The sequence below is a fragment of the Chlorocebus sabaeus genome, chromosome 16 (genome assembly GCF_047675955.1).
Source record: "Chlorocebus sabaeus isolate Y175 chromosome 16, mChlSab1.0.hap1, whole genome shotgun sequence".
Classification (NCBI taxonomy): Eukaryota; Metazoa; Chordata; class Mammalia; order Primates; family Cercopithecidae; genus Chlorocebus; species Chlorocebus sabaeus.
This window is the reverse complement of record NC_132919.1, coordinates 79,634,974-79,903,778: the sequence shown is the minus strand read 5'-3', so window position 1 is coordinate 79,903,778 and position 268,805 is coordinate 79,634,974. Positions and strand designations below refer to the sequence as shown.

The 268,805-nt window shown below is 55.3% G+C and overlaps 6 protein-coding genes, 1 long non-coding RNA gene and 1 other non-coding gene across 29 annotated transcripts in view; 5 read left to right on the top strand and 3 right to left on the bottom strand.

Annotated features, from left to right (window-relative positions):
- The window catches only part of SECTM1 (secreted and transmembrane 1), a 13,152-nt gene extending 10,299 nt beyond the window's left edge, over nt 1–2,853 (top strand). Inside the window, exons 4-6 of one of the 2 annotated variants that reach the window (XM_073005514.1) lie at nt 1,151–1,284; nt 1,560–1,640; nt 1,815–2,853. In XM_073005514.1, coding sequence (XP_072861615.1) covers nt 1,151–1,284; nt 1,560–1,640; nt 1,815–1,868 — 269 coding nt within the window. In that variant the 3' untranslated portion in view covers nt 1,869–2,853. Of the gene's footprint in view, nt 1–1,150; nt 1,285–1,515; nt 1,641–1,814 lie in introns of both variants that reach the window. The other variant, XM_073005515.1, reaches the window with a different exon arrangement.
- A 2,341-nt stretch (nt 2,854–5,194) lies between these two features.
- Nucleotides 5,195–8,319, top strand: CD7 (CD7 molecule). 2 transcript variants are annotated; one of them, XM_008013353.3, is made up of 4 exons: nt 5,449–5,672; nt 6,088–6,402; nt 6,660–6,874; nt 7,750–8,319. In XM_008013353.3, exons 1-4 carry the CDS (start codon nt 5,591–5,593, stop codon nt 7,858–7,860), a joined length of 723 nt encoding a protein of 240 aa, XP_008011544.2. In that variant the 5' UTR covers nt 5,449–5,590; the 3' UTR covers nt 7,861–8,319. The 2 variants fall into 2 exon arrangements, with proteins under 2 accessions (XP_037848891.2, XP_008011544.2); XM_037992963.2 differs by lacking the exon at nt 7,750–8,319 and having other exon boundaries at nt 5,195–5,672; nt 6,660–7,742.
- A 48,952-nt stretch (nt 8,320–57,271) lies between these two features.
- CSNK1D (casein kinase 1 delta) lies at nt 57,272–90,165 on the top strand. 3 transcript variants are annotated; one of them, XM_008013352.3, is made up of 10 exons: nt 57,272–57,678; nt 65,440–65,550; nt 75,187–75,335; nt 75,922–76,150; nt 77,658–77,828; nt 78,393–78,541; nt 80,403–80,574; nt 80,989–81,128; nt 83,933–83,996; nt 85,149–87,332. In XM_008013352.3, exons 1-9 carry the CDS (start codon nt 57,603–57,605, stop codon nt 83,963–83,965), a joined length of 1,230 nt encoding a protein of 409 aa, XP_008011543.1. In that variant the 5' UTR covers nt 57,272–57,602; the 3' UTR covers nt 83,966–83,996; nt 85,149–87,332. The 3 variants fall into 3 exon arrangements, with proteins under 3 accessions (XP_008011543.1, XP_008011540.1, XP_008011541.1); XM_008013349.3 differs by lacking the exons at nt 83,933–83,996; nt 85,149–87,332 and adding an exon at nt 89,910–90,165; XM_008013350.3 differs by lacking the exon at nt 83,933–83,996.
- Nucleotides 90,166–90,489: 324 nt separating this feature from the next.
- SLC16A3 (solute carrier family 16 member 3) lies at nt 90,490–101,303 on the bottom strand. Of its 5 annotated transcripts, none has more exons than XM_008013345.3 (5): nt 101,207–101,303; nt 93,785–94,033; nt 93,140–93,283; nt 92,114–92,869; nt 90,490–91,268 (listed from the first exon to the last, which is right to left on the bottom strand). In XM_008013345.3, the coding sequence occupies exons 2-5, from the start codon at nt 94,005–94,007 to the stop codon at nt 90,994–90,996; spliced, it is 1,398 nt and encodes a 465-aa protein (XP_008011536.2). In that variant the 5' UTR covers nt 94,008–94,033; nt 101,207–101,303; the 3' UTR covers nt 90,490–90,993. The 5 variants fall into 5 exon arrangements, with proteins under 5 accessions (XP_008011536.2, XP_008011533.2, XP_037849359.1 ...); XM_008013342.3 differs by lacking the exon at nt 101,207–101,303 and adding an exon at nt 100,634–100,718; XM_037993431.2 differs by lacking the exon at nt 101,207–101,303 and adding an exon at nt 97,361–97,488.
- Nucleotides 101,304–110,720: 9,417 nt separating this feature from the next.
- LOC140708738 (uncharacterized) lies at nt 110,721–119,692 on the bottom strand. 2 transcript variants are annotated; one of them, XR_012088956.1, is made up of 2 exons: nt 119,598–119,692; nt 110,721–115,904 (listed from the first exon to the last, which is right to left on the bottom strand). It is a non-coding gene; the product is annotated as an uncharacterized lncRNA (long non-coding RNA). The 2 variants fall into 2 exon arrangements; XR_012088957.1 differs by lacking the exon at nt 119,598–119,692 and adding an exon at nt 117,099–119,207.
- Nucleotides 119,323–229,977, top strand: CCDC57 (coiled-coil domain containing 57). 13 transcript variants are annotated; one of them, XM_037993422.2, is made up of 21 exons: nt 119,323–119,840; nt 124,947–125,145; nt 125,645–126,657; nt 130,909–131,323; nt 135,082–135,190; nt 137,898–137,999; nt 139,173–139,330; nt 139,482–139,556; nt 149,413–149,613; nt 155,307–155,465; nt 162,079–162,241; nt 162,677–162,808; nt 167,168–167,390; nt 168,179–168,331; nt 176,833–176,969; nt 182,213–182,413; nt 188,188–188,401; nt 202,213–202,334; nt 206,429–206,533; nt 207,107–207,323; nt 229,584–229,977. In XM_037993422.2, exons 3-21 carry the CDS (start codon nt 126,633–126,635, stop codon nt 229,766–229,768), a joined length of 3,096 nt encoding a protein of 1,031 aa, XP_037849350.2. In that variant the 5' UTR covers nt 119,323–119,840; nt 124,947–125,145; nt 125,645–126,632; the 3' UTR covers nt 229,769–229,977. The 13 variants fall into 13 exon arrangements, with proteins under 13 accessions (XP_037849350.2, XP_072861614.1, XP_072861610.1 ...); XM_073005513.1 differs by lacking the exons at nt 125,645–126,657; nt 229,584–229,977 and adding exons at nt 133,049–133,395; nt 217,951–219,110; XM_073005509.1 differs by lacking the exon at nt 229,584–229,977 and adding an exon at nt 217,951–219,110.
- On the bottom strand, nt 195,941–196,044 carry LOC119622236 (small nucleolar RNA U13). The gene has a single exon (XR_005238906.1). It is a non-coding gene; the product is annotated as a small nucleolar RNA U13 (small nucleolar RNA).
- Nucleotides 229,978–232,866: 2,889 nt separating the features above from the next.
- Nucleotides 232,867–253,544, top strand: FASN (fatty acid synthase). The gene is made up of 43 exons (XM_008013335.3): nt 232,867–233,083; nt 234,711–234,844; nt 235,619–235,771; nt 237,374–237,547; nt 237,712–237,912; nt 238,194–238,316; nt 238,393–238,508; nt 238,611–238,745; nt 239,500–239,962; nt 240,122–240,309; nt 240,628–240,817; nt 241,465–241,559; nt 241,787–241,921; nt 241,998–242,201; nt 242,294–242,409; nt 242,605–242,777; nt 242,851–243,042; nt 243,123–243,203; nt 243,296–243,472; nt 243,653–243,832; nt 243,903–244,106; nt 244,596–244,900; nt 245,272–245,661; nt 245,741–245,905; nt 245,987–246,108; nt 246,189–246,343; nt 246,425–246,628; nt 246,757–246,907; nt 246,988–247,166; nt 247,249–247,368; nt 247,505–247,627; nt 247,719–247,939; nt 248,029–248,230; nt 248,469–248,620; nt 248,710–248,801; nt 248,965–249,116; nt 249,224–249,466; nt 249,722–249,910; nt 250,146–250,376; nt 250,478–250,698; nt 250,829–250,927; nt 252,311–252,562; nt 252,634–253,544. The coding sequence occupies exons 2-43, from the start codon at nt 234,718–234,720 to the stop codon at nt 252,769–252,771; spliced, it is 7,533 nt and encodes a 2,510-aa protein (XP_008011526.2). The 5' UTR covers nt 232,867–233,083; nt 234,711–234,717; the 3' UTR covers nt 252,772–253,544.
- Nucleotides 253,545–268,805: the final 15,261 nt, after the last annotated feature.

Genomic DNA, 268,805 nt, shown 5'->3' with positions numbered 1-268,805 from the left:
GAAGCCCAGGCACCCCCGCCTCCCTGCCACTCCCACCCCGGCCTTGCGGGGAAACTGCACCCCAAACGCCTGTGCTCTGAGAGGCCCTCCAGACCCGCAGCGCCCGGCTTCGAGGCACCTGCCCTCCCTTTACTGGGGTCACCCAGAGGTGCTCAAGATCACCCGCCCACCACCCTCGGTGACCGTGAACAGGGGCCTCCCCGGCCGCCACGGTCCTGCCCCGCATCTCCGGCTCCCCTGCTGTTCACCTCAACAAGCGCCTAGACCACACCTGCCCTCGCCCCTCCTGTCTTCAGGGCTGGGACCAGCCCACCCTTCCCTGTCCCCACCCCTCCCCTCCTGCCCTCAGGGGATGCTGACTGCCCCACTCTCTGCCTCAGCTCCCCCGGCACAGGCATGACCACCCGCCACCCATGTCCCCACTCGCCCAGCCCACTGCTCCCTCTGCCTCTTCTGCCCCGACTCAGGGCCCACAGCTGCCACCGCCAGCTACTTATTTGGTTCAACCAGAAAGCAGTGATGGCCAGCACAGCACCCCCGGCCCTCTGTGCTGCCCTCCAAGCCCCTCCCACCTGCTCCCTAGGCCCTGAGCAGCCATACCACTGCTCGGCCACAGACCCCTCCAGTCCCCAGACCCACTCCCCACCCCTCCCCTTCCTTTCCTGCAAAGTTCAGGAGCCTCCATGGCCCCTCCCAGCCCTCCCACCTTCACCACACCCGGCTCTGACTCGCCGGGTCACCCAAATTGGGTTCCGCTTTGCTCCACACCCCCAGGGCATCTGGTGAGCCCTTCCTGGACTCAGGTGTGGGGCTTCTCAGATACCTGGCCCTGTGGGGGCCACATCAGGGCAGGCCCCTCACCTGCCCTTGCGTCTCTTCCCCAGAGCCCCAAGGCCTGAAGGACAGGGCCAGCGCACGTCCAGGGGTAGATGTTTCCCTCGCTGCCCGAGGCATGCATGCCCTGGGTCTCCTCCCACCTCTGTGGTCGTGCGCCCCCTCTCCTCCTGGCTCCCTCCCACTCCTGTACCTCCTGGGCAAGGGTGGTGCAGTCCTCCGAGGCTCATTCTCACCCCAGGGGGTGTGCAGGAGGAGGAGGTTAGGGGTGGGGGATGCCCAACCCACCTGTCCACCGCTGAACTTCCTCCTTCAGGAGCAGAACCCCAGTCCACCCCCGACGCTGGGTCCTGGCCTGTGCCTGTGGTGGTCACTGCTGTCTTCATCCTCTTGGTTCTTACGGTCATGTTCGCCTGGTACAGGTGCCGCTGTTCCCAGCAACGCCAGGAGGTAGGAGGCCCTGCACCCCAGTGTGTGTGGGTGGGGGGTCTTGGGTGGGGCCACCCCAGGCTGAGCTCAGCCTTACTGTCCTGCACCTGCCAGGGCTCCAGGAGAGGGTTGGGGGAGCACCGGTCCCAGAGAGCCTGTCCCCGCTAGGGGCCCAGCTGGCTGTGGTCAAGAATACACAGCCAGGTTCCCCAGACCTGCCCTGCCCTCCCTGCAAACCCTCACCATCCCCAGGACTCCCTGGAGGGCAGCATGGCAGGGCATGTGGTCTCCATCAGGGACAGAACCTGGAGTTTCCGAGCCAAGGGAACCTCTTGCCGTGGGAAGTGGGTTCGACCTCCAGCAGGCTCAAAACCAAGGTGAGGGCTGGGGGTGTGTGGAAGGGGTGTGTGTTGTGAGGGCACGGGTGTACCTGGGGGTGGGAGTGTGCGTGTACATGCAAGCATGCCCATGAGTGTGAGTGCACGCCTGAGGGCAGAGCTGTGGGCACGGGGGGTGCAGCTCACGCAGGCATCTCCTTCCTCCCCTCGCAGATGAAGGTCTTCCTAGAACCCCAGCCCTCAGAGTGGGAGTACAGCAGGGCCTGAGCAGAGCCTCCCCTGGCCTGTGGACCCCAGACCCCAAGCCTACTCCGAGGCCACCAGCACTGGTGGTCAAACCCTCAGCACTTGGAGCCCTGGAGCTGCTGTCCCCCAACCCTTGTTTCCAGATGCCATAGACCCATAACCACCTATGAGGCAGAGAGGACACCAGCGAGCCGGCCCTGAGTGCCGACCTTGGGTGGCAGGGCCTGGGTCTCTAGTCCCACCCAGAGGGCACAGACACCGGCTTGCTTGGGAGGGTCTGGGAGAGCTGGTGGCAGGCTGGGCTTCTGTGTCACCCACTCCAGGGCGGGTACAGACCCTTCCCCTGCACCCCCCTGGTCTTCCAAGCTCTGCTTCCTCAGTTTCCAAAATGGGAACACCTAGCACGCGACCTACCAGGACCCATGCCCCTCCCTCCGCCCTCATCAAACCCAGAGACCCGGGCTCCCTTTCTGCCACCCCAGCCTGAGTCCAGCCTCCATGCCCAAGTGAGGGAGCCGCTGCAGGAACCTCAGACACACTCCAGTTCAGGGCTGTAGGGGGCCTTGGCCGCATGTGCCTATGATCAATGGCAGGCTTTGGGGGCCCCTCTGCGGGAGCCCCAGGGGCCAAGGTGGGGTGCGGGGGTTAGAGGCTGGGATGGCTCCTGGCCCCACCGCCAGGGGGCAGCGCAGGCCGGGCCGGGAGGAGGCGGTGGCCGCTCGGGCTGGGAGTCAGGTGGACACTGCCCTCCGGGGCTGGACGGGCATCCCTCAGTCTCTTGGCTGCCCGGGAGTCGCTCCCTCGTGCCCACCCCACCTGCCAGGCCTCCTTGGACCCACATCTGTTCCTGCTTTTGTCTTCGTCACTGCGGCGGAGCCCTTTGACGTCTTAATATGTATCCGGTGAAAAAAATAACTTTGGGAATCCCCCTTCAGTTCTTTGAAAAAGTTCCATGACTTGAATCTCTGAAATGAAGAAAATAAACCGACTCACAAACCTGCAAGTAGCTGGGAAATGCAATTTTTAAAATGAAAAAAATCTGAAAGAAACGTCTTCAGTGGCTTTAAGCCCCCAAACATCCCTAAGGTGTCCTCAAGATGAAGACACGGGGAGCCCCCAGCCAGCTGTAACCCCGCAGGGACACAGCGTCACCCAGTGACCGAGACCTCGCAGAACCAGCGCCCGGAGGGTCAGGGCCGTAGCCAGGGTCCAGAAGGGGCACGTTTGTGTCTCAGGTTAAAATAAGGTTCCCGTCCGTATGCTGGGTTCGGGACTCTGCTGGGTCAGATCATGTCCTGTGGGCACAGCGCCCGGGACCCCCGTGCACCCGGGACCCCCGTACAGGATCACACCTGCCTCCACAGGCTGAAGAGCATTGGCGTGTCTTCAGGTCAGTCAAAGTTTTCTTTCTCTTTTTTCTTTTCTTTCTTTTTTTTTTGGAGATAGGGTCTAGATCTGCCGCCTAGGCTAGAGTGCAGGGGCATGATCGCGGCTCAACATCCTGGGCTCAAGCGATTCTCCAACTCTGGCCTCCCAGAGTGTTGGGATTACAGGCGTGAGCCCCTGCGCCTGGCCTCAAGGTCATTTTGAACTCGGTAGTGTGGGTGGGGCACACGGTGGTCGCCATGTCCCCTGCACACCCGGGCAGGAAACCCAGGGGGAGAGCCTGGGGCTGGAGTCCCTGAGGATTTTCATCTTTTCCTGGTGGCTTATCTCTGTTTCTGTTTTCCCTACTGGGATTTACTGCTGGTCCTCACGATGCCTTCCCCCTCGGTGTGTGGGGGGTCTGTGTCTCCCTCTGCTCCCCCAACCCTATCCGGCCCCATGCTATCCTCAGACACACCGGGCACATTCTGGCCTCAGGGATTCTGCCCTGCTGATCCCTCTGCCTGGAATGCTGTTCCCCGGGGCCCCGGTTGGTTTCACCCACAACCCCTTCTTGGATTGGCCTTTGAGGGCCACACTCACACCCCGTGTCCTGCTGGCTGTCCACCTGGCCTCCCTGAGGTCAGCTCCAGGCGGGAGGGCCCCTGGTCCACACTGTCCCCTGCTCCTGGCACAGAGGCTGGCATAAAGACGCTCGGTGAACGTTGGTGACCCAATGCATGCATGGAGCAAAGGCCAGAGGAGGGGCTGCTCTGTAAAGCGCTGTTACCCACTGCCTCACGCCACAGCCTCGCGAGGGTGCTCCAGGGCCTCTGGGCAAGATTCTGCCCCCAAATCCTCTGTCTCTTGTTTATGAAGAGCCTGGGGGTGGGAAACCGGCTCCTGCAGGACCCTCAGCCCAGCAGAAAAGCTGCACCACCCCACAGCCCCCCAGTGTCTCCGCACCGGCTGCTGTGGCTGGGACTCCGGGGAAGCAGCTCAGGGCTGCAAGTCTGTGTGTGAGTCATGGGCACATGTCTCTGCACACGTGTGAGTCACGCATACCCGTCTCTGCACACAGATGTGGAATCACACACACCCATCTCTGTGCACGCGTGTCCACACGCTCCCGTCTCTGCACACGCGTGGAGTCACGTGCACCCGTCTCTGCACACATACGTGTCAACACGCACCCGTCTCTGCACATACGTGGAATCACGCATACCCATCTCTGCGCACGCGTGTCCACACGCTCCCGTCTCTGCACACACACGTCCACACGCACCCATCTCTGCACACGCGTGGAGTCACGTGCACCCGTCTCTGCACACATACGCGTCAACACGCACCCGTCTCTGCACACGCGTGGAGTCACGTGCACCCGTCTCTGCACATACGTGGAATCACACATACCCATCTCTGCACACGCGTGTCCACACGCTCCCGTCTCTGCACACGTGTGGAGTCATGCGCACCTATCTCTGCACGCACGTGTGGAGTCACGCGCACCCGTCTCTGCATGCACGTGTCCACACGCACCCATCTCTGCACACACGCGTGTCCACACGCTCCTGCTCATGTGCTGCACCTGCTGGCTTTGGGCACCAACGTCAATGCTTGTCATTGTGCCATCAGGACAGAGAAGTGCCTGTCCCAGAGGACTCAGTCCCCCTGGGGTTAGAGGTCAGGCACAGGTCTCCCTCAGCCCCTGAAGCTGGGCACTGTGGCCTGATACACTCTTCCCAGGGAGGTGGGGGAACCTCAGGCCTGGACCACGGCTCAGCCCTCTCATCCCCAGAACATAGAACACAGACCCACAGTTGGCTGGTCGGCTGCAGTGCTGGGCACGGGCACAGGCCCAGCCTCCTTCCCCACGGCCAAACCAGGGGGTGCTAATTCTGGCCTGCCCTGTGCTCCTGTGCACTGTGTGGGTGACTCATGGGTGACTCCAAATTTCTGGGCATAAGTTGGGTTCCAGCAGAAAGTACCCCAGAGGACCATGCAGGCTGCAGGGGGGCAGCCCTGCCCCTCACCTCCAGACCCTGTCGCCCGTCCCCTGCCAGGGGCTCCCTTCTCCGTCCTCTCGTCTGCCCAGCCCCAGGCCTTGACCTCCTCCCTGTGGATTTGCAGGGGCGGGGAGGGACAGGGACACCCTGATCTCAGGGCGGCTCTTGGGGAAGCAGTGCTGGGGAGGGGTAGGTGAGGCCGCCCCTCCCACGGGGCCCACATCACTACCCTGGTCTGAGGCACCGCCTCCAGGAAGCCCTCTCTGAGCTCTGAGCGCCTGCGGTCTCCCGTGTGCTGCTCTCTGTGGGGTCCTGCAGACCCAGAGGGGCTCAGCTGCACTCATCAGGCTGGGAGAGCTGGGTGTGGGGAACATGGCTGGGCCCCCGAGGCTCCTGCTGCTGCCCCTCCTCCTGGCGCTGGCTCATGGCCTGCCTGGGGCCCTGGCTGCCCAAGGTAAGAGCTTCCCAGATCCTCCATGGCCACAGCTCCGGAGCTCTCCCTGCCCTGTGAGCTCAGCGCCCCCAACCTGGGCCACAGCACAGCCCCCAGGAAGCGGGTGGGGTGCCGAGTGGCCTCCAGTGTCTGGGGACTCGTTTAAGAGAAGGACGAAGGGTGGACCCCGTTGGGGAGTGGCCGGGACTGTCCAGGCAGGGCCGCTGCTTTGGGAGGAAGAGGCCTCACGGTGCCTCAGCACAACACCCCTGCTGGTGCCCAGATCTGCTCCACACCCCGACAGGCACCGTGTCTGCGGCAACATGTCATCCCTGGGCTGTCCCGGGGCCCCACTGTCCCCAGCACTGTCCCCTGCAGGAAGGACATTCTCTGTCCTTCTGGCCCGACTGGTGGTGACAGCCCAGGTCCTCCCTAGAGGTGCAGCAGTCTCCCCACTGCACGATTGCCCCCGTGGGAGGCTCCGTCAACATCACCTGCTCCACCAGCGGGGACCTGCATGGGATCTACCTGAGGCAGCTCGGGCCACAGCCCCAAAACATCATTTACTACGAGGACGGGGTGGTGCCCACTACGGACAAACGGTTCCAGGGCCGCATTGACTTCTCGGGGTCCCAGGACAACCTGACTATTACCATGCACCACCTGCAGCCGTCGGACACTGGCACCTACACCTGCCAGGCCATCACGGAGATCAATGTCTATGGCTCCGGTACCCTGGTCCTGGTGACAGGTAGGGAATGCGCCGATCCCAGACCACCCCCCCAACCCAGGCTGCTGGCCAGGCTCTGCTCCCCCAGCCCTTGTCGGGGGACCCTCCCTCCTACACGTGCCTGAACTGCTCCAGCTCCCAGCCCACCGCCCCCAGCAGCCTCCTAGATAGCTGCCCCTCCTCCGCTCCACAGCCTTTCCCTGCCCTGAACCCCAAACCCCGGGGGCTCTAACAGGTTCTCCACTGGGAGAATCCCTTCCTTCCTTCTTCCTTTCCAGAGGAACAGTCCCAAGGATTGCACAGATGCTCCGACGCCCCGCCGACAGGCTCTGCCCTCCCTGTCCCGCCGACAACCTCTGCCCTCCCTGCCCTGCCGACAGCCTCTGCCCTCCCTGCCCTGCCGACAGCCTCTGCCCTCCCTGTGGCCCTGGCAGTGGTCTCCTTCCTCCTCGGGCTGGGCCTGGGGGTGGCCTGTGTGCTGGCGAGGACGCAGGTCAGTGTGAGCCCCTGCTGCCACCTGCACCCCCACAGATGCTTCCCTCTCCTGAGAGCCGTGTGGAGGGCGCCAAAGCCCCAGAGGAAAGCCCCAGTACGCGCTGCCTCCTTTGCAGGCCCTGGAGCTCTCAGGGTGGAAGTGGCCTTGGCAAGGAGGGAGGGAAACCAGCACCAAAGCGACCGGAGGGGGAGGGAGCGGCCCAGGTGCTGGTCCCGCGTGTGCACGTGTGCGCATGCGCAGGTGTGAGTGTGGGGGGTCTCTGAGGACTGTGTGTGCATGTTGGAGTGCGCGGGCGGAGGAGGGAGCGCCCAGGCTCTGGGCCCACGTGTGCACGTGTGCGCATGTGCAGGTGTGAGTGTGGGGGGTCTCTGAGGACTGTGTGTGCATGTTGGAGTGCGTGGGCGGAGGAGGGAGCGCCCAGGCTCTGGGCCCACGTGTGCACGTGTGCGCATGTGCAGGTGTGAGTGTGGGGGGGCTCTGAGGACTGTGTGTGCATGTTGGAGTGTGCGGGCGTGTGCTGTGTGGCTGTGGGAAGGGAAGGGAGCCTCAGACAGACACAGAGTCTAGGCCGTGGCCCCTGCCCTCGGTCCCTGCTGTTTGTCTGGGGCTGGAGTGGGGGCCCCGCTTGGCCTGGGCTGCGGGGGGCAGTCCAAGCCGCTTCCACTCTCCTTCTTCAGTGGCGCCCTGGGGTCCGACCCAGCCCTGTCCCGGGAAGGCTCTGCTGGGAAGCCCTGGGGCGCAGGAGACCTGGGGGCCGGCCCAGAGGAGTCCCGTGGGGGTCTCGTGTTAAAATGAGAAAGCTGACCGGAGTGGGGTGGGGTCCAGGACACCACGCTGGCCCCTGGTTGGAAACAGCAGGTTCTGTCTTTCAGATGAAGAAACTGTGCTCGTCGCAGGATAAGAATTCGGCGGCGTGTGTGGTGTACGAGGACATGTCCCGCAGCCGCTGCAACACGCTGTCCTCCCCCAACCAGTACCAGTGACCCAGTGGGCCCGGCCACACCCCACCCGTGGTACCCCCAGCATGCCCCCCACCCGGCCGCGCCCCCCACCCGGCCACACCCCCCACACGGCCGCGCCCCCTACCCCGCTGTCCTCCCACAGCTGCAGCAGAGTTTGAAGGGCCCAGCCCTGCCCAGCTCCGAGCAGACACACAGGCAGTGGCTAGGCCCCACGGTGCTTCTCAGTGGACAATGACACCTCCTCCGGGAAGCCTTCCCTGCCCAGCCCCGCTGTCACGAGGAGGAAGCCTGACTGTCCTTTGGCTGCATCTCCCAACCGTGGCCAAGGAGGGCTTCTCCGTGGGATGGGCCTGGGCACGCAGCCCTCTCCTGTCAGTGCCGGCCCACCCACCAACAGGCCCCCAACCCCCGGCAGCCCGGCAGAGGACCGGAGACCAGTCTGCCACCCAGCCGTACCAGAAATAAAGGTTTCTATGCTTCCTTTTCTGACTTCTGCGTTTATTTCTCATCCAGCAGGAGCCACGGAGGGCCGGTGGCTGAGACAGCAGATACTCCCGAGGCCTCCGCCGGGGGCTCTGCCGCTGCAGCCTTGAAGGTGGGGAAGGGAGCACTTCCCCACTCCAGCCCTGAAAGGAGGCCTGGGGGCCCCTGACCCTTGAGAAGAAGCAGAAGCACATCCACCAGTCCAGGTGGAGGCCGGACCCAGGCGTCCTTCAGGAGCCTCCCTATCCCCCCATGCCCCCATCCCCCCCACCTCCACTCCAGCGACACAGCCTCTGAGGCTGACCCCAGGGCACACTGGGACCAGCAAGCTGAGCACAAGGCCTACCTCACCGGAGCAGCCTGATCGCTTCCCCTCCCTGCCCTGATGTGCAAGGTGCCTCCTCCTCGTTCTCGGAGGCATGGGGGAGACGCAGCCCGACTCTCCAGACCTTCCCTGGCCAGCGCAGCTCCCACGTGGGGACGGGAGCCACCATTCGCCCATTACCGGGGGAGACAGAAGCACTAGCCCTCAGCCACTGCCAGGGGAGCTGCTAGCGCCCCACACACTGCACTTCATTGCCTCCTGCAACACAGGCGGGGAGCAAAGGTGGGGCCTTTGTGCGGGCCCCTCACCCTCCCCTCACACACCCTACACCCACCCCTCACCCTCCCCTCACCCACCCCTCACCCTGCCCCTCACCCTCCCCTCACCCACCCCTCACCCTCCCCTCACCCACCCCCTCACCCTCCCCTCACCCACCCCTCACCCACCCCTCACCCTCCCCTCACCCACCCTACACCCACCCCTCACCCTGCCCCTCACCCTGCCCCTCACCCACCCCTCACCCACCCCTCACCCTCCCCTCACCCACCCCTCACCCTCCCCTCACCCACCCCTCACCCACCCCTCACCCACCCCTCACACCTGCCCCTCACCCACCCCTCACCCACCCCTCACCCTCCCCTCACCCTCCCCTCACACCTGCCCCTCACCCACCCCTCACACCTGCCCCTCACCCACCCCTCACCCACCCCTCACCCTCCCCTCACCCACCCCTCACACCTGCCCCTCACCCACCCCTCACCCTCCCCTCACCCACCCCTCACACCTGCCCCTCACCCACCCCTCACACCTGCTCCTCACCCACCCCTCACACCTGCTCCTCACCCACCCCTCACCCACCCCTCACCCACCCCTCACCCACTCCTCACACCTGCCCCTCACCCACCCCTCACACCTGCCCCTCACCCTCCCCTCACCCACCCCTCACCCACTCCTCACACCTGCTCCTCACCCACCCCTCACACCTGCCCCTCACCCTCCCCTCACACCTGCCCCTCACCCACCCCTCACCCACCCCTCACACCTGCCCCTCACCCTCCCCTCACCCTCCCCTCACCCTCCCCTCACACCTGCTCCTCACCCACCCCTCACACCTGCCCCTCACCCACCCCTCACCCACCCCTCACACCTGCCCCTCACCCACCCCTCACCCACCCCTCACACCTGCCCCTCACCCTCCCCTCACCCTCCCCTCACCCTCCCCTCACACCTGCCCTCACCCACCCCTCACACCTGCTCCTCACCCACCCCTCACCCACCCCTCACCCACCCCTCACACCTGCTCCTCACCCACCCCTCACCCACCCCTACACCCACACCTCACACCTGCCCCTCACCCACCCCTCACACCTGCCCCTCACCCACCCCTCACACCTGCCCCTCACCCTCCCCTCACCCACCCCTCACCCACTCCTCACACCTGCTCCTCACCCACCCCTCACCCACTCCTCACACCTGCCCCTCACCCACCCCTCACACCTGCCCCTCACCCTCCCCTCACCCACCCCTCACCCACTCCTCACACCTGCTCCTCACCCACCCCTCACACCTGCCCCTCACCCTCCCCTCACACCTGCCCCTCACCCACCCCTCACCCACCCCTCACACCTGCCCCTCACCCTCCCCTCACCCTCCCCTCACCCTCCCCTCACACCTGCTCCTCACCCACCCCTCACACCTGCCCCTCACCCACCCCTCACCCACCCCTCACACCTGCCCCTCACCCACCCCTCACCCACCCCTCACACCTGCCCCTCACCCTCCCCTCACCCTCCCCTCACCCTCCCCTCACACCTGCCCTCACCCACCCCTCACACCTGCTCCTCACCCACCCCTCACCCACCCCTCACCCACCCCTCACACCTGCTCCTCACCCACCCCTCACCCACCCCTACACCCACACCTCACACCTGCCCCTCACCCACCCCTCACACCTGCCCGTCACCCACCCCTCACACCTGCCCCTCACCCTCCCCTCACCCACCCCTCACCCACTCCTCACACCTGCTCCTCACCCACCCCTCACCCACCCCTACACCCACACCTCACACCTGCCCCTCACCCACCCCTCACACCTGCCCCTCACCCACCCCTCACCCTCCCCTCACCCTCCCCTCACACCTGCCCCTCACCCACCCCTCACACCTGCCCCTCACCCACCCCTCACCCACCCCTCACCCTCCCCTCACCCACCCCTCACACCTGCCCCTCACCCACCCCTCACCCTCCCCTCACCCACCCCTCACACCTGCCCCTCACCCACCCCTCACACCTGCCCTCACCCACCCCTCACACCTGCTCCTCACCCACCCCTCACACCTGCTCCTCACCCACCCCTCACCCACCCCTCACCCACCCCTCACCCACTCCTCACACCTGCCCCTCACCCACCCCTCACACCTGCCCCTCACCCTCCCCTCACCCACCCCTCACCCACTCCTCACACCTGCTCCTCACCCACCCCTCACACCTGCCCCTCACCCTCCCCTCACACCTGCCCCTCACCCACCCCTCACCCACCCCTCACACCTGCCCCTCACCCTACCCTCACCCTCCCCTCACCCTCCCCTCACACCTGCTCCTCACCCACCCCTCACACCTGCCCCTCACCCACCCCTCACCCACCCCTCACACCTGCCCCTCACCCACCCCTCACCCACCCCTCACACCTGCCCCTCACCCTCCCCTCACCCTCCCCTCACCCTCCCCTCACACCTGCCCTCACCCACCCCTCACACCTGCTCCTCACCCACCCCTCACCCACCCCTCACCCACCCCTCACACCTGCTCCTCACCCACCCCTCACCCACCCCTACACCCACACCTCACACCTGCCCCTCACCCACCCCTCACACCTGCCCCTCACCCACCCCTCACACCTGCCCCTCACCCTCCCCTCACCCACCCCTCACCCACTCCTCACACCTGCTCCTCACCCACCCCTCACCCACTCCTCACACCTGCCCCTCACCCACCCCTCACACCTGCCCCTCACCCACCCCTCACCCACCCCTCACCCTCCCCTCACCCACCCCTCACCCCCCCCTCACCCTCCCCTCACCCACCCCTCACCCTCCCCTCACCCTCCCCTCACCCACCCCTCACCCACCCCTCACACCTGCCCCTCACCCACCCCTCACCCACCCCTCACACCTGCCCCTCACCCTCCCCTCACCCACCCCTCACACCTGCCCCTCACCCTCCCCTCACCCACCCCTCACACCTGCCCCTCACCCACCCCTCACCCACCCCTCACCCTCCCCTCACCCACCCCTCACCCTCCCCTCACCCTCCCCTCACCCACCCCTCACCCTCCCCTCACCCTCCCCTCACCCACCCCTCACCCACCCCTCACACCTGCCCCTCACCCACCCCTCACCCTCCCCTCACCCTCCCCTCACCCACCCCTCACACCTGCTCCTCACCCACCCCTCACACCTGCCCCTCACCCACCCCTCACCCACCCCTCACCCACCCCTCACACCTGCCCCTCACCCACCCCTCACCCACCCCTCACCCTCCCCTCACCCACCCCTCACCCACCCCTCACCCTCCCCTCACCCACCCCTCACCCACCCCTCACCCTCCCCTCACACCTGCCCCTCACCCACCCCTCACACCTGCCCCTCACACACCCCTCACCCACCCCTCACACCTGCCCCTCACCCACCCCTCACCCACCCCTCACACCTGCCCCTCACACCTGCCCCTCACCCACCCCTCACACCTGCCCCTCACCCACCCCTCACACCTGCCCCTCACCCACCCCTCACCCACCCCTCACACCTGCCCCTCACCCACCCCTCACACCTGCCCCTCACCCACCCCTCACCCACCCCTCACACCTGCCCCTCACCCACCCCTCACACCTGCCCCTCACCCACCCCTCACCCACCCCTCACCCTCCCCTCACCCACCCCTCACCCACCCCTCACCCACCCCTCACACCTGCCCCTCACCCACCCCTCACACCTGCCCCTCACCCACCCCTCACCCACCCCTCACACCTGCCCCTCACCCACCCCTCACACCTGCCCCTCACCCACCCCTCACACCTGCCCCTCACCCACCCCTCACCCACCCCTCACACCTGCCCCTCACCCACCCCTCACACCTGCCCCTCACCCACCCCTCACACCTGCCCCTCACCCACCCCTCACACCTGCCCCTCACCCACCCCTCACACCTGCCCCTCACCCACCCCTCACACCTGCCCCTCACCCACCCCTCACACCTGCCCCTCACCCACCCCTCACACCTGCCCCTCACCCACCCCTCACACCTGCCCCTCACCCTCCCCTCACACCTGCCCCTCACCCACCCCTCACCCACCCCTCACCCTCCCCTCACACCTGCCCCTCACCCACCCCTCACACCTGCTCCTCACCCACCCCTCACCCACCCTACACCCACCCCTCACACCTGCCCCTCACCCACCCCTCACACCTGCCCCTCACCCTCCCCTCACCCACCCCTCACCCACTCCTCACACCTGCTCCTCACCCACCCCTCACCCACCCTACACCCACACCTCACACCTGCCCCTCACCTACCCCTCACCCACCCCACACCCACCCCTCACACTTGCCTCTCACCCGCTCCACACCTGCCCCTCACCCACCCCACACCCGCCCCTCACCCACCCCCACACCTGCCCCTCACCCACCCCCACACCTGCCCCTCACCCACCCCACACCCACACCTCAACCCCATCCTCCTGCCACACTGGCACGTTAACCCGGGGTCCTCCTTGTGCAGGACACCCCCACAGCCTTGTCCAGCTGCCTCTGTGCAGGCTCTACGCCACTGTCCTGGTGTCCAGGACTCATGTGCAGGAGCTGGCCTCTGGTCAGCATCCCCAGCCTCACATAGGCAGCCCAGGCCGGCCTCCAACCTTAAATGTGGTCTCTGTGACACCTGGAATACCTTCTGGGCCGAGGCCCAGGTCCTCTCCAGCCCATCCAGGCCCACCATCAGGAGAAATCAGAGTCCCCTCCCTCCCCAGGCTGCCTCATCCCAGGCCTGCAGGGTTGGGGGCTGCTAGCATCCCAGCCACGCTCAACTGGTGGTCCACCTTGGCCGCGGTGGTCTCCTCGGCCCTGCACACAGAGGACCTCCATCAATACGAGAGAGTGCCTGGCTGAGAAGACAGCTGCAGACCCAGACGCTCCTGAGCCTCTGACTGCAGAGTCACCATCAAACCATCCATCGCGGTCACAAAGACAAAAAACGAATACAATCAGCTGCACGGCGGGAAACTATTAAACCCTCTATAGAAACACTGCAAACAAAAATAAACAACAAACGTCTACAAACCAGGGTGAAATACTTGACAAGTAAATTACAGATCAAAGGTTAGTATGTTTAATTCATACAGAGCCGTATCAATCCATGGGAAGAAAACACCAACTAAAAATACACAAATACCAAAAATGAGCAATAAATACAGGCAACCATTCCCATTGCTAGGCATCAATGCAACACCAGTTGAAATGAGGTAACATTTCGCCAGCTGGGTTTGCAAAGATGTAAATGTCATTAAAATATAATGCAGCCAGGTGCGTGACTCACGCCTCTAATCCTAGCACTTTGGGAGGCCGAGGTGGGTGGATTGCCTGAGCTCAGGAGTTGGAGACCAGCCTGGGCAACATGGTGAAACCCGGTCTCTACTAAAATACAAAAAAAAAAAAAAAAAAAGCCAGGTGTGGCAGTGGGCGCCTGTAGTCCCAGCTACTCGGGAAGCTGAGGCGGGAGAATTGCTTGAACTAGGGAGGTGGAGGTTGCAGTGAGCCAAGATGGTGCCACTACACACCAGCCTGGTGACAGAGCGAGACTCCGTCTCAAAAAAACACCAGAAAAACAAAAAACAAAAACAATAAAATATAATGCCCGTTTTACCTGGAAATTCCACTTCTATAAAAGTTTCTTTGGGAAATTATCTTTAGGCACAGAAGCAAGTTTAGAGGTATAGGGACATTCATTGCAATGTGACTTTCAATAAAAAAATCGAACAACTGAAGCCGGGTACCGTGGTGCGCACCTGTGGTCCCAGCTACTTGGGAGGCCGAGGTGGGAGGATCGCTTGAGCCCAGGAGTTTGAGGCTGCAGTGAGCTGTGACTGCACCACTGCACTCCAGCCTGGGTGGCAGAGCGAGACCCCATCTTTATCTTTATCTTTTGTGTGCGTGTTTTTCTTTCTTTCTTTTTTTTTTTTTTTCGGATGGAGTCTTGCTCTGTCACCAGGCTGGAGTGCAGTGGCGTGATCTCAGCTCACTGCAACCTCCGACTCCCTGGTTCAAGCGATTCTCCTGCCTCAGCCTCCTGAGTAGCTGGGACTACAGGCACCCGCCACTATGCCCGGCTGATTTTTTGCATATTTGGTAAAGACAGGGTTTCACCATGTTGACCAGGATGGTCTCGATCTCCTCACCTCGTGAGTATTTTTATGTTTTATTTTTTAATATTTATTTTAATTTTTAAATAAAGACAGGGTTTTGCCATGTTGCTCAGGCTGGTCTCAAACTCCTGGGCTCAAGCAATCTGCCCACTTTGGCCTCCCAAAGTGCTGCTGGGATTACAGATGTGAGCCACCGTACCCAGCTGAGACCCCATCTTAAAAATAGATATGACAACTAAGGAAGGATGTAAGTCTCCAAGCAGGAGACTTTTGCTATAGTGATTATGGCACATGCAGCGTGTGTTAAAAAGGCACCATGGGCCAGGCGCAGTGGCTCACGCCTGTCATCCCAGCACTTTGGGAGGCCAAGGCGGGTGGATCATTTGAGGTCAGGAGTTCGAGACCAGCCTGGCAACAAGGTGAAACCCCATCTCCACTAAAAATACAAAAACTAGCCAGGTGTGGTGGTGTGCACCTGTAATCCCAGTTACTTGGGTGGCTGAGGCAGGAGAATTGCTTGAATCCGGGAGGCAGAGGTTGTAGTGAGCTGAGATCGCACCACTGCACTCTAGCCTGGGCGACAAGGAGAGACTGCATCTCAAAATAATAATAATAATAATAATAATAATAACAACAACAATAATAATAGTAATTTTTTTTTTTTTTTTTTTTTTTTTTTGAGACGGAGTCTCGCTCTGTCGCCCAGGCTGGAGTGCAGTGGCCGGATCTCTGCTCACTGCAAGCTCCGCCTCCTGGGTTCACGCCATTCTCCTGCCTCAGCCTCCCGAGTAGCTGGGACTACAGGCGCCCGCCACCTCGCCCGGCTAATTTTTTGTATTTTTTTTAGTAGAGACGGGGTTTCACCGTGTTAGCCAGCATGGTCTCGATCTCCTGACCTCGTGATCCGCCCATCTCGGCCTCCCAAAGTGCTGGGATTACAGGCTTGAGCCACTGCGCCCAGCCAATAATAGTAATATTAAAAAAGTAAAAGGACACCATGGAAAAATCTGTGACTTCACCCTAGGACCTCACATGACCCAGTGAAGCCACACAGACAGTTGTAGAATAGACGTATGAGGCACATTTATTACAATATGGATGGTGTACATGCTGCTCACAGGGACGCATTCTGAGAAACGCATCACTAGGCAGTGTCATCACTGTGTGGCCGTCAGCGACTGCGCTCACATGACCTAGACCTAGAGCCCAGGCCACGCCCAGGCTTCCTGGCGGAGCTGCTGTCATCGTATGGGACCACCGTGGCACGTGCGGCCTGTCGTTGACCAAAACATCTTTATGCTGAGCATGGCGACGCCTGCATGCATATTTATTTCTGCATGACTAAAATAATGGAATAGTCTTACAAGGTGCTAACAAAGGGTCTCTCTGGGTGATGAGCGGTGGGTTTAGGTTCTTCTTTCTCAGTACTTTCTCAGTACTTGCATTTGACAATGGTGTGTTAGCCGGGGCAGGGGGTCACCAGACATGATGGACTTGGCATTCCAGGATACACTCCCCAAGTTCTCACGGGTTCCCAGGGCTGCAGCCAGTAGTGTCACACTGTCCCAAGGCCCTCATGGTGGCCTCTGTGGTGTCCATGGCCACTGCTGCTCCCTCTGCACCTGACGCTTGGACCCTCAGCGCCAGGAGACCACCAAACTCTTCTGTAAACATGGATAAGTCACTAAGGTACCCGCGTTTGGGGAGCCCCGGGACCCGTTCACCAGCAGCTGTGTGCCTGCCCGGCTCATGCTGGTTCCTGTGCGTCCAGCACTGACGGCTGGGACCCAGACAGTGACCAGGGAAAAGCTAAGGGGATGCAGGGATAAGCGGTTAGGGCTTGAGGTTCCAAGAACCTAGGCACTCCACACAGGGGACCTCTGTCAATTCGAGAGGGAGCCCAATGGCCTTGAACAAGTCACTGTCCCTCTGGGCCTTGATTTGCCATCTGTAAGTGAGGGAGATGGGTTCGCGCTCTCCTCGATGGCAGGACTCTGGTTTCCAGGCCGTGCCGGCCAGCCTGCCCACACCCTCACCCTCAGCTCCCACCAGGGTGCTGTCTCCACGTCCCCGTCCTCTCATCCCAGATAAGCAGAGAGCACCACGAGCCCATCAGCAGAGCTCCTGTCACCTGAGGCATCCCCGCAGCCTGACCTCACCCCGGGGACCAGACGTCATGCAGGGACAGGTCGTGCTCCCCAAGGTCCTCCTCTGCTCCTCATTCTCCCCGTGCTCCCCAAGGTCCTTCTCCTCTCCCTTAATCTCCTCCATGCTCAGAGCCATGCTCCCCAAGGTCGTCCTCCCCTCCTCATGCCCTCCATGCTCAGGGCTGTGCTTTCTGAGATCCTGCTCTTTCTTAATCCCCTCCATGCTCTGAGCCGTGTTCCCCAAGGTCCTCCTCCCCTCCTCATCCCCTCCATGCCTCCACTGCTCATTTCAGTGTGCATAATCATCTCTCCACTTCTCTGTCCACAGCCAGACTGCAAGGACCTGGAGGACAGGGAGGGTCCGTCATGGTGTGTCCCCCACCCCCACCCAGGCTCAGGTGTAGAGGGCCTCTGACAGCGCGCTGTGTCCCGGGCGTGTCGGGTCAATGTGCGCGCCGGTCGAATTGTTCTCAAAACAAAGAGCATGCGCCCTGCCTGAGTCCTGCTTCCCCCACCGTCTGTTTCTGGGACTGAGCCTCTCGGGGCTTGGTTTTCTCGTTTGTAAAATGCGGACAAGACAATGCATGTGAGAGCAAACGCTCCCCAACTGCGCAGGCTTGGCAGGACGCCGCAGGAGACGGGAAGCAAAGCCCTTGACCATGAGGGGAAACCTTTCAGACTTGGAGAAACACAGTGAGCATCAGCCCAAGGTGGCCCATGCTTTGAGGAGTGGTGGGAGCCCCCAGTGTGGAGCACTTATCCCTCACCCCAAAGCCCGAGGGTGGCCATGGAGCCCCCGCTTCAAGGTCTTAAAGCCAAGCTCCCAGCCGGGCACGGTGGCTCACGCCTGTCATCCCAGCACTTCGGGAGGCCAAGGTGAGGTGGGCAGATCACAAGGCTAGGAGATCGAGACCATCCTGGCTAACATGGTGAAACCCCATCTCTACTAAAAATACAAAAAATTAGCTGGGCGTGGTGACTCATGCCTGTAATCCCAGCTACTCAGGAGGCTGAGGCAGAAGGATCACTTGAACCCGGGAGGCGGAGGCTGCAGTGAGCCAAGATCACACCACTGCACTCCAGCCTGGGTGACAGAGCAAGACTCTGTCTCAAAAAAAAAAACTAGGTTCCCAACACAAGGTGCTGGCCAAGGAACCGTGGCTGACAGGGAGGGGGTTGGTAAATGGGCAGAGGGCTCTGAGGGGCAGGGTCTGTGCCACCCAGGGGCTCACCCCTCCCGCTCCAAGCTTGGCCCAGCCCCAAAGCCTGGTTCAGGCCTGGGTGCCCTTGAGGCTCATGGCCTGATAGCTGGCATCCTGAGCCGGGTGCTCTGTCCAGGAAGGAGACGGCCACACGGGCCACACCCACCTCAGGGAGTGAGGGCAGAGCCATACCCGTCACGGCCAGCAAAAAGCACACCCTCAAAGGACAGGAGTAGGAAGAAAAAGCTGTCAACACCCACGCGGCGTGCCAGGGACGAAAGACAGATCCCTGACCCAGTGAGACCGCAGACGGAATGAGCAACAGGAAAGCCGCGTTAGGGAGGGGCAAGATCCAGCTGAGAAAGTCTCCCAGAAGGGAAAAATAGAGAGAGAAAAAAAGAAAAAGCTAAGAGACGCAGATAACAGAAGAGAAAACATATCCGATAAAGGGACGAGAAAGAGAGGGAGAATGACGACACACCTCCTGGAAGCAGAGAAGAGAGAGCACTCACATCCCAGCAGCACATAGAGGGCCACGCAGGAGAGAGAAGGAAAACCCGCTGGGCACAATCAAGGGACTAGAACGTCAAAAGCAGAGAGAATCCTCAAACTCAGATGATCTCAGAATTCTCCGAGACAACTCTGGGTTCAAGGAGACAATGGAAGCAATATTCTTTAGTACTGAAAGAGAAGACGTGTGTACCTGGAATGTCGCCTCTGACTAAATTATCATAAAATTTAAGTATATAATAAAGATATTCTCAGGCATATAAGGGTTTTTGCTTTGTTTTGTTGTTTTGTTTTGTTTTTTGAGACAGAGTCTCACTCTGTCACCCAGGCTGGAGTGCAGGGGTGCAATCTTGGCTCACGGCAACCTCCACCTCCTGGATTCAGGTTATTCTCCTGCCTCAGCCTCCTGGGTAGCTGGGATGACAGGCGTGTGCTAGCGTGCCGGGCTAATTTTTGTATTTTTATTTTTAGTAGAGATGGGGTTTCACCATGTTGGCCAGACTAGCCTCAAACTCCTGACCTCAGGTGATCTGTCTGCCTCCCGCAGTGCTGGGGTTACAGGCCTGAGCCACCGCACCCAGCTGCATATAAGGTCTTAAGACACATCAGAGAAGTTGACTTTGAAACCCCTTTTGGAGGCAGGATCCAAGTAAGAAGAAACCGAAACAAGATCCTTACAAGAGAAATAAGAAGCATCAGATAGAGTTTATTTTGTCCAAAATAGAAAGAGCAATGACAAAAAAAAAAAAAAAAAAAAAAAGCACAGGCTCTACAATGTATGTTCAATCTACGGAATAATCTAGAATCAAAATTCTAGATGGTACCAACGTCATGGAGAGAGGGGGGCGGAGACCAAGGGATGTGGCAACATGTGGAGACATTTCTCCTGTCACAAACAGGATGTAGATGAAGATGAGATTTAGAAATCAAGCTGGGCAGCCGGGTGCCGAGGTTCACACCTGTAATCCCAGCGCTCTGGGAGGCCGAGGTAGGTGGATCACTTGAGGTCAGAAGTTGGAGACCAGCCTAACCAACATGGTGAAACCCTGTCTCTACTAAAAAATACAAACATTAGCCGGGTGTGGTAGAAAGTGCCTGTAATCCCAGCTACTCGAGGGACTGAGGTGGGAGAATCACTTGAATCCGGGAGGCGGAGGTTGCAGTGAACCAAGATTGTGCCATTGCACTCCAGCCTGGGCAACAGAGTGAGAGAGACCCTGTCTCTAAATAAATAAATAAATAAATGTAAAGATTCAACAATTTTTTGTCTACAGAAGACATCTATTTTTTTTCTTTTCTTTCTTTCCTCTTTTTTTTTTTTTTTTTTTTTTGAGACAAGGTCTCACTGTCGCCCAGGCTGGCGTGCCGGGACTCAATCATGGCTCTGTGTAGCCTCAACCTCCCAGGCTTAAGCAATCCTCCTCCCTCAGCCTCCTGAATAGCTGAGACTACAGGTGTGCACCACCACACCCAGCTAATTTTTTTTTGAATTATTTGTAGAGACTGGTCTCACTGTGTTGCCCAGGCTGATCTCAAACTCCTGGCCTCAAGCGATCCTCCCACCTCAGCCTCCCAAAGTGCTGTGATTACAAGCATGAGCCACCACGCCTGTAAACACACCTTAAACTAAAGGACACCAATGGGTTGGAAATAAAAGGATAGGAAACTTATGAGGCAGATGGGATCCAGAAGAAAACAAAAGTTATCAATCTTATGTTCTGACAAAATGGAACAATAGAATAAGATACAACCAACATGAACACAGGTGAAACTAAAGATAAAGACAAACTATGCAAACCGGGAATGATGGAACTACAGAGAAAAACAGATACATCACTCATTTAAGCCCAAGCTTTTAACGTGCTCCTTCAGATCTAAGTCATGAAATTAGTTAACATGGACCTCTACGCTTGTGAAACAGAAAACAGATACTAGCATCAGTGTATGTGAAACCTTGTTTAAATGCTCATTTACTGTCATCAGGAACTAAGCAAGACGATGAGAACGAGGCTGGGCACGGTGGCTCACACCTGTCATCCCAGCACTTTGGGAGGCCAGTTGAGTCCAGGAGTTCCAGACCAGCCTGGGCAACATGGTGAAACCCAGTCTCTACAAAAAATACAAAAATTAACCAGGCGTGGTGACGCATGCCTGTAATCCCAGCTACTCGGGAGGCTGAGGTGGGGGCATCCCTTGAGCCCAGGGTTTGAAGTTGCAGTGAGCTGAGATTGCACCACTGCACTCCAGCCTGGGTGACAGAGCAAGGCCCTGTCTGAAGAAGGAGAAGGAGAAGGAGAAGGAGAAGACGAAGACGAAGACAAAGAAGAAGAAGAGAATAACACTTCTTAATTCCTCCACACCCTAAGATAACCATACTTGACCACACAGACAGGCAGGAAGCTGCCTCTGGGGTCTCGCACACGGTGTGGTAACGGAAACCTGCACGCAGGGCAGTGCAGAGGGTCGGGGGAGCAGCCGCTCAGCAAAGCCAAACTTCAGCTTCTACAAATTGAGGGGGCTGTCTAAGAAAATAAAAAATTAGAAATAAAAAATTATGTACACAAGCGAATGTTTATTTAGAATGAGAAAATCTCAAATTTTTAAAAAGCATCAACAATATCCAGGAAATAACAATATTTTTAAGTTAACGGGCGCCACAGGTTGTATTTTTGCTGCTTCATTTTGCTGCCTGCTCTCTGGCCGCCTCTTCAGATGGCCACGGTGTCGTGACATCATTTGTTCCCCTCCAGAGGCTCTGAGGAAGGACGGGCTCCGGGCCTCTCCCAGCTCCTGGGGCTGCCGGCGGCCCTGGAGTTCCCGGCTTGTGGCTGTGCCACTCCAGTGGCTGCCTCCGTCGTCACGTGGCCTTCTCCCGGGCCTGTGGTTTCTCTCTGCACATCAGGACACCAGCCGTGTGGGATTCAGGGCCATCCAGTAACTCAACTGGATGACAACTGCCAAGACCCTGTTTCCAAATAAGGCCCCATTCGGAGGTTCCAGGTGGACACAAATCTCAGGGGACACTATTCAATCCAGGGCGACATCCCTCCCTCGGACAGCTGGAAAGAATATCCTCAGTTTTGGAGCCACTGCACAGCCATCAGCAGACCCCACTAAGCTAAGCCCAGCTAAACACCCAGCTCAGCGTCCCTCAGCCGGGCCCCAGAAATGCTCTGGGCACCTGATGCCAGAGGAGATGGCAGTCTGGACCAACCGCTGTCAAGACAGCTTGAGCGAATTGTATACAACCCCTTGCCAGGCCCCGTCCAGGGCCTTCAGAGGGCTGAGGTCTGCGGTCAGGTACTTCAGGGTGAAAGGGCCCCAGCCAGGTCCAGCCAGACAGGCTGCCTCGAGGAGCCGGGGGGTGTGCACAGCGTCGAAGGCCCTGAAGGTGGGGTTGTTATTTCTGTGTGCTGTGTTGCAGGAGAGGAGGGCGCCAGCGACAATCCCATGTCAGAGACCCCATCTGCTGCAGCTTCTCCAAGGGTTGACCGGAACTCAGGGGCAGGCCTGAAACCACCCCCAAGCCCCATGGCAGGAATTTCCAGCCCCCAGCCTTCCACATGCCCCGTTTGCCCTGGAGCCAGTGCTGGGCCTCCCCAGACACGAGGATGCCCAGTTGAGTGGTAATGGGAGCTTGGGGCCTGAGTAACATCCTCAAAACCAAATGCCAGGTTAGGAGCAAAGCCGGAGCCAGGAGTAGGTTCTTGTTCCTCGGAATAAGTGACTTTTACACTCATTCAGCCTTTTTTTTTTTTTTTTTTTTTTTTTTTTTTTTTTTTTTTTGAGACAAGGTCTCTCTCTGTCGCCTGGGCTGGAGAGCAATGGCACGATCACAGGTCACTGCAGCCTCCACCTCCTGGGCTCAGGTGATCCTCCTGCCTCAGCCTCCCAAACAGCTAGGGCTACAGGTGCACATCACCACATCAGGCTAATTTTTTTTCTGTGGTGGTGATATGGTCTCTCCACGTTGCCCAGGCTGATCTCAAACTCCTGTGCTCAAGCAATCCACCCACCTCAGCCTCCCAAAGTGCTGTGATTATGGGTGTGAGCGACTGCGCCCAGCCTCATTTCCAAAGTGCTGGGATTACGGGTGTGAGCCACCGCGCCCAGCCTCATTCAACAAATACTAACTCAGTGGCTCCTTTGCCCAGGGTGGTGGTCTAGGTGCTGGGGATACAGCAGAGAATAAACAAACTCGGGGTCTTGTCCCAGGGCCCTGGGGGAGGCAGGGCGATAAGTGACATCCGTAAGGCAGCATCTGAGGTGCTGGGCAGCAAGGGAGCTGATGAGAGGACAACGGGAGAGCTATGAGGGGTTGGGAGGAGGGGAGGGCGCAATGCCAGGGCCCAAGCCAGGGGCCAGCCTGGGAGCACCAGGGCCGTGTCCAGGAGAGGGACAGGAGGGCCGAGGTACTGGGGCGGGAGCTCACAGTGTGTTTGCTGAACTGGCTGGAGGCACAAGTGCAAGAAGGGGAGGTGGGACAGGTGGGTCGGGTGAGTCAGGTGGGTCAGGTGGATCAGGTGGATGAGGTGGGACAGATGGGTGAGGTGGGACAGATGGATGAAGTGGGACAGATGGGTGAGGTGGGACAGGTGGATGAGGTGGGACAGGTGGGTCGGGTGAGTCAGGTGGGTCAGGTGGATCAGGTGGATGAGGTGGGACAGATGGGTGAGGTGGGACAGATGGGTGAGGTGGGACAGATGGGTGAGGTGGGACAGGTGAGTCGGGTGGATGAGGTGGGTCAGGTGGGTTGGGTGAGTCGGGTAGATAAGGTGGGTTGGCTGGTACAGGTGAGACAGGTAGGTGAGGTGGGAAGCTGGGCCACACCTTCTCTCTGGGAGAGGTGAGAGAAAGCTTCAGGTCTGTGCAGATGGCCCTGAGGGCTTGGAGTGCAGCCAGGGCCCTGCTCATCATTTTCTGGGCACTGGGTTCCAGGGTCCTGGGCCCAGAGAATGAGTTCCATCCTGGATGAGGTTAGCAGGGCAAGGTTGGGGAAGCACCTGCTTGGGCCATCGTGCTCCTGAATCAAGTACCTGGGGGTGAGCAAAATGTTCCCTTCCCCGCCAGCGCCACCACCACACAAAGGCAAAGGGACGAACGTCCGGGGCTGCCTGAAGGCCAGGCCCCTGGGGCCGCACCATGCAGGCAGGGGCCTCCCAAGCAGGGGTTACAGGCAGGGGGGTCACAGTGGGGTCACAGGTGGGGGGTCATAAGTGAGGGGGTCACAGGTGGGGGTCACAGGTGGGGGGGTCACAGTGGGGGTCACAGGCAGGGATCACAGGTGGGGGTCACAGGTGGAAGTCACAGGTGGGGGTCACTGATGGGGGTTATAGGTGGGGGTCACAGGTGGGGGGTCACAGTGGGGGTCACAGGCAGGGATCACAGGTGGGGGTCACAGGTGGAAGTCACAGGTGGGGGTCACTGATGGGGGTTACAGGCAGGGGGATCACAAGTGGGGGATCACAGATGGGGTCACAGGTGGGGGTCACAGGTGGGGGGTCTCAGGCGGGGGTCACAGGCAGGGGGTCACAGGTGGGGGTCACAGGTGGGGGTCACAGGTGGGGGGTCACAGCTGGGGGGTCACAGGTGGGGGGTCACAGGTGGGGGATCACAGCTGGGGGTCACAGCTGGGGGTTACAGGCGGGGGAATCACAGGTTGGGGGATCACCCATTCTCTCCGTTTTCCACTTGTCTACTGTCAGCCTCTGCCTGGTGGAAAGGGGTTACCAATGCTGTTGGGAAAATAGCCTCAGAGGACAGGACAGGGAATCACACTGTGGCCGGGGCAGCTGGAGTGGGGACCGGGAGCTGGTGGTGGACGTGGGGAAGACAGGAATGGAGGAGGGAGAAGGAAGGGGATAAGGGGGCAAGGAGCAGAGGGGCGGGGAGCAGGGGGAAGGGAGGGGATGGATGGGGCCGGGCCACCCCTGGGCTCACAGAGTCAGCAGGGAGAACACACATCGGCTCGGCTCCCACTGGCGTGGGTCGGCCAGAACCCGGCAGCCTGGAGGCGGCGAGCCTGGGGCTCTTGGTGCTCAGAGGCCAGGGGGCCTCAGACAGCAGCCGGAAGAAAGGCAGGAGCTACGCAGAGGGGCACTAGCCTCCCTGTGATAGGGCTGGGTCGCATCTGCTCCTCTATCCTCCCTTCCTCCCCTCCCCTCCACTCCCCTCCCCTTCCCTCCCCTGACAAGCCCCCCCTCCCCCAGGGCTCCTTCTCCTTCCCACCCCCAGCCCCAGGGGCTCCTCAGCTCCCCCACTTGCTTGAATGGTGAAGGACGGTGGGGTGGGCTGACGGTTGGACGGCTGCCGGGCCAGGAGCTGCTGTCCGGCTGATACTCTCAATCTGCCCTGCGTCCAGCGGGCAGCCTCCGAGACCCCCAAGCCTCCCGGTCTCCAGGCTGTGGCAGGTGGCTGGCCTGCTCGGAGACACCCCTGGGCCTGGGGCTTCTCATGTGCCCCCGAGCACATCCACCTCTCTCTCAGGTTCAGGCCAGCAGCTTCACCCCATTGTTTAATGCATTTAATCTTCACGGGCCTGCGGGAAGCCAGGGAGACCCTGCCTCTCCTTTAACGAAACCAGGCCTAAGCCAGGAAGAGGTGGCCCAGGCCAGGACAGCGAGGTCTGAGGGGCAACCGCCTGCCCCAGGTAACAATGATGGGGAAGGAGAGTTCCCCTCCGGAGAGACCTCACCTCCCCAACCCTGCAGAAATGGGGAGTTGCCACCAGGGCCTGTGGCCACAGCTGGATGAGCTCTTCAGGAGCTGTGCAGGTTGGAGGAGGGGCGCAGTGCAGTGCAAAGACCCGCAGGACATGGTGCCCCCCGACACAGGGACACGGGCACCAGAGGCCAGGGCCACTGCAAATGGCCAGGGCTGTTCCCACACTCAGCCTGCCTGCCCCAGGTGCCCCACACCTTGAGACCACACAGTGGGTATCCCGCCCCTAGCTGGGGGAACAGCCTGCACCATCCTGTGCATGAACTCTTGGTGCTTCCTGAGTTGAAGATCAAAGTCTGCCCTAGACCACGGAGGAAGATGCCAGAAACCGGGGGAGGGTGAGGATGCTGCGGGCGCTGGCCACACAACTGCCCCTCTCCTTCCTCACCCACAGACTGGGCTGCTGTGGGACGTGGGAAATGGCTCCCAGAGGCCTGAGCAGAAGGCCGGGCTCCAAGGCTGGAGTGCCTGGCCATCCATGGCCACAGAGGGAAAGCCGTGGTGCAGAGGCGTGGAGCCGGCCAGACCCACGCCCCCTGCTCAGCATGGTCAAGCTGAGGCTTGGGCCGGGGCTGACCCCGCCGGGGGCTGAGCTTCCTGTTTTTCACGGTGGGCGCGGAGGCGGCATCCTGCCTCTCTCTCTCTTCTACCACAGCATTCACCCCTGGAGCAGGGCTCCAAACCACCGCCCGCCCCTGGCCTGGGCCTCCAGCAGGCGCCCCCGCTACCTGGGACACCTCCACCCACGGCAGGACCCCCCTCCTAAGACCCCCGCCCGGGTTTCTACCCCAGCAGCCCCTAACAGCCCCTGTCACGAAGGATGGAACTTCCCAGCCCTGCTAAATGCTCAGCACCCAAAAGACCACCTTCAGCTTTGGGCCCAGCCGCTCCCAGTCCCATGGTGCAGGCCGGGAGAGGGCGACCCAGACAGAGGACACCCGGCCTGCCTCAGGCCTCCTGGATCACGACGCCGGTGGGTGACTTGGAAGAGGGAGGGGTCCCAAGCCCCATGGAAGTGGCTTTGCTCGGGTGAGGGTCTGCATCCCCTCACCCTCCCCAGTCTCCCTCCCAGGAGCAGGAGCTGGGAGCCAGGTCCAGGGACGGCACCAGGAGAGGGTCACTGCTGGTGCTGGCTGGCTGACTGAGACCCCAGGCTCTGGGACCAGGCTGCCCCACTCCTGCATCTGCCCTCACCCCAAGCTGCAGAAACCTCAGTACAAGGGAGTGATCTGCAAAGGGACCTGGGCTTTTCCAACTCCCTCTCCCTGTGGCAGGCCCTAATTTCACATTTTCTGGTCTTCAAAGTCCCAGCCTGGGAAGCTGAAGAGCCCCACTTCTCATTAAGGCCTTGGGCCTGGCCACGCGGCCACCGGCCTCCCTGAGCACACCTCACACTCGGAGAAGGGGCTGAGCAGCCTCTGTGGACGGGTAAACCGCGTTCCCACCAGTGCAGACACCACTTCCTACCCTGCGCGGAGGCCCTGTGCCAGCTGCTATTTAGCTTCCCAGAGAGCCAGCCCCACCCAACCCCTCCTTGAAGACAAGAGGGGTCCGAGAAGAGCAGTGGCAGGGGGCCCCAGAAATTGGGGTCCCTGCGGGGGAGACAGGGTGTGTGCGAAGTGGAGTACAGGGCGTGTAGGTAGCCTCCTTCTCACCGAGATGTGAGAAGGTCCAGGCCCTCCCTGGCGCTCTCAGGAGAGACCACCTTGACCCTTAGAGTCCTCTACCATTTCCTCCCACATCCTCAGCGGGGCAGGACCGAGACCTCAGATTCCCCAGGCCCCAGGCGCCTGCCTTTCCCACACCTGGGGGTGGTGGCTGGGGACCGGGCTAGTCTGCACATGCTCCCTACTGCTCTCCCAGCTCCATGGGCCCCAACCTCCCTGCTGAGGGCTGTCACTTGCCAGGCTGGGGGAACATGGGCCAGAGAGCAGGGGTCCACCCCGGAAGCCCCGGCACCCCTGTCATCTCTGGGACCAGCTAGGGGGCCCCAGCACGGACATGCACCCCCTGGTCCTGGTCACCAAGCTCTGTGCGGGGGACCTTGAGACAGCACAGTGGGGGGCCTTGAGACGGTCAAAGTGACCACATTGTTCCCAGAGCTGCCAGGAAGGACACTGTGTGCACCCAGAGCTGGCTCTCAGGCATGCCGGGACCCCTGCCCGGGCCCTCTCTCCACACCAACCCAGGGCTCCAAGGCCCCTGCCCCTTTCCCACCATCACGAGCCACCCCTTCCATTGCCCTCAACACCCTGTTGAGAAAGCCTGTGTCACTTTCTCCCCCCTCCCCGGGAAAGCCCTGAGCTCAGTCTGCGCTGATGTGACCCCCGGCCCTGCTCCCTGGTGTCTGGGCTGAACCCGACTGCCCACCCAGCCATCCAGTGCCCTGTAGCCGGAGGTCCCCAGGGATGCACTTCAGCAGTCCCCTTCCTGCCCAGCCCACCCCTCCTGGCCCTTTCCCCGCCTTGGTCCATCAGCCAGGTCACCTCAGTGCCCCCGATCTCCTTGCTGGGCACATCTGGATTTGTGGGACCTGAGGCTTCTCCACGTCTGGGGCTAAGGGAGAGGCCCAGGAGGCAGCTTCCATCACACACGCCCTGCACACCTCCCCCCGCCTGCCTGGAACCCCTTCCTCTCTACTGAAATCTTCTGGGCCAGCCCCAGCCTGCCCTGACCCAGGATGGGCCTGCCTCTGAGGCCTCTACTGCCGGAAGACAGCCCCGGCAGGTGGCCTCCTAGTACTGTGGGCCGAGCACCCTGCAGGAGCAACGCCAGCTGCGCCCGGCCGGCCTCGGGCCGAGAAGGGCTGCTTGCCCTCTGGTGGCGGGACAGGGCATGGGCGGGAGACTGCCTGCCAGAGCTTCCTGGCCTGCAAGGGAGTTGGGCTAACAGGTGGGGAAACTGAGACCCAGAGGTAGCAGAGACTTTTGACAAGAGATGGAGCCCTCCCCCCCGCCCTCAAGGTGAACTCCCAGTGGGCTGGGCGGTCAGGGACCAACAGGAAGGTCCCCCCAGGGCTGTTGCCCTCTCACAGGGAAACCTGCATCCCACACATTCTGCACGATTTGGGGAGAGTCCAGGATTAGGAAGTCCAGAGTATGGGAAATTTTTTTTTTTTTTGAGACGGAGTCTCGCACTCTCGCCCAGGCTGGAGTGCAGTGGCACCATCTCGGCTCACTGCAACCTTTGACTCCCTGGTTCAAGCGATTCTCCTGCCTCAGCCTCCCAAGTAGCTGGGATTACAGGCACGTGCCACCACACCCAGCTAAATTTTGTATTTTTAGTAGAGACGGGGTTTCACCATGTTGGCCACAATGGTCTCAATCTCCTGACCTCGTGATTCACCTGCCTCGGCCTCCAAAAGTGCTGGGATTACAGGTGTGAGTCACTGCGCCCAGCCCAGAGTATGGGACTTTAAGAGCCAGCCTGAGAGCTGGGTTTTGTTGGGAGCAGCAAGGCTTACACCCCAAAGTCAGCGGTGTGTGGAACTTCATGGGACAGCAGGCAAGCAGCTCATCTTCTCAGCACATGGAGAGCTCCCAAAGCCACTAAGGAAGAGAAGAAGGCACGGTCCAGTCTCATACAAGATAACAGCTTAGATACATGTGAAAATGCCCGACTGCACTCATCGTCACAGAAATGCAAAGTGCAATTTTCACCCATGAAATTGTAAGCTTCAAAAATCCGTAGTCCAGTATTGATGACAGCGTGGGAACGTGGACAGTCTCCTATATCAGGTTCTGGTCACAGAATAGAAGAGGAATGCACACAACACAAGAAGAGAATAGCAACCCGGCCAACGCAGGACTCAGCCTGTAACCCCAGCACTGTGGGGGGCCGAGGCAGGAGGATCCCTTGAGCCCGGGAGTTCCAGTCCAGCCTGGCCAACATGGCGAAACCCCGTCTCTACTAAAAGCACAAAAATTCACTGGGCATGGTGGCAGGTGCCTATAGTCCCAGCTACTCACTGGGGGCTGAGGCAGGAGGATCACTTGGGCTCCAGGAAGTTGAGGCTGCAATGAGCTATGATTCTGCCACTGCACTCCAGCCTGGGTGACAGAGTGAGACCCTGCCTTAAAAAAATAAAGACAAGAAGGCTGGGCGTGGCGGCTCACACCTGTAATCCCAGCCCTTTGGGAGGCCGAGGCGGGAGGATCACTTGAGGTCAGGAGTTCAAGACCAGCCTGGCCAACGTGGTGAAACCCTATTTCTACCAAAAATACAAAAATTAGTTGGGCATGGTGGCAGGTGCCTGTAATCCCAGCTACTCAGGAGGCTGAGGCAAGAGAATTGCTTGAACCCAGGAGGCAGAGGTTGCAGCGAGCTGAGATCCGGCCACTGCACTCCAGCCTGTGCAGCAGAGTGAGACTCTGTCTCAAAAAAAAAAAAAAAAAAAAAAAAAAGAAAGGAAAGGAAAATAGCTAACCACCAGAAAAGTGGCAGGCGCCTGAGGAGACGCAGAGGCCTGGACGTACCCCTCACCGTGTCGCGGTCCTCGAAGCCTCAGAGCCCGGCCACCCATTGGTCCAGTGAGGGAGAAAGACCCGACTGTGGCAGATGCTGTCCAGGTTTGGGGGCACCGAGTTCTGCTGCCCGGTGGAGGGGACAGGGGTCACTTTTCTGGCTTTAGAGAGGAAGACCCACGAGGTCATCGACCTGCATCCTGCCGTCCGTGTCTCAGAGGGGGCCGGAGAAAGCGCTGAGAAGGAGTCTGTGCGCTGTGGGAGACCCGTCATCCCAGACACTTGAAGGTGGCTGCAGACGTGTCTGAGGAAATGGCCCATCGAACTCCATGGTCAGTCCCTCAGCAGAGGGGCCGGGGCAGGCCCCAAGACGCTGTCAGTGCTGAATTTGTAAGGAACAAACACCATAAAAAAGAACGAGGCTTGGTGAGTGCGTGGCCAGCAGCCTCCAATGTGTGCAGGGTATTAACGTGTCAGGGCTGAGTGTTCTGGGATTGCTCCAGAGACTGGCAAGGGCTCCTGAACCAGTGGTTTCTGTCCTGCCGGTCTGTCAGGGTTGGAAAGTCCAAGCCATAGGACCCAGTTTCCTTTCTTCGCTGATGTTTTCCTGCTGGAACACCGTGGGCCATTACTTGTCTTGAGCTGGAAGCGGTTTGTATTTACACCTGTAAATGCATCCATCCTTTTAATTTATGTAAGCGGTTTTTTGTTTGTTTTGTTTTGTTTTTTGAGACAGAGTCTTGCTCTGTTGTCCAGGCTGGAGTCCAGTGGCGAAATCTCAGTTCACTGCAACCTCTGCTTCCCAAGTTCAAGTGATTCTCCTGCCTCAGCCTCCCGAGTATCTGGGATTACAGGCGCCTGCCATCACACCCAGCTAATTTTTGTATTTGTAGTAGAGACAGGGTTTCACCATGTTGGCCAGGCTGGTCTCAAACTCCTGATCTCAAGCGATCCGCCTGCCTCGGCCCCCCAAAGTGCTGGGATTCCAGGCGTGAGCCGCTGCGCTCGGCCAAATTTTGGTTTTCTAATGCTAGGTGAGAACATTAGGCCCCAGTAACATGTCATTGTGTAAGGAAAAATAGAAGTGCTGCCGTAACCAAAAATAAATAAAACATTAAAACAAGAACAAGCCGGCCTGAGTGTTGACGCTGTGAGTTCTTGGTGATAGCTGCGTATGTGAGGATTATTTTCCTCTCCACTCTCCCCTGCGCGTCTCAACCTTCCTGAAGTTAAGAACAGAGGGTAGGGGTGAGGGGTCTCCGTGGTGACCACGAGAACAAGATGGAGCCCCAGGCGGGACAGGGACTGGCTCCGAGTGAAGAAGCAGGGGGAGTCACGTCGCCCATTTGGGCGAAAAGGATACAGATGGTTCCAAGGAGGGGCACGCACCTGTGCTGGCCTCCAAGGTCGCAGCAGGAGCCGGAGCCAGGGCTGCTTCTGGGCAGGAAGCGGAGCTGGAATTCCCATCATCCAGCCCCTTCCACCTCTTGAATTTTTACCATGGACCTAGGGCCTTTTCTGGTTTGTTGGTTGGTTGGTTTTGTTTTACCGAGTTACTCCTGGAAGCCTGGCAGGAACTTAGGCATTCACTTGGTTCTTTCCACGGCAATTGTGGGGATTTTATCTGCCTGGCCCAGGCTCAGTGTTGGAGATGGGACCCAAATCCCTGCCCCGCTGCCCTCCCACCAGCCTGCCCTGTGACCTCCAGCTCCCGCGTGGCTTCTCAGAGACTCCTCAGCCAGCTCCACAGTCGCAGGAGGCCAAGGCCCCTTAACAAATCCCCCATTTTATAGAAACCTGCAGGTGCCCCCTAGAGCTTCTGCTGCTCTGAACCGACCCTGGTGCATGGCATCTCCCTGCACCACATGTGCCCACCTGCTCCTCAGACAGACTTCTGCGATCTTCATGGCCCCACATTCAATCCCCTGCAGGGCCCGAGGGCACTGTCCGGTGAGGGGCGTGCCCTGGGTCCCGTCCTCGGGGACTTTACCAACATTCGGTCACTGTGGACGCCTGGGGTTCTGGGGTTTTTGCCGACAGAGTGGAGAGCTCCTCTTTTTGAACCCGGTTTCCAGTCCCATCTCCCAGACCTCCGGCTTGTCACCCCAGGCCCTTCAGGAGTGAAAATCACGACCCCGCCCACTGGGTCCATCTGCAAGGCCGGAGCCAGCGTTCTGCAGGTGGACAGTGGCTGTCCCGTTTCCCAGAGCTCCCTGGGCCCGCCTGCCACCCCCTGGAGCCCTACTCTACCTGCTGGCAGCCTCCCCCTCTCCTCCACTGCCTGGAAGGTGTGGGAGCCTCTGTGGGGTCCCCCCTCTCCCTCATGCCACACTCTCCCCTCTGTGCCGTTGCTCAGCCCCAGTCCCCTGGTCACATCGCAGGCGGCAGGCACTCACATGGCCTCTGCCAGCCCCAGAGCCCGGCCCTGGGCACCTTCACCACCTACGGGGTCCTCAACTGTAGCTCTGCCCCTTGAGGGCTATGGAAGGCCGCTCTGGCTGGAGTGAGCCGCCAGGTCCAGGGATGCCCTGTGGGGGCAGGGAGGAGCTTGGAGCTGGGCGAGAGGCATCCTCAGGAAGGTTGCCCAGCCGCTCGCTGCAGCTCTGGGGTTTGGCAAAATTTCCACTCTGCCGGGCTGGTGTTTGTGTGATCATTTCCTTGCAATGACGTGGTTTCCACTGCTCGCGGTCCCCGGGGCATGTCATCCCTCCCAGCTCATGACTTCCGGGTAGATGGTGCCAGGAACTTACTGAAGGAGACAATCGGGGTGTTTGATGGAAACCTGTCCCTCAGGGCAAGCATCTGGGGTGGGGACACAGTACACGCAGCCTCCAACAAACACGCGGGGCCCGGAAGGGGCTCAGGCCCAAGTGAACCCTCCCCAGACCCGCTCTTCACATGCGCACACACACAAGCTTCCTACGCACACACGCTCCCGCACCGCACGCCCGCCCCAGCCCTGCATGACTGTTCCCCAGCCTCGCCCCTCCTGGCTGGCCGCTCCTGCTCCAGCACCTCCTCCTCCTCCCCAGCCTCGCTGGTTCAGCCTTGCTGAGCAATCAGCTCTTCTGGCCTCTGTCCAGGAGGAACCTGGGGCCGGGCGCTTCCTGCACCCGGCACAGCACCTCTCACCTCATTGTACCGGGAACCGGAGATGAGTCTCTGTTTTTATATTTCGTCAACGTATGAATAATTTACAAATGTAAACACAAGGACAATAAGAAAAACCTTTATTAAAATGTTTAATGTGAATGTAAGCAGAGAAAACCTTCTTGTACCTGTAGCCAGTAAGCACAGACGTCTTAGGCAAAGAAGAAAGCCCTTCTGCTCACGTGAGTTGTGGTCCAGGGGCTGGTCACGAAATGGTGTGTGATGACGTCCTTCCTGCCACCAACTGCAGGAGAAATCCACCATCTGCTTGCTCACCGATCACCTCCAGGAGAAATCCACCGTCCGCTCACTCACCGATCACTGCCTAGGACGTTGTGTGTCCCCCACCGCTGCCATCACCGGCCACGAGCTCCTGGCTCCGTCTGACTCGTCTTCTCCCACCAGGTTTCTTCGCTTTGCCACTGTGGGCAGCAGTCGGAAGATCCTGAGCTCTCGGCTGTGTCCTCATTCCACCTCGAAGAGGATGCAGGACCCAGGGCAGCTTGTGGCAAAGCTGCAGGGTGGCACGGTGTTGGGTCATCCTTCCAGAATACTCTCATTTCGTAGGATTCCAGTCATTGTGGCATAGCTGGGAGCCACAGATGCGTGATAATTCCCAGGATAATGGACTATAGCAGACATCTCATGATAGGAAAGCTAAGACCACTGGGATGCCTGAGTCATATGTTTTACAGGTTTATGAGATGTTTTTCTGCCTGACAAGATTCGTGTTCTTGGGTCAGGATAGGATGAATTTTACTCTATTAGAAAAGCAAAAGTAACTTTGTGTTCTCTTTGCACTTTGGAAGACCCGTAAGAATATTAAACTCGTAAGGTTATCAATCCGTACAAAAGAACTGCTCCAAAAAGCCATTCCAGAACTAGCTTCATGGGGCGCTGGGGGAAGGGGGAAGGGAAGGAAGGATGAGAGGATGAAGGGGACGCTGAGACAGGTGGAGAGGAGGGAGGCAGGGGTGGCCAGCAGCTGGCAGGCGGTTGGGAGCTCAGGGTCAGGGGCTTCCAGGCATCGTGCAAGCTAATGTTTACATCCCCAGGCAGAAATCGGAATATAGGCTCTTTTCATATGTAACATTTCATTTGGCCTACTTGACAGATGGTTAAATAAAATGTCCATTAAACCTCATCACTACTGAGTTGCTAATACTCTCCTTGCAACATGGCTAAAACCAGCAGTGGAGGGAGCTGCCCAGAACCAGGAGACCGGAAAGCCATCCTTAGCAATGTCATCTGCAACACAATTTAAGTGGTGCCTTTTAGGCCAACTGCACTGTTGGTATTTTACCCAAGGTTTTGGGGCAGAGAGGCATTGGAAGATTCCTTTTCCAGATCATAAGCCACTTCAAACACCCTCCTGTAATAGTTCATTTCCAATAAAATGCCACTAGGGCAGCATGAGTCACTGCAGTCAAGGTATGGAACCTGCCTAAGTGTCCGTCAATGAATGAATGGATAACGAAAAATGCCAGGTCTGTCCCGCAGACCCTGGCTGATGGGTGAAATGAGTACTCAGACACAGGTATGCAGTGTAAGAGCAGCTAGGGGGCTGCCTGGCTGTAGTGGCCAGAGAGCAGCTCAGAGAAGCTGGAACTGCTTGCTTTGTTTTTTTGAGACGGTGTCTTGCTCTGTCGCCCAGGCTGGAGTGCAGTGGCGTGATCTTGGCTCACCGCAAGCTCTGCCTCCCAGGTTCATGCCACTCTCCTGCCTCAGCCTACCGAGTAGCTGGGACTACAGGTGCCTGCCACCACGTCCAGCTAATTTTTTTATATTTTAGGTAGAGATGGGGTTTAGCCAGGATGGTCTCGAACTCCTGACCTTGTGATCCATCTGCCTTGGACTCTCAAAGTGCTTGGATTACAGGCATGAGTCACTGTGCCCGGCCACTGTCTGCTTTTATTCAGTGCAGGCGCAATGCCAAAAACCTAGAGGGCATACAACCTGTAGGTAATTAACATTTATTATTCCCCTTTCAGGGAACATTGCACACATGATCAAAGGTTAACATAAGTAACCTGGTTAACATCAGTAAACAAGCCTGTTTAAGATAAATTCCCCTACACTCCTTTGTGCCAACTACTTGCCCTCTGCCTCAGAGTTCTAGGACAGCTGCCTTCAGCTATTCTCCGCCCAGGCTCTGCAGAACTTTCCACCCTTTCAGAAGGTTTGTGTCCTTTTCCTACAGTTATTCCCACAACTCTGACCCATCCGCCACAGAAAAAGCACATTTACACCTTAGAATACCATTTAAAAAGAAGGAAATCTTGTCATTGTTGACAACATGGATGAACCCGAAGGACATCACTAAGTGAGCCAGGCACAGAAAGACAAATCTGCATGATCCACTGAAATACATGTGGAGTGCAAAAAAGCGGAATTTGTAGGAGACAGTAGAATGGTGGTTACCAGGCTGGGCACGGGGGTTGACGTCTGTAATTCCAGCACTTTGGGAGGCTGAGGCAGGTGGATCACCTGAGGTCAGGAGCTTGAGATCAGTCTGGCTAACATGATGAAACCCCATCTCTACTAAAAATACAAAAATTGGCCTGGCATAGTGGCTCACACTTGTAGTCCCAGCACTTTGGGAGGCCAAGGCAGGTGGATCACTTGAGGTCAGGAGTTTGAGACCAGCCTGACCAACATGGTGAAACCCCATCTCTACTAAAAATACAAAAATTAGCCAGGCGTGCTAGTGCACGCCTGTAATCCCAGCTACATAGGAAGCTGAGGCAGGAGAATCACTGGAACCCAGGAGATGGAGGTTGCAGTGAGCTGAGATTGCGCCATTGCGCTCCAGCCTGGGCGACGGAGCGAGACTCCATTTCAAAAAAATAAATAAAATAAAATGGCTACCACACACACACACTGGCATTACCAAGTGCTGTGAGGATGTGGAGGAAATGGAAGGCTCAGACTCCACTAGTAACATGGAAACAGCCATGTGGGAAAATCTGGCAACTTCTTATGAAACTTAACATACCCCTTTCCTTTGACCCACGCCTCAGTATCTGCCCAGAGAAATAAAAACATGTCCACACAAAGACTTCAAAAAGAAAGTCAACAGCAACTTTATTCATGATTGCCAATAGCTAGAGACAGCCACAAATGTCCATGAATTCAGCAGGTAAACACATGGTGTGTTCACACCGGACTCCTCGGTCATCAGAACAAACTCCTGAGTCGTGAAACAACACAGATGAATCTCCAGAAACATGACGCTAAGGGAAAGACGCCTTACACAAGGACATGTACCCGAAAGGACACGATTCATTGGTAGGAACTCTTAGAACGGGGAACCGTAGTGGAAAATCAGAATAGGTGGCATGGTAGCAATGGATATAGAATGGAAACGGGCATAAGAAAATTTTCTGGGGTGAGGGAAGTGTTCTATTTGTCTTGATAGCATCTTCGGTTACACAACTGTATTTGTTAAAACTCAGCAAATGGAGGCTGGGCATGGCGGCTCGCCTGTAATTCCAGTCCTTTCAGGAGGGTGAGACAGGAGGATCGCTTGAAGCCAGGAATTTGAGGTTACTGTGAGCCATGATCACGCACTGCACTCCAGGCTGGGCCATAGAGCAAGACTGTCTTTAAAACAAAGAACCTCAGCGAATGTACAATTAAGTTTGTGCACTTGTTACAAACTTAACATTAAAAAACTACAAAAATTATATGCTAGTGGTATGCACGCTGTTCAGGCGGTGAAGGATGCTGACATTTGCAATTTAATACTGTAACTAACATCGTTTAACTACAACAGCATAACAACGAGCGTAATAACGAGCACCTGTAAACCCACCTCCAGCAGCAAACCAGGTATTTCCAGTGACTTAGATCTACTCGTGTGCTTCTCCGGTCCCCGTCCCCGGAATGTGCAGCACGTTCTTGCTTTCCGAGGATTCCCCCCATGTGTGCGTACCTAAGTCATATGTTCTATTTATCCATTTATTTATTCAGAGACGGAGTCTCGCTCTGTCACCCAGGTGGGATGCAGTGGCACAATCGCGGCTCTCTGCACCCTCTGCCTCCCAGGTTCAAGCGATTTTCCTGCCTCAGCCTCCCGCGTCGCTGGGATTACAGGTGCCCACCACCACGCCCGGCCTAAGTCACCCGTTTTACAGGGTGATGTGGATCTGCCTGACAAGCTGGGCGGATGCACGGGGCAGGTGAGGCCGCGAAATCATTTCGTCCTTGCCAGATGTTTGACGTTCTTCATTAAACAAAACCCCCTGATGGGAACGCCCGTGGCCAGCGCGAAGGCGGGTCAGGGGAGCTGTCTGGGTTTTTTTATTTTCCACCCTGGGTGACCAGCAGTCTGGTCCGCAGTGGCCCAGTTCTCCGCAGTCGGCCCCAGGCCTGACCCAGGCGCTGCCCCGGGCGGGGTCCGCAGCCCTGAACCCGCCCCTCCCTCCCCGCAGCCCCGAAGCCCGCGCCCTCCCCGCCCCGCCCTCCCCTCCCCTCGCCCTCGCCCTCGCCCTCGCCCTCGCCCTCGCCCTCCTCTTCCCTCCCCTCCCTCCCCTCCCCGCTTTCCCCTCCCCTCGCCCTCCCCACCCTCCCCTCTCCTGCTTGCCCTCCCCTCCCCGCCCTCCCCTCTCCTCCTTGCCCTCCCCTCCCCTCCCCTCGCCCTCCTCTTCCCTCCTCGCAGCCCCAAAACCTGCGCCCCCCGCCCCGTCGCTGGACCCCTCCCGGCGCCCTCCCCTCCCCTCCCCGCACCAGCGCACCCTCCCCTCTCCCACCCTTCTCCAACACCCGCCTCCGCAGGGTTGCGGCCCTAAGACTGGCAGGGAGCGCGGGTTCGACCCCTGCGCCCTAGCAACCCCTGCCCTCGCAGCTCTAGAGCGCAAGTCTCCCGGCCGGGCCCTCCCGGGTCTCCGTAGCCGGGATCGCCAGACCCTGCGAGCCGAAGCGCCCAGCCCCGCCCACTCCAGGCACATGACCCGGACCTGGCCATTCACAGCGCAGCATCATCCAGCCTTAGTGATTGGGCCATCGGCGAGCACGTGACGCCAGCTAGGCCAATTAGAGCCCGGCCGGCTCTATTTATGGTGGAGCCGACGCTCGGCGCGCGGCTGGATGTGGTGGGTCGCGCTGGGTGTGCAGGTTTATGTGGGTCTCCGAGGCACCTGCCTGCCTCTGTCCTGCGCCTCCGCAACCTCTTCTGCGAATGAGTCTCCCGAAGGACGTCCGGGAGGATCGGAAGCCTCAGTCCCGGCGCGGGCAGTGCCCTGCGCTCCTACCCGCGGTCTGGCTGGGGTGGGCCCGAGGCCCCCGGGCTCCCGGTTACCGCCGCGGGCGCGTCTGCGTCCTGACCCGGAGGGACCCACGGTCCGGGCCGTACCAGGTGGCGCTGGGGTTGGGGTTGCCGCCACGGAAGCCCAGCTTTGTGGACTGCGGGGCACCCGCATCGCCCAGGACGGGGGACCCAGCCCAGCCGCAGGGGAAGGACTGGGGCTCGCGGGGCGGAGGGCTGTTAGGATTGCTGGATACAACACGGAACGCCCAGTTAACGTTTTTGTTTAACGTGTTTTTTGTAGAGATGGGGGTCTCGCTATATTGCCCAGGCTGGTCTTGAACTCCTGGCCTCAAGCAATCCTCCCACCTCAGTCTCCTGAGTAGCTGGGACTAGAGGCCTGAGACAGCAAGCCCTTAAGATTTTAAAACAGATTTGTTGAAATGTAATGCACTTACTATGAAATTCACTTCTTGAAAGCTTACAGTTTTGCCGCATATTCGGAGATGTGCAGCCATCCTCACTATCTCATATGACACCGTTTGTGTTGCCCCAGAAAGAAACCCCGTGCCCATGAGTGGTCACTCCCCACCCTGCCCACAGCCCTGCAGATCTGCTTCAGCCCATATAGATTTACCTCTGCCGCGTTGGGCATGTACTAAAAAGTATTTGTAGTTTATCTGAAGTGCAGAATTATCGGCATCCCATATTTTTATTTGCTAATTCTGGCCAAAATTATTTGCTAATCTTGGCATTGCTGGCTCTGACCAAGGAAGCCTCAAGGAAGCAGGAAGGCACCAGAGCCCATCCCTGGCCCCTCAGAGCCCATCCCTAGCCCTGCCTGGCCCCTCAGAGCCCATCCCTGGCCCTGCCTGGCCCCTCAGAGCTATCCCTGGCCCTGCCTGGCTCCTCAGAGCCCATCCCTGGCCCTGCCTGGCCCCTCAGAGCCCATCCCTGGCCCTGCCTGGCTCCTCAGAGCTATCCCTGGCAGACTCCAGGCTCAGGTGCACTGCCTGAGGGGGACAGTGAGGGCTGTTTTAGGTATAACAGTCCTGGATATTTCCTGAGTATATTGTCCGAATGGTTCCTCTTTCCGTATTTTCTAGCTTCCTCTGTATATTTAAAAATAGTCTTATTAGTGTGTTTCTTCACGACATTTCAATTTGTTGTTGTTCATCATTTCCCACAATTTCAGTGATGCAAGATGGTCCTTTCTGAGCAGAGCTGCCCTCGCTAGTGCTCTTTTGTTTCGCGTAGATCTTCTTGAGGGGACTATGTGGCCAGTGCAGGGCCGCGCAGGCCTCCCCACCCTGCACCATTCAGCAGAAGAACAGCTGGTGCCTTGGGCCCTCAACACGCTCACCCAAAAGTCAGCGAGATGTGCACCGGTCCACTAGCCTTCCAATTGTAAACTGAAAATAAAATCTTGGCCAGGCATGGTGGCTCATGCCTGTAAACCCTGCACTTTGGGAGGTGGAGGCAGGTGGATCACCTGAGGTCAGGAGTTTGAGAGCAGCCCGGCCAACATGGCAAAACCCCGTCTCCACTAAAAATACATAAAAATTAGCCGGGGGTGGTCACACACACCTGTAATTCCAGCTTCTTGGGAGGCTGAGGCAGGAGAATTGCTTGAACCTGGGAGGCGGAGGTTGCAGTGAGCTGAGATCGTGCCACTGCACTGCAGCCTGGGTGATAGTGAGACTCTATTTAAAAAAAAAAAAAATCCTACCCCCCCCCCCCAAACTACTGAAAAGACCCCTCTCAGCCAAGGGATCCCGGAGACACCTTAGAAATTTGAGTTTCCAGTCGGGCATGGTGGCTCATGCCTGTAATCCCAGCACTTTGGGAGGCCAAGGCGAGTGGATCACCTGAGGTCAGGAGTTTGACACCAGCCTGGCCAACATGGCAAAACCCCATCTCTACTAAAAATACAAAAAAATTAGCCGGGCATGGTGGTGGACGCCTGTAATTTCAGCTACTCGGGAGGCTGAGGCAGGAGAATTGCTTGAATCCGTTTCAGTGAGCCAAGATCACACCACTGCACTCCAGCCTGGGCAACAGAGTGAGACTCTGTCTCAAAAAATAAAACCAAAAAACTGAGTTTCCAGCCATGCTGGGATGGTAGGTCAGAGGCACCTCATTCTACCCGCTGCCATGTGCGGTTTAGACAGAATTGACCAGCGTTCATGTTAAAATAGAGATCATAAGACTAAGAATAGGCTCTGTGGCAATAAAATACCAAATTATAAACAGGACCTAAGGCCAGGCCTGGCGAAAGTAAGTCGTGCGTCCCTGCACGTGAAGAACCAACTCTATTCTAAAGGCCGCAGGTTTCTCTTTTTCTCTAGCAGCTAAACAAGCACTAGCCTCACAATAAGCAGCGTTGAGACCGGGCACGGTGGCTCATGCCTGTAATCCCAGCACTTTGGGAGGCTGAGGCGGGCAGATCACGAGGTCAGGAGATCAAGACCATCCTGGCAAACACTGTGACACCCCGTCTCTACTACAAAAAAAAAAAAAAAAAAAGCCGGGCACGGTGGCTCACGCCTGTAATCCCAGCACTTTGGAAGGCCGAAGCGGGTGGATCACAAGGTCAGGAGATGGAGACCATCTTGGCTAACACGGTGAAACCCCGTCTCTACTAAAAATAGAAAAATTAGCCGGGCGTGATGGCCGGCGCCTGTAGTCCCAGCTACTCAGGAGGCTGAGGCAGGAGAATGGTGTGAACCCGGGGGACGGAGCTTGCAGTAAGCGGAGATAGCGCCATTTCACTCCAGCCTGGGCAACAGAGCGAGACTCCGTCTCAAAAAAAAAAAAAAATCATCATTGAAACAACTGCAGCTCCTCCACCAGCCGACCCTGACTCCACACCCCTGCTCCACCAGCCATAGCTAGAGCTTTCCTTGGACAAGAGAGTCATTTCAGTAACTTTTCCCTGATAAGAGACCCCGACCATAGACGGGTTCTGGCTGGTTTACAGAGATTCTGCCCTCATACGCCTTCATGTCCTGAAAAGACCTTTCGAGGTATACGACCTAATTGTAATACGTTTACATGTTGCCTCCACCCCAAGGCGAACATGGGTCGTATGTAACATGCATGTTTATCCAGCACACGTGTCCAGATAAACATGCATGCATAGTCACAGCGCCTCCTGTAACCTGTTGAGTATGTATACCTGACCAACCCATTCGGCTTACATTCCTGTCTCACCCCACTCTCCCTCCAAGTGTCTCTGGCCTTACGCTGGAGGCCACACTTCCCAGCCTGTCAGAATGGCCACCTTACAGGCTATAAACCTTTATAAGAAGTAAAGTCTCCTTTCTGAATGTATAGATCTTGTGATTTTTAACTTAACACAATCCACAGCCAGTTTCCTTCTTTTTTTTTTTTTTAATAATTTATTTTTTTGAGATGGAGTCTTGCTGTCCCCCAGGCTGGAGTGCAGTGGTATGATCTCTGCTCACCACAACCTTCACTTCCCAAGTTCAGGCAATTCTCCTGCCTCAATTTCCCAAGCAGCTGGGATTACAGCCAGTTAATTTTTGTATTTTTAGTAGAGATGGAGTTTCACCACGTTGGCCAGGCTGGTCTTGAACTCCTGACCTCAGGTGATCCACCTGCCTTGGCCTCCCGGAGTGCTGGGATTATGGGCGTGAGCCACTGCACCTGGCCTTTCTTTCTTGCTTTGGCTGGGCCTCCCGAAGGGGTCCCAGGTGCAGAATATGATCAGAACAGACAAGGCCCCTCTGATTTCATCTGTTTCTTTGTTATTCAGCCATCCTTGCTCTCATTCCTCTGACTTGTAGGCAGCCCTTCCACTGCGTTTTGTGTACATGTGTTTTTTCCATCTCGAGACGATAGATTTAAATGCCCATTCTTGTTACCACTATTAGCAAGCTAGGAACGACGGGGAAGAGCCTTAACCTGCTATGGGAGCAATCAGGAACCTACAGCAACTTTTTCCTTTTTTAAATAAACGTTTTATTTTAGAATAAATCTGGATTTCCAGATAAGATGTGAAGATAGATAGGAGGGCACTCTTGTTAACATCTGACATTAGTTTGGTGTTTGTGTGTAATTAATGGGCCAATACTGACACATCGTTATTGACTAAGGCTCGCACTTGATTCCTATTGCCTCAGTTGCACTTGCTGTCCTTTTCCTGTCCCAGGAGCCCATCCCGGACCCCACAGCACACTCAGTCCTCAGGTCTCAGGCTCCTCTCTGCTTCCCTCGTGTTTGATGACCGTGGCAGTTTTGAGGAGTGCTGGCCGGTGTTTTGGAGTGTGTCCCTCTGTTGGGATTGGTCTGATATCTTTTTTTTTTTTTTTTTTTTTGAGACGGAGTCTCGCTCTGTCGCCCAGGCTGGAGTGCAGTGGCGCGATCTCAGCTCATTGCAAGCTCCACCTCCCGGATTCACGCCATTCTCCTGCCTCAGCCTCCCGAACAGCTGGGACTACAGGCGTCTGCCACCAAGCCCGGCTAATTTTTTGTATTTTTAGTAGAGATGGGGTTTCCCCATGTTGGCCAGGATGGTCTCGATCTCCTGACCTCGTGATCCACCCGCCTTGGCCTCTCAAAGTGCTGAGATTACAGGCGTGAGCCACCGCGCCCGGCCGGTCTGATATCTTTCTCTTGGTTAGACAGGGGATATGGGTTTTGGGAGGAAGAACGCAGGGTTGAAGTCCCCTCCTCATTCTGGGCTGTCAAGGACGTATGCTCTCCACCTGCCAGGTCACGGGTGGGGCTGGCCTGGGCCACCTGGCCGATGCAGAGCCTGTCAGGTTTCTCCGCCACGACGCCCCCTTTCCACACGGTGCTCTTGGCGGGGAAATCACTATTTGCAGCACCCAAGGAAGGCGTGGGGGGTTAGGCTCCCCCTCGTTAGGGGCAGAGTGTCTACATGAATTACTTGGAATTCCTTTGTGATTCATCTCTCCTCCCCACTTATTTATTTACTCAGTCATTTCCTTATATCGGTATGGATTTGTGGGGATTTATGCTGCAAGTTATGAGCCAACACAGTGCTGGTTTTGTTTTTTTGATCACTTCTTCACCTTCTCACTATATTACCAGGGCTGCCACAGCTAAATGCCACAACCTGGGTGGCTTAAACAACAGGTGTTTTTCTTCTCACAGTTACGGAGTCTGGACGTCTAAGATCAGGCTGCCGGCAGGGTGGGTTCCTACTGAGGCCTCTACTGTGATGGCACCCCTTCGTGCTCACGTGGCCTCTCCCTGCATCCTCACGTGGCCTGTCTGCATGCTCACATGGCCTCTCCCTGAGTCCTCACGTGGCCTCTCCTCTGCATGCTAACGTGGCCTCTCCTCTGCATGCTAACGTGGCCTCTCCCTGCGTCCTCATGTGGCCTCCCCTGCGTCCTCACGTGGCCTCTCCTGCATCCTCACATGGCCTGTCCGCATGCTCACATGGCCTCTGCCTGAGTCCTCACGTGGCCTCTCCTCGAGTCCTCACGTGGCCTCTCCTCTGCGTCCTCACGTGGCCTCTCCCTGCGTCCTCACGTGGCCTCTGCCTGAGTCCTCACGTGGCCTCTCCCCTGCATGCTCACTCCTGGTGTTTCTTCCTCTTCTCATAAGGACAACAGTCTTGGCTGGGCACGGTGGCTCACACCCGTAATCCCAGCACTTTGGGAGGCCAAAGTGGGAGGATCACTTGAGTCCAGGAGTTCAAGACCAGCCTGGGCAATATAGTGAGACCCTACCTCTACCAAAAAAAAAGAGACACCAATCTAATCATGACCCTCATGACCTAATTGAACCTTAATCATTTCTTCAAAGGCTCCATCTCCAAATGCAGTCACATCAGGGGTTAGGGTTTCAACTTGTGATTTGGGGGCAAAGACATTCAGTCCGTAACACTAGCACCACAAGGCACTCCAGGATCATCTTGTTTTTTGCTATTCCAGTCCTAGAATCAGTCACTTAGTCAAAGACCTGTGGTTGTTTTCACTGGAGAAGGATCTTAGAGACCAAGATCTGAAGGCTAAGTGTGCTCATTGCTTCTCAGCTGACAGAACAAAGAGAGAGATGTGTGTAGACGAAGCTGTGTATATACACATCTATTTGTACACATATCCACAAGCGGTTACATTAAGCATAAGATTATACCAATGTCTCTAATTCTGTTACCATATGGTTCATTCTAGCCTTTCCCCTTGTTTATCTGTAAGCTCCCATTCCCATAGTGAGAAACCTGAGCCCTACCACCTGCCACCATGTACTCAATTGTTCACTTCCAGAATGTTGTACAGTGGTTTCCGAATTATTAGCTGGTATCCCCGTGGGAAATGCCTTTATCAACTAGAGGACAGTGTTGACATCCTCTGTCTTTAGTCCTACAGACTCCACCCGTGTCCAAAGTTATTTAGGCCAGCACCCTTCCGTGAGGCTGTCCCATGCATCTGTAATGCAGTGAGAGTCTCTTGTCACAGTCTGAATTCCATCCCAGGATCCTCCATCTCCCAGGTGATTAAATTTGCATACATTAAGGCCAACTCTGTCTCCTGTATAGTCTATGGATTTTGACACGTGTAGTTTTGTGTATTTCGCATTATAGTAGCATACTATGCTAGCACGTAGAATCGTTTCACGGTCCTAAAATCCTCTGTGTTCCATTCTGTTCACCCCTCCCTCTCTCCTCTTTTTTTTTTTTTGAGACAGTGTCCCACTCTGTCACTGAGGCTGGAGTGCAATGGTGCGATCTCAGCTCACTGCAACCTCTGCCTCCCGGGTTCAAGCGATTCTTTTCCCTCAGCCTCCTGAGTAACTGGGATTACAGGTGCCCAGCATCACGCCCGGCTAATTTTTTTTTTTTATTTTTAGTAGAAACAGGGTTTCATCATGTTGGCCAGGCTGGTCTCGAACTCCTGACCTCAGGTGATCCGCCCGCCTCGGCCTCCCAAACTGTTGGGATCACAGACGCAAGCGGCCGCGCCCGGCCTCCCACTGGTTTCTTTCACCCTCATTCACAATTCACGCATGGCTTGGTGTGACGCGCTGGCACCTTCTATCTTACGTCACTGGATGGAAGTACTGATACCAGAGAAAAGATATCTTGGTTGCTTCCAGTTTGGACAGTTTTGGACGATTATGAATAAAGATGCTATAAACATTCCCATGAAGATTTTTGTATAGGCACTGATAAGTTTTCAACCCAGGTAACACCAAACAGCACGGCTGCCGGATTGTGCGTCTCTGAGGCCACGGGAACCAGGAGTACATCATTGGGCATTTTGTCCTGGTCATGGGCTCAGCCACTGGAGTTTCTCCACCACATACATGGTTGCTGTGCACACGAATGTCTAACCTGTACCATTGAAAAGTATGTCTATTTGCTAAGAGCTTTTAAATCATCAACACAGTAGGTGAAATCAATGATATTCCATCTAATGCTTTTCTATGCCTGAGTTAGTCAGAGTTTTTCTTCTGTAGCATATTGATGGAACAAATTGCACTGATATTGTCTGATATTAAACTAGAGAAACCCAGACCATGAGGTCCAGCTAGCCAATATTTTATTTCAATTTTTTTCTTTTTTCTTTCTTTCTTTCTTTTTTTTTAGAGAGAGGAGCTCACTCTGTCACCCAGGCTGGAGTACAGTGGCACGATCACCGCTCAGTGCAGCCTCGAACTCCTGGGCTCCAGTGATGCTCCTGAAATCAGCAGCTCAAGCAGCTGGGACTGCAGGTGCACGCAAACACGTCAGCGAATTTTTTTATTTTTTCATGGCAACAAAGTCTCACTATGTTTTGCCCAGGCTTAATTTTTAATTTTTTTTTTTTTTTAGTAGAGACAGGATCTCATCATGTGGCCCAGGCTAGTCTTGAACTCCTGGGCTCAAGTGATCCCCCGCGTTCAGCCTGCCAGAGGGCTGGGATTACAGGCATGAGCCACTTCACCTGGCCCCTAATATTTTATTTCGTATTTTTTGCACCTAAAATCTGGAGTGAAACAGGCCTCTCGTGTTCTGTTTTTGTCTGCTCTTGTTGGTTTGGAGTTGCTATCGCCCTAGCCTCATAAAGTGGGCTGGACACATCCCACTCTTTTGACTTTCTGGAACATTTTGTCCAAGACAGGAATTAACTGGCCCCAGAAGCTGAGTGGAACTCACTCATCCAGCAGCCTAGGCCCCGTGCTGGAGGAGGGCGGGCCCCCACAAACACTTTTAATCTATTCGGTTTTTTGCCTTTTTTTGTTTTGTTTTTCTCATTTTATAGTTTTCTAGGAATTTAGTGACTTCATGCCGGTTTTCAGTGTTACTGGTTTGTAAGTGATTCTAATTGTATTATTTACAACTCTGCAGTCACTTCCTTGCCTGTGTTTTGTTTGTTGTCTTGAGTTTTCTTTTCTTCATTCCTGCAGGGTGCTTTCACGGGGTCATTCCTCCCATGCCCCTGCCTTTGGGGGTTTTGTTGTTTTCTGAGACAGAGTCTCGCTCTGTCGCCCAGGCTGGAGTGCAGTGGCACGATCTCGGCTCACTGCAACCTCTGCCTCCTGGGTTCAAGCAATTCTCCTGCCTCATCCTCCCGAGTAGCTGGGACTACAGGTCCAGCTAATTTTGTATTTATTTATTTATTCGAGACAGAGTTTCGCTCCTGTTGCCCAGGCTGGAGTGCAGTGGCACAATCTTGGCTCACCACGATCTCCGCCCCCACCCCCCACCCCCAGTCAAGTGATTCTCCTGCCTTAGCCTCCCCAGTAGCTGGGATTACAGGCATGTATCACCATGGCCGGCTAATTTTATATTTTTGGTAGAGACGGGGTTTCTCTGTGTTGGCCATGCTAGTCTTGAACTCCTGACCTCAGGTGATCCACCTGCGTCGGTCTCACAGAGTGCTAGGATTACAGGCGTGAGCCACCGAGCCCGGACTAATTTTTGTAATTTTAGTAGAGATGGGGTTTCTCCACGTTGGCCAGGCTGGTCTCGAACTCCTGACCTCAGGTGATCTGCCTGCCTCAGCCTCCCAAAATGCTGGGATTACAGGCGTGAGCCACCACGGCCCAGCTTTTTGGTTTTTTAATCCTCGTTCTTCCCTCTCTCTCTCTTCCCTTCCTGCCCCACTGCTTTCTGCCTTTTTAATTTTTCTCTCTTTGTTCCTTTGGGTCTGCTCTGACTTGAGTTGCCTGCCTCGAGTGGATGCCTCAGTGCTGCGTTGGAGCAGACAGAGCTGGTCTGGAGTCAGCTGCCTTCAATGCCTCCCCATTCCTCGACGTCATCGCAACTCCCAGTTGTGCAGCTGTCCCTCCTTGAGCATCCCGCATCCTGCATCCCGCGCTGTGCTGGGCCCTCCCAGCAGCTCTTCTACCTGCCCCCACCTTCCCAGCATGTGCTCAGAGCTCTGCTTCAGAGGTCCCAAATCTTGCGTTAATTTGATCCAGAATGCCCTCAGCCTGCTCCAGCCCCAGGGACATACCTCCCAGTGGCCTCCCCAGGGGACATGCTTGGGACTGGCCAGGGCTACCCCATGTTACCTGGTCACTTAGCCTGACCTCTAGAGCTCTGCCAGCTAAGTTGGGTGGGATGTCCTGCCTGGAGGAGACGGCAGAGAAAGGAGGTGGCCTGGGTGGACGCCCGAGGGAGGAGGTGCTAGGGAAGTTCCCATGGCTGCCGATTCACTGGGTGGCCCCTACAGAGGCTGTGCTCACCTGGGGCAGGTGGGAGGCCCCAGTGGCTGATGACTCATGCCCAGTCACCCCACACAGCTGTGAGATGCAGAGAAGAGGGATGTCGAGGGCATCTGGGCACAGACACTCCCCAGCTGGCCGGGATGGTGCCTGGGGTGCTGAAGAGCACGCAGGCTGGGCCTCTCTGCTGGTTCTGTGCCAGCCACGAGAGAGGAACGAGACCTCTGGGAGCTGGGGACAGGCATGACCCTTCCAGTTTTGTCCTGACCAGCCAGCAGCAGGACTTATTGGTGGGAGGGGGATGGGGCAGCAGCCCCAGGCCTGGTGGGGACCCCTCCAACTTCCTGCAGGCTGGGCCAGGGCTGCATCCCCTGCACTGCTGTGGGCATCATCCCATCACCTGCCCACACCTCCAGTGGCAGAGGCGGCCGAGGAACAGCTCTCTGCGACCTGGGTGAGGCAGGTGCCACCCGGATGCCAGGCCTCACTCCTCCCCTGGCTCTGGAGGAAAGACTCCATCCTGCTGGGAGCGGCTGTCCAAGTCACAAATGAGGGCAGTGGCGAGGACACATCGTTCCTCCTGCATGGAGCGCTGGCTTCTTGGCCATTGCAGACGGTGCACTGATGGCGCCCTGTGTGCCCAGCCCTGCACAGCGAGGGTGGAACAGGGAACAGGGACTTCAGTCACTGCCGGTCACCCTGGAGAAGCTGACTAGAGGGTACACGGTTTGCCCAGGGCTGCCAGGCTAAGGACGGGCCCCAGGGCCGAGGGAGGGTGCTCCTGAGCCAGGCATGCAGGGCTGGGCCTGGGAACCCTGGAAGACCTCTGAACACAAAAACTGGAGCAGCACCCAGCCCAGGTGGCCCATCACCTCGTGGGGGAAGGTGTGACGGTCCAGGTGTGGGGCAGGTTCCACCCCCAATAGGTTCCCAGCTCAGGACTCAAAATGTCTGATGGGAACCAACTCCATCGGGGCATGCAGCCCCCACCGTGCGATGACCACAGACGTGGGTCACCCTTAGCCCTACCAAGGGCCAGTACAACCGAACCCCTCCTCCCACCTGGCTTCTTCAAGGCTCACACCCTCACCTGACCAGGTAAACCAGCCGTGGAAGGAGCCACGTGCATGGAAAGCCCTCCCTCGTAGCCAGCCGTTACCGTGGATTCTGCCAGGGGCATGAATCAGGGCTGGGTCTGGGGCAGGGGGTAGGGGGTCTCTGCCTTAGCCCTACTAACTCAGGGCCAGGCCATTCTCTGTGGCAGCAGCCACATCCCCCCTAGAGAATGAAATCACCTCTGGTCCAGACCACTGGTCTCCAGCAGCCCTGACCACTCTGAGTATCACCGAGCACTTGAAATGTGGCTTCGGAGCCTGAAGAACTGCTTTTTACTTTTATTTAATTAATTTAAATAACCACATGTGGTTGACGGCTGCCGCATTGCACAGGGCATCTCTAGGGCAACCTCATCACAGTCCCAGCCTTCGTGGTGGCCTCGTCGGTGCCTGGGCTAAGTCGTGGGAGGTGGAACATGAACTCACTTCCATTCCTGCCTGGCGTGGGCTGGGCATTGCTCGCCTCTGCCCAATTAGTCACCAGGGCTGGCTAGAAGCCTCGGGAACATGAAGGGCTGCTTTCCTCAGCTCTACCCGTGCCTCCGTCTAACCTGAGCCCTGGGTGATCCCAGCACTTCCTGGAGTTACCCTTGGCCAGCAGGTGGGTGATAGATAGGTTTGCCCAACACTCACGCACACACACACCTGTGCACACACACATGCATGCACACACGTGAACACACACATGCAAACACGGACACTCGTGCACACATGCACACACACATATGCACATGCGTGCACAGGTACACACAGGCACACATGCACACACACGGACACATGCACACACACGGGCACACATGCACACGTGCACACACACGTACACTTGTATGCGCACACGCAGGAACACATACTGCCTGTAGCTCCTGGATATACCACCCCCAGGTCCCATCTGGGAACCTCCACGCCGGCATCCTTTATCGGGCTGAAGTCCCCTCCCCCTGAAAGCTGCTGGACGCCGCAAACCACAGCCCTCCTTGTGCAGCTGTCAGTGGCCTTCATCTGTGCAGGGCTGGCTTGTCCATCCTCATCACCCCCAGGCTCAGGGGCGGGGCGACATTGATGTCTTCAGGAAACTGCAAGTGGGATGGGAGGTGAGGACGTCTAACCCAGCAAGGGAGTTGGCTCTGGACTCAGGACTGCTTCATGGGTTTTGGTGGTTTTTGTTTCTAGGTTTTGTTTTGGTTTATTATTATTTTTTGAGACAGAGTCTCGCTCTGCACTCTGTCGCCCAGGCTGGAGTGCAGTGGCGTGAACTCAGTTCAATGCAGCCTCCGCCTCTCAGGTTCAAGGAATTATCCTGCCTCTGCCCCCCAAAGAGCTGGGATTGCAGGCATGAGCCACTGTGCCCAGCCTCTTGTTTTGTTGTTGTTGAGACAGAGTCTTGCTGTGGCCTAGGCTGGAGTGCAGTGACGCAATCTCAGCTCACTGAAGCCTCAAACTCCAGGGCTCAAGCAATCCTCCCACTTCAGCCTCCAGAGTAGCTGGGATCACAAGTGCGCACCACCACGCTGGGCTAAGTTTTATATTCTCTGTAGAGATGGGGTTTCGCCATGTTGCCCAGGCTGGTCTGAAACTACTGTAGTCAAGCCATCCTCTTGCCTCAGCCTCCTGGGTAGCTTGAACTATAGGTGTGAGCCACCACACCTGGCTAATTTTTTATTTTTTTGTAGAGACAAGGTCTCACTAGTTGCCTAGGTTGGGTTTTTTAAAAATTTAATTTAATTAATTTTTTTTTTTTTTGAGATGGAGTCTCACTCTGTCGCCCAGGCTGGAGTGCAGCGGCACGATCTTGGCTCACTGCAACCTCTGCCTCCCAGGTTCCAGCGATTCTCCTGCCTCAGCCTCCCAAGTAGCTGGGACTACAGGTGCGCACCACCACACTGGGCTAATTTTTATATTTTTTAGCAAAGACGGGGTTTCACCTTTTTGCCCAGGCTGGTCTCGAACTCCTGACCTTGTGATCCACCCACCTCGGCCTCCCAAAGTGCTGGGATTACAGGCGTGAGCCACTACGCCTGGACTTTTTTTTTTTTTTTAATGTAGGCAAAATTTACATAACAAAATTCATCATTTTAACTATTTGGAAGTGTACAATTCAGTTAATTTTAGTACATTTGCAATATTATGTAACCCTCACCTCTGTCTAGTTCTGAAACATTTTCACCGTCCCGAAAGGGAAGGAAACCCCCTCCCAATTAGCAGTCACTCCCCACATCCCACCCAGCCCCTGACGACCACCGATCCACAGTCTGTGTAGATGAATCTGCCTATTTTGGACATTCCATGTAAATGGACTCATACAGTATAGAGTCTTTCGAGACTTGCTTCTGCTGCTGAGCATCGTGTGTTTTCAAGGTTTGTCTGTGTTGTAGCACGTTACTGCCTCCTTCTTTTTTCGGTTAGTGCCTCCTTTTTTTTTTTTTGAGACAGAGTCTCACTCTGTCACCCAGGCTGGAGTGCAGTGGTGCAATCTCAGCTCACTGCAACCTCCACTCCCAGGTTCAAGTGATTCTCCCACCTCAGTCTTCCGAGTGGCTGGGATTACAGGCGCCCGCCACCACACCCAGCTATTTTCATATTTTTAGTAGAGGCAGGTTTTCACCTTGTTGGCCAGGCTGTTCTCGAACTTCTGACCTCAAGTGATCCACCTGCTTTGGCCTCCTAAAGTGCTGGAATTACAGTGTGAGCCACCGTGCCTGGCCATCATTCATTTTTTTTTTTTTTTTTTGAAACAGGGTCTCACTCTGTCTTCCAGGCTGGAGTACAGTGGTGCGATCACGGCCACTGAAACCTAGACCTCCGGGGCTCAAGCAATCCTCCTGCCTCAGCCTCCCAAGTAGCTGGGACTGCAGGTGTGCACCACAATGCTTGGCTAATTGTATTTTTACAGAAATGGGGATTCGTCATGTTGCCCGGACTGGTCTCAAACTCCTGGGCTCAAGTGATCCTCCTGCCTTTGCCTCTCAAAGCGTGGGATTACTGGCATGAGACACCGTATCCAGCCTTCCTCACTTCTGATGAGAGCTCTGGGAAGATTTTCACTCCCCACTGCTCCCTGCCCCCAGCTTCCAGGTTTTAGTGCTAGCCTACAGAGGAATTCCTTGCAGCAGCATTTCCTGTAGAAAATCTGTTTAGCACTTACTTTACCCAGTTCCAGAGAGGTGATCATTATTTATTCTCTGCCATATGTTAGCATGCATGCAAGTATACACACACATGCATGCTGTGTGCATGCACACACAAACACATGCACATACACACATGTGCACATATGCGAACATGTATGTACATGGTGTGCATGCACCTGTGTACTGTGTGTGCATAAATGCACACACACGCAGACATATGCACACATCCATTTCTAACATGTGGTCCATACACACACAACACACATGTGTGCATGCAGGTGTGCGCAGGTGCCAACTTACACAGACAGTGCTGCTTGACGTGGTGCCCCCTCCCCTTCCCTGCCCTGTCTGAGATCTGGGTTCCGTTTCATTCGTCGTTCACAGGGAGGCCTTCCTGGCCCCTTCCTGGCTGGGCTCAGGGTGTTAGACTCGGCATCCTCCCACACCCACAGACGCCTTTCTTCGCCCTGCCAGGCAGATGGCGTCTGTGCCAGGCATGAGTCCTGAGAGCCGTCTTGGCTGCCTGAAGACGTTTTCTGCAGCTTCCAGTTATGTGTAAGCCACTATCTCAGTCTGTTCGTGCTGCTGTAACAAAACACCATGGACTGGGTATTTATAAAGAACAGAAATTTATTTCTCTCAGTTCTGGGGGCTGGGAAGTCCAAGATGAGGATGCTGGCAGGTTCAGCGTCTGGTCAGGGCCTGGTGTCTCCTCCCAAGATGACAGCTTGTTACTGTGTCCTGCAGAGGGGAGGAACGTGGTGTCCTCACACAGCAGAGAGACAAAAGGGGAAAAGGGACCAAACTCCCTCCATCAAGCCCTTTCACCAGGCACTAAGCCATTCATGAGGGCGGGGCCTCACGATCCAAGCCCCCCTCCAAAGCACCCACTCCACTGATGCACTAGGCAGGTCAGTTTCTGATACACGCTTTGGGGAGGTCATGGGCAGGTGACAGCAGAGCCCCAAGCCAGTCTGATTCTTTCACTTTGTTGTTGTTGTTGTTTGTTTGTTTTTGAGATACAGTCTCGCTCTTGTTGCCTGGGCGGAGTGCAGTGGCAGGATCTCAGCTAACTGCAACCTCCGCCTCACGGATTCGAGGGATTCTCTTGCCTCGGCCTCCTGGGTGGCTGGGACTACAGGTACATGCCACCACACCTGGCTAATGTTTGCATGTTTAGTAGAGACAGAGTTTCACATGTTGGCCAGGCTGGTCTCAAACTCCTGACCTCAGGTGATCTACCTGCCTTGGTCTCCCAAAGTGCTGGGATTCCAGGTGTGAGCACCTCGCCCGGCCTGATTCTTTCCCTTTCTTAGCAGATTCTTTCTAAATGGGTATCCATAAACTTTCCTTTCCCTGTTGCTATAGTTTGGGTGTTGGTCCCTTCAAACCTCAGTTGAAATCTGATCCCCAGTGTTGGAGGTGTCTGGGTCATGGGGGTGGATTCCTCACGAATGGCTTGGTGCTGTCCTCTTGGTAATGAGTGAGTTTTCACTCTTACTAGTTCCAGAAAGAGGTGCTTTTAAAAAGGCCTGCACAGCCAGATGTGGTGCCTCACGCCTGTAATCCCAGCACTTTGGGAGGCCGAGGCGAGCGGATCACGAGGTCAGGAGTTTGAGACCAGCCTGACCAACATGGTGAAACCCTGTCTCTACTAAAAATACAAAAATTACCTGGGCATGGTGGCGGGTGCCTGTAATCCCAGCTACTCAGGAGGTTGAGGCAGAAGAATCGCTTGAACCTCGGAGGCGGAGTTTGCAACCTCCATCTTTAAAAAAAAAAAAAAGGTCTATACTTCCCCACTCCTCCAGCTCCCTCTCACACGCGGTCTCCACACACCCCGGCTCCCTCCCGCACGTGGTCTCCATGCGCCCCGGCTCCCTCTTGCACACGGTCTCCACGTGCCCCGGCTGCCTCTCGCACGCGGTCTCCACACACTCCAGCTCCCCTTCACCTGCCATGAGTGGAGGCAGCAAGACCCTCACCAGGGGCAGACGCCCAATCTTGAACTTTCGAGACCTCAGCATCATGAGCTATGTTAGGCTGTGGTTGCCTTGCTATAAAGAAATACTTAGGACTGGGCAATTTTAAAAGAAAAGAGCGCCAGGCATGGTGGCTCATGCCTGTGATCCCAGCACTTTGGGAGGCTGAGGTGGATGGATCACTTGAGCTTAGGAGTTTGAGACCAGTCTGGGCAACATAGTAAGACCCCATGTCTACAAAAAATATGAAAAATTAGCCAGGCATGGTGGCGTGTGCCTGTAGTCCCAGCTACTCAGGAAGCTGAGACAGGAGAATCGCTTGAACCCCAGAGGTGCAAGTTGCAGTGAGCCGAGACTGCGCCACTGCACTCTGGCCTGGGTGACAGAGCGAGACGCTGTGTCAAAATAAATAAATAAATAAATAACGAGAAGAGGTTTACTTGGCTCATGGTTCTGCAGGCTTGACAGGAAGCATGGTGCTGGCACCTGCTTGGCTTCTGGGGAGGCCTCTGGAAGCTTCAGATCATGGTGAAAGGCAATGGGGGAGCAGGCAGGTCACCTAGCCAGAGCAGGAGCGAGCGAGCGAGAGAGGTGCCCCACACTTTTAAATAACCAGATCTCAGGAGAACTCACTATCTCAAGGACAGCACCAAGGGGATGGTGCTAAACATTTCTGAGAAATCCACCCCCATCGTCCAGCCACCTCTCAGCCACCACTCAGTGTAAACCCCACCTCCAACCTTGGGGTTTACAATCCAACATGAGGTTTAGTAGGGACAAATATACAAATTACATCATGATTCTTCATAAATTGCCCAGCCTCAGGTATTTCTTGATAGCCACAGTAAAGGAGACACTTCGGTGTTCAGGAGTTTATCAGGGCGGGCCCGGGTGTGTGGGCTTGCCCTCATACGTCCTGCTGGGAGCTCAGGGGGCTTTCCAGCCTGCAGGGCAGTACGTCCTTCTAGTCTGAAAGATGTCCTAGTATCATCAAACCACCCCACAGACCATGCCTGGAGACTCTGCCTCACACGCCTGTTCCCAGCAGTCACCAACCCCTCATCCCTCCCTTATCACCGCATCTGTGCAAGCGTCTCCCCTGTGACGGAGGCTGTTCCTTGGCAATGACTATCCTCAGCTTCAGCCCCCTGCTGACAGTTTTCTAGCTCAGAACCTGGGGCTCTGGCTGCAGGATGTCCTGTTCATGCCATGTCTGCATCCTGTCTTTTCGGAAGGGGTGGTGTCATGCTCTGGGCTCCACATCTGTTTTGTCCTCCTCTCTCTGACCCCGGGGCTCCAGGGCACCACTGTCCTCTTCCTTTGTCAGTTTGTTGTGGCTGGGGCTGGTGGTGGGGGAGCCACAACAATCAGCCTCCCTCACCTTGCCCAGCCTGCACGTTCCCAGGGCTCTGGCCATCCCCACTACACCACAGTCCTCTGTGTGTGCACAGGTTATAGAGTCAAGACACAAACACACAAAAGCCAGGCAGACGGGCACAGTACCTGCTGCAGCTGCATGAAGCTGGGGCACTGTGGGTGAGAAGAGCTAGAAATGTTGGGGCCATCAGAGCCCAGGAGGACCAGTTGAGGGAGGAGCAGCCGACAGGTGGGCAGGTGCCCCTGGTCAGGGAGAGCAGGACTCCCCAGGAAGAAGGATCACAGTCACCGCGGGAGAGCTGGGCTCTGTTCATCAACAGAAAAGCCATGAGCGATCCTGCCAATAAGGTCAGTTTTACTAGTCTGGCAGCCCCCACCTCAGGCTCCTGTAACTCAGAAACTGGGCAGTTCCGACTGCCTGTGCCTCATTAGTGACTGACGGTGGTCTGGCTGGCGGCATCTCCTGTCTCCAGGCCCTGCTGTGTAACTTCAGGAATGGACGCCTGCCTCCCAGACCCAACCTCCAGCTGTTTGGAGCTGAGGGGTGGAGAGGAAGGACTTGGGGGTGGAGAAAGGCGGGCACCACTGTGGGGCCTGCGGGGACTGCTTTCCTCTTCTGCAGTGACCTGGATGGGCTGAGGCTGTTGTCTCACTCACGCTGTGGTGCCCACACCAGAGCCCTGGTATGCTACTGCCTCAAAACACACATTCACCTGCTTCACGTTCTTGAGTTTCAGCGAGGATGTGACAGGTCTCGACATACATGGACGTGGGACCATGGGTACGGGTTCTTCAAGGTCCCCATGCACCGCAGCCCAGGAGGCTTGTCTGAAGGGCTTTCTTCCCAGCGATGGGAATCAAAGGCCCCAATCTTTGAAGCTGGCCATCAACCTGAACATCCACTCCTTGTTTTCTTTTGCAAGGAGGAACATTCAGAACCCACACAGATAAGAATGTTGACTTGGTCTCCAGGCTGCAGGGACTGGCGGGAGGCAGGTGGTCTGGCCTCGTATTGTGAAAGGTGGTGGCTTTGCCCTTGACCTCCAAGCTGGACATCAGGACCTCCGAGAGCACGGGCCCGCTCTGTCTCTTGCCTTAGGTGTCACGAGGTAAGGCCGCAGATGCTGACGTCCTGGGATGCCCCAAGTCCGGGAACTGGTAGCCCAGTGAAGGGGTCTCCCCTGTGTCCCCTGAGCCTGGCCTGTCACTCTGTCCAGGCCTCAGCTACCTGTCCCCTCCTGCAAAAGGCACCCCCTGTCGCGAGGAACTCATCTGGCTTCCTCGACATCTCGGGGGACACACGAAAAGCCCCCGCGAGAGCAGCGGGAGACTGCAGGTGGAAGGGGCTGGGGGCCCGAGGTCCGGGGGTAACGGGACGGTGCGGGGCAGAACGGCTTGGCTCTGCGCAGAGTTGGGAGGAGGCCTGGAGCGCTCGCCCCGCCCGGCCCCGCCCCCGAGGGCCAGGCCCCGCCCCCGGAGCGCCGCGGCCCCGCCCCGCCGGGTTGCTAGGGGAAGTGACGTCACAGCGCGATGGCGGCGGCTCCTTTAGGCAGCTGAAGGGGGATTTAGGCCCGGAAGATCCGAGTCCATCCGCGGCGGGGAGAGGGCAAGCGGGGTCGGCAGGGGCCGGAGCAGCGGCGGCGGCGCTCGGACTGTCCCATCCGCCCCGTATTGAGGCGCTGGGAGCGGCAGGGTGACAGGAAAGCGATGGTGAAAGCGGGGCCGTGAGGGGGGCGGAGCCGGCAGCCGGACCCGCAGTAGCGGCAGCAGCGGCGCCGCCTCCCGGAGTTCAGACCCAGGAAGCGGCCGGGAGGGCAGGAGCGAATCGGGCCGCCGCCGCCGCCGCCGCCGCCATGGAGCTGAGAGTCGGGAACAGGTACCGGCTGGGCCGGAAGATCGGCAGCGGCTCCTTCGGAGACATCTATCTCGGTGAGGCCCCGCCGCCCCCGCCCGCCGTTCGAGGACCCGGGCCCGGCGGCTGCCAAGACCAATCGCGACCGCGGAAGGAAGTGGCGGCCCCCGCGGGGTCTGCGTGCAAGTCGGGGCGCCGCCGGGTCTTGGCCAGAACCCAACGGCCACTAGGCGAGCGCGGCCGGGGGTGGGGAGGGCAGTGGGGAGCGGACGTGGGGGAGGGGCAGGGCCAGGTCGGGGGAGCAGGGTCTGGAGGGAGGAGGGGACAGGGGAGCTGACCCGGGGTGGGGCATGGGCTCGGGGGCGCTGACCCGGGTAGGGGCAGGGTCGTGGGGAGCGGACCCGGGAAGGGCTGGGTGGGGCGTGGGGAGGCGGGCCTGGGGGAGGGGCAGGGCGGGGGTGGGGGCAGCGGGCCGTGGGCGGGGAGGGGGCAAGGCCGGGGCCGCGGAGCGGGCGTCGGCTTCCTCCACGCCTAAGGTCACCGCAGTAAACAAAGGCCACGGTCTTTCTTCCGCAGCCCGGTCCGGGGCTGTCTGGCTCCCCCCACAGAGGCTGCCCCTGCGTCTTGCACGCGTGGGGGAAAATGTCAGAAAGACCCAAATGCCTTGTGGGAGTGGGGGAGTGGCCCGGCTAGGAGCGGAGCTTGCCCTCCGCCTCGCAGCCGCCCTGATGACTGACCGCTGGCGGTTCTCTCTCACCTGTGCCCCTTGGCCTTGGAGCGTGACTGAGTGCAGATGAGCAAGGGTTAAGTTCAGGTGACTGTAGAGAAAGTCACCCAGGGTTAAGATGCTGGCGAAGTGAGAGGCAGATGAAGTAGTTGTACTCATGAGCTGTCCTTTAGACTGTAACAGTCTCACGGTAGATTTCAGAAAAAATGGGCTTAGAACGTTCTGGGGTGTGTCATATTTACAATGGAAAAATATGCACGTGAACACAAGTGTAATGAAAGGTTGGCTTAAATCTTCAAGTTTGTAATTTTTTTTTTTTCCTTTTTTGAAACGGAGTTTCGCTCTTGTTGCCCAGGTTGGAGGGCAATGGCGCGATCTCGGCCTCCCAGGTTCAAGCGATTCTCCTACCTCAGCCTCCCTAGTAGCTGAGATTACAGGCATGCGCTACCACGCCGGGCTAATTTTGTATATTTAGTAGAGACGGGGTTTCTTCATGTTGGTCAGGCTGGTCTCCAACGCCCGATCTCAAGTGATCCGCCCACTTCGGCCTCCCAAAGTGCTGGGAAGCCACTGCGCCTGGCGGAAGTTTGTAATTTTAAAGTAACAATTTTCTGCGCTTGTCAGTGGGATTGTGCAGTGCACGAGTTGTTCCAAGACCTCTTGCATTTGAGGATATGCAGCCTGAGGTGGTGTGCCTGCAGAGGGGCTGCTGCAGACCTTTGAGGAGAGCTGTTTTCTGTTCCAGCAGCCCTAGCTTCGGGGGCATCTGTCAGCCAGGGTCAGGAATCCCATGAGATGTCAGTAATGCCTCTGGTCATACCTTTTAGATGAACCCACATGTGGACAGTACCCAGTTCTCACTCCCTTCCCACTTTTCACCAGAGAGAGAACTCAGGACCCGGTGGGCTGACAGTGTTAGGCTGAATCCATACATATGGGTGGCTCATACTTTGGGTGCCTGGTTAATCTGCCGGGTAACCCCGTCATATGCCATGTTGTTGCTTTTGAACCTGTACATATGCCTTAGACATTTGGGTTTGACTGTTTAAACATTTATACCAGGTGGTCAGCTGGATGTGTCTTGGCAGTGTTTTGGAAGTCAGGGTGCTTGGTAAATGGAAGGCGTTTGGCTTATGTATAGAACAGTAGATTTTGGCGAAAGTTTTAATCCCAGGATCTGAGTTACACTGCAAAGCCAGTCCATTACCCACCTTTAGGCAGGCATCAAAAAGAAGTATTGTGGGCCGGGTGCAGTGGCTCACGCCTGTAATCCCAGCACTTTGGGAGGCCAAGGCGAGCGGATCACTCGAGGTCAGGAGTTTGAGACCAGCCTGGCCAACGTGGCGAAATTCTGTCTCTACTAAAAATACAAAAATTAGCCAGGCATGGTGGTGGCCACCTGTAATTCCAGCTACTTGGGAGGCTGAGGCACGAGAATCACTTGAACCTGGGAGGCGGAGGTTACAGTGAGCCAAGATCATACCACTGCACTCCAGCCTGGGTGATGGAGTGAGACTCTGTCTAAAAAAAAAAAAGAAAGAAGTACTTTGAAACTTTCTGTTCTCTTCTCTGAGACCTTGTCAAACAACTTTTGTGCTTTCCAAAGATAGAGTCAGACAAATTTTGGTGTGGTTGTCACCAAGTGATTCCAGAGGTGGAGGGTGGAAGGCTCTCTCCTCACTCAGTGTTCCACCCTCCGGGCCTCACCTCTCGCTGGGCATACAGTCATGCTGGATACGGGACTGCAGGCGGCTGTGGCTCTGACTCCCTGGGGTTGGGCCCCCCCAGACAGCCATCCATCAGGGTACACGTCCAGTTACTTGAGTAGGGTTGGGCACAGCTGATTTTTTTTTTTTTTTTCCGTCAGCATTGGCTCCTGGCCACACTGTGGTCCTTTCAGATGACCCCTCTGAGGAAATGAAAGGCGAGGTGGTCACGTTAGCCGGAGTAAGGCAGTTTGGAAGAAGCGTGGGTCTGAGCAGAATGGCAGTTAGAGTCAAAGATGGCTGATCTGAAGACCTTGAGATGGGTTGGTCATCCCCGCCATAGTTTTGTTTGGGCAGCCAGTTAGACATAAATTGAGGAACTAGGTCTTCATCTTGACCTCTGCGTGTCGTGTGTATTCTAGTATGAGTATCATTAAGACCATTCCTACTGTTGTCACTGTGGTGTCCTCCAGGTGGGGTTCACCTTGCTTTGAGCCTGGCTTTTGGGTTTTTGTTTTTCCACTGGGGACTTGCTGTGCTTTCCGGTGTTTGAGCCCGGGAAGGTGGGGGGAAGGCTGTGCTTCAGTGGAGTGCCCGTGGGCTAGAAGTGTGGTGTGGGCCTGCCTGCCCCGACCCTGCTGTGAGAGTTGGAGGGCAGGGCTGCACTGCAGGACCCCGCTGAGTTGTTGTGTTCCAAAATTGCCCCTTCAAAGGGGGCAGTATTTTGGGGCTATTTCTTGAATGCCCAGGCTTTGGAAAGTGGGACCCCAAAAAGAACAATCTCAGTCTTCAGTCCGAGATTGCCAGATCTGGAAGGCCCTTCAGGAGGGCAGGCTGGGAGGCGGCACAGCCCACACACAACCTGTGGAGCGCACACCTTGGCAGCCTGTCGTGTGACCTGGCCTCAGCCCTGTGCTGCCCTCCACATTCATGTCCGTGTGGTGTGGCCATAAACCAGAAGTCCTTTCATTTTTGCTGGCAGAGTACCACTGAAAATAAACTTGATAACATTTGAAAACAGACAGTGTCCTTAATGTGGACCACGAGTTCCCAGCCCTAGTACCACAGGGGTGTCTGGGGGAAGGAGAGTGTTCAGCTGGGCCACGTTAGAGGGAGAGGCGCTGTGTTTTTCCCGCAGGGGGCCCATGCAGAGAGGCAGTGAGAGCCCAACTGGCCTCTGTTCTCACCCGTAGTGTGTTCTGCAGGTGAGTGGCAGGACTGGATTACCTGGCTGGTGGGCTGGACAGGTGCATCTGTTGGCATTTGTACTTGATCCCATCGCACCATCAGCTTGTCAGGGCCTCCGTTTGTCCACCTGTTACATGGATGGACTGACCTCGTAATGTGCACGAGTATGTTTTGGGAGCTAACTGCTTCTTCATCTCTGAAGCACACGTTTTTCCCCTCACTGACTGATTTCTCAAGAGGCAGCCTGCAGGGTGCCTGGCATGCAGTAGGACCCCAAGACGCTGACCAGCCGTGAGAGGAGAGCGGGCACCTGTTCTCACTGTAGCTTCCGGGGTCTCCTCACTGCAGTGTTGAGGGCTGTAGCCTCTGTTGACCGTGGACTCTGCTTAACTCAAGCGTCTGTAATGAGAAGTCGTGGTACTGCTGACCGCTGCCCTGTGAGGTGACCTTTGTCCTGCTGCTCAAGGCGTCTCCCTGTTTCTTTGTTGACAAGACAATCCTTAATGGGAGTTGCCAGCGTCCAGGCTGGTAATTCAGAATTACCCTCCTGTGCCAGGACAGGGCCACACTCTGGTTAGGTTCACTTAATTCACCATCTGCTTTTTTTTTTTTTTTTTTTTTTTTTTTTTTTTTTGAGACGGAATCTCACTCTGTCACCCAGGCTGGAGTGCAGTGTTGCAGTGGCCGGATCTCAGCTCATTGCAAGCTCTGCCTCCCGGGTTTACACCATTCTCCTGCCTCAGCCTCCTGAGTAGCTGGGACTACAGGCGCCCGCCGCCTCGCCCAGCTAGCTTTTTGTATTTTTTATTACAGAAAGGGTTTCACCGTGTTAGCCAGGATGGTCTCGTTCTCCTGACCTCGTGATCCGCCCATCTCGGCCTCCCAAAGTGCTGGGATTACAGGCTTGAGCCACCGCGCCTGGCCTTTTTTTTTTTTTTTTTTTTTTTTTTAAGACAAAGTATCTTTCTGTCTCCCAGGCTGGGGTGCAGTGGCACAATCTCAGCTCACTGCAACCCCTGCCTTCTGGGTTCAAGCAGTTCTTCCGCCTCAACCTCCTGAGTAGCTGGGGTTACAGGCGCACACCACCACGCTTGGCTAATTTTTTCTGTATTTATAGTAGAGACGGGGTTTCACCATGTGGACCAGGCTGGTCTCGAATGCCTGACCTCAAGTGATCCATCAGCCTTAGCCTACCAAAGTGCTGAGATTACAGGCGTGAACCACCACACCGGGCCACCATCTGCTTTTGTCTGCTGAACTTGAGGGACATCTTTTTGTTTTTGTAGGATTAACATTAACTGACACCCAAACATGGACTGAGGAAAGCCCTGTCTCAGAGCAGACCAGGATTGTTGAGCTGCAGGGAAGAGTTGAGGTTGTTTTGCTGATAGAATGTCCTTTGTATAAACAGACAACCCAGACAACCTGGTGATCTGCGTGTCGCCAGGTTTTGGTTTGTTTTGATTCTGACACCCAGGGCTCAGGGTCTTTCAAATTCTCATTCCCCTTTTAGTCGTGCTTCTCAGATTTAACCTGTGGTGAAGGACCAGGCTTGTAATTTTCAATCTGTTGCACACCAAAACTTGTGTATAATAAGGTCAAAATGCTGCAGCGATGCCAGATTGCCACCACAGTTACTCAGCGCCTCCGTGCTGCCTTGTGGACTGGTGGCAGCTGGAGGACCTGACTGAGCAGCACGGCTGGTAGAGTGTGGGGTGCCCCCGGTGGGTGAGGTGGGACAGGGCTGCAGGCCAGGGGGTCTGAGCAGTGCTCAGCGACCTTGAGGCAGGTGGTGCCCAAGGAATGCACAGACCATGATGCTCTGCTGCTTGATGCTTCTGCATAGCAGGTGATGAGGTGCCTGCTGGAGGCCCCAGAGAGTTGCCGTCCTCACATCTGGGTGCAGGGCCTGCATCCTCTGCTCCCCTGTAGGGACTCGGGGCAACCTTGGTGTCTGGTTCCACAGCAGGGCTGGCTCTGTGTGCTTGCACAGCAAGAGGTCCCAGCCCCATGATAGGGTGTGATTGGTGGTGTGTGCCAGAGCGGCTGGTGATGACTTTGTCCCACGACAGTCAGTGTTGCAGGTGTGACTGGCAGACATTAGATGTATCATCTACAGAGAGGTGGAGCGAGAGATGCTAGTCAGCAGGCTGTGTGGCCCCAGGCCGTGGAGTCACTGGGCTGCCAGCTGGCGAGGGTGGCGGTGCTGTCTGAGGCTGCACTGCGCCTGCTTGGGGGTTCAGGGAGCTGCTGACATAACTAGTGGGATGAGTCACCCTCCCTCCCGGCTGGCGAGTTGAGTTCAGAGTCCAGGTCCTTAAAGGAACTCAAAGTTCGATTTTCATTTGCACAGTACATTTTTCGATGAAGTCATTTCTCTTGTAATTGGATAGACTGTCCCAACTGTAGGCAGGAAAAACAAAATTTATTACCTTGAGTGCTCTGAAGAGTCTCTGTTGATAGTAAGTGACGTTCGTAAATCTAGAATGGTCATTGGCGATGACCTGATGATGGCGATTCCAATGGAACGCAGCAGTGGCGATGGGTTTGAGGCCCAGGCCGGGAGTGGCACATCTCATGCCACCATCTGGGCAGATGAGGGGGTTCTTGGGTGTTCAGTGGACGTGTGTGGATGTCAGCAGACGGCTCTAGTGCTCACTTGACCTTACTCTGCCTTTCATCAGGGAATCTTAAAGAGCTGTATGAGAAACTGTTAACCCGTTCATCTCCACGACTCTCATGAAACAGATGTCAGACCTCACCACTGATCTCCATTGACAAGAGAAACTGAGTCACTAAGAACTAGCCAGGTCGCTTTGCCCAGCACTAGTCTCCCAGGGAAAGAAGTCTTCCAGGGCTCTGTCTGGGCTGCTGAAGCTAGTGTGAATTCCTTTGCACATAGCCACACTGTTGGGAAGGATTCCAGTGTCTTTTTTTTTTTTTTTTTTTTTTTTGAGACGGAGCCTTGCTCTGTCGCCCAGGCTGGAGTGCGGTGACATGATCTTGGCTCACTGCAAGCTCCGCCTCCCGGGTTTACGCCATTCTCCTGCCTCAGCCTCCCGAGTAGCTGGGACTACAGGTGCCGCCACCAGGCCCGGCTAATTTTTTGTATTTTTAGTAGAGACGGGATTTCACCGTGTTAGCGAGGATGGTCTCGATCTCCTGATCTCGTGATCTGCCCCCTTTGGCCTCCCAAAGTGCTGGGATTACAGGCGTGAGCCACCGCGCCCGGCCAATTCCAGTGTCTTATACTCCGAAGGGATCCGTGATGGAAGAGGAGAGAGCTGAATATGTGCTGTGTGCAGCTTTTTCTCTCCTCTTTGGTTAGAGCTCCTGGGGTGCCTCACGCAGTGGATTTGGGGAAGGCTTTGGGCCAGAGTCAAACTCGGGAGTATTTGTGGGTGAACCCGAGAGGGATGGTGGTTGTCACGTTTGTCATTGATCAGAGTAAAGCAGAGATGGAACATTTCTAGATAAAAAGTGTAATTTTGCCTCCAAACTCATAGTCCAGTCGTCAGGGTATTAGATGTGTCATTGGTTTTAGCCATTGACTGACGAAAGATGTGCGACCGTTGTGTGTTGGTAGGTGGTGCATTTCGGGCTTTGAAAACAGGCGATTCTTCTGGCTTTGTGGCCCCAGGAACGGAGAAGGGCCTCCCTCTGCCTGGCAGAGGGTGTTTGCGTGCAGTAGGTTGGCTGGAGATGACTTCCGCTGCCTGCGATGCTGGGCCTGGGTGGACTAGGGCTGTGATTGTTGGGTAAAAACACAGCCCTTCCTCAGGGGGAATCTCAAACCACCCCCTCCCAGAGGCCTGTCAAGGCAGCGTGGAGAAAAGGGAATGGCACCCTGGAGCTCCACCATGGGCTGTCTGGGGCAGGCGGATGCAGGGGCCCTGGGCAGGGCTGATGGGAGGACGCAGACCAAAAGGGCTACTGTGGAGAGGGAGCTGCAGCACCTGGAGACTGGTAGGCGGGTGATGGAAACCGCATAGACTTTCTGTGCAGTTCAAATTTGTCCTGTTGTGAAAATGGGACTAAGGATAACTTCCCCCAGAGATGTGTTAGCCAATGAGCCCGCCTTACTATGCTAGAAAGGAGAACACGTCCATTACTTGGTCCTTCCTGGAAAACTCACATAGTGCTTGTCGTTTCTCCAGCATGTTGGGTATTTGGTGGACACCAGGTAATTCCTGTTGTGGTTTTCTTTCTTTGCCAAGGTACGGACATTGCTGCAGGAGAAGAAGTTGCCATCAAGCTTGAATGTGTCAAAACCAAACACCCTCAGCTCCACATTGAGAGCAAAATCTACAAGATGATGCAGGGAGGAGGTAGGTCTTTTACCAGTCACAGAGGAACACTAGGGTTCTGTTTGCTAGGGGAGAACAGCAACTCAGCATTGCTGGTTAAAATAAACCCAAAACTGGCTCTGGGCAAAAGGGAGGGGGGAAGTGTTCCCCACACCCTGACGAAGAGGTCACAGCTTCCTTCAGAGAGTCTCGGATCCAGAGACCCTCCCTCAACACAAAGATACATCTTATGGGCTGGGTGCGGTGGCTCACGCCTGGAATCCCAGCACTTTGGGAGGCCGAGACGGGTGGATCATTTGAGGTCAGCAGTTCGAGACTAGCCTGGCCAACATAGTGAAACCCCGTCTCTACTAAAAATACAAAAATTAGCTGAGTGTGGTGGCATGTACCTGTAATCCCAGCTATGCAGGAGGCTGAGGCAGGAGAATCGCCTGAGCTTGGGAGGCAGAGGTTGCAGTGAGCTAAGATCACACCACTGCACTCTAGCCTGGGCGATAGAGTGAGACCCTGTCCCAAAAAAAAAAGAAAAGAAACATCTTATGCCATCTTGTCCCTTTGTTTAAATTTTGCTTCATGTCGGGTCATGGTGTCTGAAATCAAAAGTTTGTGTGAATTTTAATGCATGCTCACTTTGGTGTCTGTGCCCCTCAGTGGTCGCTGGGGCTGTTGCTGGTGGGACTTCCTGCTGTGTGATCCCTGGGTGAGGCCTCTGCTCCTTCGCATGCTTTGCTTACAGCTTGGGGGATGTCCCTTCACACTCTCTGGGCTCGTTTTCTCCTGAGCAAAACAAGGGTTTTGAGCTTGGTGACCATCATGACCTGTTGCAGCTCAGTTACTGTCCCCGTTCAGCGAGCCCTCAGCCCAGGGCCTTAGGTACCTGGTGTTCCACGGTGGGCCGAGTATGGAGCAGAGTGCTCCCGTCCTGACCTCAGAGTCCAGCTCTTGCGAGTTCCCTGGACTTTGAAATGGTTCAGCTGATGGAGCAGGAGGGCATTCTCTGCAGGGATTTCAGAGCCATGAAGCACGCGTCTCAGCAGCAGAGCTTCGGTCTGGCAGGTGCGCTCTTTGGGAACAGGGCTTTCTGTCTGAAGAGTGGCTGTGCCATGTCCGTGGAGCCCTCCCAGTTAGAAGCCTCCGGGGCACATTTGTAGGCGGATGGTTGGATGAGTCTCCTTGGGCAACCGGCCAAAGGAAAACTTGTTCAGGGCCTCTGTTAGCCCTTTCATCACGGGAAAGGGAAGACTGTTGATGGGCTTTTTTGACATCTTTTCTCAGCACAAGCAACATAATCTGTGCTACTACAAGAAACCGACATGTCTAAGTTTATGTGACACAAAATGTCTTTGGCAGCACCTGTGGTCCTGGGGAGCCCGTTACAGAGAGGGTCATCCAGTGTGTCCTACACAAGCCTCACATGACCAGAGGAGGCCACAGGAATGAAAAATCCCATCACCAACCCAAGGAAAGCTCAGCAGAGACCCCACCCTGGGAGCCTGTCTGGCGGCCCTTGGTGGTGGATGGGCTTCTCAAGGGCCTGGAGCCTGCATTGAAGGTGTGACGAGCCAAGGAGAGCAGGGTGGTGCACGGTGTGACCTTGGCCTGCGGGAGCCTGGTGCGGGGGTTGAGTAAAACCTGCACACTTAAAAACACCTTAAGTTTTTACGAGAGACATCTGCAGGTGAACTTGCAAGCCAGGGGTACACAAGGGCAAAGGGAAGAAAGCCAGTCCTTAAAAGCACAGGGTAGGCCAGGCGCGGTGACTCAAGCCTGTAATCCCAGCACTTTGGGAGGCCGAGGCGGGCAAATCATGAGGTCAGGAGATCGAGACCATCCTGGCTAACATGGTGAAACCCCGTCTCTACTAAAAAAATACAGAAAATTAGCCGGGCTTGGTGACAGGCTCCTGTAGTCCCAGCTACTCTGGAGGCTGAGGCAGGAGAATGGCGTGAACCTGGGAGGCGGAGCTTGCAGTGAGTGGAGATGCGCCACTGCACTCAGGTCTGGGTAACAGAGCGAGACTCTGTCTCAAAAAAAAAAAAAAGAAAAGAAAAAAGCCCAGGATGGTCACTGGGGAAGCCAACCCTGAACCAAAAGGTAACTACGTGGTTCCTGAACAGGACTTCTCCCCCCGGCACTAGTGCCATTCGTAGTGGTGTGTTCTCTGCGTGGTAGATGTTGGCAGCACCCCAGCCCCCAGTTGTGATACTCAAAACTTCCTTCAGACAGTGCTGAAGGCCCCTGGCAGGCAAAGTTCCTTCCCCTGTGGCCACTGGCTTAAGAGAGTAAAGAAGCTTGCTCCTTCCTGTTCCTGCCCATGCACCTTCCCTAGGATCCTGGAAACCAAACAGGATTTCAGAAATGGATTTTCTCCCATTTGGGCTTCAAGCGCATTGCCATGTCCCTGACCATTCCAAAATGTAGCTCAGGTCTTCTGTGTTAAATGCACACTTACCTGGTGGATACTGGCAAAGTTTTGTTGTTTTGTTTGTTTGTTTGTATTTTGAGACGCAGTCTCACTCTGTTGCCCAGGCTGGAGTGCAATGGCGGGATCTTGGCCCACTGCAACCTCTGCCTCCTGGGTTCAGGCCATTCTCCTGCCTCAGCCTCTGCAGTAGCTGGGATTACAGGCGTGAGCCACCCCGCCTGGCTAATTTTTGTATTTTTAGTAGAGACAGGGCTTCACCACGTTGGCTAGACTGGTTGTGAACTCCTGATCTCAGGTGATCTGCCCACCTCAGCCTCCCAAAGTGCTGGGATTATAGGCGTGAGCTACCGTGCCTGTCCATATACTGTAAAGATTTAAAGATCTGCGTTTTAGAAAACAAATGATGTCCGGGAAGGCAAAAGGCCTCATTCTGGTGGTGGTTCTTGAATTCACTTTGAGACAAAACCACGGAGTTGACAAATAATGGGAAGAAATTGCTTCATCCAGAAACCACCAGATCTTGCCGCCGCCCGTTCTTGTGCAGTGTCTGCTGTGGGTGATGCAGATTGTCCTGTTGTGGGTGGTGCAGATTGTCCCCTTGTGTAGTGTCTGCTGTGGATGGTGCAGATTGTCCTGCTGTCTCTGAAAAAACGGGCAGCAAGCACCTCTCATTGCGGTTTTCCTTCCTTTCACGTGAGCGTCAAGCAGTGGTGCCAGGTTCTGATCTTGCTTACGTCTGCTTGATGGAGGCTGCCTTCCAGGAGAAAGCTCCACACCGAGTGCTTTCTGTTATCTGCAGCTTGGGAAGAGTGAGCATTAAAAACACACCGGTCACTGCCCACAGCAGCCCTGGGCAGTGGGTACTGAGCTCTTCAGCCTCATGTTGCAGATGAGGAAACTGGGTTTAGAAGGCTGTGTAACTTTACGGAGGACAGACGAACTTGGGTGTTCTAGCCCGCCAGGCTACTGCTCAAGCAGCTGTCTGCTCCCAGAGAAGGAAATGGCAGCCACCCTGTGTGGCCTTCAGCCGTCAGGAATGTGCCCCAGATGCTCCCACCTGTCCCAACTCTGGTTGGGACAGTAGATTCAATACCTGAAATAGTAGAAAGAAACTAAAATTAGCTATGTTGATGGAAGACTTGGATAGACACCTAGTTTTTATCAAAACCGACTGGACTGGTGGGCAAAACCCAGGGACTGTTGTAAGTGCTCTTTCCGATCCTAACATCTCCCAAAAGCGGCTTTAGGTCACTCCCTCCTTGGGGAACCCCTCAGCAAACGACATTTACTTAGTTCTCAGCTGCTTTTGGTCAAGGCTAAGATGGCAGGCGTGGTTTCTGGGAGGGAGGAGGGAAGTCCTTGTGTAGAACTGGGCCAGTGGGTGAAGGTTCTGTGGTTGGGGGTGGGCGACTGCCTACCATCATCTTTTTATTGTGAAATATTGTACAACTCCAAAGAACGTATGTAACATGTATGGTATTGAGGACATTAAAATCAACAACCAGGACCCTGTCCTGCCCGTCTGAGAGGAACACTCCTCCCTGTGGAGCCCATTTGCCTGCCATGCCCCATGCCTGTGCCAGGCCCTCGCTCACCTGTTTGTAAGTGTTTGTTTCTTTGTCATCCTATAAGAAACTTTCAAAATCCAAATAATGAAATTATCTAGAAACATTTTACAGTTATAGAAATCATTTTAGGGTTGAATTGCTGAAAACTTCATGAAAATTTCTATTTGCATTAATGCTGAGTCCCCACATTTATTTTGAAACTTTTCACAGATCAGGGTGGAGCACGCCTTCATGTATCTGGCCTTGTCCCCCCATTTTTTTATCCCCACGCATATATTTAGCTACCTTTGGGCACCATGAGGGAAAAGTGTTGAGGTGACAAATAGCAGCACGAGTGGCTGCTTCCCACGGTGACAGCACCTGGACAGGGCAGCAGGGTGGCCCTGGGTGACTGGCACAGTTAGGCAGCCATGGGTCTCTGTTTTCAAACCCATTGGCTTCACTTGTTCCTGCAAAAACACCAGTCGCAGTAAGTCCATTGAGCACAAGTGCATTGGGAGCCGAGAGCGTGGATAAAATGTATTTTATCCATTCTCTAATGCCATGAATGATGGGGTGCATTGTGACAGCTAACAAAAAAGGGGTGATTCTGCTGAGACTTTTGGGGGGCAGGGAGGAAAAAGAAACAGGCCAGGTGCAGTGGCTTACACCTGTAGTCTCAGCTACCTGGGAGGCTGAGGCAGGAGGATGGCTTGAGCTCGGGAGGTTAAGGCTGCAGTGAGCTGTGATGGTGCCACTGCCCTCCAGCCTGGATGACAGCAGGACCCCTGTTTAAAAAAAGAGAGAAAGAAAGATGGTGTCAGTAAATACACCATCAGTAACACCAGTCAGTACACCATCAGTTAGAACGCCGTCACTCACATCAGTCAGTAAACCATCAGTCATGTCATTCAGTACACCATCAGTCAGTACACCATCAGTCAGTACAACATCAGTCAGTACACCAGTCAGTTCACCATCAGTCACGTCAGTACACCATCAGTCAGTACACCATCAGTCACATCAGTACACCATCAGTCACATCAGTCAGTACACCGTCAGTACACCATCAGTCACATTAGTCAGTACACCAGTCATGTCAGTACGCCATCAGTCCACCATCAGTCCACCATCAGTCAGTACACCATCAGTCACATCAGTACACCATCAGTCATGTCAGTCAGTACACCATCAGTCAGTACACCGTCAGTCACACCAGTCAGTACACCGTCAGTCACATCAGTCAGTACACCATCAGTTCAGATGGATCATGAGTCCATGCCACATATGTCTTTTGAATACGTGAAAGTTTTAGTGTTATGCGATGCGGTCTGTATTTTGTAACTTTCTTTGACCCAGAGTATTCCAGAGTATTCCTGAGATTTTTCCCTATCGATTGCAGCTCTAGGTAATTGATTTTCATTGTTTGATCATCTACGTTGTTGTATAAAGTAGCTTCCTCTTACTCATTCTGTGTTGAGCCCTGGGGAGCTTCTAGCATTTGCTCTTAGGAACAGTGCTTTTGTGCACATCTTGTCCATGTGTCTGGGGCACACGTGCCAGCACCTACGTCTGAAGGTGCAGTGGCTGTTGCTTGGCACGTGCAAATGTCCAGTTCTGCAAGATAACGCAGGCATCCGCATATTGATGTGTATCGATTTTTCCAAAGTGGTTATGCAGATTTCCACTCCCCCCTGCAGAGCAGCAGAGGTTTGTGTAGCTCACATCATCCTCAGCCTCACAACACTGTTTTCAGCAGGGCAGGGGGTGAAAAAGGCAGGAAAAAAACTGCTGTTACTGGCATATTGATGTGATGTCATTTCCTACATAGGGATCTCAACAGATTAGAGTGTTTAGCAAATTTAAGATCAAAATATAAAATCTATTTATTTTGTTAAACCAACAATAATTAATTAGTTACACAATGTAATTTAAAAAGTACTGCTTACAGTAGCAAAAAGGTATCTAGGGATAAATTGTAAGACAGATAAGTTCTGTATGCAGAAAATATATAAACTTTATTGAAGGACATTTAAGAAAGATTTGCCTAATTCTCCTCTATGTTCAGAGAAAGGAAGATGCCAGGTGTCAGGTCTCCCAAAGTTGCTCTTAACATTCAATGACGTTCCTGTCAACATCCAGCCACTTCTCCTACATGATGAGGTGATTAGAATTCACCGAGAAGAGTGCAAGGCCAGGGTTAATTAAAACACCTGTGAAGAAGAGGGCCATTTGCCCTGCAAACACCAGCACTTACTATAAAGCTGTCACGATGAAACTTTGTGTAGTTTTGGCCACGAGAAGGGCTTAGAAGGAGTGACAGCCTAGAACACTGAGCACACCGGGCCTCCGTGGGTTGTAAGTATTTATCGCTCTGTTAAGAGGAGTCCTGAGTGCTTGGAGAAGCAGCTGATTCCAAGGCTGGGGCAGAAAGAAGGAAGGTGAATCTGGAACACGTGGCAGAAAGAAAAGTTCAAAACCGATAGGCATTTGTTGTGAGGGTACAGGAAAAAGCTTGAAAGGTTATCTGTTGCCTAAATTTAGGACAGTGAAAACTTCAAAATGAGTATTAAGAAGAAGGAACTGTGATGCATTGGAGTGGAGAAAGAGAATTTGGGAATCCATAATGCTGCATATATAGAGAGAGAGAATTCACAAATCCGTAGTAAGGTTGAGTATCTGAAACACCCAACATCAGAAACTTTATGAAAAGTGCTGACATGATGCTCAAAGGAAATGCAAATGGGGGCAGTTTGGATTTTCAGATTAGGGATGGTCAGCTGTGGCGCAGAATGCAACTATTCCAAAATCCAAAAGTACGTATGTATTTGCATGTGTATATCATATATTTTCAGGTTTATGTATACGTTTATATGCAACTGTTCCAGAATCTGAAAGTAGATATGTATTTGCATATATATATGTCATATGTATTCAGGTTTATATATACATCTTTTAAAAATATATATACATATATACAAAAGACCAAAGTCCAACATAAACACACGTATATATGTATATGCCTCATGCCTTTAACTTTTTTTTTTTTTTTGGTGAGACGGTCTCATTCTGTCACCCAGGCTGGAGTGCAGTGGTGCAGTCACGGCTCGCTGCAGTCCTGACTTCTGGGCCTAAGCCATCCTCCCACCTCAGCCTCCCGAGTAGCTGGGACTGTAGGCACACAGCACCAAGCCTAGCTAATTTTTAAAATTTTTTTGTAGAGACGAGGGTCTCACTATGTTTCTTTCTGGTCTCAAACTTGGGCTTAAGTGATCCTCCCGCTTCCACCTCCATCGTGCTGGGATTATGGGCCTGAGCCTGGCCAGTTAAACTTTTTGTTGTGGAATGCAGTTGAAATCTGTAGTAACGTTTCATGACTTTCTCTGCTGATTTGAACATCCGGGTCCATTTCAGTTGACCTCTGACTCCAGGTTTGTTTTCCACTGTGGATGCCGGACATCGAGAATGTCACTCGTGCTGTGCTCTTCCACGTTCTGCAGGCTCCTCCTCAGCTCTCTTCTGGGATGAGGTTGGGTTCCTGGATCTGCTGGGTCTGGCCTTTGTGCTTATGCTCCCAGCAGTGCAGGGGGCAGCCCAGGGCGCCCTCTCGGGGCTCCTTCCCGCCCTCAAGCACGGCTGTTATTGGCTGGTATGGCTGTCAGTCATTGGCCGGGCTGGCGTTGTTGAAACCACCCTGTCGTGTGAGGCTGTGTGTTTTGTTTTTCCCTTAGTTAAGGTGTGAGGGCGAATCAGGCCCCATTACTGTTTTTGCTAGAAGTAGAAGTAACTTTTATACTTTTAAAAGAAAACGATAGCATCTCTTTTTGACGCTGAGGGCAGAAATTATTTTTTAATGTAAGATACTGAAAGCACTCATAAAGCAAAAAGATAGAGGCATTCATATTCATGAAAATTAAGTCTTTTCATCAAGAAACTCCAGAAGAAAATAAAAAACGTGCCATTAACTGAGAGATACTTGCCTCACAAAAAGCCTACAATGGTTTAGTATCCGGAATTTATAAAGAACTACTATAAATAGGAAAAAGATACCACGATAGAAAAACTTAGCCAAAAAAAATGCACACCTTCAGAGGAGAGGAGATACATATGGCCAGTAAAACGAGCTGGGCGTGGTGGCGCCTGCCTGTAGTCCCACCTACTCAGGAGGCTGAGGCAGGAGAATTGCTTGAACCTGGGAGGCGGAGGTTGCCGTGAACCGAGATGGCGCCCCTGCCCTCCAGCCTGGGTGACAGCGAGACCTCGCCTCAAAAACAATAAAATTATGAAATAACTTTTTTAATGAAGTAAATTTCCCTAATGGTACCAAAACTTGCTGTAAGACTAAACTAAAAATCTGTCTTGCCATGGAAGGACATAAAAGGTTTGTCCAGGCCGTTCATAAGCTGTATGTGTGTAGAGCCATGTGTATCGTTAAGGACCCAGTGCTGTGAAAACATACCAAAAAAACATGTTCTTGTGGATATAAGAAAAAAAATAGGACTGAAGGGCATATTTTGGGGGTGGTATTTTGAGAAACCCGTCTGTTGCTGCAGCGTTCGAATTTGACTCTGGCGTGAGGCTGCAGTGCGCGCTCCTGCGTGTCTGCACGCGTCTTTACTAGCACGTGTTTCCATCTCTCAGCAGCATCTTGTGGTCGTTGACTTTTCATACATAAAGTCTTGGGTGAAGTGTCCAGGTCTTTCACCCATTTTTTTCTAAAGTAGATTTTTTTTGTTTTGTTTTCAGACAGGGTTTTGCTCTGTGGCACAGGCTGGAGTGCAGTGTTGCCATCACAGCTCACTGCAGCCTTCATTTCCTGGGCTCAAGTGATCCTCCTGCCTCAGCCTCCCAAGTAGATGGGACCACAGAAGCGTGCCACCACACCCAGCTAATTTCCAAAGTTTTTTTGTAGCGACATAAGGGTCTCCCTATGTTATTCAGGCTGTTCTCGAACTGGAGCTCAAGCAGTCCTCTCGCTCCAGCCTCCCAAAGTGCTAGGATTACAGGCATGAGCCACTGCACCTGGCCCGTGTGTCTTTTTAGTGTTGATTATGCCTTCAGCACTGATACTGTGCAGCCATCTGTAAATTCTTCCTGTTAGATTTATTGTGTCTGTATTCTCACTTCCCTGATTTGTATATTTCAAGCTTGGTTTACTGTGTAAATCCCCAAAAAGTTTTCATTGCTTTTATTTTTCTCTTATCCAGTCAAATACTTCTACCAACATTGTAGTAATTGAACATACTTTCTTCTCTCACCTAACCCATGGTAGCTGCTTTCTCTCCTGAAGCTCCTCCCCTCTCCGGTGTGATGTCTCTGGCAGGCTCTGCTGGTCCTTTCTGCCTGAGCTCTTTCTCTCCCGCATCATGACTGTTTCCTGTGTCTCCCGCCCCCCTGCCCTAGAAGGCGAGAGTCAGGGAGGTGGGGCTTCTATCCCCTCCTTGTCCCCTTTGCAGCTCCTGCCCGCTTGGCCCTCGTCCAACCTCTGCCTCAGGCCACTTGCTAACAGATGGGGCCTAATCTCGAAGATGGGTCCCTGAGGACTGGCGTTGCCAGGGTCTTCTGCCTCCATCACCCCTTCCCCGTTCAGGGTTGTCACCAGGACCCCATGGTGTGCACAGCGCAGACGTAGTGTGGAGCTGAGGCAGGGCCTGGACTGAAACGCTGTCTGATTTCCTCGCCTAGTGGGCATCCCCACCATCAGATGGTGCGGGGCCGAGGGGGACTACAACGTCATGGTGATGGAGCTGCTGGGGCCGAGCCTGGAGGACCTCTTCAACTTCTGCTCCAGGAAATTCAGCCTCAAAACCGTCCTGCTGCTTGCCGACCAAATGGTAAGGACTGTTTCCTGACACTTGGCACACACTTGCCGTCTGATGGAATCAGCCGCTCACTTGTGCTGTTCTCGCCATTATTACGACTGTTAATTCACAGAGGAAATGGAAATGTGCTAAGCCTTAGCCTTGAGGCTCTGGTGGCTCAGCTGAGTGGCTTGGAGGTCACCCTCGGTACCAGCATAGCACGTTTCCATTCAGTGGCCCCTCCGTCTCTCAGGAACATGCATGTGATTCCTAAGCACCTCTGTGCAGTTTCTCTGCTAATCCTGGTGTGTAGCCTGTGCGGAGAACAGTGCTGGGAGAGACCGATGTCTAGTGGCGGGTTGTCCCCTCTCTGTCGCCCCACCTCTCTGTTTTGTGGGAGCTGAAGGCAAGGCGCCTAGGCCCGTGGAGGGTGGAGGGTTGCTGAAGGCACCTGGGGGAACAATTTGGTCAGTTCGGCGTCCCCCTCACTAATTGTTAAACTAACCTGCCGTGGCTGAGGGGCAGGAACAACGCAACCACTGGCACAGTGTCCTGCAGTTGAGCTGTCCCTCCCTGAGACTGCCCTGGGCTGCCATCTCGCGCCTTGCTCTGCTCGCAGATCAGTCGCATTGAATACATTCATTCAAAGAACTTCATCCACCGGGATGTGAAGCCAGACAACTTCCTTATGGGCCTGGGGAAGAAGGGCAACTTGGTGTACATCATCGACTTCGGGCTGGCCAAGAAGTACCGGGACGCACGCACCCACCAGCACATCCCCTATCGCGAGAACAAGAACCTCACAGGGACGGCGCGGTACGCCTCCATCAACACGCACCTTGGAATTGGTGAGCCCCTGGGCATGGGTCACTGACCTAGGGTGCCTTTGGGCATGTCCATGCCTCAGCCCAGGGAGAGGCCAGCCTGTCGGGGAGCTGGGGGTGCGAGTGTGTCCTCAGGGGAGCTGGGGGTGCGAGTGTGTCCTCAGGGGAGCTGGGGGTGCGAGTGTGTCCTCAGGGGAGCTGGGGGTGCAAGTGTGTCATCGGGAGCTGGGGGTGCGAGTGTGTCCTCAGGGGAGCTGGGGGTGCAAGTGTGTCATCGGGAGCTGGGGGTGTGAGTGTGTCCTCAGGGGAGCTGGGGGTGCGAGTGTGTCCTCAGGGGAGCTGGGGGTGTGAGTGTGTCCTCGGGAGCTGGGGGTGCGAGTGTGTCCTCAGGGGAGCTGGGGGTGCGAGTGTGTCCTCAGGGGAGCTGGGGGTGCGAGTGTGTCCTCAGGGGAGCTGGGGGTGCGAGTGTGTCCTCAGGGGAGCTGGGGGTGCAAGTGTGTCATCGGGAGCTGGGGGTGTGAGTGTGTCCTCAGGGGAGCTGGGGGTGCGAGTGTGTCCTCAGGGGAGCTGGGGGTGCGAATGTGTCCTCAGGGGAGCTGGGGGTGTGAGTGTGTCCTCAGGGGAGCTGGGGGTGCAAGTGTGTCATCGGGAGCTGGGGGTGTGAGTGTGTCCTCAGGGGAGCTGGGGGTGCGAGTGTGTCCTCAGGGGAGCTGGGGGTGTGAGTGTGTCCTCAGGGGAGCTGGGGGTGCGAGTGTGTCCTCAGGGGAGCTGGGGGTGCGAGTGTGTCCTCAGGGGAGCTGGGGGTGCAAGTGTGTCCTCAGGGGAGCTGGGGGTGCAAGTGTGTCATCGGGAGCTGGGGGTGCGAGTGTGTCCTCAGGGGAGCTGGGGGTGCGAATGTGTCCTCAGGGGAGCTGGGGGTGCGAGTGTGTCCTCAGGGGAGCTGGGGGTGCGAGTGTGTCCTCAGGGGAGCTGGGGGTGCAAGTGTGTCCTCAGGGGAGCTGGGGGTGCAAGTGTGTCATCGGGAGCTGGGGGTGCGAGTGTGTCCTCAGGGGAGCTGGGGGTGCGAATGTGTCCTCAGGGGAGCTGGGGGTGCGAGTGTGTCCTCAGGGGAGCTGGGGGTGCAAGTGTGTCATCGGGGGTGCGAGTGTGTCATCGGGGGTGCGAGTGTGTCAGGGGAGCTGGGGGTGCGAGTGTGTCCTCAGGGGAGCTGGGGGTGCGAGTGTGTCATCGGGAGCTGGGGGTGCGAGTGTGTCATCGGGAGCTGGGGGTGCGAGTGTGTCCTCAGACCTCTGCAGCAGACAGTCTGGCTCATGACTGCCAGGTGTATGGGGGCAGGCGGGTGCTGGGATGTTTCTGAGTCACCTGTGATGTGTTCGGGAATTTCCTTAGTATGCATAAGGGGCAGCTCTGGGTGAGAGCGATCCAGGCGTGCGTGTCTGAGGCTCGTCTCCACTGGAAGTGCCAGCCAGGTCTTCTGCTTTGACGTGAGCACGCCAGTGCCGTTCTTCACGCCTTTCCCTTTTCTTTTCAGAACAATCCCGAAGAGATGACTTGGAGTCTCTGGGCTACGTGCTAATGTACTTCAACCTGGGCTCTCTCCCCTGGCAGGGGCTGAAGGCCGCCACCAAGAGACAGAAATATGAAAGGATTAGCGAGAAGAAAATGTCCACCCCCATTGAAGTGTTGTGTAAAGGCTACCCTTGTAAGTCTTCGGAGGCCTCTTCTCAGTGGAGCTGCTCATGGGGGTTGCACGTGTGTCGGGCCCGCCTCGGGTGTGCTGAGACGGCTCAGCCTGGGTTTTGTCAGAAGAGTTGCTCCCCTTCCAAAGGGGTGGTGGCAGGAACGAGGGGTGCTTTTGTGTATGGTGGTAATAGCCTGCCCTCCTGTTCATCTTGACTTACTTGCCAAGTGCCCGTCAGTGTGGAGAGCACTTGGAGGCCCTGGAGAGCTGGCAGGTGAGGCAGGCCTGAGCCTTGGGGTCCTAAGTGGCTGCAGAGGGATGGATGGGCAGTGGTGGGGCCTCTCTCTCTTCACATTTGTAGGACTGCTCCAGGATACATACCTCAGATGAAACGAAATTGTGCTTTATGATTTGAGTTTTTTTAAAAGCTTTCTTAAGGCCTAGAGTCTTAGAAATCTGCCAGGTGTTTTCCATCTGTCCTTCTCCCCTTGAGTATGCAGCAGCAGGACGTAGACAGCGACGCTGGCAGACACCTCGAGTCGCAGCTGGGTTTCACGAGTTAGCTTTGAGTTTCTTGTTTTGCAGCCGAATTTGCCACGTACCTGAATTTCTGCCGTTCCTTGCGTTTTGACGACAAGCCTGACTACTCGTACCTGAGGCAGCTTTTCCGGAATCTGTTCCATCGCCAGGGCTTCTCCTACGACTACGTGTTCGACTGGAACATGCTGAAATTTGTAAGTTGCGCTGCCAGCATGTTCGCTCAGCGTGGTGTGCAGGGGATGCCTTGTCAGCGAGAGGCCGGTGACTGTCTTGTTGAGGGGCTGTACGGTATAGGGAGTGTCTCTGGTGGTGAAGGGCGAGTGTGTAGTGGGCAGGACTTGGACTGAGTGGGTGTCTGCCTGCCAGAAGGGGTGCCAAGAAGTAAGACACCATTAGGGAACGTAGAAGGGTCCGTGGACTTCCTGGGTGTGGACAGCAGGAGGCCCCATCCCTCCGTGTCACCAAGTGGAGCTAGGGCCCAGAGCATGCCCTGGGGGCAGAGGGTGGGGGCTGGGGGTGTGCGTTCCCATTCACTGTGCCAGATGGTCGTGGTGCCCACGAGATGAGTGGGGTTGGGGCCTGGTGAGGTGCTGCCCGTCCAGCCTGACTGACCCTGTTGTGAGCTGGTTTTGCCTGTGGCTTTCTTGATTCGGGTGTGAGCATGCCCTGGAGCCTCTAAAACGCAGCCTAGCCCTGGGTCCATGTCTGAGCCGAATTACTATTCAGACACCGCTGCCAGAATTGAAGCTCCTGTGGAACTGCTGTGTTCTTTCATTAAAAACTTGCTGTTAAGTTGTCAGTTTTAAATAGAAGTTGGAGTCTTTCCAGGCAACAGTCTGATGGAGGAGCAGAACTGCCTCTTGGGAGGGTACAAAAACGGCAGCCTTGTCCGATAGTCGTGCAGGGGCCAGGGAGGGGCAGGGGTGCCCTGGACCTGGCCTCGGTGCCTCCAGGTGCTGGGAGGGGTGCACTCTGCAGAGCGGATGGGTCCCTCTGCCGAGGCTCTGCTGCCTCGGGAGGTGGCAGAGCGACCCTCCTTCGGTGTTTCGGGAGGCGGCAGAGGACCCTCCTGCGGTGTTTCGGGAGGCGGCAGAGGACCCTCCTGCGGTGTTTCGGGAGGCGGCAGAGGACCCTCCTGCGGTGTTTCGGGAGGCGGCAGAGGACCCTCCTGCAGTGTTTTGGGAGGCGGCAGAGGACCCTCCTGCGGGAGGCTGCGGAGCGACCCTCCTTCGTGGTGGAGCCGCCTGGCCCTCAGAACAGGCTGGGCCAGTGTTTTCCGTAACCGGCAGCCTGAGGAGTCTGGGCGGTGCTGGCTGAATGGTGCTGCAGCCGCAGGCGTGTGTCCCGCTGTGTGTGGCCTGGTGGACGTGGCTGTGTGCAGTGAGCTGTACTTGCAGGAAGAGGTGGCACCTGGGTTTGGCCCCGGGGCTGTAGTTTTCAGGCCCCTGCCACACAGCGTTGGCAGTTAGAATCTGCTCTTTCATAGGCTGCTGTCTTGGCTTAGAATCTGACCTCCCCACCCCTGTGCATTTGGACAGTGCAGCACAGACCCGGCTGCCGGCCGCGCCGCCACACCTGCACAGGCTGTCACAGGCCGCGGGATCTGGACCCTGAGTGAACTCCTCGTTCGAGCAAACGCTCTCATCCCCACCGTGCTTTCGTCCCCAGCTGTCACCATTTGGGGCCTGTCTCTGGCCTCCGATGGTTCCTGTCTCTCTCCTCTCCCTGTGCGTGTCAGTGAGCATGTTCACAGAGAAGCAGGGGGCCAGCTGTTGCCCATTTTGAAGTTTAAGGAAGTTTTGAGCCCACAGGGAAATGACATACAAGTGGAGTTTTTTCGATTGTTGGGGGAGCTGAGAGGCCTGACTCTGACCCCTATGAGGATCACGCTGGCGTCCCGTGGGGAGAAACGCATGGCCTTTGGGCAGCTTCGCAGGCAGTCTTGTCCCAGTGCCGTTTGGTAGGGATTTTCTCACGTGGCCGAGGCAGCCTAGGACCTAGGGTTGCTTTCTGTCAAACCTGGTTCCACTCCAGCCTCATCTCCTGCCTCCTCAGGGTGCCAGCCGGGCCGCCGACGACGCCGAGCGGGAGCGCAGGGACCGAGAGGAGCGGCTGAGACACTCACGGAACCCGGCTACCCGCGGCCTCCCTTCCACAGCCTCCGGCCGCCTGCGGGGGACGCAGGAAGTGGCTCCCCCCACACCCCTCACCCCTACCTCACACACAGGTGAGTGCCCCCCCCCCAGCGCTCTGGAGCAGCTCTGGGGTGACTTCCTGTGTCCCGGGGTTGGTGGGGAGAGTACACTTGGTGGTGGATGCTATAAGTGCCCCGTGTCAGGTGATGCTCGCTCCTGCGGGTGGATGAGCCAGGCTGCCCGGGTGCCTTTAGAAATGAGGGTACCTGCTGGTGTGCGTGATTCCTCCCACATCTCACGTTCCTCCCCTATGAGCCCCTTGACCTCGCTCCCATGTCCCTTTGTGTCCCTCCGGCCGGATCTGAATGTTGATGGCCATCGGTTGCTGCCAGCTCCTGACTGTCCAGGCAGCCCGGGGTCCTCTCTGGCCACAGCCTCTCAGAGGAAGCCCCAAGCAAGAGGTAGCAGACAGGGGCGACCCACTCCGTTTCTCTCCCTGTCCTCAGCTAACACCTCCCCCCGGCCCGTCTCCGGCATGGAGAGAGAGCGGAAAGTGAGTATGCGATTGCACCGCGGGGCCCCCGTCAACATCTCCTCGTCCGACCTCACGGGCCGACAAGATACCTCTCGCATGTCCACCTCACAGGTAGGTGCAGAGCTCCTGGGTGGGCGCTGGGCCTCGGGCTACCCCGTCTGAGTCAAGAGCGGGCTGTGGTTTTTCCAGGGCTTCTTTCCTTCTTTCCTTTCTTCCCCCCATTTTTGAGAGTTTTTAATCTTGCCAGGGTGTGGTGTCCTGGTTGCAGATGAGGCTTCTCGGGAGGGCCTGGGAGACAAGCTGGGCCGTCACGGGGCTTGTCTCCTGGTCGCAGGTGGCCAGTCTCAGGTTCAGGTGCCTGAGGCCAGCAAACCGTGGGGCTTTCTTTTGCTGTTTGAGTGCCCCACTGCCTGCAGCTGTCCCCAGACAGCCACCACCACGCGCCCACTTGCATCCCGTTATGGGTGCCCCTGGCCCAAGGGAACCTTCCTCATTCTTCCTCATTCTTGCTGCTGGCCAGGGATGGAGGCCCGTAGGGACCTCCACGGGCTCCCCGCGCGACCCTCCCTGGTGGCGTGCCCTGCGACAAGGCTTTCCTTCTTTTGACGGCCTTGCCTGTCTTCCCTCGGACGAGAAGTACCCTGTTGCACAGCCGGGGGCCTGGCCACGCCCGCCTCCTCTTCAGCATCCTGCAGCAGCCTCTCCTCTCCTTGCTCTGGCTTCTGTTGTCTTTTGCGTTTGCTAACGTGCTCTTTGAACCAGAACAGCTTTCTCCATATGGATCCATTGTATTTCTTCAAATAGTTTTCTGGGTTGTTCGCCAACAGGGACAGGGTTAGTGGGGCAGGGCCGTGTTTCACCAGCAGGCATCCTGGGGGCTGCCCAGATCCCCCACAGGTCTTCCGGATGAGCAGGAACTCGGTTCAGAAACGCCCTGGAGCCTGGCTCTGGGCTTGTGGGGAGGTGTCTTTTGGGGTCACAGGATGAAGCCAGGCCTGCTGCCGCGAGCGGGGCTGGGTGTAACTGGCTAGCCAGGAACATGCCGGAGTGGGGAGCACTCTTGACCACTTGCCGTCTTTTAATAAAGTGATGGGGGTTACTGCATATTTCTAACTCACTAATGATATCACTAGAAGTGGATTTCTTGTATGATAACTTCCTCCCAAAGAGACCAGAGATGCAGGATTTTGACTTCGTGGTTATTTGAATTGGGTTCAGGGGGTCTGGGCTGCATCACGAGAGTGGGTCCCTTACCTGCGCACAGCCCTGCTCTCACCTCCAGACACAGAGAGGGTTTAACTGGCTTCTTTCCAGGAGCCTGGCACTTGTGCATCAGTTACCGTGAGCAGGTCCCAGGAGGGTCTGCCCGTGCCCTCGTGTCTTCTTGACGCACGGCTGGCTCTGTAGCCCTGACCATGGCGCAGGAGCCGAGAGTGCTCCACTTGCTGGGTGCTGGCTGGACCTGTGCCGCCTTGCCGCAGCGCTTGGCCAGCAAAGACTAGGGAAGGGGCCTGAGTGCTTTCTGTTTGTTTTAAAGAAAGTGAAGTGTTTAGTGGTTTGGGATCTTTGAGGGCAGTGAACCGTCCTGAGCGGGCTGAGCAGCCACGGCCTGAGTCCAGCTGCCTCTTCTCGGAACACAGCCCTGGTGGCACCTGGGTGTGGCCATCATAGCCACGAGCCCCCGAGGTGGCCGTGAGCAGTGCCTCCTTCCATGGTGAGCTATGGCAGGAACCCACGGCTGGCTCTTAGGCCCTTGTTTTCCATGTGAGGAAATACGATGTGGACTCTTAGCAGGGAGGAGTCTCCAGAGAGAGCTGGTTTGGGGGTGTGTTCTTTCCGAAAGCAGCATCTTGGCCTCTGCTCTTGGACACCCTGGGGGGCCTTCTTGAGAGGCATGTTGAGGGCTCCCCACCTCCAGGGCCGGCCCCTCCGTCACCATCTCACGGGAAGGCTTTGGCTGTGTTCCCTTCCTGCCAGAGACTCCGTCAGCACCGGCACGCGTGGTGGCTGTGACCGGTGGCCCCCTGTTTTGAATCCCAAGGCGGGTACAGGAGGCTTGAGTGCTCTGAGCGCCTCACCTGCTTGCTCAGGTGAGCTAGAGAGACAGTCACCACGGGCAGTGACTCATCCCCGGCCAGTCTTCCTCCTCGGGCCGTCGCTCTTCCTGGTTCTTTCTGCTTCTCTCAGGAGTCCTTGTGCCCCATGGAGATGGGCGGAGGCAGCAGGAAGGTCTCCCAGGGCTTGCTGGCCATGGCTGGGTGTGGATGGGTGGAGGACACATGGCAGCCCTGCTGCAGGTCACAGAGACCCCCATAGTTGTAGGACCCCGCCCCAGCCTGGGTCTGTTCCGTCTTCACCCCCTCTCTTCTCGGGCTGTTGGTGTTCGGCCAGGGCTCTTTGGCCACGGTAGCCTGGGCCCTAAAGGCCATCTAGTTGCTGAGTCTGTTTGGGGTTACTTTGTGAGAAGGAGGCCTCGTCACTTCAACAGTTGATGACTCGCTTTGACCAACCCCTGTCCAGGACTAGGCCTGAGCCCTGTTGTCATAGCGGCGAGGACGTGCGTCTCCGCTGCCTGCAGGCTGCGCCCTGCGGCCCCATTGTGGGGCTGCCCAGTACCTGCCATCCCACTGGGAGCCAGGTTTCCTTAGTGCTTGAGAAGACTCAGGAGGGCCTGTCCCGTGCCCTCATTGGCCTTAAGAGCAAGTGATTCCAGAAGAGGAGTGGGCGCCACTCCTACCCAGAGGCCTGTCCCGAGAGGCAAGTGAGGCTGTGCGCCGTGCCTGGGCTCACCCAGGCGGCATCCGTCGGTCTGTGGACCTGGTTGAGGCAAGGACGCCCATCTGGACCTGGGGCCGACACAGGTAGTCAGGGGGCCGGCGGGACGCTTACCAACAGCTGTCTTTTCCCCACCTCAGAATAGCATTCCTTTCGAACACCACGGCAAGTAGCTGCTCGTCTCCCATCGGAAGGCAGCACTGGGTGAGTGTGCGCGCGGCGGGCGCCAGGCAGCAGTGCCAAGTGGGTGGGAGCCACCATGCCCCGCCCGTGGGAGCTTGCAGGTGGGCTGGGCTTGCATGCCAGGTGCTGGAGATAGAGTGAGGCTTCTTCTGCTCTGTTCTTCTTGTGGGGTGCAGAGCGGCGGCAGTCCGCTGCCCAGTCTTGGGGGGAGGCTGTCCACAGAGAGCCTTGGAACAGAGTGAGCCCAGGAAACCATCCTGTTGGCCTGTGGCCTCCCCGTGACTGCGTTCTGTGTGCCGTTGCTCCCCTCCTGTCCTGGGCGCCCACCCGTGGGGCAGGAGCGGCAAGGTGGGTGCCCTGAGCACTTGAGTTGCCTTGTCTAGGGTGGGCCGTGCCTGGAGGGCGTCTGTGTCCTGCTCAGCTGAGTGGCTCCACGCTTGTGTTGGGGGCTCCTAAGCTCTTGCCGCGCCACACTCCTGGCGGTCTCTGCCATGCCGGCTTTTCTAGTCGCCTCTCTCTTCCTGTCTCATTTATCTCTGTCCTTGTTTTGTGTTTCTTTTCACACTTGGTCTCTGCCCAGCCGTCTTGTCCACGCAGCTTCGTCTGTATTAACTCCTCCAGCTGCAGCCCACTCACTCCTCGCCGTCGGTGCATGGCCGGCGTCCACGCTGTGCTCCCTCCTTGGCGGCCACACGCGCTCGGCAGCTCCTTCCAGCAGGGGCTTGCGCTTCTGTCGGGTCCGTGCCGCTGGGAGACCTGCTGCAGTTTTCACACTGTGCACACTCTGGAAATGTGTTGACAGGAACTGCTTTTCACGTCTTCCCCGAGAGGGGTACTCGTTTTCAAACACCAGGTTCCTTTCCAGGAAGGGAGGCAGGAGCACCCATCTCCGCTCCACTCTGATCCTCCGACCGTGCCGCGCTCGGCTCTGTGGGCACCTTGCTTGCATGCCTCTTCCTCCTTCCCATCTTCCTGTCACTCGTTCTGCTGAGCACGTGTCCTGGCCACAGAGGCCCCTGTGCGTGGCGAGGGACGCAGGCGTCTAGACTGGGGCTAGGCAGCGGCAGTGCGTCCCCTCCCTGCCCAGCACCGTCACCGTGGTATCTGTGCCCAGGTGCCTGACCAGCTCCCCTGGCCCCATGCTGACCTTCTCCTGTGCTTTGGCTCCGACAGATTCCTGGTCGGGTGGCTTCCAGTGGTCTTCAGTCTGTCGTGCACCGATGAGAAAACTCCTTATTGCTGTGAAGGGCAGACAATGCATGGCTGATCTACTCTGTTACCAATGGCTTTACTAGTGACGCGTCCCCCGGTCTAGGATCGAAATGTTAACACCGGGAGCTCTCCAGGCCACTCACCCAGCGACGCTCATGGGGGAACAGACTAAACGGACAGACTCCAAGAGCTGCCACTGCTGGGGCTGCACTGCGGCCCTCCACGTGAACTCGGTTGTAATGGGGCTGGGAAGAAAAGCAGGGAGAGAATTGCAGAGAGTCAGACTCCCTTTCCAGGGCCTCAGCTCCCTCCAGTGGTGGCCGCCCTGTACTCCCTGACGATTCCACTGTAACTACCAATCTTCTACTTGGTTAAGACAGTTTTGTATCATTTTGCTAAAAATTACTGGCTTAAATCTGTGTAAAGAAAATCTGTCTTTTTATTGTTTCTTTCTTGTCTGTTTTTGCGGTCTTACAAAAAAATGTTGACTCTTAAGGAATTCTGAGACAGAGGCTGGATTGGAGTTTGTGTATGAGGTGGAGTCGGGCAGGGAGAGGGTGCAGGCAGATCTCAAGGGTGTGTGCTGTGTTTGTTTTGCAGTGTTTTGTTGTCCACTTTGGAGAGGAGATTTCTCAGCAGAAGTCTGTGGTGTGTGTGCGTGCCCGTGTGTGGTGGGACCTCGTCAACCTGATTTTGGCGTCTCACCCTCCCTCCTCCTGTAATTGAAATGCCTGCTGTCGGGAACTCTTGAGGCCCTTGGAGAGCAGTTAGGGACCCGCAGGCTGCCGCGGAGCAGGGGTGCGCGGTGGGTGTTACCAGGCAAAGCGCTGTGCTCTTCTTCCCCAGGAGGTGGGCAGGCAGCTGAGAACCTGGAAGCAGAGGCTTTGAGACCCTAGCAGGACAATTGGGAGTCCCAGGATTAAAGGTGGAAGATGCGTTTCTGGTCCCTTGGGAGAGGATTGTGAACCGAGAGGTGTGTGGTTACTGCAGTGTTTGTTGCCTTTGCTGCCTTTGCACTCGGTACGTTTTCTCAACACTCAGTGCTCCTGGGCAGATTGGCAGTCGATCTGTGTGAATGCCCGTGCTCAAAACCAGGAGCGGGGCTGTCCTTGCCAGGTGCCAAGACTAGCTCAGAAAAGCCGGCAGGCCAGAAGGACCCACCCTGAGGTGCCAGGGAGCAGGTGACTCTCCCAACCTGACCCAGAACCTTCACGCCCAGGAAGTAGGGTCTGCGCTCTGTGACCTTCTGTTGGGCGCGTGTCTCTTGGTCAGAAGTGAAGCAGCGTGCGTGGCGCCGAGTCCCACCAGAAGGCAGGCGGCCTCCATGAGCTGGTGCTGCCCCAGGCTCCACGCTGCTGTGCCCTGAGGTTTCCAGGATGCCTTCTCGCCTCTCACTCCGCAGCAGTTGGCCAGTAGCCAGTGGCCGTGTGCTCCCACCCCTGATGCGCAGTGCAGTCTGTGTTCATGGGCACTTCTCCTGGACCCCATCACGATGGACAATGTTCCCTTTGGACTCTAGGACCCCAAAGGTGTGCACCTGGGTTCTTCCCTCTCCTCCCCAGAGATGCCCGGACACCGTAACTGGCTGGCGTCCTGGAACACAGTCGTTCACCCTCCCGGCTGGCTGGCTGGCTGGCTGAGCCCATGGGTGCTTTCTGAATCCTAGGCTGGTTACTGTGTAAGCATTTTGGAGTGCGGGGCCTTGAGCGGGTGGGAGCTGTGTGTCGAAGTACAGAGGGAGGTCGGGGTGGGTCAGAGCCAAGTTAGAGATTTTCTTTGTTGCTGGACGCCTTCCTGAAGGTGGACGTCCCCGACCCGGAGAGACGTTGCGGCTGTGGCCTGAAGGGGCGCGAGCTGGCTTTGTAAATACCCGTGGTCCTGATGTAGCGCCAGAACGTTTGTGCGAGGCAGCTCTGCGCCTGGGTTCCAGCCTGAGCCTTGCCGGGTTGCGTCTTCGGAGTGTGCTTGTGACAGTCCTTGCCCAGTATCTAGTCCCCGTCGCCCCGTGCAGGAAACGTAGGTAGGACGTTGTGTCAGCTGTGCACTGGCGGGCAGTCTCCAAGCTGTGCGTTTGTATCGCCACTGTATTTGTGTACTTTAACAATTGTGTAAATAATAAATTCATAATGACTTCTACCTTTCTTCCTTCCCGTTTCCACGTGGTCTTTATTTCATCAGCTTGAGAGTTTTCGATGCATTGAGGTGAACTATGTGAAAATACTTTTTTGAGACTGTTTGTTCTTTCTCAGCCTGTGGGTGTCTGGGAGCTGGCAGAGCAGGAGGAGAGCTGTGCCCTGGGCCTCCTGCCAGGCAGGGAGGGGTGGCGACTGCTCCTCACCTTGCTGCCCCCTTGGGCTCTGGTGTGCACACGGAAGTCCACGCATGTTCTGTGTGATGGTTCTGGAGAGCCCCTGCCCTCTGAGGTGGCACCGGCAGCGGCACTCCAGCCGCCTGGGGTGAGCGCGTGTCCATTCCCACTGCCATAGGGCTGCAGTGCTCAGGGCTTCCCCTGTCACTTGAGCTGTTGAAGCCTAGGAGCTGCCCCGATGGCCCTGCACAGGAACAAGGATGCGGTTCCTCTCTGCCCGCCCCGGAGCACACAGCAGCGGCCCCTATCCAAGGCCTTTCGGGGGCTGTCGGGCTGCCGGAGCAGGGAGGTCCGCACCTACTCCTGACCTGTGCTTGTGTATGGGTGAGCTCAGCCAGGCTAGGCCGCCTCCCCCCCAGCTCCCCTCCCGCCCTCACCTCCACCCCACACTCTCCACTCCAGGCCACTCCTTTGGTCCTTGGCCACAGCCACGCCAGCAGGGTCACACTGCCTAAGATGAGGATATTTTGGTTTGTAGTGAAAGCATAAAGACTTCGGGTGGCTTGCGTGGAGGTTGCTCGAACTAAGAATGGTGTAGTTTTCTGAGCCCCACGTGGGTGTGTGCTGAGGGGGTTCCGGGGCTGTCCCGCCGACTCTGCCTGTGACGCACTCTGCCCTGACCCTGGGGAGGCCTGTGGCCTGGAGCTCTGCTAGCCCTCCTGCCCAGACTTTGCCGTCTCCCAGGGCCTTCCTCGTCTCCAGGCCACCTCACATGGTTCCCTCTTGCTGCCCCAGACTGAGACGGTGTGTGGGGCCTCACTGTGGCCGTGGGTGAGGCTCAGCCCCTGCCCTGTTCACCGGCCCCAACCGGAAAATGGCAAGACCCAAGTTCCAGTTCCTGCCTGACCTTCCCCAGGCCCGCAGCCTCCCTCCTGGGGTTCCCTGCCCTGAGAGGGAGCAGGGGCTGCATGTCCTCAGGGCCTGCTGGGTGGCGGCTCTGCATGTCACCTGTGAGGACCTGAGCGGACAGGGTTAGAGAGCTTGTTCTCTGCACCTGAGTCTGGCTGGGTCTGTGTCCCCAGACGTGGTTTAGAGGGGAAGAGCAGGCCTTCCAGGTACTGGGCAGCGCCTCCCGGGAGCTTCACCACAGACCCCTTGGAAGGCCCAGGGATGGCAGCGTCTGGAGCCACCAGGCCCTTTCTGGGTTCCCTGCACCTCCCCCGCCACCTCCCCCAGCACGGGCCCTGCACACAACTGTTCCAGGGCTATTCTCTGGGAAAACCCAGGCCAGGTGAACACCTCCCTCCTCCCTCTGATCTGGGATCGTGTGAAGAAGTCTGTGTGCCCTCTGCCCCCCCCCACCCCACCCCACCCCACCCCACGTAGCAGTGGGTTCTGGATGGACGTGTCTCTGGTCAGGGGGTCTTCACAACATGGTAGACCTGAACCACTTTTGGCCCCAGAATCTGTCACCGGGGTTGGGGGGTAGCTCTGTGCAGCCCACACACCAGACCTCTGTGCCCAGCTTCCTCCAGTGGGCCCCGGGCTTCCCTTCCCTTCACTCCTGCCTGTTGTGTCAGAGCAGACCCGCTGCCCCATGGCTTCTCGCCTATAAAGACACCAGCTGAAGGAGGGGGTGGTAGAACTCAACACCCGCTCCGCGGCACAGGGACCCCAGCCCCCAGACGTCCCGTGCCCCCAGCCATGCATGGCCGCCTTCCCACATCGGGACCACTCCTGAATCACTGAGCAGGGCCCCTCAGGCGTGTCTGTCTAGGAGCAGCACTGCCTGGCTACTTTGTGTTGGGCCTCTGCTGTGTGCTGTGGGTGTGGGGACCAGAGTGGGGCAGATGAGGGGCGACGGTTGAGCTAGAGGGGCCTGCTTCCTGCCTAGGGGAGGGTGAGGGCCTGAGATATCTGGAAACAGAGGGTTCCAGGAGCGAGCACCCCCCACCCGGCCCATGACCTCCCTGCCAGTACCTCTGTAAGCCCAGGTCACTCCTGAGGGCAGCAGAACCAGGCACAGCCAGGTCCAGAGGTAGCAACCCCTGGGTCTGAGCAGCCCCCACGGGGCCCTGATGTGGGGGTGCCAGCCGGGGAAGGCCATGTGTCTTCTGAGGCCCAGGCTGCCTGCTTCCCCCCACCTTGCCTGCTCCCACCTCCTCGTCCTTCTCCCTTCAGCTGCTGGGTGGACTCTGTCGAGACACATGGGCCTGGCTGTGCAGAGGTGGACCTTGATCCCTGCAGCTGCTGGCATTGCCCACCAGCCTGAGCCCTGCTAGAGGCCTCCACAGCCCTGCGGCTGCAGGCAGGAGCCTGGGCTGAGAGAGCTCCAGCCTAGCTGGGGCAAGGCCAGGGGCAGATGGGGGCACCTGGAGCTGAGATGTGCACTTTTCGCTTGCTTTTCATTGCAGAGGAGCAGGGACATGGCATCTCTCCGGCTGCACGCAGCCCGCCAGGGCACCCGCTGCCATCCCCAGCGCCCACGACGCACCTACTGAGGGCCCCGGCGGCCTCTGACCGGGCTCCCAGCCACGCAGGCCACTGCTGGCCACGAGGGCAGGTGGGTGTTAGGTGCCCAGGACAAGCCCAAGTGCTGGACCGGGCTGGATGGAGGACAGGGCACAAAGACCAGCCCTGGGCACCGGCCACACTGTGCACACTGCCAGCCAGAGGGGCGAAAAAGGGAAGGCAGGAGAGTCCTGTTTCTTAAACATAGCAGTGAATAAAGTGGCCTGTTCCACCTCAGCTCCCATATAACCACCACTTAGGGGCTCCCAGGGAACGTTTCAGAGACCACCCTGGCACAAGCGGGTCCAGGCACCCGCCCCGCACCCCCCTCCACGCAGTGCCTGCCCCTGCTACGAATGCTGTGCTGCTGCAGGGAAAGCTGGTGAGGACAGAGCCACTGTAGGAACAGCCAGGCTACCAGCAGATGTGAGATTTGGGACACAGTGTTAGGCCACATGGCAAAATCATACAGTTCTAGGAAACCATTGTCCTGACGCTCCACCCACATCCAGGTTTATTTCCACCTTCCAGGGGTGGAAGGAGCTGTCCCCAAGACACTAGAGGGGTGGGCACAGGCCCCATGTGAGAGTCCAGGGTAGGACAGGCTGGAGAGGGCCCCACACAGCACCTGCCCTGCCAGCCTGTCCGCGGCCCACCCTCCCATTAAAGTCACGTCATCTTGCAGTGCGGGTTTCTAGGTCCTTGAGCATAGCAGTGGCCGCAGGCTGCTTGGGACCAGCAGGCGGGGCCCCTGGTGAGGATGCCTTATAACCTTGTGGCTTGGTTTCACCACAGATCCACTCTGGAATGACATGATTCCCACCCCGCCACCTTCCCCCGCAAAACACTGATCAGGCGACGATCCGCTGGGCCGGCAGCCGGAGCCCAGCCATGGCCCTGCCTGAGCCAGTCCAGTTTGTAAAATAAATAGCAAGCGTTGCCGGCTTCTGTACCTCCTCCCTGTGCCTGCCGGCCCCGCCCAGCCACTCAGACACTCGTTTCCGGGGTGTGAATCACCTCCCCGTTTTTCTCAGGCTCAGCCTTCAGGAAATGCTCCACCTCCCGCAAGTCCACCCCCGAGTCTGCAGGAGGTTTGTGGAGCTTCTCCTCCTCCGCGGCCACCACCTCGGGCTGTGGCTCCTTGGGCTGCTTCCTAATGCAGAAGAAGTTGCCCAGCAGCAAAATCAGGGAGGAGGTGAGCACCTCGGCCCCCGCCAGGATGAACACGTACTTGTAGACGTGGGTCGCATCCAAGAGCTTGCCTGTAGGAAGACCCCTTTAGTCCCAGCTGCTTCCGCAGGCTGCCCGCAGGGCCCAGAGCTGCCCCCCAAGCCTGTGTCTCTGCGTCTCAGCACACACGGGTTGCCCTGTCTGCCTCTTGAGTTCATGGGGCTGGGAGGTGTTCTCTCCCCTCCATGTGTTCCAGCTGGGGGCATCCTCCCTCCTCAGCCTCTTCTCCCTCCTCCCCAGGGGAACGAAGACTTAAGAGGCTAAAAATAACAGTGGCTTTGCAGAGAGTTTGGGCTTTGGTTGGTGGCAGGAGTCAGGCTGGTCCCCACGGAGTCCCCCTGAGGCTTCCAGTGGGCAGCCCCAGAAGCCCTGCTGTGTTCAGCACCAGCCCTGTGTCCTGGCCACCGCGGACTCCAAGACAGGAGTCTGGGGGTGAGACCTTGGCCCTCCCCAAGCCCAGGACCCCCTCGCCAGGCAGCCAGAGCCTGGGCAAGGCTGCTCCAGTCAAACCTAATTTCCTTCACGTGTTAGCTCAGTCAGCCTTCAAAACGGAGGCCCCAAAATACAAAAACTGGCTGTGGGGTTGCCCGGAGCTGCCACGTGGTGCCCACGTAGAGCCTGGAGGAGCTGCCCACCCCACGGATCCAGCCCCTAGCTGCCTGGTCTATCTGGGGTGCACTGTGCCAGACCGAGCCCCCACTCCTAACGGAGACCCGCTGGCCCCAGCAGAATCAGGGTCGGTTCAGCCAGTGCACCCCCTTCAGCTCTGAGTCCCACAATGCCGACAGCTGCCTAGGGGTGTGCATCCCTGCCTCGCAAAGCAGGCATCTGATGGGAAGGGCAGACGTGGGGAACTGCCTGGGGGCGCAGCGCTCACCTCCTGATGGGGGCCCGATGAGTACGGCCACCGCCTCCATCAGCAGCACCAGGCCGATGGCGCTGGAGAACTTGTGGGTGCCCACAATGGCCATGAGCACCTCGAACTGCAGGGCCCCCACCATGCCGTAGGAGATGCCAAAGAAGATGCAGAAGACCACCAGGCCGCCGTAGTCGCCGGCCGTGGAGCCCGCCAGGTCCGCGAGGCCGTTGAAGAACATGGAGAAGCTGAAGAGGTAGACGGAGTAGGGCCGCACCTTCCCAAGCCCCGCCACAAAGCCCGCGGCCGGCCGCGCGAAGATATCAATGAAGCCCAGCACAGTGAGCAGGAAGGCGGCCTTGGTGTCGGGCACGCCCAGGTCCTTGGCGTAGCTCACCACGAACACGGGCGGGATGAAGAGCCCCAGCACCATGACCGAGGCGGCCACCGCGTACAGCACGAAGCCGCGGTCCCGGAAGACGCTCAGGTCTAGCAGGCGCCGGGAGGATCGTGGCGGCCCCGAGCCCGGCTGGGCCACGGCCACCAGGGGCCTCATGAGTGCGGCGCACACGCAGCAGTTGAGCAGCAGGCCGCCCAGGATGAGGAAGCCGCCCCGCCAGCCGTAGCGGTCCTGCAGCAGCTGCCCCAGCGGGCTCAGGGCACACAGGAAGACGGGGCTGCCTGCTGCCGCCAGCCCGTTGGCCATGGGGCGCCGCTTGCTGAAATAGCGGTTCAGCATGATGAGCGAGGGCTGGAAGTTGAGCGCCAAACCCAACCCTGGAGGAAAGGGAATGTGGTGAGAGCCCCCACAAGGCTGCCCCCAAAGCCCAAGACCCGCGTCTCTACTCCCAGGTTCCCACGGGCTCGGGCTCCCAGTGTGCAGCGCCCCTGCCACCCACACACGCGAGAGGGGGACAACGAGGTGGGGCCGGGACATCCTGCAGCCACCCGCCCTGCTGTCCTCCAGAGGCGGCCTGGACCCAGGAGCAGAAGTGCACGGCCCGCCCCCCTCCCAGCACCTGCGGCCCACCGGCCGGCCCCACTCACCAGTGATGACCCCAGTGGTGAGGTAGACCTGGATGATGCTCCGGCAAAAGGACGCAGCCACCATGCCCAGGGACGCAAAGAGGCCCCCCACAAGCATGACGGGCCGGCAGCCAAAGCGGTTCACGCACACGCTGCAGAGGGGGCCTGAGGAGGGCGGCAGCTGAGAGGCGCTGGGCCTGCAGCCAGCTCTGCCCCCGCCAGCCCACCGAGCTCACCGTCTGCAGCCGGCCTCCCCTTCCCACGCCACCCCTCCCTCCGCGGGGCACCGGGGCACGCTGCGGGCCAGTCCCAGAGCAGGGCAGAGTGACAGGCGAGCGCCACCTGCTGGGCTCCGTGGTCCCTGCAGCGCAGGAACAGCCATCTTTTCAGGAACGGCCCTCGGGAGCCCTGTCCTCTGGGACTGTCTAAAAATACAGCCGACCCGTTTGGACAGGGGCCAGGATGGACTTCGCACCCTGCCTGGGTTGGCCCCGTGGAGAACATGTTGCTGGCCAGCAGGATCCCCGCCCCAAGGGCTTCCCTCCAGGGTTCCTGGGGAGCGGGCAGAAGGCCCTGTTGCTGAGCCTGGCCACACGCGGGCTCCTGCGCCTGGCAGGATCTGCCAGCAGAGCCCCGGACGGGGGCCCGGTGTGAGGCCGCCCTCACCTGTCCCGTAGAGCATGGCCAGCAGGATGGAGGAGATCCAGGCTGTGTCGCTGTAGCCGATCCCAAACTCCCGCATGAGCTCCTTGAAGAAGACGCTGACGGCCTTGGGGAAGGCGTAGGAGAAGCCGGTGATGACGAAGCAGCCGAAGAGCACGGCCCAGCCCCAGCCGCCGTCGGGGGCCTTGACGCCTGTGGGGCCCTCGTCCACCACGGCCCCTCCCATGGCCGAGAGCGTCGGTTCCGCCTCACCTGAGAGAGAACGCAGGTTGACTCAGGCTGCCCGGGTGACCATCCCAGCTGCAGCCCGTCAGGCAGTGACACGAGCTGGGTGGCACACATGCCTAGGCTGGATGACCCCGCAGCTCGGCTGAGGGGCAGCTGCCCAGCGCCCGCACTTGTGGCCCCCTGACCTGGTGCTTGGTGGAGGCAGGAGGATGTGGAGGGAGGCTAGCAGCTGGGGGTCCCACTCCCTCTGCACTGCCTCCTGCACCCACACAGCTGGCTCTAAAGGGCAGTGGCTTTTTTGGGCTCAGCCAGGACTCAGATTACCTCCTGGGAGGAGCAGCCCCCGGCAGGAACATCGGCCTGGCCGTCATTTCTGTCTTGGCTTGCTGTGGCTGACCCGTGCTGGGCAGGGCCACACTCCATGATTCTGGCAACAGCCTGCACCTCGGGTCCCCAGTACTGAGCTCGCCCCGGGGCCTCGGGGGTGGTGTCCGCCAGGTCTCTCCCTGTCTAAATCTAGGTGGAGCATGCCTTGCTCTGGCTCTCCTGCCCCAAGGGCCCACTTTGGCTTCAGTGGAGCCCCCCAGGAGCTTGCACAAGAAGAGGCGGGCAGTCGCTGGCGGTGAGGGACTGAGCACCAGGCTGGAGGGGGCAGTTGGAAGCACAGGGGCTGCAGTATTAAGAGTGGGTGGGGTGGGGAAGGGGGGGCAGAGCTGGCCCCTTATCCCTGGATGCCCCCTTGCTTCCCACTGGCCCTTTTGCTCAGCAACTTCTCCAGTGAGAAGAGACCCCACCTGTGCCTGGAGTGACCCACAGGCTGCAGCCTAAAATCAGGAGGGTCTGGAGCCTCCTGGGGAGGGGAGGGGCTGGGGAGGCTCCCATCCAGCCCACCAGAGCAAACCACGCCAGCCCCCACGATGACTGAAGCTGGTGTCCCTTTTGTAAACTCCAGGAGCTCAGCTCGTTTGAGTCAAGTTGGAACCCGAGGCCAGACTTCCATCTTCATGCCCCACCCCACCCAGAAGTCACCTTGTCCTCTCCTTACCAGGGAGCTGCAACCTGAGACCTTGGGTGGTCTGGTCCAGCCGGCTCAGCTTCTCCAGACTGTGCTGTGAACCAGCGCCCTGAGAGGCAGCAGCAGGCCTGCTGTGCAAGCTCCACGCAATCTGTGGGGCTCCACCCCCGCCCCCTTTCCTTGGGTTCCTCCTGCAAGTGTGTCTGCAGACCCCATCCTGGTGGGTCCCCCGTGACGGCCCAACTTTGCCTCTAAGGCAAACATGTAACTAGAGGCAGGACCTGCACAAGGGCAAGGACCTTTGCTGGGAGAGTCTGAGGGGTTCCGTGTGTGGCTCCTCACTCCTTCCGAACCCTCCCCACATCCAGCCTGCCTGACCATCCCCACCACAGGTGCTGTGCCTCCTGGAGCCCCTGCCTTAGAGGTCCAAGGATGGTTTGTAAGGGCTTCGTAAGTGTTCCACGAAGTCACTGTTACTGGGAAATGCCGCTTGACGAGGGGACCCAGAAGCCAGCTGTGGCTGTCTGGATGATGACAAGGCAGATGCGGTCCACTGGAGCAGAACAGACCCCCGCCACAGGGCCAGAGGTCTACTCCCCAACCTGTGCTGGCTCCCTGGGGCCAAGGCCTCGGGACCATTTCTGGGAAACCCGGGAGCAGCTTTTGCTTCTGCACCTGGACACCGGACGCCCCCACCACAGTGCCTGGGACAGGACAGAGGAGGACTGTCGTACCTCCCCAGGACACACCACTTCAGGACATGCTGTCTGGGGTCACTAAGCAGCAGGGTAGGTCCTGCTCATACTGGTATTAAGTTTAAAAGTTTCCTAAGATGACAGTATACAGCAGGATAACTACAAGATATTAAAAATACATGCACTTGAGGAATGAAACTGGAAAAGGATGCAGACTGCGGGTCCCGGGGGAGACTGGAGGGGTTGACGGCCTCAGGGCCCCAGCTTGTTTGGGGTTGCGGGTTGACGCTTTTTAAAACAGGCCATGCAAAGCCAAGGAAGGAAATATACAAGAGACAGAACAGCCGGATTTCGCGTACCCCCCCCAGGCTCCCCTCCAAAACACAGAGAGGCACCAGGGCCTCTGAGTCTCCTTGGCTGCACCAGCGGGGGCGGGGGACTTCCCGCAGGCAAACCCAGCACCTGAAGCTTGCCAGGGTCCTCAAGAGACAGACGAGGGCTCACGGGGAGGCAGGGGACGGGGCCACCCTCAGGAGACGCGGCGCCCCTGAACTAGGGTCAAGGAGGGCTGGCAGAGGGTTGGGGCGGTGCCAGGACTCACTGGCCAGGAGGGCACAGCATGTTCTGAGACCTGAGGTGCTTGTGGCTTCCACGTGAAGCTCACGTGGGGAGGGCCATTTTCTGTGTCAAGATGAGGCATTTGGACAAGCCCCCAGACCACAGCCTGGCACCATCGTCTGTCCTTACCCAGCCTGGGGTGCCAGCCATGCTGAAATGGCTCCAGGAGTTCCCACTCCAGCCTGGTGTCCAGGGGCTGACTTGGAGCCAGCTGTCTGCCCACATGGCTTGGGGCAGGGGATGCCACAGGAGGCGGAGTACGGGGAAGGGGCACGAAATAACGGCGCAGACGACCCATCTCCCAGGATAACCCAGCACTGCGATGGGCCAAGGTACAGGTGGCCTGGTGTTCCGAGGACCACCCTGGGGCTGTCCTGCCTGGAGCACACGCCACAGTCACCAAGCATTGGCCTCTCCGTGGGCAAACGCCATAGGCTGGCCTTCCCCTGACATTTACTGCCCCCCCCGCCCCCCAGGAAGCATGCCAACCCGCCCAGAAATAACCTGCCCTCTGGGATGAGAAAGCTGATCTCCCAGGTGGGGGCTGCCGGAGAGCGGGTCTCCCAAAGGCTCCACGACCCCAGGCTGCTGGAAGCTGAGCAGGAGGCCTAGGGCAGGGGTGGGTGGGAAGGGCCCTTGCAGGAGACCCCGCATCCCACAGCTGTGTGCCCTCCCAAGCCAGGGGCTGCTGGCAGCAGTTCCCTCAAGGGTGCAGGGCACAGGGGTCTGTAATGACCCCTGGCTTTAGGCCAGGACTCAACCATGAAGCCCTCAGGACCTGGGTGCCTGCCAGTCAGACCCCTGCACTGCCCCGTCACAGGCTTGGAACGCCATGCCAGGTGGCTCGAAATGCCGACCTGCAGAGCCAACGTGGACTCACGCACAGAAGGTCCGGAACCTGACCCCTGCTGCCCAAGCCTGCTCCCCCTGGGCCGCTCTCCAGTAACCTCGCTGACCTCCTTGGGGGGCACGGGGCACCCTGGCATGCTTCCCCTCAGGCGTCTGGACCTGCAGGCCCCTCACCCGCCTAGGTCCTCAGGTTTATGCGCAGTGCCGCTGCCTCGCTGAGGCCTCCACTGGACTGTCAGCCCGTTCCCTGGGTCCGTGCAGTGGCCTGAGCCCCGGCCCCGAGGTCTGTTACCTAACTGACTCCAGCCCTTGAAGGATGGGCCTTGGCCCTGCCTTTGTGGCCCAGGCAGGAGGCGGAGCAGGAAAAGGGCAATTCCTTTCCTTCCTGGATCCAAGGGAGCTGCCTGAGGACCAAGGAAGCGGCCCCTCTGTGGCTAGCGCCTGGCTGCTAAGGGGTGCTGAGGGCGGGAGGGCGCCGCACCCGGGGAGGGGCCTCCCTGAGTTCCCTTCTTCCCCCGCTGTCCCTGTTGTGCAAACAAGGAAGGAGCAGTGAGTAACCCCCGGGCAGCCCCGCCCCAGCCGCCTGCAAAGGTGTCCGGGCCGAGCTGGCGGGGGGGGGTGGACGCTGCGCAAGGGGCTGCCCCAGGCCTGGGCCCTGCACCCCACCTCTGACCCCCGCAGACCCCCGCGCACGCCCGTGCCCTGCCGCTGTGTCCGCTTACATCATGACGGCAGAGGCCGGCGGGGCAGACGCACAGGCCAGACTGGCCACTTACACCCAGGGCCAGGAGCCCCCACTAGTGCCCCAAGAGGGACTGGGCTCAAGTCCCACGTGGGAAAGGGAGGCTGCATGTGCCGCCGCCGCCGGCTTCAGCCCTGAGCTGGCACTGCGGGGTCTCAGAGCTTGAAGACCCCTTCTCCGCAAGGCCGAGGTCACCGCCCTGGGGCCGGGAGGCGGTGGGGGCCGGGGCTAGTCCAGAGCCGCCTTCCCCCACCTCCCAGGCCTCCTGGACCCCGCCAGGCCGCCCCTCCACGAGGCCACCTCTCCCCATTCCTGGATTCCCATGCACCCTCCACCCTAAAGCCAGTGCCCGAAGGCCAAGACTAGAGGGGGACTCGGGTCAGGAGGCGCCCCCACCCCACCGCCGCCCAGCGGGCGTCGTGGGGACCCGGGGGAAGGTAGTGACCGGGAGGAGGCAGGAAGGCGGGAGGTGGGGGGCGGAGGGGGGAACCCAAAACTCCACCCTCGCCAGGAGAGATCCCTCCTCGGCGCACCCCCGCCCGGGCTGGAGGGAGGGCGCCTGCGGGTTCCCGCTTCTCGGCTCTGCCGGCCGGGGGTCGGCGCGGGTGGGCGAGGTTGGGCGGGGCCCACCTGGGGGAGGGGGAGGGAAGGATGCTCCGCCCGGTCCCGCCCCGCCGGCCGCGGGACGTGGGGGACGTGACCGCGCCATGGGAGGAGCCCCCGTATTGCCCGCAGTAGGAGCCCTACCGGACGCTACCGTAATTGCCGGCGCGCGGGTCCACCGGGGTCAGCGGAGCCCGGGAGCCGCGCCAGGCGTCGGGGCCTCGAAGCCACAGGGCGGGGCCGGCTCCACTTGCTGCAGAGGTGGGTCGAGTGGGCGCGGCTCGGGGACGTCCACTCGTGAACCGCGGGTCTCGGGGCAGGGGCCCCCGCGGTTCTGTGCGTGCGGCTGCCCGGCGTGGCCCATTTCACAGATGGGACTGACTCGGGCAGGTGACGCTGGGAGGACTCCAGGAGCCCTATCTGCTCCCGCCCCGCCCCTGCGCCAGGGCCTGGGCACCTCCAATGGCTTTGCGCCACCGCCCAGAAGGCCCCCGCTGGGGCCCAGAGTGTAGCCCACATTTGGCTCCTCACTGGAGGGGGCGGCACTGGCCCTTCTGTCCCACGTGGCCAGGTCACCCCAGGACCCACCGCTGAGCCAGCCAAGCCTGGCATAAGGGTCACTGCAGGCCAGTGGGGGGGACCCGTCCGGCCTGATGGCTGGGCCGGGATCCATAGAGCCCTCTGCTAGCTGCACCTCCAAAGTGAAGTGCCCTGCTTCAGTCAGTGGGGGCTGGCCTGACCCCACACATGGCTTTCTGGGTGACCTGGATGGTGGGCCCTGCCCAAGGTCACATGGGGTCGTTACCAAGTCTGCCTTGAGATCAGTCCTCCAGATGCCCACCCCAGACTCTGTCCACACCACAGAGCCCTGGGGGAAAGACTGCACCTGCCAAGGCAGTGCCCCTGTGCACTCAAAGCCTCTCTGGGGGCAGACACCCGCCATGGCCTCCTAGCACCTCCTCAGTTCCTGCTCGCCATAAGGAGTCCAGCCCAGCCTCCTCCACACCATGCTGGAGAACAGTTCCTCTCCCAGCACGGTCAGGCCAGCCCCTACCTGACTCCCAGGCCTGTGAAGTGAAGCTGGGACCCTGGACTCCCCAGCCCCAATAGACGCAAGACTACCCACCCTTGTGCTCAGCACGGACAAGCCCTTGGGCCTTGGGGTGGGCCAGCTGCCATTTCCCGCCCAACAGGCCTGACTCTGGCCATCACCAGGAGAGGGACCCTTTCAGCCCAGGCCTCCTGGCCACGAAGCTCGGTGCCTCTGGGACAGAGAGGAGGACAGCGGCCCCTCGGCTCCCCCCGTCGTCCCTCACCGACTCCAGCCACCCCTGGTGGCCCCGGCCAGAGCTAAAGACTTCCCTTCCACTCTGCAGCCCCTGTGTCTTGGCTGGCCCAACACCCAGGGAGGCTCCTGATCAACCCACTTTTCGGATGGGGAAACAGGCGTGGGTTAGGAAGTGGGAGGCTACCAAAGTGTGTGCCTGGTTTTCCCACGCCTGGGGGCCGGGGTAGAGGTACGGCGAACCCAGGGAGCCCAGCCTGGCCCTGGAGGGGATCCTCCATTTCCCTGCACGGGCTGTTAGTCATTGCCCAAGGGCGGGTGTGGTCGGGAAGTGTTTAGGGTGGTGTGAACAGCGGAAAGCGCCTCGGCCAGAGCGCACGTGCTCCCCACTCCCCTCGGGGAGGCCACCCATACAGGGAGGGCTGCAGCAGCCCCACCAAATATAGCCCGCGCCCCCCGCCGCCGCGGACCGAGCTATTTATACCCGGACCGGGCTTGGCCGCCAGCGCAGCCACCTCCTGGCCGGAGCCCAGCCCCTGAGGGCAGCCCGACGGGTGGACGCCCGGCCGGACCGGGGGCCACGAGACTGGGCAGCCAGGGATGCGAGGGCGCGGAGGGGCGCGGCTGCTTCTCGGGAGCCCTCGGTGGGGGCCGCGCGGGGGGCGAGAAGGCCAGTCCATGCCCCGGGCGCCCCCAGACCTGATGGACAAAGTGGGCGGGGTGGGGGCGAGAGTGCGGACCCAGAGGCCGCCCCCTTGCCGGGCACGGGGAAGCTCTTGGGCCCCGGCCCGCGCACGAGCGTCGCGGCCGCGCCTACCTGCCGCCGCTGGGCCGCCTCCGCCCGCCTCTCGCCGCCTCTGCCCGCCTCTGCCGCCCGGCGCCGCGCCGGGGGCGACTTTAAGTGCTCGGGTCGCTGGCGCGGCACGTCCCCCGCGCACGTCACCGCCTGGCACCGCCCCTGCGCGCCCCGCCCGGACCCCGCGCCGCCTCCGGACGGGCTCCCGGGCGGCCGCTCCCCGACGGTGCGTCCCGCAACCCCGCCGGGCCCAGGGACCCCCAACCGGAACCGTCCCCGTGGCGCCCCCGGTCCGGAGCTCGCCCGCCCCCTCCGCGCCCCGGGACTGGGGTCACCCTGCCTCGCCTCCCCCGGAGTCCAGGCTCGCTGCTCCCCGCCAACCCCCATTCCCCCGTCCCTCCGTTTCCCCGGCTCGCGGGCAACGCAGCGCGGCAGGTCCCAGCGTCCTCCAGGCAGCGACCCCTTGTCCCCCAACGCCGGGGCCCCTTGGGCGGGGAGGGGCGCGCGGGCCCCGTGGGGTTCCGGCCGCCGGGCTCAGCTCCGGGCCCGCATCCTCCCTCTCTGAGGCCGCATCCGACCTGTCCCCCTTCAGACCTCCGCTTCCTCGTCGGTCCCGGTGCGGACGGCGGCCCCTCCGGGCTCGGGGAGCGGCCCGCGGCCTGCGCTGCCTGGATGTGGGGCCCGGCCTCGCCCTCCCTGAACTTCCGTTTCCCCAGGTGGCTCCGCGCCCTGCGGGGCCCTACAAAGCCACCGACTCCAGCACTGCGCCCCTGCCCCGCCCCTCTCGCGGCTGAGAACCCGGACGTCTCCACCTTCGGGGAGGCCAGGGCTGTCCACCCGCTGGACCTCGCCAGGCGCTTCTCCCGGCCCGTTTGCAACATGGAAATAACGGGGCACTTTGGGTGCCGAGGTTTGAGGCAGCTCCAGGGAGTAAGGCCTTTGTTGGCCTGGACTAAGGAGTCTGGTTGTCAGGGCCACAGGAACGCTTTAACTGGCCCCTCACAGACCCTGGGGCTTCGGAGGCCCCGGCACCAGTAAGCCCGGACCTTCGCACAAAAGAGGCAGTGGGTATCAATGGAGGACCCCTCCAGAGGGCAAGGGGAGGCCCATCCCTGGCAATGAGGCCGTGTGGGCCTTGGTTCTCCACCTGGAGCCCAGCCTTCCGGGATGCCAAGTCCAGTAAGGCCGCCTGTTCTTTCTGTGTAATGTAACGAACCCACCCTCCCACTGGCACTCACAGAGGCTGAGTCTGGGCCTCACCCCTACCTGGGCCCCTACCACCCCCATCCCCAGACATAAAGAGGAGAGCCTGTGAACAGAACCCAGGCCCGTGGCAAATGGTGAGGGGGCCTCGGACTTCGTGGACGAAGACCCCACGTAGTTGGCCGGTGCTGCTGCCCAGGGCAGGTGGTGGAGCCACCTTGGGTGATGCAGGTGGTGCCCCCGTCTTCCTGTACCAGGCGATTCGTCAGTTTCTGGTGAGGGAGAGCAGCAGAGGGGGTGTGGGGTACCGTGGACAGCTGTGGGAATGGGTCCTCCACAAGGTATTGCCTGCTGGGGAGGCAGGGGCACCGTGCTCCCCATCCCAGATTGTTGAGTCACCAGGCCTGCCAGCTGGGCTTGGGGCCCCCACTGAAGCCATCAAGACACCTTCCACGTCTGCCTGCAGCTTGGCCCTGATCCCTGAACCCTGAACCCCCGTAGAGCAGCAACAGGGGGAGGAAGACAGAGCCGGAGAGCCTGGGGTCTCACTGCCCCTCCTGCCTCTTGAAGCACAAAGGGGCGCCCCTTCCAGAGCCAGGTCTTCTCCCAGCTGGGAAGACGCCCACTCATCCCTCCAGGGGTCCCAGGGAGCACCTGGGGTTTGGCTCGGATCCCCAGGTCTGGCCCCCTCTTAGGCATGGCTTCTCATGAGTGTGGACCCCAGGACTGCCCACCCAGAGCTGGGGTGGAGCCTCCCTGCCCTCAGGGGGGAGGGAGCAGGCAGACTGATGAGCACTGACTCCCAGCAGAGAGGTCAAGTCTGTGGGCTTTGACTGGGGGGACTGGAAGACCACCGAGTGGTCACAGTGATGTGATGGCTGCTGGGGGCTGGGGCTGGGGGCCTGCCAGGTTGCGACCCAGAGGAAAGGCTCAGCACGGCTAGCGAGCAGACCACCTGGGACAGCTCAGCCCGGGCCTGGACAGGGCAGGGCGCTGTGGGGTTGGGCCAGAGCCTCCGCGACCCTGGGCCCCTCTCTGAGGATTCTGGCACTCTGGTAGCATGAGGTACCCCTGACCTCCAAGGGCTCAGCTTGTAGAAAGGCCTAGCAGTTGGAGGCGGGGGGCATTCCAGGCCTGGCACCAGGGCCCAGGTGGCCAGGCTCCATCTGACACAGGACTCCATGGGCACCTGGGCACTGAATACCACTCAGGTTTTGGGTAAGGTGCCTTCCAGGGGTCATGCCCCTCCCTCAGCAATCGTGGATGTGTCAGAGACAGTGATGGTGCAGCAGGGGAGAGGCACCTCTGGGTGTGGTGCGGTCCCCTCGCCTGCTAGTGGCCTGGAGGTGCGGGAAGGGGTGGGAAGGGCCACGTGTGTCTGCATCTCTGCAGCCACACTCTGGGTGGTGTTGGGAGCACCCACCCCAGACCTGGCTCCAATGCCTGCTCCCCCACAGTGGCCCTGGGTCAGCCCCCAGGCCCAGGCCGCCCTTTTCTGCAGGAAAGGAGGTGTGGGTGTGGACAGGTGGCACCATCCCTGGCCAGTGAGCAGCTTCACAGGACGCCACCCTGTGACCCCACGGCCTCAGGTGCCCCTACCTGCCCCCACCTGCCTCCAACTTCGTTTTGTTCCCAGTTCCAGCTACAGGGCCCTCCAGGCCCTGGAATGTCCTCCTACGGGTCTGGCCCCCAGGTCCTTCCCACCCTGCTCCCTGGCAGGCTTAAGTTCCCTGGGGAACATGGTCCCACCTTTTCCAAGAGCAACCTTTGTGGGAGGGGGACGGGCATGAAGGGAAGGCTGGGATCTGCTTCCTCCCCCATGGGCTGCCCCAAGGGTCTCATCTTCAGTCAGGTTGGGAGCTAGGCCCTACCTCTGTGTCATGACGTGACCTAGGAAATGCGGACAGGCTTTTTCTGCGGGACATCACAGCCACTGCCCCAGGGAGGGTGGCAGAACAGGCCCCCAGACCTATCGGGGCCAGATCTCGGGTCCCAGGGAACCTTCCAGGGTCTGGGGAGCCACACAGAGCCCACATCCTGCGTCCTAGGGAACCCCGCACACCATTTTCCAGATCCCAGCAGGGCCACCCCGTCCTGCCCCAGTCCTGGCCGTACCACCCAGCACCAGTTGCCGCCCCATGGACAGGACTGCGGCCAGGACTGGCCGGGTCAGGGGAAGAAAGCCGAGTCACGGGGAAGGACATTCCGGCCGAGCCACGGCCCCGCCTCCCTGGGGTCCTGGGTTGTCCAGCGCCTGACCCTGCCTGCCTTACAGCTGCCTGCCCAGAGGATCTGGTGACACAACTGTCACAGCCTGTCACTCCACACCTGTGGCCACACCTTCCCCAGACGCCAGACCCGTGCGGGGCGTGTGGTGGGACGTGCCCAGGCTGGACAGGGGATGCAGCCAGGACGGTGCCAGGGGAGGCTGGCGCCCCCACCACACAGAGCCTAGACCCAGGACCAGGACCATGGCCCAAATCCACGCCTTCCCTTCACTCGCCCCAGAGAACCTGTCCATGCTCCCAGAAACATACATTTTTTTCTTTTTGTTTTTGACAGAGTCTCACTCTGTCACCCAGGCTGGAGTGCAGTGGCGCGATCTCGGGTCACCGCAACCTCCGCCTCCCGGGTTCAAGCGATTCTCCCGCTTCAGCCTCCCAAGTAGTTGGGATTACTGGCACCCGCCACTACGCCCGGCTCATTTTTGTGTTTTTAGTAGAGACAGGGTTTCACCATGTTGGCCAGGCTGGTCTTGAACTCCTGACCTCATGATTCAGCCGCCTGGGCCTCCCAAAGTCAGAAAAATGCATATTAACCTGGCTGCTGCTGGGCCTTCCCTGTGAGCGGCAGCTCAGGCGGGGGCAGAGGTGAAAAGGGCAGGAGAGCCCGCACCGTGGCCCAGTGGGGCCTGACCCACCACACTGCTGCCCATGGTGGGTGTTGGTCACGGGGTTCGGGTGTGATGCCTGGTGTAGGGGTATGAGTGTGCAGGAGTGTGGGGCTAGGGTGCCAGGGCGTGAGGGTGTCTGTGCACAGGTGTTGGGGTATGTCTGTGCGTGGGTGTAGGGGTGCGTCTGCACAGGTGTAGGGGTGCGTCTGCATAGGTGTTGGGGTGTAGGTGTTCATGGTCTGATGAAAGCAGCTGTTGTGGGCTGACCAGGTCTTCTTGATGTCCTCAGTGACCTCTCGCTCCGTCACTGGGAGACAGAACTGAGACGGGGTCAGTGCTGCTGGAACATTCAAAACTAATGCCCATTGGATCCTGGGTCAGTGCTGCTGGAACATTCAAAACTAATGCCCATTGGATCCTGGGCTGTCATTCCAAGAATGTGGTCAAGTGGGGAAAGAAAGAAGTGTGGGGATCTCTCCGGACCTCAGTCTCTTGCTCTGTAAAGTGGGCGCAACAAAGCGCACCTGGTGGCTCTTGGGAGGGTTTCACCTCTAGCCCTTCTCACCTGTTAGGTGCATCCTCCCCTCCTGAGCACCCCTGAAGACCTCCCACAGTCCTTCCAGAACCCCATTGAGAAACCACATTTTCTTCCATGCCCTGCCGCCATCATCCTGTCAGCACTGGCCGGGCTCTCAAGTTAGACTTCAGGTTCATCCTCCCTCTACCCCACGCCCGGCTCTGTCCATGGGTCAGGCGAGGGCTGTGTCCTGGGGCCAGATGGCTTGGCCTCTTGTCTTCCTGACGTCTTCCCTGGTGCCCTCAACTGAGCTCTGCAAGGACAGCCATGTGTGGGTGCCAGCAAGTGCAGGGGCTGTGTGGTGTGGGGACTGAGGTCCCAGCACATGGGGAGCTTCTTAGGGACACAGGCTCTGAGGACAGGCAGCCTCTGCCTAGGGGTCACTGCTCCACCGGGACACGTCCGTGCCCGTCCACCACCACCCTCTAGGACCACCCTCGGGGAACTCTCCTTTGCCTCTTCATAAATGAGAGGATGGAGCCTCAGAGAGGTCAGACTCAGCAGCCAATCATGCTTGGCTCTGGCCTTCCCTGTCGAGGGGAGGGCAAAGGGTGGGGAGGGTAAGGGGCAGGGTGGGCAGGGGGGTAAGGGGCAGGGTGTGCAGGGAGGAGGTGCCGCCCCAGCACTGGTCCCAAGTGTGGACTGCAGAGCCACAGTGGGTGCGAGACCAGGGAGGGCCAGAGAGCAGCCTGGGGGCCCTGGCCTGTCCAGACCACAAGGCTCCCGAGCCTCTCCTCTCCGCTCTCCTTCAGTCTCTGAGCCTTGGCATGGGCTGTACCCTCTCCCTGGGTACTTGGGGGCACAGAGGGCTTCGCCTGTGGGCTGCAGACCCCAGGGGAGGCTGGTGCACCTGTGTGTGGTTCCAGGACTTTCTGTTATCCAGATGTGGTAACCAGGTTGGGGTAGGACCTGGCTGCTAGGGGCAAATCATGCCAGAGGATCCTGGGCAGGTCCTGAGCCACGGCTGTTGCTTACCCACGGACCCTGCCAAGGTCCTGCCACCCCTACCCTGATCGGTAGAGGTGAAGCCTCGGCTCTGGGGGAGACACTGGGCTGCGAGGCCTCTACCGTACCTGGAAGACAAAAGGGCCTGGTGTCAAGGTCCCACCTTCCCCACAGACTTGCAGACTGTATTAATCCTCTACTGCCACCTACAAAATCATCTACTGCCACCTACAAAATCATCCCCAGGCCTGGCACAGTGACTCACGCCAGCAGTCTCAGCAGGTTGGGAGGCCAAGGCAGGAGGATCCCTTTGGGAGGCCAGGAGTTCGAGACCATCCTGGGCAACACACATGTACATAGAGACCAGGACACACCCACCTGGGGTCAGGTAGGGCTGTGTTCCATTTCCTCCTTTACTTTCCTCAATTTCCCATTTTGCCAGCAGGGACTTTGTATTACTTGTTCATTCCTTTTAAAGATCAAGGTGGGACTGGGCGCGGTGGCTCATGTCTGTAATCCCAGCACTTCGGCAGGTGGATCACATGAGCCCAGGAGTTCAAGGCCAGCCTGGGCAACATATTAAAATCCTGTCTCTACAAAAAAAATCACACAAAAATTAGCCAGGCGTGACGATGCACACCTGTAGTCCCAGCTACTTGGGGGGCTGAGGTGGTACGATTGCTTGAGGCCGAGATTTTGAGCCTGCAGTGAGCCAAGATCATGCCACTGCCCTCCAGCCTGGGACAGAGTGAGACCCTGTCTCAAAAAGCAAAAATCAATAAATTGGACTGGGCATGGTGGCTCACACCAGTAATCTCAGCACTTTGGGAGGTTGAGGCAGGCGGATGACTTGAGGCCAGAAGTTTGAGACCAACCTGGCCAACATGGTGAAACCCAGTTTCTACCAGAAAATACAAAAAATTAGCCAGGCATGGTGGTGCGCACCTGTAATTCCACTACTCGGGAAACTGAGGCAGGAGGGCAGGAGAATTGCTTGAACCCAGGAGACGGAGACTGCAGTGAGCCTAGATCATACCACTGCACTACAGCGTAGGTGACAGACCAAGACTCTGTCTCAAAAAGAAAAATAAATAAATAGGGCGGGCACAGTGGCTCACACCTGAAATCCCAGCACTTTGGGAGGCTGAGGCGGGCGGATCACCTGAGGTCAGGAGTTCGAGACCAGCCTGGCCAATATGGTGAAACCCCATCTCTACCAAAAATACAAAAATTAGCCAGGCATGGTTGTGGGCGCCTGTAATCCCAGCTACTCAGGAGGCTGAGACAGGAGAATCACTTGAACCCGGGAGGCGGAGGTTGCAGTGAGCCGAGATCACGACACTGTACTCCAACCTGGGTAACAGAGCAAAACTCTGTCTCAAAAATAATAATAATAATAATAATTAATTCAGGTAGAGCTTTTGTAGCACACAGCTACGGTGGAGGGCAACTCAGAGGCACTGGATGTGCTCACGTTGTTGTCCACCACCAGCTATCTAGTTTCAAAACTCTTTCATCTCCCCTTAAAAACACCTGCACCAGCCAGGCGCGGTGGCTCACGCCTGTAATCCCAGCACTTTGGGAGGCCGGGGTGGGTGGATCACGAGGTCAGGAGATCGATACCATCCTGGCTAACACAGTGAAACCCCGTCTCTACTAAAAATGCAAAAAATTAGCCGGACATGGTGGCGGGCGCCTGTAGTCCCAGCTACATGGGAGGCTGAGGCAGGAGAATGGCGTGAACCCGGGAGGTGGAGCTTGCAGTGAGCGGAGATCACGCCACTGCACTCCAGCCTGGGAGACAGAGCGAGACTCCATCTCAAAAATAAATAAATAAATAAAAACACCCTGCACCCATTAAGTAATCGCTCCCCATCCTCCTTCCCACAGCCCCTCCTCATTCCCTGGTATCCGCCCATCTGCTTTCTGTGTCTGTGGACCGGCCTGTCCGGGACATTTCATGTGAATGGAGCCCTGCAGGGTGTGGCCTTTGTGACCGGCTTCTTTACTGAGCATCACGTCTTCCACGTTCATCCATGGGAGAGGGTCTATCAGTGCTTCATTCCTGTTTGTTTTTGACGGAGTCTCGCTCTTGTCGCCCAGGCTGGAGTGTGGTGGCGTGATCTCAGCTCACTGCAACCTCCGCCTCCCCGGTTCAAGCGATCCTCCTGCTTCAGCCTCCCCAGTAGCTGGGATTGCAGGCGCCCGCCACCACGCCTGGCTAATTTTTATATTTTTAGTAGAGACCGGGTTTCACCATGTTGGTCATGCTGGTCTCGAACTCCTGACCTCAGGTGAGCCACCCGCCTCAACCTCCCAAAGTGCTGGGATGACAGGCGTGAGCCACTGCACCCGGCCTCTTCATTGCTTTTTACGGCTGAGTAATGTTTCCTCATGTGGATGGACCACGTTTCGTTTCTTTACTCATCTGTTGATGGATATTTGAGTCGTCTCCACCTTTTGGCTGTTGTGAACAGTGGTGCCACGGACATTCATGGGCCCGTGTTTGTGTGAACAGATGTCTTCATTTCTCTTTGGTGTGAACGTAGGAGCGGAGTTGCTGGGTCCCAGGGCGACGCTTCTCTCCGTAAAGAGCCACCACCCTGTTTTCCTCGGAGGCTTTGGCTGTTTCCATTCTCAGCAGGGTATTCAACGGTTCCAGTTTCTCCACATCCTCACCAGAGCCTGTTATTTTCTGTGGAGGTTTTCTGGGAGGTGTTTGCTTTTCAGAGACCGGGATCTTCTTTTTTTTAATTTTTATTTATTTATTTATTTATTTATTTATTTATTTATTTATTTATTTTTGAGACAGAGTCTCGCTCTGTGGCCCAGGCTAGAGTGCAGTGGCCGGATCTCAGCACACTGCAAGCTCTGCCTCCCGGGTTTACGCCGTTCTCCTGCCTCAGCCTCCTGAGTCGCTGGGACTACAGGCGCCCGCCGCCTCGCCCGGCTAGTTTTTTGTATTTTTTTAGTAGAGACAGGGTTTCACCGTGTTAGCCAGGATGGTCTCGACCTCCTGACCTCGTGATCCGCCCGTCTCGGCCTCCCAAAGTGCTGGGATTACAGGCTTGAGCCACCGCGCCCGGTCCAGGATCTTCTTATGTTGCCCAGGCAGGAACCCCTGGGCTCAAGTGATCCTCCCGCCTCCGCCTCCACCTCCTGCCTGGCTGAGACTCCAGGCCCGGGCCGCCACACCAGGCCTGTTTTTCGTAAAGCCGTGCTTGTGGTGTGAAGTAGTGTCTCGTTATGGATTGGATTTGCATTTCTCTAATGACTAATGATGTTGAGCAGCTTTTCTTATGCCCACTGGCCATTTTTTTTTTTTTTTTTTTGGAGACAGAGTCTCGCTTTGTGGCCCAGGCTGGAGTGCAGTGGCGCAATCTCCGCTCACTGCAAGCTCCGCCTCCCGGGTTCACGCCATTCTCCTGCCTCAGCCTCCTGAGTAGCCTAGTAGCGCCCGCCACCACGCCCGGCTAATTTTTTGTATTTTTCGTAGAGACGGGGTTTCACTGTTTTAGTCAGGATGCTCTCGATCTCCTGACCTCGTGATCCACCTGCCTCGGTCTCCCAAAGTGCTGGGATTACAGGCCTGAGCCACTGTGCCCGGCCTACCCCACTGGCCATTTTGTATCGTCTTTGGAGAAATGTCCATTTGGATCCTACCTGTTTTTATATTGGGTTGTCTTTGTTGTTGTTGTTTAGTTTTACCCTCTTTCACGTTTGGAACAAGGTCTCACTCTATTGCCCAGGCTGGAGTGCAGTGGTGCATTCTCAGCTTACTGCAGCCTTCACCTCCCGGGCTCACACAAGCTTCCCCCGCCTCAGCCTCCCAAGTAGCTGGGACGACAGGCGAGCATCACCACCACACCCAGCTAATGTTTTTGTGTGGTTTTGTAGAGACCGGGTTTCACCATGTTGCCCAGGCTGTTCTTTGAACTCCTGAGCTGAAGTGATTCGCCTGCCTCAGCCTCCCAAAGTGCTGGGATTACAGGTGTGAGCTGCCATGCCCGGCCCTTTGCTGAGTTTTACAGGTTCTGGGTATTAAACTCTTAACAGATACATGGTCTGCAGTTATGTATTTTCTCCCATTCTATGGGCTGCCTTCACTCTCCTTTGATGCACAAAATTGTATCTTTGTTTCTTATGTTGCTTGTGTTTTTGGTATCGTCTCAAAAAACTGGGCCGGGTGCAGTGGCTCACACCTGTAATCCCAGCACTTTGGGAGGTCGAGGTGGGCAGATCACTTGAGGCCAGGAGTTTGAGACGAGCCTGGCCAGTAGAAACCCGTCTCTGCTAAAAATACAAACATTAGCCCGGTGTGGTGGTGCACGCCAGTAGCCTTCCCAACTACTCGGGAAGCTGAGGCATGAGAACTGCTTAAACCCAGGAGGCAAAGGTTGTTGTGAGCCGGGATCGCACCACTGCACGCCTGCCTGGATGGGTGACAGTGAGACTCTAAAAAAAAATAGTAATAATTAAATAAATTATGCTTTCTTTTGAGAGTTTTATGATATTAGCTCTTATGTTTTGTTTGTTGATCTATTTTCCATTCATACCTATACATGGTGTGAGATAGGGATCCAGCATTATTCTTTTGCATGTGGATATCCAGTTGTCCCAGCACATTTGTGGAAGAGATCTTTACTTTCTTTTCTTATTTACTTAAAAAAAATTTTCTTTTAGATGGAGACAGGGTCTCACTATATTGGCCAGGCTGGTCTTGAACTCCTGAGCTCAGGTGATTCTCCCGCCTCAGCCTCCCAAAGTGCTGGGATTACAGGCGTGAGCCACCGCACCTGGCCGGAATCTATCCTAAGGACAAAAATCTGTTGTCAGCCTGCTTCCGTGTTTAAGCTGGAGTGGGTGTGCCGGGCAGGGGCTGCCTGTGGGGCCAGAGGTTGCCCTGGGTCTCCCCTTCCCACTCCTGGGGTGGAGTGGAGCCCTACCCTAGCCCCTTGGCCCCAACACTCAAGCCTCAGCAGGCCAGGGGGTCATCAGCTGGAGGCCTCAGTGGCGGGCATGGAGCAGGAGGCAGCTCTCCTGGGCACTCGGGGAGGAACATCTTTCCTTGGCAAGAAGGTTTTGGGGTGTCAGAGCCTTGGTGGCCGTCGAGCCCAGCCTGGGGCATCCACGCCAGGCTGGGCCAACAGAGACAACTCTGTCCCAGGATTGGGGTGGCAGGTGGCTGGATGGGTGGGGACACTGCCCTCTCCTCTCGGCTCAGCCTTTTGGAGGCTGGACAGAGCGTGGCCCTAAGAGTTCCCCCCACCTGCTGTGAAAGGCAGCCCCACCGACCCTGAGCGTCCAGCATCCTGGAGTGCGGTTTTCCCCCTTTCTCCTCTCCACCTGCCCTGTGTCCCACCCCTGCCTCCTCTTGAGCTGGGGACTGGGGGGTCAGGGTTTCCTCTGCCCTCCTTGGAGCCCACGTCGGCCCTGGGTCTGCCATGGAGGCAGGACTGGAGCGTGGAAGAGGAGTCAGGGCTGGAACTCAAGACGGTGGGAGCAGCGCAGCCCGTGCTTGCCTGTAGCCCCACTTCTCAGTGCAGCACCCCCGCCCCCTCTTTGCATCCTTTGGCCAAGCAGTGGGGGAGCAGCCCAGGCAGGGGCCTCGGACCCCCCTGCTCAGGGGCGGCCACCGGCACCTGGGAGGCTGGTGGGGAAGGGCCCCATCGGTCCCCCTGCCAGCTGGGGCCTCCAGAGACAGAGCAGGCCCAGGGAGCAAGGCCTCTGGCCTGTGAGACCCTACTAGCAGCCACCGGCTCCTGGGGAGCCCCCACGGCCTGCAAGTGCCTGGGGGTGACCCGACCTTCCCTGCTCTCTGCACAGACTAGCTCCTCCCCCGCCCCTTGGAGACGGGTGGGCACTTTCCCAGGTGGCACCAGCAAAGTGTGCTGCTGCCCCACACGCCCTCCCCAGGCCTCCAGGCCAACCCCCAAGTGCCTCAGCCCAGCAAGGCTCTGTTGCTGCCCCGGTCTCCGGGCCCTGCCTGGTCCTGGGCGTCCTCCTCTTCTGCAGCCCAGGGTCTTCTCCACGTCTCCTGAGCCCCATCCCTGCTCCTCTCCTCCCTGCCCACACCAGCCCGGGGTGGCCCTGTCCACTCTCACAGCCCTCAGGAGCTTCCTCTCACGGTAACCCCAGTCCTGCTGGGCTCATGCCGGGCTGCCTCAGCCTCTCTCTCCCTTATCCTCAACCCCCATGTCCAGTGGCAAGTCCCGTGGTCCCCAGGCCCTAGTGGTGCCCCCGGAGGCTCAGTGAGCCATTGGCATCCTGGTGTCCTGCCCACCCCAGCGCCTGGATGGAACAGATGCAGGTGAGTGACGGGCTTCAGGAACAGCCAGTGCCACCAGCCTGGCCCCAGGCCCTCGTCCCTGCTGTCCATTCTCCACGCACAGCCGGAGGGGACCTTCTGCCCTTCTGCCGTGGTCAGCACCAGTCTGGTTTATGCTCTAGCCCTGGCTGGGCCTCTGTCCTCTCTTCCCTGGCCTGGAACGTCATTTAGGTATCACCCGCTTTGGTGGTCCTGGTGCGGCCTCCCTGACCAAGCTCCACCTGCACACACCCTCGGCACCTCACACACGGCTCCTTCAGGGCTCTGTGCATCCACCGCGCTGTCGAGAGCTGCCTTCTTCCTGCATTTCTCCTCCTCCAGTGACCTCCTGGGCTTGCCGAGGCCGTCCACTCCCCAGTGACCGAGGCTGGGCTCGCCTTGGCCGTCCACTTGCCAGTGACCGAGGCTGGGCTCACCTTGGCCGTCCACTCCCCAGTGACCGAGGCTGGGCTCCCCTTCGCCATCCACTCGCCAGTGACTGCCTGGATTCGTCTTGGCCGTCCACTCATCAGTGACCGAGGGTGAGCTCACCTTGGCCGTCTATTCCCCAGTGACCAAGGCTGGGCTCCCCTTGGCCATCCATTCGCCAGTGACCAAGGCTGGGCTCACCTTGGCCGTCCATTCCTCAGTGACTAAGGCTGGGCTCGCTTTGGCCATCCACTCCCCAGTGACCGAGGCTGGGCTCGCCTTGGCTGTCCACTCGCCAGTGACTGAGGCTGGGCTCCCCTTGACAGTCCACTGCCCAGTGACTGAGGCTGGGTTCCCCTTGGCCGTCCACTCGCCAGGGTTATGCAGAGCTTGTCACTGCTGGGACTGCAGCTACCCCATGTCTCAACCCGGAGCACCCCAGGTCAAGGGGCAGAGGTCGCCACCTGCCAGCCCCTGCTGTGGCCTCGTGCCCAGCCCCAGCCTGACACACGAAGGCACAGGGAGGTTCTGAGGTGCCCTTGGCCTTCACCAGGCCAGAGCCAAGGGCGTGAGGACAGCAGCCAGGCTGTGGCTGGAGGGCTATGGGGTTGGGGGCCTGGGGAGTGGGGCCGGACTGTGTGCCAGGATCTGTGTCTCCTGCCCGAGGGGGAAAGCAAGGCCTTGCTCAACCTTCCTGTCCGGCCAGGACTGCAGGCCCTGCAGCCGGTGACTCAGCACTGAGTGCTCAGTGGAACTTCCTGGGGGGTTGGGGAGGGGCGTGGGACTTCTGACAGCGCCCATACCTTGCCCCTTGCCTCGACACTGGCTCAGGAACCGCCATTTCCACACTGTCAGCGGCCAGGGTGCAGCCCCGTCCCTTCCAGGGGTCACGTGAGCCCCTTAGTTTCCCCAGCCTCAGTTTCTTCACTTTTACCCCAAGACGGGTGGACTTTGTGGCCTCTACAGGACGTGGTTACAGTGTGGAAATGCCGTGCATCCCCCAGGCTCCCCCTCGCTCCCTCAAAGCACCTCCTGCCCACAGGCTGCTGTCCCTGCAGTGGACAGGGCAGTCAAGGAAGGTGGATGCCGGGGCACCTCGGCCCCTCTCTTTCTGGATGAAGCCGGCCTTGGGAGGACAGCCTGACTTGGAGCCCCGTTGGGTGCCCACCCGCTGGGCAGCACGGCCTGTTCCACACCAGCCTCGAGGGAGCATCCCCTAGTCCTGCCCGTGTCCACACCAGGATCCCTGGCAGCACTGGCCCTGCCTCCAGGTCTTTTTTTTTTTTTTTTTTTGAGACAGAGTCTTGCTCTGTCGCCCAGGCTGGAGTGCAGTGGCGCGATCTCGGCTCACTGCAAGCTCCGCCTCCCGGGTTTATGCCATTCTCCTGCCTCAGCCTCCCAAGTAGCTGGGACCATAGGCGCCCGCCACCGCGCCCAGCTAATTTTTTGCATTTTTAGTAGAGACAGGGTTTCACCATGGTCTCGATCTCCTGACTTTGTGATCCGCCCCTCGGCCTCCCAAAGTGCTGGGATTATAGGCGTGAGCCACCGCGCCCGGCCAGCCTCCAGGTCTTGACCTCCGGGAAGTGGCTGTGGTTGTGGCCGCTGTGGGGCGTGTCTGACGCCGCTGTCCGGCTCCTGTCCCATCTGGACAGTGCCGGTCTTGCTGGTCTGTTCCTGGAGGGTCTTCCTGTCCAGAGGAGCCTCCCTGCCCCCAGCCCTCAACCAGGAGTCAGTGCCCACCCCCCTCCTCCTGCAGCAGGCAGACACTGAGGCCCACCCACATCCACCAGGCCCTTTCATTTCTTGGCTCCTCTCCGGCCTCAGGACCTGGGAGCCAGGCAGATGGTGCCCATGGTCACCCTTTCAGCTGAGCCACATGCCCGGGTGCCCCAGGGACAGAGCAGGGCGTGCCACAGGCACTGGCCAAGTCCAGATGGAAACAGGGCCCGTCCACACCCACCGGGCCCTTTCATTTCTTGGCTCCCCTCCTGCCACAGGGCTTGGGAGCCAGGCAGATGGAGAAGTTGCCTCTGCAAGTCTGACGTAGGCATTCCCCAAACCTGAGGGGAAGTGGCTTGCTCTGGCCCATGCAGGCTGGTGCCCAGGCGGGGGCCCCCGCACCTCTTGTTCTGGATCCCTGTGCTTTTAGGGCCCCGCAAGAGGCCTGGAGGCCCCAGGCAAGCAGCTTTTGGGGGCTCCCACGGTGAGGTCTGCCACCAAGGTCAGTCTGTGTTCTGGGAAGCAAGAGCTACAGCCCACACCTACGCCCTCAGCCATGGCCTTCTGACCTTCCTCTCACCCTCCCTTGTTTACCCCACTCAGTGACACGGGGCTGCCTGACACCCAGATGTGTGTTGACATCTGCTCTGGGCTGGGCGGGGCATAGGTGCCAGGAATGCCGCTGGGAGCAGGACAGCCAGTTCCCCACCCACCTTGCTCTGCCACAGAGGCATGGGAGGGTCAGGTCCTGGCCATGCCACTCACCGGGGCACCAGGAAGGGCCCTTGGCCTCCACTGTCGTGGCATCTATGATGAGGGTGGTTGCAGGGTGGCCTGGGGCAGCCAGCACTGGCTATCAGCCCCACACAGGTCCAGGGCTGAATGGTGGTTCCCAAACAGATAGGATCCAGTCGTAGCCGCTGGTCTATTAGAATGTGGCATGGGAATAGGGTCACTGTGGATGTAATTGGCTGGGTGGTGCCACTCCAACGCGATGGTATCCTAAGAAGGGCAGCACACGGAGACAGAGACGCAGGAGAAGCCGCGGGATGGTGGATGTGGGGCGGGAGGGGGCGATGTGGCTGCAGCCAAGGACGCGGAAGCTGGAAGTGTTAGGTGCCTGTGGTCCCAGCTACCTGAGGCAAAGGTGGGACGGATTCTCCCGTAGGGCTTCTGGAGGGGCCGTGGCCTGGCTGACATCCTCAGCTCTCCTGAACTGGGAAAGAAGAAAGGACCAGTTTGAGGTTCTTTGTTTTGGTGGCCCCAGGCCCTGGCACATACCCTGTCTGCCTTCCACCTGTGAGTCCTGCTGGGTGCTGGAGGCCAGGAGTGAGGTGAATGTGGTCTCCCTCAGCCAACTCCCAGCCACCCACACTGAGGGTGTCCAGGTATAGCCCAGCTGGGGAACTGGACAGGGAAAGAAGGGGAGGGGTGCTGCAGTGCTGGGGGGCAGGGAAGGAGGGGGAGGGGTGCTGCAGTGCTGGGGGGCAGGGAAGGAGGGGGAGGGGTGCTGTAGTGCTGGGGGGGCAGGGAAGGGGGGAGGGGTGCTGCAGTGTGGGGGGCAGGGAAGGAGGGGGAGAGTGCTGCAGTGCGGGGGGGGCAGGGAAAGGGGGGAGGGGTACTGCAGTGTTGGGGGGCAGGGAAGGGGGGAGGGGTGCTGCAGTGGGGGGCAGATAAGGAAGGGGAGGGGTGCTGCAGTGCCAGGGAGGCAGGGAAGGAGGGGGAGGGGTGCTGCAGTGGGGGGGCAGATAAGGAAGGGGAGGGGTGCTGCAGTGCCAGGGAGGCAGGGAAGGAGGGGGAGGGGTGCTGCAGTGGGGGGGGCAGGGAAGGAGGGGGAGGGGTGCTGCAGTGCCAGGGGGCAGGGAAGGAGGGGGAGGGGTGCTGCAGTGCTGGGGGGGCCATCTTCTTCAGGCTGGGGGTCCAGGACTCCAAAACATCTTTCTGCCCCAAAGGAAGTGCTGAAGGGCAGGGAAAAGCGTCCCCAGATGCCAAGGGTGTGGCCAGGGGCAGCACCTTCAGTTTGGTTTGAGGGAATCTAGGAGTATGTGGGCACCTGCTGCTGGGGAGATTCAGTGAGGTGTGGCCTCGGGCCTGAGCTGACGGTGGGTGCCCTGGAACTATGGAGCTCAACCCAACTGAACGGCCCTCGAATCAGAGCACAGGCTGTGAGGGCCCTGGGCAGGACCAGACCGGCCTGCCCCAGCTTCAGGACCCAGGCAGTGCCCGTGGCACACCCTGCTCTGTCCCTGGGGCATGCGGGCATGTGGTCAGCCGAAGCAGTGACCAGGGGCACCATGCTGCTGACGTGGCCAGCACATGATTCCAGGCCCGGATCCCCATGACCTGGTGAATGACCTGCCGGAGCCGCGTAACTCAACACCACAGCCTGGGGGTCTTAAACGACATTTACTTTCTCACTTCCGGAGTCTGGGTGTCAGAGATCAGGCTGCCAGCAGGGCGGGTTCCTCCTGAGGCCGCTCCATGGCTTGCAGACGGCACCCTCTCCCTGAGTCCTCATGTGGCCTCTGCTCTGTGTGCTCACTCCTGGTGTCTCTTCCTCTTCTTATAAGGACAACAGTTCAGGGCCTCACCCTTAGGACTCACGTAACCTTAATTACCTTCTTAGAGGCCCTGTCCATAACACATGGGTTTAGGGGGTTTTTTTTGGAGACAGAGTCTTGATCTGTCGCCCAGGCTGAAGTGCAGTGGTGCGATCATAGTTCACTGCAGCCTCAAACTGCTGTGTTCAAGTGATCTTCCCACCTTGGCCTCAGGTAGCTGGGACCACAGGCATGTGCCATCACACCCAGTTAATTAAAAAAAAATTTTTTTGCCGGGCGCAGTGGCTCAAGCCTGTAATCCCAGCACTTTGGGAGGCCGAGACGGGCGGATCACGAGGTCAGGAGATCGAGACCATCCTGGCTAACATGGTGAAACCCCGTCTCTACTAAAAAAATACAAAAAACTAGCTGGGCGAGGTGGCGGGCGCCTGTAGTCCCAGCTACTCGGGAGGCTGAGGCAGGAGAATGGTGTGAACCCGGGAGGCGGAGCTTGCAGTGAGCTGAGATCTGGCCACTGCACTCCAGCCTGGGCAACAGAGCGAGACTCCGTCTCAAAAAAAAAAAAAAAAAAAAAAAAAATTTTTTTTTGGCCAGGCATGAGGGCTCAAACTTGTAATCACAGCACTTTGGGAGGCTGAGGCAGGCAGATCACTTGAGGTCAGGAGTTTGAGACCAGCCTGGCCAACGTGGCAAAACCCCATCTCTACTAAAAATACAAAAATTAGCGAGGCGTGGTGGCAAGCACCTGTAATCCCAGTTACTCAGGAAGCTGAGACAAGAGAATCGCTTGAACCCAGGAGGTGGAGGCTGCAGTGAGCTGAGATCATGCCACTGCACTCCAGCCTGGGCAACAGAGCGAGAGGCTATCTCCTGAGCTCAAAGGATCCTTCCTTTGGCCTCCCAAGGTGCTGGGTTTATAGGTGTGAGCACTGTGCCCGGCCCACACGTGGGTTCCTATAGATCCCTCTTTACAGGCAGGGACACTGACGCACGCGGAGCCGGGATACAGACCCGGCAAGTGCCGGCTCCTCTTCTGGGTGGCCCAGCCCATCTCTGACACCCACACTTACCCAGGCCTGGTGGCTGCATCATGGACATGGGGGCAAGGCAGCTCTCTGGGTGCGCAGAGGCAGGAGCTGAGGCAGGGATATGGGCATCCTTTTGGGTACATCTAGTCCTAGAGCTGATCCAGGGGCCAAATGTGCAGCCAAGGCCAGGTCAACCCCAGCACTGCCCTGTGGGTGGGGGTAGCAGGGAGCCAACAGTCCAGGCCCTACATCCTGTTCTAATAGAGTGACAAGTCTGATGAGGCTGGGGGTGTACAGGCACTGAGAAGGCAGCAGGAGGACAAGGAGCCAAACATACGGGGTGGCAGGGGAACCCAGGGAGCCGGATACACGGTGGGGGGAGTCCTGGGGGTTGGACACATGGGGCAGGTGGGGGGTCCAGGGACCGAGACACAGGGAGTGGGGAGGGGAGTCCAGGGGGCTAGACACACAGGGTGGGGGGTGGATCCAGGGAGCCGGACACACACGTGGGGTGGGGAGGGAGCATCCAGGGAACCAGGTCTAGGCAGAGGCAACTGGCGCAAAGGCCCCTAGGCAGAAGAGGGTTTGGTGTGTGAGACGGGACTGAGGACAGTGGGTGAGGGGCAGCCCCACCGGGACGCGTGGGTCCAGGAGGACGGGCTGTAGGGTGTCTGGGCTGCAGGCACCGCAGGGATTGGAGGGACCCAGGGTAACAATGTGGATGGGGGATGACACCAGACCCCTGGCTTATTGCCCCACCAGGGGAATTCCCAGACACCAGACACCCCCTCCACTCCCACGCAGAAGTGCGGGCTGAGGGTTCGGGTGAACCAGGCTGCTCTGTCCCGGGGCCGGGCTCCGTTCGTTGATCCGCAGATGGATAAGAACAGGTGCCATTTTCGGAGGATGTGAATGGTGGGGAATGGCTGGCTCTGAGGATGTTGTTCCCACAGGATGGTGGGGGCGCCTCCGGGCCCCGTCCTTTCCCCCAGTTCCCAGGATCTGAGCGGCTGCGCGCACGGCCCGGGCCCCGCCAGTCTCCGGTGGCCGCAGCCGACCCTCAGGCAGGACTCGGTGGCGCCCCCGGCCCGTACAGACCCCCACGGGCAGCCTCGGTCGCCGCCGCCCCCGCCCCCGCGCTCCCCTCATCTCAGGGCAAACGCTCAAGACACCCCTTCGGGACCGCGAGCCGGGCGGCCTCAGGGAGCGGGCGCCTGGGGACCCTCGGCCGGAGCGGGGGCGGCGAGGGTGGGGGCGCCTCGCGCGGCGGAGCCCGCCGTCCCCATAGCCCGGAACCCAGTCCGGAGTCGCCCCGCTGACCGGTGAGGAGGCCGGGCTCCCTCCCTCGATCCGCGGCGGCGGTCGGCTCGGCCCGGGGCGTCTCTCGGGCCTGGGCGCAGCGCGGAACCTGGCGCGGCGGGAGCGGCCGGAACCCAGCGCCAGGGACCCCGTTTCCTGCCGGCGGGACCCGAGCGCTGCACCGAGCGCAGCCGGACGCGGCCGACTGACCCGGTCGCTGTGGCAACGCGGCGGGACCCGGCAGCGCTGCTGGCGGGCGTTCGGGTGAGGCGCGGGCGGGCGGCGTGGGCGGCGTGGGAGCCGCTCCGACCACTCTTCCTGTGGAAAACCTCGGGACTTGCCGTCCTGTCGGACGCAGCGCTCCGGTGGGGACCTGGAGCGCGAGGTCGACCCTCAGAGCCCGGCCGGGCCCGGACCGGGGACCCGCTCGCGGAGGCTGCGGCGGGGCGGGGCGGGGCGGGAGTGTTTCCTCGGTCGCCCTTGGATGACCTGGGGCGGTGGGCGCTGCCGACCGGGGCCCCGCAGCCCCGGGAGAGTTCCCCGGGTTCCGCCGCCAAGGACGGCTCCGCGTCCGGGCAGCCTTGCTGTGTCTGAGTTTAAAAAAAAGAAAAAGAAAAGAAAGGCCGGGCGCGGTGGCTCACGCCTGTAATCCCAGCGCTTTGGGAGGCCGAGGCGGGTAGATAGCTTGAGGCCAGGAGTTCGAGACCCGCCTGGTGAAAGCCCGTCTCTACTTAAAATGCAAAAATTACTGGGCGTGGTGGTGGGCGCCGGTAATCCCAGCTACTCGGGAGGCTGAAGCAGGAGAATCGCTTGAACCCGATGTTGTAACCGAGCGAGTTATAGAGAGAACGCCACACTCTGAGACTAATTCAGGCGTTCTTTATTGCCGGCGGCGACCGAGAGACGGCTAGAGCTCGAAATTATCTCCGCCCGAAGAAGGGGCTAGATTTCTTTTTATACCTTGGTCTAAATAGGGGAGGGGGAGTCTAGCTGAAGCAATTTTTTTTTTTTTTTTTTTTTTTTAACAGAAGCAGAACAGGCAAAAAAAAGTTAAAAGAGAAATGGTTACAGAAACAGTTACAGGAAAAAAACAAAAAACAAACAAAAAACAGTTTCAGGTGCAGGGGCTTCAATTATCACAAAGTGATAAACGCAGGGGCTTTGGGTACCATCAACAGAGCACGTTCCCAGGAGCTGCTGGGACAGCTTGCTCCAGTTTCTTATCAGTAAGCGCATTCCTGGATGTGCTTGGAGTCGGCTTGCACCAGGTATGTCCTTAAGGCAGGGGGATAAGAGGCTGCAAGCAAAGAAACCAACATGGAGTCTGTCCAGCTCTCAGCTAAGAGAGAATCAATCAGGTTAAAACAAGGTAGGGTATCACACCGCGAGGCAGAGGTTGCGGTAAGCCGAGATCGCGCCATTGCACTCCAGTCTGGGAGACAAGAGTGAAACTCCGTCTCAAAAAAAAAAAAAAAAAAAAAAAAAAAAAAAAATTATCTGTAACTTAGAAAAAGATACAAAAGCAGCACAAAGATTTCCCGTGTACCCTTTACCCACAGCCCCGAGAATGCTGATCTCTTACAGAACCACAGTTCCTTCAGCAACGTGGAGACACTGGCGTTCATGTTAATATAATCCCATGAGCTGGTCTCTAGTATTTATTCTCGCTTAGCAGCTGCTTCATGGATGACTATACCGTGGTCCAGGATCCAATGATAAGTCCACTGTTTTATAAAATGCCCCCCATTTTGGATTTCTCTGATGTTTTTTCATAATTGATTTCATATTACTCGTTTTTGGCAAGAAAACCTCAACAGGGAAATTGTGTCCTTCCCAGTGCCTTATGAGCCACGGGATGCCCCTGGCTGTTGGTGCTCATCGGGTCCCGGGGGCTGAGGTGGTGTCTGCCAAGTGTATCCACAAAGTTGGGGTCCTTCCCTTTGTAAATACGTATTTTGTGGGGAAATATTTTGCCACTATGTAAAAGATCTTCTTTCTTTTTTCTTTTTCTTTTTTTTTTTTTGAGATGGAGTTTCTCTTCGCTGCCCAGGCTGGAGTTTGGTGGCACAATCTTTGCCCACTGCAACCTCCGCCTCCTGGGTTGAAGTGATTCTCCTGCCTCAGCCTCCCAAGTAGCTGGGATTACAGCCGCCCACCACCACTCCCAGCTAATCTGTGTATTTTTAGTAGAGACGAGGTTTCACCATGTTGGCCAGGCCAGTCTCAAACTTCTGACCTCAGGTGATCCACCACCTTGGCCTCCCAAAGTGCTAGGATTACAGGTGTGAGCCACCGCATCCAGCCTTTTTTTTTTTTTTTTTTTAATTAATTATTTTTTTTGAGACTTGAGTCTCTCTCTCTCACCCAAGCTGGAGTGCAGTGGCTCAATCTTGGCTCACTGCAACCTCTGTCTCTCGGGTTCAAGCGATTCTCCTGCCTCAGCCTCCTGAGCAGCTGGGATTACCAGCGCCTGCCACCATGCCCAGCTAATTTTTTTTTTTTTTTTGTATTTTTAGTAGAGACGGGGTTTCACCATGTTGGTCAGGCTGGTCTTGAACTGCTGACCCCAAGTGATCCGCCTGCCTCAGCCTCCCAAAGTGTTGGGATTACAGGTCTGAGCCACAACGCCCAACAAGATCTTGTTTCTAACCATGTACTTCTGTCACTAATTTTAGCACCCATGAGTGTTTCCCCAAAATAACTATTAATGTGCTATTTGTTAAATGATTTTTCTGTTTCCATTACTCCTACATTTATTAGTTGGGATTCTCCTGTAAGAAAGAACCATCTCTTCTCATCATTTTTCTATTAATTTTCATTAGTATATCTTTTTTTTTTTTTTGAGATGGACTCTCACTCTGCCACCCAGGCTGGCGTGCAGGGGCGTGATCTCGGTGTTATTACGAGTCTCACTCTGTCGCCCAGGCTGGAGTGCAGGGGTGAGGTCTTGGTATTAGTGCATCTTTTTATTCCATGGATTCTAACCCGTTGCTATCATGTACTTTGTTGCTCACATTGTCCAGATTAAGGTGTTAGAAGCCCCTTCAAGTTGGCCTCTCTGTCCTTATAGCACGTCCCAACCTTCTGGAGCATTTTCTTTCTTTCTGGCACCACAGAATTCAGGCTCGTCTTATGCTTGCCTTGACGTATCCCAGAATCAGTCATTTCTCCAAGGAGTCCTGGTTCCTTTTAGTTTAGAAGGTGGTGTTTAGAAACCAAGATCCCAGTACCAGATAGATTGCTTCTGGGATGCCATTTCTTCTTGGTTTTCTTAATGGATAGAACTAGGCAACGTGTGTTTCTATACACTATACACATGTAAATCTATTCAGTGTATCTGTGTCCGTGTATTTAATATATACCTGTGGCTGGGTACAGTGGCTCACGCCTGTAATCCCAGCACTTTGGGAAGCTGAGGGGAAAATCGCTTGAGGTGAGGAGTTGGAAACCAGCCTGGCCAACAAAGTGAGACGCCCATCTCTATAAAAAATTATAAAATAAATTAGTCAGGCATGGTGGCGTGTGCCTGTAGTCCCAGCTACTTGGAGGCTGAAGTGGGAGGACCATCTGAGCCCAGGAGTTTGAGGCTGCAGTGAGCTATAATTATGCCACTGCACTGCAGCTTGGGTGACAGAGTGAGATCCCATCTCAACAAACAACAAACACAAAAATACCTGTGAGTTTATTACAAGTTACCCACTTGTAATCAAGTTAGGTTCACCTGTTTCTACTTCATTTTGAGTCCTTACTGATTTTAAGGGTTTTTGTTTTTTGTTGTGCTTTGTTTTTGGCACATGAAACGTGTACGTGGTTCTAAAAGTCTGCAAAGTCTAAACTCAATGACAAGACTTTGACTTCAACTTCTATTTCTCATTTACTCACTTTTTTTTGGCGAGTGCACATTCAAAGAAAACAGCCCTTCATGTTCCTTCATGGTGGTGGTGCCTTCTTCTCCAGCAAGTGCCACTGACAGAATTAAGACCTACTGCCGATCTCTCTTATTTCAGTTTTAAAAATGGTTGTGGCTACTCTTTGGCAGTCAGTGAGGAAGTGAAAAAAAACAAGGGGTCACAGGTACATAATTTTTGTTCCCTGGACCTATTTAAAGAGTAGATGAGAGGCCGAGTGCAGTGACTCATACCTGTAAGTAGGTGGGAAGATCGCTTGAGTTGTAGTTTTTTTTTTTTTTTTTGGAGACAGAGTCTTGCTCTGTCACCCAGGCTGGAGTGCAGTGACTGGATCTCGGCTCACTGCAAGCTCTGCTTCCCGGGTTCATGCCATTCTCCTGCCTCAGCCTCCTGAGTAGCTGGGACTACAGGCGCCTGCTACCACGCCTGGCTAATTATTTTGTATTTTTAGTAGAGATGGGGTTTCACTGTGTTAGCCAGGATGGTCTCGATCTGCTGACGTTGTGATCTGCCTGCCTCAGCCTCCCAAAGTGCTGGGACTACAGGCATGAGCCAGCGCGCCCGGCCGAGTTGTAGTTTTTAGATGGGCATTCGAGGCTGCAGTGAGCCGTGATTGTGCCACTGCACTCCATCCTGGGTGACAGAGTGAGACTCTGTTTCAAAACAAAAGAGTGGATGTACTGAATTTAGCCTCCCAGAGGGCTGAGCAGCACTCTCTGGAATCCAACAGGGGCCGCAAGAGCTAAATTCAGTACATTTAAAGGTGAGAGGATCATTTGAGGCCAAGAGTTCAAGACCAGCCTGGACAACATAGTGGAACCCCATCTCTACAAGAAATTAAAAAAAAAAAAATTAACTGGGCATGGTGGTGCCTGCCTGTAGTCCCAGCTACTCAGGATGCTGAGATTGAGTCCTCTGTCCTGAGTACAAAGTGAGTGAGCCACCCCGGACCTGCCTTCCAGTCCCAGAAAGTGTCTTGTAAGTTAAGGGTATTAGCTGGGCGCGGTGGCTCACACCTGTAATCCCATCACTCTGGGAGGCTGAGGCGGGTGAATCACAAGGTCAGGAATTCAAGACCAGCCTGGCCAAGATGGTGAAACCCCATCTCTAGTAAAAATACAAAATGCCTGTAATCCCAGCTACTTGGGAGGCTGAGGCAGAGAATTTCTTGAACCCAGGAGATGGAGGTTGCAGTGAGCCAAGATCGCGTCACTGCACTCCAGCCTGAGCAAGAGAGCCAGATTCTGTCTAAAATAATAATAATAATAAGAGTATTAAATATATTTACATATGGAGGTCATAAAAATATATATATTTGGGCCTGGTGCAGTGGCTCACGCCTGTAATCCTAGCCCTTTGGGAGACCGAGGCAGGTGGATCACCTGAGGTTGGGACCAACATGGAGAAACCCCATCTCCGTGTATTTTTAGTAGATTTTATTTTGTGTGTATTTTATTCACAGGTCTGGAAAACTCACACTGTTTTTCCTCTACTCTCACACCACAAGCATCATCAGCACAGAGGAAGACTTCTGTGACCAAATGTGGCGGGAGAGGGACTTTCTCACCGGCATTTGAGCAGTCAGTTCTGCAGCAGACTTGGCTGGGTGTCCTTCAGTTCAGTTCCACCACCGCCTGCCTGGAGAGAGGTCAGACCACAGGGTGAGGGCTCAGTCCCCAAGATGCAGCCACCCAGCGGGTTCACCCCGTCCGCTGCCTAGGCAGAGCCGATTCACCGAGACGGGAATTAGGATCGAGAAAGAGTGAGTCACGCAGAGCCAGCTGTGCGGGAGAACGGAGTTTTATTAAGACTCAAATCAGTCTCCCCGAGCATTTGGGGATCAGTTTTTAAGGATAACTTGGTGTGTAGGGGCCAGTGAATTGGAGACGAAAACCTAGGGAGTCGATGGTGTCCTCTTGCACCGAGTCAGTTCCTGGGTGGGGGCCACAAGATGGGATGAGCCAGTTTATCTCTCTGGGGGGTGCCAGCTGATCCATAGAGTGCAGGGTCTGCAAATACCTCCAACACTGATTGATCTTAGGTTTTACAATGGTGATGTTACCCCAGGAACAATTTGGGGAAGGTCAGAATCTTGTAGCCTATAGCTGCATGACTCCTAAACCATAATTTCTTTTTTTCTTCTTTTTCTTTTTGAGACAGGGTCTCACTCTGTCACCTAGGCTGGAGTGCAGTGCTGCGATCATGGCTCACTGAAGCCTCAACCTCGTAGGCTCAAGCGATCCTTCCACGCCAGCCTCCCTGGTGCACCATCATGCCCAGTTAATTTTTATGTTTTTGGTAGACAGTGTTTTGCCATTTTGCCCAGGCTGGTCTCGAACTCCTGGACTCAAGTGATCGTGCCTCAGCCTCCCAAAGTGCTGGGACAATAGGGGCCAGCCACTGCGCCTGGCCCTAAACCATAATTTCTAATCTTTTGGCTAATTTGTTAGTCCTACAAAGGCAGTCTAGTCCCCAGGCAAAAAGGGGGTTTGTTTCAGGAAAGGGCTGCTACTGTCTTTGTTTCCAACTAAGTTTCTCCCAAACTTAGTTCGGCCTACACCCAGGAATGAACAAGGAGAGCTTGGAGGTTAGAAGCAAGATGGAATTGGTTAGGTCAGATTTCTTTCACTGTCTCAGTTATGATTTTGCAATGGTGGTTCAAAGACTGCCCCGCTTCTGACACCAGTCACGAGTCCTGGCCTCTGGAACTTCTGACTGACTACTGGCTTCAAGTTGGGGTTCCCACAACCTCCTCTTTGGGTTCGATTTGCTGGGGTGACTCACAGAACCCAGGGAAACACATAGGTTTAACAGTTTATTATAAAGAGTATTACAGAGGATACAGATGAGATGCGTAGGGGGAGACATGGGGAAGGGGTTTCCTGGAGGACCCCCCAGCCCCCCCACCACTCCCCAGGAACCTCTCCAAACCCTGTCCTTGTGGGTTTTTAGGGAGGCTTCCTGAAGTCAGCATTCCTTCCCCCAGGGTAGAGGGTGGGAGCTCTGGCGAGAGGCTTATGACCTACAATGGAAAGTCAGGTGAGAGTGGAGACCTGGGAGGATTCGTTTCCTGAGGCCTGACACGCCCAATGTTGTAACAAAAGACTGTGACGAGGGAGAGTTATGAGCCAGAAATTGCAAGAAAACCATGATGCGTCATTATACCACAACAGGTAAACCTACAACATCACCTTAGATCAGCTCGGTATTTTTAAAATGAGAAAGTCTAAGTGATGGGATGCCCCCCAGTGCTGTTCCAGCCCCTGCTGGGAGGTTCTCCTGGAAGAGGGTGCCTGCTTGGCAGTGGGTCCCTCCCCTCCCCAGAGGCTTCTCCTGCCGCTCCCCAACCCGGAAGCTTCATGTGGTCCTTCTTGAAACCAGGTGCTTGCTAGTGACGCCTGCTGGCCGTCAGGCAGATTGCGTCCAGACGCTGAATCCGTGCTTTTGAAAGCCAATTAATCTCAGCCTTGAGGCTTTGGGGATCATCCAGAGATGGGATTTGTACGGAAGCAGGGCAGGCTGTTCTATGATGAGGTCAGAAGGAAAGGCACGCCAAGCCCAGGTGACTTACAAGCCCTTGGTGTGTGGAGCTTCTCGTGGGTCCTGAGTGTGATGGATAAGGTGCTGGAGAAGCTGGGCACTCCCTGGGTGCTGCAGCGAGTCACTTGCTGTGTGGACTTATCAGGCTGCTCTTCTGCGCAGAGCACCCATCTCACATAGAGGGGTGGCGCGTGCCATCTGCCTGTCCTGGCTGCCTGAAGCTTTTGAGAAGAGGGTGACCTGCTGAGTCCTGAGCCCTGGTGGGAAGGAACCTCACCCAATGTGGGGAGAGGGGTCTGGGGGCCTGGAGTAGCACGTGTGCAGAAACTGGCAGATAAAGGCTGCTCTGGGCCTGCAGGGAGCAGCTGAAGCCACGCAGGCTGGGCCCCGTCCTCGGTATGTCTTCATACACTGTGCCAAGGAGATCGAACTTTATTTTGAAAATGGTCAGGAGTCGCGGGCAGATTTGAGGCCAGATAAGATCGCGTGATCAGATTCTCAGAAGAGCAAACCCCATGGGTGGCTGTGATCGATGAGTTAGAGGCAAGCCCAGTGGCAGGGCGCCTGGTACAGGACGGGAGCCACAGGCAGTCCTCAGAGGAGAGGCCCATAGACCTTGCAGACCTCAGGCTCTGCAGAGAACGGTGGTCAGGACTCACGGGCACTGTGTGAAGGGTTCTGAGTCATCAGAGATCACAGTGATGTTCCATCATTTAATGTGTATTTGCTGATATTCCGATTCTTTCCCTGTGTGTGCACAGGTATGTGCATGGCCTCTATGTACAAAATGTTTCAGTCGCCAAGATTGTGCCAGACAGCGGGACTCACTACATCTGACACTGGGGTGATGGCGTTGTGCCAACATGAGATGGCAGTTAGGAGAGCTTCCCTGCAGTGATATTCAGGTTGAGCTCCCAGTGGCAGGAGGAGCCTGCCCTGTGGTTAGGAGGAACTTTGCAGGCAGAGGGCACCTGCCACACATCCCAGGCTCTAGGGGCGCGTGGCAGTGGCAGGAAGGAGTCTGGGGTCCAGGTGTCCTCAGTGTAATGGGAAACCTGGTTAAGCATTTTTGAAAAGATTCCTTTGGCAGCCAAGAAAGTGGGAGTGCACAAGAGGCCAGTCGAGGTCTTTTGCGGTAAGACACTGTGGTGGCCGAGGTGTGGGCACAGGGTGGGAGACAGCAAGAGGTCAAGGATCATTACTCGGGGTGGACAGTAGGGACACTGTAGGAGCTGAGGGAGACGAGGAGCAGGAGTGTGGGAGAGCACTGAGATGGTCGGTAGGGACCCTGTTAGTTCGGGCAATGGGTGGGCACACGCAGCGTGGAGGAGCCAGGCCGAGGTGGTCCAGGTGGCGTGATGGGCCTAGGGTGTTGGGCGGGGCTGGGCAGGGGGCTGCTTTGCGGGAAGCGTGTGGGATGAAGGCCATCTTTGCTCCAGAGCCTCGTCAGAGAAGTGCTGTCTCAGGACCCCCAGGGGGCCCTCGTGCCGCCAGTGGGTGTGCCCTGCTGACCAGCCCTTTCTGGAGGGGCCCACGGGTCTTGCAGCTCCTTACCCACCTCCTCCTTGTGCTTTGTCACAGCTGGTGCTCAGCTTGGCTGTGCCCTTGTACCCGCTTCCTCTGGGAGTTGGGACTTTGTCCAACCTCTGCTGTGCCCCGAGATGCAGGGGTACCTAAGACAGGCTGGGGCTTCTTTCTGCTCTGGCAGCAGCTCCCGGGCCATGTCCCACCAGGCTGGAAGTTTGTGTTTGTCCCCCAGCTGGGTGTGGCCCTTTTAGGCCATGTAGTGCCCCTGTGTGGACACCAGAGAAGAATTATGGGGGATTTCTGTGTCAAAATTGAGCTCATACTTGGACCTCTAGAGGGTTGGGGGCAGCTAGGACCAGCCAGAAGAAACTTTCTTTTTTAATAGACCACTCACTGTGGCGTGGAACTCCTGAGTTCGAGTGACCCGCCCACCTCAGCCTCTGAAAGTGTTGGGATTACAGGCAAGAGCTACTGTGCCCAGCTTGTTGGTTTTTGTGATCTTTGTTTTTAAATTTTATTTTTTCTAGCACTTTATTTTTATGGTTTTACCAAAATATCAGTCCATGATAAACAAAATAAAAGAACAAAGGAGGCCGGGCGCGGTGGCTCAAGCCTGTAATCCCAGCACTTTGGGAGGCCGAGGCGGGCGGATCATGAGGTCAGGAGATTGAGACCATCCTGGCTAACACGGTGAAACCCCGTCTCTACTAAAAAATACAAAAAACTAGCCGGGCGAGGTGGCGGGCGCCTGTAGTCCCAGCTACTCGGGAGGCTGAGGCAGGAGAATGGCGTAAACCCGGGAGGCGGAGCTTGCAGTGAGCTGAGATCTGGCCACTGCACTCCAGCCTGGGGGACAGAGTGAGACTCCGTCTCAAAAAAAAAAAAAGAACAAAGGAATGTACTCTTGGATGGTATATTAAACCGTTCTTACATTGCTAGAAAGAAATACCTGACGCTAGGTAACTTATAAAGAAAGAAGATTTAATTGGCTCATGGTTCTCCCGGCTGTACAGGAAGCATAGTGTTGGCACCAGCTTCTGGGCAGGCCTCAGGAAACTTTCACTCATGGCGGAAGGTAAAGGGGGAGCAGGTAGAAGCAAGAGAGGGAGTGTGAGTGGCGGAGAAATGCCACATCTCACCAGAACTCATTATCACCAGGCACTTTGAAATGACAAGATCTCCCCAGAATTCACCATCACGAAGACGGCACCAAGCCACGAGGGGTCCGCCCGCACGATCCAAACACGCCCACCAGGCTCCAGCTCCCACGTTGGGGATTACAATTCCACACAAGATTTGGGCAGGGATAAATATCCAAACCGTATCAGGTGGTGGATCTTTCAGGAGCAGAGCATTGGGTGGGAAGGGGCGTTGGTTCTGAGGGACTGACCCGGTGTCAGTCCTCGAGTAGCCACTTAGCAGCCTTAGTTTTCTCAGCCGTGAAATGGACAGAGTGCTGCGCTGAAGCTGTTTTCTAGAACCTAGCTCTTGTAGCTGGACAAACCGTGTTTCCCATCTTTCCTTCCTCTACTTCCTGGATTTCTTTTTTTAATTTAATTTTTTAATTTTTGGAGAAAAGAGTCTTACTGTCGCCCAAGCTGGAGTACAGTGGTGTGATCTCTACTCACTGCAGCCTCTGCCTCCCGGGTTCAAGTGATCCTCCTGCCTCAGCCTCCCGAGTAGCTGAGATCACAGACACGTGCCACCACGCCAGGCTAATTTTTATATTTTTAGTAGAGATGGGGTTTCACCATGTTGGCCAGGCTGGTCTCAAACTCCTGACCTCAGGTGATCCGCCCTCTTTGGCCTCCCAAAGGGCTGGGATTACAGGAGTAAGGCACCGCGACTGGCCTTTTTTTTTTTTTTTTGAGAGAGTCTTGCTCTGTCGCCCAGACTGGAGTGCAACCTCCGCCTCCTGGGTTCAAGCGATACTCCTGCCTCAGCCTCCCGAGCAGCTGGGACTACAGGCACGTGCCACCAAACCAGGCTAATTTTTTATATTTTTAGTAGAGACGGGGTTTCACCACGTTAGCCAGGCTGGTCTTGATCTCCTGACCTCAAGTGATCCACCCACCTTGACCTCCCAAAGTGCTGGGATTACAGGCATGAGCCACCATGCTCGGCCTAATTTTTGTATTTTTAGTAGAGACAGGTTTTTGCCATGTTGGCCAAGCTGTTCTTGAACTTCTGACCTCAGGTGATCCGCCTGCCTCGGCCTCCCACAGGGCTGGGATTACAGGTGTGAGCCGCTGTGCCCGGCCATGGTAACTGTTGATAGGGAATGTGAGGTGGGTGCTGTGGAAGGAAAATTAGGGCCCCTCACGGTATACCCCGAACCTGCCTTCTCTTTACTGCAGCGGCCACCATGCTGCCACTGGACTCAGAGCCAGCCCTGAATGAGCTGCTGCTTCGCAAGGAGGAGGAGTGGAGGGCGTTGCAGGCCCACCGCAGCCAGCTGCAGGAGGCGGCCCTGCAGGACACACGGAGGCAGCTGGAGGAGGCGCAGGGGAAACTGCGGTGCCTGCAGGAGGACTTTGTCTACAACCTTCAGGTGCTGGAGGAGCGGGACCTCGAGCTGGAGCGCTATGACGCCGCCTTCGCCCGGGCCAGGGAGTGGGAGGAGGCCAGGCGGGCAGAGGTGAGCGAGCTCAAGATAGAGGCGGCTAAGCTGAGGCAGGCGCTGGCCAGAGAGGCCAGGAAGGTGGAGGAGCTGCAGCAGCAGCAGCAGCTGGTGTGGCAGGAGCATCGCCTGGAGCTGGAGCGCGTCCACAGGTGAGCCACCGACCGACGAGCCCTCCCCGCAGCGCCTGGCGGAGGCCCCCACACGCTCCCTGCTCCGCTGTGCCGCCCAAGCCCTGCCCACTCTCACTGCCCCTCCTCCCGCTGCTGATTCCGGGCCCCGGGAGCTGCTCTGTCTGAGTGGCCGAGTGCCTCGTGGCCTCTGAATGTGTGTTTGTCGAGTGAATGTGTGTGGATCCAGGAATGCCCTGTCTTTTTCTGGGCTCTGATATAACTCTGAAGTTAATGGAGATTGGTTTAAATATTTGGAATTTATTTCATTAATTACAAATCTATATTAACACATATTTGAATTTATAATGATTTTAATATGAAGTCTGTAGTAATTTCAAAACTAAATGAGCTGGGCCGGGCGCGGTGGCTCAAGCCTGTAATCCCAGCACTTTGGGAGGCCGAGACGGGTGGATCACGAGGTCAGGAGATCGAGACCATCCTGGCTAACACAGTGAAACCCCGTCTCTACTAAAAATACAAAAAAAAAAACTAGCCGGGCGAGGTGGCGGGCGCCTGTAGTCCCAGCTACTCAGGAGGCTGAGGCAGGAGAATGGCTTAAACCCGGGAGGCGGAGCTTGCAGTGAGCTGAGATCCGGCCACTGCACTCCAGTCCGGGCTACAGAGCAAGACTCCGTCTCAAAAAAAAAAAAAAAAAACTAAATGAGCTGACAAGGCAAAGTCGACATAAAAACCTACAGCCTTTGTCGTGGGGCCTGTGGTGGGGCCCCTGGAACTTACCCACATGCCTGGTGTCCCCTCAGCTCCACTCAGCCAGCCGCACTGTGGAGAGTTTGGGGAGACAGGAGGGAAGGAAGGAGGACAGGCTTCTCTGACAAGATCTTCCATCCCCCACTTCGGAAGCACCGCAGGTTCATCATAGCACGTTAGCAGTTAGAGGCCCTTCCTGTGTAATGTGTGTGTGCAGATGTCAGGAGAACCGGCTGCACGCTCTGTTTGCACTTAACAGGAGCCTGGATACTTTTTTATGTTTTATGTATCCTTCTAATGTTAGCAGCATTTTTTGTTTGTTTGTTTGTTTTGAGACGGAGTTTCACTCTGTTGCCCAGGCTGGAGTGCAGTGGCGGGATCTTGGCTCACTGCAAGCTCCATCTCCCAGGTTCAAGTGGTTCTCCTGCCTCAGCCTCCGGAGTAGCTGGGACTATAGGTGCCCACCACCACGCCTGGCTATTTTTTTTTTTTTCCTGTATTTTTAGTAGAGATGGGGTTTTGCCATGTTGCCCAGGCTGGTCTTGAACTCCTGACCTCGGGTGATCCACTGGCTTCGGCCTCCTAAAGTGCTGGGATTATAGACATGAGCCACCGCACCTGGCCATAAGCAGCTTTTTAAAGCACTTTTTGATTTCTTTCTTTTTTTTTCGAGACGGGAGTCTCGCTCTGTCGCCCAGGCTGGAGTGCAGTGGATCTCAGCTCACTGCAAGCTCCGCCTCCCGGGTTTACGCCATTCTCCTGCCTCAGCCTCCCGAGTAGCTGGGACTACAGGCGCCCGTCACCTCGCCCGGCTAGTTTTTTGTATTTTTTAGTAGAGACGGGGTTTCACCGTGTTAGCCAGGATGGTCTCGATCTCCTGACCTCGTGATCCGCCTGTCTCGGCCTCCCAAAGTGCTGGGATTACAGGCTTGAGCCACCGCACCCGGCCTTTAAAGCACTTTTTAAAGCCACAGGAGTAAACTGTTCTTATCATAGGAAGTCATTTCTCAGAGAAGACGCCGCGGTGGAATGGCAAAGTGAAAGCCGCCACGGGCCGTCTGTCGTGTCATCTCCAGGCCCTAAAGAGAGCCGCCTGCGCACACCGCTCCGAAATGTGCGTCCAGCACTTCCTGATCGATTTGTGGTGTCTGTTCTTGTGTCAGTGTGCTGGGTTCTGCCGCACCCTTTTAACTGACCGGCTACCCTCTTGTGTGTGCTGGGCCCGTTTGCTCAGAAGGGTCTCAGATGGGTGTGAGCAGGCCGACAGGACCACGCCAGGCGCTCCCGTGCAGCAGAGAGACCTTCTGCGGCAGGTCAGGTGCAAGGAGAAGAGACCCACATTGGTAGGTGCGGTGCCACTCTGGCTCAGCAACCCCAGCCGGTATTCCGCAGCCAGTATCTCCTGTAGCAGCCCACAGGGATCACGTCTGTGGTCCCTGCAACAGATGTACCCCAACGAGAGGCACTGTCTTCTAGGAAGCCTACAGTATTTATGGTTCCTTTATCGCATCTCCCAGTGTGGATAAACAGCGTGGATAGAAAGTGCCAGTCAACAGTCGTTTGACCCAAGCAGCACTGCTTGGTAATGTGGCACACACCCATGTGCCACCTTCCCAGGGTCCAGGGAAAGAGCTAGAGAGTTGAGCTGGAAGTCAGCTTCTCCCTGAGTGGAGGGAGAGTGTCTAGAAGCTCCCGTCCCCAGCATGAAGGCTGGCGCTCAGGCTGCACCTTGTCCAGACGCCGAATCCATGCAGGCGCATGCAGTGCTTGGACGGCTGAGGCCCACTTGCCCTCCCGTGTGGGTGCTGACTTTCTCATAGCTGTTTTCCAGAGTGTTTAGAGCATCCTTTTAAAAGTGCTTTACATTATGTTGTGAGGTGTCTCTTCAAGTCTTTTGCTCATTCTTCTCTCCAAGCATGGGATATTTTTAGCCATGTTCAGGTACTTTTTCAGTCTCACACTCTTTTTTTTTTTTGAGACAGAGTCTTACTGTGTCACCCAGGCTGGAGTGCAGTGGCGTGATCTCCGCTCACTGCAACCTCTGCTTCTGGGGTTCAAAGGATTCTCCTGCCTCAGCCTCCGGAGGAGCTGTGATTACAGGTGTGCGCCACCATGCCCGGCTAATTTTTGTATTTTTAGTAGAGACGGGGTTTCACCATGTTGGCCAGGCTAGTCTCGAACTCCTGACCTCAAGTGATCCACCCACTTCAGCCTCCCAAAGTGCTGGGATTATAGGCACGACCCACCACACCCAGCCTGCTATAGCTTTTTCTTTGCTGAGATTTGTTTTTCTGTTTGCTTTATTCGATTACTTGAAGTGCTTTTATAACGACTGCTATAGCATCCTTGTTGAAGAATTCCAGCATCTGTGTCATCTTCATGTTGGCATCTACCTATTGTCTTTTCTCCTTCAAGCTCAGATCTTTTTTTTTTTCTTTCTTCCTTTTTTTTTTTTTTTTTTTTGAGACGGGGTCTTGCTCTGTCACCCAGGCTGGAGTGCAGTGGCACAATCTTGGCTCACTGCAAGCTCCGCCTCCTGGGTTCATGCCATTCTCCTGCCTCAGCCTCCCGAGTAGCTGGGACTACAGGCACCTGCCATCACACCCGGCTAATTTTTTTGTATTTTAGGTAGAGATAGGGTTTTACCTTGTTAGCCAGGATGGTCTCGATCTCCTTACCTTGTGATCTGCCCACTTCGGACTCCCAAAGTGCTGGGATTACAGGCATGAGCCACCGCACCGGTCAGATCTTTCTGGTTTTTGGTTGTCAGGTTTTTTTTTCATTGTATCCTGGACATTTTGGGTTTTATGTTGTGAGACTTTGGGCCCTATTTAATTTCCTCTTTTATAGATTGGTGTAGCATGCTGGTCCAGGTGGGGCTGGAAGTTCTGCTACCCTGTGGGTCCTGCTGAAACCACCCCTTCGTAAAAGCAAAGCACCAACTTTCACGTGTCAAGTACACCTTGAAAATGTATTACCTTTGCTGAATATTTGGTGTGGCTTTTCTTAATGCTGTTTTATTACCACAGTGACAAGAATGGTGAGATCGACCACCACCGGGAACAATATGAAAATCTAAAATGCAGGCTGGAGAGAAAACTTGAGGAGCTCGATGGTGAGCTTGCTCTGCAGAGACAGGTAGAGCCTCTGGGTCAGCCCCTTCCTGGGTGCTTTCCCCGCCTGCCCACTGGGAAGCTGAAGTCATGTAGGGCTGAGGAAAAGACAACCATTTGGTTCATTGCCTGCATTCTCCTTGGAGTACAATGGTGTCATCGGGGCAGATGCCGCTCTGAGATGGTCTGCAGGGAAACAGGATGGGATGTCTGCATGCAGCCACCTCCACGGTGTTTCCTTGTTTCCTTTCCTCACGGATTAGTCAGGGTTCTCCAGGGAAACAGGCAATAGGAGATGTGTAGATATACAGGAGATAAATTGTAGGAATTCATTCATGCAGTTATGGAGGCCATGAACTCCCACAGTTTGCCATCTGCAAGCTGGAGAACCTGGGAAGCTGGTGGTGTAATTCAGCCCAGGTGCAAAGGCCTGAGCACCAGGGAGCCACTGATGTGAGTCCTGGTCCAGTTCTGAAGGCTCAAGATGCAGGAGCCCAGTGTCCAAGGCAGGAGAAGGCGAATGTTTCAGCTCAAGCAGAGAGAACGAGTTTACCCTTCATTGCATTTCGTTCTATTCAGGCCCTCAGTGGATTGGATGACACCCGTCCACACTAGGAGGGCAGATCGTCTTTACTTCGTCTGTGAATTACAATGCTAGTCTCTTCTGGAAACACCCTTGCAGACACTCCCAGAAATAATTTTTTACCAGCTATCTGGGCAGCCTGTAGCCTACTCGTTTGACACATGGAATTAACCAGCACACCTCAGAAACGATGAAACTTTTTAATTTATTTTTAGAAAAGTATAATTTTAAAAACATGAATTTTTACTGTAGAAAAGAATTTGGAATTCAATTATAGTAAGTTTAAAAACAGATGCTTCAACTGACAAATGGCAGTCACCGAATTTCTCCTCAGGGTTCTTGAAACTCAGCCTACACCCCCAAGAGACTCAGCTGTGCTGGGGTTTTGTTGAAAGACATCCTATAGATTTATATCCAGAGACCACAGTCAGAGATGCTGCTACTGTGTGCATATGTGACAAGGGGCTGTTTCTCTGCAGGTATACATGTGATGAGGGACTGTGCCTGTGCAGGTGCAGGTATATGACATGGGGCTGTGTCTGTGCAGGTGCAGGAGTCACGAGGGGCTGCGTCTGTGCAGGTGTCACAAGGGGCTGCAGCTCTGCAGGTGTCATGAGGGGCTGCGTCTGCAGGAGTCACAAGGGTCTGCGTCTCTGCAGGTGCAGGAGTCACGAGGGTCTGCGTCTCTGCAGGTGCAGGAGTCATGAGGGGCTGCGTCTCTGCAGGTGTCATAGGGGCTTCTTCTATGAAAGTGCAGGTGTGATGAGGGGCTGCATTTATGCAGGTGCAGGTGTAATAAGTGACTGTGTCTATGCAGGTAGGTGCAAGTGTTACTAGAGGCTGTGTCTATGGGGGTGTCATGAGGGGCTGCGTCTGTGCAGGTGCAGCAGTGATGAAGGGCTTTGTGGAGGTATGACAGGGTCCCCTCTCTGGTCCTGTCGGATGTTGGGAGCTTGATCATAGTAGGATAGGCCAGTGTGTTGAGAATTTGCCACAGTCAGGTCAGCAGAGAAGGAGGCCATGCTCACGTCATGATGGGCCCTCGTGTGGACTGTCCACTTGTCCCCGGAAGTGCTGAGCTCACTCCCCTTGTTCACAGGTCCCTGAGGCTGCTTCTGAAATGGCCTGCAGAGGACTTTCTCTTGGAATTCTCAGAGACCAAAGAGCTTTGTCGATTGTAGGTGAGTTTGAGAACACCCGGAGTTCATTAGGCATGAAGCCAGCATCTAAAATCTGTGGTCAAGCAGAGGTGACTTTTCTAAGTAATGAGGCTCCCTCAAGTGGCTCCAAAGTCACTTCCAAAGAAGGAGTTCGAGGAGGATCCAGCTGTGGGTGGTCCTGCCCAGCAGGTGGGGGGCTCTCGGCAGCATTTGGGAACAGTGGCGATTTGAGGCTGGTTGTAGTTGGCGGGGCACAGCCATTCTTGTCAGGGTTTCTGGTTGGGCCGTGACTCTGGCTGACTTCCCAGGCTGTCCACGCCAAATTTCTCAGACTCAGCAGGGCTCATTCAGGGAGAGCCATCTCAGATGCTGGGGACATGGATTTTTTATCATGTCCAGATAGTAGCCTTGTCTCTGGAAGGAAGGAAACGTGATGTTTTAACATAGCTGCTTTGGTTACTAGCGGAAGTTTGGGCGGCACGCATCTAGTGTGTTTCTGGGCAGTCTGATCCTGTGTGAGCTCTGGGATGCTGGCACCGGCTGTTGGGAAGCTCTGTTCTGCTGCTGGCATCTCAGCCTTTTAGTTACTAAACTGGGGTCTTACATGCTTGTCAGTTTCATGGTTTCCCTTATTCTGATTTCTTGTCTCTTGTTTTGGAAGATCTTGGTGTTTGTTATTGTCAGAGGTAGAATCGACTCAATGGAGATAAGGATTTTTCTTTTCTTTTTTTTTTTTCTGTGGTGACAGGGCCTCACTATGTTGCCCCGGCTGGTTTTGAATTCCTGGGCTCAAGCGATCCTCCCGCCTCGGCCTCCCAGAGTGCCGTTACCGGTGTCACTGACCCCAGCTTCTCTCCTCGACAGTGTGTGTGGTCCTTCTCTGTTGACCACCGTGTCCTGCTCACCTCTGGATCCCACCTCCCAGGACACGGGTGGGGGTCTTTGCTGGGTTCCCACTGTTCTTTCACCATGAAACCTATTTGTTCCAGGAACTGCTGCTGGAGTTTGAATTGAAAATGCAGAAGAGGGAGCACGAATTCCGTCTGCAGACTGACAACATGAGCAACACAGCCTTGTCCCAGGAGCTCAAGGTAACTGGGGACACCCTTGGGTCTTGAAGGTTTTTTGGTTTTTCCTTGGTCAGGTGTGGTAGCTCACACCTGTAATCCCAGCACTTTGGGAGGCCAAGGCAAGAGGATCCCTTGGGCCCAGGAGTTCCAGACCGGCAAGCAGGTGGGCCATGTGGATGCCCTGTGCCCCATGGCAGGGTGGGCACTCCCATCAAGGGTGGGCACTGGGTGCCAGTTCACCTCCGCCCCCATCTGCTGTGTAAGTTGGTCACAGCCCTGGACACTTGCCCGTGGTGGGCATCATAATACGCAGATCAGTAGGAAAAACAAAAGCTGAGTCTCAACGCCTGCCAGGCCGGGTGTAGCTCAGGCCGGTGCAGCTCAGGCCGGGCGCAGCCCGGTCCTCATGTCGGCTGACTTGGGTGCAGCAGCCATCGTCACCACCCGTGGCTTACAGGCTGGGAAACAGGCCCGGGAAGGTACCGAAGAGCTCAGTGTGCAGCTGGGACTCCAGTGGCTTGCTCAGCACTGAGCCCCTTCCTAGACCCCTGGCTTTGTGTTTAATTTCCTTGTTTAAATAACATGCAAATTATGTGCTAAGAAATGAAGTGTAGTTAAATTGGTCTGTTGGGCTTGGACCAATTAGGGTATTAGGGCACCCTAATGGACTGATTTTGGTGGGGTACTGAGTGCTGTCAGGGGGTCAGTGAAGGCCAGGCGTGGTGCCTCACACCTGTAATCCCAGCACATTGGGAGGCTGAGGCAGGTGGATCACCTGAGGTCAGGAGTTCGAGACCAGCCTGGCCAACATGGGGAAACCCTGTCTCTACTAAAAATACAAAAATTAGCTGGGTGTGATGGTGGGTGCCTGTAATCCTAGCTACTCATGAGGCTAAGGCAGGAGAATTGCTTGAAACCAGGAAGGGGAGGTTGTAGTGAGCCGAGATCGCGCCATTGCACTCCAGTCTGGGCAACACAGCGAGACTCTGTCTCAAAAAAAAAAAAAAAAAAAAAAAGTCATCGAGTCTCATTTGAGTTGTGTTAGGACATTCTCACTCTTTTACTGCTTCTTTGCTTCTTGAATTTTCATTTTTCTTCTCCCTCCCAATCCTGATAAAACGGTAATATGTACCCCTAATGCCTGAGTGTCTTCTAATTATCGCCTCATTTTGAACTCTTTTTTAACATTCAAAGGTTAAACTACTGCACAAAGAGCTGGAGGCTCTGAAGGAAGCTGGGGCAAAGGCTGCAGAGAGTCTACAGAGGGCAGAGGCCACCAACGCCGAGCTGGAGAGGAAGCTCCAGAGTCGAGCCGCGGAGCTCCGGGACCTGGAGGCCATGAACTGCGCCCGGTGCGCGAGTCCTTCATCTCCTGAGGCCTGCTCTGTGGCAGCCTTGCAGGCCAGGACCAGAGTCTGGGGGATTCTACCTTTTCTGCTCATTCCAGGCTGGCCTTTGCTTTCATCTCACTTGCTCCTTCCACAAATATTTGTTTCTTTTCAGGGTAAAGGACTTAGAGGATAAACTTCACTCTGTGCAGCTAACCAGGAAGAAGGAAGAGGAAACATTTAAGAGGAAGTGAGTGTTTCGCCTCCCAACATCGTGCTGCATGTCAGTGCTCCCAGGAGAGGAGGGAAGTGGAACCATTGTGCTGATGCCCAGGGAGCAGAGGGTCCCACTCCAGAGTTGGGGCCTGGGAGCCCGCTGCTTTGCATTTCTCTGTTTCTCTTTCTTTTCTTTTCTTTTCTTTTCTTTTCTTTTCTTTTCTTTTCTTTTCTTTTCTTTTCTTTTCTTCTCCTCTCTCTCTCTCTCTCTCTTTCTTTCTTTCTTTCCCTCTCTCTTTCTTCTTTCTTTTCCTTTCTTCCTTCCTTCTTTTCTTTTCTTTTCTTTCTTTTTCTTTCTTTCTTTCTTTTTTTTTTTGAGAAGAGTCTTGCTCTGTGCCCAGGCTGGATTGCTGTGGTACGATCTTGGCTCACTGCAGTCTCCCCACCAACTCCCGGGTTCAAACAATTCTCGTGTCTGAGCCTCCCAAGTAACTGGTACTATAGGCGTGCACCACCATGCCTGGCTAATTTTTGCATTTTTAGTAGAGACAGGGTCTCACCATGTTGGCCAGGCTGGGCTTGAACTCTTAGCCTGAAATGACCCACCCACCTCCTTGGCCTCCCAAAATGCTGCGATTATAGGCATGAGCCACCACACTCAGCCTTGTTTTGGATTTCTGTTTATGCCCTGCTTTGGACTTTTTCAGTGGTGTTTAGACTTCTTAGTGCTGTAAAACGTAAAACTTGGACTAGGTGCAGTGGGAAGCTCATCTGAGCCCAGGAGATTGAGGCTGCAGTGAGCCATGATTGTGCCACTGTACTCCAGCCTGGGCCACAGAATGAGACCCTGTCTCAAAAACAAAACAAACAAAACAAAACACACAATTTTTAATACCTGGCCAGGCGCGGTGGCTCAGGCCTGTAATCCCAGCATGTTGGGAGGCCAAGGCGGGTGGATCAGTTGAGGTCAGGAATTCGAGACCAGCCTGACCAACATACGTGGTGAAACCCCGTCTCTACTAAAAATACAAAAATTAGCTGGGCATGGTGGTGCATGCCTGTAATCCCAGCTACTCAGGAGGCTGAGGCAGGGAATCTCTTGAACCCAGGAGGTGGAGGTTGCAGTGAGCCAAGACCACGCCACTGCACTCCAGCGTGGTGACAGAGCGAGACTCCCTATCAAAAAATCAAAAAATAAAAAATAAATTAATTAATTAACACCTAAGTTAGACGTTAACTTTTAAAGCTTCAAGGCTTTACTTACTAATGAGTTAATCAGTTTTAGATTGTAGCCATTCTACTTTGGTGATACAGTAACCTTTATATTTTAAACTATTGTGGGAAAAGAATTTTCTTCCCTTGGATCTATAACCATCAAGTTCTAAAGAGCCCTTTTCCTGTTGGAATGGTTTTTATTGGGCCAGGAGCGGTGACTTACGCCTGTAATCCCTGCACTTTGAGAGGCCGAGGCAGGTGGATCACAAGGTCGGGAGATCGAGACCACCCAGGCTAACACGGTGAAACCCCATCTCTACTAAAAATACAAAAAAAAAAAAATTAGCCGGGCGAGGTGGCGGCGCCTGCAGTCCCAGCTTCTCGGGAGGCTGAGGCAGGAGAATGACGTGAGCCCGGGAGGCGGAGCTTGCAGTGAGCCGAGATCTGCCACTGCACTCCCACCTGGGCAACAGAGTGAGACTCCATCTCAAAAAAAAAAAAAGAAATGGTTTTTGTTACTCAGTGTGGGTCATGTGACCCCAGGCAGAGCAGCAGCAGGTTCTCCGTGTGCCTGGCATTGCCGGGTATCATGGGATACCCAGAAAGTAGCCATCATGGTGGTCCCAGGGCAGTGGCCCTGGCGAAGCAGTTGGAGAATCCACCTTACAAGCTGAAAGGCAGTGAGGTCAAGACGGGACGGAGCCAGGCAGTCTTCGAGAGGGACAGGGCCGGGTGGGGCAGCTTTGCTCAGGAGGGGAGCTCAGGCCATGGGGTCTGGTAGGGGAGGTCAGTGAGTTCAGCTAGGAGGATCCTGGGCCTGGGGGCCTTCAGTGGGACCCCATGAACCCGCACAGGGGCAGCCTCTGTGTCAGCTCCTGCAGGTCATTTCCTTTTTCTTTTCTGAAGAAACGTTGTGACTATAAATAAAAAACACATAGGCTGCTTAGGAAGATACTGTGTAATCACAACAGGTGATGGACAGTGACTCAGGTGAATTTTCTTGCATCTTTTATTGACATGATATTTGTGCAATTTGTATAAATTTTTTGTATAAATTTGTGTAAATCGAGAAGAACTTCAAGGACACTGTCTTTGCTATTTCTAATCAGATCTGCAGTGGGAAGCTGCTTTCCAGCCTGCTGTGCAGACCCTACTGGTGGTGGTGAGAGAGGGTTGTGCCCTCAGCTGGCTCACGTTGTGAGGGCACCCATCAGGGTTCTCATACCTAGATGAGGAAACCAAGGCAGGGTTGAGCCCAAACAGACACAGAGCAGATGGCAGTGGTGCAGGACTGCTTGCTTAGCTGCACTGTGGCCATGACGAAGCTGGACAGACACTGTTTCTCTTCGTGTGTTTTTAAGTCTACACCTAGCGTATTTTAAAATCATAACTTGAAATACAGTTGTTCCTTAAACAATGAGGGGGTTAGGAGCATCTAGCCCCATGCAGTCAAAAATTCACATATAACTTTTCACTCCGCAAAAACTTAACTACTAAGAACCTACTGTTGACCAGAAGCCTTACTGATACAGTTGATTAACACACATTGGGCATGTTATGTGTATTCTATGCTGATTCTTAAAGTAATGTTAGCTAGAGGAAAGAAAATGTCATTAAGAAAATCACACAGCACTTTGAGAGGCTGAGTCAGGGGGATCACTTGAAGTCAGGAGTTCGAGACCAGCCTGACCAACATGGTGAAACCCCGTCTCTACGAAAAATACAAAATTGGCCGGGCATGGTGGTGCACGCCTGTAATCCCAGCTATTTGGGAGACCGAGGCAGGAGAATTGCTTGAACCCAGGAGGTGGAGATTGCAGTGACCCAAAATGGTGCGCCACTGTACTGCAGCCTGGGTGACAGAGTAAGACTCCATCTCAAAAAAAAAAAAAATAAGAAAAGAAAAAACAGAAAATCATACGAGGCCAGGCACAGTGGCTCATGCCTGTAATCCCAACACTTTGGAGGCTGAGGCAGATGGATCGCTTTATGTTGGAAGTTCCAAGACCAGCCTGGTCAACATGGTGAAACCCGTCTCTACTAAAAATATAAAATTAGCTGGGCATGGTGGTACACACCTGTAATCCCAGCTACTTGGCAGGCTGAGGCAGGAGAATCACTTGTACTCGGGAGGTGGAGGTTTCACTGAGCCGAGATTGCGCCACTGCACTCCAGCCTGGGCGACAGAGTGAGACTCCGTCTCAAAAAAAAAAAAGAAGAAAAAAGAAAGTAATAAAAAAGTAGAAGTTGGTTGGGCACTGTGGCTCACACCTTTAATCCTGGTACTTTGGGAGGCCAAGGCAGGTGGATTGCTTCAGCTTGGGAGTTCAAGACCAGCCTAGGCAATATGGCAAAACCCCTTCTCTACAAAAAATACAAAAAATTAGCCAGGTGTGATGGCTTACACCTGTAGTCCAGCTATACTAGGGGGGTTGAGGCAGGAGGATCACTTGAATCTGGGAGGTCGAGCCTGCAGTGAGCCAAGATGGTGCCACAGCACTCTAGCCTGGGTGACAAAGTGAGACCCTGTCTAAAAAGAAATCTTAGAAAATATGTTTACTGTTTGAGGTGGAAGCATATCATCTTTTTTTTTTTTTTTTTGAGACGGAGTCTCGCTCTGTCGCCCAGGCTGGAGTGCAGTGGTGCGATCTCGGCTCACTGCAAGCTCCGCCTCCTGGGTTCACGCCATTCTCCTGCCTCAGCCTCCGGAGTAGCTGGGACTACAGGCGCCCGCCACCTCGCCCGGCTAGTTTTTTGTATTTTTTAGTAGAGACGGGGTTTCACTGTGTTAGCCAGGATGGTCTCGATCTCCTGACCTCGTGATCCGCCCGTCTCGGCCTCCCAAAGTGCTGGGATTACAGGCTTGAGTCACCGCGCCCGGCCAAAGCAGATCATCTTATAGCTCTTCATCCTCATCATCTTCACATTGAGGAGGCTGAGGAGGAGGAGGCAGGGGAGGGGCTGTCTCTGGAGTGACAGGTGGAGGAGGTGGAAGGGAGGGCAGCAGAGGCAGGCACCCTTGGTGTAACTTGACAGAAATACATTGTAATTCCGTCTGACTTTTTAACTTTTTCCTTTCTCTAAAAAGGTTTCTATACAGTGCCAATCCCACTTTCACACTTGAGTCTCAGTGCCCATGTCATAGACAGTTCCACGTGGTAAAAAATCAAGGCAGGCATGAGTGGTGGGAGCCCTTCTGCAGGGGCGTCTGTCTGATGGCAGTTTCTTTTCCGGCACTGCTTCTGCATCTGTTTCCTCATCGTCTGACACCGGTTCGGAAGCACTCGTCCCCATTGAGTTATCTCCCGTTCATTCCTCTGCTGTGGGGTTAGCTCTGGGGTTTCTCCAAGAACCATGCTGTGAAATCCTTCACCCCGCACCCTGACCTTTTTTTTTTTTTTTTTTTTTTTGGGCCATATTGAAATTGATCTCATGATTTGCTTGATCGGCACCATTGGACATCCTGTGAAGTCAGGCACGACATCTAGACACAGCTTTCTTCATCAGGAATTTATTATTTGGGCTTGATGGCTTCCATGGCTTTTTCTATAGCAACGATGGCTTCAGTGGTGGAAACCTGCCAGACTTTCAGGGTGTTCTTCTCTCTGTGGGGTTTTCGGCCGCAGCGTTGACATCCTCTCCAAAGAGCGCTGTGTGTAGTGAGCCTTAAGTTCCATATGGCCTCTGATAAAGGCTAAATTAGAGGCGTTGTGTCTGAGGGCAAGCAGACGATGTCGACGCCTTGCTGTTGAACTCATGGGTTCTGGGTGGCAAGAGGCATTGTCCGTTATCAAAATAACTTTTTTTGGAGACAGCCTCCCTGCTGCCCAGGCAGATGGTGCAGTGATGCAGTCTCAGCTCACTGTAGCCTCTGCCTCCGGAGTTCAAGTGATCCTCATGCCTCATTCTCCCAAGTAGCTGGGAGTACAGATGTGCACCACTACACCTGGCTAATTTTTGTATTTTTAGCAGAGGTGGAGTTCGCCATGCTGGCCAGGCTGGTCTCAAACTCTTGTCCTCAAGTGGTCCAGGCACCTTGGCCTCCCAAAGTGCTGGGATTACAGGGGCGAGCCACCACACACAGACTGGATTAATGTGTTTTAGAACATCCAGCAGCTGTAGACCTGTCTTGTAAATGCATGACTTTCCTCTGCTCACTTCCAGCATCACGGTGGCCCTTTGCATAGATCCCATGGTGTTATTGAAGGTTTACAGTATTACTAAACACAATGAGAAATAGGTAAGAACCTTGAGATGTCACTGTATACTGGGATATGAAGAACCTTGACATGTCACTCTCTACTGGGATATGCAATTTACTGGAGAGACAGACTGCTCACACAGAGATGATTAGTGTCTCATGTTTTGTTTTGTTTTTTTTTTTGAGATAGAGTTTCGCTCTTATCACCCAGGCTGGAATGCAGTGGCACGATCTCAGCTCACTACAACCTTCGCCTCCCGAGTTCAAGTGATTCTCCTGCCTCAGCCTCCCCAGTAGCTGGGATTACAGGTGCGTGCCACCACGCCAGGCTAATTTTTGTATTTTTAGTAGAGACGGGGTTTCTCCATGTTCATCAGGCTGGTCTCGAACTCGCAACCTCAGGTGATCTGCCTGCCTTGGCCTCCCAAAGTGCCACCATGCCGGGCCGTGTCACATGGTGTTTTAAGCAGATACTGGAAACACTTGAGCTCGCCGTAATAGCAGGAAATGCAGTGGCTACGAAATGACCACCGCAGTGTGGTTCAGACTGAGTTAACTGTGTGCAGTTGTTTAATAGTGCATCTTCTGTTTGTTTACATTTCCCTGGACTGCAAATAGCCCAGTGTAAGGTCTGTGAGTGTTTGTGTGCATACATTTTAATACATTTTGATATATTTTAACTTTTAAAAATAGATTTGTGTATATTTTATGGTAGTAAATGATAAAATTAGTATATATATTTTATGGTTTCATGACAATTTAACTTTTTCAATATTTTAGGGTACATAGTCTAAGAACTTTTTCAAATTGTCACAAAACTCCAAAAACATTTTTCCAATATATGTATTGAAAATAATTCTTGTATAAATGGATCCCTGCAGTTCAAACTCCTGTTGTTCAAGGGTTAACTATTGTTGAAAATGAGTGTAATTTCTAGCATTAATAAATAAAACTGTTCAGTCACTCTTTAAAATATTTATTTTTAGGTTGGGCGTAGTGGCTTATGCCTGTAATCCCAGCTCTTTGGGAGGCCAAGGCAGGCATATCACGAGGTCAGGAGATGGAGACCATTCTGGTTAACGTGGTGAAACCCCGTCTCTACTAAAAATACAAAAATTAGCCTGGCGTAGTGGTGTGTGCCTGTAATCCCAGCTACTCGGGAGGATGAGGCATGAGAACTGCTTGAACCCGGGAGGCGGAGGTTGCAGTGAGCTGAAATCATGCCACTGCACTCCAGCCTAGGTGACAGAGCAAGATTCTGTCTCAAAAAATAAATAAAATATTTATTTTTAAAAATTAAAATAATTTTTCTTTTCTTATTTCTCAGCTCCAACTACTCCTACGTTAGAATGTTTCTAATGTAGGCGGGACACAGTGGCTTACACTTGTAATCGCAGCACTTTCGGAGGCCGAGGCAGGAGAATCCCTTGAGCTCGGGAGTTTGAGAACAGCCTGGGCAACATAGGGAGATCCCGTCTCTACAAATAATTTTTTTAAAAATTAGCTGGGTGTGGTGGTACACTTATGTGGTCCCAGCTACTTGGGAGGCTGAGGCAGGAGGATCACCTGAGCATGGGAGGTCAAGGTTGCAGTGAGCCAAGTTCACACCAGTGCATTTCAGCTTAGGTAACAGTGAGACTCAAAAAAAAAAAAAAAAGAAAGAAAATAAATTCTAATCTAAATACCATAGTGATTTAATACCCACTAACAAGGCCGGTGGCTCACTCCTGTAATTCCAGCGCTTTGGGAGGCCAAGGCGAGTGGATCACTTAAGGTCAGGAGTTCGAGACCAGCCTGGCCAACATAGTGAAGTCTCTACTAAAGAGACAGACTGCATCTCAAAAACAAAAACACCACTATCACTGATTTCAGAAAACTACCTGAACCAGCCTTGCTGTAGCCGTCAGAAAATTTACATCATTCCTTTTTCCCCTTGAACTATTTCTATCCCTCTTCCCCACAGAATCTTATACGAATATATTTTTTGTGTTTGAATACATTTGAAGTCAATCATCTGTAACAACAAAATAGTCATAAATTATATGATATAGTATATACTAGATATGGTCATATAAATTAAAAATAAAATTTGCTGGGGTCACAAGGCTCCAAGTGTTCAGAAAGGCTTTTAATTAAGATACTCTTGTAATTATTGGTATACTTGTGCTAAAACAATACAAGATGCCATAAAATTCAGTAATCGTTAAGTAAAATATAAAATGTTCTTGGGAAGGCTCCTTCTACTGAGACCTGTGGGGCTTCCCCCAAGTCAGTTCGCAAGAGCCTGACCCTCACATGCATGATCAGATGGGAGTGGAGCCACTTCTTATGGCAACATCACACGTGCTCTGAACTACTTCCAAGTTATATGCCAACGACCACCTGGTGACTTCCCCTCAAGAATTATTTTATTTTATTTGTATGTTTGTATGTATGTATGTATTTATTTTGAGACGGAGTCTCGCTCTGTCACCCAGGCTGGAGTGCAGTGGCACGATCTCGGCTCACTGCAACCTCCGCCTCCTGAATTTAAGCAATTCTCCTGCCTCAGCCTCCCAAGTAGCTGGGGTTACAGGCATGTGCCACCACGCCTGGCTAATTTCTTTGTATTTTTAGTAGGACGGGGTTTCACCATATTGGCCAGGCTGGTCTTGAACTGCTGATCTCATGATCCACCTGCTTCAGCCTCCCAAAGTGCTGGGATTATAGGCGTGAGCCGCTGTGCCCAGCCTACTTATTTATTTTGAAACAGAGTCTCTTGGCCGGGCGCGGTGGCTCAAGCCTGTAATCCCAGCACTTTGGGAGGCCGAGACGGGTGGATCACGAGGTCAGGAGATCGAGACCATCCTGGCTAACACGGTGAAACCCCGTCTCTACTAAAAAGTACAAAAAACTAGCCGGGCAAGGTGGCGGGCGCCTGTAGTCCCAGCTACTCCGGAGGCTGAGGCAGGAGAATGGCGTAAACCCGGGAGGCGGAGCTTGCGGTGAGCAGAGATCCTGCCACTGCACTCCAGCCTGGGTGACAGAGCCAGACTCCGTCTCAAAAAAAAAGAAACAGAGTCTCTTTTGCCCAGGCTGGAGTGCAGTGGTGCGATCTCGGGTCACTGCAACCCCTGCCTCCTAGGTTTAAGCGATTTTCCTGCCTCAGCCTCCCGAATAGCTGGGATTACAGGGATGCACTACCATGCTTGGCTAATTTTTGAATTTTTTTTAGTGGAGACTGGGTTTCACCATGTTGGCCAGGCTGGTCTCGAACTGCTGACCTCAAGCGATCTGCCCTCCTTGGCCCCCTAAAGTGCTGGGATTATAGGCGTGAGCCACTGTGCCCAGCCAAGAATGATTTTAAATCATCCATCGGCTGATAATTGAGCTTCTCCAACTTGGTGGAAGCAGAGAGCTGGGGTTGGCCTCGCCAAGGGGCCTGAAACCAGTCAGCAGAGCTGTTCACTCTCTCAGTCCCGGTAGGGTTAGATCAAAGACTCACTGAGATGGCTTCCATAACATTACATATACCTGATGATAGCACTCTACTTAGTAGAGCCTAATATGCTCAGAGGGTAGGAAACCAACACGTAAATCTTTTTTAAAATATTTATTTAGTCCTTTTGCTAATGTGGTTTGGTTTGAGACAAGGTCTCACTGTGTCACCCAGGCTGTGTCACTCAGGCTGGAGCGCAGTGGTTTGTTTTGAGACGGGGTCTCACTGTGTCACTCAGGCTGGAGCGCAGTGGCACCATCAAGGCTCACTGCAGCCTCGACCTCCCGTACTCCAGTGGTCCTCCCACCTCAGCCCCCTGAGTAGTGGGACTACGGGTGCCTGCCACCACAAAGGCTAATTTTTGTATTTTTCATAGAGGGTGTTTTGTCATATTGCCCACGCTGATGGTCTTCAACTCCTGGGCTTAAGCTAGCCACCTACCTCGGCCTCCCAAAGTGCTTTGGTTACAGGCATGAGCCACTGTGCCCAGCTGCTAACATACTATTTTTAAAGTAAAATATTTTTGCCAGGCAAAGTGGTGTGGCCTGTAAGCCCAATTACTTGGGAAGCTGAGGTGAGAGGACTGCTTGAGTTCAAGGCCAGGCTGGGCAACACAGCAAGACTTTGCCTCTAATTGGAAAATAAATAGGCTGGGTGCGGTGTGGCTCAGTAGACCTGGCTGGCTGCCAGGATGCAAAGCAATGAGCATCTACCTTTTTTTGCTTTCACAGGTTGGTGGGGTCAAACTGTACTCTATGCACCTCCTTTTGGTGTCCTTCTCCGGGTGGCTGTGGGCTCTGGAGGGCAGGCCAGGGGCCTTGGTCCATGTTAGCCTTCGAGGAATGAGGAACAGGTGGCCAGGTGGTTGCTGCGAAGCCTTGAGGCAGACATATCGCAGCACCTGTGCACGAGGCAGGGTAATGAATGCCTCCAAAGAGGGTCTGGGGCCTGGGTGTTGGGGGATGGATGAGCACCATGGGACGCTCACTGTTTCAGGCATGAGGAGCTCGACCGTCTGGCCAGGGAGAAGGACGAGGTGCTGGTGGCGGTGAAGGGAGCCCATGTGGAGCAGCTGCGGGAGCTGCAGGCCAGCGTTCTGGAGCTGCAGGCCCACTGCGAGACCCTCGAGGCACAGCTCCGCAGGGCAGAGTGGAGGCAGGCCGACACGGCCAAGGAGAAGGATGCTGCCATTGACCGGTGAGTGTGTGCCTGGCTCCACCCAGAGGGTGAGGGCGGCGACGGCCGTGGCTGTACTGACCGGGGCCCACTGGTGCCAGACCACAGGAAAGTGGGCCAGGCAGCAGACAGGGAGTGGCTTCTGTAGCTGTCAGTCACTTTTCTTAACCAGTCTTTTCGGTTTTGTTTTTTTGCCTTTTCTTTATTTTTGAAATTGTGTAGTTTCTATGTATGTATGCATTCATCTGTTTATAGTAAGATATGCATAACATAAAATTTGCCATTGTAGCCATTTCTTAGTGTACAGATCAGTGGGAGTGGCATTAGGCACATTGACATTGTTGTGAAACCATCATCACTGTCATCTCCAGAACTTTCCATCTTCCCAGTACACACCAATGCCTCCCTGACCCCCGCCCGCTCCCCGCGAACCCCCGCCCGCTCCCCGCCGACCCCCGCCCGCTCCCCGCGAGCCCCCGCGGGCCCCCGCCCGCTCCCCGCCGGGCCCCCGCCCGCTCCCCGCCGGGCCCCCGCCCGCTCCCCGCCGGCCCCCGCCCGCTCCCCGCCGACCCCCGCCCGCCCCTGGCCACCTCCATTCTACTTGCTGCCTCTATGGATGCAACCAGGCTGGGGACCTCCTGTAAATGGGAATCATGCAGTATTTGTCCTTCTGGGACTTGCTTATTTCACTTGGCATAACGTCCTCCAAGTTTGCCCACATTTTAACATGTCAGAATCTCATTCCTTTTCTCTGAGTTTTTAAATTGTGGTAAAATACACATACCATAAAATTTGTTGTCGTAACCATTTTCCTCCTTTATTTCTTTTCTTTTTCTTTTCTTTCAGCTTGACTTTTTTTTTTTTTGAGACGGAGTCTGGCTCTGTTACCTAGGCTGGAGCGCAGTGGCGCGATCTCAGCTCACTGCAACCTCTGCCTCCCAGGTTCAAGCAGTTCTCTTACCTCAGCCTCCTGAGTAGCTGGGATTACAGGCGTGCACCACCACATCCAGCTAATTTTTGTATTTTTAGTAGAGACGGGTTTTCTCCATGTTGACCAGGGTGGTCTCGAACTCCTGACCTCAGATGATCCACCTGCCTCCGCCTCCCAAAGTGCTGGGATTACAGACATAAGACTGTGCCCAGCCTTATCTTGACCATTTTAAAGTGTACAGTTTAGTGGCATTAAGTCTGAATTTCCTTCCTTTTTTTTTTTGAAACGGAGTCTCACTCTGTCACCCAGGCTGGAATACAGTGGTGCGATCTCGGCTCACTGCAAGCTCTGCCTCCTGGGTTCACACCATTTTCCTGCCTTAGCCTCCCAAGTAGCTGGATCTACAGGCGCCCACCACCGCGCCTGGCTAATTTTTTTGTATTTTTTTTTAGTGGAGACAGGGTTTCACCATGTTAGCCAGGATGGTTAACCTGGTGATCTCCTGACTTCGTGATCCACCCGCCTCGGCCTCCTACAGTGCTGGGATTACAGGTGTGAGCCACTGCGCCCGGCCGAATTTCCTTCCTTTTTAAGGCTGAGCCATATTCCATTGTCTGGATGGGCCATGTTTTGTTTATTCATCCATCCATTGATAGACGTGTGAGTTGTTTCTATCTTTTGGCTCTTAAGAGTAATACTGCCATGAGCCTCGGTTACAAATTTATCTTTGAGTCTGTGCTTCCAGTTCTTCTGTGCACAGATGCAGAGTGGAATTTCTGGGTCATCTAATTCTGTGTTTAGCTTTTGAGGAGCCACATTTCTGCTTTGCAGTGGCTGCCCCACATTCCCACCAGCAGCCCAATCAGTCACTCATTCATTAGTTCCTTTTTTGTTTCGATTTTGTTTTTCTGAGACGGAATCTCACTCTGTCGCCTAGGCTGGAGTACTGTGGTGTGATCTCAGCTCACTGCAACCTCCGCCTCCTGAGTTCAAGCAATTCTCCTGCCTCTGCCTCCCGAGTAGCTGGGATTATAGGTGCACGCCACCATGCCTGGCCAATCTTTGTATTTTTGGTAGAGACAGGGTTTCACCATGTTGACCAGGTTGGTCCTGAACTCCTGACCTCAGGTCATCCACCTGCCTCGGCCTCCCAAAGTGCTGGGATTACAGGCGTGAGTCACCTCGCCCAGCCACTAGTTTCTTTTGAAATCCCGTTTTCTTTCTAGTGTCTAAGCCAGGCCAGGGCATATGGTCAGCCCTGTTCCACCTGTGCCTGGTGTGCAGGGTGAGGTGCATACAAGCTACACCGCTGCAGCCACGGCGAAGTGCTTAGCACGAAGTTCCAGTCTCCAGACGTGATCCATGGAGAAGCTGTATTTACTGAAGACACTTAAGACGAGTCATTTTCTAGTATTTACCACACTTAGCCACTGGCTTTTTCTCTTTGTTTAGGAAAATTCCCATCACTTTTTTTTTTACAGAGAATTTTCTCTACTTTTTGTTTTTCTTTTTCTTTCTTTTTTTTTTTTTTTTGAGACGGAGTCTTGCTCTGTCACCAGGCTAGAGTGCAGTGGTGTGATCTCAGCTCACGGCAAGCTCCTCCACCTTCCAGGTTCAAGTGATTCTTCTGCCTCAGCCTCCCAAGTAGCTGGGATTACAGGCATGTGCCACCATGCCTGGCTAATTTTTTGTATTTTAGTAGAGATGGGGTTTCACCACGTTGACCAAGATGGTCTCCATCTCCTGACCTTGTGATCTGCCCACCTCAGCCTCCCAAAGTGCTGGGGTTACAGACATGAGCCACCGCGCCTGGCCTCTTTTTCTTTTTTTTGAGACAGGGTCTTACTCTGTTGCCTAGGCTGGAGTGCAGTGGTGTGATCACAGCTCGCTGTAGCCTTGACTTCATGGGCTCAAGTGATCCTCCCGCCTCAGCCTCCCCAGTAGCTGGGACTACAGGTGTGCGCCACCAAGGCCAGCTAATTTTTGTATTTTTTGTAGAAACAGGGTTTCTCCATGTTGCCTAAACTGGTTTTAAACTCCTGGACCCAAGTGATCCTCCCACATTGGCCTCCCAAAGTGCTGGGATTACAGGCGTGAGCCACCACCGACAGAATTCTCTGTCAAATTGTATTCCTGTTTAAGGGGGAAATGGCTCTTAGAACTACACAGTACCAGGAAGTTAAGGGCTTATTCAGGATAGTTTCTCTCAACGCCGCATGCTGTTTTGTTGTTTGATCAGTCAGATTCAAGCAGAGTTGTTGAAGCTGCCACGCATGGGGGGCACCTGAAGCCTCTGCGGTCGGTGTGCGAGGTGAGAGGGGCCAAGGTGACCAGGCCTCACCACTCCTGTGCGCCTAACCTTGGCCTCCCCTTGCAGCCTTAAGCTAAATGTTGTTCTTGATTGTCTTTTCGTTTTCTGTCCATAAATACTCTGTGGTCATTGAGAATTATTGCTACACATACGCAGTATTATTTTGGCAGTAAGAAACAAACTTCTACATTCTAAAGCTTATATCTTTCCTCTTTTACTTCTGGGGAGTTCAGTTGTCATTCTGATCCCATGATCCCAAATATGAGTTAGCATTAAATGATGACCTCGGCTGGGCACAGTGGCTCACACCTCTAATCTCAGCACTTTGGGAGGTCGAGGCAGGAGGATCACTTGAGCCTGGGCAACAAAACAAGACCCTATGTCTATCCCAAAAAAATTAGACAGGTGCGGTGGCGCTTACCTATAGTCCTAGCTACTCAGGAGGCAGAGCAAGACTCTGTCTCTAAAAAAATAATTTTTTAAATTAAAAAAATAGAAATAAGTGACAGTCTTATTTATTTCAGTTCCTTTGTTTCTTTTTAAAAATAAAATAGAGATGGAGTCTCCCCATGTTGCCCAGGACGGTCTCAAACTCCTGGACCTCAGTGATCCTCCCCACTCAGCCTCCCAAAGTGCTGGGATTGTAGGCATGAGCCACCATGCCTGGCTAGCTTTGTAGTTCTTAATGGGTTTTTCAGTAGTTTTGTGCTGGTTTGGAGTTTGGAACTACAGAGAAAGCCTGTAGGATTAACATGAAAGCATTTTTTTCTTCCCTTTTTTTTTTTTTTTTTTTTTTGGTGACAAGGTCTCACTCTGTCTTCCAGGCTGGAGTGCAGTAGCATGATCTTGGTTCACCGCAGCCTACACCTCTTGGGCTCAGTCTCCCAGGTGGCTGGGACTACAAGTGCGTGCCACAACACCCGGCTAATTTTTGTATTTTGAGTAGAGGCAGGGTTTAGCCATGTTGCCCAGGCAGGTCTCGAACTCCTGGACCTCAAGCAATCTGCCTGCATCGGCCTCCCAAAGTGCTGGCATTATAGGCATGAGCCCACCGTGCCCAGCCTTCTTTTTTTATTTTAACCATCCCATTACACAGAAGAAAGAGAAGGCGTTGCATTCTGTCGCCCAGGCTGGAGTCCAGCAGTGCGATCATGGCTCACTGCAGCCTCAACCTCCTGAGCTCAAGTGATGCTCCCACCTTGGCCTCTCCCAAAAAGCATTTTCGCTCTTGTGGTGAGCGGTGCCCTTCCACTCGTGCTCGTGGTGTCCTCTGTCCCTGCAGTGAGGGCTCAGCGGCCGTGCCCATTCATCTACACCTGAGACTGTGCATCACGGGAGGCCCTAGGCAGAGTCACATCACCGTCCTGATGCTGGGAGTGGGGCCGGCCCTCATCATTAGGTGGCTCATGGTCCAGGGATAAAGCTGCTTCCCAGAGCACCAGAGGCCGCTGGTGAGTCTGTTTGTTCAGTCCCATGCACCGCATGGAAGGAGCCCAGACACACACTCTGTGTCAGCCCAAGTTGCCAGAGATGACTGGAAATGTTGATGCCTTTGATGGTGTCTCTTTTCAGCCATGCTAAAATATGTGTCCAAAACTGGTGGCTTTTTTTTCCGTTCTATATAACACCAGGCTTGAATGCACCACTCATGCTGGGTTTAACTGACCCCTTGTGACAAGGGGTGGCCTCTGTGGGGGAAGCCAGCTCACCCTCTGCTTCTCACTGTCAGTCGGAAGTTCGTCAGTGCAGGAGCATCTGAAGTCTGTTGTGTGTCATGTTACAGTTGCTTTTGTGAGCCGTCTACCCCATCTTTTAGGGAAATAGGCCAACGCCCATGCAAGTGGGCAGGTGTCATCTTGCCTAGGTTAGTACCGTGGCTACCTGAGTTAACAGCTCTAGATATTGTCCCGAACATTTTCTTGGGAAATTTATTCAATTTTGGGTAATTCTCCCAGAGGCATCCTGCTGTTAAGGTTGTTTAATGGGTTCTATAGGACCTTATTTTACTGTGCAATTTGAAAATGTGTTGAATGTCTCTGCACATGGGGTGCTGTGCTAGGCATGGCGAGGACACGCGGGTGAGTTGGTCAGAGGTGGTGCTACCTCATGACTGTGGGCTCTGTGGGCATGGGAGGCATGTCATGCCTCACCTTCCCCACACCAAGAACCTGGCACATGGCCTGGTGTGCTGCAGGAGCTCAGCTGGAATCTGGGCTGGTGGGATGCATGCAGGCATGGAGGCAGTTGGGTGGACGGATGCTTTACTTCTTCCTGTGCAGAACCATCTCCACCATCTCCATCATCTAGGCCAGGAAGTTTCAGCTCTGATGTGGATTTCCTCTGAGAGCTGGGGGTGTGTGTGTGTGTGTGTGTGTGTGTGTGTGTGTGTGTGTGTGTGTGTTTGCTGGGAGTGCTGTGTGAGAGACAACTTGAGTGAGAACCACATCTACATAGTTTCCCTTCCGTGTTTAGACTTCGTGAAGATGCGTCAACTGTAAAATCTGCCTGGGATGCTCAGATTGCTCAACTGTCTAAGGAGATGGTCTCCAAAGACCTTCAGATTCAGATGCTGCAGGAAGAAGAGGCGAAGCTCAAGGCACAGGTGGCCCGATCCCAGCAGGACATTGAAAGGTAACTGTCCCCAGGCAGTTATTTCCATTTAGTGTCTCCTATGGGCAGGTGCTGTTGTAGGTACTAAGGATTCAAAACTGAACAGATCAAGTCCCTGGCCTCACATTTTCTTGGGGGAGAAAGACAGTGAACAAGACAGATAGAATGTCTAGTCACGCAGGGCTGGTGTGGGAAGACACGCAGAAGGGCCGCCAGCTGGAGGGAGCGTGGCCAGAGGACGGTGTTTCTCAGTCTGTGATAAGAGCCATAAAGGTGCTTCTGCTGTTTGGTCCTGCACTGAGAATCTTCTGTTGCCAGGCGTGGTGGTTCACACCTGTAATCCTGGCACTTAGGGAGGCAGAAGCAGGAGGATTGCTTGAACCCAGGAGTTGGAGACCAACCTGGTTAACATAGCGAGACCCCATCTCTGCAAAAAGGGAAACAAAAACAAGGAATCTCCTCATCTGTCTTGTCTGATTGTTCATGTCCTCATGTTTTTCCTCCATTGGGATGAACACTTACTTGAACAAAGATAACTTCTATTTCCCATACACGTTCAACTTTATTACAGAATACATTTGCTAAAACGCATCCATTTCAACTCTACACTTGATGAATTTTGGTGAATGTGTATGCTGTATGATATCATTTGGCTCTATGTCCCCCCCAAGTCTCATCTCAAATTGTAATCCCTGTGTGTCAAGGCAGGGCCCTGATAGGAGGTGACTGGATCATGGGGGTGGTTTCCTGCATGCTGTTCTTTTGATACCGAGTGCGTTCTGATGGTTTAAAAGTGTTTGGTGAGCCAGGTGTGATGGCTCACGCCTGTAGTCCTAGCACTTTGGGAGGCTAAAGTGGGCGGATTATGGGGTCAAGAGTTCAAGACCAGCCTGGTCAACATGGTAAAACCCCGTCTCTACTAAAAGTACAAAAATTAGCCAGTCATGGTGGCTCACACCTGTAGTCCCAGATACTCCAGAGGCTGAGGTGGGAGAATCACTTGAACCCAGGAGGCAGAGGTTGTGGTGAGCCCAGATCATGCCACTGCATTCCAGCCTGGGCAGCAGAGTGAGATTCTGTTTCAAAAAAATGAATAAACAAATAAAAAATAAAATATAAATAAATAAATGTTTGGTGGGCCGGGCGTGGTGAGCACTTTGGGAGGCTGAGGCAGGCGGATCACCTGAGGTCAGGAGTTTGAGACCAGCTTGGCCAACATGGTGAAACCCTGTCTCTACTAAAAATACAAAAATTATCCGCGTGTGGTGTCACGTGCCTGTAATCCCAGCTACTCAGGAGGCTGAGGCAGGAGAATCGCTTGAACCTGGGAAGCAGAGATTGCAATGAGCCAAAATCATGCCACTGCACTCCAGCCTGGGCAACAGAGCGAGACTCTGTCTCAAAAATAAATAAATAAATAAATAAATAAATAAGCGTTTAGCAGCTCCCCCCACCACACTCTGTCTTTCTCCTGCCAACATGTAAGATGTGCCTTGTTTCCCCTTTGCCTTCTACCATGGTTGTAAGCTTCCTGAGGCCTCCCCAGCCATGTGGAACTGTGAGTCAATTAAACCTCTTTTGTTTATAAATTACCCAGTCTCAGGTAGTTCTTTATAGCAGGGTGAAAAAGGATGACTACGCTGTCTAATCACCACTTCAGGCAAGCTATGGAATCTTCTGTCAACACACACTTCCCTCCTGCCCTCAGCAGTCAGGCCCCTGTCCCAGTGTGCTTTTTTTTTGAGACAGAGTCCCGCTCTGTTGCCTAGGCTGGAGTGCAGTGGCACGATCTCAGCTCCCTGCAACCTCTCTTCCAGGTTCAAGCAGTTCTCCTGTCTCAGCCTCCCAAGTTGCTGGGACTACAGGCACATACCACCAGGCCCAGCTAATATTTTTTTGTATTTTTAGTAGAGACGGGGTTTCACCGTATTGGTCTGGCTGGTCTCAAACTCCTGACCTCAGGTGATCCACTCACCTCAGCCTTCCAAAGTGCTAGGATCACAGGTGTGAGCGTCTGGCCATTTTTTTTTTTTTTTTTTTTTTTGAGATAGAGTCTTGCTCTGTCGCCCAGGCTGGAGTGCAGTGGTGCGATCTCAGCTTACTGGAACCTCCACCTCCTGGGTTCAAGCAATTCTCCTGCCTCAGCCTCCCAGAGTGCTGGGATTACAGGTGTGAGCCACTACACCTGACCCTCCTGGTAATATTCTTTTGCCCACAGTCTTCTCTGTCTGATATTAACAGGGCTGCTTGAGCTTTTTCCGCTTGTTTCCCACCCTCTGCTTTAACTTGTGCTTCATCTTTTTTTTTTTTCTTGAGATGGGATCTCACTCTGTTACCCAGGCTGGAGTGCAGCAGCACAATCAGGGCTCATGCTCACTGCAGGCTCAACCTCCCAGGCTCAACTCATACTTGCACTTCAGCCTCCCAAGTAGCTGGGACTATAGGCACACACCATCATACCCAACTAATTTTTCTATTTTTGTAGAGACAGGGTTTTACCATGTTACCCAGGCTGGTCTCAAGCTCCTGGACTCAAGCCATCCTCCTGCCTTGGCCTCTCAGAGTGTTGGGATGACAGGCGCAAGCCGCCGTGCCCGGCTTGTGGGCGGCCTGTGTTTGAGTCTTCTTTTTCTAGTGTAACACTCTGCCTGTTCCTCAGGGGGTTTAGGTAATTTAATTTAATGCCATTATTGATATATTTGTATATTAGGGCTTAAATCTCCACTTACTGTTTGCTATTCTCTTTATTTTATTTTATTTATTTATTTTTTTGAGACAAGATCTTGCTCTGTCACCCAGGCTGGAGTGCAGTGGTGCAATCTTAGCTCACTTGCAGCCTTAACCTCCCAGGTGGGTTCAAGCAATCCTCCCACCTCAGCTTCCTAAGTAGCTGGGACTGCAGACGTGTGCTGTGATGCCTGGTTAATTTTTTGGTATTTTTGGTAGAAACGGGGTTTTGCTTTGTTGCCCAGGCTGGTCTCGAACTCTTGGATTCAAGAGATGGGCCCACCTCAGCCTCCCAAAAGTGCTGGGATTGCAGGCATGAGCCACCGTGCCCGGTCTATTTGCGTTCTATTATCCTCATCTGTTCTTTGTTTCTTTTTCTCTGCCTTTAAAAAAATCCATTGAATATATTTTAGAATTTCATTTTATTTTCAGTTTTCTTATTATATAAACCTCTTTGTCTTACGTGTTTAATGGTTGTTCTGAGATTTATAAGATATACAGTCTGTGTTTAATATTTACCACTCTATGTATAATATAAAACTCTTCAATTTCTGCTTGTGTTCAAGGAATGACCTCTGTTTCTGCTACTTCTTCCTTTTTTTTTTGAGAGACGGAGTCTTGCTCTGTTGCCCACGCTGGAGTGCAGTGGCACAATCTCGACTCACTGCAACCTCCGCCTCCTGGGTTCGGGCGATTCTCCTGCCTCAGCCTCCCAAGTAGCTGGGATTACAGGCGCCCACCATCGCACCCAGTTAATTTTTGTATTTTTAGCAGAGACGGGGTTTCACTATCTTGGCTAGGCTGGTTTCGAACTCCTGACCTCATGATCCACCCACCTCGGCCTCCCAAAGTTCTGGGATGACAGGCGTGAGCCACCGCGCCCGGCCTCCTCTTCCTTTTTACTATGGTTTTCTTTTTTTTTTTTTTTCCCTTTTTTTTTTTTTTTTTTTGAGATGGAGTCTCGCTCTGTTGGCCTTTTTTTTTTTTTTTGAGACGGAGTCTCGCGCTGTCACCCAGGCTGGAGTGCAGTGGCACGATCTCGGCTCACCGCAAGTTCCGCCTCCCGGGTTCACGCCATTCTCCTGCTTCAGCCTCCCGAGTAGCTGGGACTACAGGCGCCCGCCACCTCGCCCGGCTAGTTTTTTGTATTTTTTAGTAGAGACGGGGTTTCACCATGTTAGCCAGGATGGTCTCGATCTCCTGACCTCATAATCCACCCGCCTCGGCCTCCCAAAGTGCTGGGATTACAGGCTTGAGCCACCATGCCCGGCCTTACTATGGTTTTCTTATATTTTATGTAAGGGGAATCATTATATTTGCTTTGATCAGACTATCCTTTATAAAAATAAAAACGAGAAAGAAAAAGTTTTATACCTTTTCTAATATTTTTTTCTGATATTCTTCATTTTTTACAAATCAGATGTAAGGTTTCCGTGTGGTATTATTTCCCTTCAGCCTCAGCCCTTCCTTTAATATGCCTTGTGGTGCGGATGTGCTGCTCAGGAATCATCTCAGCTTTTGTTTGTCTGAAACTTTGTCTCCGTATTTTTGAGGAGCATCTTCACTAGATGAGAAATTCTAGGTTGACAGTGTTTCCTTTCATAGGTGAAAGGTATTTGGTTGTGTGACTACACTCCAGCCTGGGCAATAGACCAAGACTCTGTCTAAAAAAAAAAATTACCGGCCGGGCGCGGTGGCTCACACCTGTAATCCCAGCACTTTGGGAGGCCAAGGCAGGTGGATCATTTGAGGTCAGGAATTGGAGACCAGCCTGACCAACACGGTGAAACCCCGTCTCTACTAAAAATACAAAAAATTAGCCGGGCGTGGTGGTGGGTGCCTGTAATCCCAGCTACTCTGGAGGCTGAGGCGGGAGAATCACCTGAACCCAGGAGGTGGAGGCTGCAGTGAGCCGAGATGGTGCTCCTGCACTCCAGCCTGGGTGACAGAGCGAGGCTCGGTCTCAAAAAAAAAAAAAAAAAGGAATAGTACCAATGCTGAAATAAACATGTTGTAATAATGTTCTTAGCTCTTCCTTCCAGCATTCTTTTTTTTGTTGTTAAATACTGCCACTGACTGAAATTAAATAGTATGTAATATTATCTTCAAGAAAGCACACTTAGATTGACGTATTACTGGTGTATGTAGAAAACGCTCATAATACAAACTAACACAGAAGAAAAGAAACATGTGATAAAGTTCTCAACTTTTTTTTTTCTTTTCTTTTTTTTGAGATGGAGTCTCACTCTGTCTGGTGACAGAGCCAGACTCAGTCTCAAAAGAAAAAAAAAGTATGTGTAGCCGGGCATGGTGGCTCACACATGTAATCCCAGAACTTTGGGAGGCCAAGGTGGGCAGGTGGCTTGAGCCCAGGAGTTTGAGATCAGCCAGGGCAACATGGCGAAACCCTGTCTCTATAACAGATACAAAAATTAGCTAGGCGTGGTGGTATGCACCCGTAGTCCCAGCTACTCGAGAGGCTGAGGCAGGAGGACTGCTGGAGCCCAGGAGGTAGAGGCTGTACTGAGCCAAGATCACGCCACTGCACTCCAGCCTGGGTGACAGAGCAAGACTCTGTATCAAAAACAAAAACAAAACACCATAAAAATAATTAAACAAAAACAAGAACACATTGTGTATAAATTACCACAAACTTAGCAGCTTAGCTACTTTAAACACCCATTTATTATCTCAGGTTCTGGGGCGAGGGCCTAGGCAGGGCTCAGCCGTTCCCGGCTCAGGGTCTCTCCTGGCTGGAATCAATGATGGCCGGGCCTGCCTCTCCTTGGAGGCCCAGGGCCCCTTCCAGACTCACCCAGCTGCTGGCAGAATTCAGTCCCTGCAGCTGTGGGGCCGAGGCCTCCATTCCCTCGCTGGCTGACAGCCAGGGCACTCTCCACCCTAAAGGCGTCCTCAGCCCTGGCCACACAGCCCCTCCAGGGACCCTCTCACAACATGGTGGCTCCATTGCTATCATTCAAACTCCCTGAAGTTTACCGGTGCGATGAGGCCAGCAGGAGAGTCTGCCTCCCATGCAGAGCCATGCCACCATCTCTGCGTCACTGCCTCGGACAGGAGGGACCTCTCCCTGTCACAGGATCACCCACAGCCTGGAATTCTGCCCCCAACGTGTGGCCCCATGGCCTTCTGTCCCAGAGTTGCTAGTGTCAAGCCTAGTCCCCGTCCAGTTTTTGTTCTTTTTCCCCTGTAGACTTTTCTTTTGTCCTTCGTACTGTGACTTTTCTTTTGTCCTTCGTACTGTGACGTTTCCCCTTACTGTGTGCGTGTGGGGTCTCTAGAGCTCTCTGAAGGCTGGCGTCTGCTCTGTCCTGGTGGACCTGCCCCATCCTGGTGGACCTGCCCTGTCCTGGCGGACCTGCCCCTTTACATCCTGGGTGGCTTCCTCCCTCCGTTCTGATCTAAGATGCTGGTCTTCTGGAGGAAGCCCCCGGGTTCCTGTGTTCCCACCCCACTGTCCCTTTGCGCTCGCTCCGGGGGCTCTCCCAGCCCTGCCTGCCCTGTGGCTGGGTCCACCCTGCTCTTCGTGCTTTCGTAGCTCCGTTCCTTTGTGCATAACCAGTTTATGATCTTTTCCGGTGGTTGCTTTCCTCCCTCTCTTCCCGCATGCTGGTTCTTCTATTTTTGTGCGCATCCCCCTCATCCATCCCCCTCCTCCGTGCTGTTGGGTTTTCTCCAGCGTCCGGCCATCCTTGGCGCCTGCTCATCTTCCTATTGGGCACCCCTGTGTGCCCATCCACAGGAGCCCAGAGCACGTCAGGCCAGCGCAGGCCGCGCGAGAGCAGGAGGGACAGTGGCAGCCCTGCCTTTCCTGTCGCGCCTCCACTTTTCCTGTGGAATGCTTCCTCCTCGGGAAGCATTAATGCTGGGCGGTTGGACGTGTCCTTAGGTACAAGCAACAGCTGTCCCTGGCAGTGGAAAGGGAGCGGAGCCTGGAGCGTGATCAGGTGCAGCTGGGCCTGGACTGGCAGCGCCGCTGTGACGACATTGAAAGGGACCAGATCCAAAAGTCAGAGGCCCTGATTCAGGGTCTGACCACCGCAAAAAGTCAGGTGTGTGCGGCCACCAGGGCTTGGGGCCTTCTCGGCGCCTCTGCAGAGGTGGGGCTGGGCAGGACGGGTCTAGTTCTCACCAAATGGTTCTTTAAATTTGAACACACTAAACCTCACTGAGCAGTATGCTATGTAGCAACAAAAATTACAGTAATAAAAATGCGCCCCGCCCGTCCACTCCCCTTGACTTTCTTGCATAAGTGGTTTCTGTAGCTGGCCAGCCTCGGGTTTAAGTAGCGTTGCATGATCCCATGATCCCCGCTGGCCTGCAAGGACAGCCAGGGGTGTGGGTGGCAGGAAGGGTTTGGCGGCCTGGCCACAGTGGGGAGCCTGGTGCTCTGAGCATCTCCCACCTATGTGTGCTGTTGGAGCCTCAGCAGGCATGGGAGCTGCCCCGTCATCCACACAGGGACTGAGTCCCAGCATTGTTCCCAGGTTGCTGCCAAGCTGCAGGAGACAGAGCAGGCGCTACGGGAGCAGGAGGTGGTGCTGAAGGCCGTGACCCTGGAACGAGACCAGGCCGTGCAGGCCCTAAGGATGCATGGGCTCCCCGGACCAGGGGCGCAGGTGAGAGTGCCCAGCCTGCTCTTTGAAACTTTGCTCAACAGCAGCAGTGGGAAAATAGGACCGGATCCCCAAATCCTACCAAGACTGGAGTTAAGTCTTTCAGTTGTGTTCTTTTTAAATGACCTGTTGCACAAACAAGGGTAAGTCAGAAGCTTGAGAGAGTTAAGGTGAACTCAGGCTTCTTTGTATCTTTCATGTTCGAAAGCTTTAAAAATCCCAAATCCAAATATTACTAGATAGCAGACGTTCATGTGAGTTTGTTGTTATGGTATTGCCTGAGGACCGTCACAGCAGGTCATTTTATGCTAGGAATCTGTCATCACCGCTCCTGATTTTGTTGGGCAGTGACGTTAGTGGTCAGTAGTTAAGTACTCATCCTATGCCAGGGTTTGCCCTTAGGCCTTGACATCCCTCCACTCATTTCATCTTGGAGGTTGGCACCATGTCCACTGAGACATGGGGACACTGAGGAGCCTGCCTGAGCTGTCACAGCTCATCAGAGCAGAGCTGGGTCCACAGGCAGACGGGAGTGGGGTGCAGGGCTGTAGGAGGCTGGGGGCGAGCGCAGAGGGCCCAGCATGGGAGGACTGCCCTAGGCCTGCACATGGCTTTTCTTTTTCCGTGGGGTGTGCTACATGCAGTAGAATGCGCAGGCCTGGATTGCACAGGTCAGTGCAGTCGACACGTCAGTGTGCCCAAGCACCCTTACCACAACACGACCACCGCAACACGACCACCGCAACACAACCACCCGAGAGTCCCTGCCCCCCACTGGTCCCACCTCCCCGCACAAAGCCGCCGCTGGTGCGCATTCTCTCCTGTTCGATTTGCTTCTCTGCCTGAGGCTTGGCTTGTCATGAAGGGCCTAGATGGGCAGGGCTTCCTCCAAGAGTGCCAAGGCAGCCTAGTGTACTTAGGACTCAGATCCTAACTGGTATGAAGATTGTTCCTAGCTCATCCTTCATTCATGTGGTTTTTACTCATTTGTTTTGAGACAGGATCTCGCTTTGTCACCCAGGCTGAAGTGCAGTGGTGCAATCTCAGCTCACTGCAATCTCCTCCTACCCCTAGGCTCAAGCAATCTTCCCGTCTCAGCTGCCCAAGTAGCTAGGACCACAGATGCGCATCACCATGCCTGGCTAATTTTTGGAGTTTGTTTGTTTGTTTTTAGACAGAGTTTCGCTCTTATCACCCAGGCTGGAGTGCAGTGGCACAATCTCGGCTCACTGCACCACCACCCCCGCCACCTCCCAGGTTCAAGTGATTCTTCTTTCCCAGCCTCCCAAGTAGCTGGGATTACAGGCATGAGCCACCGCACCTGGCCTATTTTTTTTTTTTTTTTTTTTTTGAGACGGAGTTTTGCTCTTGTTGCCCAGGCTGGAGTGCAATGGCGTGATCTCTGCTCGCCGCACCCTCTGCCTCCCGGGTTCAAGTGATTCTCCTGCCTTAGCCTCCTGAGTAGCTGGGACCACAGATGCGTACCACCATGCCCGGCTAATTTTTTGCATTTTTAGTAGAGATGGGGTTTCTGCATGTTGGTCAGGCTGATCTCAAACTCCTGACTCAGGTGATCTGCCTGCCTCAGCCTCCCAAAGTGCTTGGATTACAGGCGTGAGCCACCACGCCTGGCTAATTTTGTATTTTTAGTGGAGATGGGGTTTCTCCATGTTGGTCAGGCTGGTCTCGAACCCCCGACCTCAGGTGATCTGCCTGCCTCAGCCTCCCAAAGTGCTGGGATTACAAGCATGAGCAACTGTGTCCGGCCTGGTTGTTAATCTTAACTTTAGCCAAGACAAATGCCAATTCAGTTACTTACCTAGGGATGAGTCTCAGGCTGAAGACTGCTCTCTAACAGACAAGCAAGCCCTGCCTCAGCTCTTCTGCCAATATCGTACAGCAAAATAAACTTTAAATCTTGACCAAATTTGGGGAGATCGGATTCTCTGGAGGGGGTGCTCCCAGACCTCGGCAAATTGTCCTGTTGGTTTGAGCCATAAAGTTAGCTCATTCCAGTACCAAGTACCGATGGGAGTTTTGTCAAAGGTCAGAGACGTCTCCACTCAGAATCTCCCTGTGGTTACCAAAGTGTGAACCCAGAAAATCTTAGACAGATCTCAGTTAACTTAGAAGGTTTATTTTGTGAAGGTTGAGGACACACACCCCTGACACAGCCTCAGGAGGTCCTGATGACATGTGCCCCAGGTGGTCAGAGCACAGTTTGGTTTTATACATTATAGGGAGACGTGAGTCATCAATCAACATGTGTGAGATGAACAGTGGTTCCGTCTGGAGAGGCGGGACAACTTGAAGTGGGGAGAGGGCTTCAAGGTCATAGGTAGGTAAGAGACAGATGGCTGCATTCTTTCGAGTTTCTGGTGAGCCTCTCCAAAGGAGGCAGTGAGATGTGCATTCACCTCAGTGAGCAGAGGGTGACTGAATAGAATGGGAGGCAGGTTTGCCCTGAGCAGTTCCCAGCCTGACTTTTCCCTTTAGCTTAATGATATTTTCCTTTCACACTGCCGAGCCCTCTGAGCCTTGCTTGCCACTGTGGCGGGAATGCTCAGCCAGTGAGGTCATGCAGCCAGCACCCTCAGCGCATCCTAGGACAGAGCCTGGTAAGCCTGTGGGCACTCGGTATCCCAGTCTGTAGCTGGCCAGGTTGAGCGCGGCCTTCAACGGTCTGCCCCTCATGCGACTGTTTCTCCAGGAGAATTCTTTCTTCATTTTGGTTCTACTGTAAATATTTTCCCATGTCATTACAGTTCTTCATAAACAATCTAAATGTCTGCATATTTTATCAAGTGGCCACACCGTAACGCACCTAGCAATTTTCTCACCAATGGTCCTTCATGTTGTTCACCAGTGTTATCACGGCACTGCGGTGGGCAGTTTACTGTCTCCATTTCTGAACTACCAGTTGAGGTTCACATTCTGTTCGCATTATCTCCACCCTTAAGCATGGCGTGTGAAGCTCTCCTCCTGGGAGCCCCGGCCAGCTGGCCTTGCTGGTGAGCATGGAGAAGCCAATGGGCCAAGGAGTCAGAGCACCCTGGGAAGGGGTCCAGGTCTTGCTTCAGGCTTGTATTCACGGAGTGCAGAGCGGGGAGCAGGCTCTGCATCCCTCAGGGTGGCTCCGCAGAAGAGGAAGCTGTGCCTTTTGCACACATCTTGGCTGGACTCATGGTTGAGCTGGGCCAGAGCCCTGGGACTTTGTTTCCCTCTCCGGTATCCGGGGTCTGTGCTGGTGTCTGGAAGCAGGTGTTTCCTCTAATGTGTCTGCTGTTCTAGTTGTTCACAGCCAGAGGGAAAGACTCATAGCGGCGAGTCCCTCCTGGTTGGAGGCAGAAGTGCCCTCACCTTTGGTTAGAGAAGGACACTCCCTCACCCCAGAACCGGGTGGGTGGGGCCTGTCTCTCCTCCTGCACCAGAGCCACCTCGCCTCGTCCTCCTCCCACCTTGGTGGCTCCTTGTGAGGTCTGTCATCCCTATGCCTGCCCTTTGACCCCAGTGTAACATGTCTCTCTTCTCTGGTTGCTTTTAGAGTTTTCATTTTGTCACTGATTTTTCAGCAATTTGATTATGCAATGCTCTCTGGTATGATTGTCTTTCTGTTTATGCTGCTTAGGCTTCACTGAGCTTCGTCATCTGTGACGTACGGTTTTCATCACATTTGTAACATGTTTGGCCTTGTCGTAGACGCGTCTGCTGCCTTCGTGTTCGTCTGGGCTCCTGGTTCCTTGTGCACCTTATCTCTGGTCTCCAGAGCTCTGCTCATTTTTTCTTCTTTGGCCCCTTTCCTTCTGAGCTTCAGTTGGGGTATTTTCTGGTGCCTGGTGTTTATATTCACTACCTTTTCTTCTGTGTGCTCCGAACCTGCTGTTCATCCTATTCAGTGGATGTTTGACTGTACTGAAGTGTACATAACGCAGAGCTGGCCGCTTTATTTTTTGGTGCACCGTTCAGCAGCGTGAAGCGCATTCACACGGAGATGCAGCCATCACACCACCCTTTCCAGAACGTTCTCATCTTCACAGACTGAAGCTCTGTCCCCGAGAAACACGGGCTCCCCCTCCCCGCCCCCAGCCCCAGCACCCCCATTCCACTTTCTGCCTCTGTGGATTTGACACTCTAGGGATCGCAACAGTATGGAAGGCTTCAGGAATTTGAGTGTCATATTTGCACCTCTGTCAGGCCAGAAAGGAGGGATATCACAACCCCGGGGACGGGGAGGGACCGCAGCCCAAGCTCAAGCAGGAGACTGGCCCCAAGAGGGGCGCAGGGAGGGTGGAGGCGCAGCCTGCCAGGACGAGCTGGGGAACCGTTCATCTTTTTGTAGTCATTTTTCCTTGTATTTGACAGATGCTCTTCGGGCAGCATGAAGAAGAAATAAGTAAAGACTTTCCATCCAGTGAGATCCAGCGGCTCCGAGAGCAGAACACGAGCTTGCGAAGCGCGATCGCCCAGATGAGGAAAGAAATGGAGGCTCTAAGCCATCAGATTCCTCCTCCCGCCCAGACAGCGGCAGAGAGCACAGGTGCAAACCAGCCTGACCCAAAGGCTGGGGGAGACACCGCCACTCCTGGTGAGTAACAGGGGGAAAGGGACAGAGCAGGAGGGGAAGTGGGAGAGGGAGGGAGGAGGACAGACAGGAGCATGGGTCTCGACTGGCTTCAAGGAGGCTTCATTTCAGAGTCCTGTAAGTTAACATCCCCTGTAATAAATTCAAAGCATGAAAACTGCTTTTTCTCCAAGTGAAGGAATCTTCAGTTTTATACCAAAAAGCTTTTATATTTGTAAAGTAGAAGGAAAAAATGAGGGTACCTGCTTGACACACTTAAAAAACCTGTTTTAGACCTGAACCAGGGCTGGCTTGGTGTCGCGCTGTCCCAGAGTGGGTTGGTAGCAGGGGCTGGTGGACCGCAGGCCTTTCCTCCAGAGAAGTGTCTGTGGCAGAGCTGATGAGGGCTGCCCGATGCCCGGAAACCCCACGAGTGGCTGTGGGTGGGCGGATGCCGGGATGGATGCAGAGGTTCCGTTCTCGAGGTGGGACTTGGCCCCTCGCACAGAGGCACGTGGGCTGGTGGCAGGTGAAACATTTGCTCCCGATCGCTGAGCCCTTCCTGGAGAGCATGGAGACTGTGCTGGTCTCTGGCTGGCACACTCTGGCCAGTGAGGGGAAGGAAGGTCTTTCAGTTTGACACACACAGAGAGTGTGGAAACTGCTGTAAAGCTCTCGTGTGGGGAGGACAGGAGGACAGGCACAGTGAGGCAGCGGGCACGAGCTGGCATTGGCTCCCTGAGCTGGTGCTCACAGGAGGGTGGTGCGAAAGGATGTGTGTGTGTTATATTCACTGGGCTTTTTTTTGGCAGATTATGTTCTGGCCCTTGAAGCAGAAATACGAACTCTAAAGCATAAGTTTAAAACTCTGGAAGAGCATCTAGAAGATGTGCTGGATCCTTTAAAGATGTCCTCACCTCGTGCTGAGTCTCAGCCCAGCGTCCGCAGCTCGACAGAGACGACTGGTGAGAGTCCGCATCTCACTGGGCTACTTGCTGTCCCTTTATAAACTGAAATCTGACCCCTGCAGAAAGTCCAGTCACAGCAAATATACAGCTTGAGGCTATTGCAGATGTCCGGGCAGTGTCATCTGGCCTGGCAGCCCCTTGTGCTCCCCCAGAGCCCACGTGCCCTGGCTCCTCACTGCAGTTAGCGTTCCCTGTTTTGGTGTGAATGGAATTCTGTGGCACCTGTGCTCTCTCTGGCGTCTTCAGACCTACACTGTGTTTCACTTGATAATGCCAGATTCTTCTCCAAAGCACCCCTACAATTTACACTCCATCCACAGCATGCGAGGTAGCCGTGGTGCTGCATGCGCGCCAACACTTACATGGTCAGTGGCTCCTTCTGTTCCCTCTAGTGGACACGTAGCACATCCTATTTTGGTTTAATTTGCAAATTTCATGAGATTCGTGGGATTGAACATCTTTCCTGTGTGCATTGGTGTATGATTGGCCAGGGCTGCCATAACTCAACACCACAGCCCGGGTGGCTTAAACAACAGGTATTTATTTTCTCACTTCTGGAGTCTGGATGTCAGAGATCAGGCTGCCGGCAGGGTGGGTTCCTCTTGAGGCCTCTCTGTGGCTTGCAGACAGCACCCTCTCCCCTGCGCGCTCATGTGCCCTCTCCCCTACATGCTCACATGGCTCCTCCCCCACTGTGTGCTCATTCCTGGTGTCTCTTCCTCTTCTTTTTTTTTGGAGGGGGGACAGAGTCTTGCTCTGTCACCCAGGCTGGAGTGCAGTGGTGTGACCTTAGCTCACTGCAGCCTCTGCCTCCCAGGTTCAAGCGATTCTCCTGCCTCAGCCTCCTAAGTAGCTGGGATTACAGGTACACACCACCATGCCCAGCTAATTTTTGTATTTTTAGTAGAGATGGGGTTTCACCATGTTGGTCAGGCTGGTCTCGAACTCTTGACCTCATGATCCACCCACCTCGGCCTCCCAAAGTGCTGGGATGACAGGCATGAGCTGCCGCGCCCGGCTCTTCCTCTTATAAGGACAACAGTCCAGGGCCCCAGCCTTAGGACCTCATGTAACCTTAACTGCCTCCTCAAAGGCCCTGTCTCCAAATACAATCATGTTCGGGGTTAGAGCTTCAACCTATCAATTTTGGGGGACACAGTTCAGTCCATAGGATTGGCCTTTTGATAACCTCTCTTTTGAAGCTCCAGGCCATGTCTTTTGCCCATGTTTTATTAGATGATCTGCCTTTTGTCATAGATTGTTTTTAGGGTATTTGATTCTGAATATGAGCCTTGCGCTGGTTTTATGGGTTGAAAGTATCTCCTCCCAGTCTGTGGCTTTGCCTTTTATTCCTTCACTGGTGTCCTTAAATGGATGGTCTTCATTTCAAGACAGACTCACAGGCTAATCTATTCCATTGTGGTTAGTCCAACATCGAAAGGTTCATTCTAGCATTCTAGCATTCTTTTTCGTTATTCTAACTTCCTTTTCCAACAATGAGAAACCTGGCTCGCCCATTCTCACTAACACAGTTACTTTGATCGAGTCCTCTTGGTGTAACCAATCCCCCATTGCTGCTGTAGCCCCTTCCCCTATTTGGAGGCCCCTCTCCTGCCTAGATGCCTCCCCAGCATCACTGAGCTTGACAGCCCAGCCTGGCCGCCTTCCCCTCAGATGCCCTCACCCTGCTGGAGCCACAGTCCCCCATAGGTAGGGGAGGCAGGCCCCACCTGCAGGCCTAAGGCAGGAAAAGAAAGGGAGGGGCCAGACAGGACACTCCACTGGCACAGATTGTCTCAAATGAGGGAGGTTTTGGCCGGGCGTGGTAGCTCACGCCTGTAATCCCAACACTTTGGGAGGCCGAGGTGGGTGGATCACCTGAGGTCAGGAGTTTGAGACCAGCCTGGCCAACGTGGTAAAACCCCGTCTCTACTAAAAATACAAAAAAATTAGCTGGGTGCGGTGGCGGGCGCCTGTAATCCCCACTACTTGGGAGGCTGAGGTAAGAGAATCGCTTGAACCCAGGAGGCGGAGGTTGCAGTGAGCCGAGATTGCACCACTACACTCCAGCCTGGGTGACAGAGCGAGACTCCATCTCAAAAAAAATAAAATAAAATAAGGGAGGTTTTATTTTTCTTTTCCAATGCGGATATTGTTTACTACTTCTTGCATTATTGCCCCTAGCTAAACTCTCCAGTGTGATATTCATAATCGCTGTCTTTCTCCCTATACCCAGAGAAAGAACTTTCGGCATTTCACTTTTTTAGGGTTAGTTTTTGCTGAAGGTTTTTTGCAGTGGGGGTAGTGGAGGGAGGTTAAGGAAGTTTCTTTCTGTTCCTGTTTTAATATAGATCTTCATTTTTTAAATAATGATTCTTTGTTTTTGTTTCATATATTTTGTATCTTTGTTGTTAGATGTGTATACCTTTAGGATTATTATTTTTTTTAGGATAATTGACCCTTATATTGTTATGTAATCTTCCTCTTTATCGTGGCAACGTTCTTTGTTCTGAGGTCTACCTTGTCTGATATTAGTTAATCCACTCAAGCTTTCTTTTGATTCGCGTTTGCGTGGTATAACTTTTTCATCCCTTTTTCTTTTTACCTACCTCTGTCTTTCATATTTGAAATGAATTTCTTTTTTTTGAGGCGGAGTCTCTGTTGCCTAGGCTGGAGTGCAGTGGCACAATCTTGGCTCACTGCAACCTCTGCTTCCTGGGTTCGAGCGATTCTCGTGCCTCAGCCTCCCAAGTAGCTAGAGTTACAGGCATGTGCCAACATGCCCAGCTGGTAGGGTTTGTATTGTTAGCAGAGACATGGTTTCACCATGTTGACCAGGCTGGTCTCAAACTCCTGGCCTCAAGTGACCACTTGCCTTGGCCTCCCAAAATGCTGGAATGACAGGCGTGAGCCACTGCACCCGGCCTAAAGACAAAGACTGTTGAAAGCATGCAGAGAGAGCGATGCATGGCCTACAGGGGACTGTGACCGGAGCAGCAGTGGGTTCTCAGCAGCAGCTGTCATCAGATTTGTCTTCAGAAGGAAGTGGCATAATATTTTTCAAGTACCGAAAGCAAAAACTGTCAACCCATAATTATACATTCAGTAAAAATATTCTTCAGGAATGAGAGTGAATAAAGATATTCTCAGATGAAGGAAAAGTTTGTCACCAGCAGACTGGATCTAAAAGAACTGATAAAGGAGGTACTTTAGACACAACGGAAGGAAGGAAACTAGGAACGTCAGGAGTGAAGGAAAACTAATGGCAAGGGTGAATATGATAGACACTCTTTCACACTTGACTTTTAAAATTACGTTGACAGGCCGGGCGCCATGGCTCATGCCTCATGCCTCATGCCTGTCATCCCAGCACTTTGGGAGGCCAAGGCAGATGGATCACCTGAGGTCAGTAGTTGAAGGCCAGCCTGGCCAATGTGGTGAAACCCCGTATCTACTAAAAATACAAACATTAGCTGGGCGTGGTGGCGCACGCCTGTAGTCCCAGCACTTTGGAAGGCCGGGTGGGTGGATCACTTAAGGTCAGGAGTTTGAGACCAGCCTGGCCAAAATGGAGAAACCCCGTCTCTACTGAAAATACAAAAATTAGCTGGGTGTGATGGCAGGCGCCTGTAATCCCAGCACTTTGGGAAGCTGAGGCGGGTGGATCGCTTGAGGCCAGGAGTTCAAGACCAGCCTGGCTAAGATGGAGAAATCCCATCTCTACTGAAAATACAAAATTAGCCGGGCATGGTGACAGGCACCTGTAATCCCAGCTATTTGGGAGGCTGAGGCAGGAGAATCGCTTGAACCCAGGAGGCAGAGGTTGCAGTGAGCCGAGATCATGCCACAGCACTCCAGCCGGGGCAACAAGAGCAAAAATCCATCTCAAAAAAAAAGAGTTTTTGCCTTTAGTTTTCGTAAATTTCATTATGTTGTAGGCCGGGCGCAGTGGCTCAAACCTGTAATCCCAGCACTTTGGGAGGCCAAGACGGGCAGATCACGAGGTCAGGAGATCGAGACCATCCTGTCTAACATGGCGAAACCCCGTCTCTACTAAAAAATACAAAAAACTAGCCGGGCGAGGTGGCGGGCGCCTGTAGTCCCAGCTACTTGGGAGGCTGAGGCAGGAGAATGGCGTAAACCTGGGAGGCGGAGCTTGCAGTGAGCTGAGATCCGGCCACTGTACTCCAGCCTGGGCGACAAAGCGAGACTCTGTCTCAACAAAAAAAAAAAAAAAAAAGGAATTTCATTATATTGTATCTGGGCATAGATTTCTTTGGTTTATTCTTTTTGATATTAAACTGAAGGTTTATGTCTTTCACCAAATTTCAGAAGTTTTCATCCATTATTTTTCAAGTTTTTTTTTCAGCTCCATAGTCTTTCCTTCTGGGAGTCTGAGGACACAAACGTTTGGCCTTTTGTTATTGTCCTGCGGGTCCCTGAGGCTGTGTTTTCTCTTTTTTTTCAATTTGTTTTCTCTGTTGTTCAAATTGGATAGTTCCTTTTCCTCTGTTCTTCAAGTTTATCAGTTCTTTCTTTTGTCATTTCCATTTTTCTGTTAAGCCGATTCAGTGAGATTTTTGTTGCTGTTTCTAAAATTTCCATTTTGGTTTTCTTTTTCCTTTTTTTTTTTTTACTTGTGGTTGTTGTTTTTGAGACAGGGCCTTGCTCTGTTGTCCATGCTGGAGTGTGGTGGTATGGTCACAGCTCACTGCAGCCTTGACCCCCTGGGCTCAAGGGACCTTCCCACCTTAGCTTGCCGAGTAACTGGGACTACAGGCTACAGGTGTGCACCACCACACCCCGCTAATTTCTTTTTATATTTGTAGAGATGGAGTGTCACTATGTTGCCCAGGCTGGTCTTGATCTCCTGACCTCAACTGATCCTCCTGCCTCAGCCTCCCAAAGTGTTTGGATTACAGGCGTGAGCCATCACAGTTGGCCTTAGTTTTCTTTATATCTTACTTTACTGGAACTTTCATTTTGCCATATGTTTTTAGAGTGTATTAAATTGCTTGCCAGAGTTTTTTGTTTGTGTATTTGTTCATTTTTTTTAGAGACAGGGTCTTGCTCTGTCACCCAGGCTGGAGTGCAGTGGGCATGATCATGGCTCACTGCAGCCTGGACCTCCTGGGCTCAAGCAACTCTCCGGCCTCAGACTCCTGAAGAGCTGGGGTTATGGGTACGTACCAGCATCCATGCCTAGCTAATTTTTGTGGGGTTTTTTTTGTAGAGATGGGGTTTTACTATGTTGCCCAGGCTGATCTTAAACTCTTGGCTTCAAGCAATTCTCTCACCTCTACCCTCCCCAGTAACTTGCTCGAGTATTGCTATGACAGCTGCTTTAACATCTTCATCCCATAATTCCAATGTCTATGTCATCTTGGTGTTGTCTCTTTCATTCGCATTGAGATTTTCTTGGTTGTTAATATTACAAGTATTTTTTTTAAATTAGAGATGGGGTCTCACTATATTGCCCAGGCTGTTCTGAAACTCCTTGGCTCAAGTGATCCTCCTGCCTCAGCCTCCCAAAGTGCTGGGATTACAGGCAGCCTCCTGTAATTTTTTACTGTATCATGGACATTTTGAGTGTCACATTATGAAATTCTGGTTCTTATTAAACCTGTGTTAATTCTGTCATTTATTTTATCAGATAAGTCAGCCTTTCTGGGTTCACACTGTGTATCCTGGCCCACTCTGGTGGGCTGAGGTTTGAATGTCCATTACTTTCCAGAGCCTTGATGATGCTGTTTTACTCTGCCCACACGTGAGCTACCAAGTGGCCAATTAAATCCTGGGCAGTGTCCCCCTCCAGGCCCAGTTGTCAGAGGTTTTGCTGTGCTGGTTCTGTTGATTCTGGCTGGTTTTACACGGCAGATCCTCAGGAGTCTTCATGTAGACCTTCTTCCTCCTGTGACCCTCCCCACATGCTCTCCCAGAAGCTGAGATGGCCTTTATCTATACCAGGCTGCAGGACTGTGGGCTGGCAGGAGGGCAGGTGTGGTCCCAAGGGCTCCACCTGCATGTCCCCGTCTTCCTGCTCCATTGGTCCCAGGAGCAGCTTCTCTTGGGCCTTTTTTTTTGGTCTGAGCTCTGGGTTGTGGCTGCCTAGCACCAGGCCAGTATGTGCAGGAAGGAGACGAGGGACTCCCTGCCAGCCATCCCTGGGATCCGAGGCCCCTAGACGCTCAGGCTTTGTTTCTCACTGTTCAGAATCTTCCTCTAGTGGGGCTTTTTGTGTTCTGGCTGGGCCTTTAGCTGAGATTAGTGGGGGAAAATGGGGGTGGACTGCAGGGTTTCCATCGTGTTAAACCACCCTTGCAGTTCCAGGAAGAATTCAACATGTAGTGATAGATTCTTCTTTTTATAATTTGACAGATTTGGTTTGCTGATATTTCTTTTGTTTTTTGTTTATATGAGACACAGTCTCGCTCTTTGACCAGGCTATTCTTGAACTCTTGGGCTCAGGCCATCTTCTTGCCTTGGCCTCCGTGTAGCTGGGATTACAGGTGCGAGCCACCAGGCCCAGCTTGGTTTGCCCGTGCCCGTGTTTTATTGAGAATTAGTACATTTATGTTCATGAGTAAGACTGGCCTATAATTTTCAATTCTCGTAATGTTCATGTGAGGTTTTGGAATCAAAGTTACTCTGGCCTCATAAATATGTTGGAAAGTATTCTCTATTTTTCTGTTTTCTAAAAAAGTTTGTATCAGACTTATCTTAATTTTTCTTAAATAATTGGTAGAATTCAACTTTGAAACCAGCTGGGCCTGGAGTTTTCCTTGTGGGAAGGTTTAAAATTGTGAATTCAGTTTTTTTCATAGTTATAGGACGTTCAGATTTTCTTTTTTATACATTTTTGATGTTATATTTTACTAAGAAATTGTCCATTTCATCTAAATTTTCAAATTTTTGACATAAAGTTGCTTATAGTATCCTATGAGTTTTTAAATGTCTGTGGGGTCTGAAGTGATAACTCCTTTTTGCCATTAATTATATTGGTCATTTGCTTCTATTTTTTCCTTGCTTAGTATTAGTGGGTATTTATTTTAGCCTTCTCAAAGAGTCAACTGTTGGTTTTGTTGATTCTCTATTATACATTTATTTTCTGTTTCCTCAATATCTAATACTGACGTTATCTTTTCTTCCTCCTACTTTATTTGGCTTTTTTTTTTTTTTTTTTTTTTTTGACGGAGTCTCACTCTGTTTCCCAGGCTGGAGTGTCATGGCACAATCTTGGCTCACTGCAACCTCCACCTCCCGAGTTCAGTTGATTCTCGTGCCTCAGCCTCCTGAGTAGCTGGGACCACAGGGGCACACCACCACGCCAGGCTAATTTTTGTTTTTTTTTTCCAGCAGAGACAGGTTTTGCCACATTGGCCAGGTTGGTCTCCCACTCCTAACCTCAGGCGATCAGCCCGCCTCAGCCTCCCAAAGTGCTGAGATTACAGGCGTGAGACACCATGCCCAGCCCTATTTGGCTTTAATTTGGCCATTCTTTTTAAATTTATTTTTCTGCTTGTGTTTGTGACAGGCTCTTGCTCTGCTGTCCAGGCTGGAGTGCAGTGGCACAGTCATCACTCATTGTAACCTTGAATTCCTGGGATCCAGGGATCCTCCTGCCTCAGCCTCCCAATGTGATGAGATGACAGGCAGGGGCCATTGCGCCTGGCTCTCTAATTTCTTGAGATGAATGTTTAGCTCACTGGTTTTCAGCCTTTCTTCTTTTCTAAAATATTTTTTTTTTTTTTTTTTTTTTTTTGGAGACAGAGTCTCGCTCTGTCACCCAGGCTGGAGTGCAGTGGCCGGATCTCAGCTCACTGCAAGCTCCGCCTCCCGGGTTCACGCCATTCTCCTGCCTCAGCCTCCCGAGTAGCTGGGACTATAGGCGCCCGCCACCTCGCCCGGCTATTTTTTTTGTATTTTTTAGTAGAGACGGGGTTTCACTGTGTTAGCCAGGATGGTCTCGATCTCCTGACCTCGTGATCCACCCGTCTCGGCCTCCCAAAGTGCTGGGATTACAGGCTTGAGCCACCGCGCCCGGCCTCTTTTCTAAAATATTTATCTAAAGCTGTAATTATTTTTGGAAGGACAGCTTTAGATTCATTCCTGAAGTTTCTAAAGTAGTATTGTTGTTATCTTTCCATTCAAAATAGTTTTAATATCCATTGTGATTTTTTTCTTTGATCCTGTGTTATGTGGCATCTTTTTTCTCAATTTCTAAATAAGTGGCTCTTTATTTGGACAGACTGGAGCAATTGGTCTGTATCAGACACTACATGGTAAGGTCAGACTTTTTCCTACAAGGATTCTTGCTTTCTTTACATGAGGATTATGCTTTCTGTACAGCATCTCTAATCTTCATGTGGACCCAGATCTGCTGACTCCAATGAACAACAGCTTTGCATTGGGGTCAGCCGCTGGTGCCATGGCCTCACGGGAAAGGGAGAGCTGATAGAGATGTGTGTCTCCCCTGAAAGGCCTTCCTTCGTTCTCAGATCTGAGCGGACAGAAGCCACTGTTCTCTGCAGGAGGGTCTGTCCACGCTGGCCCAGTGTCCTCCGGACTGGCACTCAGGAAGCTCGGGGACAGAGTGCAGCTCCTAAACCTGCTGGTGACACGACTCAGACAGAAGGTGAGGCGCTCGAGTTTGTGGGGTCTTCCTCCCAGAGAGCCGTTGCTGGGGGGGGGGCTGGGGCATGGCTCTGAGCGACTGCCCGGTGCAATCCCAGGTGACCTCGGGCATCCACTGACCTCTCTGTGCCTGTTTTCTTCTGAGGAAGGGGCCGTAGGGAGGTCCTGGGAACCGGTTCATCTCAGTTGTGCTTGTGGAAGGCTTGCCAGGAGAATCTGGGAAGCACGGTCCAGGCAGTGGAGGCAGTGCTGGCGGTCAGACCACCAGGCCCTGGCTGTGCCCACTCAGAGGGGTCCTGGTCAATGGGGAATGTGTGTGGGCTGCCTGATGCCACCTGCCCACTCAGAGGAGTCCTGGTCAACAGGGCGCGTGTGCTCCATGTCAGTGACGAGCTGCACGTCATCTGAGACACTGGAGCCTTGGCAAACGCTGTTCTTTTCAACCTCCTGGGCCCTTGCCTTTTGGGGGTCAGGTGATATTCCTGCTGGGGCCAGTATCTGCATCCAGCAGCGAGCGCACCCTGTTTCCCGTGGGGCTGGGGTCACTGCCTTGGTTTGATTGCTACAGAGTCCTAACATTGTTTTGATTTTTACTTTAAAAAATTGTGTGGCCAGGCATGGGGGCTCATGCCTGTAATCCCTGCACTTGGGGAGGCTGAGTTGGGCAGATCACCTGAGGTCAGGAGTTCGAGACCAGCCTGGCCAACATGGTGAAACCCCGTCTCTATAAAATACAAAAAATTAGCCGGGCATGGTGGCAGGTGCCCATAGTCCCAGCTACTTGGGAGGCTGAGGTGGGAGAATTGCCTGAACCCAGGAGGCGCAGGTTGCAGTGAGCCGAGATCACACCATTGTAATCTAGCTTGGGCAACAAAAGCGAAACTCCATCTCAAAAAAAAATTTCTTTTAATTGTAAAATGCATTAATATATAACAAAGTTTACCATTTTGACTATTTTAAAGTGCACCTATCAGTGACAGTACATTCACGATGTTGTAGAAACATTCTCACTATTACCAGAGCTTTTCTCCCCACCCCAGATAGCAGCTCGGTACCAAAACCACACAGCAGTATCACCCCTTCCCTGCTTCCCGCCTCTAGTAACCATTCCCCTCCCCGTCCCGATCCGTTTGTCTACTGAAGGGACCTCATACTAACACAGTCATACAGCAGTTGTCCTTTTGTCCTTTTGTCCTTTGTGCCTGGCTCTTTGACTGAGTAGAATGTTCTCAGGGTCAGCTCTGCGTTTGTCAGGGCGCCGTTCTTCCCGTGGCTGGCGTGTCCCGTTGTACGGATGGATCACACTTCGTGTATCACTCATGCACTCAACATCTGGGTTGCTTCCGCTGTTTGGATTGTGCATGACGCTGCTGTGAACGTTCCTGTGTGGACTTATGCAAAGTTCAGTTCTCCTGGGTGTACACCTGGGAGTGGAATTGCTCTGTCAGACGGTCACCCTGTGTTTACCTCTCGAGGAGCCGCTGCACTGTTTTCCCCGACAGTCACCCTGTGTTTACCCGTTGAGGAGCTGCCATGCTGTTTTCCCCGACGGTCACCCTGTGTTTAACCCTCGAGGAGCCACCGCACTGTTTTCCCCAGCAGCCGCACCATTTTACCTCCACCAGCACTGTGTGAGGGTTCCGGTTCCCCATCCCCACCAACACTAGCTGTTTTCTGGCTGTGATGCTAGTCATCCTGGTGGGAGTGAAGTGGGGCCTCATTGTGGTTTTGATTTGCATTTTCCAGATGACTCCTGATGTCGAGCAGCATTTCACGTGTGTCTTGGTCGGCATTTGTCTTCTTTGGAGAAATGTCCGTGTAGATCCCTTGCCCAGTTTTAATTGGGTTATCTTTTTATTTGAGTTGTAAGAATTATTTTTATATTCCAGATACAAGTCCCTTATTAGATTTATGATTTGCTACATTTTTTTCCCATTCTGTGGTTTGTGTTTTCACTTTCTTTTTTTTTTTTTTTTTTTGAGACAGAGTCTCACTCTGTCACCCAGGCTGGAGTGCAGTGACGTGATCTCCGCTGACTGCAACCTCTGCCTCCCGGGTTCAAGCAATTATCCTGCCTCAGCCTCCCAAGTAGCTGGGATTACAGGCGTGAGCCACCATGGCCAGCTAATTTTTGTATTTTTAGTAGAAAGGGGGTTTCACCAGGCTGGTCTCAAACTCCTGACCTCAGGTGATCTTCCCACCTCCGCCTCCCAAAGTGCTGGCATTACAGGTATAAGCCACTGCACCCGGCCTGTCTTTTCACTTTCTTGATGGTGTCCTTTGAAGGACACCGAATGTCTCCAGTTTTGATCCAGTCCCATTGTTCATGTCTCCCGTTGCTTGTGCTTCTGAGTCGTGCTGTCCTCATCCCGTTGCCTTTATTCCTTGTGAGGCGACATAACGAGGGAACTTCCACATGTCCTCTCACATTGTAAATACGTAAATCACACCTTCCCTGCAGCCTCTGCTTCTTCCCTAATGCAGAACATCTCTCTAGAAACAAAGTATTCCAGATTTCCCGTCTGCTGAGGGAGCAGGCAGTGCTTCAGAAATTGGATGCCTTTTTTTTAAATCTTCCTAAGATGTTTGATGGATTGATTGACAAATATGGCTGGGTGAGGTGGCTCACGCCTATAATCCCAGCACCTTGGGAGGCCGAGGTGTGCAGATCACCAGGTCAGGAGATTGAGACCGTCTTGACCAACATGGTGAAACCCCATGTCTACTAAAATACAAAATATTAGCCAGGTGTGGTGGTGCGCGCCTGTAATCCCAGCTACTCAGGAGGCTGAGGCAGGGCAATCAATCACTTGAACCCGGGAGGCGGAGGTTGCGGTGAGCTGAGATTGTGCCACTGCACTCCAGCCTGGGCGACAGAGCAAGACTCCATCTCAAAAAAAAAAAAAAAGAAAATGACAAATATAAATTGGATATCTCTGTGGTGTGTGACATGATGTTCTGAAACATGTCCACACTGTGGAATGGCTAAATGAGGCTAATTAACATGTGCATCACCCCTCAGACCTCTCATTTGCTGCTGATGCCTAACGTCTCACCTTGATTGGAAGTGCATCTTTGTTGTTGCAGTGAAGAGGAACTTGGCTACTTTTCCATTTCTGTTGAAGATCTGTGTACCCGTGAGGGGCTCCAGTCGGGGGCGTGGGGGTTGAAGATCCATGTACACGTGAGGGGCCACAGTCGAGGAAGATCCGTGTACACGTGAGGGGCTCCAGTCAGGGGGGTTGAAGATCCGTGTACACGTGACAGGCCCCAGTCGAGGCGGTTGAAGATCCGTGTACACATGAGGGGTTCCAGTTGCGGCGGTTGAAGATCCATGTACCCATGACGGGGCTCCAGATCTCTGACACTTTGCAGTTGCTGTTTCCCCCATTTCCCACACAAATCCTACAGATAAGAAATAAACATTTAAAAAGCTTTTAGGCTGGGCATGGTGGTACACACCTGTAGTCGCAACGCTTTGGGAGGCTGAGACGGGAACATCACTTGAGCCCAGGAGTTTGAGAACAGCCTGGGTAACATAGGGAGACCTTGTCCCTACAAAAACTAAACAAGACTGGGCACGGTGGCTCATGCCTGTAATCCCCACACTTTGGGAGAGTGAGGTGGGAGGATTATTTGAGCTCGGTAGTTTGAAACCAGCCTGGGCAACACAGCAAGACCCCATCTGTACTAAAAACTGAAATAATTAGCCAAGAATGGTGGTGCGTCTGTAATCGCAGCTACTCAGGAGGCTGAGGATTGCTTGAGCCCAGATGGTCGAGGCTGCAGTGAGCCACGATCGCGCCACTGCGCCCCAGCCTGGGCAACAGAGCAAGACCCTGTCTCTAAAAATAAAAACGGGCTGGATGTGGTGACTCACAGGTGTAATCCCAACACTCTGGGAGGCTGATGCAGAAGATCGCTTGAGTCCAGGAGTTTGAGACCAGCCGAGGCAACAAAGTAAGATACCGTCTGAATAAAATAAGTAAATAAATACAAATAAATACAAGCTTTTAATTTTACCTTGGTTAATCATAGATGATTTGATTATCCTGGGGAAAATGTTCACCTTGAAGTAATATTGTTTGGTTGGGTTTTTACTTAGCAGTGTCTGTAAATTAAATAATAACCTTTATTTGTGTGTAGGTAGCAAATTCAAAAATGAAATATTCATAAGGAATTCACTGTAGGAGTCCCTGGCATAGGGGAAAGTAATACTTTATGTTACTGGGAATGAGGCGGGAAGGCTCTGGTGCAGGGAGGCATTCGTCTTTCTCACCTGCTCTGCTCTTCTTCCTTCCTCTCCCCGGGAGTGGTGCGGTCAGTGAGAGGCAGCCAGAGCTGGAGGCCAGCCCAGGGCCCCCAGGGTGGGTCTCATGGCCAGCCTGTTGCCTCCTAGAGGTACTCTGTGGCCTGCGACTTCCCTCTCCCAGCCCCCCATTCACTCGGGTCTCCTGTTGGCCTCCACCTGCCTTTCTTTTTTTTTTTTTTTTTTTTTTTTGAGATGGAGTCTCGCTGTGTCATCCAGGCTGGAGTGCAGTGGCGCGATCTTGGCTCACTGCAAGCTCCGCCTCCCGGGTTCACACCATTCTCCTGCCTCAGCCTCCCGAGTAGCTGGGACTACAGGCGCCCGCCACCACACCTGGCTAATTTTTTGTATTTTTTTAGTAGAGATGGGGTTTCACCGTGTTAGCCAGGATGGTCTCAATCTTCTGACCTCGTGATCTGCCCGCCGTGGCCTCCCAAAGTGCTGGGATTACAGCCCTGAGCCTCCGCACCTAGCCTATCCACCTACCTTTCAATAGCCTCAGCCCTCCGACCTCCTGGCCTGCCTCCCTCTGGCCTCCCCATTTCTGCCCCCTTTGATTAGCAGAAGAGAAAAATCTACACCTCCTACTGGTTACTTGCAATTCTGGAGGCTTTTGTTTCTCCTTGGAAGGAGGGCTCAGGAAGGGGTTTCGAGGCGCTCTGCCTCTGTCCATGCACGGATTCTCCCCACCAGCCTGGGAGTCCAGAGCAGGGTACCAGGAGCCCCCGGGGCCAGCTGTGTGGGGCAGGAGGAGCAGTGGCTGCGGTGGGGGGCAGAGGGCAGAGGGCAGTTGCATCCAGCTGGGGAGGAGGCCCTGGTCTCGGGCTCCCCTGCTCTTTCCCCGCACTCACAGCGCTTCCCGGCAGTGCCCCAGGGGCCTGCTCCAGCCCAGCCGCTGCCTTGACTACTTACACTGCCTTTGAAATGGCTCCTAGGTGCTGCGGGAACCCCTGGAGCCGGCCGCTTTCCAGCGTGAGCTTCCCCGTGAGGTGGACCAGGTACACCTGGAGGTTTTGGAGCTGCGGAAACAGGTGGCTGAGCTGGGGAAGCATCTCAGGACAGCCCACCACGGGGGAGGAGAGCCTTCAGGCAAGAAGCGGCCCCCAGCCTCGGACGCCGTGACCCTAGGGAGAGAGGTGGGTGCCCGCCAGCTCATCCTGCCACCCGCCTGTCGAGGCTCCTGCCACAGAAACTGCCCTTGCCTGTGCTCTGCTAGCGTTGCTGCCTGTATGCCCTGGGAGCTCAGGTGGGACGAGAGCTGCAGTGAAGGCTGTGCCTGGAAGTGGGCCCTGCTCTACCCTTCTCCCCCTTCTTCCTCCGCCTTCTTCCTCCGCCTTCCTCCGCCGCCTTCCTCCGCTTGCCTCCTCTTTTCCTGGTCCTTCACCTTGACGCCCTGTTGGTGGGGGCAGGCCCGGGCCCATCCCAGCCCTCCCTTCAGCTAACAGCATCTTGTGTTGGAAACTCACACACTGAAGGTGGCTCATGTTTACTTTAATGCAGGGCCTTGATGGCCTGCTGAGGGGGCGTCTGTGTGCACAGTCCTGCCTGCCCCACGCCTAGCGGTGGGCCCTCCCTGCGTGGGGAGGGGGCCACACGGCCCTCACTGCTGCGTTCAGAGCCACGCAGCTGCTCCATGCCACGGCTCTCCTATCCTGGTCCTGGTCAGGGCCTTGGCCCCGAGGGAGTGACCCCCAACTCCATGGCTGGGTTTGAGCCACAGCTCTGAGCTGTGGAGATGACCCCAGGTCGTGATTCTGCAGCTTGGCAGAGCCGACCAGCAGGGCTCCCTTCTTCCTACCTAAGGCCAGAGGGAAAGGCTGTGAAGGACAGACTGCCAGCCTCCCTGACTTCCTACCCCAGACTGTTGGTAATTGGGGTAACTGTAGCAACCTATGACCTGTGTGACCTGTGAATCCACAGAAGGGTTCACGGACGGTAGACGATGTCTAGAAGGCACAAAGTGGAAGACAGCGTGGATCCCCAGGGCACCATGCTTAGGGAGCAGGACCCCAGGGACTCGGACTGGAATAGAGTGGACTGAGGAAGATGGGGCCGTGGCTGTCTCAGGCTCCTGGACAGTGAGGAGCAGGCCAGAGCTGCTTTGGCATGGGATGGGCAAGACCATGAGGTTGCCTCAGGGGGACGACAGAGCAGCGATGGGAAGGCGGAGGGAGCCTGAGGCCCCAGCAGGTGCCCAGCCAGTGTGCACAGGAAGCGCTGAGCTGGTTGGTAAGATACTGAGCTGCACCTGCCCCTGTAGCTTTGGTACGGAGGTGCTGTCCTCAGGGGTCCCCAGCACCCTAGCCCTCCTGGGCTCCCAGTCCAGCCACTCCAGGGTGGCTCCTGCCCGGTGGGGGCTGTGGCCCCTGGGCCAGCTAGCAGCACCATGGGGGTAAGCATGTCTGCACCCCCACACGTGTCCCACCCACCTGAACGCCGTGTGTTCCCGGACACGGGTGGGCGCCTCCTTGGGCAGTGAGGGGCCCCAGGAGCTCTCACTGGCAGCCCTTGCGTAGTTCGCTGTCTTCCCACTTGTTTAGAATGAAGGAGCAAGAATTTATACAAATAAACAGCATTTTTTCTTTTTCTTTTTTTTTGAGACAGTCTCACACTGTTGCCCAGTCTGGAGTGCACTGGTGCTATCTTGGCTCACCGTAACCTCCTCCTCCTGGGTTCAAGCAATTCTCCTGCCTCAGGCCCCCAAGTAGCTGGGATTACAGGTGTACCACGCCCAGCCAATTTTTGTATTTTCAGTAGAGACAGGGTTTCACCATGTTGACCAGGCTGGTCTCAAATTCCTGGTTTCAAGTGATCTGCCTGCCTCAGCCTCCCAAAGTGGTGGGATTACCGTGCCTGGCCCAAATAAGCAGAATTTTAAATTGAGGAATTAAATCCTGTAGCAGACAGAGTGGGAGCTGAAGCCACCTGCAGCCCAATCCCAGTTATTGGAGCTAAGGCACAGGCGGGGCAAACACTCCGGGCTCTGTGTCTATGTGCATGGAGGGGACAGTCGGGCTCCAGGGTCCTCCTGGGTCTGAGCATCCTGTGGCCGGGCTCTCCACCCAGGCGAGGCCCACCATGGCTCTGTCTTCTGCCAAGCAACGTGGCTGCGCTCCTGGAGACGAGGGCGGGCCCAGGTTGTTGCTGCTTGCCGCCGCCGGGAAAGGAGCCCAGACGGAGAAGGGGGCAGGGCCCTCAGGTAGAGGATCAATGTGTCCGTTATGTTGGGTATAGAGAGAAGTGGGTAGAGCTGCGTGTGCATCTGATCCCAGCTCTGTCCTGAGAGGGCCCGCAGCCTGGACTCGGCCACAGCAGGTGCCAGTTCCACAGTTCCAGGCACTGGTTCCATGGTTCCTGCTGTGCTCACAGGAGCTGGGGCTCCAGCATGGAGGCAGGTTCGGAGGGCACAGGAACCAGCAGAAAGGGGCCCCCACTGACGAGATCTAGGCCAATAGGCAGTGATGGTGAAGATCATAATCCATTGAGTCAACCAGGAAATAATGGGTCCAGGCTGATAGCAATGGACAGATCAGTCAGGGGAACAGGGCGCTCCTTCACGCAAGAGTGCCAGCCAAGGAACGCGACAGGAATGGTACGCTGGGCGATCACAGATGGGTACTGAGCCAGAGGGATTCCCATCAGACAGACGCGAAGCAGCATCTCCCACATGTGACTTCTTATTTTCAAGGGTAATGCTGGCTTTCCAGTGGAGCAGCCTGTTGGACCCCAGCTGAGCCGAGTGATCAGAGCTCCCATTGCCAGTAGTGGGTGCACCTGCCTCCGGGCGGGCCACACTGAGACGGCACAGACTCACTCTCGGGGTCCCTGCCAAAGATGCAGAACCTGAGCTTAAGCACGAAGAAACCTCAGGCAGGCCCAAACAGAGGGACTTATGCACGCTTGGTGGGTGCCCAAACATGGAAGCTGGGGAGCCACTCCAGTTAGGAGACCTGGGAGACCCCACATAGAAATGCCAGGTGGGACCCTGGACCCTGCACAGGAGAGACAGTGTAGAAACGCCACGTGGGACCGTCGTCCCTGCACAGGAGAGACGGCGTCAGGGCATCATCCGTAGAAACGTCATGTGGGACCCTGGACCCTGCACAGGAGAGACGGCGTCAGGGCATCATCCGTAGAAACGCCATGTGGGACCGTGATCCCTGCACAGGAGAGACAGTGTCAGGGTATTATCTGTAGAAACGCCACGTGGGACCGTGGGACCCTGCCCAGGAGAGACAGCAGGGCATTATCTGGATGGCTGGTGACATTTGCACACGGGCAATGGACCAGGTCACATATTGTGTGCATCCACCCAAGTACTGAGGTGTGACGCAGCACGGTGTCTCCAGCCTACCTCCTGTAGTGCAGGAAGCCTGTGCAGGGCCGGTGAGGAAGCGCCCAAGTGCCCAGGGAGTGTCCTCCAGCACCCCTGACAAAAGCTGGTTCCTTCCCCGGCCCCAGCCAAGGAGCCAGGCCTGCAAAGCCGAGGCCAGGTGTGTGCAGAGCACATGTTCCCGCTTCTCCTGTGGCAGAGGGAGAGCCTGTGGACAACAGTGGGGCGCTCTGCTCCCAGGCAGGCCCCACTGGGCTGAGCCGCACAGCCTAGCTTTGCCCTTCCGTGACTGCACCACCCACATCAACTGCCTCTAGTCCTTAAAACACAAACTTCCCCCCAGGCACTGGCCGCCAGGGCTGAGTTGGAGGATGTGTTGTGTCCCTGGGTCCACTGGGGGGCAGTGTTGGCCATGGCATTGGCGCCGGCTCTGCCGAGAAGCGTTGGAGTGTCGGGTGGTGAGCACGGGCCCAGCCTGATGGAACCCACTATACCAGCTCCAGGCCTCAGCCTCTGAGAAGGACTTCTCTGTGTCACTCACACATGTCCTCAAGACGTGAAGACATTTCAGCAGACCAAAGTTTCCTTCTAGTGTCCTTCTAATTTCCTCCTAATTGTCCAGATACATGGAGACATCTCCCCCTCACCAGGGGGGTTCTGGGGCAGTCCCAGGCGTGGGGGCAGAGGGGTGGGCAGCCCCTGGAGCACACAGTGGTGAAGACGTTCCTGAATATGTCTCAGGCTGTAGAAATCTTATTTTGTGGAAAGATTTTAGAGAATCATCAAAATAAACTTTTACCAAATAACATTTTACCAGAAACTGGATCCAAGAGAGGTAGAATCGTTCATTCCCTGCCCCCCAGGTCACTGTGGCAGAATCACCTGACTAGGACGTGGGCCCTGCAATCTGTGCCCTCCTTCCTGTGCCTGTGGGGCCAACAGCAAGAAGGCCCCTCAGTGCCCCTCAAGCCTGGCACCAGCCGCAAGGGCCTGGGGCAACATCGGGGCGTCTTTGCGGGGAGAGGGAATTGTCTCTTAAATCTCTAAGTGTTTTGAGGTTTGCAAAATCTGTTTTCAGGATTGTTCTTTCCTCAGTTAAAGTAACAAAATAACCCAGTGTGCTCCTGTAGAGGACCCAGGGCTTTAGACCCAGACTCCTCGTCTCCCCTGCCTGGCTGCTCTCCCCCAGCCCCAGCGCTGTGCCATCTGCAACCTGTTTTACCAGCACAAGACCTCCCTTCCTCCAGACCTGCCTTGGCCTCTCCTAGGCCCGAGAGCCCATTCCTGCCCATCCTCCCGGGGCCACGAGTGAGCCTCTGCGCCACACTTGCCAAGGGTGCTCACGGAGCAGGCACGAGGCCCGCTCACTGGAGGAAGCGAGTCTGGACTCGGGCTCAGGCCTGTGGCGAGCCTCTGTGGGGGCTGCCCTGCACCTGGCCTCAGCCGGGGGCCTGCGGCACCGAAGAACTTTCTCTGTCCAAGAGGAAGGCAGACATCTCTCCCCTTTGCTGTGTCATCCCCGCGGCCCCCGAGCATCCCACATGAACCTGTGGCACATGCCCAGAGGCACTGCATACAGTGGATGCGCCCCAGGCCATCCGAAGAACAGCAGCACCAGGAAGGCAGCAGCACCTGCCAGCCCTGGAGAGGCATACCAGGAAGCTGGTGGGGACAGGGTGTGCTGGCCTGTTCCAGGGACTCAGAGATCGTGTGGCCAGGACAAGGTGCAGCTTGGCTCCTCACAGGGGCCAGGAGCGGCACGGGAGAAGTAGGTCGTCGGCTTCCGTCTCACCAGGGCCTGGACACCACTGGTTTTTCCTGTGCCCCCATTTTTCGTCCAGGCATCCCTTTGTGTTGGGATTGCACTCTGTAGCACTGGCATGGTGTAGGCCGCAAGTCCGGGCTAGGCTGAGCAAGGACAACACAATGATTCCCAGGGGTTCAAATCTAGGGTTGGCCCAGGCCTGGGGTGCTGAGGGGGAGCCCAGCCAGCTCCACTGCCCCTGTGTCAGCCTCTCCCTCTCCACGGCCTTTGTGCTCCCCCTGCACCTGCTTCAGGAGGGAAGCCACAGCCAGCCTGCAGGGTGGTTGTGGGGTGTCCATTTGGCAGGTAGAGAAAGGAGGGACCCCGAGGCGTGGAGGAGAGCCAAGCCACGCCAGCGGGAGGTGTCCTCCTGGGTCCTGGGCACGGCTAGAGGCCATAGCCTTCTCTCTGCTCTCCCTGGGGAGCTGCTGTGCTGGTTGGATGTCCTGAGATTCTCACTGTGTTCACCTGGAAGACACAAAGGCATATGTGACCAGAAGGCAGGGATGGCGGGGAGGAGGCAGAGGGCCCGGGGGCCACCCTGGCCTGGGAGATGTGTGGGCCTTTATTCTATTTGTGGAAGAGAAGGAACCCACTGAAGCATTGGGAGCAGCGACCCTTTTTGTCTTTCTTTTGGAAGGACGTCACCCAGTGGTGGCGCCCAGCAGTGCCCACCCTGGGAGAGCAGGTGAAGAGGCTCCGTGGGCAGGCACCCCGGCGTCCTCCCATGAGAGCAGCCTCGCAGGGGTGTCTACCTGTGAGTTCTGTTACAGGGCCTCGCCAAGGGAGAGCCTGTGGAAGCCGAGGACGAGGGGGAACTTTTCCTGCACCTCCGGCCGGTGGCACGCGCCCCTCAGACCTTATCTATGCACCAACTCCAGAGGAAGCTGAAGGAGGCAGCCAGAAAAATCCTCAGCCTCTGCCTGGAGAAGGAGCAGCTCATCGAGATGGGGAACAGGCTCCGTGCGGAGCTGGGCAGGCCCGAAGGTGAGTCCGGGACGTGGAGGCCGTGGCCTGGTTGCAGGCCGGGTTCTGGGTGTATGCTTGGGGTCCGTGGGAGGGCTCTGGCCACAGCCTTCTCAGGAAGGCCCGAAGGCGTGCAGAAGCCCCTCTTGTGAGTGGGGCCTGGTTGGAGGCCACTGCACAGAGCAGGACCTCATCTCAGCTGCGGACGCTCTGGGAACCCACTTTGCTGGCACCATTGTGAGAACAACGCCACAGTTTAGCAAAGCAGCTGGCATTTCTGTGTGGCTCTGTGGTGGGCAGCAAAGATGGCCACAGACTTCTCCAGATAAAGGCAGCAGTGTCTCCTGACTGAGGTGGAGGCTGGGCCTGTTGGACACAGACACACCCGGGCTGACTTCCTAAGAAAGGCAAGGGACACTGGCTTTATGACTGAGTGTTTCAGTGAGTCATTCATCTGTTCCTCCATGCATCCACCCACCTACCTATCCATCCATCCAACCACCCATCCTTCTACCCATCCATTCACCCACTCACCCATCCATCCATCCATCCATCCATCTACCCACCCACCCATCCATTCATCCACCCACTCATCCATCCACCATCCACCCACCCATCCATCTACCCACCTGTATATTCATCCATCCATCTATCCATCCATCCATCCATCCATCCACCCACTCATCCATTCATCCACCCACTCATCCATCCACCATCCACCCACCCATCCATCTACCCACCTGTATATTCATCCATCCATCCATCCATCCATCCAACCACTTATCCCACCCACCGATCCATCTACCCATCCATCCATCTACCCACCCACCCATCCATCCATCTACCCACCCATCCATCCGTCTACCATCCATTCACCCACCCATCCATCCATCCATCTACCTACCCCTCTACCCACCCACCCATCCATCCATCTACCATCCACCCACTCATCCGTCCACCCACCTATCTATTCATCCATCTACCCATCCATCCATCTACCCACCCATCCATCCGTCTACCATCCATTCACCCACCCATCCATCCATCCATCTACCTACCCATCTACGCACCCACCCATCCATCCATCTACCATCCACCCACCCATCTGTCCACCCACCTATCTATTCATCCATCCGTCTATCCATCCATCCAGCCATCCAACCACTTATCCCACCCAGCCATCCATCTACCCACCCACCCACCCATCCATCCATCTACCATCCATCAACCCACCCATTCATCCATTCACCCACCCACCCATCCATGTATCAATCCACCCATCCATCTGCCCACCCACCCAACCATCCATCCATTTACCCATCCACCCACCCATTCATCTATTCACCCACTCACCCATCCATCTATCCATCTACCCACCCACCCATCCATCCATCCATTCATACACCCACCGACCCATCCATCTATTAACGTATCCATCCATCCATCCACCCACCCACCCATCCATGTGTCCATCCACTCATCCATCCACCCACCCACCCAACCATGCATCCATCTACCCATCTACCCACCCATTCATCCATTCACCCACCCACCCATACATCCATCCATCCACCTACCCACACACTCACCTATCCATCCATCCATCCATCCATCCATCCATCCATCCATCCATCCATCTATCCATCCATCCATCCATCCATCCACCTACCCACACACTCACCTATCCATCCATCCGTCCATCCATCCATCCATCCATCCATCTATCCATCCATCCATCCATCCGTCCATCCATCCATCCATCCACCTACCCACACACTCACCTATCCATCCATCCATCCATCCATCCATCCATCCATCCATCTATCCATCCATCTATCCATCCATCCATCCATCCGTCCATGCATCCATCCATCCATCCATCCGTGCATGCATCCATCCATCCATCTATCCATCCAACCACTTATCCCACTTATCTATCCATCCATTCACCCACCCATCCACCTATCCATCTATTCTCTCCACCCATGCATCCAATTATCCACTCACTCATCCACCAACCCACCCATCCATCTATCCATCCACCCATCCACCCACCCACCCATTCATCCATCCATTCATCTATCCATGCATCCACCCATCCATTCATCCATCTATCCATTCATCCATCCATACATCCATCTACTCATTCTCCCACATATCCATCCATTTATCCAACCACTTATCCCACCCACCTATCCATCCTTTCACTCACCCATCCACCCAATCATCCAGTCATTCATCCACCTACCTACCCATTCATAAATCCATCCACCCATCCAGTAGAGGAGCCCCTGCTGAGTGCCAGACACTTTCTGCCTTCTTCAGTTCCTGTGTCTCCAGGCCCAAATCTGGCTAAAGAGATGTCTCCTCGTTTGGGTGTGGTGGCTCACGCCTGTAATCCCAGCACTCCCTGCGGCAAGACTGTGTGTGTGTGTGCACATGCATTTGTATGTAAGACTGTGTGTGTGCACACGCGTTTGTGTGCGAGACTGTGCATGTGCATTTGTATGTGTGTGTGCACATGCGTTTGTATGTGAGACTGTGTGCACGCATTTGTGAGACTGCACACACGCATTTGTGAGACTGTGTACACATGTGTTTGTATGTGAGACTATGCGCACATGCGTTTGTATGAGAGACCGTGTGCACACACACATTTGTATGTTAGACCGTGTGTGCATGCACGCACATATCCACGGAGAGGACTCAGTAGAAGTTTGTCAATTTCTTGGCAATTTAGAGAAGAAAGTAGAGTGAGAAGAGAAGAATGGGGACTTTTGGTTTGGCTTTGATTATACCTAACATACTCCATTTGTTTCTTTTTGGGAAGACCGTCCTTCCCACCTAAACACTGAGTTATTAGCTGGGCATGGTGTCGTGCACCTGAAGTTCCAGCTACTTGGGAGACTGAGGTGGGAGGATTACTTGAGCACAGAAGGTCGGGGCTGCAGTGGGTATGATCCTGCCTGTGAAGAATCGCTGCACTCCAGCCTGGGCAACACAGGAGATCCAGTCTCTAAAAACATTTTAAAAGATTAAAAAGATCAGTCCTGATTGCAAAGGTTTAGGCAAGACTGGTCTATCTGCATTTTTTCCCTAAGATCACTAATCTGGTTCACAATGATGTGGCTGCAGTCGTTAAGTAGTACAGAATGGTCAGCTGTGACAAACATATCATCATTACTCAACATGTGACAGCTGCCCAGCCAGGGGGCTTAGCAGGACCTGCTCTGCCTGCGGCTGTTTCTAGATGCTTCTCTAGTCCACTTCACAACAGTTACTCTGCCCCAGCACCGGTGGCCCAGGGGTCACCTGCAGCTGCCTCAGTGCATGTCCTCACCTGTCCACCTCTGGGAAGGGGCCTCATCCTGCAGGGAGCAAGCTGACAGTCACTTCACTGGCTCTCAGCTGCTTTCAGGCATAGAGCCTGTCTCACACTGCCGGTGCCCATATACATGGCTGTGGGGGGAGGTGCCGGGGCGTCCCCTGTGCTCTGGTGACACTGGTTCCTGCCAATACCCATTCAGACTGTGGAGCCAACTCCAGCAGGTGACGTGGTGGGGCCCCTCCGAGACAAGGAGCTTCACCTGCCTGCTGCAGGGTTCAGGCCAAGACCAGGACGGGGAGTGAGAACAGCCCCACTCAGGAGCCTGCAGGGGGAAGCAGGAGGCAGGTGCTGTGGGACTCTGAGCTCACCCGCCCTCTGCGCCTTCCAGAAATCAGCCGCACATGGCATTTCCTTGATCCTGTCGAAAGCTGGGATTCCTTAAAATGTTGTTTCTAGCAAACTTCTTCATGATACCTAACTTTTTTTTTGAGACAGAGTCTTGCTCTGTTGCCCAGGCTGGAGTACAGTGGTGTGATCTCGGCTCACTGCAACCTCCACCTGCCGGGTTCCAGCGATTCTGTTGCCTCAGCCTCCCGAGTAGCTGGGACTACAGGCGCCCGCCACCTCGCCCGGCTAGTTTTTTGTATTTTTTAGTAGAGACGGGGTTTCACCACATTAGCCAGGATGGTCTCGATCTCCTGACCTCGGCATCCCAAAGTGCTGGGATTACAGGCTTGAGCCACCGCGCCCGGCTCTTTTTTTTTTTTTTTTTTTTTGAGACAGAGTCTTGCTCTGTTGCCCAGGCTGGAGTGCAGTGGCTTGATCTTGGCTCATGGCAACCTCTACCTTCCAGGTTCAAGAGATTCTCCTGCCTCAGCCAGTCAAGTAGCTGGGATTATAGGCGCGTGCCTCCACACTTGGTTAATTTTTTTTTTTTTTTTTTTGTATTTTTAGGAGGCTGAGGCAGGAGAATGGCATAAACCCGGGAGGCGGAGCTTGCAGTGAGCTGAGATCTGGCCACTGCACTCCAGCCTGGGCGACAAAGTGAGACTCCGTCTCAAAAAAAAAAAAAAAAAAAGAAAAAGAAAAAGAAAATTTATTTGGAGGGCCAATCTAAATAGGTAAAAGGATTTCCTGTTTTCAATTTGTACTTTAATTTTGTGTGTATGTAGGGGGCTTACTGTGGGGCCGCTTGTATCATATCGTCATGTCACTTTCCTGCTGAGTCTTTGATGCATCTGGAAATGATCTAGTGAAAAAGAACAAATTAGGGATCTCGCTTTGTTGTTTCCCAATAGTTGGCAGCTGACTCAATACTATTTATTAGGCATATGTGCATAAATAGTAAAGTATCTATTTTCATTTAATTTATTAAATGACATATACGTATTTAAAATCTTATAACAATAAATTAATTTGGAAGTAATAACTTTTGCTGACATTTTGTGAAATAGTTGGTTGAAGCTCTTCCCAGGTCTGCTCCTTGACCTCAGTTCCCTGTTACCGCAATGGGGTCTTCCAGGAGCCTGGGGAGCAATTGATCAGACACAAGGCTTTCTACTCAGACTCAGATACAAGGCAGCCCCATCTTTTCTAGGAAAGAGAAAAGGGAAATGGACTTTTATTCAGGGATCTCTGCCCTTTGCTTTGTCAGTTCCTCCAGCAAGAGTCTGTGGGGAGTACACGCTATGTATCTGCAGATGACTTTCTAGGATGATGCTTTAGCCGGAAATAGAATTTTCTGTATGTTGACATTTTTCTACAACTTTTTTTTTGTTTTTGAAGGGATGGGGTCTCACTCTGACACCCAGGCTAGCATGGTGGTGCCATCGTAGCTCACCATAGTGCCTTAGCCTCCCAAGTAGCTGGGACTACAGATGCATGCCACCATGCCCGGCTCAACTTCTTTTGAAGATAATATTCTTATGTCTTCAGAGAGGTCAGCCTTCAGTCTGATCTCAGTTCCTTTGGGGAAGCGGGTTTTTTTTTTTTTGAGACGGAGTCTTGCTGTCTGTTGCCTAGGCTGGAGTGTAGTGACATGATCATGGCTCAATGCAACCTCCGCCTCCTGGGTTCAGCCTAGCTAATTTTTTTTTTGTATTTTTGGTACAGACAGGGTTTTGCCATGTTGGCCAGGCTGGTTTCGAACTCCTGAGCTCAAGCGATCCACCCATGTTGGCCTCCCGAAGTGCTGGGATTACGGGAGTGGGCCACTGCCCCTGGCCTGGGGAAGCTGTTTTTAGACTTTTCTCCCAATCTGCTAAGTGCTCCTGTTTTACCATTGTTGTGTCTAAGTGTGGATTTGTTTCCCTGAATCCTGCTCAGGAATCAGTATGTTTTTTAAATTTTAGGACCAAATTTTAGGTTGGTTACCTGGTTGTTTTTCTGTTCTTTAGAATTCTCAGCCATTGTTTTTCAAACACTGCTTTCTTCCATTTCTGTCTGATCTCTTCTGGAGAGCTTATGGGGCATGTCAGACATGCTCCCTGACACGTGTGTGTGTGGTGTGTGTGGAAGAGCACCCTCTCCCCTTTCCAGGGGTTTCCACACTCTGGAACCACTGGATGACTCCAGTATCTTGAACAGAAGTAATTCCCATTTTATCTCTTTTCATTCCTGTTTTTGAGTTTATTTTATTGTTCTTTTCCTAATTTCTTAGATCGAATGTTTCACATTTATTTTTATTCTTTCTTGCTTAGTAATTGCATTTCTTAAGGTGAGAATTTTCATGAGTATCACTTTGGCCAAGCCCCAGAGATTTTGAGGGATATTATTATCAGTGTAATTATTGTCTAGATAGCCTGCCATTGCGGGTGTTTTGTTTGTTTGTTTGTTTTGTTTTGTTTTTAGATGGAGTTTCACTCTTGTTGCCCAGGCTGGAGTGCAATGGTGCAATCTCGGCTCACTACAACCTCCGCCTCCTGGGTTTAAGCGATTCTCCTGCCTTAGGCTTGAGTAGCTGGAATTACAGGCATGTGCCACCACGCCCGGCTAATTTTGTATTTTTAGTAGAGATGGGGTTTCTCCATGTTGGTCAGGCTAGTCTCAAACTCCCAACCTCAGGTGATCCGCCCACCTTGGCCTCCCAAAGTGTTGGAATTACAGGCGTGAGCCACTGCACCTGGCCAGTGTGGGCTGTTTTTCTATTTCACCAGTGACTTAAGGGGAAGTTTCAGAATTCCTTTGGTTATTTATTAAACCAAATGTGCTGGATACTACTTTTTATTTTATTCTATTTAACAACCATATTAAATATACTTATTAATATTGTTTATAAATTTATTTATGCTCCTCAATTTGAACTGCCAAGAACCACAAAGTGTTAAAAATCCTCCATTGCTCCTGTGTTTTTGTCCATTTCTCCTTCTTCTCACCATCATGTTTTATAAACTTTAGTACTAGGCCGGGCACAGTGGCTCACACCTGTAATCCCAGCACTTTGGGAGGCGGAGGCGGGCGGATCACCTGAGGTCAGGAGTTCGAGACCAACCTGGCCAACACAGTGAAACCCTGTCTCTACTAAAAATACAAAAATTAGCCAGGCATGGTGTTGCGCGCCTGTAGTCCCAGCTACTTGGGAGGCTGAGGCAGAAGAATCACTTGATCCTGCGAGGCAGAGGTTGCAGTGAGCTGAGATTGTGCCACTGCACTCAGCCTGGGTGACAGCAAGACTCCGTCTCAAAAAAAAAAAAAACAAAAACATCACTTCAGTGCTGTGTTACTTAGAGCAGAAACATTCAGGACAGCTGTAGCTCATCCCAGTTCATAATGCAGTGTCCTTTCTGATGTTTAACTGTGTCCAGTAATATTTATTTAACTATGTATTAAAAGATAATTTTCAGAAAGAAGTAAAATGTGGCTCCCAAATATGAAAAATGAGCATTGTTTAGGATTGATTCTATTCATTAAACAATGAGGAAACCGGACAGATGCTTTAACCAGTTCCAAGGAAAGGTCAAACAGGCCCAATTGTATATGGAGTAAAGGAATCGAGTTTCAGATGGAGGCAGAACTGGTTCTTGTAGAGGGAGAGGCGGGTAGGGTAGAATCCTCATGCCTATCAGCGGTAGAATCGCAAAGCAGCTCCGAGACAATGAGGGGCTGGAGCCGATAACCCGGGGGAAGTGCAGTAGACAAGGCAGTCTCTACGGAAGCTGGAAACTCGTTTTTTCCCTACAGTTTCTCCGCTTTTGGTGGAAAGTAATCTCAAAGAAAGGTGTTTTTTTCCTGCACATCAGACTGGTAATGTGCGGATGTTGTGACAAGGCTTGAGGGAGGCATAACTCACACATCTGCATGAAAACCCAATAATCGGGCAGATGAAGCACAGAAGGGTGGGAAAGGTGGCTTCTGATCTCACAAAATGGAGCTGGCTTGTAGATGGCTGGCTGGATGGTTTCCACAGCTGCAGCGAGAGTGCTCATTCACCGCCTCTGCATTCTTAACTTTGCTTTCTTAGGAGTTTCCGTAAAGAATTTCAGATTGGACTTGTAAAAGCCTCTTTAAAAACTAATTTTAGGGCAGGCGCAGTGGCTCATGCCTGTAATCCCAGCACTTTGGGAGGCCGAGGCAGGTGGATCACGAGGTCAGGAGATCGACACCATCCTGGATAACACGGTGAACCCCTGTCTCTACTAAAATTACAAAAAAATTAGCTGGGCTTGGTGGCGGGCGCCTGTAGTCCCAGCTACTCCTCGAGAGGCGGAGGCAGGAGAATGGCGTGAACCCAGGAGGCGGAGCTTGCAGTGAGCCGAGATTGCACCACTGCACTCCAGCCTAGGCGACAGAGCGAGACTCTGTCTCAAAAAAAAGATATCACTTACAAATGTTCTGTTTTGATTCACAAAAGCAGAGACTGCAAAAATTTTATGGACTGTACATAGCTTCAGAGGAAAGAGAAAGAGTTCTTTAGATATCCAGAAAGTAGAACATTAAAAAGACATCAACCATATTCTTAACAAAAGCCATCATCTTCCACCATCAGTTCATCCCCTCTTGTGAGGTCCATTCTTGTTCCACTCCATCTTGGTTCTTGGTCTCAACAATCCATCTGCTTCTCTACTAGAGACTCGGTCCTGGGATGGTCTCAGCGTCATCTAAATGCCGCCATCAGAAGCCTGTGCCCATAATGCCTGTCCAGTCCTTTCCCCAGGCTCTGAGATAGTCCCTGTTGAAGATGAAGCACTCTAAGCTTTCTGGGGAGCATCAGAGTAACACAAAAACCATGGATGGGGCTGGGCGCGGTGGCTCACGCCTGTAATCCCAGCACTTTGGGGCTGAGGCAGGTGGATCACCTGGGGTCAGGAGTTGCTGGTCAACATGGCAAAGCACCGTCTCTACTAAAAATACAGAAATTAGCTGGGCGTGGTGGCGGGCGCCTGTAATCCCAGCTACATGGGAGGCTGAGGCACGAGAATTGCTTGAACCCAGGAGGCGGAGGTTGCAGTGACCTGAGATTGCCCCACTGCACTCCAGCCTGGGTCAGGAGTCATCTTTGGGAGTTCGTCTCAAAAAAAAAAAAATAAATAAACTGTAGATGACAAAAGACTGCACATGGCCATGGTGAATTTACCACTTCCACTTTTCAAAAGTGAAAGGTCCGCTCATAGCAAGAATAATGCAACTGAGAAGTAACATTTGATTGTCCTGTAGACATCTGGAAACAGAGTCCAAAAAAGAGTTCTAGACAAAGTTAATCCAAGACATTGACGCTGCTTTCAAAGATGCCCGAAACAGAACATCTGATCTCTAAAAAATGGATGAGCAAGATGTTTACAGAGGAAATTATTTACAGATAATTGTGAAGCTGACTATTCCATGACTCTAGCAAGAATATCCAGTGGAGGGGCAAAAAGTGTGGGGCAGGCGGTGGCCGTCTGCCTGGTAACACAGCCCCAGAGTGAGTGACGGTCGCCCTGCTGCAAACTACTGGCATTGGAGACGCACAGCTCACGTTCAAGTGAGGTGACTCCCCAGTTAATGTAACAACAGTGACGGGGCTTATGCCCAGTTGCTCCGGACTGCTGCCGGCTGACAGCATCAGGCAAATGGCCTCGGGACTCTGATGAAGAGAAGCACCGTGGGCAGCCGGGACGTCTCCGTGCAGCACCGTGCACAATTCTCAGTGCTTTAGACCAACGAGTTACCTGACACACACAGCCCAGGGCGGGCCACACATTTCTCCCGACTCAGCAGTTCTTCCCCTGGTACTTATCAATCCTAACACATCAAAGAAACTAATCATTTCCTTAACATCTTTTTTCTTTTTACTTTTTTCTTCTTTTTTTTTTTTTTTTTTTTTTTTTTTGATAGAGACCTCTGTCATGCAGGCTGGAGGGCAGTGGTGTGATCACAGCTCACTGCAACCTCTACCTCCTGGGCTCACGAGATCCTCCTGCCTCAGGCTCCTGAGTAGCTGGGACCCACAGGCGCGTGCCACCACACCCCACCTTGTACCTAATTATTTCAAATACCTCTCTTTTTATAAGAAAAAAATTTTGTGATTTTCCGGGGAACTTCTGGGACATCACATAGATCATTTTAAATATAAAGGTTCTCCTGGGGCCGGGCGTGGTGGCTCACGCCTGTAATCCCAGCACTTTGGGAGGCCGAGGCAGGTGGATGTGGATCACGAGGTCAAGAGATGAAGACCATCCTGGCCAACATGGTGAAACCCCCCTCTCTACTAAAAATACAAAAATCAGCCAGGCGTGGTGGCGGGTGCCTGTAATCCCAGCTATCTGGGAGGCTGAGGCAGGAGAATCAATTGAACCAGGGAAGTTGCAGTGAGCCGAGATTGCGCCACTGCACTCCAGCCTGGCGACAGAGTGAGACTCCATCTCAAAAAAAAAAAAGTTTCCTAAAAGTTTTATTTTATTTGACATTTAGAATTCAATTTTGAGAAGAAAAAAAAATAAAAAGATGTCAGGAGATTTGAACATTAAGAATCATGGGTACCTGAGAAATAATATTTAGCTACCCACGTGAAAGTGACAAAATGCTTAAACATAGGAGAGAACAGTTATAGAGAAACTTAGCTCTTTCCTAAGCGTGGGAAGCTTTGTTTTCTTAAACCATCAAGACATAGTAAGTCAACGAAAAGTATGGAAAATTACCCTGGTAAGACAGCATCTTTGCTGTCTGAACAGATTATAACCCTTTATATTTTAGGGGAAGTCAATAAATAGTAAATGAAGGAAGGCCAGATATGGTGACTCACGCTGGTAATCCCAGCACTTCAGGAGGCTGAGGCGGGCGGATCATTTGACGCCTACAGGAGTTCAAGACCAGCCTGACCAGCATGGTGAAACCCCTTGTCTACTAAAAATACAAAAATTAGCCGGGCATGGTGGCAGGTGTTTGTAATCCTGAAGAGGCTGAGGCAGGAGAATTGCTTGAACCTGGGAAGCAGAGGTTGCAGCAAGCTAAGATCACACCACTGCACTCCAGCCTGGATGACAGAGCCAGACCCTGTCTCAAAATCACAAACTAGCTTTATTTTTTTATTTTATTATTTTACTTTATTTTATTTATTTTTTTGAGACGGAGTATCGCTCTGTCGCCTGGGCTGGAGTGCAGTGGCACGATCTCAGCTCACTGCAAGCTCCGCTTCCCGGGTTCACGCCATTCTCCTGCCTCAGCCTCCCGAGTAGCTGGGACTACAGGCGCCCACCACCACGTCCGACTAATTTTTTGTATTTTTTAGTAGAGACGGGGTTTCACCGAGTTAGCCAGGGTGGTCTCGATCTCCTGACCTCATGATCCGCCCGCCTTGGCCTCCCAAAGTGCTGGGATTACAGGTGTGAGCCGCCGCGCCCAGCCCTCTTTTTATTTTTTTAAACTTTGGTAATATACACATAAAATGTAGGGTTGAAAGCTTATAAAGTATACAAAGTATACAGTTCAGTGCATTAGGCACATTAAGAATGTTGTGCGAGCATCATCATTTGTTCCAGAATGCCTTCGTCACCTCAGAGGAAACCCCACACCCATTCGCAGTCACTTCCTGTCCCCGGCCCAGCACCCACTTTCTGCCTCCATGCCTTTGCCTGTTCTGGACGTTTCACTTCAGCGGGATCCTACAGGATGTGTCCTTTCGTGCCTGGTTTCTTTCCCTCTGTGTCATGTTTCAGAGTCCCTTGTGCTGGGGCATCCACACTTCATTCCTTTCCGTGGGAAAAGCTCCTTGGTGGGGGACAGGCCGCTGTAGGCATTGGTCAGTTCCATGGACATTTGGATGGTTTCCGCCTTTGGGCTGTTGAGAATAATGCTGCTGTGAACATTCAGTTCTCTTGGGTGCCTCCCTAGAGGTGGCCTTGCTGAGTCGTGTGGTCATTCTGTGTCTAACCTGGTAAGGAGCCACCAAACTGCCTCCCATGCCCACCAGCTGTGCTTTCTGAGAAATCAGAAAGGTTCTGATTTCTCCACATCCGCACCAGCACTTGCTATTTTCTGTCTGGTTTTTTATTAAGAATACTTTTATTGCATATTTTTTAAAACTTCATTTTTTTATTTAAAAAAATTTTATTTTGGCTGGGCACGGTGGCTCATGCCTGTAATTCAAGCACTTTAGGAGGCTGAGGCGGGCGGATCACAAGGTCAGGAGATCGAAACCATCCTGGCTAACACGGTGAAACCCCGTCTCTACTAAAAAAATACAAAAAGTTAGCCAGGTGTGGTGGCGGGTGCCTGTAGTCCCAGCTACTCGGGAGGCTGAGGCAGGAGAATAGCGTGAACCCAGGGGACAGAGCTTGCAGTGAGCCGAGATCACGCCACTGCACTCCAGCCTGGGCGACAGAGCCAGACTCTGTCTCAAAAAAAAAAAAAAAAAATTATTTTAAAAATAGAGGTGGGATCTCATTGTGTTGCCCAGGCCAGTACCAGCGCCTGCACCTGGGCTCCCCAATGTGCTGGGGTTGCGGGTGAGCCACCGCTCCCGGCTGTTTTCTATCCTGTGGATCCTAGCCATCCTAGTGGATGTGGGGCAGGATCCCACAGTGGGTTTGATTTACATTCTCCTGGTGACCGATGGTGTTGAGTGTCTTCAGGAGCTTTTTGCCCACAGGTGCATCTTCTGACTTCATGGCTTTTAAATTCAGATGTTTATAAACCAAGGGAAACATGTTCATTTCCAAGTGTTATCTTCTCTGGGTTCTTTTATTGTCTAGAAGAAACTGATGCTTTACTTTAGGGCCCATCTCGGGATGTCCACAGGGCAGAGCTAATCCTGCGATGCTCCTCAGATGTTGATCATAAGCAATATGTTCATCATGGCCAACTTCAAGTAAATTGATTAAAAAGCTTTAAAAATTTTCTGTTTTGGCCAGGCACATGGCTCACGCCTGTAATCCCAGCACTTTGGGAGGCCAAGGCAGGCAGATCACCTGAGGTCAGGAATTCGAGACCAGCCTGACCAACATGGAAAAACCCCATCTCTACTAAAAATACAAAATTAGCCAGGCATGGTGGCGCATGCCTGTAATCCCGCCTACTCGGGAGGCCAAGACAGGAGAATCACTTGAACCCCAGAGGCAGAGGTTGTGGGGGCGTTGAGATCGTGCTACTGCACTCCAACCTGGGGAACAAGAGCAAAACTCCGTCTCAAAAAAAAAAAAAAAAAGTCTGTTTCAATTTCCAATATGTGAAATGTCAACAGTTACAAACACCCTCCAAAAACCTTGTTGGAATCCTCAGTGCGTTTAACGAAATTGATTTGTTATTCTGGGAAATGTTATTTTAGTAATTATGTCTTCTGATGTGTCTGCTGAGAGAAGGAGCAGATCTTTACGTAACAGGAATGGAATTGATGAAAGGATCTCGTTTGATGTGGGGTCATTTCTAGCATGCCGAAGCTTTGAGTAGAACCATCATTTTTAAGTTGTTATAAGCTTTTACTTCTTTTTGTTTGTTTGTTTGCTTTTTGAGATGGAGTCACCCAGGCTGGAGTGCAATGGTGCAATCTTGGCTCACTGCAACCTCTGCCTCCCGGGTTCAAGTGATTCTCCTGCTTCAGCCTCCTGAGTAGCTGGGATTACAGGTGCCCACCACCACGCCCAGCTAATTTTTGTATTTTTAGTAGAGACAGGGTTACACCATGTTGGCCAGGCTGATCTCAAACTCCTGGCCTCAGGTGATCAACCCATCTCAGCCTCCCAAAATGCTGGGATTACAGACGTGAGCCGCCGCACCTGGCAAGCTTTTGCTTCTTATTTGTGCCTGCCACAGAAAGGCTGTCTCTGCTTCTGTTAGCAAATGTGCTTGCTGCCCCCGCTGTGAGGACAGCAAGGGCTGTGTGTGGCAGGGGCGTGGCATTGTGTGTGCAAGAGCTCTGCCGAAATGCTGTGTGTCACAGTTCACTGTTGTCCGCCCCTCCCTAAGTTCTCTATGAAATGGAAATTACTTTGGTTTCGAAAAGGAACATACTGTTCTTTCTGAGTGCACTCAGCACAAGAGGAATCCAGAAGTGATGTACAGACAACAAACCCTGTCCCCATCCCATTCCCAGGGCGCCCGCTGCACCATGCCCTCCCTCCTGCCCCCGAGGCCCGGAAGCCAGGCGAGGAGCCCAGGAGGCCTTTGGATCGCAGCCCACCTTTGGGACAGGTGCAGCCCCATTTTACAGCTCAGGTAACACCCCTTCATCTAAGACATGCATTTTAAAAAATATTTCCCTAATTGTGTTGTGTTTTCATTACAGAAACTTCAAATTACGATAAACACAATATAAAAGGCCTCCAATTTGCAGCATCCAGACATAGTTACCAGTAACATTTCAGTGTGTTTTCTGCTGGGCTTTGTTTTGGGGGGTTGGTTGGTTGGTTTGTTTTCTGAGTCGGAGTCTTGCTCTGTTGCCCAGGCTGGAGTGCAATGGTGCAATCTTGGCTCACTGTAACCTCCCCATCCCGGGGTCCAGCAATTCTCCTGCCTCAGCCTCCTGAGTAGCTGGGATGCGCCTGGCTAATTTTTGTATTTTTAGTAGAGATGGGGTTTTACCATGTTGGCCAGGCTGGTTTCAAACCCCTGACCTCAGGTGATCTACCTGCCTCTGCCTCCCAAAGTGCTGGGATTACAGGTATGAGGCACCGCACCCAGCCCCCGTTTTTTTAATTTTTTAATTATAAATTGTATCATGTATATGTTTTACTATAACTTTACATATCTGGGTACTATTTTTTAAATCTTTACCCGTATGATAAGTGAAAAAAAAAAACCAAAAACTTCTATCCTTTTTTTTTTTTTTTTGGAAACAGGATGTGGCTCTGTCACCCAGGCTAGAGTGCTGTGGTGCCATCACAGCTCACTGCAGCCTCGACTTCCTAGGCTCAAATGATCCTCCCACCTCAGCCTCCCAAGTAGCTGAGACCACAAGTGTGCGCCACCATCCCTAATGGCTAATTTTTTTTTGTTTTTTGTTTTTTGTAGAAATGGAGTTTTGCCATGTTGCCCAAGCTGGGCTCAAGCAATCTGCCCACCATGGCCTCTCAAAGTACTGGGATTATGGGCATGAGTCAGTGCACCCAGCCACAACTCGTATATTTTAAAAGATAGCAAGATGGCTGGGTGGGGTGGCTCACGCCTATAATCCCAGCACTTTGGGAGGCTGAGGTGGGTGGATCATGAGGTCAAGAGTTTGAGACCAGCCTGACCAACATGGTGAAACCCCGTTTCTACTAAAAATACAAAAATTAGCCGGACGTGGTGGCACACACCTGTAATCCCAGCTACTCAGGAGGCTGAGGCAGGAGAATCACTTGAACCCGGGAGGCAGAGGCTGCAGTGAGCCGAGATCACACCACTGCACTCCAGGCTGGATGACAGGGCAAGACTCCGTCTCAAAAAAAAAAACAAAACAGCAAGACTGTCTCTACAGAAAAATAAAAATAAAAATAAATTACCTATGTGTGGTGGCGCACGCCTCGTAACCCCAGACTCAGAAGGCTGAGGTGAGAGGACTGGTTGAGCCCAGGAGATCAAGACCAGCCGGAGCAACACAGTGAGATGCCGTCTCTACCAAAAAAACAAAGACAGACGTTTCTTTTTTTTTTTTTGAGACGGAGTCTGGCTCTGTCGCCCGGGCTGGAGTGCAGTGGCTGGATCTCAGCTCACTGCAAGCTCTGCCTCCCGCCCGGGTTTACGCCATTCTCCTGCCTCAGCCTCCCGAGTAGCTGGGACTACAGGCGCCCGCCACCTGCCTGGCTAGTTTTTTGTATTTTTTAGTAGAGACGGGGTTTCACTGTGTTAGCCAGGATGGTCTCGATCTCCTGACCTCGTGATCCGCCCGTCTCGGCCTCCCAAAGTGCTGGGATTACAGGCTTGAGCCACCGCGCCCGGCAGAAAGACATTTCTTATATCCTTAGTGGCATTAAATGCTTTTAATCTATTTATTGGCCATTTGTAGTTCTTCTTCTGTGGGTGATTTATGTGTGTTCCTTGCTGATTTTCCGTAACCTCAGAGTCCAGAATTCCTGCTGCATCTGGCTCTTGTGTTTTTATCCTTTAACCCAGAACACTCCCTCCGCCTTTCTGTGTCTTTTTGAAAAATCAATCAGTGTTTTGTAGACTATGGATCTGTCTGATGCTGCAGCCTTGAGAAATTCAGCTTCTCCATTGATTTTGGGGTTTTCTACACAGTTCCAATGAGTTGTCTGTTCCTGAAATGGTACTATACTGCTTTAAATACTGTGGCTTTGTGACATATTTTAATATCTCTTAGAGCAAGCTTGACCTTATTTCTTTCTGTTCCTTTACAAAATTTTCTTGGCTATCCTTTCTTATTCCCTTTTTTTTTTTTTTTTTTTTTGAGACGGAGTCTCGTTCTGTCACCCAACGCTGGAGTGTAGTGGCACAATTTGGGCTTACTGCAACCTCTGCCTCCCAGGTTCAAGCAATTCTCCTGCTTCAGCCTTCCAAGTAGCTGGGATTGCAGGCAGCCGCCACCATGCCTGGCCTTAATTTTTGTATTTTTTATAGAGATAGGTTTTCGCCATGTTGCCTAGGCTGGCCTAGAATTCCTGAACTCAAGTGATTCTCCTGCCTCAGCCTCCCAAAGTGCTGGGATGACAGGCGTAAGAAATAACTCTTAAAACTGAGAAAAGAAAACTCTATGGAGCCAAGACCCCTTTTTGTTTCCTTTTTTATTTCTTTTTAAAATTTATTTATTTATATTTGAGACAGGGTCTTGCTCTGTCACCCAGGCTGGAGTGCAGTGGCACAATCTCGGCTCATTGCAATTTCCATCTCCCAGGCCCAAGTGATCTTTTCCACCTTAGCCTCCCGAGTAGCTGGGACTACAGGCACGCACCACCATGCCTGGCCTTTTTTTTTTTTTTTAATAGAGACAGGGTTTCACTGTGTCACTCAGGCTGGTCTCGAACTCCTGGACTGAAGCAATTTGCCCACCTCTGCCTCCCAAATGCTGGGATTACAGGCATGAGCTACCAGGCCCAGCCTGTATTTATTTTATTTATTTATTCATTATGAGATGGAGTCTCACTCTGTCACCCAGGCTGGAGTGCAATGGCACCATCTCAGCTCACTGCAACCTCTGCCTCCCGGGTTCAAGTGATTCTCCTGCCTCAGCCTTCTGAGCAGCTGGGATTACAGGCACACACCACCACACATAGTTAATTTTTGTATTTTTGTAGAGACGAGGTTTTGCCGTATTGACCAAGCTGGTCTCGAACTCCTGACTTCAAGTAATCCACCTCTCTCACCCTCCCAAAGTGCTGGGATTACAGGTATGAGCTAACACACCCGGCCTAAATTTATTTTTCTTTTTAAAAAATGTGGCCAGTGTTTGGGCCCAGTGGCTCACACCTGTAATGCCAGCACTTTGGGAGGCCGAGACAGGTGGATCACATGAGGTCAGGAGTTCAAGACCAGCCTGGGCAACATGACAAAACCTCATCTCTACCAAAAATACAAAAAATTAGCCAGGCGTGGTTTCAGGTGCCTGTAATCCCAGCTACTCAGGAGGCTGAGCCAGGAGAATCACCTGAACCCGGGAGGCAGAGGTTGCAGTGAGCCGAGATGGTGCCACTGCACTCCAGCCTGGGTGACAGAGTGAGACTCTGTCTCTCCGCTCCCCCTACCCCCATAAAAAAAGTGGTTGGGCATGGTGGCTCACATCAGTGATCCTAGCACTTTGGGAGGCTGAGATGGGCAGATCACCTGAGGTCAGGAGTTCAAGACTAGCCTGACCAACATGGTGAAACCCCATCTTTACTAAAAATACAAAAACTAGCCAAACGTGGTGGCGGGCGCCTGTCATCCCAGCTACTTGGGAGGCTGAGGCAGGAGAATCGCTTGAACCCAGGAGGTGGAGGTTGCAGTGAGCTGAGATCGCGCCACTGCACTCTAGTCTGGGTGACAGAGTGAGACTCCGTCTCAAAACAAAAAGAAGCAGCAGAATCAGCCAGGCGGTATCACTGGGGGCCACTCGTGCCCATCTTGGGCCAGGGGGCTGTCACCCCAGGCAGGCCATGCACAGGCTGCCCTGGCCTTGCAGATGAGGCTCCTGGGAATGAATGATTGGGGAAGCCGCTCCATTCATCCTGTCTGGGAAACAGGTCCCTTCAGTCTGGGCTGTCACCAAATGATGTGAGTCTTTAATACCAGAAATGTGGGGAGGCATTCCTTCCCAATCTTGTGGGAAGACTCACGGACACACACCATCAGTGAATGTGAATACCAGAGTCCTCTCATGTAAATCCCCACGGCAGGACGCCAAGAGTGCCGAGGATGAGTGTCCTTCTGGACCCTTGGGAAAGCACCAGCCCCGCCCAGCACAGGTGGGCAGCAGATTTGATGCCCTGCGAGGCCCGAAGGTGAGAGTGGTGGTGCCTGTGCCGGTGCGGCTGCGTGGGGTGCCAGCAGGGAAGCTGGGGTCTGGGCCCTCTGGGCCTCTCGGCGGGGCCTTCGCTCTGCACCTGCCTTTGTGCCATCACCAGGGGCTGCTGGCAATGGCAGGGTGAGCTGCAGAGCATTTGCTGGGTGGTCCCACAAGGGCGGTTAGGGTGTTGGGAGGGCCCCAGGACCCCTAAGGCACATGGGGCCCACGGTGTCCCTTCGTTGCTGTGCCCCTCAGGGTATCTGCCCTGCATTCAGCTCATTCCCCATCGAAACGGGACAGCCTCTGCCCTAGACGTGGTTTGTCGTTTGTTGAGATGAGCACTGAGATTCAGGCCCTGCTCACACTCGGCATTCCCAGCGCTGAGACTCACTCCCCAGATGCACCCCTGTCTGCAGCTGCCTCTCCTAGGTGGTCCTGGGAGCATCTGCCTGGGCCTTTGAGCCAGGCCCACTGTCTCCTTACTGCTCCCAGGGGAGTGGCTGGGGGAGTCCTGTGGCTTCCTCTGGGTTGGCGAGGGTGGCTTTCAAGACGATGATGTCTTTTCTAGACACAACGCAGCATCCACACGGTGACCTGTAAATCACCTCGGCAGAAAGAAGACAGGTCCCCAAAGCCACCCCAGGCTCCCAAGCGCCCTGAGGAGCATGGCCGCCAATCCCACAGCTCCTCCTCCCTTGCCAGTGGCGCCCTCCAGGACACTTGGAGGTTGCTAGACCTGGGATCCAGCCCTTCTGGTCTCACCTCCCAGGGTGACTCAACTCCAGGTAGGAGACTGCCCTCCCCAGGAGCTGCCCACAGCTGGCAGCTGGTGGGGGCCACCCTGTCCGAGGGGCATGTGGAGAGTCAGCACCCTGCATGTCCCCCACACCCTGAAATCCCTGCACTTTGGTTGAGTAATGCACGGAGTCTCCTTACCTCTCATTCCGCGCCTGAGTGTTTCCCAGGTTATGGTGCAAAGCCCTGAAGGGCAGAAACCATGCCACCTCCTAGCGCAGCACTGTACACCCGGGTGCATGCTGACATAGAATGGAACCCAGGTGAGACGCACAGGCATTGGTACACTTTAGACAGCCCGGCTCCCGGGGAAGAGCCAGGCCAACCCCGGTGATGCTCAGCCTCGGGGGCCAGACAAGCGTCACGCCGCATCCTTGTCCTCATCCTGCTTTGCTGCACAGACATCGTCGCCCTGAGACTCTGCTGTGCACCTAAGCCATAGGCCTGGTAAACTCAGCAGGTCACAGTGCCAGCTCTTGCGAGTGGCCTCAGGAAGTTTTCAGGAAGGTCTATTTGAAGGGTGCACCTTGTGGGGACTGCATGGGTCCATGACGTAGCGAGAGGGGTGGAGAGAGACAGATGCTGCTTCGAAGCAGCTAGAGTGGTGGGACGTGCGATGTGTTGGGGCGGGAGCACGCGTCCGTCCTGTGTGCCTGTGTGGAGGGCGTCCCCTTCTTACCTTGCAGCTTCTGTCTTCCATCATGAGGACGTGCCGCATTCATTTAAGCATTCTCTCCTTCATGCGCATTGTAGGCTATTTCCAGTCCTTTGCCATCACAGATACTGTTAGAATAGAAACGTTACAGGCTGCAGTGTGTGAAAATACACGTGTCAGTGCCCCGGCTTGCTTAGTCGAGGCTGCCTGCACAGCACGTGTGGTGGACACCATCGCCTCAGCCTCCACTGCCCACCCGGAGGCCGCTCCCAGCAGCAGCGTCTGAGTCGTGGAGCCACATGGAGCTTTTGCCGGTGGCAGGCAGGGTTGGAATCAGCGCCTCTTTTAGGAGGTCGTGCCTCTTCATGTGTGTTTAGGAGTTACTTCCTTTTCCTGTTTTTCAGTTCTCTGCCCCTTTGTATATTAGATTGTCATCTGTCTTACTGATTTGTAGCAGCTCGTTAGATGAGAGAGAAATTTGGTCTTTTCGGTGATAGCAGTGCAAATGTTTTCTCCCAGTTCTTCATATTTTTAAATGTTTCGTGTGGTGTTTTTTTATGTTCATATTTTTTATTTTTATGTAATTTAATGTCCTTGTTTTTTATCTTTTCTGGTGTTTTTTTTTTTTTCCTTTGAGACAGAGTTTTGCTCTTGTTGCCCAGGCTGGAGTGCAGTGGTGCGATCTCAGCTCACTGCAACCTCTGCCTCCCGGGTAAGTGATTCTCCTGCCTCAGCCTCCCGAGTAGCTGGAGCTACAGGCACCCGCCACTGCTCCAGGCTAATTTTGTATTTTTAGTAGAGATGGGGCTTCACCATGTTGGCCTGGCTGGTCTCAAACTCCTGACCTTGTGATCCGCCCACCTCGGCCTCCCAGAGTGCTGGGATTACAGGAGTGAGCCACTGCTCCCAGCTAGAACCCCTTCTTATTAACCCCCAATGGCAATGGCTCCCAGTTTTCCATTGCTCATGCTTCCTGTGTATTTGGACTCCCGCCTTTGTTATAATGCTAAATGTTCCATGTGCGTTTGGGGCTGTATCCGGACGGTTCGTTCAGCCGCAATCAGTCTGTTCACAGGCAGTTCCATCGGGTCGGAATCAGTGTCACTTCCTGGTCCTTTTACCTGTCTGGCTGATCTAGGATCTTCTCTTTACCCTTCTCTCTCAGAATTTTCTTGGTTATTTGCAGGTATGTGTTTTTTCTTTTTTCTTTCTTTTTAAATTTAGTAGAGAGAGGGCTGGAGGCAGTGGCTTGCGCCTGTAATCCCAACACTTTGGGAGGCTGAGGCAGATGGATCAGTTGAGGTCAGGAGTTCAAGACCAACCTGGTCAACATAGTGAAACCCTGCCTCTACTAAACATGCAAAAATTCGCTGGGCCTGGTGGCGCATGCCTGTAATCCCAGCCACCTGGAGGGCTGAGGCATGAGAATCGCTTGAACCTGGGAGGTGGAGGTTGCAGGGAGCTGAGATTGCACCACCTCTTTCCAGTCTGGGTGAGGGAATGAGACTGCCTCAAAAAAACAAAAAATTTTTAGTAGACATGGTGTCTCCCTGTGTTGCCCAGGCTGATCTCAAATTCCTGGACTCAAGCAATCCTCCTGCCTCAGCCTCCCAAAGTGCTGAGATTGCAGGTATGAGTCACCATGCCCAGCCTATTTTTGTATAATTTTTAGACTTGGCTTGTCTGAGTCTGGTTCCGCCAGCCCCTCCCCACAAATGCTATTGTAAGTGTTCTTGGGATTGATGCAGCTTCCCTTCTGCCTTAGGAAGGAATGGGGTTGTGTGGCTGGCTTCTGTTCCCCGTGTGCTTCAGTTCCGGCATCACGACTGTGGTGCGTTTCTCTCTGTCTTCCACACAGCCGCGTCCCGCTCTGTCTTCCTGACCCTCCCACCTGCATTCCATGGCTCTCCTTTGTGCTCAGGATTCTTAGGGGCACTGCCTCCTTGCGTTTTTAATTTACAACAAAACATGTTGTCCGAATTTTCATCAACTCAATGGAAAGTTCTTCTGGAGACTGTTCGTGTTCATTAGTTTACTTGTTTCCTTTCTCCTTTCCTCTTGGAGCACTTTCGTTTCTTGGCTCCCCCCTCATTGTTTTTTATTTTTCTTTTTAGAGGCAGTGTCTCATTCTGTCACCCAGGCTGGAGTGAAGTGCCGCAATCTCAGCTCACTGCAGCCTCGACCTCTTGGGCTCGAGCGATTCTCCCACCTCAGCCTCCCAAGTAGCTGGGACCACAGGCACACACCACCATGCTCAGCTAAGATTGTTTTCGTTTTTTGTAGAGACAAGGTCTCGCTGTGTTGCCCAGGCTGGTCTCGAACTCCTGTGCTCAAGCGATCCTCTCACGTTACCCTCTCAAAGTGCTGGTATTACAGGCATGAGCCACTGTGCCTGGCCTCATCTTTAAAACAGGTAAATTTTTACTTGACTAGCTATTTGAAAAAGTTTGTATGGAAAATGAAGCCAGAGCCATTTTCCAATCTAGCAGAGTTTTGTTGTTGATTTTAGCTTTAAGTACAAGTCTGCACCTGTCAGGCTTTTAACAGCTGATACAGCTTCTCTCTTCCCTTTCCCCACATATACTGCACTTTGCAGATACGGCCTGTTCTGTTCCTGGTTCACTCTCCCTCCTCTCTTCCAGGAACAGAACAAGGTCAGGGAAGCACTTGCTGCCAGCCCATGTTCCTATTCCTGAAACAAGGAATTAGGTCCTACCCTCAGGGCATGCCCTCGCCTTTGAGAAGTGCCCTCTCCCTGCTCTTTCTGGGTCTTTAACGAGGCATCTGTATGTCTTTGACACAGCCCTTGCCAAATTCCTGCAGCCTTTGGTAGCCCCCCCTCCACCATCACCATTTCTAGCTCTTAGTTTTAATGAAAATGAAGTTTGCATTTTTGCTTTTCATTATTATTATTATTTTTTTGCTTTTGGATGGTTTACAAGGATAGTGGAGGAGTGCTAGCTTCGTGATGCCTTCTTCAAATCTGAAATCTGTCTTGTTTTCTGATCAGTGCAGCCGAAGAAATGCATATTCCCCCAAGCGCTGCTTTGCTTTTACCGTGTCTCCTAAATCTTGGCATCCCCATGGTTCCCTTATCCTTCCCTAGCAGGACTTACAATTCAACTCATTTTGCTTTAACTTAAATGGAATTTTTTTTTTTTTTTTTTTGAGACGGAGTCTTTGCTCTGTCGCCCAGGCTGGAGTGCAGTGGCACGAACTCGGCTCACTACAAGCTCCGCCTCCCAGGTTTACGCCATTCTCCTGCCTCAGCCTCCCGAGTAGCTGGGACCGCAGGCGCCCGCCACCTCGCCCGGCTAGTTTTTTGTATTTTTTAGTAGAGACGGGGTTTCACCGTGTTCGCCAGGATGGTCTCGATCTCCTGACCTTGTGATCCGCCCGTCTCGGCCTCCCAAAGTGCTGGGATTACAGGCGTGAGCCACCGCGCCCGGCCTCAAATGGAATTTTTCCTTAAGTTTCTAGATTTGTGGAATTTTATTTTTTTGTCTGTTACTGATTTCTAATATTTTTACATTCTGGTCAGAGAATTAAATTACTGTGATGTTAATTCTTCTGAGAGGAAAATATTAGTTCTTAAACTACAATTATCAATTTATCTGTTTTTGTCAATTGTTGCTTTATGTGTTTTGAGGTCCATTGTTAGGTGCATATATGTTTAGGTTTTTTGCCTTCTTGATCTTTTCCTCCCTTTATCAGTATGTAACATCCCTTATAACCCCTCATGTTGTATTTCACCAAAAAACCTATTTTGTCTGACATGAAAATTGCTATAGGCCAGGTGCAGTGGCCCACACCTGTAATTGCAGCATTTTGGGAGGCTAAAGTGGGAGGATCACTTGAACCCAGAGGTTCCAGACCAGCCTGGGCAATATAGTGAGACATCATCTGAAGAAAAAAAAAAGGGCCAGGCACAGTGGCTCATGCCTGTAATCCCAGCACTTTGGGAGGCTGAGGCAGGAGGATCACTTGAGCCCAGGAGTTCAAGACCAGCCTGGGCAACATAGCAAGACCTCATCTCTGCAAAATAATAATAATAATAATAATAATGAAATGATACTGAAATAGTTAACAATTTAGTAGCATCTAAATTAATGACATGAATGACTATTGTCGGACATGGTGTTTAGTCACAATGTCACGCAGCTGTGTTGAACAGCCACACTCCTCTTGGGCCTGGGACGGGCCCTGAGCCACCCTCCTGCTCATGTCCACGGCCCTCCTTTGCCAACCTATCCAGACCCAGCAGTTACCCCATCCCAGGGCACGGCCTACCTCTGAGGCTGGAACAGCTGCCTGGAGTTGGAGCTCCCCCATACACCCTGGATGCGGCTCTTTGGAGGACCCACCTCCAAGCCTAGCCTCCTCTCACCTGCGTTTTTATGACAGCCTCAGATAGGTCTCCACACAGACTGGTGGGGCCCAGCACATCCAACCTCATCTCCCTCCCTTCTTCCCCCAGCCACCTGCACTCCAGCTCCAGCCTGCCTGCACCTGTGGGTGCCTCCCAACCCCTGTGCACCTGTGGGTACCCCACCTGCAGACCCTGCAGCACCTGCAGGCACCCTTCTTGTTTGCCCAGCACCTGCCTCCTCCAAAGCCTGCACAGGAGACCTGTCCCCCATCCAGCTTCCTTCCTTCCTGCACCAGCCCCAGGCCATGCCATTTTGCTTCCTAAACTTGATTCCACTGGTCTGCTTCAGAATGTCTCTGAGGGCAGGGGCATGGTCTGCAGGTGGGGTACCCACAGGTGCACAGGGGTGGGGGGCACCACAGATGCAGGGGCATGGTCCTTGGTTCCTGTCCCTTCCGTTTACAGGGAGATAACTGGGAGAAATGGGAGCATGGGAGGCCCCGAGTCTACAAAACCTAGGAGTCTCAGAAAATGTTTGATAGACTAGAGAAACTACCAAGCATTATCCAAAAAAAAGTGAGGCTTGAAAAATAGACACTTCCTGGATGGAAGCATTAAATATACAAAGGCAGCAGTTTTCTCCAAAGTAAGGTAATCTGTAGTGTCATTCTAATCAAAATACAGACATAATTTCTCACCACTCCCACCCCCACCCCCGCCCCCACCTTCAGCCCGCTCAGCGGAGCCTGGTAGATAAGAATGTAGCTGTTCTCCAGGAGCCAAGGAAAGAAAGAACCATTCAACAACTGGCAGGGTGGGAACACAGCTCACTCGATCTCCACTTCCTCTCACGGAGACCACATACTACCAGGCATTCCAGGCCGAGAGAGGGACTCTAAGACAAACCACGACAATACGCAGAAGTAGAATTGAGTATTTACAAATGGCCGCACGAGGGTTAACCTTAGATACGGGTGAAGAAATCACAGATTTCTAAGGTAGTGTTTTTACCTGGAAAGATATTCTTCAGCAGCACAACAAAAGCCAGCGTACATAAAGCGCGCCGCAGGCTGAGTGGCACCCAGTGAGGACGGAAGCCCTCCCTAAGGCAGTTCCAGAGAAGCACCCAGGCACATGTCTGACCTCACCCCCAGAGAAAGACCTACTTCTGAAGCCGACCCCCTACAGCAGACCTGCCTCCACCTTCTTAGAGTGCACCTTATGGGTGTGTATCGAGTGCTCCAAATGTCCTTTCAGGAGTCGGTACAGGGACCAGCCACCCAAGAGTCTGTCCCATGTCTGTGGGCAGCAAAGCAAGTTCCGGAGCACCTCACTGGGGCAAAGGATGCTCCAAACCCTGTCTCCGGGTGCGTAGGGCGTCCTGCACTAATGAGTAACACCACATCACGTTTCAGTGGACTGTGTTCCTTCCCCCTCTTCTCTTACTCCCTCCCAGTCCCTACCCCTCAGGCCACAGCTGCCCAGTGCCCCTGCACCCCTCCAGACTCCCCAGCCACCCTCTGAGAACAGAAGTGGTTTTTTAAATATATGTGTATATCCTCTTTCCTTTCAATCGCATATTGTGTGGGCAGCTTGCTTTTTTATTTATGTCTGCAGTATTTTTCTATGTCAGTACACACAGAGCTGACAGATCTTTCTGGTAGTTTTGTGAGCAGCTGCATCAGCTCACCTCCCTTTGTTTTGTTGGCTGATGTTTGTGGACACTTGGACGGCCTGTCGTTTTTAGCTCTTAAGACAGTGAAGCTCCTGTGCGTGTGCCCTGCGTGCTCACAGAGGCTGCTGTTAGATCAGTATCTAGGAGGGAAATAGCTGGGTCGAAGGTAGGGGCAGTTCTGAGTGCTGTTACCCAATTGCCCCCGGGACATTGGCCCAACTCCTGCTCCTGGTTGCAGGCGTGAGGCACCTTTCCTCACTCCGTACTGGTGGATTTAGCAAATGGTTTGGGTGCTTTTTTGTTTGTTTGTTGGTTTGTTTTTTGGTCAATCTGATAAGTCAAAACTGATACTTCATTATTGGTTTAAATTTGCCTTTTTTTCCCTAGTCCATTTTATTTTATGTATTTATTTTGAGATGGAGTCTCACTCTGTCGCCCAGGCTGGAGTGCAGTGGCACAATCTCGGCTCACTGCAACCTCTACCTTCTCCGCAAGGTTCAAGCGACTCTCCTGCCTCAGCGTCCTGAGTAGCTGGGATTACAGGCGCCTGCCACCGTGCCCAGCTAATTTTTGTATTTTTAGTAGAGACAGGGTTTCACCATGTTGGCCAAGGTGGTCTCAAACTCCTGACCTCAAGTGACCCTCCTGCCTTGGCCTCCCAAAGTCCTGGGATCACAGGCATGAGCCACCGCACCCAGCCTTATTTTGTGTTTTTGAGACAGGGTCTCAGTCTGTTGCCCAGGCTGGAGTGCAGTGGCACTGCCATGGCTCACTAAAGCCTCAACCTCCCCGGCTCCTCAGCCTCCCGGGCTCAAGCATTCCTCCTTCCTCAGCATTCCCAGCAGCTGGGACCACAGGCGCACACCACCACACCTGGCTAATTTTTTTTTTTTTTTTTTTTTTGAGGCAGAGTCTCGCTCTGTGGCCCAGGCTGGAGTGCAGTGGCCAGATCTCAGCTCACTGCAAGCTCCGCCTCCCGGATTTACGCCATTCTCCTGCCTCAGCCTCCCGAGTAGCTGGGACTACAGGCGCCCGCCACCTCGCCCGGCTAGTTTTTTGTATTTTTTAGTAGAGACAGGGTTTCACTGTGTTAGCCAGGATGGTCTCGATCTCCTGACCTCGTGATCCGCCCGTCTCGGCCTCCCAAAGTGCTGGGATTACAGGCTTGAGCCACCGCGCCCGGCCACACCTGGCTAATTTTTTACATTTTGTAGACAAGACCTTGCCGTGTTGCACAGGCTGGTCTTGAACTCCTGGGCTCAAACAGTCCTCCCACCTCGGCCTCCCAAGTGCTGGATTGCAGGTGTGAGCACCTGGCCCAATTTGCCTGACTGTTGTTTGAGTCAGGATCTCCCTCTGTCACCCAGGCTAGAGTACAGCGGTGCAATCCCAGCTCACTGCAGACTCCACCTCCTGGGCTCTCTCCTGCCTCAGCCCCGTGAGTAGTAGGGGTTATGGTGTACACCACCACACCTGGCTAATTTTTAATTGTTTTGTAGAGATGGGTTTTCCCCATGTTAGCCCAGGCTGGTCTCGAACTCCTGGGCTCAAGTGATCTACCTCGGCCTCCCAAAGTGCTGGGATTACAGGCGTGAACCATCGCATCTGGCCCAATTTGCCATTTTTAAAGGATGAGGTTGGTGATTTTTCCTATCAGTTGGCCGTCTTATATGTGGTATATGTGTTGTTGACATTTTTGTCCTTTTCAAAGGGGACTAGGAAAGCTGGCAACAGAAAAATGGGTGTTTGTTGTGACTTCTGAAAGTCAGGGATTCAAAGGGAGACAGGAGCTTTCCAGAGAGGGCCCTGCTGTGGGGGCCTGGACTGGAGACCAGAGGGAGGGCTGAAGCCTGGTTTACAGACACATGCAATCAGAATGGTTTTGTGTGTTTTCCTTGAACATTTGTTGAGTGCCTGCTAAGTGCCAGGCACTACACCTGGTGTTTCACCTGTGCTCAGGTATTCAGGCTAAGGCTGTACAGCTACTACGATGCCATTTTCAAATGCAGAAACTGAGGCCCAAGGCCACATGGCCACAGAGCCCAGAGCTGAGGGTCCCAAGGCCCAGCCCTCACTCTACACCCTGGTGTTCTGGAAGGGACTTATCTGATTAGAGCAGGGGGAGGGCCAAGTGTGTCATGGGGTCAGAGGAGATGCTGGGCCAGAGCTTCTGAGGAATGCGGCTGTGCTGTGGGGGTGGGGAAGGCTGCACAGGAGAAGGGGGTAGGGCTGCCACGTGGGGCCTCATGGAGACTGGGGCCAGGGCTCAGCGGGCCACTCCCTGAGGTGGGAGTTGGCGGCGGTCCCTGCCGTGCACCCTCTGGGTGGGTCTGGGTGAGTGATTTTGTTTTCTTCTGGGTGGAGGCCCCCCTCCCCCCCACTCTCATTCCCCACCCCACCCTCCAGCTGCAGAGGATGGTTTAGGAGCAAAAAGGGTCACAACTTTAAAGAGGGCCCCATGTTAATGCTGGGGCATTAAAAAATTTGTTCTTTTGAAATTTATATTTATTTATTATTATTATTTTAATTTGTTCTTTTGAAATTTATATTTATTTCTCTACAGATTTCGAGATGTTTCCTTTAAAAAAGAAAAAAAAAAGGTTGTGGCCAGGCGAGTTGGCTCACGCCTGTAATCCCAGCACTTTGGGAGGCCGAGGCGGGTGGATCATGAGGTCAGGAGTTGAAGACCAGCCTGGCCAAGATGGTGAAACCCCGTCTCTACTAAAAATACAAAAGCTTAGCCAGGCACAGTGGCGGGTGCCTGTAATCCCAGCTACTCCGGAGGCTGAGGCAGGAGAATCGCTTGAACTCAGAGGGCAGAGGTTACAGTGAGCCAAGATCTCGCCACTGCACCCCAGCCTGAGCAACAGAGTGGGACTCCATCTCAAAAAAACAAAAAAAAGGTTGCATACATTTTTTTAATTTTTGAGACAGAGTCTCCCTCTGTCGCCCAGGCTGGAGTGCAGTGGTGCGATTTCAGCTCACTGCAGCCTCCACCTCCCAGGTTCAAGTGATCCTCCTGCCTCAGCCTCCTGAGTAGTTGGGACCAGAGGTGTAAGCCACCACGCCCGGCTAATTAAAAAAATTTTTTTTGTAGAGACAGGGTCTTACTATGTTGCCCAAGATGGTCTCGAACTCCTGGGTTCAAGCAGTCCTCCCATGTCAGTCTTCCTAAGCTCTGGGATTACAGGCGTGAGCCACCGTGCCTGGCCCATAAAATGTTATCTTAGGTCGCATGATTCTGTTGACTGACTGCTAACTTGGTTGTTTTTTTAAACTGTTGGTAGAATTAGAGCATTTCTGGGCAGTTCTGTGTGTTGAAGACACCTTATAGCCAGGCTTTTCTCATCTAAAGATCCAAAGGGAAAGAAGGACAAAAGCTGCTCCCTCTTTCCCCCTCTTGCCCCCTCTTGCCCTCTCTTGCTGGACAGCCCGAGATCACACACGACTGGAGTGACTGCGCCCTGCTCGGGCCCCAGTGGTTGTCGCAGGCTGGGGCTCTTTGCTTAGACGGAGGCGAAGTCCAAAGTCACAGAGCCCCAGCTGGTGGAGTCAGGATCTGAATCCAAGCCCTGGATCCAGTCCAGGCCAGAGCCTCCTTTGCAGAGAAGGTTCTAGGTGCCCATGCACAGGGTGACTGCCAACCTTGTGGAGTGGGGTCAGTGGTGGCCCTGCAGGCTGGCTTGGTCTTCTGAGGCCGTGTCAGTGCCACCCCAGGGCCGCCCTCCATGGCAGTGTGGGGCCAACAAGCCTGTCTTCCCATTTTTCTCAGAGAGGCTGGAAATCCTGTTCGTTTTATATATAAAGTGTTTCCTTTCTAAAACATTGGCAACTAAGTAAATCCAAACAAGGTGTGGGCCAAATCATGGCACACTCCTGCCCCACGGGTGGCCCTCCAGCTAAGAGTCATGTTTACAGTTTTAGAGGTTTGGTGGACTCCAGTGGGACCATGCCTGGGGATGGAGTGGCTGTGGGTGAGTGCGTCTCAACTCCCACACCTGGCCTCTGAGAAGACAGAGCACGGGACTGCGATACCTGAGCACCAGCCGCCCCTCACCCAGTCACTGTGGCCCTGCAGGGGCTGCCAGCCTCTGCATTCAGGAGCCAGTGGGCGCCCAGGACACACTGCCTCCATCCCCTGCCTCGTGTCCTGTGCTTTTGAACTGAGACTGTTCTGGGCTTTTCCTGAAAGGATGGTGGAACTCCAGAGTGGCATTTCAGTGTGACTGGCCTCTGCAGGACCAGCTGGGCTCCCAAGATATACAAACATGCCTTGAGCATTTGGCCTCAGCACCAGCTCATCCTCACGCCCCCGCCCCTCCCCGCTCCCATGCCGCCTCCAGCCCCGACCTCCGCAGGCACTTTTGTGCTTCTTGTGACACCCAGGGCTTCCGTTCATTTTGTTCAGGAGAGCAGGTTGGGATGCCCCCGCCATGGATGGGCGAGGAGCCGGCTGTGACACATGAAGAAATGGGGGACAGTGAAGAACAGTCTATGCCTCCCCTGTAAATGCGCAGGGAACATCACAGTCCGCTTTTCTGTCTGTGGTCTCTCCGTTGGGGCCCAGGAAACCTACACTAGGAGGTGCATGTCAGGCTCCTGGTGGCCAAGGTGAGATGGACAGCCCAAGACAGCTCCAAGACCAAGTTGCAGGGCAGGCACGAGGGGCCATGGGGCTCTTACTTATTTACTTTATTCTTGCTCTGTCGCCCAGGCCAGAGCGCAGTGGTACAATCTTGGCTCACTGTGGCCTCAACTTTCCAGGCTCAAGTGATCCACCTGCCTTGGCCTCCTGAGTAGCTGAGACTACAGGTGCACATCACCATGGCTGGCTAATCTTTTTACTTTTTAAAAAATTTTTTTGTAGAGACGGGGTCTCACTCTGGCACCCAGGCTGGTCTCACACTCCTGGGCTCAAGCAGTCCTGCCACCTTGGCCTCTCAAAGTGCTGAGAGGACAGGTATGAGCCCCGAGCCCGGCCTGGCGTGGAGCCCTTCACCCACACATGAGCCAGGAGGCAAGCTTGGTGAGGAGCATGTGGGCTCCAGGAATGCGAGGGAGAATGAATGGAGGCAGCTCCTCAGTGTGCAAAAACACAAGCACAGGCCTCACTGGTCACTGCCACGGCAACCTTGTAGTGGAATCAGGACAGTCCTGCTGTCCAGGAAGGAGAGGACCCTGCTCTCTTGTGTCTTAGTGCCTGCCCCTGTCCTTCTAGCCCCGTTGCTGCTCTCAGGACAAGCTGTGACTGACAGAGCAGTTCACGCTGGTGACGTTTTATGAGGCTAGACGCACAGCCCCACAGCACCTTGTCACGGAAGCTACAGGAATCCAAGAACCGGAGCTCTGGCCAAGAAGGGAGCACTGGGGTGTCCTGAATGGCACAGACAAGCCCAGCCTCCCACCTTCACTGATTGTCACACCTGTGGCTTCTGAAGGACAGGGCAGCCTCAGAACTTTCTCAGAAACAGATGGTCAAGTAGATGTTTGTTAGCTCTTTTCTTGAAATGGTAATAACGGGCCGGGCGTGGTGGCTCAAGCCTGTAATCCCAGCACTTTGGGAGGCCGAGACGGGCGGATCACGAGGTCAGGAGATCAAGACCATCCTGGCTAACCCGGTGAAACCCCGTCTCTACTAAAAAATACAAAAATCTAGCCGGGCGAGGTGGCGGGCGCCTGTAGTCCCAGCTACTCGGGAGTCTTGAGGCAGGAGAATGGCGTGAACCCGGGAGGCGGAGCTTGCAGTGAGCTGAGATCCGGCCACTGCACTCCAGCCTGGGCTACAGAGCGAGACTCCGCCTCAAAAAAAAAAAAGAAAAAAAAGAAATGGTAATGACGAAACCATGATTGCCACTTAGGAAAGTAACTTGTGTTGAAATAACTTTTAGAACAAAGTAAATACATTAAGAAATAACCAAATCGGCTTACTTTCTGGTAATATTTATTCTATGGCCACACAACAGCGGGCAGTCACTTCTGCTTCTGGCCAGGCTGTAGTTATAAGGACCAGACTTTAATGTTCCTCCATAAACAACTAGAAAACTGGAAAAAGTATACGAAACAACAGTTTGTAGACATTGGACAACTGGCCGAACAAGACCGAGATCCCGAACAAGACCGAGATCGAGGACAAGACCACCACCCTTGTGGGAAGGACACAGGCAAGGCGAGCCCTGGGGCCCTGGCCTTCTGCCTGAAGGCCGTGTCTGGGCTGCCGGTACAGGGAGAGAAGCAGGGCCTGAGCAGAGCTGAGTACCCTTACGGAGTTGAGACCGCACTGGGGCCTGGGGAGATAGCAGGAGCCGGCGTTTCAGGGCAGAATCCAGCAAGGAGGAAACTGCAGAAAAGAGCTCCAGAAATCTGCACAGGGTTCTCTTGAGTGTGTACTGAGGACCAGCCTGCACGTGTATAGAAGAAAACGCCACAAAGCCAGGCAAAGAGGAGAAAAGAGCGTGTAAGGTGAACAACTTCCAGAGCTCACACAGGGTCATGACATACTGAAGCTACAGCCGGGGTGATGGGTCCCCGGTGATCACTGTGGACATTCAGTGGAGACTCCGGAGGAGCCACACCGTGGGAACGGGGCTGATGCTGTCTGCAGTGAAGGCTCATCTAGAACCTACCTGAGAAACTGTAGCTATAGGAATCCAAAGCTGGGCGTGGCAGCTCATGCCTGTAATCCCAGAACTCTGGGAAGCTGAGGTGGGCGGATCACCTGAGGCCAGGAGTTCACAACCAGCCTGGTCAACTTGGTAAAACCCCGTCTCTACTAAAAATACAAAAATTAGCCAGGCGTGGTGGTGCATGCCTGTAATCCCAATGACTCAGGAGGCCGAGGCAGGAGAATCACTTGAACCTGGGAGGCAGAGGTTGCAGTGAGCCGAGATTGCACCACTGCACTCCAGCCTGAGTGACAGAGCAGACTCTGTCTCAAAAAAAAAAACACACCACATAACCCAACTTTTACCCAAAACAAGGCCCAACACCCTTTAAAAGACAAGAAGGCGAGCACTATGACCCCCACCTGTAATCCCAGCACTTTGGGAGGCCAAGGCGGACGGATCACTTGAGGTCAGGAGTTCACGACCAGCCTGGCCAACTTGGTAAAACCCCATCCCTACTGAAAATATAAAAATTAGCCAGGTATGGTGGCAAGCGCCTGTAATTTCAACTACCTGGGAGGCTGAGGCACGAGAATCCCTTGAACCTTGGAGCCAGAGGTTGCAGTGAGCCGAGATCGCACCACTGCACTCCAGCCTGAGTGACAGAACAGACTCTGTCTCAAAAAACAAAAACAAAAAACAAGAAAACATGTAACCCACCTTTCTGTCAAAACAAGGCCCAACATGCTTTAAAAGATAAGAAGACTGGGTGTGGTGGCACATATCTGTGGTCCCAGCTATTTGGGAGGCTGGGGCAGGAGGATCATTTGAGCCCAGGAGGTCGAGGCTGCGGTGAACCATGATCATGCCACTGCACTCCAACCTGAGTGACAGAGCAAGACAGCCTCTCAAAAAAAATAAATAAATAAATAAAAAAGGCCAGGCACTTTGAGACGCCAAGGCGGGTGGATCACGAGGTCAGGAGATTGAGACCATCCTAGCTAACAAGGTGAAACCCCATCTCTACTAAAAGAAATACAAATAAAATTAGCCAGGCGAGGTGGCGGGCGCCTGTAGTCCCAGCTACTTAGGAGGCTGAGGCAGGAAAACAGCGTGAACCCAGGAGGCAGAGCTTGCAGTGAGCCGAGATCCCACCACTGCACTCCAGCCTGGGTGACAGAGCGAGACTCTGTCTCAAAAAAAAAAAAAAAGAAGAGTTCTTTGCCTCTTGTCTTATTTTCTGCCTAATTCTATTTTATTTTTTAATTTTTACTTTTTCTGTCTTTTTAAGTGGATCTTTTATTGTTGGATCTTTATTTTTAAAAAATTCAATCTAAGATTTTTTTTTCATTAGTCAGTTTACTCATCTATAAATATCCATTGAACTATTGTCTACTGGAATTTAATCTCCACATTATTTATTTTCCATTTGTTTGATTTTCCTACATTCTTGTTTTACACTGGAGAAACCAAGTTTTCCTCTGCTGCTTTACAAGTTACACATTCTAATTTTGTCCTGTGGCAACATCTGCCAGTTCACACCGGGTTCACAGAACCTCATGCCTTGCAGCCGCCTCGTAGGCCCCTCTCAGGCATGTGTACCACACGCTCCCCTCTGTGCCACCCCAGCCCTCGACTCTGAACTCCTGGGGGGCACCGGGGCCGCCTGGTTTCCTGTCCATGTCTCGCTCTCTTATGGCTTCTTCTGAGCTCTTTCCCCTCCTTCCTTCAGTGACTCCCCCAAGACTTTCTGTGTGGGCCTTGGACAGACTGAGGCTGTGTATCCCGCCTGTTTCAGAAGCCCTGTGCTTGTATCCCTGTAGGTATTTGGAGGTTTATGTTTAACATGTTTTGATATGAAAATGTAGAAGGATTTTGTGTAAGTTTGGTCTTACCCATATTCTGCCTTCATCGGCCTCCTCGAAGAACTTCGTTCTGTCCTACAGGAAGCACAGTTGCAGCTTAAAGAGCATGAACGTGCACCCACTTCACACAGACACACCCAGCTTGCCCCTGCCCTGGAGCATGCGTCTTCCTCTTGGAGAAAGCGAGGCTCCTTCCTTTCCAGGGCTGCCCCTGGAGACACTGGCCATAGATCTTCAGTGAAACGCTTCACTCTCTGGTCATACAATTAAGAAACTGTAGCTGTCCCAACTAAATTTCAGGACAAATTAGCCCAGTTGGTCACGCTCACAGTCACTGCCTCCACCAGAACTGATGCGGACCCCTGGGAACCGAGGTGTTTGCTCTGTGACTTGGGAAGGACAGCGGAAGGTATTTCCATTTAGCTCTTGGGGCCAGATTTTTTGTGAATGAAAATCTGCTGTGCATATCTTGGACACTGTCACATGCACTACCCTGTGTATTTCCATTTAAAACTGAAAGCCAGTGACAACTGACACCAATGCAACACAAGCAAGAGAGATTCTCGCCCTGAGACTCACTCGCCCTGAAACTCACTGTTGTTTTGGGCTTTCGGTGGACCCTGCTGTTAGTGTGCAAATTTTATGCCAGGTCCGTGGCCAGGGCTGAACCTCTTTCCTGAGGGGTTGGGGGACTCCTCCGAGGAGCAAGAACAGCCCGGCTGTCCACAGAGGAGCCGTCTGCAGGGGTGGGAGCACAGGTCAGGCGCTCTTTCAGCAAAACTCCAGGACCTGGACAAGCCATCACACTCATCACACTAGCAGCCAGAGCGGCCACAGGTCACTCATCTCTGCCACTTGCTCTCCGAGTGCTCCAGAGTCAAGGACTACAGCCTGGCCAAAGGGACAGTGGCCTGTGGCCTCTGACTCTGAGCTTGGAGAAGGCTTGCTGCTCCAACATCACGTGGACAGAGGCAAGGAGGCACGTGGGACGGGGAACGGGGATAGAGACCAGCCTGCCCCAGGAGCAGTGGGGTCCTCAAGAAACGCTCATGCATTTTCTGACCAGGACTTCCATCCTGAGGTGTGTGCAGAGTGACCCAAAGCCGCCTCATCCGTGCCGTGACTCTGGGCACTGGAGCCCACCCACTTTCTGTACAAGAGCCTATTCTGGAGGCATCTGTCCTGAGAGCACCCGAAGAGCCCACCCACTTTCTGTACAAGAGCCTATTCTGGAGGCATCTGTCCTGAGAGCACCCGATGGCACTGTAGGATGCTGAGAGCAGCCGAGGCAGGAGGGCCGACAGCTGACCCCTCCCAGAGTCCTGTCTCAAGTGGATGCCAGTCCACGACTTCCAGCCCAGGGGCTGACGTGTCTTCTCCAGTCCATGTGGCAGGTGTTGCCGGGGGAGCAGGCAGTGCAGCTGTTGGACAGCAGGGGGTGTTTCTTCAACCCAGATTGCCCTCCTCCTCTGCCACAACAGGCCCCCTTCATTCTGGAACCTGCAGACCAACTCCATCTGCCTATCCCCAGTGTGCCAAGTGCCAGGCCCAGAAGCACGCACCTACCGGGGGCCTCTTCTTCCTCCTTTCTGGCGGGGGCCACTTTGGCCCCTCATGCTAACCTCGCCCTGTGTGCTATGCAGCTGGAGTCAAACAGGAGGTGCAGCAATGCCATGGAGGGCGACAAGCCACATAGCAGGGTCCGAGGCAGCCATTCCCCACTCCCCACTCCCGTGGCATCCGTGCCCCACCCGGGCACCAAGCCGCTGTGCCATGCATCCCCCACCCCTGACCTGCTGCAGGTGTGTGCACCTTTGCCTCTCTTCCCAGGGAAAGCAAAATTCCTGGGATCCAGAGGGTCGTTGCCCAGATCTCCTGAGAGCAACTCCAGGCGCCTGGTCTCCAGGGGAGGAGGAGGAGTGGGGAGAGGCCTTTGGCCAGGCGTGTGGCCCTCCGTGTGCCAAGCAGGTTGGGCAGCTGATATGTGCGTGGCTGGCGTAGCTCCTGCAGAGCCAGGCTCCCTGGAGGAGAGCGTGGCCTCCTTCCCGCCGTCCATCCTCCTGCCAAGACATGCAGGGGGCAGCCCTGAGACACGGGTCTCAGCCAAAGTGAGTGGCAGGCAGTGCTGCTCCCCGGGAACATGGCGGTGACCTGCTGGTCTGTGGCCTGAGATGCTAGGGTGCCCACCTGGAGATGTGAGCTGGCCTGGCACACCTGGGAGGGCCCCATGGGCCCCTTTTGAAAGTTCCCTTGCCATGAATTTTACCTGGAATCTGCCCAGCACACTGGCCCATGCTGCTTTTTGCTGTCCCCAGATAGTGCCAACAGAAACCACAAGTTGTCTAAACACCACCCCAGGCACTCAGCACTCAGTGCAGAGTCCCGGCCCAAGGGGCATGAGGCCAGCATCCTCACTTTAGGACCAGGAAACCAGTTCCCATGCCCCCAAAACAGCTGAGACAGCTGCCACCTCCTGCTGCCCCAGCTCAGCTGCTGCACGTCACTTCCCTTCCGGGGCCTCAGGGCCTTCTCCTGCCTTTTCTCCTCTGAAAGGCAGGACAGGGTGGGGTGGGGAGATACCCAGAGGCTGTCCAGCTCGCTGCCCGTCCCTGGCTCTCACCGTCCCAGCCTCCTAGCGGCCTCCTCGGCACCCACCAGCCTGCAGCCACCTGTGCTTGGGGTTCTTGGCACCTCTCCTTCCTGTGGGCTGAGCTCGATGGGCTGTAGTGGGGAGCCGGCCCAGGAGGAAGGCTGTGCATCTCTGGGTCTCCTCTCGCCCAAGTGAGGCCTGTGTGCCTGCCGTCCGCGATGCAGCCTCCGGTGGGACAGACCCGCGTCTCTCAAAGCCTTATGCCCATGAAGTGTTTCCCTTAAATTCCCTTCCTTGGGGCCCCAGCTTGTAACCCACTACTGGGTGACCCCTCTCAAGGGTTGGGATGGGGCCCACATGAGGCAACACTGACAGTCTGTAGCAGACAGGCCTGGGCAGGCTCAGCAGCAGGGGACCCGCCAGTGCCATTGGGGGAGGAGCCATGGTCGCCCAGAGGAGGTGCTGGCATGGAACAAGGGGTCAGCCTGTGGTTGGTACCCAGGCCCCCAAAGTCCCACCTCTCCTCTGCTTCAAAGGCCAGCAGGCGGGGCCTGAAGGATCTGGGGTTTCCTGCTGGCCCTGCCTCACTAGGCTGAGTGATGGGTGGCAGGACTGCCCAGAGCCCTGGATCCTGCAGCGCCTAGTACCCTCCCCTCTTGTGCATCTGCCCAGTGGGGGCTCCGGGCTCCATGTGCCAGTGAGGCGGGGAAGGCAGCTGGACAGAGCAGGCCCAGGGCATCGCCATGCGGAGAGGCCATAGGGACCAGATCACCGGGGCCTCCCTCCCCTGCACCCCATTGCTCTTCTGTTGTCACACTCAGTCCCACAAAGGCAGCCCCAGGGCCACTGTGATCCCCAGGGCTGAGCTCCAGGAGCTCAGGGGTGGGGGTGTCCATTAGGAGGCATTAGCAGGTGAGGGTTGACACGGGCTGGGGAGACAGAGGGGTGAGCCTCACAGGCGTGGGGACCCTGGAAAGGTGCACACAGCTTCTGGAGATTCGGGGTGGGGGGAGCCAAGTCACATTTGCTGTCACTGTGCACTGAAGGCCCGGGTGCCCTGCTGACAGCGGTGGGAAAAGCCTTGTTCCCGAGAGACTTCGAAATAATTCAATGCATTTGAGAAGGGTTGATCTTGGGTGCGTGAGGAGCCCTGTGGCAGCCAGAGGGGGTCCAGCAGAACTTGGGCCCTTGGGACAGCAGAGGTGAACCCCAGAGAACAGCAGAGGCCACAGGGAGACAGAAGGGCCTCTGTGCCACAGAATGGACTTGAGGCCTGAGCTGCCATCAGGGCCAGGCCCTCCCCAGCCCCAAGGCAGGCTCTGGAGAACCAGGGAAGGCGTGAGCTCACTGTCCGGCCCTTCCCAAAGCCCTAGGAAGCCAGGTAGGTGTGCCCAGGGGCACCCAAAGAGCCCGGAGCGCCTGGAGAATGAGCCACCAGAGGCCAATTTGGTCAAGAGCTGGGCTGTGGCTCAGGTGCAGGAGAAGAAACCCACAGGGTGGCCAGAAAGCTGGGGACCAGCTCTGTTCCCTTTGTGCTCAGAGTTCTCATGCCCCCAGGCTGAGATGGGAGCCAGGGCTGCACCTCCCTGCAATAGGACAGGCTGTGTCCTCCCTGAGATTCCACCAGCTTCAACCTCCAAGGCCGGGCGCGGTGGCTCACGCCTGTAATCCTAGCACTCTGGGAGGCCGAGGCAGGCGGATCACGAGGTCAGGAGATCGAGACCATCCTGGCTAACCCAGTGAAACCCCGTCTCTACTAAAAATACAAAAAAAATTAGCTGGGCGTGGTGGTGTGCACCTGTAGTCCCAGCTACTCTGGAGGCTGAGGCAGGAGAATGGTGTGAACCCGGGAGGCAGAGCTTGCAGTGAGCCGAGATCGCGCCACTACACTCCAGCCCGGGCGACGGAGCGAGATTCCGTCTCCAAATCCCTCCAAGTATAGTGCAGCCACCTGAGGGGATGGAGCCCAGTTCAGGTGGCCCTGCCTGAGCACACACCAGGCCCTGGGACGGGGTAAGCCTGGGAGGGGCAAGCAGGCCCCAGTCCCCCTCCCCTGGTTAATCACTGCAAGGCCTTGGATGTTTCAGGAACTTTCCAGAAGCTCTGTTCGGGGCCAGAGCACGAGCAGCCGGTGGGGGAGGGGTGCAGGACCCAAGAGGCGCGTTCCTCACACTGTGCCCAGCAAACTGTGGTTCACATGGTTTCCCTGTGGCCCAATCAGCCCAATGCAGAAAGCGAAATCCCGGCCAGGCTCGGCAAAACAGGTCAGGCGAGAAGGAGGGGCGGAAAGTAGTGGAGGCCAAGTGTGTTTTTACACACCAGTTACTGGGTTGACCTCAGATTAGCATCAGGTAGAAGAATCCGGGGTCACAGGGAGTCACGCCTGGGGCAGCCGCCTTGACACATCCAGCTCCTGCCTCCGGCCTAGGGCTGTACCCTGCCCTGGGGTCCTGGACTCATGGCCAGTTCCCTGCCACCGTCCCTGAGGAGGGCTTGGCAGGAAAAGGACCAGTGAAGAAACCAGGGCCTGCAAAGTGGATATTCTGAGCTAGGGGCCGGCCTGCCCTGGGGAGGGGGCCAGCTCACCCTCCCTGCCCCAGGGACTGTGCCCCACTCACACCTCCCTGCTTTGCCCCGGGATACAGCCAGGTCCTCCCAGCAGCACCAGCTCAGGCCTCCCAGGCAAAGAGGCAGGCCCTTCACCCTCCCTCAGCTCACTTTTTCTGAAAATCCCCCAGGCGTTGTCTCAGGAGGATCAAGTTGGGCAAAGCCTCCAGATTCCCTGTGCCTTAGAGAGGGACAACCAAGGCCCCTGCGTTTGAGGAGACCCCTCAGGGTCACAGTGGAGTACTAGGGCCTGGTCAGAGGACCAGCTTCCCAGCGGGAAGCCCTTTCCACGGGATACCCCACCTTCTGCGAGCCGGCGTGGGGAGCTGGGGGGAGGGAGTGGGGGGTGGGAGTGGGGATGGGGGGATTATTGTTGAGAGAGAAAGTGGGAGCCTTTGTGTGAAGAGGAGGAATTCCTCTGGGGGTTGGAAGCAAAGGGAGCAGGCAGCATCCAGGGCCCCCCAGGACCCCAGCAGGGGGCCAGGGACTGTGTGACCCCGACGAGGCTGCAGGGAAAGGAAGACTGGTTCCAGGTGTCTTGAGACCCCAAGAGTGGATCAGAGTAGAAGCAGCTGAGATGCGAAGAGGGGCCCAGGGCCAGGGCCGGGAGTGTGTGGCTGCCCCCATGTGTACTGCACAGCCCAGCGGAGAAACAGTGCGTCATTGCCGCCAACCCCAAAGCACAGATGCTTCCCAGTCAGCCAGGCTGCACGCAGACCACACAGGCTGGGCTCCAGCAGAAGGCCTTGGCCGCCGGCTGACCTGCCCAGGTCAGCCTGTCCAGACTGCCCACTGGGCCACACTCAGCCACGCACTGGAGCCCTCTAGACCTCACCCCAGCCACGATGTGGCCACTCAGTGGACGCTGAGCTCACATCTTACTGTGGATTTTTTGTTTGTTTTGTTTTTTTGAGATGGAGTTTTGCCCTTGTCACCCAGGCTGGAGTGCAATGGCACCATCTCAGCTCACTGCAACCTCCACCTCCTGGGTTCAAGCGACTCTCCTGCCTCAGCCTCCTGAGTAGCTGGGATTACAGGTGCCCGCCACCACGCCCGGCTAATTTTTTGTATTTTTAGTAGAGACGGGGTTGCGCCGTGTTGGCCAGGCTAGTCTTGAACTCCTGACATAGGTGATCTGCCCTTGTTGGCCTCCCAAAGTGCTGGGATTACAGGCATGAGCAACAGCGCCAGGCCTTTGCCATGGATTTGTAATAACATTTTGCTGCTGTTTTACCAAAAAGAAAAAAAGAAAAAAAACCCACATTCTTAATTCAAAAAATGAAAAATAGAGAAAAACTGGCCAGATATAGATCCCCTACAACGCCTCTCTGCGAAGACAGTCTCAGCTGATGCTTTGGAAGGGCTACCTGGCATTTAGGCCCCAGCCTCTGTGTGCGGCACACTCCTGGGCCCTTGGCCTGTGCCCGGCCACATGGTACCCACTAGTGCGGCCTTTCCTTTGGCCTCGAAAGCCTGGCGCTGCTGGCCCATCGAGGAGGCCGGGGCAGGGGATGTGTCTCAGAGGGTAGGGACACCCGGGCGGCCTGGGAGGAGAGGCTTCGAGTCAACCATTTACCGCAGCAGCCCGCCCCCTCCTGGGACCCATTACGAAATGGCCATGGCAGGACCATTTTCAGAGCCAGATATCCAGGTGTCCAGTGGAGGGGCAGGCCCAGGCCCTGCCAAGCAGGACCCACTGAGCAAGGCGAGGCCACGGCTCTCTGGTCACTCCAGGAGGATCCTTTGGCCTTCATGGACTCCTGGAGGACAGCCAGGCCAAGGGTCACAGGGCCCCCGCTGGCCGGGGACATGTGCAGTGCGTACGAGCACAGCCTCCTGCCCCTCCTGACGCATGCTGTTTTCTTCTCTTTTCTCTTTGCCTGATAGAGCTCCCGGCTCCTCCAGCAGTTGATAGGAGCCCCGTCAAGATGCAGGCTGGCATTGCCACCCCAGGGATGAAGACAGCAGCCCAGGCAAAGGCCAAGCCCACAGGAGCCTCCCGGTCTCATCCTGCAAAAGTTAAAGGCTGCCAGAGGCCCCCCAAGATCCGTAACTACAACATTAAGGACTGACTTCCTCCCCCCGCCCCGCCCCGCCCCCTCGGGGCTTCCGCATGGTGCCTGCGCTTTCACCTCCGTGGTGGGGGTGTGTGGGCGCAGCGTGCAGGGTGGAGGCAGGGAGCTGCAGGACAGGCTCCCAAATGCTGCTGAGGCGACCCTGCTGACCGAAGGCCTCCCTGAGCGCCGGGCCCATTAAAACCAGGTTCTTCCCTGGGGCATCTGCTTGGCCATAGCGTTGTTTATCTGTCCTACTTGGGAAATGCAGTATCAAGTGCTTGTGCCAGAGCCTGGCCTGCCTGTGTCACCACCCACAGCCACCTGCACACCGGTGGTGTCAGGGATAGCGTGGCCTCTTCCTCAGAGCCTGGTAGCGGGTAGGGGTCAGAGCAGAAAGCCCACCCACAGAGCAAGTGTCTCCTGAGAGTGCCATGGGAGGGGCCTCCCAGGAGTGAGAGCCTTGGATACCAGTGAACCTGGCCAAAGTGACCCCTGGAAGCCAGGTGGGCACCTGGGCCTCATGCAGGTCGGGGTGCGCATGTCAGGCGCTGACAGGGTGGAGGCCAACCCAGGACAGCGGTCACCGCTGGGCCTTCCACGCCCACCCCCACAAAGGATAACAGCAAGATGTCCCTGCCACCTGGGTGCCCAGGGCCAGGTACCTGCAAGGATGAGAAACACACATGTAAACTGATGCCCGTCTGCCTGGAACACACTACACTACCCCACCAAAAAGCAGTTCCAAGAGTCCTTGTATGTCCTGCACACGGACACAGTGCTCTGCAACCAGCACCAGCAGGAGGGTGACTTGTCAGGGGTTCATGTCCCACCCCTACTCCTCCAAAGCCCTGCCTCTGTCCCCCCCCCCCCCCCGCCTGGCACCCAGGCCTGGTCACACACTGCCCACAGCAGAGTGCAGGGGTGGAGGCAGCCGGTACCCCGCTAGGCGAAGTGACGGGCCTTGCCGTATACCCTCGGGCCACCTTTCTGAACCGGGCAGACAGCTTCTCTGGGAAGACGATGGGAGAACGCTGCTCCCAGCCCTAACCTGCCGTGCTGCCTCGGCAAATCATGGGACCTTTGCAGCTTTGGTTTACACCCGTGTAAAATACAGACAGTGCCATCAGCTGGCCTAGCTCAAAGGTGTGCAGGCTGGATAAACGTGACAAGCAGAGATCACACCGCACAGACAGGCCGGCGGTCCCCAAGGCAGGAGTCAGTTTTGCACAGGCGTTTGAAGTTAGCGTCCCTCACTTGCTTCATGGGAATCCACAGACGGAGTTGGGGATGGGCTGGGGGGCTCTCAGTGCTATGTGGTCTCCCACACAACCTCTGCCTCTTGGGTTCAAGCTATTATCCAGCCTCAGCCTCCCCAGTAGCTGGGACTACAGGCACGCACCACCGCACCCGGCTGTTTGTATTTTTAGTAGAGATGGGGTTTCACTATATTGGCCAGGCTGGTCTAGAACTCTTGACCTCGTGATCTGCCCGCCTTGGCCTCCCAGAGTGTTGGAATTACAGGCGTGAGCCACCAAGCCCGGCCGCTGCCGCTCACTTTCTGTAGAAGCCCTCAGGGTGCTGGACGAGTCTCCAACCTCCTTGGTAGCCAGCCAGGGCTCCCCTGTAGCTGGCCCAGCCCCCGACAGGCTGCAGAGATCAGGGCCCTGCTGGCCACTGACCACCAGCACTGGCAGCCCCCAGGGCCACCTGGGAGGTTTGGAGCATGGAGAGCTGGAGCTGTGTGCCTGCATGCCTGAGGCTGACACAGGGCCTCACCCTGAATCAGAAGAACCCCCGCAGTGGGGACAGCAGTGCGGGGCCAGCCCCGGCCCTGTCTCCCTTTGTCCTTTCTTGAGCCTCCGTCCCACGGTGCGTGAACCACAGCCCCAGAAGGGAAAAGACGCGTGGAGTGGCCGCGTGACCCTCAGGCCTGCTCTCAGGAAAGGGAGGAGGCCGCGCACCTGCAGAGGGGCCGGGGCCCCAGTCTCCGGTTCCCCTTCAGCGGCCCGGGCTTCCTGAGCCCACAAAGTAGGACATGCAGCCAGGGACACCTGTGGCCTCACAAGGCCCGCTTGCCCCCCGTGGGGTGCGTGGCCCCGCAGGCACGAGGCTGCCAGAAAAGGGAGGGCACGCTTCAGGGCTCAGGCCGCCGAGCTGGCAACCATTAGAGGAGGGAAATCACTCGGAAGGGAGACAACGCACGGGGGCCAAGCTGAGCCCCCACCCGTGGGTGCGCCCTGGAAAACCCGCAGCCTTCGCCCAGGGAAGCGGGGCAGCGGCTCCCTTTGTTCGCACCACACCAGGTGGGTGTCCCGGTCGACCCCGCTGGCCACGTGGCCTCGCCCCTCCCCTCCGCTGAGCTCCAGCGGCCTGGAGTGCGCTCGCCCGTTCGGCCCTGCGCCTCATCCCCATCCCCGGGAGGCTGCCAAGGAGGGGCCGTCGGGTGGGTTGGCGTCCGTCTGGGTTCCCCGCCGGCCCCGCGACGAAAACCCGGGAGGCGCTGAGATGACCGGCAGTAACCCCGGCCCGGGTGCCCGCGGTCGGGGTCAACGACCGCACTCGCGCCGCGGCCCGCGCGGCATCCGGGACCGCCCAGCCGCCCGCCCATCACCTTATCGCCTAGCAACGCCCACCCGCGCGCCGCCATTGGGCCGGCGCGAACGCCCCTGGCACCCGATTGGTTGCTGCTGCCGCCGCGCCACGCCCTCAGCCTACTCCGCGCGGGCAGCGACGGCTGCGTGGAGTCGGCGGCCGAGATGCGGGCAGACGGGTCCGTCCGTCCTTCCGCGCGCCTGTGGGTCCGAGCGCCCCGGTGTGGCCGCGGTGTAGTCCCCAGTGTGGCCCAAGCATTCCCATCCCGCACACGTGCCGCCGGCGAACACGGGGGGTCGCAGGCGCGCCGCGGGCTCGGTCACAGCCGCGTGCTCGTCCGGGCCCGCGAGGCGGGAGGCGGAAGTCGGGGGGCGGTGGTTTCCCGCCCGCCCCGCCCCCGGCACCCCCCAGGCCCAGCCCCACCCCCCGGCGCGTTCCCGCGCAGGGTCCCGGCTCGGGCGGCGGCGCGCACGGGCATCACCCCACCGGCGGCGGCGCGCCGGGTCCCGGGGCGCAGCCCCGACGCTCATTGGCCTGGGCGGCGCAGCCAAGCTGTCAGCCCATGTGGCGTGGCCGCCCGGGGATGGCCGCTGTTTAAATAGCGCCGGCGCCGGCCTAGAGGGAGCCAGAGAGACGGCAGCGGCCCCGGCCTCCCGCTCCGCCGCGCTTCAGCCTCCCGCTCCGCCGCGCTCCAGCCTCGCTCTCCGCCGCCCGCACCGCCGCCCGCGCCCTCACCAGGTACGAGCAGCCGGCGCTGGGGCCGGGGCGCGGGTCGGGGTCGGGGCCGGGGCCGGGGTCCGGGGGGCGGCCCGGCTCCTCATCCTCCGCCCTCAGGGCGCGCATGGCCTGGCCCCGTATCCGGGGGTCGCCTCCACGGCCTGCCTGGGTTTCGGTGTTTGAGCCTCTTCGGAAGCGCCCGGGGCCCCGCGGAGCAGGTGGGCGGATGGCGGGGGAGGAACGCCGGGGAGCGCCGCCAACAGCCGCCTTCGCTTCCCCGGGGGGGGGGCGCGGACCCTGGAGGAGCCCCCAGCTCGGCCTCCCCGCGCCCACAAAGGCGCCGCCGGGCCCTGTCCGCCGCATCCTCCTCCCGGGGCCGCCCCGTAGCCGAGGCCCAGCCCGAAGGGGACGCCGCGAGGGAGGAAGGGAGTGGGCGCCGGGCCGGCCTCCCCATCACGTGGCGCCGCCCGGACGAAGCGCAGGGGTCCCGAGCAGCCCCCGCCCGGGGCGAAGGGAGGCCGGGCGCGCGGCGGTGTCCCCACCCCCTGCCTGGCCGTCGACCCCGCGTGAATAGCAAGCGGCGAGGACCCAGCGTGCGGGCCTGGAGCCGGCCCGGGGCAGCCAAGCCTCTGAATCGCGGTGGGTGGGAAGGGAGGCCGCACTGCCGAGGGGCGGCCCGCACATCAGGCCCTGGGGCCTCGTGCAAGTGGCCAGACCAGCGCTGGCCTCCGCCCCCTCCCCCCAGGGCTGCGCCAGCCCCCATTGTGGATGAGGAGCCGGCGGCCTGGGCACCCGTTCGGGGTCTTAGGGACCCGGGCCTCAGGGAGGGCCTGCTGTGTTCTGGGTCGGTATGGGGAGGCAAGCAAGTGTCTGTGGGTTCACCCGCGCAGGTGAGGGGTGCCAGGCAACACCTGCGTGTCCTGGCCAGGAGTGGTTCTCCAGGTTGGACCCTGCTGGAGGGGTTGGACTGGCTGGGTTGGTCCACAGTGGGGCAGGGGCCACTTTTCCCACAGAGCACAGGCCTATCCCCGTTTCGTCCCTCCCCAGCCTTGGTGGCTCTTGGACTGGCCTGGACAGCGGGCCTCCACCCCAGCACCGGTGGGCATGGGCGCTGAGTACCCCTCTCTAGGGCTCTCTGCCACCCCCATGCCCCGGCTTTGGGACCCTGCCTCTCCGTTTCCTTGATGCCTCTTAGGCTGGCCACCTGGGGCCTTGTCCCCATTTCGGGTGGCCTGCCTGCCCCTCACTGTGAGCCCCTGGGTGCCCCTAGGGATGGTCTGGGACAAACTCCAGGAGCCTTGGAGGGCTGAGGCTCAGCTGAGTGGAAGCTGACACAGGCGCAGAAACTACTAACTCCTGGGGAGGCCAGGGCAGCAGGGCCCCAGTGGGGTCCCCTAGCCAATACCTGGAACTGAATGGGTCAGGGCCTAGAGGTGGGCCTGTTCCCAGAGCACGCAGCCCCTCCCAGCGAGAGTGGGGTCAGGGCCCAGGAACTGGCCGCATGAGGAAGGGAGCCGCAGAGGCCAGGGCCCACGTGGACCCTCAGGGTGGCGCTTGGCCCCATGGTTGTCCACCCATTCTGGGTGCCGAGGCTAACGGGGGTGCTGTGGCCGCGATGTGTGGGGCACTCACACGGCCCGCCCTACAGAGCAGCCATGGAGGAGGTGGTGATTGCCGGTATGTCCGGGAAGCTTCCGGAGTCGGAGAACTTGCAGGAGTTCTGGGACAACCTCATCGGCGGCGTGGACATGGTTACGGATGATGACCGTCGCTGGAAGGCGGGTATGTGGCTGCGGGACTCCCTGTGCCCGGGGTGGGAAGTCCCCACACCAGCCTCCCTGCTGCACTGTGTCCTCACCACCCAGGCACTGGCCTGAGCCTGGTCCCAGCTGCAGAGCCACTGGTCACCCATGGGCGAGTCCAAGCTGCAGCCTCCTTCGTGGACATTGCACCAGAATGGCCTAGAAAATGTGCCCAGGAGGCTCCCCCAAGAGCTGCAAGGCCAGGGGCCAGCCCAGGCAGGGCCCACCTGCTTGTTACGGAGGAGCCGAGCTCAGAGTATGGGTCACGGACTGGGGACTGTCACCCATACAGGGGGCAGGTGGGGGGCCAGAGCCCTTCCAGCCAGGCTGCCCCCGCCTGTGTCCTGAGCTGGCAGGTTGCATACCAGGTGCGCTCCAGGAGGCTGGTCCAACTCCCCCACGCCCAGTAGGCTCTTCCACAGAGCAGCTCTACCTGACGGGCAAGCTGTGAGTCAGCATGGTGGAGCTGAGGCTGCAGCCAGGCAGAGGGTCCCCCAGCCTCACTCCCACCGAGCTCTCTCTGTTCTGGGGCCCATCTCTGGATTAGGGCTTGGGTCTTGGGCAACAGACCTGGTCGTACCAGTCCCCGCTTTGGGGCCACGGTCTTCCCCTCCTGGGGAACCTGTTCCATTGTTTGGGTCTCCCAGGCATAGCAGAGAGTCCTTAATTCCACCATGGTCCCTCTAGGGACCCCACAGGGCCCCCATCTCCGGGCAGCGTCAGTCAGAGATTTAAACACTTGCCTGTCCCGCAGGGCTCTACGGCCTGCCCCGGCGGTCCGGCAAACTGAAGGACCTGTCTAGGTTCGATGCCTCCTTCTTTGGAGTCCACCCCAAGCAGGCGCACACCATGGACCCTCAGCTTCGGCTGCTGCTGGAAGTCACGTATGAGGCCATCGTGGACGCAGGTGGGTCGGGCATTCGAGACTGCTGTGCCGAGGGCTCCTGCTGCCCGTATGGAATAGGCAGTGCTGTCTCTGTTCTTGGTTCTGGTAGAACCAGGTGCCGGCACCTCCTGCGCTCCCTGGCTGTGCCCCTGGCCAACGGGCTCAGGGAGGTGTGGGCCACGGGGTAGGCCACAGTTTCACAACTGCACCCCAGAGGTGTCATGGGTGTGCCCTGACCTGGGTGTACCAGTTTCCTCACTCCCAATGTCTGGCTGGTGCTGGGGCAGGGGCAGGGGCTGGAGTGATGAGAGGCAGAGCAGGAGGTTCTTGAGGGACCCTCTGGGCCCCCACCCCACCAGCCAAGCAGCAGGTAGCACTGGCCCTGCTGTCTCTCCCCTCCCATCCTCCCCACCACCCTGCCCACGTTCCCCAACCCTAGGCATTCCCACCCCATCCTGCCAGCCTGGCCCATGCTCTGGCTGGCACGTGACCTCAGACGAGCGCAACGCCATTTTTTTTAATATTTCTTTTTTGTTTATATTTATTTATTTGTTTATTCATTTCTAAGACGGGGTCTCACTGTGTCACCTAGGCTGAGTGCAGTGGTATGATCTCAGCTCACTGCAACCTCCGCCTCCCGGGTTCACGCCAGTCTCCTGCCTCAGCCTCCCAAGTAGCTGGGATTACATGTGTGTGCCACCATGCCTGGCCCATTTTTGTATTTTTAGTAGAGATGGGGTTTCACCATGTTGGGCAGGATGGTCTCGATCTCCTGACCTTGTGATCCACCTGCCTCGGCTTCCCAAAGTGCTGGGATTACAGGCGTGAGCCACTGCGCCCGGCCACGCCATTTCTTAAGGTTCAGGAGCTCCCTCCCTGGGTGGAGAAGGACCTCCTGATGGGGGAGGCTGAGCCCCTGGCTGCCCTTGGGCGTGAGCGGTTCACACACCCACCCACCTTAGGGCAGAGCCAGCCCACCAGGGGTGAGGAGGGGCCCCACTGGCTGAGAGGTGGAGGCCCTTCTCCTGCGCCCTTCCTGCTGCCAGGGCCCACCCCGAGACTGAAGTTCTGCTCCCCTGGGGATGGCCGGTGTTCCTCTCTCCTTTCTGAGCTTGGACACTTGGCCTTTGTCTCCTCGGCTCCTTATCACGGCCTGTCCTGGCGCAGGCTGCCCTTGGTGCTGGAGAGGCCACTGGCCAACGGGCTCATCAGAGCTTGCCGGTGACACCAGGGGCCAAAGGCGTCGCCTGGGGACAATGCAGCCCTCTGTCCTTCCCGGAGCCACTCTGGCCGCGCCTGGTGCCCTCCCCTGGGCCCGCCTGCCCTTTCCGCCTTGTTCCCCCTGTGACCTGGTTCTTGTTCCAGGCCTCACCTGGGCTGGCTGCTGCCCACAGTCTCTGCTCCAGCCCCTCTATAGCACACTTCACCCTCCTTAGGCCCCTTCCAGGGTCCCACTGGGATGGCCCCCCCCACCCCAAGCCAGTGAGGCTGAGACAGGACCTTCACCCCAGAGCTGCGTGGGCGGGCGGGCAGGCGGGCGGGCTGCGTGGGTGCGTGGGCTGGCGGGCGGGCGGGCTGCACTGTGGGACCCAGCCGTGGGGTCTTGACCACTGTTTGTGGCAGGCATCAACCCAGCTTCACTCCGAGGGACACACACTGGCGTCTGGGTGGGCGTGAGTGGCTCCGAGGCCTCGGAGGCCCTGAGCCGCGACCCTGAGACGCTCGTGGGCTACAGCATGGTGGGCTGCCAGCGAGCCATGATGGCCAACCGGCTCTCCTTCTTCTTCGACTTCAAAGGTGGGTCTTGCCCGGCCTCCTGCAATGGTGGGTGGCCTTCAGGTCCCCACATGCTGGGCAGAAGCCACGTGGTGTGGGCTCATTCCGTGTAGCGTGTGTCCGGGGTATGCCCGGGGTCTCCTGGGCTCGCAGCCCCACCTGAGCCGTGGCACCCTTCCTTCCAGGGCCCAGCATCGCCCTGGACACGGCCTGCTCCTCCAGCATGGTGGCCCTGCAGAGCGCCTACCAGGCCATCTCCAGCGGGCAATGCCCTGCCGCCATCGTGGGGGGCATCAATGTCCTGCTGAAGCCCAACACCTCCGTGCAGTTCCTGCGGCTGGGGATGCTAAGCCCCGAGGGCACCTGCAAGGCCTTCGACGCAGAGGGTGAGTGTGCGGCCGGGGCAGCCAGGACAGTGGCACGGGAGTGTGTGGCTGGCGCGGCCGAGGCAGCCAGGACAGTGGCACAGGAGTGTGTGGCCGGCGCGGCCGAGGCAGCCAGGACAGTGGCACAGGATGGCCCCCCGCACCCGCCCCATGCTGTGCAGCATCCTGCCAGCTCCCAGGACCCCCCACCCAAACACCCACGCCACACCCCAGAGCTCCTCCTGGTGGGGTGAGGGCCAGTGTGGGGCTGAGCCCGGGGCCTGAGGTGCTCCTCCACCCAGGGAACGGGTACTGCCGCTCGGAGGGTGTGGTGGCCGTCCTGCTGACCAAGAAGTCCCTGGCCCGACGGGTGTACGCCACCATCCTGAACGCCGGCACCAATACAGATGGCTGCAAGGAGCAAGGTGGGCTCTGCCGGGGTGCCTGGGGGCAGGTGGGAGCCGGGGCTGGGGCCGCAGCACTGAGCCGAGCCCTCCGCAGGCGTGACCTTCCCCTCTGGAGAGGCCCAGGAGCAGCTCATCCGTTCCTTGTACCAGTCGGCTGGAGTGGCCCCTGAGTCATTTGAGTACATCGAAGCCCACGGCACAGGCACCAAGGTGATGCGCCCCCGCCAACTCACCGCCCCATGACCCTAACCCATGCCCACGCCTGGAGAGGTGGCTTGGCCAGAGCCCCTGACCCCCCCGTGTTTCCCACAGGTGGGTGACCCCCAGGAGCTGAATGGCATCGCCCGAGCCCTGTGCGCCACCCGCCAGGAGCCACTGCTCGTCGGCTCCACCAAGTCCAACATGGGGCACCCGGAGCCAGTCTCGGGGCTGGCAGCCCTGGCCAAGGTAGGTGGAGCTGGGCTTGGGGGACCCTCAGCCCCTTGCTCCCTGGGAATGGGTTGCGCCATGGCTGGGCACTGCTGCTTCCTGTTTGCCAAGTGGAGGCAGGGGCTTCCCCACCAGGAACCCCTGTCCCCCGGGCTATGCTTCGGGTCTCAGCAGAGGCACTGAGGCTGACAGCAGGGAGAGCTCGTAGCCAGGCTCGCTGGACCTTCCCTGGAGGTCTCATGTCCTGCCGAGCGCCTGCCGGACATGGAGCCAAGCTGGAGGAGCCGCTTGGGTTGGAAGAGCGAGACAGGAGCAGGCCTGAGGGGGTCGGCTGCAGCATCAGGGTCTCCCATGTCGCCCACCCGTGTCTATAGCTTCCTGATCCACTAACAGAGGCCTGCTGCTCTTCAGAGACCAGGCATAGGAGCCCTGACACGTGCAGTCACTCAGGCCCTCTGCAGCCTCTGAGATGCAACATCTGGACCAAGGGGGCCTTAGTGTTCAGGCCACAGCCAGGCTTTGGAGGGTCCGCATCAGGCTGGGAGGCAGCAAGGCCCGAAGGGGAGGTCTTGGACCAAGCTGAGGACAGGGCCACGGCGGCTCAGTCATCGGACCCCTGTGCCATGGCAGGATTAGGTTGGGGACAGGAAGTGTGTCGGAGAGGGCCCTGGAACCCTGGCCCCATGTGAGAGTCCCCGGGCGGTGCCTGCCCCCAGCTCAGGCAGCAGTGCAGGGAGTGGGGCGGCTGCCCACCCACCCTGTACCCCCACAGGTGCTGCTGTCCCTGGAACACGGGCTCTGGGCCCCCAACCTGCACTTCCACAGCCCCCACCCTGAGATCCCAGCGCTGTTGGATGGGCGGCTGCAAGTGGTGGCCCAGCCCCTGCCCGTCCGTGGTGGCAACGTGGGCATCAACTCCTTTGGCTTTGGGGGCTCCAACGTGCACGTCATCCTGAGGCCCCACACACAGCCGCCCCCGGCACCCGCCCCACACGCCAGCCTGCCCCGTCTGCTGCGGGCTAGTGGACGCACCCCTGAGGCCGTGCAGGAGCTGCTGGAGCAGGGTCTGCAGCACAGCCGGGAGCTGGCCTTCCTGAGCATGCTGAACGACATCGCGGCCGTCCCCACCACGGCCATGCCCTTCCGCGGCTATGCCGTGCTGGGTGGTGAGCACGGTGGCCCAGAGGTGCAGCAGGTGCCCGCTGGCGAGCGCCCGCTCTGGTTCATCTGCTCTGGTGAGCCCACACTCTGTCCCCAAGGTGGTCCCTTCCCTGGGGAGAGGGCAGGCGAGCTGGAGCTGGTAGTCTCCTGAGGTGTTGTCTGGGACAGGGGCACCCAGTGGTGTGGGACGGCGCTAAGCCTCGTGATGTGTCGTGACATATTCTCTGGGACAGGGATGGGCACGCAGTGGTGTGGGATGGGGCTGAGCCTCATGCGCCTGGACCGCTTCCGAGACTCTATCCTGCGCTCCGACGAGGCTGTGAAGCCGTTCGGCCTGAAGGTGTCGCAGCTGCTGCTGAGCACGGATGAGAGCACCTTTGATGACATCGTCCACGCCTTCGTGAGCCTGACTGCCATCCAGGTAGGACCCAGCTTGCCCGTGTGTGTGCAACGCCAGCCCAGGGCTCTGGCTTTCCCTGGAGCCCAGGAGCTGCAGTCTCTAGTCAGGACGCTGGCAGCCTCTTTGCTGGGCAGAGCCTTGTGCTGGGGGTAGGATGGGAGCGGGGAGGGGAGGGGTCTCAGCGGGGCCTGGGTGCTGGGGCCACAGGGTCTTCTCCTGCCAGGAGACCTGGGAGGGTCGATGCGGCCGGGGTGGAGATGGCCCAGTGGGGCCAGGGGGCCGCCCCTAACAGCTGCACCTGCTGGAGGTTGCGACCCGAGTGTCCTGTTTCTACCCCAGATAGGCCTCATAGACCTGCTGAGCTGCATGGGGCTGAGACCAGACGGCATCATCGGCCACTCTCTGGGGGAGGTGGCCTGTGGCTACGCTGATGGCTGCCTGTCCCAGGAGGAGGCCGTCCTCGCTGCCTACTGGAGGGGGCAATGCATCAAAGAAGCCCATCTCCCGCCGGGCGCCATGGCAGCCGTGGGTAGGTGTCCCCGAGGTCTCCCGGAGGGGCCCCCAGCACCTCCAAAAAGGGAGGCTGCCTTCTTGCTGTGGGGTTCTCACCTGCAGCCCTGGCCTGGCCCCTGTAGGATAGAGTGGCCCCTGCTGGCCCGGGGACACCCAGCTCAGACACAGCCGTGCACAAGTCCCTGTGTAGCTGCCCCACTGGCCCCACACCTGGCAGCCTTGGGCCTAGGCACGTGCCCATGGGCATCAGGCCTGCGTGGAGCCCCCTGGGACACAGCCCCGGCATAGTAAGAACCCAGGGGCTTTGGTGAAGCCAACACACAGGTCGCCAGGGTTCCCTCAGACTGGTGCCCTCTGTTGACACCCATCTCTGAGCCCTGTGGGCTACATGTGGGCAGGGCTTGGAAAGAACTGGGACTGCAGAGGACTGAGGGGCTACCATCTGGGACCGGGCTCCCAGGAGCTGCCCCTGGCAGCTCTGTAATGACACCTCCACCCACGGGTCAAACACAGCAGGGGGCGAATGTTTTTCATGAAGGCTCCAAGGCTGCCATTACCACACCTGTCATTACTGTCCCCAGCTGCAGGCGGTGTCCTGGGTAGGTGGGTGGCTGGGAGCGGCTGGGTCCCCACACTAAGCCTCTGAGGCTGGCTCTGCCATAGGCTTGTCCTGGGAGGAGTGTAAACAGCGCTGCCCCCCGGGCGTGGTGCCCGCCTGCCACAACTCCAAGGACACAGTCACCATCTCAGGACCTCAGGTGGGTGCTGCGGCCCAGGCGGGCTCCTCTGTCCCCTGCGCCTGCCATTGCAAGTCTGGCAGGGACATGTGGCCACGGTCTGTGCCCCGTGAGGCTCTGACGGGCGTGGGGCATGGGGCAGGCTTGTCCCCAGGTCCCTTGCCTGTTCCCTCTTGGTTCCTTCTACCTCCCTGAGCCCGAGGTGGGTGCCCGGCCAGGATGCTCATCCAGGCTCCCACGATGCCCAGGCCTCTGTGTTCGAGTTCATGGAGCAGCTGAGGAAGGAGGGTGTGTTTGCCAAGGAGGTGCGGACTGGCGGTATGGCCTTCCACTCCTACTTCATGGAGGCCATCGCACCCCCACTGCTGCAGGCGCTCAAGAAGGTGCGCTGGCTCCGCCTGGGGGTGCGGGGCGGGCCGGAGCGCCCATGACCCAGCACTGACCTGGCCCCTCATGCAGGTGATCCGGGAGCCGAAGCCACGTTCAGCCCGCTGGCTCAGCACCTCCATCCCTGAGGCCCAGTGGCACAGCAGCCTGGCACGCACGTCTTCCGCCGAGTACAATGTCAACAACCTGGTGAGCCCGGTGCTGTTCCAGGAGGCCCTGTGTCACGTGCCTGAGCACGCAGTGGTGCTGGAGATCGCGCCCCATGCCCTGCTGCAGGTAGGCCCAGCCTGGGGGCAGCGGGCGCCAGGAATCTGGGACGGGCACCTCGGCTGAGCACCAAGGGAGCCCACGCGCCCTGCCGCCCCCAGGCTGTCCTGAAGCGTGGCCTGAAGCCGGGCTGCACCATCATCCCCCTGATGAAGAAGGATCACAGGGACAACCTGGAGTTCTTCCTCACCGGCATCGGCAGGCTGCACCTCTCAGGGTGGGTCCCTTCCCATCTCGGGCCTCATCTCCTGCAGTCGACGGCGTGGGGTGGGTGAGCAGGGCTGCGGGACCCTCGCTGACCCAGGCTGGTGGGAGCAGCCCTGGATGGTCCACCACAGGGAGTGGGTCAGCTGAACCCAGAGCCCCTGGACCCCAGTGACGGATGTGCCGCCTGTGCCTCCCTTCTCCACAGCATCGACGCCAACCCCAATGCCCTGTTCCCGCCTGTGGAGTTCCCAGCTCCCCGAGGAACCCCCCTCATCTCCCCACTCATCAAGTGGGACCACAGCCTGGCCTGGGACGTGCCGGCTGCCGAGGACTTCCCCAACGGCTCTGGTTCCCCCTCGGCCGCCGTCTACAACATCGGTGAGCAGGGGCCCGGCGGGTGGGCAGGCTCTTCCCTCCCCACACCAGTGCTGAGGCCTGTGCCCTCCTGCAGACACCAGCCCCGAGTCTCCCGACCACTACCTGGTGGATCACACCATCGACGGCCGCATCATCTTCCCCGCCACTGGCTACCTGTGCATAGTGTGGAAGACGCTGGCCCGGGCCCTGGGCCTGGCCGTGGAGCAGCTGCCTGTGGTGTTTGAGGACGTGGTGCTGCATCAGGCCACCATCCTGCCCAAGACTGGTGAGGGGCACCCCAGGACCGAGGCGAGGGCAGCTGGGGGCAGGTGCTGCCCTCTGATCTCTGACTCTCCTGCTCTGCAGGGACCGTGTCCCTGGAGGTACGGCTCCTGGAGGCCTCCCGCGCCTTCGAGGTGTCACAGAATGGCAACCTGATAGTGAGTGGTAAGCAGGGCTGGTGGCATGGGAGCTGCGGGGGCTGTGCCCGCTGGCCATGCCACCCGTCTTCAGGTTCTTCCACACCTGCCTGCCTGCAGGGAAGGTGTACCAGTGGGAGGACCCTGACCCCAGGCTCTTCAACCACCCGGAAAGCCCCACCCCCAACCCCGAGGAGCCCCTTTTCCTGACCCAGGCTGAGGTTTACAAGGAGCTGCGTCTGCGTGGCTATGACTACGGCCCTCACTTCCATGGCATCCTGGAGGCCAGCCTGGAAGGTGGGTACTGACCACGCTGCTGCCCAAGCCACCAGGGAGGGCGGTCACCATTGTCCGGGCCACAGAGGGCACTCACGGCTGGGCATGCAGCCTCGGAGGGAGCAGAGGGGCCCGGCGGGCTCTGGGAGGTGCCCCCAGGGACCTGGGAGTTCCACAGCACCAACCAGGCCCTGTGTGCAGGTGCATCGGGGAGGCTGCTGTGGAAGGACAACTGGGTGAGCTTCCTGGACGCCATGCTGCAGATATCCATCCTGGGCTTGGCCAAGCGCAGCCTGCACCTGCCCACCCGCATCACGGCCATCCACATCGACCCTGCCACCCACAGGCGGAAGCTGTACATGCTGCAGGACGACGCCCAAGGTAGCCCTGCCCCGGCCCCAGCCCAGGGCTCCCAGCCAGCTGTGCCACACTCACCCGGCTGTCCCCACAGTGGCTGACGTGGTGGTGAGCAGGTGGCTGAGCATCACAGTGGCCGGAGGCGTCCACATGTCCCGTGTCCACACTGAGTCGGCCCCTCGGCGGCAGCAGGACCAGCAGGTGCCCATCCTGGAGAAGTTTTGCTTCACGCCCCATGTGGAGGAGGGGTGCCTGTCTGAGCGTGCTGCCCTGCAGAAGGAGCTGCAGCTGTGCAAGGGTGAGGTCCCGGCCCTGCCGACTTTGCACACCCCTGGCGATGGGGAGCGGTCGCCTCCCTTTTGTGTTGACCCCAGACTTGCCTCTCCACGGGGCCCCCTTCGGAGTCAGCAACCCCAGCCCAAGTCTCTGGCCGGAGCTCATGATGGCAGCGTCCCTCCCTCCCCAGCCCCCGGTCTTCCTTGTCCCTGGTCACTGTTCCTCAGTCTTGAAGGGGGCCTTGGGGGCAAAGATGACAGATTCAGCCCCAGCTCACACCTTGGCTAGGCAGAGTAGCCCCTGCAGCTGAATGCGGCCCCTCACTGTGTCTGCGGTGGTCAGGAGTCAACGTCACAATGGTGGGCAGCCCCCTCCTCATCCCTCAGCTATTTCTCGGCCTGTAGGCAGAGTTGGGTGTTGGCCCCAGAAGGACAGCGTGGGTTTGAGAGCCCATGCCAGGCAGATGCCCTGGGGCTTTGGGAACACCAGGCCTGCTTCCCTCCCTCCCCAGGGCTGGCACAGGCACTGCAGACCAAGGTGACCCAGCAGGGGCTGAGGATGGTGGTGCCCGGACTGGATGGGGCCCAGGTCCCCCAGGACCCCCCACAGCAGGGACTGCCCCAGCTGCTGTCGGCTGCCTGCAGGCTTCAGCTCAACGGGAACCTGCAGCTGGAGCTGGCGCAGGTGCTGGCCCAGAAGAGGCCTGAGCTGTCAGAGGACCCTCTGCTCAGCGGCCTCCTGGACTCGCCGGCGCTCAGGGCCTGCCTGGACACTGCCGTGGAGAACATGCCCAGCCGGAAGATGAAGGTGGTGGAGGTGGGTGCCTCCTGGCAGCCAGGCCCCTGCCCTGAACGTCGTGTGACCCACCCCAACATCGGTCACAGAAGGAGACACAGACACGGGGAGGCCCTGGGCAGTGGGAGGGGCCGGCCAGCTGCCTGTGGTTCTGTGCAGGCGTCCTGTGCAGTCCACACAGCCACCGTGGAGGGCCCGTGGGCTCCAAGAGGTGCACCCTAGGCAGGACTCCAGGGATAAGACCAGTGACATCTGTGCGTGCCCGCGGCTGGTACCATCGTCGGGTTGACGGAAGCCTTTCTGCCAGACTCTGGTCTCAAGACATTTTGCCCAGCCCCAGGTCAGGGGCACCGGCCTGGTGCGGGGCTGATTCCAGAATTTACCCCCTTCAGGTGCTAGCTGGCCACGGCCACCTGTATTCCCGCATCCCAGGCCTGCTTGGCACCCAGCCCCTGCTGCAGCTGAGCTACACGGCCACCGACCGTCACCCTCAGGCCCTGGAGGCTGCTGAGGCCCAGCTGCAGCAGCACGACATTGCCCAGGGCCAGTGGGACCCTGCGGACCCTGCCCCCAGCGCCCTGGGCAGCGCTGACCTCCTGGTGTGCAACTGTGCTGTGGCTGCCCTCGGGGACCCGGCCTCAGCTCTCAGCAACATGGTGGCTACCCTGAGAGAAGGGGGCTTCCTGCTGCTGCACACACTGCTCCGGGGGCACCCCCTCGGGGAGACCGTGGCCTTCCTCACCTCCGCTGAGCCTCAGTACGGCCAGGGCATCCTGAGCCAGGTGCGGCCGCTGGGCAGGGGGACGGGGTGGGGGCCGGGTGAGGACCAGGCCGGCAGGGTGCTGACCGCCGCCCCCACAGGACGCGTGGGAGAGCCTCTTCTCCAGTGTGTCGCTGCGCCTGGTGGGCCTGAAGAAGTCCTTCTACGGCTCTGCCCTCTTCCTGTGCCGCCGGCCCGCCCCGCAGGACAGCCCCATCTTCCTGCCGGTGGACGACACCGGCTTCCGCTGGGTGGAGTCGCTGAAGGTCAGGACCCGCCCCACTTCCAGGCCCCACCCTACTGCCCAGCTTGCCGAGTGTGGCCTGACCGTCCCTGTCCCTCTGCAGGGCATCCTGGCTGACGAAGATTCCTCCCGGCCTGTGTGGCTGAAGGCCGTCAACTCTGCCACCTCAGGCGTGGTGGGCTTGGTGAACTGTCTCCGCCAAGAGCCCGGCGGGCACCGCCTCCGGTAGGAGCACGGCCCCTCACCCCTTCCCCTTCCCCACTCGCCTCCCCTCCCCAGCCTGAGCTCACCGCCTCTGCCCCCAGGTGCGTGCTGCTGTCCAACCTCAGCAGCACCTCCCGCGTCCCGGAGGTGGACCCGGGCTCCGCAGAGCTGCAAAAGCTGTTGCAGGGAGACCTGGTGATGAACGTCTACCGCGACGGGGCCTGGGGGGCCTTTCGCCACTTCCTGCTGGAGGAGGGTGAGCCCCCCACACTGCCCTGCCCCTCCCGGGAGACTGCGCCTGCAGGCCCCGCAGTAGCCCCACCTCCTGTTTCCCTAGACAAGCCTGAGGAGCCCACGGCACACGCCTTTGTGACCACCCTCACCCGGGGGGACCTGTCCTCCATCCGCTGGGTCTGCTCCTCGCTGCGCCATGCCCAGCCCTCCCGCCCCGGCGCCCAGCTCTGCACGGTCTACTACGCCTCCCTCAACTTCCGCGACATCATGCTGGCCACCGGCAAGCTGTCCCCTGAGGCCATTCCAGGTATGGGTGGCGTGGGGCCGTGGGAGTGGACCGGACCGGGGAACAGAGACCCCAGCAGCCAGGACCTGCCTGGAAGCCCCTTGGGAGGGAAGGGTGGGCAGTGGGGGGCTCAGTGCCGTCTCCCCCAGGGAAGTGGGCCTCCCAGGACAACCTGCTAGGCATGGAGTTCTCGGGCCGAGACCCCAGTGGCAAGCGTGTGATGGGACTGGTGCCCGCCGAGGGCCTGGCCACCTCTGTCCTGCTGTCACCGGACTTTCTCTGGGACGTGCCATCCAACTGGTGAGTGTATCCGGGGTGTGAGCCTGGGCCCCACGTGGATGGTGGCCAGGCCTACACTGACCCACCTGCTGCATCCCCAGGACCCTGGAGGAGGCGGCCTCAGTGCCCGTCGTCTACTGCACAGCCTACTACTCGCTGGTGGTGCGCGGGCGGGTGCGCCCCGGGGAGACGGTGCTCATCCACTCGGGCTCCGGCGGCGTGGGCCAGGCCGCCATCGCCATCGCCCTCAGTCTGGGCTGCCGCGTCTTCACCACCGTGGGTAAGGCCCTGCCCCCAGAGCCAGGCGCCGCCCTCCCAGCCCCACCACCCCGGCTCACCAGCGGCACCTCCTTCCCCACCAGGGTCGTCCGAGAAGCGCGCGTACCTCCAGGCCAGGTTCCCCCAGCTCGACAGCACCAGCTTCGCCAACTCCCGGGACACATCGTTCGAGCAGCATGTCCTGCAGCACACGGGCGGGAAGGGTGAGCAGCCCTCACAGCCCCCACAGCCCCCGCCTGCCTCCTGCCTCCTGCCCAGGGAGAAGCAGGGTCTGGCCCGTTGGGCTGCGGTGGCTGAGCCTGCAGTGGGTGTGACTGTCGGACCCCTCTGGTCCCGTAGGTGTTGACCTGGTCTTGAACTCCTTGGCGGAAGAGAAGCTGCAGGCCAGCGTGAGGTGCTTGGCTCAGCACGGTCGCTTCCTGGAAATTGGCAAATTCGACCTTTCTCAGAACCACCCACTTGGTGAGGCTGGCAGCACCTGGGCGGGGGTGGGCATGGATGGGTGTGGGTGGACGTGTGGAAGGCCCTGGGTGAGCACGTCCCCTGCCCACAGGCATGGCCATCTTCCTGAAGAACGTGACATTCCATGGGATCCTACTGGATGCGCTCTTGGATGGAAGTGCTGAATGGCAGGAGGTGGCGGCGCTCCTGCAGGCCGGCATCCGGGATGGGGTGGTACAGCCCCTCAAGTGCACGGTGTTCCCTGGGGCCCAGGTGGAGGACGCCTTCCGCTACATGGCCCAGGGGAAGCACATCGGCAAAGTGCTCGTGCAGGTGAGGGGAGGAGTCCTGGCGCCTCGGGCATCCCAGGCTCTGGTCCCCAGGCAGTGCCTGAGCTGGTGGGTGCTGCTGCCCGGACGCAGGTGCTTGCGGAGGAGCCGGAGGCAGTGCTGAAGGGGGCCAAACCCACGCTGATGTCGGCCATCTCCAAGACCTTCTGCCCGGCCTACAAGAGCTACATCATCGCTGGAGGGCTGGGTGGCCTCGGCCTGGAGTTGGCACAGTGGCTGATCCAGCGTGGGGCGCAGAAGCTCGTGTTGACCTCTCGCTCCGGGGTCCGGACAGGTGAGTCGGCAGGGGTGCCTGTGGAGCAGCCTGGGCCAGGTGCAGCCCCAGGGCCCCTGAGTCCTTCTCTGCAGCCCACCATCGTGGGCTGTCACGGCGCGTGGGGTCTATTCTCCTCCATCTTGGCGGGGGCTTGCTGGACGGGGCTCTGCGGCCACTCCCCACTTCCCCAGCCTGGCATGTGGGGAAGAGACTGTGTACCCTGGCCCGGTCCAGCCCACAGTCCTGTGCCCCGCAGGCTACCAGGCCAAGCAGGTCCGCCAGTGGAGGCGCCAGGGCGTGCAGGTGCTGGTGTCCACCAGCAACATCAGCTCCCTGGAGGGGGCCCGGGGCCTCATCGCCGAGGCGGCGCAGCTCGGGCCCGTGGGCGGCATCTTCAACCTAACCATGGTGAGGGGAAGGCCCGAGACCAAGGCAGGGCCCTGGGTGGGCGGGTGAGGCCCTGGAGCCGCAGGGAGTGCTGAGGCTGCCTCCCCCAGGTCTTGAGAGACGCCATGCTGGAGAACCAGACCCCGGAGTTCTTCCAGGACGTCTGCAAGCCCAAGTACAGTGGCACCCTGAATCTGGACAGGTGGGCACTGCGCAGCCCTGCTCCCCCCTCTACTGGGGTCTGGGCTCAGGGCTGTGGGAGCCGAGGGGTTCGCTGACAGCCCTCTCTGGCCTTTCCTGGGGGGGGGGGAAGTTGGGGGTTCCTGGGGGTGCCGGCCGATGGGGAGTGACATGCGTGCCCACAGGGTGACCCGGGAGGCGTGCCCTGAGCTGGACTACTTTGTGGTCTTCTCCTCTGTGAGCTCCGGGCGCGGCAATGCCGGACAGAGCAACTATGGCTTTGCCAACTCTGCCATGGAGCGCATCTGCGAGAAACGCCGGCACGAAGGCCTCCCAGGTGGGCCCCACCCTCTCCCCTTGGCCCTGCCCACCCCCCCCCACAGTGGCCACTCCCCACCCCCACCTTCTCCCCGCAGCCCTGCCCACCTGCCCCCTCGCCCACAGGCCTGGCCGTGCAGTGGGGCGCCATCGGCGACGTGGGCATTTTGGCGGACACAGTGAACATCAACGCCACAGTCATCGGTGGCACGCTGCCCCAGCGTGTGGCCTCCTGCCTGGAGGTGCTGGACCTTTTCCTGAACCAGCCCCACATGGTCCTGAGCAGTTTTGTGCTGGCTGAGAAGGCTGCGGCCTACAGGGACAGGGACGGCGAGCAGGACCTGGTGAAGGCCGTGGCACACATCCTGGGTGAGCACTGCCAGCAGGAGCCGTGCCAGGCAGTTCCCCTGCTGGCATCAGGGTCTTGGGATGGACATAGCAGTCGTGGCCCTGTGTGCCTCAGTTTCCCCATCTGCAGAGCCAGGGTGCGGGCGCAGCTGTCACTGTGGTGATGGTGCTTTGGGAGATGCACAGCCTGCACACCCCTGGGTGTCAGCCCTGCCCCACCCAGGCCGTCCCCACGCGCCCCCCCCCAGAATTGCCGACTGAGCACATCCCTTCCAGGCATCCGAGACTTGGCTGCCATCAACCTGGACAGCTCACTGGCGGACCTGGGCCTGGACTCGCTAATGAGCGTGGAGGTGCGCCAGACACTGGAGCGCGAGCTCAACCTGGTGCTGTCCATGCGCGAGGTGCGGCAGCTAACGCTCCGGAGACTGCAGGAGCTGTCCTTGAAGGCAGATGCGACCAATGGTGCGTGCGGGTGACCAGGTGGGAGTGGGGTCTCCGGGCTGCCCCAGCCCTTCCTCCTTGCTGTCTGGACCACGTCCCAGCAGGCGTCCCACCATTCATCATGGTGCCATTCTGACTATTCCACCCCGACTCCCACCAGACATAGCACCATGGGGACTTGCGTGCATGTCTGTGTCCTTGCGTGGGTGCCAGGGCCCTGCAGCCAGACCAGCCCGGCATTTGCCCGTCTTCACAGAGCTGGCATCCTCCACGCCCAAGGAGGACGGTCCGGCCCGGCAGCAGACTCAACTGAACCTGCGCTCCCTGCTGGTGAACCCCGAGGGCCCCACCCTGATGCGGCTCAATTCAGTGCAGAGCTCTGAGCGACCCCTATTCCTGGTGCACCCAATCGAGGGCTCCACCACCGTGTTCCACAGCCTGGCCTCCCGGCTCAGCATCCCCACCTATGGCCTGCAGTGCACCCGAGGTACTCCCGGGCCCTCCTCTGGACGCGGTGGTCAGTGCTGGCCATCACGGGGCCCGTGGCTGCCACCTGCACATGCTGAGTGCCTGGCACTGCCGTTGCAGCTGCGCCCCTCGACAGCATCCACAGCCTGGCTGCCTACTACATCGACTGCATCAGGCAGGTGCAGCCCGAGGGCCCCTACCGCGTGGCCGGCTACTCCTATGGGGCCTGCGTGGCCTTTGAAATGTGCTCCCAGCTGCAGGCCCAGCAGAACCCAGCCCCCACCCACAACAGCCTCTTCCTGTTCGATGGCTCGCACACTTACGTACTGGCCTACACCCAGGTGAGAGCCGGGCCAGCCCTAGAGGCCTATGGCACACATCTGGGCTCCCTCCCTGTGCCCGGCTTTGGGGGATGGTCGCTTGGGAGGCTCCGCCCCTTCCGTCTGTTCAGCAGCCCCTCCTTCCTCTCAGAGCTACCGGGCAAAGCTGACCCCAGGCTGTGAGGCTGAGGCCGAGACGGAGGCCATATGCTTCTTCGTGCAGCAGTTCACGGACATGGAGCACAACAGGGTTGGTCCCCGACACCCCTGAGGCCGCCGGACCCAGAGCACTGGGCAGGAAAGGAAGGGTGGGATGGCATGCCAAGAGCTTTATTAAAGGCCCCCCAGCTTCACCCCTTTAATAGCCGACCCCGGCCGGATGCAGTGGTTCACACCTGTAATCCCGGCACTTTGGGAGGCTGAGGTGGGCGGCTCACCTAAGGTCAGGAGTTCAAGACCAGCCTGACCAACATGGAGAAACCCCTTCTCTACTAAAAATACAAAAATTAGCCGGGCGTGGTAGCGCTCTCCTGTAGTCCTAGCTACTCAGGCTGAGGCAGGAGAATCGCTTGAACCCGGGAGGCGGAGGTTGTGGTGAGCTGAAATCGCGCCACTGCACGCCAGCCTGGGCAACAAGAAAAAATCTCTTTCTCAAAAAAAAAAAAGGCCACCCCCCAGGCGCAGCACGGTGCTGTGGGTGCTGCCGGCACCTGCTCAGAGCCCGACCCCGCAGGTGCTGTGGGTGCTGCCGGCACCTGCTCAGAGCCCGACCCCGCAGGTGCTGTGGGTGCTGCCGGCACCTGCTCAGAGCCCGACCCCGCAGGTGCTGTGGGTGCTGCCGGCACCTGCTCAGAGCCCGACCCCGCAGGTGCTGTGGGTGCTGCCGGCACCTGCTCAGAGCCCGACCCCGCAGGTGCTGTGGGTGCTGCCGGCACCTGCTCAGAGCCCGACCCCGCAGGTGCTGTGGGTGCTGCCGGCACCTGCTCAGAGCCCGACCCCGCAGGTGCTGTGGGTGCTGCCGGCACCTGCTCAGAGCCCGACCCCGCAGGTGCTGTGGGTGCTGCCGGCACCTGCTCAGAGCCCGACCCCGCAGGTGCTGTGGGTGCTGCCGGCACCTGCTCAGAGCCCGACCCCGCAGGTGCTGTGGGTGCTGCCGGCACCTGCTCAGAGCCCGACCCCGCAGGTGCTGTGGGTGCTGCCGGCACCTGCTCAGAGCCCGACCCCGCAGGTGCTGTGGGTGCTGCCGGCACCTGCTCAGAGCCCGACCCCGCAGGTGCTGTGGGTGCTGCCGGCACCTGCTCAGAGCCCGACCCCGCAGGTGCTGTGGGTGCTGCCGGCACCTGCTCAGAGCCCGACCCCGCAGGTGCTGGAGGCGCTGCTGGCACCTGCTCAGAGTCCGACCCCGCAGGTGCTGTGGGTGCTGCCGGCACCTGCTCAGAGTCCGACCCCGCAGGTGCTGTGGGTGCTGCCGGCACCTGCTCAGAGTCCGACCCCGCAGGTGCTGTGGGTGCTGCTGGCACCTGCTCAGAGTCCGACCCCGCAGGTGCTGTGGGTGCTGCTGGCACCTGCTCAGAGCCCGACCCCGCAGGTGCTGTGGGTGCTGCCGGCACCTGCTCAGAGCCCGACCCTGCAGGTGCTGGAGGCGCTGCTGCCGCTGAAGGGCCTGGAGGAGCGCGTGGCGGCCGCCGTGGACCTAATCATCAAGAGCCACCAGGGCCTGGACCGCCAGGAGCTGAGCTTCGCGGCCCTGTCCTTCTACTACAAGCTGCGTGCCGCTGAGCAGTACACACCCAAGGCCAAGTACCATGGCAACGTGATGCTGCTGCGTGCCAAGACGGGTGGCGCCTATGGCGAGGATCTGGGCGCGGACTACAACCTCTCCCAGGTGTGCAAGCGGCCTGACGGGAACGGGGACGGGAGTGGGGTGGGGGCAGTGGCTGATGGTATCCCCTGCAGGTATGCGACGGGAAAGTATCTGTCCACGTCATCGAGGGTGACCACCGCACGCTGCTGGAGGGCAGCGGCCTGGAGTCCATCGTCAGCATCATCCACAGCTCCCTGGCTGAGCCACGTGTGAGCGTGCGGGAGGGCTAGGCCCGCGCCCCCTGCCACCGAGGCCACTCCGCCATCCCCACCCCCCGCCACACAACGGGGCAGGAAGGGTCCTGCCGGTGGGACCCTGCCCGGCCCAGTGCCACTGCCCTCCGAGGCTGCTAGACGTAGGCGTTAGGCATGTCCCACCCACCCACCGCCTCCCACGGCACCTCGGGGACACCAGAGCCGCCGACTTGGAGACTCCTGGTCTGTGAAGAGCCGGCGATGCCTGCAGGAACCGGGCTGGGCCTCGTGCGCCCATGGGGTCTGCGCTTGGTCTTTCTGCGCTTGGATTTGCATATTTATTGCATTGCTGGTAGAGACCCCCAGGCCTGTCCACCCTGCAAAGACTCCTCAGGCAGCGTGTGGGTCCCGCACACTGCCCTCATTTCCCCGATGTCCCCTGCGGGCACAGGTGGCCACCCAGGCCTGTTTCCTGCGGCCCCCTCTTGGCCAGGCCTTGGCTCAGCCCCGCTGCGTGGGAGGTCGTGTGGGCCAGTCCCCAAGGAGCTGGGTCCCTGCACAGGCACAGAGTGCCTGGCCACACCCATGATGCAGGGCTGGCCTCCAACCCTGCGGACCGCGCCGGGCACCAACTCCGTGTTTGGTGTTTGTCTGTGTGTGTTTTTCAAGAAATGATTCAAATTGCTGCTCGGGTTTTGAAATTTACTGTAACTGTCAGTGTTCACGTCCGGACCCTGTTTCATTTTTACACCAATTTGGTAAAAATGCTGCTCTCAGCCTCCCACAATTAAACCGCATGTGGTCTCTGCCGCCATCTTTTCTTCCTCCTCCCTGACCCGGCAGCTGCAAGCTCTCCAGCTCCGCTCCACCGAGTCACGGGCCGTGAAGGGGATGCCCTCTGTCCTCTGATCCCCAGTTCCCGCACATCCCTAGGCCATGTCCCAGAGCCAGGGCTGGGCCAGGGAGTGAGGAAGGAGCCTGCGTGGCAGCCCCGGGTTTCCCTGGAAGGCACTGGGACTGGCGGTGTATCGAGGTTCTGGCCAAGAACCAGCACCAGTAAGAAACGTGTAGGAGGTGCAGACATTGGGAAGTTGGCTTCAGCTGACGACTATTGTGGAGAATAGTATTTGCTTGAAGTCAGCAGATTGTAGGCATTCGCCCCTGCCAAAGATGCCGTCACAGCCTCACCAACATAGTAGCGCCATGGGCTACCAGGCTGACACAGAAGATTTGGGTTTAGGCAAAGGAGTGGAGGCTGGGAGGGAGCAAGGAGCAGGGAGCCCTGGGAACCTGGACCCCCAGCATCGAGGGGTGGGGTGGATGCAGCCTCCAGGACCCACGGGTGGCTGTGCGGGGGCACTGGGTAGACATGAGCTTGGGGTAGAGGCAGGAGGCGAGAGCCAGGACTGGATTTCGGAAACAGGCATAACAGGCCAGCCTGGGGTTCCGGAAAGCACAGCGCACCCACAGAAGAGGCCTTCCAGTGAATGCCAAGGCACAGAGGTGGGTGGGGGCTAGGAGAGCCCCTGTTGGAGAGGCAGGGGAGGGCACTGGGGTCATCTCCCAGGGCAGGGTAGTGGGCCAGGCCTGACAGGCTGAGGGTGAGGTGGGCACAGGTGGCCTGGACTCCAGTGAATACCAGGGGCCTGTGGGGGGTGGGCCTGATGCAGCGGCTGCAGGTGGGCAGTATCCAGGCATGAGTGTGAACAGGAGGCAGGCATTGGAGCGAGGCTCAGCCACACCCCTTCTGCGATCCCCCAACACTGGGCAGGTTCTCCCTTCAGCCGTGGCCCCCTCTGGCTTCTGTCCACCCCTCTTCCAGCAACTTCCACCCCAGTCAATGCACACAGGCTCAGGGCCACCAGGGAGGACAGAGGCTCACAGGCCTATCTGGGGGTGGCCTGGGGCTGATCTGGCCTCAGAACCCAACTGCTTTAGCTCCACAGCCTCAGGCCCTGCAGGGCAGGCGGGCAGTGCCCAGCACATGGGCTCTTGTCACCCCCCCGCTTCTCCCAGCTCATCGGTGCCAGCATGTGGTGCCCAGGGGTCTCGTTCCTGGCACAGCCCCTGCCAGGGGAGGACGGGCTCTGATGTGCCTGGGGTGCATCCAAGTTGCAAATTAGCTTCAGGGACACCTGAGAGAAGCCACATATCTTCGTTAGGAAGATACAGTTACTTTAAGTGATGCCATTATCTTCACTTCAGTTATTTTTTCTTTTGAATTAAAATGAACATTCATGTAATGAATTGGAGTTCTCATCCGGAGAGTAGCAAGGCCTGGATTCACCCTCCCACCGGAAACAGCTGAAAATCCAGGCAAAGGACAGGAGATGCTATAGCTGTGGGGATGCCAGGCCTTGGCCAAAGAAGGACAGTGACCCCTGGGTGGGAACGAGGTGCCGGGAGCCCTGGGGTAACCTCAGCTTTCTGCCTGGCAACTTCCAGGCCGGGCACAGGGAGAGGTGGAGCCCAGCAGACTGCTTGAGTTGAGGAAGGTAGAGCTGAGAGTCCAGGGGGAGAATGAGGCTCGGGATTGTGGGACAGCACCCGGGAGGAGCTGGCGGACTGGTGGGGGGTGCAGGGGCTCTCCCGGGACCGCCGGGCGGGGAGCTACGCGGCTCTCCGGTGAGCACCAGGCTGAGCACAATCAGTGCACATGAGCAGGAAACCAGCCAAAGGATTAGAGAGAACAGTGCCAGATACTGCACAGGGCTGGAAACCAGCGCCTGTTCCTACCAAGCAGACTAGAAAACTTCAGAATTCTTAAGACATTGAATACTCAGAAGGGTTTGTCTCAAGGCCCAAGACCTATTAGCTAACTAGTTAATAGTTAGCTGTGGTCCACCTAAAACAAAAATCTTAAAAACAAGACCCCAAAGCATCAATTTTTTTTTTTTCTTTGAGACGGAGTCTTGCTCTGTCACCCAGGCTGGAGCGCAGTGGCGCAATCTCAGCTCACTGTAACCTCCGCCTCCCAGGTTCAAGCAATTCTCCTGCCTCAGCCTCCCGAGTAGCTGGGATTACAGGCACCCGGCTAATTTTCGCATTTTTAGTAGAGATGCGGTTTCACCATATTGGCCAGGCTGGTCTCAAACTCCTGACCTTAGGTGATCTGCCTGCCTCGGTCTCCCAAAGTGCTGGGATTAAAGGCGTGAGCCTCCGAGCCTGACTTCAAATTGTTTCCAAGTACACTTACTCCATCCCAGAACAAAGCCCAAAAATATTTAGGTAAAATTCACAATCCCTGGCAACTAGTGAAACATTAGCAGCCAAAGAAGCAAGAAAACAAGACCCACAAGGGAGAGAAAATCAATCAAAATTGACCCTGACCAGATACGGATGTTGGAATCGGCAGCCAAAGACATTAGTTATTATAGGCCGGGCGCGGTGGCTCACGCCTGGAATCCCAGCACCTTGGGAGGCCGAGGCAGGCGCATCACGAGGTCAAGAGATCAAGACCATCCCGGCTAACATGGTGAAACCCCGTCTCTACTAAAAATACACAAAATTAGCCGGGCGTGGTGGCGGGCGCCTGTAGACCCAGCTGCTCAGGAGGCTAAGGCAGGAGAATGGCATGAACCCAGGAGGTGGAGCTCGCAGTGAGCCGAGATTGTACCACTACACTCCAGCAAGGGCGACAGGGCAAAACTGTCTCAAAAAAAAAAAAAAGGAAAAAGAAAAAAGACCAGGAGTCTGAAACCAGCCTGGGCAAAATGGCAAGACCTCATCTCTACAAAAAGTAAAGAAATGGGCCAGGAGTGGTGGCTCATGCCTGTAATCCCAGCACTTTGGGAGACTGAGGTGGGTGGATCACCTGAGGTCAGGAGTCCAAGACCAACCTGGCGAACATGGTGAAACCCTGTCTCTACAAAAATACACAAATTTGTCAGGCATGGTGGTGGGTGCCTGTAATCCCAGCTACTCGAGAGGCTGAGGCAGGAGAATCGCTTGAACCTGGGAGGCAGAGGTTGCAGTGAGCCGAGATTGTGCCACTACACTCCAGCCTGGGCAACAGAGCAAGGCTCCATCTCAAAAAAAAAAAAAAAAAAAAAAGATAAGGAGAAATCGGAGTATGTACGTGTGTGTGTCCTCATTTTTACAGAAAGAAACACAGGAAGGGTAAGTCCAGTGTGAGTGGAAAGGAGTCGAAGAAATAGTAGTCAAAGGGACCTTTCTCTGAGTGTGCCTTTCAATATAGTTTTGATGTTTTAGAAAGTCAAAACTAACCCTAACCCTCACCTTATACATGTGAAAAAAATTAAGTCTGCAAACTTGAGTACAAAACTAAAGTTGAGGATAAACAGAAACAAATGAACCAAACTGCACGTTAAACTGATGTAGTGACCACACAGCAGACAAAACCTCAGCCACCTTCCATGAGTGTGTTCTAAAGATAGAAAGAATCCCAAAAAAACTTTTTTTTTTTTTTTTTTTTTTTGAGGCAGAGTCTCACTGTCACCTAGGCTGGAGTGCACTGGTGCAATTTTGGCTCATTGCAACCCTTGACTCCTGGGTTCAAGCAATTCTTGTGCCTCAGCCTCCCGAGTAGCAGGGATTACAGACGCGTGCCACCACGCCCAGCCAATTTTTGTATGTTTAGGAGAGATGGGGGTTTCACCATGTTAGTCAGGCTGGTCTCAAACTTCTGACCTCAGGTGATCCGCCCACCTTGGCCTCTCAAAGTGCTGGGATTACAGGCATGAGCCACCACCCCCCGCCAAATCTTGATCTTTTTTTAGAAGATGTATTGTAAATGAGACAGAAGAGAAATACAGAATGGGAGAAAGAGAAGACAGCCAAGGCGATGGACTGAAACCGAGGGTATCGGTCATCAGTAGACCCATGCCTTTAAAACGATATACGTGCGCACACGTATGCATAGCTGTATTTATATCATTTTAAATTTGGTCTGCTAAAAAAGCCTGAAAATGACAATAGCCCCAAAGTAATGAGGACACCTGATACTAAGATCTTGATCTCTAAATACCATTTACCCACTGACAAAACCAGGGCTCCCTACAAAACGTGCTTGATTCCAGGGTTGGGGCAGGGAAAGTACAGAAAACAAGGATGTGCTCAGAAAACAAAAACAAAAACAAAAACAAAACGGTGATGTGAACACAGGATCCAGACCACACGGAGTGGCTTGCACTGGCCAAATCTGGGACAATTTGAGCATCAAAATGAATCACAGCAGTAATGAGTTCAACATACATCGAACTAGCCGGGTGCAATGGCTCATGCCTAGGAGGTCAAGGCAGGTGGATCACTTGAGCTCAAGAGTTCAAGACCAGCCTGAGCAACATGGTGAAACCCTATCTCTGCAAAAAATACGAAAATTAGCAGGTGTGGTGGTGTGTGCCTGTAGTCCCAGCTACTTGGGATGCTGAGGTGGGAGGATTGCTTGAGCCCAGGAGGTAGAGGTTGCAGCGAGTTAAGATCATGCCAATGCACTCCAGCCTGCGCAACAGAGCCAGACCCTGTCTCAAAAAAAAAAAAAAAAATCAAAACATCACATCAAGCTGGGCATGGTGGGTCACGCCTGTAACCCCAGCCCTTTGGGAGGCCAAGGCAGGAGGACTGTTTGAGCCCAGGAGTTATAGACCAGCCAGGGCAACATGACAAAATCCCATCTCTACCAAAAAAAAAAATTTTGTTTTAATTAGATGGGTATGGCAGTGCTTGCCTGTGGTCTCAGCTACCTGGAAGGCTGAGATGGGAGGATTGCTTGAGCCTGGGAGGTCAAGGCTGCAGTGAGCCATGACTGTGCCACTGTACTCCAACCTGGGCAATAGAGTGAGACCCTGTCTCAAAATATATATATATATATATATATATATATATATATATATATATATAGAAATTACATGTATATACCCACACACACGTACACACACACACACACATACATATATACATAGTTGAAGGGAATCCACACTATCGGAATGTTGATGTGTGCAGCTCTGTAGGCTCTCTCCTCAGCAAAATAACCACAACTGGTGGAAACTTTCTAGTTTGAAAAGTCTCCGGAAATTCATTGAAAATCTCTGGAAATGTCCTAAGGGCACACAGCAAAAGGAGAAATATTATTCAGGAGAATCTAGTAAATTCTGGCAAGATCAGTGGGTCACAGCACCTTGACCCCCTTTGCTCCCCCTGCTCAACATGATGGAAGCTCCACTCGGAGCAGAGGCAGCCATGGACACGGGCTCCCTTGTCCCCAGCGGCCGGCCTGGGGCTGCAACATCTCCCAGAGAGGGGCTGGCCGCCAGCACATCTCACCCCTGTATTCGGTATTGCAGAAGCTCTGTTCTGAGCAAGAGAAGCTGGGAAGGGTAGGGCTGCCTTCTTTCAGCCAAGCCCTCTGTTGGGGTGAAAGCTCAACCCCAGGGCTGGTGGCTGAGATCCCCCAGCCCCTTACCCAAGCTTTCCTGTAGGGTGGAGAGTCCATGCCAGGAGAGGCCAGCTGAGAAGACCACGGGCTGCTGCCCCTGCTTAGGGTCCCATTCATAAGGCTGGTGTGCCACTCAAAGCAACGGCCTATGCCACTGCCAGCTGTGAAAGAGTGCTGGAGAGGGTCTACTAGGGGACAGTCAGGCCTCAAGAACACAGAGCTCCCCAGTCCTTCCCAGGGAAACCCAAGGGAACAAAGTTCAGGGGATGTCAAGCCCACTGCACCATCAAAACACAATGGAGACTGGGTGTGGAGGCGCACACCTGTAATCCCAGCATATCGGGAGGCCGAGGTGGGTGGATGGAGGCTGGGCGTGGAGGCGCACACATGTAATCCCAGCACATCGGGAGGCCGAGGCGGGTGGATCACTTGAGGTCAGGAGTTCGAGACCAGCCTGGCCAACATGGTGAAATCCCGGCTCTACTAAAAATACAAGAATTAGCCGGGTGCGATGGTGCACGGCTGTAATCACAGCTACTCGGGAGGCTGAGGCAGGAGAATCGCTTGAACCTGGGAGGCGGAGGTTGCAGTGAGCCAAGATCGCGCCACTGCACTCCAGCCTAGGCAACACAGCGAGACTCTGTGTCAAAAAAATAATAAAAATAAAATAAAATATAATAGAGATTTTAGTGGTAAACAATTTGGAGGCTGACAGGTGAAGAAAGTGAGAATGGGGCAAAATTTTTGAAAATATAATAGCTGAAAATTTGCTAAATATGTTGAAAACACTGATTTATAGGTGCAAGAAGCTCAGCTCCCCACAAACAGATTGAATCCAAACAAAACCAGCGCCAGGCCTGTCCTGGACACGCTGCTAACAACCAAAGATAAAGAGAAAAGTCTGGAAATGGGGGTGGGGGTGGAGAACACCACACACAGGGTAGCAACGGTACAAATAATCTTTGGCCTCTCACAGAAGACAATGCGAAGTCGTTCTGTCCCCCAGCGAACTACCCCCTTCTCCCCAGCAACCTCGAATCTACTTCTGGTTTCTATGAATGTACCCATTCTAGGTATTCCATATAAGTGGTTCCACTTATCTTTTTGTGGAAAGTCATTTATAAGGATAAAAAATGTCAATCTTGATTTTTTTTTTTTCTTTTGAGATGGAGTCTCGCTGTGTCGCCCAGGCTGGAGTGCAGTGGCACCATCTCGGCTCACTGCAAGCTCTGCCTCTAGGGTTCCCGCCATCCTCCTGCCTCAGCCTCCTGAGTCGCTGGGACTACAGGTACCCGCCACCACGCCTGGCTAATATTTTGTATTTTTAGTAGATACGGGGTTTCACTGCGTTAGCCAGGATGGTCTCAATCTCCTGACCTCGTGATCCGCCCACCTCAGCCTCCCGAAGTGTTGGGATTATAGGCGTGAGCCACCACACCCGGCCCAATCTTGAATTCTATAGCTGGCAAAAAAAAATCCTTTAAAAACAAGGGTAGGCCGGGCGCGGTGGCTCACGCCTGTAATCCCAGCACTTTGGGAGTCCGAGGCGGGCGGATCACAAGGTCAGGAGATCGAGACCATGGTGAAACCCCGTCTCTACTAAAAAAATAGAAAAAAATTAGCCGGGCGCAGTGGCGGGCACCTGTAGTCCCAGCTACTCGGGAGGCTGAGGTAGGAGAATGGCGTGAACCCGGGAGGCGGAGCTTGCAGTGAGCCGAGATTGCGCCACCGCACTCCAGCCTGGGCGACAGAGCGAGACTCCGTCTCAAAAAAAAAAAAAAAAAAAAATTAAAAACAAGGGTAAAATAGAGATATTTCTTTTCTTTTTTTTTTCAGATGGAGTCTCACTCTCACCCAGGCTGGAGTGCAGGGGTGTGATCTCAGCTCACTGCAACCTCTGCCCCCCATATCCAAGTGAGTCTCCTGCCTCAGCCTCCCGAGTACCTGGGATTACAGGCGCCTGCCACCATGCCTGGCTAATTTTTGTGTTTTTAGTAGAGACAGGGTTTCACCATCTTGGCCAGGCTGGTCTTGAACTCCTGACCTCGTGATCCCCCTACCTCAGCCTCCCAAAGTGCTGGGATTACAGGCGTGAGCCACCACACCCGGTCCTTTTATTTCTTTTTCTTTTCTTTTCTTTTTTGAGATGGAGTCTTGCTCTGTTGCCCGGGCTGGAGTGCAGTGGCACGATCTTGGCTCACTGCAACCTCCACCTCCTGGGTTGAAGTGATTCTCTTGCCTCAGCCTCCCGAGTAGCTGGGATTACAGGCATGCACCATCATGCCCGGATAATTTTTTTGTATTTTTCATAGAGACGGGGTTTTGCCATATTGGCCAGGCTGGTTTTGAACTCCTGACCTCAAGTGATCTGTCCACCGTGGCCTCCCAAAGTGTTAAGATTACCGGTGTAAGCCACCAACCAGGCCAATATTTTCTTTTCTCTCTCTCTCTTTCTCTCTCTCTCTTTTTCTTTCTTTCTTTTCTTTTCTTTTTTCTCTTCCTTCCTTCCTTCCTTTCTTTCTTTCTTTCTCTTTCTTTCTCTTCTCTCTTTCTCTCTCTTTCTTCTTTCTTTTCTTTCTTTCTTCTCTTTCTCTTTCTTCTCTTTTTCTTTCTTTGATTTCTTTCTTCTTTTCTTTCTTTCTTTCATTTCTTTTTCTTCCTTCTCTTTCTTTCTTTTTTTTCTTTTTCTTTTTCTTTTTTGGGACAACATCGTACTGTTGCCCAGGCTGGAGTGCAGTGGTCCATCCATAGCTCACTGTAGTCCCCCAGGCTCAAGGGATCCTCTTGCCTCAGCCTCTCAAGTAGCTGGGACTATATAGCTGTGTACTGTCACACCTGGCTAGTTTTATGTTTTACATTTTTTGTAGAGACAGGGTCTTGCTATGTTGCCCAGGCTGGTCTAGAATTTCTGGGCTTAAGCAATGCCCCTGCCTTGGCTTCCCTAAGTGTTGAGATTACAGGTGTGAGTCACCATGCCCAACCCAACCTAAATTTTCAGATAAATGAAAGCTGAGAGAATTCATCTCTATCAGACCTGGACTATAAGAAAGGCTAAAGGATGTTTTTTTAGCCTAAAAGGAAAAGATACCAGATGGAATTCAGATCTACAGAAAGGAAAAAGCACCTGGAAGTGGTAAATAAGCAGATAAACATAAGAAATATACTTTTTGTTCTCTCATCATTTTCTTACAAGACGAAAAAGTTTTGTAGGGTGGCCTTCGTAACTCTTTTAGCTGTAAAATATATGTCAACAAGGAACAAGGAAATATATGTCACCAAGGGCTCAAGGAAACTATACTCATAAATTTATTACATTTCTGCAGCTGGAAGTATGATAGAAAGAGGGAAGTGTCAGGTGTGAACTGTAAAATATTAATTCTAAAGAGATTTGGAAAACTTAGGATGTATGTTGAGTAGCCCTAGAACAACTAGAAAGCAATAAAATGAAATCTCACTAAGAAGCCAATAGAGCATATAAAATAGAACACTAAAACAATACTATTTTATTATCCCAGAAGAAGGCAGGAAAGGAGCAGCAGAAGAACACAAAACAGAAGAGACAAGTAGAAACAAGAAGGGAGAGGACAGACATAAACTCAACCGTCATAACTGTGTTAAACGTAAATGGACTAAACATTCCAGTTAAAAGGAAGAGGATGATCAGAATAAAAACGCAGTCTCAACTACATGTTGTCAAAAGAGTCAGATTTTAAATATACAGAGACAATTAGTTGAAAAAGAAAAATAAAAACAAATCCAAGAAAACAGTAAGAATTCAAAAGCAGGTCTGACTATATTGTTAATGGAAAAACTAGACTTCATGATAAAGAGAGGGTCTTGGAAGCTTAGCCAGTTCTGAGGGTCAACCCAGCCTGGCTCTGGCCACCGAGCCCATCACCTCCATTGCCCAGAGTGGGTGAGAAGGCAAAATCCAAAGGCAGGTGTCTCATCATGGGGAAGGAAGGCACCCCAAGCCAGGGGCCTGGTGACCAGTTTTCCATTTACAAAAATAATAGAATTACAAAATTACATTATTCCAAGAACATTATATAAATGGAATCATATATACCTCTTGAGATTAGCCTTTCTGTTTCACTCAGCACAACTTTGAGAACCATCCATGTTGTTTTATGTATCCATAGTTTGTGCAAATAGGGACATTTCTGTCCTTTCTTTTTTCTTTTTTTTTGAGACGGAGTCTCTCTCTGTCGCCCAGGCTGGAGTGCAGTGGTGCGATGTCAGCTCAGTGCAACCTCCACCTCCTGCCATTGCACTCCAGCTTGGGCAATAAGAGCAAAACTCCGTTTCAAAAAAAAAAAAAAAAAAAAAAAAAGCATAGATTATTGATTTGAGATCTTTCTTCTTTTCTAACATAGGTGTTGATACTTAAAACTTTCCTTTGTTTTTTCGAGACAGTCTTGCTCTGTCGCCCAGGCTGGAAAGCAGGGGCATGATCTCAGCTCACTGCAGCCTCCACCTCCTGGGTTCAAGAGAGTTTCCTGCCTTGGCCTCCCTAGTAGCTGGGATTACAGGCACACGCCACCACACCCGGCTAATTTTTGTATTTTTAGTATTTTGTATTTTTGTATTTTCACCATGTTGGCCAGGCTGGTCTCAAACTCCTGACCTCAGGTGATTCACCTGCCTCAGCCTCCCCAAGTGCTGGGATTACAGACATGAGCCACTGCACCCAGCCAAAATTTTCCTTTTAGGAATAAGTTTTGTTTATAATTGTTACGTCTTACTAATGAATGGTCATGTTTATCATCATCAACTATGTGTATGGGCTGGGTGCAGTGGCTTACACCTGTAATCCCAGCATTTTGGGAGGCAAAGGTGGGAGGGTGGCTTGAGCCCAGGAGTTTGAGACCACCCTGGGTGACAGAGTGAGACCCTCATTTCTACAAAAAAAAAAAAAAAAAAAAAAAAAATTAGCTGGGCATGGTGGTATGTTTCTATGGAGGCAGGAAACTCACCTGAACCCAGGAGGTGGAGGCTGCAGTGAGCTGAGATTGTGCCCCTGCTTTCCAGCCTGGGCGACAGAGCGAGACTCTGTCTCGAAAAAACAAAGGAAAGTTTTAAGTATCAATACCTGTGTTAGAAAAGAAGAAAGATCTCAAATCAATAATCTACGCTTTTTTTTTTTTGAGACGGAGTTTTGTGTTTCTAGGGTATCTATGGTCCCAGCTCCTTGAGAGGCTGAGGCAGGAGGACTGCTTGAACACAGGAAGTTGATGCTACAGTGAAGCCATGTTCACATCACTGCACTCTAGCCTAGGTGACAGAGCAAGACCCTGCCTCAAAAAAAAAAAAAGAAAGAAAGAAAGAAAAAGAGAAAGAGTCTGTATGTGTCTCTGGTGATATATTTCACCTTCATGTCTATTTTGTCTGATATTAGTATAACCATTCCAGTTCTCTTTGGGGTACAGTTTGTATGGTATATCTTTTCTCATATTTTCACTTTCAACCTCTTTGTGTCTGTGAGTCTAAAGTGTGTAGATTGTGGCCAGGTGAGGTGGCTCACACCTGTAATCCCAGCACTTTGGGAGGCCGAGGCGGGCAGACAACCTGAGGTCAGGAGTTCGACACCACTTAGTGGCTGGGCGAGGTGACTCACGCCTGTAATCCCAGCACTTTGGGGGACCAAGGCGGGTGGATCACCTGAGGTCAGGAGTTCGAGACCAACCTGGGCAACATGGTGAAACCCCATCTCTACTAAAAATACAAAAATTAGCCAGTCATAGTGATGGGTGCCTGTAATCCCAGCTACTTGGGAGACTGAGGCAGGAGGATCACTTGAACCCAGGAGTTAGAGGTTGTAGTGAGCCAAGACTGTTCCATTGCACTCCAGCCTGGGCAACAAGAGTGAAAGTCTGTCTCAAAAAAATAAATAACATAAAAAATAAAGCGTTTAGAATGTAAAGAGCATATAGTTGGATCTTGTTTCTTTCTTAACCCACTCTGAAAATCTTGGCCTATTACTTGGAGTGTTCAATTCATTACCATTTAATGGTATTATTGATACAGTTAGAGTTACATATGCCACTGGTTTTTTTGTTTGTTTAGTTTTTGCTTTGTTTTGTTTGAGACAGTCTTGCTCTGTCACCCTGACTGGAGTGTAGTGGAGTGATCCCGGCTCACTACAACCTCCGCCTTCTTGGTTCAAGAGATTCTCCTGCCTCAGGCTTCCCAGTAGCTGGGATTACAGAGGCCTGCCACCACGGCCGGCTAATTTCTTTCTTTTCTTTTCTTTTTCTTTTTTTTTTTTTTGAGATGGAGTCTCACTCCGTCACCCAGGCTGGAGTGAGGTGGTGCAATCTTGGCTCACTGCAACCTCTGCCTCCCGTGTTCAAGCGATTCTCTTGCCTCAGCCTCCCAAGTAGCTGGGGTTACAGGCTCACGCCACCATGCCCTGACAAATTTTGTACTTTTAGTAGAGACGGGGTTTCTACTAAATTAGCCCTATGCCCGGCTAATTTCTGTATTTTTACAAAAATTATGTATTTCGTATGTATTTTTTTATTCCTCTGTTCTTCCGTTATTGCCTTTGTTGTGTTAAATGGATATTTTCCACTCTACCACTTTAATTTCGTATATATATATGAAATATATACCTCATGATCCACCTGCCTCGGCCTCCCAAAGTGCTGGGATTACAGGTGTGAGCCACTGTGCCGGGCCTAATTATTATTTTTATTAAGACGGAGTCTCACTCTGTTGCCCAGGCTGGAGTGCAATGGCGCAATCTCTGCTCACTGCAACCTTTACCTGCTAGGTTCAAGCGATTATTCTGCCTCAGCCTCCCAAGTAGCTAGGATTACAGGCACCCATCACCATGTCCAGCTAATTATTGCATTTTTAGTAGAGACAGGGTTTCACCATGTTGGTCAGGTTGGTCTCGAACTCCTGACCTCAGGTGATCTGCCCACCTCAGCCTTCCAAAGTGCTGAGATTACAGCCATGAGCCACCGTGCCCAGTCTTTTTTTTTTTTTTTTTTTGAGGCGGAGTCTCACTCTGTCACCCAGGCTGGAGTGTAGTGGTGCAATCTCAGCTCACTGTAAGCTCCGCCTTCTAGGTTCACGCCATTCTCTTGCCTCAGCCTCCCCAGTAGCTGGGACTACAGGCGCCCGCCACCACGCCTGGCTAATATTTTGTATTTTTAGTAGAAACGGGGTTTCACTGTGTTAGCCAGGATGGTCTTGATCTCCTGACCTAGTGATCTGCCCGCCTCAGCCTCCCAAAGTGCTAGGATTACAGGCGTGAGCCACCATGACTGGCCATGTTCTTGTTTCTTTGTATGTCTCATAATTTTTAAATTGATACTACTTTAGGTAAGATATTGTAGAATGGAAACTCTGGGTTCGAACCCACTGGTTGGTGGTGGTTTTTGTTGCCTTAGTGACTTGCTCGGATGAATTCTGCAGGGTGTTTCCCCTGCAGGCTATGTCTACAGATGTGTTTGTAAGTTAAAAAAAGAATTCTTTTCTAAGGCCGGGCGCGGTGGCTCAAGCCTGTAATCCCAGCACTTTGGGAGGCCGAGACGGGCGGATCACGAGGTCAGGAGATCGAGACCATCCTGGCGAACACGGTGAAACCCCGTCTCTACTAAAAATACAAAAAAATTAGCCGGGCGAGGTGGCGGGTGCCTGTAGTCCCAGCTACTCGGGAGGCTGAGGCAGGAGAATGGCGTAAACCCGGGAGGCGGAGCTTGCAGTGAGCTGAGATCCGGCCACTACACTCCAGCCTGGGAGATAGAGCGAGACTCCGTCTCAAAAAAAAAAAAAAAAAAAAAAAAAGAATTCTCTTCTATAACATTTAAGTCTGGCTTCCTAAGACTGGCGCCTGGGTCAGTGTAGCTTAGTGGACAATTACTGGTTCGAATACTCTGCTTTCTCTTCAGATCGTATAAATCTTTTGCCTTTTACAATTACTGGTTCGATACTGTGCTTAAACATTCTGAACCAGTAGTGCCTCCAGCCTCTGCTGATGGCGCTGTGTGGGATGTGGGTGCATTTGGAATTCAGGCAGTTTACAATTGGGCCTTGGCTTTTACTTTTTGCTTGTTTTTTTTTTTTTTTTTTTTTTTTTTTTTTTTGAGGCAGAGTCTCGCTCTGTCGCCCAGGCTGGAGTACAGTGGCCGGATCTCGGCTAACTGCAAGCTCCGCCTCCCGGATTTACGCCATTCTCCTGCCTCAGCCTCCCAAGTAGCTGGGATTACAGGCGCCCGCCACCTCGCCCGGCTAGTTTTTTGTATTTTTTAGTAGAGACGGGGTTTCACTGTGTTAGCCAGGATGGTCTCGATCTCCTGACCTCGTGATCCGCCCGTCTCGGCCTCCCAAAGTGCTGGGATTACAGGCTTGAGCCACCGCGCCCGGCCTACTTTTTGCTTGTATAAAGCCTCATGTTCGGCCAGGGCGGTGGACAGCTGGGACCCTCGTCTGTCTTTCTGTAGTGTGCACCCAGCCTTGCAGACCACCAGGGACACCTGGCCACCTCTGAAGACCACCGAGGCTGTTCTATTTGCAAATGCAGAAAATCTGAGGCAGGTCTCAGTTCATTTAAAAAGTTTATTTTGCCGAGGTTGAGGCCGTGCCAGTGACACAGCGGCAGGAGGTCCCGACGTGTGCCCGAGGTGGTCGGAGCACAGCTTGGTTTTATATGTGTTAGGGAGACGTGAGACATCAATCATACATGTAAAATGAACACTGCAGCCAGCAGCGGTGGCTTACGCCTGTAATCCCAGCACTGTGGGAGGCCGAGGCGGGCAGATCACCTGATGTCAGGAGTTCCAGACCAGTCTGGCCAACATGGTGAAACCCCGTTTCTACTTAAAATACAAAAATTAGCTGGGTGTGTTGGTGGGTGCCTATAATCCCAGCTATTTAGGAGGCTGGGGCAGGAGAATCGCTTGAACCTGGCAGGCGGAGGTTGCAATGAGCCGAGATCGCGCCACTGCACTCCAGCCTGGGTCAGAAAGCAAGCCTCCGTCTCAAAAAAAAAAAAATTGGTTCGGTCTGGAAAGGTGGGACAACTTAAAGCAAAAGCCATGGGGGAGGGAGCTTCCTGGGCACAGATAGGTGATACACAAACAGTTACAATGTTTTGAGTTTCTGATTAGCCTTTTTTTTCTTTTCCCTTTTGATCAGTCTTGCTCTGTCGCCAGGCTGGAGTACAATGGCGTGATCTCGGCTCACTGCAACCTCCACCTTCCGGGTTCAAGCGATTCTCCTACCTCAGCCTCCCGAGTAGCTGGGACTACAGGCGCTGCCACCTCGCCCGGTTAGTTTTGTATTTTTACTAGAGATGGGGTTTCACCGTGTTGGCCAGGCTGGTCTCGAACTCCTGCTCTCAATGTGTGCCACCGCGCCCAACCTTCTGATGAGGCTTTTCAAAGGAGGCGGCCAGATGTGCATCTATCTCACTCTGAACAGAGCGGGAGGCAGGTTTGCCCTGAGCAGCTTCCAGCCTGAGCTTTCCTTAGTGATTCTGGGGGCCCAAGAGATTTTGGTTTCCCATGTTTTATGTACTGAATGTCCTGGTTCAACTTCCGACTTCGCTCTCAGATATGGAAAGCTCTGACAAACCTTCTTCTTGCATCTGTCGGGTCTCAAATGCCTTGAGTTTAAAATAACCTTCACATCCACTCTGGGGTTCTGAGTGGGTCCCCACAGCTCG

Coding starts and splice junctions, on each gene's coding strand:
- SLC16A3 (XM_008013345.3), bottom strand. CDS start 94,007: ATGGGAGGGGCCGTGGTGGACGAGGGCCCCACAGGCGTCAAGGCCCCC. Junction 93,284..93,784: donor GGCCATGCTCTACGGGACAG/GTGAGGGCGGCC, acceptor CGCCCTCCTCAG/GCCCCCTCTGCAGCGTGTGC. Junction 92,870..93,139: donor CACCACTGGGGTCATCACTG/GTGAGTGGGGCC, acceptor CCTTTCCTCCAG/GGTTGGGTTTGGCGCTCAAC.
- CD7 (XM_037992963.2), top strand. CDS start 5,591: ATGGCTGGGCCCCCGAGGCTCCTGCTGCTGCCCCTCCTCCTGGCGCTG. Junction 5,673..6,087: donor TGGGGCCCTGGCTGCCCAAG/GTAAGAGCTTCC, acceptor GGTCCTCCCTAG/AGGTGCAGCAGTCTCCCCAC. Junction 6,403..6,659: donor TACCCTGGTCCTGGTGACAG/GTAGGGAATGCG, acceptor CTTCCTTTCCAG/AGGAACAGTCCCAAGGATTG.
- FASN (XM_008013335.3), top strand. CDS start 234,718: ATGGAGGAGGTGGTGATTGCCGGTATGTCCGGGAAGCTTCCGGAGTCG. Junction 241,922..241,997: donor TGCTGCAGGCGCTCAAGAAG/GTGCGCTGGCTC, acceptor CCCCTCATGCAG/GTGATCCGGGAGCCGAAGCC. Junction 247,940..248,028: donor TCGGCAAAGTGCTCGTGCAG/GTGAGGGGAGGA, acceptor GCCCGGACGCAG/GTGCTTGCGGAGGAGCCGGA.
- CSNK1D (XM_008013349.3), top strand. CDS start 57,603: ATGGAGCTGAGAGTCGGGAACAGGTACCGGCTGGGCCGGAAGATCGGC. Junction 75,336..75,921: donor TGCTGCTTGCCGACCAAATG/GTAAGGACTGTT, acceptor CTCTGCTCGCAG/ATCAGTCGCATTGAATACAT. Junction 76,151..77,657: donor CAACACGCACCTTGGAATTG/GTGAGCCCCTGG, acceptor TTTTCTTTTCAG/AACAATCCCGAAGAGATGAC.
- CCDC57 (XM_073005509.1), top strand. CDS start 126,633: ATGATGCGTCATTATACCACAACAG. Junction 139,331..139,481: donor GAGGCCATGAACTGCGCCCG/GTGCGCGAGTCC, acceptor GTTTCTTTTCAG/GGTAAAGGACTTAGAGGATA. Junction 155,466..162,078: donor TCCCAGCAGGACATTGAAAG/GTAACTGTCCCC, acceptor ACGTGTCCTTAG/GTACAAGCAACAGCTGTCCC.